We start from the raw sequence: 227,211 nt of genomic DNA, 5'->3' as shown, positions 1-227,211 counted from the left end.
TTTCCAATTCAGAAGCCCTTTGAATCGTGACTGTTCATAAATTTCAGTATGTGTTCGGTAAGCTCTTGTTTTTACTTTTGCATGATTGAGCGGGTTTCCGCTCTTTGCCGTAAGTTACACCAGACTTTGAGGGGGACAGAAAGAGGGATGGCATGATCCTTACTCTCACTTCAGTTTTCAACCTAGTAAAGAGTTGGGGCAGAGAAAGAGCTAAGCACTCAGTTATCCAACCCAATCTTCCCCACTGGACCAATGTTTTATGAGTTGAGCTGCTTTTAAATCCAACGCCAATGGTGATGGAAGTGAATCTTCCTCAGGTCTGGAACAAGAGCACAACCCAAGAAAAAGTCTTGCTTTTAAATTCCATCTCTGCACCACAGTAAATTCTTCTCATTTTTAAAAGCCTAGCTCAAATTTTACTTACCTCATGAAGATGAACTGCTACCAGAGCTCATCATGATCTCCAACTTTTCTAAACCCTTATAACACGTGACATACAAGTTAGCCCACATTTAGTTTTATATTGTTCTCTGTTTGTCTTATCTCTAGAATTAGTTTTTAAGTTCTTTGATCGAAGGGAAAATGTTTTACACTCATTTTAAATTTCCTACAGAAACTTGTAGATAAAACACTCAATAAATGTGCAACTGTTGGCTGATTAATTCCACCTAAGTTATGCAAAACCAACTTGAGTGTATTTATAAACCACAAATAAAATGAAGGAGAACTCAGCTAAAACCAACATGTGGTTCCCATTTGCCAGGTGTCCCAAGGAATATAGATTACTGCTTGTTGACATAACTGCAGTAATTCTGAAAACCAGCAGCAGACACCTCTGTATGCCATTGTAGTGTCTACAGGCTATTTTCTTAGACTTGTATAAACTTGACTCAAGTAAGCCTACCCATATTATATAAGCATGTTTATAGAATATGATACTCTATAAGTAATCACTCTATAGGTATATTTAAAGTATTGGAAGCTTGTTTCTCCCTTTCTTGGGCAGTCATTCTGTAAATATTGTTGTATATCATTCTCATGCATTTTTTCATATTTTTACCATATTAATATGTATCTATAAATAATATATACTGTGTTGTGCATGCATGTTTTAAGATTTAAATGTTATCACATTCTACTTATTATTCTGCAACCTCCCTTTTTTCTCTTCGTCATATGTACTTCTAATTTATCTCATGTTAACATGGTAACTCTAGATCATTTATTTTAACTATCTAGAATTTCATTTTAGTAAACCCATTTTCCTATTGATGCACATTTAAGTTACTTCCAGTTTTTCCCACATTCAAAAAATGCTGCAAGGAATGTTCTTGTTCATATTTACTTATGCACATGCACAAGAGTTTCTCTATGGTATATATCTACAAGTAGAAATGCTAGGTATGCATATCATTAACTTTGATAATGCCCAATAGCTCTCCAAAATGGTTGTAACAACTTCAACTCCCACCAGCAATACATGAAAGTATCCATTTCCCCCACATCTTCCCTTGATTAGTATTAACTTAGCCTGTCACAGTGCACAGACTTCAATAACCCAAACCCTACCCTGACCACTGTATGGTTTATGGGGATCAATATCTTCTGGCCCTCCAGGTAGGAAGCTCTGATATATATATCAATTGTTATATATCAATTCAATCAAGCATATTCATTTCATTTCTTTTGGTCAGTTTGATCTATTACTTAAAGGGGTGTTAAGATCCTCCCTCTTGATTGTGATTTGGTTAATCATTCTTAAATGGTTCTTGATTGTTCTATCTTCTGGTAAAGTATTTTCTTTTATCAAAAGTTTTACTTTTTATCCCAATGATGCTTTTCATCTTTTTTTTTTTTCTTTTTGTGAGGAAGATCAGCCCTGAGCTAACATCCATGCTAATCCTCCTCTTTTTGCTGAGGAAGATCGGCTCTGAGCTAACATCTATTGCCAATCCTCCTCCTTTTTTTTTCCCCAAAGCCCCAGTAGATAGTTGTATGTCATAGCTGCACATCCTTCTAGTTGCTCTATGTGGGACGTGGCCTCAGCATGGCCGGAGAAGTGGTGCATCGGTGTGCGCCCGGGATCCGAACTCAGGCCGCCAGTAGCAGAGCACGTGCACTTAACTGCTAAGCCACGGGGCCGGCCCGATGCTTTTCATCTTAAATTCCATTTGTTTGCTATTAATTCCATTAAATACTATTACTCTTTCTTTTCATTTATATTTGATTATTATATTTTTCCTTACTTTTATTTTCAAATTTCTGGATGGTTTTAAGTATGCCTCTTGAACTAGATATAGTTTTGTTTGTTTGTTTGCTTGTTAATCAAATGAGATGGTTTTGATCTCCTGGTAAACGAGTTCTATCCAATTAACTTATACAGTGATCCTAGTATATTTGGATTTATTTCCACCATCTAATTTGAGTCTTCTCTTTACCATCCTTTTTTCGTTTTTTCTTTTTACTCCTTTTCTCTCTGCGTTGGGACTGGTGGAATTTTCTATATTCTTTTTTCCTCCTTTGTTGGTTTCGAAGCTATGCATTATATTTCTATTTTTTAACGAGCATATTTATCTCTACATTTTTCCTACAAAGTCTTAAGTTATTCAATGTTGTTTTCTTTTTCCTGAACAAGAAACAAAGTTAAACATGCTTTAACTAAGCATTCCCATGTTGTTTTTGAACCCTCAAATTATTTTTACAAGTAATAGTCAACTATATTTACCAAATAATTGATCAATTTCTGTGCTCACTATTTTTTCTTGTATCTAATTTCTTCTCCCTGGGTTTATTGTTCTTCTTATGGAAGTGCATCTTTTATTAGATCTCTCACTGTAGGTCTATGGTCAGTAAGTTCTTTTATTTTTGTATATTTATTTTCCATATTTTGTATATCTAAAAATGTATGTTCATCAACCATTTATGCTGCCTTTCCTATACAGAGTAAGCAAATAGAAGCTGAGAAGTTTCTCATTATGGAAGTATTCCACCAACTAAATAAAGAAGGAATGATTACATTTGAAATCACCATTTTGCAACTCCTCGTGAATTAATGGATTAATGGCTGCCAACATCACACAGAGAGAGACAATCAGTTGTTACTTGTCTCCTACGTGCCACTTACAAAGGAGTCTGTCCCAAAATTGTACCTGAATCTGATCAAGTCCATAACTCCATTACCAATTTACAGAAAATACAAAAGAAAGAAGGACAGGGTAAATTACATGGGAATGCAATCAGCGAAGTCCAGATGCAGGAAACTCTACAAGTCAAATCAAACAATTCAGTTTCTTCCAGAACTAAGTTGTAAAGAAAAAGGTGGGGCAAGAGGAGAATAGAGGGGTACTTGGAGAATTGGAAGAGACTTAAAAGATGTATATTTTTTAAAAAGTAAATGAGGGGCTGGCCCAGTGATGTAGTGGTTAAGTTCTCGCGCTCTGCTTCAGCGGCCCCTGTTTTTGGGTTTGGACCCTGGGCGTGGCCCTAAACACCGCCCATCAAGCCATGTTGTGGAGGCGTCCCACATACAAAATAGAGGAAGACTGGCACAGATGTTATCTCAGTGACAATCTTCCTCAAGCAAAAAAGAGGAGGACTGGCAATAGATGTTAGCTCAGGGCCAATCTTCCTCACCTCATCCCCCCAAAAAAGTAAATTAAACCATAGGGTTTACAGATGCATCTTGGGTGATAGAACTATAAAGAAAGCAAGAAAATGATGACCATAAAAGTCAAGATGTGGTTACTTTTAGGTGAAAGGGAAACAACTGGGATTGGGACAGGGTAAATGAAGGACCTCTGTGGTGATGCAAGTGGACCCAATCAGGACAGAGCAGAGAACATGATCGACTGCCCAGCCCTCAGGAAGTTTGCATCCTATTGGGGGAAAAGCCAAGAAACACATAATACAATGACAGTGCGTGATAAGTGCAATAAAGAAATAGAAAGTCTGATGATCCCAAACCTCTAAATAAGAGACAACTGCTTCACTCTTAAAATATATAGAAAATGAAATTATTTGATAAAATCAATAAGTGAACAATTGTTTTCAATATATTATGGCCAATTAAGAGAAATAAATAAAGAGAAAAGAAAAGAAATGAAGAGAGAAAAAGAAATAGAGGCACAAAAAGCAAGGCCAAATACAAATACAGAGGGAGAGAGACACTCACCTCCAAAGGGCTGGAGTTTTATGGAGTAAAATCTTTACTACTGCTACAAATTCACGACTCTGTGTAGAGACAGAGGGATATTGGAGCTTCCCCTTCAGATAATGATAAGTTGAGGTCTGGAGACCGTCTCAGACTTGGTCATTCCATTCCTCACTTTGCCTTAAGGTTTGTTCCCTATTTAGACACAAATACCCTGGGCCAAAGTGACACTTGACAACATTTCTGAAAGCAGATTTTATAAGGAAAATGAAGAGGAGAGTAGAAGAGTATCGTCTGTCTCCAGAGGAGAAAGGGCATAGAAGGGGCTGTAGAGGTGCCTGGGCAAGCTCCCCAAGTTAGCCAGAACTGGTACTACATACGAGGCCCTTCTCCTTGCAGCCAGGCAGTGTAACAAAGGATGCCAGAGAAGTAGAAAAGCACTCTCCCTCTGTTCACCTTGGGAGGTTCATTTATAGCTCGCTTCGATGCAAAAAGGAAGTCAATCTCACCACTTACAGCAATAACAAAAATGGCAACAAAATGATTGTGGTTTTTAATTTCTTCCCCTTGTGGCAGCTTCAGTTTGTCCTATTATTGCTGGATTGATTAGAAATAATTGTCCAAGTCAATAAAACCACAAAAAGTTAAGCTCCATCTCGTCTAGAAACAGGAATCCTAAATGTAGTCACAATTTGCTTTAAATATATAAAGTTTATGTATATTATATACATAATTATATATTATATAATAATCATAATAATATTATAGGTCATATTTTGACTTACAAATATATAGAATACTAATATTGATTTGCAGACTATGAGAGGATAGGAGGTCATAGGAGCATAATCCACCAGTTAGCAGTAGAACCTCAGCTAAATACTGTCTCATGTTTTTCAGTAATATTGGCTTTTTTCTTTATAATGAAAACATATTTTATTCTGGTTATAAAAGTAACATAAACAAGTAATACATACTCATTATTTTAAGAAGTTAAACAGTAGGAAAAAGTAAATAGAAAAAACTAAAAAGAAATCTGTACTTTCTCCACCAAGAAATCTGTATGTCCAGGCTTTTCTCTTTGCCTCTACACATATGTGCACACAAACATGCACACTTTACAGAAGCAAGATCACTCTAAACATGTTGTTTTATAACCTTACTTTTTTTGTGTGTATGTGAGGAAGATTAGCCCTGAGCTAAACATCTGATGCCAATCCTCCTCTCTTTTTTCTGAGGAAGATTGGCCATGGTTCTGAAGAAGACTGGCCCTGGGCTAACATCCACGCCCATCTTCCTCTACTTTATATGGGATGCTGCCACAGCTTGGCTTGACAAGGGGTGCATCAGTGCGTGCCAGGATCTGAACCTGTGAACCCCGAGCTGCAGAAGCGGAGAACCCTGCTACACCACCAGGCCGGCCCCTATAACCTTACTTTTTTTTACCTAGTATATCATAGATATTCTTGATATGTTGTAGAATGAAAAAGGAAGTTACTGAGTAATATATATGTTCACAGTATAACCTATATTTTGTTTAAAACTTCTATATGTTTTTATCTAGATACAAATGTAAATCTAGAGACACAGATATATGATTTTATTTGTGCAGAAAATGATCTGGCAGGATACAAACCAAACTTTTAACAGCAGGGAGTGGGGATAGAAGAGGGGTAAGTAGAGGAAACTTTAAATTTTTACTTCATATATATCTGCATTATCTATTCTAAAAAATGCATGTACTACTTCAGAAATTAATAAAAATATACATAACTAACAGCTTTTCATATCAATTAAAATTATTTATGTCACCATTTTTTGTGTGTGTGTGTGAGGAAGATCAGCCCTGAACTAACATCCATGCCAATCCTCCTCTTTTTGCTGAGGAAGACTGGCCCTGGGCTAACATCTATTGCCAATCTTCCTCCTTTTTTTCCCCTTTTTCTCCCCAAAGCCCCAGTAGATAGTTGTATGTCATAGTTGCACATCCCTCCAGTTGCTGTATGTGGGACGCGGCCTCAGCATGGCCAGAGAAGCGGTGCGTCGGTGTGCGCCCAGGATCCGAACCCGGGCCGCCAGCAGCGGAGCGCGCGCACCTAACCGCTAAGCCATGGGGCCGGCCTGGATCCACGGTTTTAATTACTGTAGCTACATACCTGGTAAGGCAAGGTCTCCTCATACTTTTCTTTTTCAGAACATTACTAGTTATTTTTGCATCCTTACTCTTACTGGTGAAATTTAGAATCATTTTGTCAAATCCCAAATGTTGAGATTGTGTTAAACTTATGGATACATTTGGGGAGAACTAACATATTTATAATATTGAATATGTCCCAAGTCTTTTAAGTTCTCTAGTTGAGTTAGATAGTTTTCTTCAAATATGTCCATCACATATCTTGTGAAATTTATGCTTAGTGTTATTAATGCCAATAGGAATTTTTACTTTTGCTTAATAGTATGACTGGCATTTTACAGGCACTCAGCAAGTATTTGTTGAATGAATAAGTGCATAATAAACTTTTAAAAGCCATGAAAACTTTTCTTTAATTATAGACTAAAGGAAAAATATGCTGTAATACTTAAAAGATTTTGGTTTAATTATACTAACAAAAAAACGTAGTCAGCTTGGTTTGCTAGGGCTCATATCTCAAAGTGAACCAAGCATTCAGGACTCAAAGTCAGGGCTGGCCTTCTCCATGTGCAGTGGATCTTGGGAAACCACATAAACTCAGGGAAATACATCTCTGCTATTGCTTCACTAATGCTTAGAGTGCTACCACTAATTTCACTGCTTCAGATTAAGGGATTCCTTTCTCTGAACATGCAAATACCTCTGAGAAAGGTAGTAGAATATTATGTATTAAGCCATTACAGATTTTTACGTCTTAGTGTGGATTAACTATCAGTTTCTTCCCAATTTGTAGCTAATTAAAAAGAGTTTTTGATAAGAGGAGAGAATCAAGAGAGCAAAGAACAAGGAGTATTAGGATACTGGGTATATGGGGTATAAAGAGGTAAAAAAAGGTCAGAAGAAAGCTAAAATTTATAAATTTCTTTGGGCAGGAAGCACATCTTTTTTATCTTCGAACATAATGCTTAGCACTTCACAGCCACTGTATAGATGTGCATAAAACAGATGAGTCAACGGAAAAAACAGCTCTGCTCACCTCATAGCCTTGCCAATGGATTGTTCTGGCCAAAGCTGCAGTCTCAGGGCTATTTTGGGGTGACCACTAGTCTGCCCTTCTGGCTTCCTTTCCTCAGAATTACTCATGTGGGATGGGATGCCAGAGTCTCATTGTTAACAGATGTTAGTTCCCTGGTATGACAGACAATTGCTAACTGCTAACACATTTTGCATTAAGGTAAAACAATAAGATGTCTATTTATACAGTTTTAAATGTCTTCCTGTAGATTAAAAAAAGATTATCATCATCAGATGCTTGGTAAGGTCAGTGACTAGCTCTCCCTCCCACTCCTCAGGGGTCTGATCATTTCACAGTTGACCCCACTAGGGAAATACTGGGAGACTGGAAGATAAGGGATAAACAATAGATCTTTTCTCACTGTTTAGTTTTTCCCACTGTTAGTATTTATGAATTTATTATAAAATGTAGCAAAATGATGAGTCAACCATGAAGTCACCACTCCCCCAACTCCTGTCGGATCTGAGGAAAAGAGGAGAGAAAAGCTGATGGAGCTACAAAGGATTTGCTGCTAGCAGAAGAGGGTGTCTGGTAAAGAGACAACAAATGACATCACCTTATATCATATGATAGTCAAGTTGAGAAGTTTTTTTATTGATAATAGTTATCTCTTTAGTGATGAAAAAAATATAAATATTGGGTTAAGATACTAAAGTCTCTTTCAAATTCTCAACAAGGGATATCAAATGTTGCTATGGTTATTATCTACTTAGAGATCCGTAAATCTTGGACCTTATGTGTCTTGGTTCCTGGTGTATCTTCAGTGCCTAGCAGATAGTAGGCGCTCGGTAAATAACTGTTAAATGAATGAATATTAAATGCTGATGATTCATTAGCCTTCTGAAAATGAGTGTAAAACCTTTAACAAATTAAATATAAATAAGTAGGCCTAACACTAATGGGAAGGGACTTCAAGGGTGGAGGAGTATATTCTGGAATCTATTTTTTGTGTGTGTGTGTGAGGAAGATCAGCCCTGTGCTAACATCTGCCAATCCTCCTCTTTTTTTGCTGAGGAAGACTGGCCCTGGGCTAACATCCATGCCCATCTTCCTCCACTTTATATGGGACGCCACCACAGCATGGCTTGCCAAGTAGTGCGTCAGTGCGCCCCTGGGACCCTAACCGGCGAACCCTGGGCCGCCGCAACAGAGAGCGTCCACTTAACAGCTTGTGCCACCCGGCCGGCCCCTGGAATCTATTTTATACTGGACAAAAACAGCCCTGACTATTCCTTGGTCTCAAACTAAGTCATCCTGATTTAGTTTGAAAGGTCATAGCCTGGGGCTGTCTATACCAAGTAATAATTACTGGTAAATCCAAAGATAATTGCTTAACTCCCCACTTTCCTCTGTCAGTATAGATGAATCTAAAGCAAATAAAAAGAAATCACACTACATACTCTGATGCAGGTCTTCATTTTAAGCTGATTTTTTTTTTAATTTTATTTATTCATTTTTTTTCCCCCAAAGCCCCAGCAGATAGTTGTATGTCACAGCTGCACATCCCTCCAGCTGCTGCATGTGGGACACGGCCTCAGCATGGCCGGACAAGCGGCGCGTCGGTGCTCGCCGGGGATCCCAACCCGGGCCGCCAGCAGCGGAGCGCACGCACTCAACTGCTAAGCCACGGGGCGGGCCCCTTAAGCTGATTTCTTTTCTATATTCTCCTCTGAATTAATACAAACGGGAAAAAGTGATTCGAGGTAACTATAAAAAATAATTTATTTTAAGAAGATTACTCTGAAATTGAGCCATTGTTGTTTTCTGTTTTAATTTATCAGGATAACTGCCTATCCTCTGCTTAATTTTGCATTCATGTCTTTTGAGGCATATTTAAGATATCTGCATCTAGTCCAAATCATGGCATTATTTAACATTAAATGAAAGCTGTGAACTTATATCAAGCACTCCAAGTATCAAGGTCTTCCTACATGTTTAAAGACACAAGCTGTAAGTAACCACATTCCTGAAGAAACCAGAAATGAAAACTCTTCCTTTAATCCAGTTTATATGCCACTGTGTGGAATTATAAACATACCAAATACACATGTGATATACATTTGGTGTATTGTGTTAAACATAAATTCAGTTCTACTGTACAAACTTAGAAGTTACAATTATATCGATTGATGTTTCCAAGTTCAAACTGTTCGCATAAGAATGATGATTAAAATATCAACACTTGTGACTTAGCAAATTTTATAAAGCTGGTTAAGATGATATACACAATAGTTGGTGCTGTTTGGAGACAGCATACATAATGATTTTTTAGACTAATAAATTCTCACTTTTGGCAGAGTTTTTCTTATGGTGGCTGATAGATAAAGAGTTGTTAGAAACAAAGGTATGAAAAAAGATGAAGCCTGTCCCCTCCAAACCTTATTCCAAATCCCCCAATACTAGCTAGTTACAACTCTACATCAGCATCGATTTTAGTGAGACCAGCCTGGGTAAAGGGCAAAAGGCCATTCTCTTCTAACTGCATGGCAGAGCTCATAATAAAGCAAAAGTTATTTATGTATTCAAAGGAGAGGCACGTCCTTGAGTCAACCAGTGTGGGCATGGTATGATCGATGTCCAAGAGCTGGAGCATCCTGGGCCAAAACTCATCCAAAAAAGGCTGAAAGACAGAGAGAGAGGAAGCATTTGGAGACTGCCAAGTGATAAGGAGCTGCATAAATCAGCTTGCCACATGTCAGAGAACAGCTTGACTTGAACTGACACGCGTCGCTGGGTCAGTTCCTCGCTCTCATCTGTGCAGGCCTGGAGAGTCCATTTCCCTTGGCCTCCAATTAGTCCAAGGGTCCTAAACAAAATTAGGAAATGAGCAATTTTGTTTCATTCCTTTGTGCCTAGGGAAAGCCTACTCCTTTAATCCTCAAGCACCTGGTGCTTCTACCCCATTAAAATATGCGCTCAGATCCTTCATGCACACAAACTGCCTAACACAAAATAGGTGCTCAGGATAAATTCTCATTTTCCTCCCTCTTTCCCATAGTCAAATTACTGATGAAAATGTGCTCTTATTTCTTCTAGAATATTTTTATTTTCACAGATACCAAATCCTGGAATCAAAGGAATGAGACAAGAGGGAGAAATTTTAGGCTTCACCTCTTGTGACTATATTCGTCATTTATGTATGGGTGTTTCGGATTAGCTAAAACTTCATCAGCACTCCATAAGGCTAGGCCCTCTATGAAGTGCTTTAGACAGAGCATGACATTTATCCCAACAACCCTATGAGGTAGTATATTAATCCATTCGGGCTGCTATAACAAAAACACATTGGGTGACTTAAACAACAAACATTTATTTCTCACAGTTCTGGGGGCTGGGAAATCCAAGATCAAGGAGCTGCTAGATTTGGTGTCTGGTGAGAGCCGGCTTCCTGGTTCATAGAGTGCCATCTTCTCTCTGTGTCCTCACATAGTGAAAGGAGCAAGAGAGCTTTCTGGGGTGTCTTTTATAAGGGCACTAATCCCATTCATGAGGGCTCCCCCCTCATGACCTAATTACCTCCCAAAGTCCTCACCTCCAAATACCATCACATTGGGGGTTAGGTTTCAATATATGAATTTTGGGAGGACACAAACATTCAGTCTACAGCAGATAGATACTAACATTATCTTCATTTTGTAAGCTGAATAAGGAGGGGCTTTTAGAGCCTGAGAACTTTCCTAAGATCACACAGCTAGTAAGTAATGGAGCCAGGGCATCTGCTCCAGGGCCTGTGCCTTAATTAAGCATGTGCCATGTCCTGGGTGGGCGTTTAATGTGAGTAAAAGGACTACACCAGCTGATTGATCTCAATATGCTCATTCTTTCCAGGACCTTGAGGCTGGTTATGGATCCGCCATGTAAGGCTGGTGTGGTAGGCAGAATGGACATCCCCCAAGATGTCCATGCCCTAATATCCAGAACTTGTGAATATGTCCCCTTACATGGCAAAAGGGACTGTGCAGATGTGATTTAGGTTATGGACCTTAAAATAGGGAGATTATCCTGGATTATCTGGGTGGGCCCAATCTAATCACATGAGACCTTAAAAAGGGAAGTAGAAGGCAGATGGGTCAGAGAGACGAGATGAAAGAAAAAGGAAGAGAAATTTGAAATATGAAAGGGATTCGACCCACTGCTGCTGGCTTTGAAGATGAGGAAGGAAATGGGGACTGCAGTCCTACAACCACAAGGACCTGAATTCTGCCAACAACTCAAAATGAGCAAAAAAATGGATCTTCTCCTGAGCCTTCAGAAAGGAATGCAGCCCTGCCAATGATACCTTGATTTTGGCCTGGTGAGATTTGTGTCAGACTTCTGACATACAGAACTGTTGAGATAATAAATCTGTGTTGTTTCAAGCCACCAAGTTTGTGGTAATTTGTTGCAGCAGCAATAGGAAACTATTACAACTGGTCAGTTCCTTCATTCGGGTTAACAAAATTTCCCTGATGCCTAGTCACCAAGGGAAGTGCACAGAATTGTCTGACTCCTTCTGATCCTTCTCTTACATGGAAAGAAAGCAAAAATGCATGCCACCCTGCGGGCTATGAGACAAATTTGGATTTTTCTCTGTGCTTGGAACCACACCCCAGGGTCAGTGGACATAGTACCACCCCAGTATGAAATCCCAACACCATGGTCTCTCCAGGACTGGATTAACTGGTCTTGAACAGAGAAACAACCTATCCGTGACTTATTTTCTATTTGTTTCCTGTGTAGGGGACATTAAAGAAATGAAAGGGTAAAATAGAGGGCACATTTATACCTGGTAAAAATAGATTTATGTGCAATAGCAATGACATATGGTATTTAATTTCGTAATAAAAATACTTTGCTAAAAAAAAGGATATTCCCAGGTTAATTTATTCTCAATTGTGAGCAGTAAATTTCTAAAATTCAACTTCCTGTTTGATAAATGGAGACACATAATAAAATGCTTTGTCCATATTTTCAGTAGAAATTGTTTAAGAATAAGATAAATGAGGCAAACAAAATGTAATTCAATGAAACCTCATAAGTTTCACGTTGTATTTCTTTTAATACTCTTTCTTAAGTTATACTCAGCCTCTGCATTTTCCTCCTGTCATCTGGCAAGTCTGTCTCAGGTTTTGTTTACTTTATCTTTTCCTTTTTTTATTTAGATGACATGTCACCCTTAGCCTCCTCTGGCAGAGGGAGGGGGGTGTATGCCAACAGGGCTGTGTCTGCAGGGCTGAGGGTCTCCTGATTGAGAAGCCTGGCTGCCTCATTGGCGCCAGGCTCCAATAAAAGCCAGGGGCCCCTCCAAATGCAGGGATGTGGGGAGGGTAATGAAGAGATTACCTGGCAGATTATGTGCTCCATCTTCTTCCTCAAGTATATGACAGTGAGAACAAAAATATGTTAATGACTTCAAGTGGTTGAGAAATTATGTTAACCTGAAGAAACAGCTTGTGGAGAGCAAAAGTGGCCTGATCACAGGTCTTTGGCAGAATTTTCTTCTTTAGCCCAGGAAAGGTATAGTAATATCATTTGCATCATCCCAAGTTGGTCAGACTTCCTTCTTAGGAATTGCCACAGTCAACCTGTTTCCGCCCGCCTTCTCCATGGCCTCCCAGACAGATACCTGGTCTGTCTGGTTCCCAGGTCTTGTAGCATCTGGCACATAGGATATACTCCATAAATATGAGTGAGGCAATAGTCTGAGACCTAAGGCAGACTTCTTATCTTCTGCATCTCTTTCCACATCTATGAAAGAATCTAAGCTTTGTAGTCATGACTGGATGAGCTAAGGGTCCCACACTCCCCAACCTGACTGTAATTTCCTAAAGGCAAGAATTATGTAGTATTCCTCTATCTTAATTTTAGCATCTAGCTGTATTTTTTTCTTTCTTAAATTATTTAATAAACACTTATTTTGCATCAGGTACTCTTCAAAAACATTACAAATAGCAACCGATTCAATCATCATGACAACCCTGTGAACAGGTACTACTGTTGTACCTATTTTACAGATGACAAAACAGAGCTGATGTAACTTGCTCAAAGTCACACAGCTAAACGGTGGAGCTAGGATTTCACCATACAGCCTGGATCCAGAGACTGTTCTCCACACACTAAGCTTTACTATGCTGCCTCGTCTTACCCGTGTTAGGTGGAATGATGGAGGAAAGAAAAAATTTGGAATCAAAGTCAGGAGAAAATTGGTAACAGAGCAATATTTATACAACAAAAATGCAAATGAATAGTATGTTTCCAGATACTTTATGTATAGTTGATATAGCACAAATGTTGACACTGTATGAAACGTAGTGATAAAAATCTAGGCTGATTTGAATACCTAACTTAAAAGGATTTTGCTCCTGGCCTTAAAAATAAATAAATAAAACTACCAAATTGTGAATCATTTGAAGCACTAAAAAATATGACCCCAACTTCCAGATAGGTGAATAATTACTGTATTCACTTAGTAGAAAATGATACAAACTCACAACTAGTTAAAAAGTTCAGAATTCAGCTATTATACAGAATGTCAGACAGTAATAAGTTCTATAGAGAAAAATACAGCAAGACAGAGGCTAGAGAGCATTGGGGGATGTAATTTGGGGTCAAAGAGGGCCTCACACAAGTGCCATTTGAGCAAAGACCTGAAAAATGGGAGAAAACATTAAGTGGTTGTCTGGGGAAAGAGCTTTTTAGGTAGAGGAGGGTTTCTCCACCTCAGCACTATCGACATCTGGGGCTGGATAATTCTTTGCTGTGGGGGCTGTCCTGTGCATGGTAGAATGCTTAGCAGCATCCCTAGCCTCTACCCGCTAGATGCTAGGAGTGGGTAACACCTACTACCCCAGTTGTGACCATCTGCCTGACAACTGAAGATGTCTCCAGACATTGCCACATGTCCTGTGGGGCACCAAATCCCTCCTGGTTGAGAACCAATGAGACAGAAGAAAAGTGAAAGGCTAGGGGGCAGGGGGGAGCCCCGAGGGGGGCAAAAAGGTGCTCAGCTTGTTTGAGGCACAGCAAGGAGGCAGGCAGTAGGAGATGAAATTAAAAGGGAGAGGGATGCACCACGTCGCCTGTGACCTTGAGGCCACTCTTTAGGGAGCCAGGAAGCCACTGGAGGGTTAAGAGCAAAAAGACAACACAACCGGACCCACATTTTAAAAAGATCTAATTGGCTGCCACATTGAGAATCGACTGTAGGTGTGGAAAGACAGAAATGGACAGCTCAGTGGGGAGGCTATCACAACAATCCCATTAATTTTTTGTTTTAATCTGTTCGCTGATTTGGCTGCATAGTGGTGGGAGTGCTGAGAATGGAGCTAAGAAGCTCTGGGGAAGAAAAGAGGAAGAATTATCACAAAAGGAAAAAGCTAGAGTGGGCAAGATAATTTTTTGCGGAAATGGAAGGCAGTACCGTAGTTAAGTCAATTTGAAAGAGGGGAAGGGTTGTGTAGGACAAAGACAACGCGGGGGCCAGTTTGTGTGCGAGGTCAGTGAATGCTATGCTAGGGAACTGGAGCTCTAGCCTGTGAGTAAAGGGGAGCCTTTGAAGCTTAAGCAACAAGGACAACCGCAGCAGTGTGTAGACCACAGGAGTCAGAATAATTTCAGAAAGAGTTTCCTGAAATAACACGAGTGAGAAATAACATGAACCTAGGTTTAGGTGTTGGAAGAGCATGAGCACTACATTCTGAAGGAAGCAAAGTGAGGTCCTGCCCTAAGGCTTGGAATTATCTCCTTCAAGGTAATTTTGCTTTGCCGGCAAGTGCAGGCTTCTGTCTCCGCCGCGGGGGGTTGAAAACGTTTCCGCAATATCAGACATCAAGCAAACGTAAGTCCACCATGAAAAGGTTTAAGTCGTGCAGTACTGTCTTGGAAAAGGTGTCCCCCAGAGAAGGGTGTGCTAGGTTTCTTCAAGGGTCTTTTCAAAAAGACTATTATCTGTAGGCGAGAAAAACTATGCCGAGTTCTGGCAACGAAGGAGAAAGCAGGTCTGCAACCAAAGAGTTCTTTTCAGGATGGTCGTAGATGACAATTTCTAGATTTAAAACGCCTTAGCAGGGTTAGCACAGCAGTGTAGGTATATCAAACCAGTCCCACTACACTGCAGGTGGGAGCAACAAGGGCGCCTCCTCCTTTCCACACTGCCTTTTGCACGAGTCCGATCTACGAAAGGAGCTCACAAGCGTCATCGCCTCCTTTTTACCCGCAGTGGATTAAGGCCGTTCACAGACCGGGGGCACGTCGCCCCGCCGGGAGCCGCTGCAGTTCCGGCCACCCCGGAGCGCCCGGGAGACCGGCAGGCCGAGCCGCCGCCCGGGGCTTGGCGCCCGAGGCGGAGCGCGCGCGGGGGCGGCACGCGGCGGGGCGGGGCGAGGGGCCGCGGGGGGAGGGACGCTGGACGCTCCGCGGGCCCCGCCCCGCCCCGCCCGCCAGCGCTGCGGGCAGCCGGCAGTAAGAGCAGCCCCGGGCGGCGGCGCGACGGTCCCCGCCATGTCTGCAGCCATGAGGCAGAGGTTCGACGAGTTCCTGCACCAGAAGAACTGCATGACCGACCTCTTGGCCAAGATCGAAGCCAAGACCGGCGTGAACCGGCGCTACATCGCGCTCGGTGGGTGCGGGGCCGCGGCCCGCCGGGGGTCGCCGCCGCTTGCCCGGGCCGGGGAGCAGCTGCTGCACCAGCTGCTGGGGAAGCAACCGGGAGAGGGTTCGGGGCAGGCGGTGTCGGTGACAGACAGAGGCGAGCGGCATCCTCGAGGACCAAACTGGCCGCCCGGAAAGGCCAGGGGCCGGAGACCCTGCCGGGGAGGCCCGGGCTCGGGGGGCGCCGGCCTGTGCCCGCGGCCAGGTGGCGGAGCGCCCGGGGCGCGGGGAGCGGGGAAGAGCCGGCGCTGACGTGTCTGTCCCCGCGGCCTAGCGCCGTGTCCCCGTGGCTGTGCGCAGGGTTGGCGCGGAGCGGCGGGGCCCCCCGCGGGAGGCTGCGGGCACGGTGGCGGAGGTACGCGGTCCTAGCCAGATCCTCCGTGGAGCTCCGCACCGGGAAGAGGTGTCCCCTGGGGAGGGGTGGGGGCTGCGGGCCGGCGCGGGAGTCTGGGCCTCCAGACCCTCTGTGGAGCGGGGTGTCCCGGGCTGGGGCGCGGCACGGCGGGGGCCCTCTGCGGGAGCGAGGGCGGAAGGAAGGGCACAAAGGTGCGGGATCCCCAGACCCGAGGCCAAGCCCCGCGAAGGCGTAGGCCGAACCTTCGTGTGGTTTGTTTTTCTGGATCGCCTACTACAGACCGAGCCTTGCGGTGTGGGCGGGGGCTGCATGGCTCGAGCCCCTCGTGCCACCTGACCCACTTCTCACCTCGTGTCTCCAGGTGTCATCGGGCTGGTGGCTTTGTACCTGGTGTTCGGTTATGGAGCCTCTCTCCTGTGCAACCTGATAGGATTCGGCTACCCAGCCTACGTCTCGTAAGTGGCTCACCCTGCAACCGGCCTTTCCTGCTCTTGACTCCCCTTCCCCCATCCAGGACCGCCCTAGTTACTGTATAGCCCCATTTCCTGGGAGAGAGCAGTCAAAGCACCAGAGGGTAATAACTGACTGCTTAAGGTTACACAGCCTTTAGAGCATTAACTTGATGCCTGATCTCCTGATGACTAGCTGAAATGCATATGTCCTCAGATCATACTGGCGGGGTGTGTGTGTATCTTCTAATGGATGCGCATATGGAAAGTGTTACAGTCAAGTCGTCCGACCTTTACTGGGGGGGAGATCTAAACGGGTACAGAGAACTGGTTCCTTTTCCCCAATAATTATTTTAATGTGTACTTTACCTTACATTTATGTACATAGTAAAATCTCATCAATTAGGACTTCCTTAATTCTGAATTAATATTAATTCAGGCACTGAGGAGAATTTTGTCGTCTTGATTTTAAAAAGGTTTGCCGCTTATTACAGGCAATGGAAAACACTTATCCTAATGTCAAAACGAAAACAAACCTTACAAAATTCATCCCTGATCTAGCTCCTTGGTTATATAAATGACTCATTTATATAATTAAATTAAATTAAAAATGAATCGTATCAGATTAGGATCTGAATTTATTATTAGTTGAGGTGGTTTTTACTCTACAGTGTGTTTTGGAAATATTCTACAATTTCATTTTTCCATTCATTCAAGTAGGAATTATTTTTCCCCACAATTGAATTTTGTTTTATTCTACAGCTCTTCCCAAGAAAGCCAGTGGGTTTTACTTTCGTTGAATTGGTCTTTGCACGTTTCCTCAACCATAGGGATAAAAATAGAAGAAAAAATTTTCAGCTGGGATCCTGTGACACAGATAACACATTATTACATCTTGTGTCTATCATTGGCCAGGCTAGAATTTAATGTATGACTAGAAAGGAGGAAATGGGTTTTAGAAGTTAGTTCTGATTTGAACAATTAAATTGAAATTATGTAAGTAGTAGTTACTGTATTAGTGTGGTATGGTCACTTAGTGGCGCTCTAGAAGGTGCATATAGGACACTGCTTGCTCATGAATTTAGAGATCCTTAGTCTTCAGGCAGAGAAGAGCTTTACCCTCTCCGGCATTACCTGCTGAAGCACCATGCAGGTTTCGTATGTATACCAAAAGATGCTGAAGCAGACCAGGAAAACTGGTTTGGCTTTCAGATCAGTGAAAAAGGTATAAGAATAGCAGTTTTCCGTAAAACATAATCTACTGATAAATAGTATACATAGAAAGTTTGTAGGCAGCCCTGATTCAGGCTGGCTTGTACATCACTGTGTCTGTGATAATAGACAAAATCACTGAGTAGTTCACTTCTTTACTTTTACTTTTCTTCTGTTTATGTATGTATTCTACTTGCAGGAGTTCCTTCAAAAAGAAAAATTTTGAAGCATTTTTCAGTTTTGTGCTCTGGGTATTATTGATCACATTCAGAACAAATCTTGTGTGGTGGTTTGGTAACTGCCTTGCTGCTTGAATTATATTGAACTAGTGAGGAATATGGATTTTAAAATACTGAATAGCCTAAAAACCTTTTTTTCCCACATCGGTGCCATTGGTACAAAATCTTGAGAAACATAACCTTCTCTGTTGGTGTGATTAGATCATGGGTGTGGGCTTTAGAAAGGTAAAAGTCTATTTCTAGGTGGGATGTGTAGATTCATGGATGTGACTGAAGATGTGGATAGAACTCGAATATGCTTCTCCTTGACCTGAAGTGGATTAATTCTAGCAGGGGCCATTTTTTTAGTCATATTTTAAAGTAATTTCAAGCCAGCCAATTTCGGCTTTATCATTTTTTGTAGTCATTCTTTCATTCATTTTTTACATAGTCAGTTGAATGTTACTGGCTCTTTTTACTTACAAGAAGCTAAATGTTCCTGTCTATTGGTAGGAAATCTGTGAAATGGTAGACACAGTCATATTTCTGAGTAGTTCAGGTAAGTGGTTTTTACACATTTTAGAATTATTCTATTTACCAAATATATACCCCTTATTTTCTTTTCTATTTGAATATTCTGAAGGAAAGTGACGTTTGTAGTACACCTTAATAGGAGTTGGAAAAGTATTAAAACTCTAATAAAGGGAATTTAATGATTTAGGCAAAAATTCAGGAAATAATTAATGAGTATCTTTAGATTAGTATTTATTCATAGGATGCTTCCTTTTGGTAGACTCAACTCTTTTACCTTTAAAATAATGACCATAAGGGAGTTAAGTGGTTTCTGTGGGTGCTTGGACATGTCCGTAAAATCGTGTTCTCAGCCTTGGCTGCCCACTGGAATTATCTGAAGAGCCTTAAAAAGTACTGATGCCTGGGTTGCACCCCTAGAGATTCTGATGTAATTGGTCTGGGGTCTGGCCTGAGTTTTGGGATTTTTAAAGGCTCTTGATCTTTTACAGTTTTTAAAGGATTCTAACGTGCAGGCAATGTTGAGAAGCCCTGGTGTAGAGCAGCAGCAGTAACCTCTGCTTTGTACCCTTGAAGATGGGGTGAAAGAAAGGAAAAAATGGCTGCTGACTCTGGGAACAGTCCAGAAGCCTACCTGGCCTCTGCTTTGTGAAGGAGGTTCAAGGAGACATGGGATTGTGTGCACAATATAAAGCATACAGACCCCTGGTTAGTAAACATTCAGACAATCAGTGTTCCATTAGTCTAATCAAGTCTGTTCATTGCTTACCGAATGTGATTGTGTAATTGTCAGAAAGTCCTTGAAGATGGTGGTATTAGTAGTACCTAAATCAGTGTTACTTAAAGTGTGGTTTATGATCACCTTCACATTAATTGTTCTCCTTGCCTCTTGTAACTCTCCATGTGCTCCCCAGCCAGAGTTATTTTTAAAAATACAGGTTCATCTATTTAGCAAAAATCAAATGGCAGCCATGTGCCAGGCAGCACTTCAGATACATTAGGGCCTAAGGTAGACATGCTCTCCATCCTCTTAGAATGAACGGTCTACCAGGGTAAACTGCAGTAAGTAGTAGGGCAGTGACAGAGGGTGGTATCCAGAGACAATCAGCAGGGTAGAGAATAACGGGAAGGACCCTCTTTAGATATTTATCTGAGTTCCTATTTGAGTTAAGACCTGAGAAATGAGAATAGGCCAGCCAAGAGCAGAGCCAGGCAGAAGCAGCAGCATGTGCCAGGCCCTGGGGCAGCAGGTGCCAAGGCTGTTGGAGGAACTGGTGCATTGGAAGTGCTGTCAGAGGGCAGAGCGGTGAGGGAGTGGTGATGGTGCCATCACGTGTGGCTGGTGTGCATTTTATTCCAGGTGGTTGTAGGGAGTTTGCATGTTTTCTGATAGCCTTGGATGGGTTTTAAATAGGGGGTGACATGATGCGATTTACATTTTAAGGTCATTCTGGCTGCTGTGACCCCTGGAAGGACTTGACGATCCTGCCAAACTGTTGCCAACCCCTTCTTTCCTCACTTTTCAGCTTTTGCACCTGCTGTTTCCTCTCCTTGGGCTATCACAGAGAGGGGCCCGCAGATTGTGCGGAACGGTCAGCGATGGGCCCAGAGGCTGCAGGGTGTGGAAGTGACATTTGGAAAAGCTTGTGGCTTCCTAGCTTTTCTTCTGACTCACCACCTTGGGAAACCTGTGGGTGGGGCTTAGGGCCCCTGGCTGCAGGTCAGGTCCTGGCAGATTGGAGCACACAGACAGCTGAAGGCCGGGCCAGTGCTCAGGGAGGGCAACCAGTGCCTTATTTTTATTATTAAAAGTAATTACTCTTGTTTTCTTCTTTCTTAAAAATAGTTACTCATTCTCTGTGTGCGTAATTTCCCTTTGAGCTCTTTGAGAGCAGAGCCTTTAATCCTCTCCCTGTATGTTTCTAGACTTTTTGGCCACCCTGTCTAGGCAATTTGAAATCTGATTCCAGCCTTCTCATTATCAAAAGCTGTCGGCAGAATTACTTTACTTTCTTTACTTCTCTCTATTCCTGATAAGAGAAGTCAGACTACCGGATTATAATAGGAAGCTCCATTATTAAGGTAGACCTGCCCCCTTCCCTTTTTGCTGAGATATAATTCACATGCAACCCTTTTAAAGTGTACAGTTCAGTGGTTAGTATATTCATAAAGTTGTGCAACCATCACCACTAATTCCAAAACATTTTCATCACCCCAAAAGGAAACCCTGTACCCATTAGCAGTCACTCCCCATTTCTCCTATGCCCTGGTCCCCAGAAACCACCAGTCTGCTTTCTGTCTCTATGGATTTGCCTATTCTGGATGTTTCATGTAAATGGGATCACACAGTATGTGGCCCTTCCTTTCTCGTGCAGCCCTGCTCTTAAGGGCCTTGCACAAATGAGAGTCTTTCTGAGAGACCCCTCTGGAGCACGTGCTGCGCTGCACCTTCATACGCAAAATCGACTGCCTAAAACCTAAGGTAACCCCCTCCCAGTGGGCCTGTCCCTGCGTCTTTGTTCAAATGGAGTTATGAGGGAAAATCTGATGACTTTATTTTCTATTTTATTTTTGCTCTGCAGAGAAAGGAAAAAAGGATGGTTTGGTTTTGTCCTACTCAGCAACGTTTTTGTTTAAAATTTTATAAAAATGCCCATGAATTTTCCTCTTTTTATTTCCTATTTTTCTTAAGGATCAGGCTGCCACCTTCCTGGGACTATGAGAGTTGGACCTTAGAGATCAAACATGTAGTCTGATTCCTTTAGTTTTCAGATGATCCAAGGAGAGAGAGAGTGTGTTTCTCAACGTCACACAGAGGCCAGAGTTGGTCTGGACCCTCAGTTACTGCACAGAAATGTGAAAGCGCATTTAGATGTATCTTAGTAACAAAGTAGGAAAGATTAAAGATGTTTAGAGTCCAGCATTTTGGTGTCTATATTTAACCTAATGTTTGGTAACACTTTTGAAATCTCCTGCCCACTTCAGTGATGTGTCATTTTATCTTCTCTGTGTCCTCACCAACCCATTTTAAACTTTTACTACTGCTACAGAGAACGTTACTGCTGTTAGCTCTTTGCGTGGCTGCTGAACACCTGTGCAGCCCTTTAGTAGACACTCGTATATCCCTATATGAGTGCTTTACAAATATAGCTCCTTTAATCCTCATGACAACCCTACAGTGGAAGTACTATGATTGTTCCCGTTTTACAGGTGAGCAAACAGAGAAAGAGAAGTAACTTGATCAGGGTCGCACAACTAGTCGATGGTGAAACTGGTTTTTAAACCTGGGGAGTCTGGCTCCAAAGTCCACGTTTTTAACTTTTATATTACTTCCCATGTGGCTCTTTGAATGTCCCGCAGATACATGCCATACCTCTAGGCAGAGATGAAAATTGAACTGTTGATGTTAACTTTTTCTTTTATCAGTTTGACACTCAATACATTACCTTCCTGCACTGTATTGTTCCTCTCTCAAGGTACTGCCATCCCAAATCACATATCTGCACACGTGGTCATTTGCAGTGGTTTGTGAACATGAGTTAGAATGTATTAGGAACAATTTCTTTGTCTTATTACATGTTGTGTAGCATTAATTTCTGACGGCAGCAATTATAAATAGTTATTTGCAGAGACTTCCTCTGTTTTCCCAGTACAAGCCCATCTGAAGATGGCACACTGAATTGGGATTCCTGCGGGAATGCAGCCTTGCCTTTAGTTGGATGTTAGGAAGCAATGAATCTCAAGGGAGAGATGTTTGGGGATGACCCTTGTGAGGTCAGAAAGAGGATTGTGAGGGGGATAATTTGGAAAAAACACGATCAAAATAACTACAGAGTTATTATACAGTTATAAGAGTTATCATACAATTAACCACAAGTAAAAACTATAGCATCTTCTTAGCTAATGATGCACAGCAGATAAAGTGAGGGAACATAAATTAAAAAGGATTGAAAAGTACTTGTTTAGGAATTGCAATGGCAGACTCCTGAACAGAGGTGCATCACCCAGAGGAGAGTTTGAGAAAGTCGCACTGGTGTGACTGACAGCTGTGAACTACTTTCTGTTTCCGAAGCAGAGCCAGGTTCCCTAATGGTGCTGGAGGATGTGTGTTTGTGGTTCTCTTCTTAGCCTCATTAGTAAGGGGTGTGTTTGTTTTCTTATGTTTTTTTTGAGAACTTGTAATTATGTTATTTTTTTTCTTTTTTATTCGTGAGAACTTGGGAGCAGATACATTTTCTGTTAAGCTGCTTATGTTCCTATTACCCTAGCTTTTCTCTCTGCAACTGTATGTTCTTTGTAGAATTCTTAAGAGCAGAGCAGCGCGGGCCCATGCTTCACTTCTCTGGGTATGTGAAGCACAAGCAAATGTTCTGGCCAGCTGTGCACTTGGCTCAAAAATATAACTGACTTTCTGTAAATTTTGCCTTAGGTAGCACAGAAATCTTAAACATTTAAGCATTTTACCTTTGTCAGCTTTTTACTGGTTTTGTTTTCACTTGGTATTACTGCTAATATTGCTGAACTATTTTAAGATGGAGTTGTGGAGAAAAAGTAATAAAATATCCTTATAACAATTTGTGACTATTTTTGTAGAGAAATACAGCCAGCATTTTAGTTTTTTTCCCCCTTGTCTGTGAAAAGAAAGTTTTGAGTTACAAATAAGATGAATGATTTAAATTATTTATTCATAATCTAGTTTCTGGGCTCTAACGCAGTTGTGGAGGGAAATCCCATTCCTAATACTGTCGTCCCTGGTGTCTGTGGCTGTTTGGTTCCAGGACACCCCGCCCATACCAAAATCTGGGGGTGCTCAAGTTCCTTGTATTAAATGGTGTAGTATTTGCATATAACCTACGCACAACCTCCCATAGGCTTTAAATCATCTCTAGATTACTTATAATACCTAACACAATGTAAATGATATGTAAATAGTTGTTATACTGCATTGTTTAGGGAATGATAACAAGGAAAAATGTCTGTACATATTTAGTACAGATGCAACCGTCATAGGCCTTTTCATCCCCAGTTGGTTGAATCCATGCATGGGAACCTGCAGAAGCAGAGGGCTGACTATACTCTGTTCTGGAATGTTCCCTATAAACCTTAATGAACCTTTTTTTCTCTCTTTATGAAGGACCTAGAGGTTTGGTCTATTTGTCCTTCTTATGAGCTGCCTTCATCTCCCCCCTGTCCTGGAGTTCTTCTCTTTTTCAGGACTGACTGTGAATGAGGACCTAGTTTTCAACTTAATCTCCTCATATGGTATTTAAAACAGGTATAAATATGTATGGGACATTTTAAGGTGTTTAGTGGCTATCAATAACATTACCAATTAATTAATTTTGAGGAACAGTGAATTAATGTAGCAGAAGTTTAAAAACAGTTTCAAAAATTGCTAATGAAATTACTTTTTGTAGCAGTTGAAATGTAAGTAGGGGCTGTAGAAACCTCCTCTGACTTCATTCTATCACTTGCTCACTCTTGTGGTTCCTGGGAGTAGAGCTTATCACCGGTCCCTCTCAGTCACATGGCCTCGACTATATATATCCTGCTGCTTCTGATAGTTAGGCCGGGTGATCTGGTGAAGGGATCACTTACATGTCAGAGGTCATTGTAACTACACGGTTGTCTGTATCTTGGTGTGGCCCTCTTTTGTCTGGGACAGGTCAATTTAGGTTGTTCCTGTCTAGATTGTGAGGGTACTTAAGCTTAAATTAAACTTCATGATATCATACTTGACATAGATATATTTACAGAGCCATCAATTTTGTTGACAAAGGGTTGTCCCAGGAGGATTCGCATCTGCTGTTTTATTGCTTCAGGCATTCATCTTTTTAAACCATCTATCTATCAAATAGTTTCATGCATTCAGTTTTGAGTTATTAAATGTTAGCTAGGAGAGGTCTTAGAGATCAAGCTGCTGGGGTGATAGCTGCCTTTAACAGATTTGGAAACCAAGGCCACAGACTGAACTTACTTGACTCGGGTCACAAGTCTGTTGGGGCCAAGCCAGGTGTAGGTGACTCCCTTGGCCTGCACTATCAGCATTCCACATGGTTTATATTGGAGCTTGACCAAATCTTCCATTTTGCATTAGAAACCAAAATGGTGGACAGCTGGTTACTAAGATTAGAAATTAGACACCAAAATGTTTGAACACTGAACGACTGCTTTTATTTTCCTTATTATTCAGTCTCCATTAGAGATATTTTATAGACTCATCTTAAAATGTATTTGCTTGTGAATTTAGCTTATTGTTATTATGCATTTCATGAAGTCGGTCATTTTATACTATAGGAGAACACTATCTTAAAGAGAAAAGGAGCATGGTATGTTTTTACACTGTTCTTGTTATAGTCATCTTAGAAGATAGTTTCTATATATTTAAGAAGTATATTTGCCACCAGCTATCTTATATCTTTTTTGGGTGGGGGAGGAGGGTCGGGGATGATATAAACAGTAAATAAGCAAATTGGTTTTATTGTATGTTACGTTTTCTTTCATTAGCCTCTCTTGCTCTGTTGGTCCTCTTGCTTTGAAAGCACACCTACTCTGCGGTGGAAAACAAGTGTAACTTTCTGAGCACCCATAGTTTCTGACCTTCCTTTTTTCCATGAAGGAGAAAAATCTTTTCCTTATTGGCAAGGAAACAAACTAGTGTTTATGTCTTAAAATGTGTGATTTTTTTCCTTCTAATTTGACACACTGTATGTGTCAAATAATATTTGCAATGGCAGACACCTAAACAAAGGTAGTAGGATGTAGGAAAACCATTTTGCGCTATCAGGAGTTGCTACACCACACTCTGATAAATACAGCCCAAAGCAGTCCCATGCATAGTGGGCGCTTTGGATAGTCACGTTATGTGTCTGCTGTATCAAAAAAGATTCTTTTATTTATTTATTTTTTTGGTGAGGAAGATCAGCCCTGAACTAACATCCATGCCAATCCTCCTCTTTTTGCTGAGGAAGACTGGCTCTGAGCTAACATCTATTGCCAATCCTCCTCCTTTTTTTCTTCCCCAAAGCCCCAGTAGATAGTTGTATGTCATAGTTGTACATCCTTCTAGTTGCTGTATGTGGGACGTGGCCTCAGCATGGCCGGAGAAGCGGTGCGTCGGTGTGCGCCTGAGATCTGAACCCGGGCCACCAGTAGTGGAGCGCTGACACTTAACCGCTAAGCCACGGGGCCGGCCCTCAAAAAAGATTCTAAACATTATGGTCTGTATTATTCATGTTCAAGCTTCAAAGCATCTACCTTGAACTCTGGAATATTTGCTGTTAAACATAAGTTACTACCTTAGAAATAAAACAAAGCAAATGGACCTTTCTGTTCTTTACCAACAGCACATCTCAAAGCTTTTATCATTATAGGTTTTTTTTATTAACTGCTTTTTTTTGATGCACTGTCAGTCTGGTAATATAATCGACTCATTAAAATTAAAATCCTGTAGATGGGTACAACTGCTTTCCGTAGTAAAGCCAATGCTTTGAAGACATAATGTTTCTTAATTTTATGTCATTTGGCTAGTGTGAATTGTAGTGACTAAGTTACATATGAACCATGTACAGTATAGGTAATATGTACCTGAGTTTCTTTGGTTGAGTAATCGGAAGCATATGGACATGGACCTGATAGTTACTAGCTGTATTAACCTTTGGGCAAATAGCTTAACTTTTATAAAACTCGGTTTTCTCATATGTAAAAGGGGGGAATAATATACCTCAAACACTTAGCACAGAATCAAGCATTCAGTAAGTGCTTAATTAAGGGTGGTTAGTTTTATTAACATACAAAGAGGAAAACTGACTTAATCCTAGTCATGGTTCTCTAACTCTGTGTCATTGGACTTTTAAACTCCTAGGTAGTATTTTCTTTTTTTTTTTATATAATTTTATTTATTTATTTTTTCCCCCAAAGCCCCAGTAGATAGTTGTATGTCATAGCTGCACATCCTTCTAGTTGCTGTATGTGGGATGCAGCCTCAGCATGGCCGGAGAAGCAGTGCGTCGGTGTGCGCCCGGGATCTGAACCCGGGCTGCCAGCAGCGGAGCGCGCGCTCTTAACCGCTAAGCCACGGGGTCGGCCCATAAACTCCTAGGTAGTATTTTCTGTCATTTATTTTTCCACTTAACTCTTTCTTGTTCCTTGTCTTATCATTTCCCTGTGTTTATATCAGCAGCATCATTATTCCAAGAGCAATGAAGTACAGTAAAGTTTTGTTCTTCTAAGTTGTAAATATGTGATATGGCTAGTGGTTTTCTTCTGTTTTGGGACATGTATACATGTTCCCAAGCACTGGGTATAATTTTAACTAACAGTTTTTTAATATTAAATCCATTTTTTTAACTCTTTTTTTTTTTTGAGGAGGAGGATTGGCCCTGTGCTATCTGTTAATTGGCAAATATCTATTGCCAATCTTCCTCTTTTTTCTTTTCTCCCCAAAGCCTCAGTACATAGTTGTGTATCAGAGTTGTAGGGTTGTAGCTCTTCTATATGGGACGCTGCCTCAGCATGGCTTGATGAGCGGTGACTGGGTCGGTGCCCAGGATCCGAACCGGCGAACCCTGGGCCACCAAAGAGAGCACGTGAACTCAACCTGTGTTCAGACTGTGCCACCGGGCAGCCCCTAAATCTATTTTCACTTTGTTTTGTTCCCATGGAGATTTCCAGTTTCCCATAAGTCCGCCTCCATAACCCCCCTTCATGGGACCCCTCCCCAAGCACACATGTGCTGCTTAATTAGGAGCAGAACTTTTGTCGACTGTTGATTTTGGGTCCTTGAGAATCCTCGTTTTGGCCCAGGGCTTAAGGACAGAGTCAGGTGCATTGTCAGTGCTGGGTATGTACGTCCTGCATCTGTGTGCCGCTTCACTGGTGGTCTCTGGTGAATTACTTAGACAGTCGCTTCACCCCACCGCTAAGACTTCAATGGAGAAAGTAAAGCCAGTCAAGTTTTCGGTTTGTACTGATGGCAAATAATCTTATTTACTTTTTTCATTTCCTTTTTTATCTTAAGAAAAATTATAACAAAGTAAAGAAGATTAAGCCAGACAATCTTATTTCCTGTTAGAAGCTACCTTTAAAGTGTATCATTTGCAATATAGGATGTAGGAATGAATACTTGCAAAACTTATAAGTGAGCTTTTTGGATTTGTCATCTATCTTATACTTACTCTTCATTGTCTACATATGTGTGTATAATACATAAATATATACACATATATACTCCATTCTAATGGAGGGAATGACATTTGTCAATTTAATGATTTGAGTGAAGGTGTTGAAATATCCATTAACCAGGAATAACCTTTGAGTCTGAAAGAGTTATAGTTAATTTATAACTACATTTAAGTAAGAAAATGTAACATCATCCCAACGATACAACGTAACTGAAGTTGTCATTGATGAAAGAAGAAAATCTCAATAATTGAAACTATGACAGAAATATCTCAGACATAGACAATGTGGCTTCCCCCACCATATCTGCTTTTCCTATTTGCCAGTTTTAATTTCTTAATGATGTAACACTAGCGTATTTACAATAGTAAATATTAGATAGAAGTTGAGTAGCATAGTATTTGACATATTTTTTGTATTGTTAATTGCTTAAACTTCTGAATGCTGTTACATGCTACAAATAATAAATATGGACTTTGTCCTAAAAAGACAAGAATTCAAAACAGAAATATAAATGGGTTGTACAATTCATGTATAGAAAAGCATTTTTATCTATTTTGCTTACAAAGATCGTGAATCTGAATTAAGAGAATGTAAAAGTGGATGTTTTCCCAGATGGATGTGTTGTGTCTAAAATAATTTTAAAAATAGTGTGGAGGATTATCTCTTTCCTGTCCCCCCAAGGGAGCATTAACTGTAAACATTTTGAAAAATTTAATTGTTAGATGAAACCTCAGTGAGGGAAGCATAGCTGTTTCTGACCATGGTCTAAATATCTAACTTAAGCTTGGCTTGGAAAGCTTTCGGTGGTGCCACTCACCTTTTTAATCAAGATTCAGTCAGCTGCAGCCATTGACAGTGGCCTAAGCAATAAAGACCTTGAATTAGCTAACATAATAAGTCTGAGGCTGATATTCCAGGGCCAGTGTGTTAGCGATCCACTGTCTCTTCTGGCTTTCCCTGTGCTGGGTGCCCCAAGGTTAGCAAGATTGCTGCCTCCCTTAATGCTGGGCCTCACAAAATTATGAAACCCATCAACTGTCCCTACTTTACATGCTTTCTTTCTAATAAAATACTTAGGGGATTTTCAGCTTAGTCCTGTCCATGGGTCAGGGAATATCTTACGTTCTCTGAATGACAACTCCTAATTTGGGAGGGAGAGTACTAGCCCAGGACTATCTCTGCTCAGCGTTTGTTTTCTTCACATCTTTAATGCGATCCTTTGGCCATTCCTGATTCCTGTTCTTGCTTTTAGATAACAGCAGCAAAGGTGTGAACAAAGAGATGGGCCAGCAAGGGTGGAGGCACCCAGTACCAGTCACTGGGGCCCGCTGGTCTGGATGAGGACTGGCCAGTGGGTTATATGCATTACCAGTACCAGTCCAATACATAAAGAATTTTGGCCAGTCCACCTTTGCAGTCTGGGCCTGGGAAATGTTTTCAGCAGTGAGAGAATTTGTTCCCCCTGACCTGCAAATAGGTTTTTTGGGATTTCAACTAACTCTCCTCTTTGTAGCATTTGGGATTTGGAGAGTGAGGTATAATTAAAATCCATGAGTAATTCTCTAATCTCCTTTTAGCCTTATTAGCAATGCTATTAATCCTTTACCCAATCTACTTAGCCAGAAGGACTGGAGTGTTACTATTGATTGCTCTCTTTTCTTTTTAAACTTTATTTATTTTTCCCCCAGAGCCCCAGTAGATAGTTGTATGTCATAGTTGCACAGCCTTCTAGTTGCTGTATGTGGGACTTGGCCTCAGCACGGCCGGAGAAGCGGTGTGTCAGTGCGTGCCCGGGATCCAAACCCGGGCTGCCAGCAGCGGAGCGCGTGCACTTAACCGCTATGCCATGGGGCCAGCCCCTCTCTTTTCTTTTTAATCTCTTGCCTCTCTATGATAATAAATTATTACCGGGTAAGGTAATATTTATTGAGTGCTTACTCTGTTCCAGTTATTGTTTCTAAGTACTTTACATGTGTTAACTAATTTAATTTTCACAACAACACAATGAGGTTTATTATCCCTACCTGACAGATCAGGAAACTAAGGCCCAGAATAACATGTATCTAGTGAGTGGTAGAACCAGGATACAAAACTGCAAGTTCAGGATGGTGAGATAATGTAAAGCCGCATGAGCACTGGAAAGAAATGAAGGGAAAAGCCTGGCTACTCTATAGTTCAGTGTAATTCATAATTTTTTGGTAGTTTGTTTAAATAGAAAGTTAGAATGAGTCAGTTTCATGTGATGAGCTGTATGACTTTTCTCTCTCTGTTTTTGTGTGTTGCCTATTAATGTTCTAAAACATAACAGATTGTGCCTGATCATTGTTGGAGAAGTTTGTTTGTAAGAAAATCATGAGCTGTTTCCTCAAGAGAGAAATTAAATGAATGTGTCTGATGTTCACTTCAGTGTTTGTTTTTAACAAAGCCCTTAAGAGAGACCTAGTCTCATAGGAGGAAGTAGTTATAGGAAGTCTGGTGCCTGTTTTTTTTGTTTTTTTCCAAGTAGAAATTTTTTTCCTCCCTTTCGTTATAAAAAGTAGTACATACTCACTGGAAAGACCTTAAAGAAGTAAAAATCTGAAATCCCAATACCCGAAATTAACTTTATACAGTTGAAAGATATATTTCTGGACGCCATTCTTGGTCTGTGAGCACATACAAATATATCTTTTTTTTTTTTTTAACACAAAATTAGTAATCTCCTTTTTACACTCAACACTATATCTTGGACATCTTTCCCTGTTAATATCCTTTCTAAAGGCTTCAGAATATTTAATTGTATGGATACACCAAAATGTATTTCAGCAGTCCATTCCTGCTCGTAAAAAATGAGTGAAGACATGCTTCTATAAACTTTCAGTTTGAGTTGAAATTCATTTTAGTATCATTCTTTCCTCTTGGAACTTCATTATTTTGTCTGTAAAATGTAGAATTTGAACTAGTCCATCTGTAAAATATCTTCCAGCTCAACATCCTACGATTTCTGTCCTGCTTGGTGCATGTTTAGAACTGCTTGCTGCTCCTGTAGTCTTGCCAGCCATCGTCTGCACCCTGGCCGTGTCTCTGCTGCTCACTCAGTCCTCACTTCTCTTTTGCCACCTGCTTGAGGGAGGCCAAGCCCTGCCTCTGCAACATGGTAGGTGGCTCAGGAGAGAACAAAGAAGCCACAGCACCGAGCCCAGGTAGCCAAGCCTTGAGGGTGCGGCAGTAAGAGTCTGCAGAGAGCAATGTAAGACCATGGTGTCTGTCTTTTGTCGGTGTGTCCCTCCTGGAAGTAGTTCTGAGCCCAAGGTCTGTCTGTGGTGCAGCTAACATGTGCCACTTGAGGCTGAGGTGGCACTAGAGAGGGAAAGACAGTGGCCCAGGACTGTGGAGAGCGTGGGTGGAATTGTCACCAGCTGCTGTTGAGACAGTTTTGGAGTTGCTCTAGGGTTGAGCTTTTCTTCTGTCTTGGCCTCTCTTTCCTTGCTGGACAGGGGTAGCCTGCCCTCTGGCTACAGCTGGTTGGACCCAAATCAGTCATTTGGATTTTCTGTCCTAGAAGTGACATGCGGAGGTGGTGCTGAGACTGGGACTTTGAGCTGTTGATTCTGAATTAGGAATCAACATTAGGACCACCTGCATGACTTTCTAAAAGCACATGCCTGGGCTCTACATGCCAGAGAGTCTGAATCACTAGGTCTGAAGAAGGACCTGGGCATGTACAGTTTTAATAAGTTCCCTAGGTGGATGTGCATCATCATCTAAGTTTGAGAAGCAGAACCAGTGGACTAGGGCACGAATTCAGAACACCGTCCTGTTCACTTCTGATGGTTCCCCTGCAGCCCCACCGCCCACGTAAGCAGGATGGAGGATGGAACAGTCCTCCAGGGATTTGGATGTTGACACTCTGACCTTTCCTCCTGTCTGTCTGCTCTGTGACCAGTGTAACCTTTCTTGAGCCTTGATTTTGTCCAGTGTAGGACTAGATCTCTGTGGACCCTTCCAAAAGTAAGATTATGAACTCCTTTTGTATTTATGTTAATGCAATAAATATTTCTTAAATTCCCACATAGCATCAGACATTTTGTTGAGTGCTCTGCAGCCTGGTGGTGAGTTGTTCTCCTAATGAGGAAAACAGCATGGAGTCAGTCTTAGGTGTAAATCCAGTCTCTCCTGTTTGTAGCTGGGTGCCCTGCACATGTTATTTTTCTTCCCTGAGCCTCAGTTTCTTCCTCTAAAAAATGAGAACAATACCTATTCCATAGGTTAAATTAAATAATTGTTAGGTTCCTACCCCTCCCATTCTTTACCTTTGCCATTTTGGCTGGACTGCAAATGACCTGAGAGCATCGAGGGCATCTTATGATTTCTTGAATCCCCTTTGTAGCCTGATAGGTTGATAACATCCTCATTCTGATACACGAGTTGAAATATGATTCAGTATGTGTATGAGGCAGAAGAGTGTATTGTTGAATCCCCTGTGTCCACTCACCTGGCCAAGGGAGTATATAAGTAAATAGCATTGTGGAAACCCCAGTTTTAAGCTGTTTTCTTCTCTCACCTTTTTGAGTCTTAGGTTCCTCAGCTGTAAACTGAGTGGGTTAGACTATCTTTTATGTTCTTTCTTGTTCTGACTAGCTTATGATATTATGACATGTAGCCTTTCTCAGTTCATTTAATAAATGAACGTTGTGCTATTTTAAATTAAAACAGTAATTAAATGCTTCAATAATATGAGAAGTTCTATTTAAGAAGTCTCTCAAGGAGCCTCTGTGGTCTTTTCGTGTCTTCTTTCTTGTGCCCTCGTTTCTCTACAGAATGGTGATCAACATGTGTGTTCAATTTTGAGTTCTTTTCTTTCTACTTTTCAATGTGACTGTATAGTGTTCCAAGGGTATTAACACGGAAACTTTTGAATTCATATTGCTGATAACTTAGGGAACTGTTTTTTTATGTCGTGAAGCACTGAACTAGAACTACTAGGATAGTTTTTCTGTTTTTGAATCTGTGGATCTTGACAAACATCTTGAAAATAATGACGTAGAATGGAACTGAAAATATCAGAGTGGTTTCATGAAACGTTTATTTCAGTGTATATTTGTGTGGATATGTGTGCTGACTGGATCATGTGTGTTTGCTTAGTCATGGACTGCCTTGGCTCCCAAAACTAAGACCTTAAGTGAAGTATAACTATGTATCCCCTCTGCCCAGGATGGCTATATAAGAAACAAATTTTTATCATACTAATTACTTAAAAAATTCACTTGAATATAAATAGACAAATCATACTCTATACCAAATAAAGCACAGAGGAAAAAAACCTTAGTGTAAAGGGTGTCCTATTGGTAGTTCTTTGGTTAACATACTTGCCTACACTTTTTCTTTGGCCTTGTATTACATTCGCTAGCTTCTGTCTGAGGAAAGCTAACACCACAAGTTACAAGCCATTATTTTTTTTTATTTTTTTATTATTTATTATTATTTTTTTTTTTGAGGAAGATCAGCCCTGAGCTAACATCCATGCCAATCCTCCTCATTTTTGCTGAGGAAGACTGGCCCTGAGCTGATATCCATGCCGATCTTCCTCCACTTTATGTGGGACGCCGCCACAGCATGGCCTGACAAGCGGTGCGTTGTTGCATGCCCAGGATCCGAACCCGGGCCGCCAGCAGCGGAGCGCGCGCGCTTAACCGCTACACCACGGGGCCGGCCCCACAAGCCATTATTTTGTAATCAGCTCTCTTAAATTCATTTCATGTGATTCTTGTGTTTAAAGTGAGAAACTTTTGCCCAGTCTATGGGCAGTCTTGACGTTCAAAGCAGTATTCACTTCATCCCTCCTTCTTCTTCTCTTCCTTACGCCATCAGCAGTCACCTCCTTCAGCTATAACTTTTCCCCCCTTGGTTATTTTCTTAAAACCCTCAAGCATGCATACATGCACACACACACACCCCCAAAGCTGCTTCTAATTAACTCAGAGGCTTTTTTAGGGAATGACTCAGCATGATTCAGCAGCCTAGCTGTCGCTTCGGGGAACCCATTTTACCAAGTAGCCAATGTATTTTCAATAGTTAACCCATCTCATAGACTAAACAAGATTTAGATTTCTTCTAGTTGACTATTTTAGTCCAGCTCCATTATAAGTATCCAGACATACCTTAGGATACAATAAAAAAATTATGGGATTCAGGTTTAGAATGAAGGGATTCCCAGGACTGGAAGAAATTTCTGTGATTCAGAAGTAAAAGAAGATTATTTTCAATTTATTTCCATTCACTTGGAGAATGAATTTTGTTTCAGCAGTAGTTGGTACGGATAAAGTCATGTTATTAACTGATGAGGAGAGGAAAGACCCCAGCCCGAGGACCACATAATGACAGTCAGAACCAAATGGACACCGTGATGTTTGTTTTTACCGTTTGTTATGAAGTATGTTATGGACTTTGGATGGTGCCTAAACTATGTTCCAGAAGTTCCTTTATGGAAATTCCTACTCACCCATGATGTACTTCAGTTATTAAAAGTGCATAACAACTGAGTTAGCATGCAAGAATTCTCTTTTTTTATGATTTTATTGAGGGTCCTAATGGTTTATAACATTGTGAAATTTCAGGGGTACATTATTATCAGTATTCTGTATAGACTGCATCGTGCTCACCACCAATAGTCTAATTTTTATGAGAGAGTTCTTGATATGTCCCTGGTGGAGGACTCCACCTGGGAGTGGGCATTACTCTAGTTGCCAGTCATTGGTGGTAGCTCCTGGGGCCTGGGTGGAGATCCAGGGCCAGCTGGTGCTGGTTTCTCTGGTGACCAGAAGACGGGTAACAAGTAGTTATAATGGCTTGTCCTGATATCTCCACATTGTTTCCTGTCTTTATGTTGTACTTGTGCATCTAGTGACACGGTGCACACTGTGTTGGAGGGCAGGCTGTGAAAGTGTAATGTTTGAAAACGTTTATTGAGATCTTACTGCATGATACACTTGTATTGCCTTTCAGAATTAAAGCCATAGAGAGTCCCAACAAAGAAGATGATACCCAGTGGCTGACCTACTGGGTAGTGTATGGTGTGTTCAGCATTGCCGAATTCTTCTCTGACCTCTTCCTGTCATGGTTCCCCTTCTACTACATGCTGAAGGTACGTTGGCTTTTCCTGAACTGCTCTGTTTCCTTCCAGCCATGTTTTTGCTTTGCTCCCTACCACTAAAATAAACTCCATCTCAGGACCTATACACAAGGAATAGGAACAAATGCTCTAATGTTGGACATCTGTGGCTCTGCCTCAGATTATAAACAGGAAGACAGGATTCGATGTGTCTCACTTCTTTTGTGTGCTGTCTTGGAAACAGCCAAAGCATTTATGTGTTCAAGATGTGTTTGATAATAATAAAAGATGGAAATACTATGACCTAGCACAAACATTGCTATTAGTTTGCCAAGATCCTATCTTCATGTAGTGTTGTCAACATTTGCTGCAGAAGCATTGCAAATCTTTGCAGGCCATTGATTATTCATAGTGGTGAGCAGGAGTCATTATTTCTGAAAGAAAAAAATACTTATTTCTTATATAGGTTTGGAGGAAGAAGATGTGAAATGGGCTCTCAGAGGAAGTTATTTTAATACCTTTGGCAGGTGCATAGTCAGGGATCAGCCCTGCCACACCTTGTGTGTGGCAGATGACTAACCTTGGTTACCACGTGAGGAAAAGGAGTAGGAAGTTGAAACTCACTCCTATTGGGATCTGTATCAACTTTAACCTTGCACTAGAGAAGAATAAGAACGAAAAAGTTCACACTTTTTAATAGAGTGGTTCTTACTCTCTAAATGGGACAAGCTGTCTTCAGTTGATTCCTCAAGTGTTTTCCATGGAAGAGGCCCTGCTTCCTGTTAGTTGCATAGGATGTAAACAGTGCCTCAGGTTCACAGAGCCAGACTTCCCAAGCTGGAAGGGGTGGTTCAGCCCTTAGGAATCCTGGGGTCTCTTCTTTCCTTTCATACTCTTAAGTATTCGTTTTAATAAAAGTAACACATGAAATAGTTTAAAGATTCAAATAGTTCTGTAAGATTGTTGGAGAAAAACAGCAGTTCTGCCCTCCTGCTCCCTGTATTTCCTTCCTTAAAAAAGCAACCACTGTCCCTTCATTTGTGGCAGATTACTTTGTCATTTACCTCTGTGTGTGTTAATTTTTCTATTTTATGCATTAGCTCTTGATTCCCACTGGAAGATAAAGATTTGCCTCCATTTCTTCCCTCGTCCTTGCCACACACATGCAGCCTTCCCATGTCCCCACCTTCCTCAGGTGTCTGTATCATAACTTTGGTTAAACATTCACCACTAACATTATAACTTTGTAAATACTCTTTAGTTGGGCCATGTAGTACACATATCTACATGTAGTGTTCCTGCACAGTTTTTTATTTCCCCTGGAACTAATAATTGTTTTCTTATTTATATATTCAGACCTATTTCTTTCTAGTGTCATTATTTCAATTTGTCCTACTTTTTCTACATTTCTGTTTACTTTCCTTTTAAATTTTTAATCTAAAAAAATTTTATATACAGGAAATCAGATACAGGAAGCTCTTTCATTCTTTGGTCTCCCTCACCCAACCACCACCATGTTGATATTATCTCAATTTTTAATTCTGAGTAATTATGGATGCATTTTTCTTTTTCTCTGTTCTATTTATTTGTATTTTCCTTCTTCTTCCTGGAAGATTTTCTGAATCTGATCTTCCAGTTTTCAAGTTGTTCCATTCTGCTATTTATGCCATATGTTGTGTTCTTTATCTCAATTATTATATTTTTCATGCCTCGTATTTTTGCTTGGCTCTTTCCTATGTTTTCTTGTTATTTCATATTGCTAATATTTTCTCTTATTTCTTTTAGTACAATTAATCCAATTTAAAATTCGTGGTCAGTCAGTTCTAATAGTTCTGCCGCTGATAGAATCGATAGTTGACTGTGTTGTCTTTCTTTTGAAGTGGCTGTACTTTTCAAATACCTCGTTATTTTTGTCCCGTAAGCTCATTTTCCTCCAGGAGTACCATCTCCTCTGTCAGGCACTGGACTGGAGGAAGGCCACACCTCAATCCATGCCAGTCCTAGTAAGGCTGGTAGGGGTGGATGAGTCCTAGGGTGGGGAGCCCCAGGCAGCAGAGGAACCACAGTTCATCACTGTTTCCCCACAAAATAGCTCCTCAGGCCAAGATGTCACACTTTGCTCCCCTAAGCAGCATTAGAAGGAGATGCTCCTAAGTTGTGACTCACGGCTCTAGGTTGCAGCAGGAGGAGTAGGGGAGGAACTGCCCTGGCTGCTTAGTCCTAACTGTTTTCCTCAGTACCTCGCAAGGACAGGACTTCTATGCCAAAACCTCTGCCTTAGGAAAGAGTACAGGAGAATGTTTTTTACCTTGGAGGTATAGTAGCAAGACAACAAGTCACAAAGAGAAAGATTTGATAAATTGGGCTATAATTTTAAAAAATTCAAGTTCTATATGACAATGAGCAGCATAGACAAAGTTAAAATAATGACAGACTAGGAGGATATATTTACAACATTTATACCAGATTAGGAATTAATATCCAGAGTATATAAAAACATTTACAAGTAAGAAGAAAAAGAGAAAAATGGGCAAGGTTATAAATAGACATTTTGCAGAAGTGAAAAAATATGAGTAGCCAGTAAATATCTCACTCATAATCTTGGAAATATGAGTTAAAATAGTGAAATACCATACTTTGCTCATTAAATGGGCAGATATTTAAAGGATTGATAATATGTGGTATTGGGGAATGTGTTGGGAAATGGATGTGTGGTGGTAGTGGTAGTGTATAAACTGGATTAGTCTTTTTAAAGACCCTTTGACAGCTTCTGGTCAAATTGAAAAATAATACTCTAGTAATTCTGTTTGTAAGTGTGTATCCTAAGGAAATATTCACTATGCATAAGAGAGCTGCATAAGGATATTTAGTGCAGCATTTTTGGTTATAACTAAAAATTATAAAAAAATTAAGTGTCCATCAACAGGTAAATGGTTAATGAATTCATAGTACATCCGTACAGTTAAATGGAATGAAATGATCCATAGGTACAGATACAGAAATTTTTGCATAATTCATTAATTATAAAATATTGTAGAACATTACATACAGTATGACATCGTTTATGGTAAAAATAAATAAAAAACAAGAAGCTAAATAGTTTAAAAAATTTAAATGAAAACATGCTCATTATAGTGTCTTCTAATTTTGAATGACATTACCACAAATGCCTTCCTTGTAAGACAGCTGAAGAATTTTCCGTTAAAACAAATGGAAAAAAAATTTGTTGATGGGAAGATTTAAAATTTCAGAGATTGCTGGATTTTTGTGTTTTTGTTATTAAAAGACTTGTAGCATTTATAAAAGTATTTTTATAGTTTTTAATTTGGATATCACGTATTTTAAACTCCAAATAATTTTGAAGCCTTAATAAGAGCCATCTAACAGCAGTGACGTCGCAGTGCAGTCTCTAATGGAAAGAAACTTGGCTTTTGCCCTGGGCCCACCTGCTTGCTGTCCTGTCAGCAGAACCACTCACACCAATATCTGACCTCAAACTTCTGAAACCTGAGCAAGCCTGATTTCAGCCTGCCCCCGATCACCTCTGCTAATAGAGGCCACACGAGGTAGAGAGAGGATCCCAAATAAGAGATAATCACTAAATCACTTATATTTAGCTTTGAAATACCTTACAGAAATTGCTTGGCAGCAAATTTTCTTCCCTAATAGTACAATGAATGTGCGTCCATTAGCAGTCTCCAGCTGCGTGGCATCAGGGTGTCGATGGGAATGAGAAAGGGAATTTACTGTGTGTTCCAAATAGATAATATGCCTGAGATGATTAAAAATTAATTATGCTGTCAATCAAAATGCTTTCTTCCTGCATTAGTGGCATATGCTGAGTGGCTTCAGTGAACAGACTGAGATGAAGCCTCTGAATTGCAGAGTCTGTAGGAGAATAGCCTATGTGAAGGGCTTGTGTAGACCTTACCTATGCCTTTGCTGCAGTCACATGGTGATTATATGGGGGTATGAAAAAGAGACCTGCAAGTAAGGACGTGTTTAATATTTTATCTTTTGCAGAATTAATATTGTTGGCATTTTTTTTTCCATTTTTCTAAAGCAGCCTGTCAGATTGGAGGGATAAAGAGGAACCAGAGATCAGACATCAAAGAATAGTTGAGGAGATAACATACAGTGTATTGAGCTAGAAACACTGCATCGTCCATGGTCAGAGCTTTGCTCTGAGGCCTGTCTTTGAGCAGGAGGGTTAAAAATAAATGAAAAAGCCCTTTTTTCTCTGACTGTGGAAGTACTATATGTTCATTCCTTTATTCAGCAGATTATGTAGAACCTCTGTGTGCCAGGATGTGTTCTAGGCTGGGGGATACTTTGGTGAATAAAACCAAGTCCCTGCTGTCATACTGTTTACATTCGTGCGCGCGCGCGCGCGCGTGTGTGTGTGTGTGTGTGTGTGTGTGTGTATTGGGGCATGTTTTAGATAGGGAAGAAAATAGCATTTGTAATCCTACCACTATTAACATCTTAGGATAGTCTTAATTTTTTTTTAATGTGCAACCATATTGGTCTATGTAAGTAAACACACACAGAACTGTGTATATACTTTTTGTCTTAACCATAAATGTATGGTTGAGACAATGTCTTATATACAATTCAATATCTCATATTTTCAATTAACAATACTATGAGTATTTTCTTAATTTTATTTATTTTTTCCCCCAAAGCCCCAGTGGATAGTTGTCTGTCATAGCTGCACATCCTTCTAGTTGCTGTTTGTGGGACGTGGCCTCAGCATGGCCGGAGAAGCGGTGTGTGGGTGCGCACCCGGGATCCGAACCCGGGCCGCCAGCAGCGGAGCGTGCGCACTTAACCGCTAAGCCGTGGGGCCTGAGTGTTTTCTCATATTCAATATTCTTTGACATAGCTGTCTAATCCATTATAGATAATAATTTACTCATTCTTCAATTAAACATTTAGGACATTTATCTTGCTATTATAACTAATGTTGCAATGAATATCTTTGCACCTCATCTTTATCCTGATTTAAACCATTTTCTAGATTTATTTTTCAAAACAACGTTGAATAAACTCTGGCAGGTTTAATTCCTGATCCAGACTGTCACCTGTGCTGTTTTATACATTGACAAAAAGCATAATATTTGTCTTCTTAACTTTGTGTGGACAAAAGATAGAGAAGTCTTCTCCTTCACTTGTTCTTTTGTAGCTTTTATTGTGTGTGCTGAGGAGTCTGTTTTAACTTTAGCCCGTCACTAATCTTGTGGCAACATTGCGAAGTCTCCCTAAGACTTATGTTTCTGATCAAGTGATTGCAGCATATCAGGAGGTCAGTGTTGAAATATATTTTTTCTGACATTAGCTCTCAGTTCTGACCAGGCTAGTCCCACACTGTGCATATTAAGCATGTCCCTACCTTGGAAATACCATTGGAATCAACAGACAGAATTATCCGGCATGTTGTAATTTGTAATTTAGAGATTTAGTGTGTCAGTGCTAATAGTGCCAAGAGTTCAGTTAAAATAGCCCGGACTCTCTGTCTGAACTGCAGGTAAGAGTGGGCTTGTGTTTGCTCTTGGGAGTATCATCAGCTGCCACTTTGAGGGCAGCTTGATTAAAAGGATGGCCAGATCTGTGTAGCTCTGGGTATGCCTGTGCCGTAGAATAGTTACATAGATTTAGAAAAGAGAGTTGTAAAAGCTGGCGGCTGAACATCCCCTTGAGAGTTGAACAGTAATTAACTTTATTTTTAATACAAGAAAGTTATTTCGTTTGAGAACTGGAAAATGCTAAGGATGTAAGGTGGAGAGCAGTAATTATTTTACTGTCTCAAGACAATAGCTAGAGGGTACCAGAAAAACTAAATTAACAGTCTGGAGTATAGCCTACAACGTAATCATGTTGGAGAGGTACCAAAAATGTAGACACTTGGCTCTGGTCCTGTCTGGTAGTCTTGCCTTAATTCATCCAGAAAAGATAAATGAATCAGCTTTTCTGGATTGCTGAAGGGTTGATATCTACATAAGCATATAATATTTCAGAGATTTTCAACAATGGTAAGAACTATAGGACTTGGTAATAGTACCACTTACATCTTGTATACTTTCTTCAAGTATATTAATTTGTGACTTTCCTAAAATCCTGCAGAAGAGAGAAAATTAACTCTTAGAGAGGTTGTTTGATTTACCTAAAGTCATGAAATAGATACCAACTCTGCTGATTCTTAATCCAAGGAGTCATTTCTACTTCACCTTGCTGCCTGGGGTTATAATATGGGCATCTGTCTCTACATCAATAATCCATTCCTGAGAATCACATATTATACGGAGGAATACTAGCCTGGTGACCACTTCCTACAGTTTTAAATGGTAAAAGTTCAAGTGTATTAAATGTCAGTCTACAACTGCATACCGGTTTCCTAAACATTAATAAAACACGGCAAAATACCCCTAGATAAGTAACAAATACCGTATTAGGATGTTAGATGCTAAAAATATCACTTCTTGCTCTCCCAATAGTTAATAAAGCTGGTAAGAAACTATTGCTTTGTATGCAGTAGTGTATGGCACATCCCCTTGGACACTCTGCATACTCTTCACAATGTCCACAGGAATTCTGATGTTCTTTTGAGAATAGTAAGTTTCCTTTTCCTGCACATCATTTTGTTTAAATTGTTGTATTGAGTTTCGGGTACATATGTATTAGCATTACCTATATAAGCAACCAGTGGAAAACATTGTATGATGTTTGGATATTAAAAACCAAAGGAGTTCCACAGGGAAATGATAATGAGAGAGATGGTCTGCGGGGTGCTTCTGGCTCTAAGCAGAGGAAATGAAAGCTCAAGCCAGTGAAAAATGCAGTCACTTAGTTCTCCCTTTTGGGTTAATGCAAATGTGTTGTTCGGGAAACCAAGGTTCTCTCTGCCAACATCTCATAATTCACTAGGACAGCTGGCCAAGCCCAGCGGGTGCTAGAGCAGAGTCGTGGGAAAGCCAACAGGAAGGATGGAACTTCCCGCACTGACTGAGGTGCTGAAGGTATTTCAGGGAATTGGCTTCATTTAAGTGTTTGGACCTGTAGCAGAAGGTCTTACTTGCCATTGTGTATCTGCGAGGGCTCCCGGGAGTTGTTGCATGGCTGCATATGCATGTGCAGCGAGAGGACGGGGAGATGGCTGATCTGCATCCTTGCCCTTCCCCTTCCTACTGCCATGCCTTCCCTCCTAACTGAACATTCCAGTCTCCTGGTGCTGTGCTCGGTCAATGAGTTTTGGAGTCTGTCACATATCAGGGGTAGGAGAGGTGAAGTGAGGGCTGGCTAAAATCATAACCTGGAGATTATGGGAGTGAATTGCATTTGGTTGAGTGCTCTGATATGGAAAGAGGCTGTGTAGTCCCTCTAGTCCAGAAATTCTCAACTTTTGGGGAATATACGCAGGAAATTTTGTTTGTAGCTGTTAATAGTCACTGATGTTACTTATGAGTGTTTTATGGTGTTTTCTAGTATAGTTTGGCCTGAACATTTACACACTGAAATACATATGGTTTTGTTATAAATTAGTTTCACTTTATTTTTCCTTTATATTGCAGTTAGAGTACTGTCTTGATTTTTTCTGTAATTATTGTGTATCATTACTATGAATTTCATTTCGAGTAGTAAAAAGCGAGTTACAAAATAATTGTTTAAAAAGAGGATATGTTGGGGGCCGGCCTGGTGGCGTAGCAGTTAAGTTCGCCCGCTTCGCTTTGGCGGCCCGGAGTTCGCAGGTTCGGATCCCAGGCGCACACCGATGCACCGCTTGTCAAGCCATGGTTTGGCAGTGTCCCATGTAAAGTAGAGGAAGATGGGCACGGATGTTAGCCCAGGGCCAGTCTTCCTCAGCAAAAAGGAGGATGGACAACGGATGTTAGCTCAGGGCTAATCTTCCTCACACACACACACACACACAAAAAGAGTGTATGTTGGTTGTAAGATTTGATTTTACCCCACTTAAAGCTAATAAGTTAGCCTGTTACTGTTTTGTGGATGTTGGTAGAAGACACAGTATTCTTGGGACAGAGACAAAGCCCCTACTGTGCTGAGTGCTCCAAATGTTTCTTATAAATCTGTATGACGTAGATTTGTTTTAATTTCAATTAATACCTATTTTATAGAGTCAAAAACAGACTTAAGCAATTAAGTAACTTGTGCAAGTTTTGTGCCCAGCTAGTAAGTGGCAGAATCAGGATTGAAACCCGTTTCTCTGAGCCCATTGTCATATATATATATATGGTTCTATTAGAATCTCCGTTCATTGGGTGGAGAGATCTGTATATATCTTTAGATCAAAGTTTTAAATTTTGTGTTCTTTGTCCTGTATTCTTACTAGTTTGTTTGATATATCAATTTCTGATGGATGTGTTAAAATCTGCTATGATTGGGGCCGGCCCGGTGGTGCAAGCGGTTAAGTGCATGCGCTCTGCTGCAGCGGCCCGGAGTTCACTGGTTCGGATCCCAGGCGCGCACCGACACATCGCTTGGCAAGCCATGCTGTGGCGGCGTCCCATATAAAGTGGAGGAAGATGGGCATGGATGTTAGCTCAGGGCCAGTCTTCCTCAGCGAACAAAAAAAAGAGGAGGATTGGCAGATGTTAGCTCAGGGCTGATCTTCCTCACTAAAAAAAAAGAAAAATCTGCTATGATTGTGGATTTTGTCCATTTATCTATATAATTCTGACTTTTATTTACATATTGTATTTGGTAGCTATATGTAGCTATATATAATTATAAATTACATAATTATAAAAATAAAAATTATATCACTATAAAGATATAATCTAAGTATAGATACAAAGTTACATGTAATTTACATATTTCAAAGATATATAGGTTCAGGTGAATCTGGTGAATTGTTCTCCTTCCTTATCATTCTGTTTACTTATTTTGCCATAAGTAATGTTTCTGTACTATTAATATTATTGTGTAAACTATTTTGGGAGTTGGTGTTTGTCTGATACAAATAACGGGATGAAAATCCCTGTAAGTGTTCCTAGTTGGTTTTGTCTTAGGTGTGTTTCCTATAAGAAGCATTTAGCTGTAGTTAGTTTTATTAATCCAGTCTGATAACCCCTGTCTTTTGAAAGCTTGTCCCCCTGCTCTTGTGAGTCTGTAACAAATTCTAATTCATGAGTGTTACTTTTCCAGAGGTCTGTAGTTCAGATAATCTAGAGTAATCTGTTGAGAACCTGTGTTTTATTTTTTATTTTGAGCGTAATAGAAGTTCAAAACGTAATACAAATTTCTCAGAGCCAAAACATAGTACTGGTGGATTGAGCTTTGAGGCACAAATTTGTGCATTTTAAGCTCAAAAGAATATCTTTTTCTTGATTATTTGAAAACATTCTTTGCTTTGGAATAGTAAGCACTAAGGCTGTAGAGTTAAATTTGTGGCATAAGACGTTGAGAGATTTTTACTTTAAGGCAAATTTGTGAAAAATACAAATTTGGAATCTCAAGAAATGAATTCTGTTTTTTATAGTCACCTAGGCTGTGTGGAATACAATATAGTTAGAATCTTTAAACTAAAAGAACCCAGTATGTTGTTTGTTAAACTTTCCAGAGAAATGAGCATATCACTTTGAATATTCCCTTTTTTGCTCTTTATCTTATAGAAGAATAAATTGCTTGGACGACTTGAAATGCTGAGTTGTTATTTATCATTTGAATAAACAGTACAAGTATTTTGGAAATAGATATAGTGTGACAATTCTTGTTTTTTTAAGTTTTTAGGGCAGAATTCTTGTTGATTTTTTATCTCAATGGTAAAGTACAGCCATAAAGAAAGAGTCAGGAATAATATCTACACTCAAGGTGAAAGAGGAAGGACAGCTGACTGTAAAGATTCCTTGAAGGCTAAGATCTACCAAAACCTGAGATTCCACTAAGGGAAGAATTCAGGAATGGCCAGGGTATTTCTTCTGTAACAGGATGAATAAATGTGACAGACTTACCAAGGTGAGCCTACTAGGAGCAAGCCTTATAGATATCAGGCTTATCTGTACAGGGCTTTACACATGCAGGGAAGTACTATGTTTTTTTAAGTTGATTTTTAAGAGTTATCATTAATAAAAACCTCGTGTAGCTAGAAATTAATAAGTGGTCCAAGTTAGGAGGGAAGTCAAGCTGCTGGACTTGGTATGTTTTACCTTTCTTTTTCAGTCTTAGCTTTTCCTTACCAGCTTTTTCTTTATTTGTCACGTTTTTTCCTGTCGAAAAGCACACGTGTAGCCTGCAGAAAACACTGGAAATGCTATTGGCGAAAATAGCAGAGGCAGTGCCACCCTGAGAGGAGTGGTGGGCAGTGTGTGTTGTCCGGACGCCCACCGCCCTCCTGTTACCATGCTGGCTCTTGTTCTGTGCAGTGCGGCTTCCTGTTGTGGTGCATGGCCCCCAGCCCTTCCAACGGGGCCGAACTGCTCTACAGGCGCATCATCCGCCCTTTCTTCCTGAAGCACGAGTCCCAGGTGGACACCGTGGTGAATGACTTGAAGGACAAAGCCAAAGAGACTGCAGATACCATCGCTAAAGAAGGTAAGACTCGGGGCAGCTGGGTTCAGCATGTGAGAGATGGGAGACACTGGGCCCGCAGAACAAGCTTCCTCGCCTTCTTGTCCCATCAGCTTTCCTGAGCCAGATGCCAAGGCTACTCTGGGATTTCTTTACCAAGACTTTGCTTATTGCCCTTTACTTTTCCCAAGATTCTTCCGGCATGCCACATTTAATGCACCATTCAGTCAGCACATTAGGAAGAATGACTTCCCTGTGGTGGGCAGAGATTTTAGAGAATCATCGGTATTTATATACAAATACAGTCTCTTTAATTCAGTTCAGGTTGAACTGCTTAATATGCTGTTCAAATTGCTTTTGTTACGGGTCCAAAAGAAAGCCCTCTCTCTCAGCTCTCCTGATTTTCATTCATTCAACAAATATTTAATGAGGTGCTTAATATGTGCCAAGCATGTTCATAGCACTGGGGATGAACTAGTGAACCACACAGACCAGACTACTTGAACTCACGAAGCTCACAGTCTTTTTGAGAGAGACAATAAAATTAAGAAGTAAGTTATATGGTATAGTTAGCAGGTGATATAGAGAAAAATAAAGCAAACAGAAAGATAGCGAGTGCCAGGGGCTCTAAATGACTTAAAGTGATTTAGGAAATCCTCTCCAAGAAGGCTATACTGAATCAGACTTGAAAGTGGTAAAGGGAGGAACCATGGGGAAGAATGCTCCAGAGAGAAGGAACAGCATGTGCAAAAGCCTGGAGGTGGGAACAGTGTGGTTGGAAGGGAGTGATCTAGAGGGAGAGTAGAAGGAGATGAGGTCAGAGAGGTTGGGGACTCGGGGCTGGGAGAAGTCAGATCCTTTGATGCCTTGTAGGCTGTTGTAAAGGCTTTGGCTTTTACTGTGTATGAGATGGGGTACTATCGGAGAGTTCTGAGCAGAGGAGCAACATGATCCACCCTGTGTTTCAACAGGATCACTTTGGCCACTGTATTAAGAATAGTCTGAAGGGGGACAGGGAAGAAATCAGGAGACCAGTTAAAAGGTTATTGCAGTGATCTGGCTGGAGATGACTATGGTGGCTTGGTTCCTAGTGGTAGAAGTAGGAGGTAAGAAGTCATTGAATTCTTGATATATTTTGAAGGTAGAACCAATAGGATTTGCTTATGGGTCAGGCATGGAGTATGAGACAGGAGTCAAGGTTGAGGCCAAGCTTTTTAGCTTGAACAGATAGAAGAGTAGAATTGTCATTGAGCTGGGAAAGACTGGGTGTAACAGGTTGAGAGGGCAAAATAAGGAATTCAGTTCTGTACATAACTTTTAGGTGTCTATTAGGTACCTACATGGAGTAGTCAGACAGCCAGTTGGATATAGACATCAAGAGTTCAGCAGACAGGTCTGGTCTGGGGATATAAATTTGGGGGTCAGCAGCATATAGACAGTATAGTAAGCATGAGACTGGATGAGCTCACTAAGGGAGTGAATGTAGTTGGAAAGAGGAGGTCCAAGGCCTACACCCTGGGGCCCCCAATGCTTAGAGACTGGGGATATGAGAAGCAAGTAGCAAAGCGGACTGATAAGGAGTGGCCAGTTGAGGTAGCAAGAAAACCATGAGACTGTGGTATCGTTGGGGCCAAGTGAAGAAGATGTTTCAAAGAGGAGGGAGTGAGCCGTTGTGCCACGTGCTGCAGACAGGTCAAGTAAGATAAGGACTGAAACTGACCACTGGATTCAGCAATGAGCAAGGCACTCGTGATCCTGACAAAACACATTTTGTGGGGTGGTGGGAGCAAAATCCTGACCTGAATGGATTTGAGAGATGGGAGGAAAGGCATGACAGAACATAGATAAGTCTTTTGAGAAATTTCCTGCAAAGAGGAGCAGAATGGGGCTGTGACTGGAAGAAGGAACTAGGGTCCTGAGGATTTTTATCTTTTCTTAAGGTAGAGGAAACAAAATATGTTTGAAAATTAATGCTCTCCAGTAGAGAGCAAAAAAATGATGTGAGTGGGAGGGTGAATTGCTGGAGCTCTGCCCTTGATTAGACCAGAGGAGATAGGGCCTAGTGTGCAAATAGTGGGGTTGGTCACAGGAGCAGGAACAGTTTACAGTAACAGGAGGGAAATCAGGTTTATGGGTAGAGATGCTGGTAGATGAGTGTATGTGACTGTGGGAGCTTACAGAAGTGATTTTCTGATTGCTTCAAATTTCTCAGTAAAGTAGTTGGAAAGAAGGTCAACTGAGAGAGTATGGGGAAGGAGGTGATAGAGGAGAAGGTATGAAATGGTTATCTAGGACCAGGGTCAGCAGATGTTTTCTGTGAAGGGCCAGATAATAAATACTTTAGCTTTTGTGGGCCTTCAGGTCTCTGTTGCAACTACTCTACCCTGCCACTGCAGTGTGAAAGCAGCCACAGATAATACATAAACCAGTGAGTGTGGCTGTAATTTGCTGGCCTACGACAGTGGGAGAGTGACTGGACCAGGACGGTGTCATGTGATTGCCAGGGAGTATTCAAGGCTCACTGGAGGTTTGTGTTCATGAATTTAAAACGAGATCGGTGCGTTTGTTTGTGGTTTTCTCCAGCCACATTCGTTAATGTCTGACGATGGAATTTAAGCTGGGAAGTGAGGACATAAAGGGAGGTGAGGAACAGTGGAGAAGGTGGTAGGGGAAGAACTCTGAATCAGGATCCTAGAAGGAGTGAGCTGCAAAGATGGGAGGTAATAGTGGAGAGTGGGAAGCTTGACACTGAGAGTACAGAGGGACTGCAGTTACTGGTAGAGACAAGTCATGGGAGTGAGTGCTTGAGGTTGGTGGGAGTAGGTAGGATCCAGTATGAAGATGATTGGAGGGGAGGAAGTAAGAGGCCAAGATATTGGAAGAATATTGAAATCACCAGTAATTAAAAGAAGAGCAGTGTTAGAGAGTGTTATGGAAGTTGGGAGCTAAAATCTTCAAGAGGCAAGGTAGCATAGCCCATGGGTCAGAGATGACTGGAAAAGAAAGGCTAATGGGAGATCTAATTTGATGGCATGAGATTCCAAATGTGGCGACGAAGAGACCTCCAGACCCGGGAGTACTGGGGTCATGGAAGAAAAAAAACAGCTGCCACTTGAGAAAGCAGTGCCCTCAGGGAACAGCCAGATTTCTGTAGAAGCAAGAAGGTAAAGGAAACATTTGGAGAAATGGCTGAGGACAGAGGAGATTTTGCTAATGATGAGTCTTAAGTTCTAGAGGGCACAATAAGGGTTTTAGAACTTGGAGAAAAGTGGGCAATGGACATAGAATTGGGAATGTTTTTTTTTTAAGAGCTCTGTGGTAATTAGATGAGAGGTGACCTGATCACTGGGAAGTAAAATCCCCTCCAAGACAGGTCCCCAGCCGCACTGATGTCCCCGCTCTGATGTGTTCCCCGCCTTCTCCCTCACAGACCTCTCTTTCCTCTGGGCTCCGGTTTCTGGGCATACAGCTCCAGTCGACTTCAGTACATTTTTCTACAATTCTAAGTGTTTTCTAACTTGTAGCCTTCACGTCTTCCCACTTTGGGATCGCCAGTTTCTTTTTAAGAGATTTCTTTTCTGTTCCTCCCTGCCCTTAGCCTAACCAACAACCTCTGGTGATGTCATTTCCATCTAGTTCACACACATTTTGTAGCCTCTTGGTTCTCTTACATATCAATACTCCAAAATGCAGTTTTACTTTGATATGATACATTCCTACACAGGAATGTTAGAATGAAAATAAGTTGGGAGGAATTTACACGTTGACACATTAGACTTTTCTCAAAGCTTCTGGATTCTCCAGGAAGTAAATTTTTTACAAAGGGCTAGTTAAGAGAGAGATTGCAGTTTGTTCTTTGTTAACTTTGTTCAGCAGTATCAATTGAGTGAAGGGAGAGCAGCTGTCAGGCAGCTGGTGAATAAGGAGGGACGTCACTCAACTCTGGGCTCCATCAAAAACAGCTGCAGTTTGTGGAATCTCACAGGAGGCCCTGGAGATTTCCAGAACACCCCCAGCCCCTCCCATCTCACACACCATACTAGTTCTTACAGCACATTCCAAGCCACTTGGTAATTATGAAGGGGAAGGCTTAGTCTCCCACAGATGTAAGAATATTTTCTTGATGAACGTAGTATCTTGCCACCAACTTGAAGACTTACAGCAGACTCTTCCCCTCATAGGAGGAAATAGTGGCACAGTGAGACAATATGTATATAAATATACCATCATTTCTGGGTTCTGGGAATGAGGACTTTCTCTGATTTTTGTCACCATAGGATAGATGACCTAGTTGTCATCAGATTGAGACACAGTGAAGTTGTACATGGGAGCACCCAGGCACAAACAAGACTTTCTTGCTTGTGCGGAGAACACTGTACGCCTAAGGAATCTCTGCTGCTTGTGCTGCTTCAGAGAGGAGAGAGGGAAGATAGCTTAGGTGACACTGTCACTACAAGGGGACTAGGCTAGGTGACCTTAAAGACCTTTGCTCAAGTGCTCAGGATTTGTGCTCTGAAGAGGTCCCTTGTCCATTTCCTGGAAACTCTTAGCCCTGACCACAAACCTCAGTGTGTTCTCCTCCGCACATGAGTCATCCAAGCTGTTATCTAGTAGCTGCATTAGGCACAGCACCTGTATTGCAAATAGCTTTGATACAATTTTCTTTCCTCCCAACAGCCAAGAAAGCTGCCGTGAATTTACTGGGCGACGAAAAGAAAAGCACCTAAACCCCTGCCTGGATGGAACCTGTCTGCCCTCTCTGTACCTTCCCATTAGAGCCTGATGTTATACTAGGGACTGTGGCATAGTCATTTTAATAATGTTGTCTTGGAAACATTTTTGATATATTGAAAAAAGGAATGTGTTATAAATTTTTTTGCTTACATTTACTGTCTATATACAAAGGGAGCATTTTAATTTAAATTTAATGCAATGGGCAGTGTCCAGATCTTTGGAAAATATATTTTGCCTCTGGGTAGGAAAAGACATATGTTACCATCCTGCAGGAAATATAAAGTTAAAATTATATATCCCACAGGCTTTGTACTTCATTGGGCTCTCTGCATGCATTTTCTGTGTACTTATATTTTAGGATACTCTTTAAGGTTCTACTTCAGGTAATGTACAATTTTGTATTAAATGGTTTTAATGCATCTGTGCATACACATACGTAGGGAAATGTTACTGTCTGACTATAACATGTATAATGCTCATGGGGAGCACCTGCCAAAAGCTGCAAGTTCCATTGTGCTGGTGTGATCTGCTAAATAATGCTTCAGAAAGTTAATACAAATGAGTAATATTTCAAATGAACAGTTAAGGTAAATGAGGTTGAATGGAGGTTGGCCTGGTTGTTTCCCTGACATTGTAGCAGCTGAATACCAGAACAGCTTTGTGAAGCAGTCCCTTTAGTGATCAATGCAGAGACGCCACACACATTAGTCATCTACAGCTCCCAGTGCCCTGTAGAAGAGTAATATTGTCTTGTGGCCTTTTAAAAATCTGCTTATAAGCTTTAGATTTGTCTGTTTTTAAGATGCAATGATGGAAACCATCCCTGGTTTCACCGTCAGAGCTGAATAACATGTTGGTTTAGTCTTGTTTCTTTCCCAGTCTAAGGAGGCTCCAGAGACTTGCCCACCTCTGATTACATGTATGTTCTTGTTTTTATATCATTAGCAACTACATGCTAACCAGGCTCTAAGAGCAATTCTGGAAGAATGAAAGGAAGTATGATATAATCTATAATCTAGTAGGCAGTGGTTAAGTCAAACTGCCTTCACCGCCTTCTCTGGTCTTTAAGGTCAAACACATGAGGCCTCTCTAGTTTACAAGTCAGAATCATTTGTAGTCCGTTTAAATGCCTTCATCTTTATGCTTTGTTTTAATAAATTGCATTTAACTACATAGTTCAAGTACAGAACAAAAAAGTTAAAATTATTGTCGACAGCTTGATCAGGCAGATAGCTTATAGAGGCCTTGACAACTTGTCTAGACTAGAAAAACTGGGCTTTATACCAACCATACTGCTACGATCCTTCTGAATTAGACTAAACTGACTATACTAAAGAGTATAATGAAACAAGATTAAATATCCAGCCTGTGAAAAAAATTTTAAGGCGAATAAAGATAACAGCTAAGATCATATTGATGTCTCATGATGTAAAAAATATTGAAGATATCAAAAATAAGGGACAATATCACCCAAATATTATAATATGGATCAAGGCATTTATTTTTTTTCTGGGAAAAATAGTAGTGATCATAAGACATCTTATGTTAAAATTACCTTGGGAAAAAAAGCTTTTAGAAAGCAAACAATTGTTATTGGGAGAAAATCAAGCCATAGATAAAAAAAAAAAAATGTACCTCTAGGAGTACTTAAATCTCTTTCCCCATAAATATGGTACGCTTTTTTGGTGGCAGAAGAATGAAAACTAGCAACTTCTAGTACACAGAATATATAATCAGATTGTTAGTATCCAGAATATATAACTTTTAGTATACAGAATATGAGCCAAGATGGGGAGGCATAAAAGTTACTATTGCTCATAACTAACAGGCTACTATCATTTAAAACATTACTACAGTAAGAAAATATATTGAGTGCAATTTTTTTGTCCCTATAGCTTTCTCCTACAGTGCATTCTGCAAGACATTTGTTACTGTTTTTAGCAGTCGAAGTATACATATTAATGACAGGAGAAGTTATGAGTTGAACAATTCTGTCAGTTTAGATTTCCCAAATATATTGCCATGACTAGAGTATTTGAAGACAAGCATTTATTTGTACATGAATGGTACTTCAGGGGTTTGTAAAGTTACAGAATCCTTACAGCAGTTCTTCCCCTCCTGGAAAGCATTCAGATCAAGAGTCTTGGGCAGAGTCTTGTACCCACAGCCTGAAGAAAATGAGCATAGCCTTTAAGTTACCACCTATCCTGAAGGTGTGATATATTAAATGGAAATGGATGTAAATAAAACTCTGTTATCTCACTTAATTGTTATATTTCATTTTATTTTGTGGGGCTTTTTAAAAAAAATCTAGACTCATTTAAGCAAAATCTTAAGTAAATAAAGATAAATGAACCTTAAACATTGCTGTTTATTGACCCTATTCCTCACCTGGCCTGTAATTTTCCCCGGTGGTTACTACCTATCAGAGGAAAGACTTTCGGCAAAGAAAACTTGCCAACCAAAAGAAGTTTCTACCAATAAGCACTAGATTTAAAGGAAATCTGAACCACTGCTTTCTACCCACATATTGCATTACACACAAGTCTCATATGACATAAGATAATGTATCGCATATATTTTGATGTAGTAAACACTTCTTACATGTGCCTCAAATCATTCTGTCCTTAAAGAGAGCACAAAAAGAACTTGAGAATTTTATTAAAAATAGCTGCTTGTAGAGTGTGTGCTTTGATCAGCTCCATCTCCTACATCTGCCTTTACATGTCTGTATGTCTAGAATCATGGTGTTTAGAATAACAGATACAATTCAGATCTTTCGCCATCAAATATTACAATTCTATATAGTACAGCAGGAAAGTAAATTTATTTGAGAATGTTCTTAAAAGTTTTTCTGACTCCTTACTCAATATGGGCTTATAAAAATCTATAACACACACCTCATAGAGAATTATGAGCAATAAGGAGGTTCTTTGGTTACATCAGTGGTTCTCAAACTTCAGTGTGCATCAGAATTTCTTTGGAGGTGGGAGGGGTTGTTAAAACATAGATTGCTGGCCCCATCTCCAAAGTTTCTGATTCAGTAGTTCTGGGGTAGAGCTGAAAAGTTTGTATTTCCAACAAGTTCCCAGGTGATGCTGATGGTCCAGGAACCACACTGTGAGATAAAATCACTGGGCTAGGTAAATGCTATCTTTACTTAGTATACAGAGGTTTTCAGACCTGGCTGCACATTACAATCACCTGCGGAGCTTTCTAAAACTACTGGTACCTGTCTCCAGTACCAGAAGTTCTGACATTAGTCTACTGTGATACCCAGGTCCCAGTACGCTTTAAAAACTCTACTATGTAGCCAGGGTTGAGAACCACTAGTAGAGACTACGAGGCCAAGAAGCCCAAGGTCTGGGAGTTTGTGTTAGCTAGTAAGTTCCCCTGGTATATTAGTTTCTATTGCTGCTATAATTACCTCAAATCTAGTGGCTTAAAACAACATAAAGTTATCTTACAGTTCTGGAGGTCCAAAATGGGTTGGCAGGGCTGCATTCCTTCTGGATAGTGTAGGGGAGAAGCTGTTTCCTTGCTTTTTTCAGCTTTTTTTTTTTTTTTTTTTGTGAGATCAGCCCTGAGCTAACATCCGCCAATCCTCCTCTTTTTTTTTTTTTTGCTGAGGAAGACGGCCCTGGGCTAACATCCGTGCCCATCTTCCTCCACTTTATATGGGACGCCGCCACAGCATGGCTTACCAAGCAGTGCGTCGGTGCGCGCCCGGGATCCGAACCAGCGAACCCCGGGCCGCCGCAGCGGAGCGCGCGCACTTAACCGCTTGCGCCACCGGGCCGGCCCCGCTTTTTTCAGCTTTTAGATGCCTGCTTCCTTGGCTTGTGGCCCCCTAGTATTCCAATCTGCTTCCCTTTTATAAGGATGCTTGTGATGACATTGGGCCCACCTGGATAATCTAGGCTAATCTCTCCAGCTCTAGATCCTTAATCACATCTGCAAAACCCCCCTTTGCCATGTAAAGTAACATATTCACAGATTTGGGGGGGGAGGGAGGACATTATTCTCCCTACTATACCTAGTCTCTCTTTGTGTAAAGACGTTTCATTATAAAGTCTCCCCCAATATCAAAATAACTGCAAAGAGCAATCAATGTCGGGAGGGAACTAAAATGAGGGTTGGTGAAAAACTACCCTCTCCTCATCCAAGTAAAAGACTGGAGGTTTATCCTCTGGAGACAGTCAGAGGATCTTTGGGGTGGGGGACACAGGCAGAGTTGAGGGAGGGAAGCTGTATTAAAAACAGGATTGAGTAACTAAATGCTGAAAACCCACTACCCCCACCCCACCTTCTCCCACTACACTCCCAGACCTTTATCCTTCTGGAAGCTTGTTAGGCTCCTCTCTGGGGAAGCAGATCAGCCTAAGAGAAAAAACACCTCTATCTTTAAAATTTCCCCAAAAATGTCCCAGCCAGGTATCCCTTGAGTGAAACTCAGTCTGCAAGCCCTTCTTAGGTGCTCAGAACTTCCAATCAGCTGTTCTTTCACTCAAAAAAACCCCATCAATCAAAGGAAAGCCGCTTAACACGACAGGGATCAAAATAAAAACAGAAAAAAAGAACTTGGAAACTAAAGAATATAAATCATACTCTCTGAGAAATAAGAAATTATATCCATGAAATAAGAGTAGAATGCTAGAAAAAGGAAACATTCAGGTGACAAAAGAGCTCACAGTAATTGAAAATACAAGAAAAATGGAAAATTCAATAGAAGGGTTGGGAGATAAAGCTGGAGAATTCTAGGAAATAGAACATAAAGGCAAAGAAATGGAAATAAGAGGATAAAAAGATAACACTCGAGGACTAATCCAGCAGGCCCAATCTTCAAATAGAGTTCCAAAAAGATCAGAAAGGGGAGAAAAATCATCAATGAAATTTTCAAGAAAATTTCCCAGAACTGAAGAACACAAGTTTCCAGATAGAAAAGGCCTATTAGGTACCCAACACAATGGACAAAAAAAGACCCAAACAAAGCACACTATTGTGATATTTCAGAATACTGAGATATTGTGAGTTTCAACAAGAAAAATGTGGGTCACAAAAGATCTTGAACTAGAATGGCTTGGACTTGCCTTCAGCTGTAACAGAAGACCATGAAGCAATGCCCTTGAACTTCTGAAAGAAAGTGATTTACAATTCTAGGTCCAGCCAAACACTGTGAGGATAAGAAATGACACTTCCAGACACGCAAGGTCTAAGAACATTTACCTCCCTTGCATTTTTCTCAGGAAGATCCTGAAAATGGGCTACACAGAACAAGGAAGTAACCCAAAAAGGAGGATAGGTAGGATACACTAACACAGGATATCCACAACAGCCAAGCAGTGAAGTGAGTCACACTCCGGATAGTGAAGCGAGTCAAGCTGTGCATTCAGCCTAAAGGGTAACCAGTAGAGGCGAGAGCCAGGTAAAAGGCTCCAGAAGAGACTTCTTTAAGATGAAATTAATAAACTACCTAATGTGAACAAACTCTTTTGAAAGGACATTTTGACAACTGATAACTTGGGTTGAGTTAGTGATATTGAAGACAGCTAAGCAAATGAAAGAAAAAAATAATTAGACCCAAGGGAAACATAAGTCCAGAAAACAGCAATAACCATAGCATACGTCAGTGTTTCTCACACTTGAGTGTGCCTAAGAATCACCTCGGGAAGATTAAATGCATTCCAATTCTGAGCTGGGACCAGAGATTCTGCATTTATCACAGGCTCCCAAGACAGGCCAGTGCTGCTGGACCCCTGACCACACTTTTGAGTAGCAAAGGTACTACATGCTCAGCTATGAATGGATTGTATAGTAATAATGTAAACGGAGTAGTGATTAAAATTATGAAACATATTGGTAGCAGGGAAGATGGGAGGCATGCATGCGTGTGTTGGGGGTAAAGGAAGGAAAACTAAATGGTCCTCTTCTACAGACAGAAGTTAATGCCTAAAACTGAAACTATTAAAACTAGCTGGCTCTTTAAATTATGTACAAGTATAATATTAATAATAAAGGCCTTAAAAAGTGGACAAAGGATGTGAACATAATTCACTGAAATAAATACAAATGGCATTTCAACATATGAATAAATGCTCAATCTTGCTCTTTGGAAAGATTTCATTTTTCACTTGATTGGCAAAGAAAAGGGCAATTACGCACTGATTGCAACAATGAGAAGAAACAGGAATACAATGTTACGAAAATAGTTATGAAACCTTTTTTGACAATCCTTATTGCCCCATAACTAAAACAATTTTAGACTCCAGTCATCTTTCTATCACAAATCTTTTAAGTTGGCTGCCCCAATATCCATTCTCAACTACTTTCTTCTTGGCTGCCTCTACTATCAGGACTGAAAAAGCTACATATTCACTTTCCCAGCTTCCGTTGCAGCTGAAGATTGACATGTGCCACACTTCTCAACAATGAGACGTCAGTGAAAGTTGGCTGGGAGGGATTTTGAGAGATTTTTGGCTTTCCTTTAACGGGGGATAGAAGTGGCTGGCACAGCTGTCTTTTCTTTCTGTCTTGAACTCCGATGTGATGTCTGGCATTATCAGCCCTTTTATAAGCTTGAGACAACAATTAGAAGGATGTTAGAAACATGCCATGGATAGTGGAATGGAAAGATATAATAAGAGGGGATCACTGAGCAGCTGAACCAACACCTATAATAACCTTTGTATTTCATGTTATTTGAAAAAAATTACCTCCTAAGTCCCTCATTGTTTTGTTACATAGCCAAACACATTCCTAAGTGATACACTTTCCCCAAGAGGGCTGCTCTGAATCATGTTTTGCACATACTGCCCCAATATTTATTTGCAAGTCAAATATATAAACTGTTATACTATTATATTCACTATAAAACATTAACAACAGAAATTGTTAAAGAGAGAAAAAAATAAGTAGAAATTCTTAGTACTTTTTCCTGCACATCAATGGATCACATTCATACAGCCTGGGTGTGTAACCCCATTTAAAGCTCTGAAATTCTGGGTTTATTTTGTAATCAAATGAAACTGTTCGATCTCAAGCAATAAAAACTTACAGAAAATGGGATTTACTGGAAGGATATGAGGTAGCTCACAGAATTCATAGAAGAGCTAAGCCAGGCCTCAGGAAGAACAATACAGGACAGCTTAAATTTGTAGACCATTAGATATCTTAGCTCCCATCACCATCTGTACTCCTGTGTTTCTACTCTAGATTTAAATTTCTGAGAAATAATCCACTGGCCTCACTTGGGTCATATCCTGTGGTCAGGATGCAGTCCTCTAATTAATAGCCCTTCCAGATGCATATGGAATTAGAGAAGGCAGTTCCCCAACAGATGCTCAGTAGACAAAATATACGACTGAATAGAGATTCTCTTAAATTTTACACAAAATTACCACTTTCAGAAACAGTGCTTTGAAATAAAGTCAGAATCACCAATCCAATTTAGTTTCTTGAAAAACGCGTTATCTCAAGGTCTTCAAGCATAGGTAATTTTAGCACTCCAATTAAAATAAGGTTCTTAAGCCTAAAAAATAAGTAAATCCAAAGCTTAAACTCCAGGACATTCCATATGTCAAAAAACTAGTATTCAAACAATTCAATTACAATAACTGATTATAAGAATATGATATGGTTGTTCAAAGACCTCAGAGGATTTAACCACTTTCTTTTAGTTTCAGGCTGACACTAAGCTTCCAGTACCCATTTTATTCTATTTCCTCTACTGACATTAATCAGTTCATAAGCAAAAGCTACAAAAGTCAATTTCAAATTTTATTTCATTAACTTAAAAGGTGAACAAAATGTGTATTTTTAAATCTTACTAAACTCATTTATCTGAAGCATGGTTACACAGAGGACAACACACAGGGCTTTCAAGTAACTTATGGTAGATAGAGTCCATTGTCCATTTAAAAATATGCTTCTTTCTTCCACAACAACTCTGCATTGACAGGCAAAAGAATTTTCTTTTATACTGCATAAGAGTGAGATGCAAACTTCTGATGTAAATTCATTTCACTGTCAACTTTGATGCTGAAGCTGGGCAGCACAACTGTTCATAGTTCAGTTCAATGATGCAAACAAAAAACGTGTTTCTCTCCCACACAAATTAGTGGCCTCCAATCATGTCTCTTACAGTAGTACCACATATTCTCATACCAGGTCACTTCTTCTTCTTTCCTTTTCCTTTTTTACTTCCCTCTCCTTGCTGAAGACTTTGGTCACCACCTCCTGTTTTTTGTGTTCTTGTTTTTAGTTTAGGTATCATTTCTGCTGCATACAACATTACAGACTTACCTAGGAACCAGAAGTTAGGCTTAGTGTATAATTTAAGAAATAAGACATAGAAGGTCATTAACTTGAAAATCATAAAGTTCAAGGAATCATCACCATATCAAGAAAATGAGAAGGATTAAAAAAAATTAAACGACTATGAGGACAACGACTCACTCAAGTGGGGGCCTTTGCTGGAGAAAATGTATTGAGAACAATGCTGAAATATTTAAATGAACAAAAGCAAAATTTAAAACACTTTATTGGAAACAAAAAGTTTGGTCTTGGTCCTAATAATTGACTTGAAGAGCAAAGGAGAATATATCTAAATCTAACAAGTTGGAAACAGGGTCAGGATACCATTGTACCTTAAGCTACGGAAACACAGGGCCGCTTAGTCTTTTAACAAGAACCCAATGACATTAAGCTACAAAAGACGTTCCTCATATGCCCAGATGACTTACGCATACATGTACCCCTGCTCTGTGCACCAATCACCCCCTCCAGCTCCAGTATCTGCTTTCACTATACCAAGCCCCTCAGCTTTTCTCTCTTTTTACCTTCTTACTATTTTCTTACTGGAAACAGGAAGCAACATCTTTTCAACTGTACTTTTTACTTCTTTTATTTACTGGTCAAATCAAAAGTTGTTTTTTTTTGTCTTCTGACTTTTAAGAGAGAGTATAGGAGGATGTCAAAGAGAAGAAAAAACACTGGAATACAGTACCTGTCTCTCAAGTCAGAATCTTAAGTTTTTAGAAATATCTACCAATCCTGACAGGTTTTGGTATATAAAAACCCAACTATTTTAATTGAACTAAAAACAATTGTCAGTTGGGGGTTATTGTGTCAAGAAGAAAAATTAATAGTTACATTTTAGAAAATTAAATTTTTTTTTTTTTTTTTTTTGTGAGGAGATCAGCCCTGTGCTAACATCCGCCAATCCTCCTCTTTTTTTGCCGAGGAAGACGGCCCTGGGCTAACACCGTGCCCATCCTCCTCCACTTTATATGGGACGCCGCCACAGCATGGCTTGCCAAAGCAGTGCGTCGGTGCGCGCCTGGGGTCCGAACCAGCAAACCCCGGGCCGCCGCAGCGGAGCGCACGCACCCAACCTCTTGTGCCACTGGGCCGGCCTCAGAAAATTAAATTTTTTAGAAATAAAAATTCAGAAAAGAAAAACATGTAGGGGCCAGCCCAGTGGCACAAGCGGTTGGGTGCACGTGCTCTGCTGCAGCAGCCTGGGGTTCACCGGTTCGGATCCCGGGCGCGCACTGATGCACTGCTTGTTAAGCCATGCTGCGGTGGCGTCCCATATAAAGTAGAGCAAGATGGGCACGGATGTTAGCCCAGGGCCAGTCTTCCTCAGCAAAAAAAAAAAAAAAAAAAAAAAGAGGAGGATTGGCATTGGATGTTAGCTCAGGGCTGGTCCTCCTCACAAAAAAAAAAAAAGAATAACATGTAAATAAATACTCATCTTCCCAATACCCAGAATAAATATTTTGGAATACTCATGTCCAAGTTTGTTTAGTTATTGTTGTTTTTAAGAAACAAAACACCAGAGATAATACTACAGTCTTCTCTGACTATCACCCCCTGTCCCCACTCCCCACCCCCTCCTCCATTAGTTAACTACTATCTTAAGACTGGTAGACCAGTCCATTTCAAAAACATTTACATATATAATATCAATAAACAATATTATACATACATCAATAAATGGTAATATATTGCATTTTTTACCTAAGTGGTACCACATTATGCATATCTCTTGCTTTTTTCACTCAACATGGCTTTTTAGATTTATTAATGATAGAAATTATTAACAGACCTCAAGGGTCTCTAGGACCTGAAATGGCAATTAACACCTGACCATTTAATAATTTTACACTCTTAACCTAGGAACAATGACAGGCTTCCAGAGGTTTATAAAATGTTAACAAAACAATTTTTTTGGAGAAACGATGAGTAGGTTTCATCACATGCTCAAAGAAGTCCTTGACTTGAAGTGAAAACCACCATTCACCTCCCTCCATCAGCAGTAGTCCTGTCTCTAAATTAATCCGCTAAACGCAAATTATGATTTTTACCTTTCAAAAGGTCAGTTTTAGAACGCTTTTTGCAGTGCAGAAGAATAATCTATCTCCAAACTTTGTTCATTCATTAAAAAAAGCTTACGTGATGGGAACTGTACAAGACAGAGGCTGCCATCTTCTTGTTTGAGCTGGACCCGGACTCTGCCCCTGTACTGAGCATCACGATTCCATTCTCTAGAGTACATTTTATTTTTCTAACATTAAAAAAAAATAAATAAAAACAGGCTTTAAGAAAGTTATTACATCAATGAGTATGGGAAATAATAAAGAAAGAACCACTCCTTACCTCAAGAAATACGTTAAGTCCAACTGCTGAGCATACATCTTGAATCTCTGTAGCTGTAGGATTTTCAACAGCCTGAACAGTTAAAAACAAAAAACACTAAACAGCTTAGCTTTAAGTGGACACTGCTATATTGTTGTGTAAATCATTTCAAATACTATGATCGAGACATACCAAAACCCTAGCTTTCTTTTTTCACTAGGTACAGTTATTTCAATTGTAATTTTTAAAATTCGTGGGAATAATACTGATTCATACCTGTGTCTCCACTTCCCTTCCAAGAGAACATAAACTTCACCAGGGCAAGGACTGTGTTGTTCAGCAATATATCCCCAGCACCTGGCATGACGCTTGGGATACAGCAGGTGCTCAGTGAATACTCGTTAAGTAACCATTACAGACACAACCACTTGAGAGAACTGCGGGAGTATCTACTAAAACTCAACATATACATTCCTTATGGCAGTATGATTCTGCTTCTAGGTATATAACCAGGAAAAACGTAAAAGTATGCTCATTAAAAGACAAGTTCAAGAATGCTCACAGCAGCACTGTTTATTATTGCCCCAAACTATAAACAACCCAATTATCCATCAACAGAATGGACTGTGGTATATTCATATAATGCAATACCACAGAGCAGTGGTTTTCAGCAGGGCAATTCTGCCCCCTAACCAACATTTAGCAATGCTTGGAGACATTTTTTTTTTTTTTTTTTTTTTGGTGAGGAAGATTAGCCCTGAGCTAACATCAGTTGCCCACCTTCCTCTTTTTGCTGAGCAAGATTGGCCCTGGGCTAACACCCGTGCCCATCTTCTTCTACTTTATATGTGGGATGCGTACCACAGCATGGCTCGATAAGTGGTGCGTAGGTCCGTGCCTGGGATCCGAACCTGTGAATCCCAGGCCACCGCAGGAGCAGAGCCTGCGAACTTAACCACTACGTCACTGGGCTGGCCCCCTTGGAGCCATTTTTGGTTGTCACAACTAGGGTGGGGTAGGGCACTGGCATCTAGTGGGTAGAGGCCAAGGATGCTACTGAACAACCTAAAATGCACAGGACAGCCCCACAACAAAGAATTATCAGGCTCAAAATATCAATGGTGCGCCTGTTGAGAAACCCTGCTACAGAGCAATGAGAATTAACAAACTACACTCAAAAATGTGGATAAGTCTTATAAGCTTAAAGTTCAGTGAAAAAAGATGGGCACAAAAGTACACAGTGTATAATGCCATTTAAATAAAACTCAAAAACAAGCAAAAATAATCGCTGGTGTTGTAAGCCAGGACAGTAGCTATCTTGTGAGTATATGTGGAGGGGTCAGTGACTGGGAGGGGACATAAAGGAATCTTCATGGGTGCTGGTAATGTTTTCTTTTTTTAATTTGGGTGCTTGGTTACACCCATGTGTACTCACTTTGTGAAAATTAATCAAGATATACACTTAAGATTTAACATGTTTGTCTATGTATGCTATATATCAATAAAGTTAAAAGCAATTTAGTCGTTCTCCGCATTATCTGAGAGCTTGCTACCAGAGGCCTTTGTCACAGTGGCGTGAGGGCAGGCATCATCCTGAACCAGTGCTTTGGCATCTTCTCTTTTACCCTGAGGCAGCCAAGCCTTCCTTTACACATTTAGGCAGCAAAATGGGAGATACTGAATAACACAAAAACAATGCATTGCTTCAGGCCACACTACCTTAAATCTATCATTAGATTACAAAATGTAAATGACTCTTAAAAAATAGAATATGACATCGATTTTGAGGATAAAAAGCTACAAAGACCCTTCACTTGGCATTAGGCACTTTCCAAACTGAAGCCACCAGGCAACTAAGAACTTGGGTTTTCCTATTCAAACGGCACAAGGGAGAAATCATGTCTTTTAAAGCTATAACACCCTACTTTTTAAAAAAAAAGTACTAACTTTAAAGTAATTTTACCTCTCTCTCAAAAAAAAAGGAAGACAATGGTGATAAAACTATAAAACTCAACATGTCTGAAATTTTCTGCAAGTCTTGTTTAAACAATAAACTGCGTTCTGGACATTAGATTGTACAATGCCATAATTTTGGCTTCTTTTATTAAGGGGAAGGAAGATCGTCAGAACCTTCGTTTAAAAAAAAAAAAAACAAACACGTGCAAAACCTACAATCCCCCGTCCAACTTCTCTCAAACACAGGCTCATGGAGAACCACTTAAAAAAATTCCTTCAGCTATGAATTAGTGCCTTTCTGGTTTCACCAATATGAAGGAAAGCACCCCAATTCTTGGCTGCTGTTCTCCTCAGGCCCCAAACAAAGCAGTCAAGTCAAAGAGGCCTTTGCGGCCCTAACATTACCACCTCCCCCAACCCCTCAAGGCCCGAGCCGCCAGCCCGCTTACTTTACTGATGGGGATTCGCCTGCCCTCCGCGATCGTCTTCTTGTTATTTAAATAAGCAGGATAGATACAAATGAACCTGCCACAGAAAAGGCACAGCTGGTATCACTTGAGCGGAAGGTATTTCCAAAAATTCATTCATTCATCATCCACAGGATTGCCGGTACACCTACATTATTACTTGCTTAATATTTTTTCTTTAAATTGCCTCCCGTTTACTTAATTTACTTAAAAAGCAAACTTTAATTTACTACCTTAGATGGAAAAAACATCACTCGCTAGACAATGTTTAAAAAAAAAAAAAAGCAAGCAAGCAACGCCGTAGCTGTTCCGCCGGACACAGCTGCCTGTCAAGCTCCCGAGGGTGGGGCCCGCTCTCACGGAAGGACCGCGTCGGAGGCACCGACGACTGAGGGCCCACGCGAGCCGTTCTGAACGTAACAGGCGTTAGGGAACAGACTTCTCACTGCGATTCTGTTACTTAACGTCAGGTCCACGTGGCACCCAGGGTCCTCTGTGTCGCGTGCCGGTAAACCCCGAGCTTTTAAGGTCGGAATTGCAGGGACCCCGCGAAGGGCCCGGCGCTGCCCGCCTCCCGGAGGAACGAGCTCCGCGGCGGGCCTCGCCCAGGCTGGGGAAGGCGGCGCAGCACCCGCGGGCTCACAGGAAGCCCCTTCCTTTCTCAGGACCCACCTGTCCTGCTCGGCCGGGGAGCGCGCGGCGGCACTAGCCATCTTCCCCCGGGCCCACGCAGCGCCAGCCGCGGAGCTGCAGGGAGAAAACCCGCCGGCACCCGGCTCTGTGGTTTCCCGGACCACCCCGCCTTCCGGCGGAAGTCCTGCCCTCCATTGCGCCCACGCGTCAGCGGGTTCTTACCGTCCGTTCGTTCCGGCACTTGTCGCTCGGCGCCAGGATCTCTAGTTTCTGACGTGGCGTTCGAACCTCTCTTCTCGCGAGAGGACTCACGCAAGTTTCTAATTTCTTTCCTTCTCAAATCTCCCCAAAAACCAGGCGTTGCGCGCGCATGCGCTGTTGCTAAAATGGGGTTAAAATTTAACCCTCCTTCATGTTCAATTTCCTTTGGAGTTTGCATAGTGCTAGCTACCCCCACCTTAGACTAGGGCTGTGTGCTGCAGGTACTCTGTGTAGTTCTGAGCAGGTTGTTAGGGCAGGCAAGGAAATGCCCTTTATGTTTTTTTTTTTTTTTGAGGAAGATTAGCCCTGAGCTAACATCTGTTGCCAATCCTCCTCTTTTTTGCTGAGGAAGATTGGCCCTGAGCTAACATCTGTGCCCATCTTCTTCTACTTTATATGGGACACTGCCACAGCATGGTTTTGATAAGCGGTGCATATGTCTGTGCCTGGGATTCGAACCATCATTTCCTGGGTCCAGCAGCTTGCTTTCATCTTGGCAAAAATGGATTTTTTTTAAGTGATTTTTAAAATTGATGTCCTAATAGTTTGTAAGATTGTGAACTTTTAGTTGTACCTCATTGTTTGTCAGTCACCGTATAAATGCATCCTTTCACCCCTTGTGCCCACCCCCCAACTCTCTTCCCCCTGGTAACCACCAAACTGTTTTCTCTGTCCATGTGTTAATCTTCCACATATGAGTGAAATCATGCAGTGTTTGTCTTTCTCTGTGGCTTATTTCACTTAACATAATACCCTCCAGGTCCATCCGTGTTGTTGTGAATGGGACGATTTTGTCTTTTTTATGGCTGAGTAGTATTCCATTGTATAGATATACCACATCTTCTTTATCCAGTCATCAGTCGAGGGACACTTGGGTTGCTTCCACTTCTTGGCTATAGTGAATAATGCTGCAATGAACATAGGGGTGCATAAGCTTCTTTGGATTGTTGATTTCAGGTTGTTTGGATAGATACCCAGTAGTGGGATAGCTGGATCATAAAGTATTTCTACTTTTAATTTTTTGAGGAACCCCCTACTGTTTTCCGTAGAGGCTGCACAGTTTACATTCCCACCAGCAGTGAATGAGGGTTCTCTTTTCTCCACAACTGCTCCAACATTTGTTATTTTTTGTCTTGGTGATTATAGCCATGCTAACGGTGTAAGGTGATATCTTAGTGTAGTTTTTTTTTTTTTTATTGATATTTTAATGGTTTCTAACATTGTGAAATTTTGGGTTGTACATTTTTGTTTGTCCATCACCCCATATATGACTCCCTTCACCCCTTGTGCCCACCCCCCACCCCCACTTCCCAGGTAACCACAGTCCAGTTTTCTCTGTCCATGTGTTGGTTTATATTCCACATATGAGTGAGATCATACAGTGTTTGTCTTTCTCTTTCTGGCTTATTTCACTTAACATAATACGCTCCAGGCCCATCCATGTTGTTGCAAATGGGACGATTTTGTCTTTTTTTATGGCTGAGTAGTATTCCATTGTGTATATATACCACATTTTCTTAATCCAATCGTCAGTCGAGGGACACTTAGGTTGCTTCCACTTCTTGGCTATGGTGAATAATGCTGCAATGAACATAGGGGTGCATAAGCCTCTTTGGATTGTTGATTTCAGGTGCGTTGGATAGATTCCCAGTAGTGGGATGGCTGGATCATAGGGCATCTCTATTTTTAATTCTTTGAGGAATCTCCATACCGTTTTCCATAGAGGCTGCACCAATTTGCATTCCCACCAGCTGTGTATGAGGGTTCCTGTTTCTCCACATCCTCTCCAACATTTGTTGTTTTTTGTCTTGGTGATTATAGCCATTCTAACGGGCGTGAGGTGGTATCTTAGTGTTGTTTTGATTTGCATTTCCCTGATGATTAGTGATGTTGAGCATCTTTTCATGTGCCTATTGGCCATCTGTATATCTTCCTTGGAGAAGTGTCTGTTCATTTCCTCTGCCCATTTTTTGATCGGGTTGTTTGTTTTTTTTGTTGTTCAATTGTGTGAGTTCTTTATATATTATGGAGATCAACCCCTTGTCAGATGTATGTTTTGCAAATATTCTCTCCCAGCTGGTTGGTTGGTTGTTCATCTTGATTCTGGTTTCATTTGTCTTATAAAAGCTCTTTAGTCTGAGAAAGTCCCACTTGTTTATTTTTTCTTTAGTTTCCCTAGTCTGGGTAGGCATGTCATCCGAAAAGATTCCTTTAAACCCAATGTCAAATAGTGTGTTGCCTATATTTTCTTCTATGAGTTTTATAGTTTCAGGTCTCACCTTCAGGTCTTTGATCCATTTTGAGTTAATTTTTGTGAATGGCGATAGCACATGGTCCACTTTCATTCTTTTGCATGTGGCTGTCCAGTTTTCCCAACACCATTTATTGAAGAGACTTTCCTTTCTCCATTGCATGTCCTTAGCACCTTTGTCGAAAATTAGCTGTCCGTATATGTGTGGTTTTATTTCTGGGCTTTCAATTCTGTTCCATTGATCTGTGTGTCTGTTTTTGTACCAGTACCATGCTGTTTTGATTACTATTGCTTTGTAGTATGTTTTGAAGTCAGGAATTGTGATGCCTCCTGCTTTGTTCTTTTTCTTTAGGATTTCTTTAGCTATTCGGGGTCTTTTGTTGCCCCATATAAATTTTAGTATTCTTTTTTCTATTTCTGTGAAGAATGTCATTGGGATTCTGATTGAGATTGCATTGAATCTGTAGATTGCTTTAGGTAATATAGACATTTTAACTATGTTTATTCTTCCAATCCACGTGCGTGGGATATCTTTCCATTTCTTTATGTCATCGTAGATTTCCCTCAATAATGTCTTGTAGTTCTCATTGTATAGGTCCTTCACCTCCTTGGTAAGATTTATTCCTAGGTATTTTATTCTTTTTGATGCAATTGTAAATGGTATTATCTTTTTGAGCTCTCTTTCTGTTAGCTCATTATTAGCATATAGAAATGCAACTGATTTTTGTAGATTGATTTTGTACCCTGCAACTTTGCTGTAGTTGTTGATTGTTTCTAACAGTTTTCGAACAGATTCTTCAGGGTTTTCTATATATACAATCATGTCATCTGCAAATAGTGAGAGTTTCACTTCTTCGTTACCTATTTGGATTCCTTTTATTCCTTTTTCTTGCCTAATTGCTCTGGCCAAAACCTCCAGTACTATGTTGAACAGGAGTGGTGAGAGTGGGCAGCCCTGCCTCGTTCCTGTTCTCAGAGGAATGGCTTTCAGTCTTTCCCCGTTGAGTATGATGTTAGCTGTGGGTTTGTCATATATGGCCTTTATTATGTTGAGGTACTTTCCTTCTATTCCCATTTTATTGAGAGTTTTTATCATAAATGGATGTTGTATCTTGTCAAATGCCTTCTCTGCGTCTATTGAGACGATCATGTGGTTTTTATTCTTTGTTTTGTTGATGTGATGTATCACGTTGATTGATTTGCGGATGTTGAACCATCCCTGCGTCTCTGGTATAAATCCCACTTGATCATGGTGTATGATCTTTTTAATATATTGTTGTATTCGGTTTGCCAATATTTTGTTGAGGATTTTTGCATCAATGTTCATCAGCGATATTGGCCTGTAATTTTCTTTCTTTGTATTGTCTTTGTCTGGTTTTGGTATCAGGGTGATGTTGGCCTCATAGAATGATTCAGGAAGTGTTCCATCTTCCTCTATTTTTTGGAATAGTTTGAGGAGGATGGGTATTAAATCTTCTTTGAATGTTTGGTAAAATTCACTGGAGAAGCCATCTGGTCCTGGACTTTTATTTTTTGGGAGGTTTTTGATTACTATTTCAATCTCTTTACTTGTGATTGGTCTATTCAGATTCTCCATTTCTTCTTGGTTCAATTTTGGGAGGTTGTATAAGTCTAAGAATTTATCCATTTCTTCTAGATTGTCCAATTTGTTGGCATATAATTTCTCATAGTATTCTCTTATAATCCTCTGTATTTCCATGGTATCCGTTGTAATTTCTCCTCTTTCATTTCTAATTTTATTTACTTGAGCCTTTTCTCTTTTTTGTTAGTTAGCCTGGCTAAGGGTTTGTCTATTTTGTTTATCTTCTCGAAGAACCAACTCTTTGTTTCATTAATCCTTTCTACTGTTTTTTTGGTCTCAATATCATTTATTTCTGCTCTGATTTTTATTATTTCTCTCCTTCTGCTGGCTTTGGGCTTTGTTTGTTCTTCTTTTTCTAGTTCTGTTAGGTGTAATTTAAGGTTGCCTATTAGGGCTTTTTCTTGTTTGTTAAGGTGGGCTTGTATCGCTATGAGTTTCCCTCTCAGGACCGCTTTTGCTGCGTCCCATATGGTTTGATATGGCATGTTATCTTTTTCGTTTGTTTCCAGATAGTTTTTGATTTCTCCTTTAATTTCATCAATGATCCATTGGTTGTTCAGTAGCATGTTGTTTAATCTCCACATTTTTGTCACTTTCCCAGTTTTTTTTTCCTGGTTCATTTCCAGTTTCATAGCCTTATGGTCTGAAAAGATGCTTGTTATGATTTCAATCTTCTTAAATTTATTGAGGCTTGCTTTGTTTCCCAACATATGGTCTATCCTAGAGAATGTTCCATGCGCGCTTGAGAAGAATGTGTAGTCAGCTGTTTTTGGGTGGAGTGCTCTGTATATGTCTACTAGGTCCATCTCGTCCAGTTTTTCATTTAAGTCTAATATTTCTTTATTAACTTTTTGTCTGGATGATCTATCCATTGCTGTAAGTGGGGTGTTAAGATCCCCTACTATTATTGTGTTGTTGTTGATTTCTCCTTTTAGGTTTGTTAATAGTTGTTTTATGTACATTGGTGCTCCTATGTTGGGTGCATATATATTTATAAGTGATATGTCTTCTTGATGGAGTGTCCCTTTTATCATTATATATTTCCCTTCTTTGTCTTTCTTAACCTGTTTTATCTTGAAGTCTACTTTGTCTGATATGAGTATGGCAACACCTGCTTTCTTTTGTTTGCCATTAGCTTGGAGTATTGTCTTCCATCCTTTCACTCTGAGCCTGTGCTTGTCTTTAGTGCTAAGATGTGTTTCCTGAAGGCAGCATATTGTTGGGTCTTGCTTTTTAATCCATCCTGCCACTCTGTATCTTTTGATTGGAGAGTTCAATCCATTTACATTTAGGGTAATTATTGAAATATGAGGGTTGAATGTTGCTGTTTTGTCACTTATTTTCTGGTTCTTTTGCATTTCCTTTGTTTCTTGTCCCATTTGTTTTGGACTGCCAATTCAGTTTGGTTGTTCTGTCTTATGATTCTTCTAGTTTTCTCTTTGTTTATCATATGTGGTTTTAATTTGATTATTTGTTTAGTGGTTACCTTGAGGTTTGGGCGAAAAATCTTCTGTATGAGATAGTCCATTATCTGATAGCCTCCTATTTCCTTATACTAAGTCAATTCAGTCACTTTCCTCTTCCCCTTCTAAGTTGCTCTTGTTATACCTTGTTCTATCTTGTGTTGTGGCTGTGTGTTTACAGTGATGAGGTTAAATTTATTTTTGGTGAATTTCTTCCTTTGATCTTTGAGTTTAGTATTTAAGTGGTTGCTAACCTATTCCGGTAAAGATCTACTATTTCTCTGATTTTGTCTACCTACTTTTCTCCTTACTCCAAGCTTTGTGTTCCCTTTCTCTTCTTGTTTTCAGGCCTGAGGGCCTTCTTGAGTATTTCTTGTAGTGGCCGTCTCGTGGCCATGAACTCCCTTAGCTTTTGTTTATCTGGGAGAGTTACTATTTCTCCATCATATTTGAAGGATATTTTTGCTGGATAGAGTATTCTTGGCTGAAAGTTTTTGTCTTTTAGTATTTTGAATATATCATTCCAGTCTCTTCTAGCCTGAAAAGTTTCTGTTGAGAAATCCGCTGAGAGCCTGATGGGAGTTCCTTTGTACGTTATTTTTTGTTTTTGTCTAGCTGCCCTTAATATTGTTTCTTTGTCGTTGACCCTGGCTAGCCTTACCACTAGGTGTCGTGGTGAAGGCCTTTGTCTGTTAATATATATAGGAGTCCTGTTGGCTTCGCTTACTGGTATTTCCTGCTCCTTCCCCAGATTTGGGAAATTTTCAGCTATTATTTCCTTGAATAGGCTCTCTGTTCCTCTTTCCCTCTCCTCTCCCTCAGGGATACCTATAATTCTTATGTTACATTTTCTAATAGAGTCCGATATTTCTCGGAGTCTTTCTTCATTTCTTTTTAGTCTTAGTTCTCTCTCTTCTTCCATCTGGAGTATATCTGTATTCCTATCCTCTAAAGTACTAATTCTTTCCTCCATATTGTCAGCTCTGTTCTTTAAAGATTCCAGATTCTCCTTTATCTCCTCCATTGTGTTCTTCATCTCCATCAGCCCTGATAGGTTTTTCTTTATGATTTCAATCTCTTTTGTGAAGAAACTCCTAATCTCATTTAATTGTTTGTCTGTGTTGTCTCGTATTTCGTTGAGTGTTTTTATGATAGCTATTTTGAAATCTCTGTCATTTAGTTTATGGATTTCTGTGTCTTCGGAGTTGATTTCTGGGTGCTTGTCATTTTGTTTCTGGTCTGGTGATTTCATATATTTTTGCATTGTGGTTCCTGTGTTGGTTTTGATTTTCCTCATCCTGGAAGTCTCTGGTTGCAATTTCCACCTGCCGCCACTGTCTGGTGGTAAAGGGCTGTGTAGTCTAAGCCCCCTGCGCTCTGCCCCAGTTTTTCTGCTGCGATCCGCAGTTTTGTTTTGTTTTGTTTTGTTTCTTTTCCCCACTGCGATCCATGGGTCCAGTCCAGTTTATTCAGGTCTGCCTCGGACTGCTAGATCTGGTCGAGCTGCAGACTCCGGGTTGCGGGGAGGGGGGAGCTCTCTCTTTTGCCCTCTGGGTCCCTGACGTGGGAGGCTTCTCGTTTGCCCCTCTTTATCCGCTCTCTGGGTTGCTCAGATGTTGATGGTAGCCCTATGGCTCCTCTGAGCCCTCTGTGCGGGAGTTTCCCACTGGCTGAGAGAGCCCAAAGAGCTACAGTTTCCCGCCGAGGGCCGCCCCTCCCCCCTCTCTGGGAGCCGTGCGGACCGGATCGCTGATCTGATGGGGAGGGAGCGGAGTTCTCCTTACCTCTCCCCACTTCCTCCGGGGGCCCAGCACGTTCCGCTCTCAGATGTGCGGCAGTGTGGATCCCTCCGCTCCAGCTTTTCACTGTCTGGGATTCCGTTGTTGGTCTGTGGCTGTTACTTTTGTTGTATCTTGTGGGGGAAGAATTCACGGGAAAGCTCACTCCGCCATGATGCTGACGTCACTCCATCTTAGTGTAGTTTTGATTTGCATTTCCCTGATGATTAGTGATGTTGAACACCTTTCATGTGCCTTTTGGCCATCTGTATATCTTCCTTGGAAAAATGTCTATTCCTTCCTTGGAAAAATCCTCTGCCCATTTTTTGATTGGATTGTGTATTTTTTTGTTGTTCAGTTGTGTGAGTTCTTTATATATTATGGAGATTAACCCCTTGTCGGATATGTGCTTTGCAAATACTTTCTCCCAGCTGGTGGGTTGTCTTTTCATTTTGATTCTGGTTTCATTTCCCTTGTAGAAACTCTTTAGTCTGATGAAGTCCCACTTGTTTATTTTTTCTTTTGTTTCCCTTGTCCGTGTAGACATGGAATTCGAAAAGATCCCTCTGACCAATGTCAAAGAGTGTACTGCCTATATTTTCTTCCAGGAGTTTTATAGTTTCAGGTGTTACCTTCAAGTCTTTGATCCATTTTGAGTTAATTTTTGTGCACGGTCAAAGAAGATGGTCTACTTTCATTCTTTTGCATGTGGCTGTCCAGTTTCCCAGCATCATTTGTTAAAGAGACTTTCCTTTCTCCATTGTATGGTCTGGGCTCCTTTGTCAAAGATTAGCTGTCCCTAGATGTGTAGTTTTATTTTTGGGCTTTCAGTTCTGTTCCATTGATCTGTGTGTTTGTGTAATAGTACCATGGTGTTTTAATTATTATAGCTTTGTAGTATATTTTGAAGTCAGGAATTGTGATGCCTGCAGCTTTGTTCTTTGTTCTCAGGATTGCTTTGGCTACTCAGGGCCTTTTGTTGCCCCATATGAATTTTAGGATTCTTTGTTCTATTTCCATGAAGAATGTCATTGGGGTTCTGATTGGGATTGCATTGAATCTGTAGATTGCTTTAGGTAGTATGGACATTTTAACTATGTTTATTCTTCCGATCCATGTGCATGGGATGTCTTTCCATTTCTTTATGTCATCATCAATTTCTTTCATTTGCAGTTTTCACTGTATAGGTCTTTCACCTCCTTGGTTAAATATATTCCTAGATATTTTATTCTTTTTGTTGTGATTGTAAGTGGGATTGTCTTCTTGAGTTCTCTGTTAGTTTGTTATTAGAGTATAGAAATGCAACTGATTTTTGTAAGTTGATTTTGTACCCTGCAACTTTGCTGTAGTTGTTGATTATTTCTAATAGTTTTCTGACAGAGTCTTTAGGGTTTTCTATATATGAAATCATGTCGTCTGCAAACAGTGAGAGTTTCACTTCTTCGTTGCCTGTTTGGATTCCTTTTATTCCTTTTTCTTGCCTAATTGCTCTGGCCAAAACCTCCAGTACTATGTTGAATAAGAGTGGGGAGAGTGGGCACCCTTGTCTTGTTCCTGTTCTCAGAGGAATGGCTTTCAGTTTTTCCCTGTTGAGTATGATGTTGGCTGTGGGTTTGTTATATATGGCCTTTATTATGTTGAGGTACTTTCCTTCTACACCCATTTTGTTGAGAGTTTTTTAAATCATAAATGGATGTTGTATCTTGTCAAATGCCTCCTCTGCATCTATTGAGATGATCATGTGGTTTTTATTCCTCGCTTTGTTAATATGGTGTATCACATTGATTGATTTGCAGATGTTGAACCATCCCTGTGTCCCTGGTATAAATCCCACTTGATCATGGTGTATGATCGTTTCAATGTATTGCTGTATTCAGTTTGCCAGTATTTTGTTGAGGATTTTTTTTTTTTTTTTTTTTTTTTTTTGTGAGGAGATCAGCCCTGAGCTAACATCCGCCACTCCTCCTCTTTTTTTGCTGAGGAAGACGGCCCTGGGCTAACATCGGTGCCCATCTTCCTCCACTTTATATGGGACGCCGCCACAGCATGGCTTACCAAGCAGTGCGTGGGTACGCGCCCGGGATCCGAACCAGCGAACCCCGGGCCGCCGCAGCGGAGCGCGCGCACTTAACCGCTTGCGCCACCGGGCCGGCCCCTGTTGAGGATTTTTACATCTACATTCATCAGCGATATTGGCCTGTAATTTTCCTTCTTTGTATTGTCCTTGTCTGGCTTTGGTATCAGGGTGATGTTGGCCTCGTAGAATGTGTTAGGAAGTGTTCCATCTTCCTCTATTTTTTGAAATAGTTTGAGAAGGATAGGTGTTAAATCTTCTTTGAATGTGTGGTAAAATTCTCCAGAGAAGCCATCTGGTCCTGGACTTTTATATTTTGGGAAGTTTTTGATTACTCTTTTTCAATCTCCTTACTGGTGATTGTTCTATTCAAATTCTCTATTTCTTCTTGATTCAGTTTTGGAAGTTGTATGATTCTAAGAATTTACCTATTTCTTCTAGATTATCCAATTTGTTGGCGTATATTATTCTTATAATCTTTTGTATTTCTGAGGTGTCCAATGTAATTTCTCCTCTTTTGTTTTTTCTGATTTTATTTATTTGAGGCTTCTCTCTTTTTTTCTTGGTGAGTCTGGCTAAAGGTTTGTCAATTTTGTTTATCTTTTCAAAGAACCACCTCTTAGTTTCATTGATTTTTTTCTTTTTAGTGTCTATTTCACTTATTTCTTCTCTGATTTTTATTACTTCCTTCCTTCTGATTTTGGGCTTTGTTTTTTTTTTCTTTTTCTAGTTCCTTTAGGTGCACTGTTAGATTGTTTATTTGAGATTTTTCTTGTTTGTTGAGATAGGCCTGTATTGCCATAAACTTCCCTCTTAGAACCATTTTGCTGTATCCCATAAATTCTGGCATGTGGGAATAGAAAGTTTTTAAATGCTTATGCTTGTGGAAAAGCAGGTTGAATTAAAGGAGGATGAAGTTGGACATGGAAAACTGTGGAGATGATGAAAGGGCTCTAGAGATTGATGGCACTTGTTTTCAAGTCTAACTTTTATCAAACTGTCTTCCTTTTCCTCATACAGATGCGCCACTAAATTAAACCTATCAATCTTAGTTGAGGCTATTGGGTAGGAGTGGGGTTCACAAAGGTGGAAAGAGAAGATCGTCATGGGGAAGAGAAATTTTCCCAAGATAGTTGAGTGAGAATTGAAAGGAGGAGGAAGAAAGGCGTTAAAGAAGAGGCGTGATGTAAATGTGTGTGAGGGTGGGAGGGGAGTGCTGGAGATGTTAGATGACCTGTGAGCTTTGACAGAAAAAGTGGTAAGGGGAAGAACTGGTGGGTTAGATAATATCTGTGCTACAGATCACTTGGTGGCTTCTAATGCACCCAACAAGGACATTTTGAGAAGCTACAATGTGCCGTTTCCTCTGAGAGGTGCTAGGGATACAGATATAAATAATAAAATAGCTCTTGCTCGAGTTCCTCACAAGTCTAAGAGATGAGACTGACTTGCATATAGCTATAGCAGGGCCATCCCAGCCTGAGCCTTAGTTGAGTCCATCAGGGAATTCAGGCATGCCTGGGTATATTTGGTTAACTAATGGGCTGGTCTGCCTGTTTCTCTTGTCTATTACTGTGTGACAAAGCACTCTGAAACTTAGTGCTGTAAAACAACAATTGTTTATTTGCTCACAAAACTGCAGTTTGGTAGGGCTCAGCAGGAACGTGGCATCTGCTGGAATGAGACAATCCACAAGGACTTCTTCATTCCTATGTCTCTGCTTCACCTGGGATGGCTGGAACGGCTGAAGTCTGGCTGGGCACCTCCCTCTCCATGTGGTGTGGCTTCTGCATACAGCTAGGCTGGACTTTAACAAAGACTCTCTCCTTGACCAAACTTTAGACAGGACCCTCTCGACTAGGCCTCCACCTTGGCCCTTGTTCTTTCTTCTCCCAGCCTAGCTCAGTTTTAGCAAGAATCCTGCTAAGTGTGTTAGTCAAGGTTCTTCAGAGACAGAACCAATAGGCTATATATAGATATATGAGGCGATTATTATAGGAATTGGCTCATGCCATTATGGAGGCTGAGATATGCCATGATATGCTGTCTACAAGCTGGAGAACCTGGAAAGCTGATGGTATAATTCAGTCTGAGTCCAAAGGCCTGAGAACTGTGAGAGCCAATGGGATAAGTCCTGGAGTTAGAAGATCTGAAATCCAGGATCTCCAATCTCGGCGGGTAGGAGAAGATAGATGTCCTAGCTCAAGAAAAGAAAGAGAGAGAATTTGTCCTTTCTCCACCTTTTTGTTCTGTTCAGGCCCTCAACAGATTGGATGATGCCTACCCACACTGGTGAGGGAGATCTTCTTTACTCAGTCTACTGAGTCAAATGCTAATCTCTTCCACAAACACCCTCACAGACACACCCTGACTGAAATAATGTTTTAACAGCTATCTGGGCATCCCTTGGCCCAGTCAAGTTGACACATAAAATCAACCATCACAGTAAGTTTAGTGAGAGTCCCCCCACCCTTGATATCTGATCACCCTCAATGTCTGATCAAATTCCTCATCCTCCACCTCTGAAGTATAAGTCCTTGGCCTGCCTTCAAGAAGAATCTCCTTCCCTTGCCCCTCACACTGCTCTTTGGTTATAAATCTCCAGCTATCTTTGCTACATTTGGAGTTAAGCCCATCTCACTCCTCTATTGCAGTATCTGTATTGCAATGGTCTTGAATCAAGTCTTCCTCACCATTACCATTTTAAAGTGTCAGAATGACTTTTGGTTTAACAGCTTCCGCATAGCATGGTACTTTCAGGACCTCTCATATGGTGGCTGGCTTCCTGCAGATTGCAAAGTGGAAACTGCCAGGCTTTTTTAATGCCTGGTCTTGTAACCTCCTCCACATTCTATTGGTCAAAGCAGTCATAGGTCCAGCTCAGGTTCCAAGAAAGGGTAATAGACTCATATTGCAAAAAAGCATGTGGAATGGGAGATATTGTGCCATCTTCAGAAATATGATCTACCATAGTGTCAGAAATCAATTTCTACAGAAGACTGAGAACTTACCCTAGGATAACTAAAAGTTAGGTAGACCAACTTGACCTAATGACAGAGCTTTCACTGTCAGGGAGAAAATCCATAGCACAACATGGTGTTTATGAGTCAGGTTTATCTAAATTCCATATCCAGCCTCTATTGGATTCATATCTATATCTTGGGGTGGGAGGGTTGACTATTAGTAGAATCTGTTTTAATGAAACTGTTTCATTAAAAATCCTTTTAAGGCATTTGAACACAGGCAGTACTGTTGGCACTCTTATGGGAAAATGTTGATACCAAATTGGTGGCCAGGTGTTTTTCCCACTTCTAGAACACAATGCAAATTTTGGACACAAGAACTCCTGACAGTACAGTCCCTACTTTGGTACCACCAAGATTCTGGCTGGTGTCTGATGGAGAGGGCCATTTTGGTAGATATGGTTGATATGAACTTGGCGTCCATTGCAAACTCTTTATATTATGGCTTGGTTTCTGATCCTGCAAAGTGAGGGAAAGGAAGTGATGGAGGAGCAGCAATAAGAAAAGAGATCAAAAGAGAACATTTACTGAGCTGAAGACTCAAGACTGAAAAGATTCAGTATTAAAAGACAGGGTTGTGGAAAAAAGACACATGCCAGTTAAAATTGCCAGTAAAATTTCTTTATTTCAAGGATAAAAACAAAACCCTACAAACACCAAGGTAGGAAATAAAAGTTATCTATAATGGAATAAAACTCAGACTGATATTTGAACTTCTTAGCCACAGTAAACATTAGAAGTTGAGAGCTTTGAGGAAAAAGAATTGTGACCAAAGTTGTGACCCAAATTATCCTTTGTGTGAGGGCAAAAAAAGAAAAAAAAAAACAATTTTAAACAAGCAATCATTTAGAAAGTATATCCCCAACTTAGCTTTTCTGGAAGAAAATAACTATTGGAGGACATACTTCAGCCAAGCCAAATTATAACACAAAGAATTGAAGAAAGTGAAAGGCATGTAATATAGAGGAAACTGTGGTGAACATTTAAATCTAATTTATACTTAGATTTAAATAGTTATTGATAATGTAATGGTGAAGCTAATTGCAATTGTTAAGAAAATATTCTGAAAATTAAAAACAAGTGAATACATTAATACTGGAAGAAAGATTTTGCCAAGAACTTAGAGTTCCAACCGAAGTAGTGTACATCTCAGTTTGTAAGTCATTTTAGCCACTGCATCACTAGGGTCTTTACTGGCCATGCTACCCTACATAGGACCTTGACTTCTCGCCATTTTGCTGCCTCCTCTGTCCTTTTGTCCTCCTCCATCTCTGCTCCTCAGCCCCCCATTATTGGAGCTCCCCAAGAAGCCTAAATTCTTGCCCCTCTTAAGCAAATCTACGAAATTTTCTCTAACCTTCCTTCCACCTAAACTCCAGGCCTAGCTTTTTGGGTCCCAAACCCATCCAGGTCCTCAGCTAAAGAAAAGGACCTTCTGAGAAACTTCAAGATGCACCCTTTTTAGAATGAAGTTGTAGTTTTAAATAGTAACTTCTCCTTTTGTTTTGTATAGACCAAGGCATCTGTCAAATACTGGCAGTCTCACTGGTTCCATGGTTTTTGTCAGTTTTTATATTTGTAATTTTGTTTCATAAATTTGATACTATCATTTGACATTTAAGGAAAGCATCATAACTGATGTTCATCTTCTTTTCATTACACTTGATGCTTTTATCCAGAATTAGACTTTGTCTGATATAAATTTGCCATTTTACTTCTTTCTGTGCATTTGCCTGTGCAAGTGTGGTTGCACTTTTAGTTTTACCCATTCTGGATCATTTTAAGTGTGTCTTTTTCTAATGGTATATAGTTGGAGAATTTTTCACTTGACTTCAATCTGAGAGTGGTTATTTTACTATACGTTTAATCCATTTGTTATTTGGTTTTACTCTCATTTTATGCTTCTTTGTGTGGGTAATTCTACCTCTGCCATTTCTCCTGATCTTTGACATCTTGTTCAAGTATTCTTAGTTGTTATATTTGGCTAGTGATTTGGATGGGAAATTTTATTTCTTTTTAACATTGCGGTTACCACTAAACTAAAAAATTGAATTGTATTTTTCTAAGTCAAAAGTAAAATAGTATCTCTCGACACTGCCTACACAAGATTAGCAATTTAGCATGCTTTTACATCTTCTCTCCCTTCTAAATCTTGTTTCCCAGTTTGGGTTGGAATAATCTGGAATTTAAGATTATTAAAATTATTAAGCATTTCACCTTTTCAGTTTTAAGTTACTTGGACATTCACCTTGAGATTCATTTTCAGATTACCCACAATTATTTACATGTTTATTCAAGCTTAAAAGTTTTATTGCTCAAATTGTCTCCTTAATACCTTTCTATTTATTTTAATTGCTTGGGCAGCTGGAATACTGAGGTAGAAGTATCTCATGGTTTCTGGCTGCCCACTGTTTTGAAATGCCCCTCGTATAATTGGGGAATTCATGTTTTATGAATCCAACACAGGCAGGTGACGAAACCTCTGCCAATCGTGTCCACCCAAGCAAGACTTGAGAAGTGAGCAGTGTGAGGAAGCAAGTGCTGCATGTAACCTTATTTTACAGCGAGTATGTGTCAGAGAGCTCCGGTGTTTAGGGGCAGCAACTGGGTCTTGACTGAAGCAGCCTCACAGTTATGGTTTGGGTATTGTTTCCACTGTCTAGTTTCCAAGACTGAATTTCTGGCCCTCATACAGATCCTGTGAGCTACCTAACGTTCTTTAAATGAACACCTTGTCATTTAGAGAAGGTCTTGTTGATACCAACTATTAAGAACTCTGAATGATACAAGTACTTAAGATAAATTAAATGCTAGTTTGGCTGGTTTCAGAATTCCTGGGTAGTATTTCTATTCCCTTCCAAATGCTGCATATATTCTTCTACTGTTTTGTTGTTTTTCTTTTTGGCATTTAGTATTACAGAGAAGAAATCTGATGCCAAGCTAATTTTTTTTTGGTAGGCAACCTATTCCTCTCTCCCCACAGATGTTTTTGAAAAGTTGTCTCTATCTCTGAAATTCAAAACTCACTAAGATGCGTCCAAATGCAGTTGTTTGTTAGTTTCAAGTTACTTCAGAAACAAAGTGGGTTTAGAAGTTCACGAATGCCCCAAACACGTGGAAAAGTAGAACTAAGTCCCAGAGATGGCAGGGACTGAGGTAACCCCAGGAGCCTAGTGACTTGCATCCGTCTCTCACTCCTGTATCTGTTCCCTTCCCTTTCTCTACTGGCTGGCTTTCTCTTACTTGTAGCTTCATGATGCCAATCATAACTCCAGCCTTAACTCTACAAGATCTTTCAGTTCTAGCCCGCAATCACCAACCAGAAATTTCCTTTGTGATTCTTACTTCAAATTGATTGGCCCAGTCTTTTTTTTTTTTTTTAAGCCAGGCCATACAAGTCTTCGGTCACTGGCTAGCTGATGATGAGTCTCCCTTAGGTCAGGGAGAAAGACTGGGTACATGGTTCAGTGACCAACTGGTGAGGCTAAGGGTTTGGATTCCAAAAGATGGTGTAGGTGGGGCAGATAATGTTTGGCATTGTTCCCAATAGTTATTTTTCACTAATGTGGCTTTCTATTCAGTAGTCACCTTCATTAGTATACATTATGTTGAGTATTTTTAATTAAAAAAAGTAACAGTCACATAACTTCAAGAAAATAAATGAATAGTCTCAAGTGTAGAGAAAGAATTATCCTGAATATCAGAGGAAAGTAAGTGTATTTAGCACCAAAAACAATATTATACACATAGCAACATGTTGAAAGAAGTATCAATGGCCTAACAAAAACCAGAGTATAGTTTTATAGACCACAGAACAGTTAGGGGAACAGCAAGAACATAGCCTGTTGTTACAGGAATCAAAGTCCAGAGGTTTCAAACACTACAAAGTAGTATTTTAAAGTCAGCATGAGGGAAATATGCTTATTAGAAATTAAAAAAAATAATTTATATACTCTATTTTAGCCACTATGACTTTTGATAAATTATTTTTGTTTGGTAAATTTTAGTGATCTGACTACTCACATCTTTTTTCAGCTCTTGGTAATTTACTTTTTGCATTTCTGGCACTCTGTTCTTTTCCTATTTTAGACACAAAGAAACCCTGTGATAACATGAATTCAGATATAGTACAACTGGCTCCCATCCTCAACAACAGACTCATCCCTTCACTTAACCTTGTGGTAACATGATCCATATTTTAAATAGTCAAAATTTTTTGACTGTACTTACAGTGCTATTTGATGCGTATGGGCTTATCTTTTATTTCATTTTCCCCCTCATTAACTTTCCTTTTAGTGCCAGGTAACTTGTAAAGTTTATTCTCAAATACCAATCTGATTTGCCATAGTTAATGGGTTGTTAATCACTCCCACTGCATAGTAACAAATCAGGCAGCTTTTCCTTTCACCTGAAATCAATCTTCTCTCATTTTAAAGTTCCCTTTTCACAGTCTCTTCTGATCTTATTGCAAATTCAAATTAGATATTTGCTGAAATTACCACATTTACACTAACTGTTTCAAAGGGAACGTTAGCCCATCCCTCAAATACAGTCATTGTCTTTAGAATTACTTGTTCATTCATGTCTGGTAAATCTGTCCACTATTGGGAGTTGAGATGGGCTATATCAGATTCTATAGCTCAGTATTCAAATCTTTCACGCCCAAAGGAGAAGAAAGTTTGTTAGCATACATTATCAGATTAAAGGTCCAGTTGTTGAGAGGAAAAGAGGAATAGACAGAAATGAAGGCAATCAATCACTCAAGGAGCTTCCTTGTTATAACTCAGGGCAGTAGTTCTCCAAGTATGGTTCCCAGACCAGCAGCATCAGCATCACCCGAGAACTTGTCAGAATTGCGAATTCTTGGGCCCCACTCAGAGTCAGAAACTACGGGGGTGTGGCCCAGCTTAATACTGTCTTAATAAGCACTTCTGGTGATTCAAATGCAGTCTAGTCTGAAAATCACTGCCTTAGGAGTTCTGTTCACTGCGGTCCAAAGCTAGATAGAGCACTGCCCCCAAACATAACAGGCATCACAACTCTCAACTAATCCCAACACTGGGCTCAGTGTGCCATTTGTAACAAGCATACACTGGAGACATATCTGGCCAGCTGTCAGTTATGGCGGCACCCTGTGCAGTTCTAAAAGCAGAATTGAGATTTGCCCCTTCAGAACCATTGTCTCTAACCAGAGGGTCTCACGCAGCAACTTTTTCCCTGATGGGCAATGTAGACTGACCTTTTTCCTAGTAGGTGTTGCCTACAGGAATTCCTGAGTTTTCTTGCCCATGGAAGGCCCCCTTTTTTCATTTTCAGGATTGATGTTTTTTCCTTACTTGAAAAAGGCAATTTTATTCTAATTGACTTACATCCCATGTTTTTCCATAAAAGTACTTGAAGTGGTTTATAAAAACTGGCATGCAATAATTCAGAAAAACAGAAAATCAGGACTAAAGGAGTAAAGAAATATGACTTATATGCATGTATCCCTATTGAATAAGGCAGTCTTTGAGAAAAATATAAATAGAATAACTTAGTATTATTATTCACAAACTATTTCATTCAGATAAAATTTGACAAAAATTTAAATGTAGATATATTCCAAAGATCTGTAAATTGAGGTGTTTGCAAAGCAGTGCAGTGGCAAGAGTATGGGCTTTGGGGTAAAATGCCTTACTTCAAATCATAGTACTTTATTTACTGGCATTTTAGTTTGAAAATCAGCCTTATTACCTGTAAGTGATAAACACAGGTAAGGGGTAATTAACTACATGATGTGATTTCAAGGACACCAGACAGACGTGCTGACTCCTCCTCATCCCCTTTTCCCAGGGCCCCACCATACCTAAATATCTTTTCCCTTCCCCAAATGCAGAGTGCATACATTTTATCATTAAAAATAAATTTTCATTTATTCAACAAATATGTGAGCAGTTATCATCATCCTCACCCTCTGATCTTTTAGAACAAATTCTGGGAAGATAGATATATTAAATTACCTTTGTTAATAAGTATATCCGTTTATCTTCCTTCATGAAGGAGGATTCTCCCTGCCATGTGAGGAAGGGGGCATCCAAACAAATAACCCACAGTCTACCCATCAAAAACAAAGTTTTCCTTAACAGGCAGGGGCTTTTAAACAGTCTTTTGCATATCTTAGTGGTATTAAGTCTACCTTTGATGTTCCATGTGATCTGCATTTTCTGAGCATGGCAAAGTGCTGATTATACTTGGCTGCTGGAATTTTGCCATGACATATAGGGTGATAAATGGTTTTCATTCCAGACTCAGTAGCAACAGGGAGAAGATGAAGGGACAAGACAGTACATTCCAAGACAGGCTCGGAAGAGACTACTTTACCTAAGAATAATCAATTAATTTTTGAAGTATAGAATTCTCTTAAGAAAAAAGAAATATTCTATGTGGGCCTATTATGTTCAATGCCTGGTTCTGTGCTAGGCAGTTTACATTGCTATTAAATGATTTTGTTTTAAATCAACTCCAGTGGAGTAAGAAAAAAATGTATAAGTGGAAAAATATTAAACATTAGTAATTGCTAATCACATATAAGAAAAATAAATTTCAGGAATTTAACTGGTTAAGTGCCAATGCTTAGAATGGTTAAATGCCAACAGTCAGCTTCAATTGTTTTTATTACAGTAGGAGGAATTTTACTCTTAATGCATAGAATTTGAAAAAAAAATTTATATAAGCTTTTAAAAGAGGCCCTTTGGACAATTATTAATACAAATGTGAAATAAGACCCTTCAAACAAATACCAATTTCAGTTAACAGTTTACATACAGCAATAATTTATTCTGAAATGTTCATTTAGTTTCTGTTGAGACACGATTCACGTCTCATTAATAAAAGAGCAGCCATCTCACCTCAAATACCAGAATATACAAGTTACAGCATAGCAAAAATTCTACCTACTTTCAGATAAAATCTAGTTCAGGTAAAATAGCTTCATTCAATGTTTTACAGTTACACAGATTTTTTTGTTTTGAGCACAAAATAGTGTAAATTGTTACACTGTAGCTAGCTATATGCACATCATGTGACCACAGAACTGTTAATTGAACCATCAGTTTCATTCATGCAGTAAAGCAAAGCAGGCCGGGTAAACTTGTTCATCGGGAACCATATTACTGTGAATTTCACAGCCACATGATTAATTATGATGTTAGATGGACTCACAAGGACTAAAACAAAATGGTTTTTTGCATAAATACCAATTTCTCCCTGATGTAAGTTTAGTCAGTTTATAATCTAGAAATGATTGATAACAGCAATATATCATATCTTCTATCTGTAGTGTTCATTATTTTAAGACAAGCAATAATTAAAGGATGTTGGGATGGGATGCTACTTAAATACATGTAAAACATACTGTACAAATATACTTGGCTTTATCATTTTCTTCCTAATTATCAAGAGTGCCTCCCAAAATATGACCAGTGAAGACAAAGTATACTATCAAATATGGCTTCCAGAACAAAAACTCTCTAACAAGAATCAAACCTATTTACAAACACTTTCAGTTTCTTTTAAAGTTTCATTTGAAACAAAATTTCTACATAGCAGTTGTAATTCACACATCATTTTCTTAGTTTCATCATTCTAGCTCTTTTAAACAGATGTCACAAGGTAAGACCCAGAATGGCGCTTAGGACTTTGAGTTCCACTGGATTCTGTGTTGTCAGTTTTTGAATCTCGTTTCTTTGTGTTGTTGTTCACTGGTGTCGGGATCTGAGATGGGCGGGCCGAAGTGCTATCTGCGCTGCTTTTCCTAGGGCTTGGGTTGTAATTAAAAGGAGTCACTCTGGCAGCAACAGTCCCACTAGGTGAACTGTGTTTGCTTGAGCTGCTAGAACTGAATGGGGTACGCTCAGCTACAGAACTTTCACTAGTCTCTGATGCAGGGACAGGATTACTTTGTCCTGGTTTTCCCTCAGTTCCTTTTTGGTCTGGGGCATCCACCTGAATAAAGGAGTTCAGGCGGTTTTCCAAACCCATGATACGTACAGGAGCACTGCCATTACCTACATTTTGTTTTCCCTGATTATCTTTTGAATCTTTAGCGTTTGAATTTCCCTTTTCTGAAAGACTATCAATCACCGGGGGGGTATTTCCTGTGGGGGATCTTCCAGACCTAGGGTTGTTAATGGGACAGTCCTCAATTCTCACCCAAACATCCTCTGTTTTAGAAACAGCAGGTGCCATTTGATAAATGAGAGTCTTTGATTCAGCACCATTTGCAGCACCTGAGGAAGTGGTCTGAGAAGTACTATTTGAGGGAGAAATTTCACTTTCTTTTATTTTTCTCCATGTTCCTTTTGTGGATACTTGGTTTTCTTTAGTTTGTTTGGTTCCTGAAATAGAGTTCACATGTTTTTCATCCTCACTTTTTGCTTTTTCACTGGATTCAGATGAAGCAGAAAGAATTGAGGATGAACTTCCAGTTCTTCTCCAAGTGCTTACTCGAGGAAGGGATGATGAATGTTTGCTGTGCTCACGTTTCCAGGTTCCTGACCTATTGATTGGAAGTCTGGAAGGACTTTCAGAATGGGAGCGTGCTATATCGTGGCGTTTTGCTGGTCTTCCATCATTATACTCAACAGTGGGACTGAGATTAGGTGGAAGTTTCCGCCATCCACCAGCCTGGACAGACGAATGTGTGGATAGAGACATATCAGGAAGGGAAGGACTTAAAATTGGAGTCTGTGCCTGGGACCTCGTGGGAGAATCTGGTCTAGAAGATGGAGAAAGAGATTCAAATGAAGCAGATTCCTCCAATTTTCTCCTTAGGGTTGGGCTTGGAGCTTCTTTGATGAAAGTTGACTGGCGTACTAATACGGGTCTCTCTGACCTATCAGATTCACTTCCGCTTGATTTAGTTGAAGACATTCTAGAAAGTTCTACCTTTTTATTGGATCCATTGCTATTATTCATCTGATTTAGTCCTTTGGAGGCAGACTCACTTCTTGGGATACTGCTGCCATTCTTGGATAAACCTGTTTGTTTTGTAAGGTTCTGTTGGCTCATCTGTCTGCCTGGAGATGTGTATGACATTTTCCCAGATCCTGAGGACTTAGTTGAAGCAGTACTAGGGGATGATGTCCTTGGCAGTTGAGATAATTTGTTTGGAGGACTTATTCCATTTCTACCAGGAGAAATTGAGTTTCGCCCTGGAGACTGCATGGGTCTACTTAATGGTTGCTGGGCAGGTCTTGAAGGAGTGGAATCTCTAGATCCTGATCTAGAAGGCCCTTTATTTGACCCAGCTGGTTGGGATGTCTGCTTGGTAACAGGGCTTAATTCTGACTTCACTGATGGCTTGGCTCCTCTAGGAGAAGTGGTGGCTGTCTGACCTTCACTAGGGCTTTTGGAGGCTGGAGTCTTAAGGGGTGGGCCTTTTTTAGAAACTGGACTTGTACTTGAAGAACTATTTCGAACTCCTGGAATGTGAATCATTGTCCTACCTCGAGAGATTGAAGGCATGTTTGTTGGAAGGGGCTGTTTCATTTGGCTGGAAATTTCCGAATTAGATCGAACTTTTCCAGTAATCAAACTTTTATAAACTTTTTTTCCTCCTTTGATTCCTTTATTTTCAGATTCTATCTTTTTAGTTTCCAATGTACTTTTCTCCCCGGGTTTTAGAATTCGTGGGCCTTTATTACTTGTAAAGGGTTTTTCCTCTTGATCAGGTGTAAGATGGAATGGTGATCCCAGAGAGATTCCCGATTTCAGTGAAAGGATGGAATCTGAATCAGATGAAGCTTGTCTAGATAAACACGCAGCAGCAGCAGCTTGATGTAAACTACTTACTATGGAATTTGCACCTTCCTGAATAGCTTTCCAATCAAAATTTTCTGAATCAGGGGATAAACCATGTTCTGAATCTGGTCTCTGTACATCTTTAAAATCAAGTGTCAAATCTTCTGCTAATATGCCACCCATATTTCTGGGACTATGCTTTTCATTATCACCTTTGAGTCTTGAAGGCTTTTTCTTTTTTGGCATTGCAGAACTTATACATTCCTGTAACAGGTCATCTTCAGAATCAATACTAAGAGAACTGAGAGAACTGTTTCTTGAGAAACAAACAGGGGTATCTTCAACGTGAAATGATTTAGGAGCATAACCTGATGCCTGAGGTTTACTTGGTTCTCCCTGTGAGTCAGGAGGCTCTGTCTCTTTGCTAGGTTCATTTTCTTTGTTGTTGTTATTTTCTTGATCAATGTCACTAAGAGAGCTCAGAGAGGAATTTTGAGAAAAGCAAACTGGAGTATTTTCAATAGCAAAATTCTGTAACTTTTCATCAGTTGCTGCCCCTCTGTCAGGTATGTCTTTGGATGACTGGGGAAAAGTGGATTGCTTCTGCAGCATGGGTTTAGATTGACCTCGATTTATTGGATGTTTTGGAACAGCTTGTGTCTTATCAGCTGACTGTTGGTTCGAGGTTAGTTCTGTGTGGCTGGTAACTTTAGCTTCTGATTCCTTATTTTCTTTCCCTTTTCTTAATTCAGCCTTTTCCCTGGAAAGGTCAACATCATCATCATCAAAATCTAGAGAACTCAAAGAATCATTTCGTGAAAAACAGTATGGAGTTCCTTCAATAGGTGTGTAATGATGAGGTGAATCAAAAGTAAAACTTCCTCTGACTCGATCTTCATTATTTGGTAGCTTATCATTGAAGTCCTTGGAATTATTTTTCAAGTTCTGTTTCCTTGAATCTTTGTTGTCTGAGAAAGTCCTTTCAGCATTTAAATTATTTTTTGAGTCTGCATTTTTTCTTACACGTGTCCTATATTCGGTGTTTTGTGGTATAGGTTTTACTGGTGAAGTAGGTTTCGTTTTTTTACCATCTAATTGATTTTTGTTAGTTCCAGATGAAGACACAGATGCTTGCTGGACCTGATCCATTATCTTTTTCACACGGAAAGGCTTGTGACTTTTTCCTTTGGGCATAGCAGAATTAATGCATTCTGCAAGAATATCACCTTCTTCTGTTTTATTGTCATCCAGTTCAGGTATAGTTATAGACGAGGGTTTTCCTCTTTGAGCCTCATCTGTGCTTCTGCCTTCTGTAGGAATGGTATCTCGTTTTTCAAATTCACCTGACTGAGCCCCGGCTCTAACCCCTTCTCCAGCAGCTAACTCATTCGGAGGGGATTCTATTGTTAGATCACTTAGAGAGGTAGCTGTGGAAAAGTTTATAGGTGTCCCTTCTACACAATACACCCGTGGCATATCATCTCCTGGTGTAAAACTAACATGCTTTGGCGTCTGTATCCTGTTTTGTGATGGCAGAAGTTTGTACACAGGCAATTGACTTGGTTTCCTTGCTACAGGTGGAGGTAATTTTGAAGCAGTCTGGGCTGGCTTTTTGGCTTTGCGTGAAGATTTTGTTGGCATGGCAGAAATAATACATTCTTCTAGTATTTCAATATCATCATCATCTGAATCATCTAATAAATCTTTTTCAGAATCGGTAGGTTTTTCTGCCTCTTTTTCCTGGTTCTCATTTGACTCTTCAGGCTGCTCAGATTCTGTTTCATTCCCGTTGTCATTTTCCTGAACTGCAGGCATTATTCTTAATTCCACATCTTTCTGTATAAATGGCTCATCAAGGCTGAGAGCACTCAGGCTAGATGAACAAGAAAATCCATCTGGAGTACTTTCTGTGGCAAAATGTAATAAAGTATCAGCATCTGGAAGAACCTGGACCCTTTGAACTGCAGCATTTACAGCAGCTTGCTTAGGTCCACTTTCTCTTTTTTCAGCATTGGGTACTTTATTTTTAGGCACCTCTCGCTTAGTCTGAACTGTCTGAGGAGGAGGAGGAGGAGGGGTTTTACTTCTGCTTGGTGGCATGGTTTGTCCAGGGCTATCTGGAAGGTCACTGGGGCTTATAATGCCACTTACCATTCCACTGCAGGGTTCACTCTGAACGGAGCTGGCAATTGAACGACTCTCAAAACTATCAAGTGAACTGACAGAAGTACATCTGCTAAACATGAGTGGAGTCTCCTGAACGTAGTGCTCTGGTGGACTTTTAGGTGTCTGAGCACCACTTTTTGATGGAGATTTGGCCCCTGAAGAAAATTCAACAGCTTTGTGCCTGGTTGATTCTGAAGATAAACCAGAAGCCTGGAGTCTGCTGGATTTGGTTCTAACGTGCTGTGACACTGTTGGAACTTCACTCACAGAATCTTCAGTTGATCTAGTTCCATTGTTTTCTTTTATTTCCGCTATTTGTAGAGTATTGGCAGAATCTGTTTCCTGTGTTGTCTGATCACATCCTATTTCATCTTCAGCTGATGACAAAGATGATAATGAACTACACCTTGAAAAACATATTGGGGTATCTTCTACACAGTAAGTCTGTATTGTTTCTTGGTTGATAGAGGGAACTTTGCAAGAGGTGGCTTTTTGAGTCTGACCACTTCTGCTTTGTGCTGAACTTGGATGGAGCTGATTCTGCCTCTTGGCATTAGATGAAGGTGTGGATGTATTCTCACTGCTTGAAGAGATGTGTTCAGTTTTAGTGCTTTGTCCAGATGAACTCTTTGAGAATGAAAATGATGGTTTCTGTGAGGAAGGAATGTCTGTGGTATATTTTAAACTATAATCAATAGGCTGATCCACATGATGTTTTTCTTCATTATATTTTATGCTGTAATTTGTTGGTCTCTCTTCTTCCTCATGCTGCTCCTCCTCAGAGTAGCGTTCACTATAGTTGGTTGGCTTATCATCTTCATAGTCATCTTCCTGACACAAAGACTGGTTTACATTTTGATTAATTCCATGATTAGAACCTACTCGATTTGTTTCTGAACCATTGGCTCCTCTTGACCTATATGGGGAAACGCATTCTTGCTGTCCAAAATGTGGCTGGAACTTGAGGTGTTTATCATCAGTGCTCTCAGTATATACGGGATAAGTTGTGCTTTGACTCCTTGATTGTCTTTGCTCACTTTGTTTTATTTCATCTTCTATTATATGTTTGGGTCTTGCCCATCTTTCATTTTGTGATGGACTCTGCCTTCCAGAGTTCAATTGCTCATCTGAATATTTAAGACTATAATTTATTGGTGTATCTACTTCTCCATCATTATCATCCATATGATTTGCACTATGTATTTTATGTGCTAGGTCAGCTGGATATTGACCATAGCTGCAAAATTTACTTTCATCATCTTCAGAATAGGATTCAATTGAAGGTTTCATTTGACCTCTTTTACCATAACCATCACTACTACTGACACTATTTAAACTATCATTTGAAGATCTCTTATATTCCAACTTGGCATAAGGCATAGGACAGGTCCTATTTGAATTTTCTGACTTAGTGAAGTTGTAAGTGTTTGCATGCGTGTGGGCAGTAGAGCTTCTTCTCAGTGCATTCCTCTCATCTGTCCCACAATGTAATTCGGTGGTAGAACCAGAACTTCTGTCTTCCTGGGAGGTATGAATGGCTGATACTTCTTCGATGACTTTGGCAATCTGGGCTGCAGTGGTGGAAATCTGCAAACCTCGCTTTGAAGAGGTTCCTGAATTTTCTGTTGCTGAGTGGTAGTTGCCTAGGCTAATTCCTCGTTCTCTCTCCAAACTTCTATCTTTTTCAGAACGAGAACTATCTAAGCTTCCCCTTGATGAAGAGGAGCTGGGCAACACTGTAGTATTTAAATATGGTGAAAGGACAGTCATGTTTCCAGTATTAAAATTGTCTGGCCTATTGTCATCATGTCGATTGGTGTCAAAAACATAGTCACCATAGAGACTTTGCTTGTGCCTTTGCTTACTACGATGAGATGCCTTGGGACTCAAATTGTCAATATTGTCAAAAGTTTCTGATAAATGCTGAGCATCTAATTCTGCTTCTAGGGCTTTTTGTTTCCTGACATGAAGAGATGGCAAGCTTGAACCAGGAGACATAATATTGGCATCCTTATACTTGGCAGGTCTATTTGCCATGAGATTCCTTAAGGCTGCGGCGCTTCCCATAGCAATCATTTTGTGCTTGGAATGAATGAGGTTCTTGAGCATGCTGACTGCCCCCATGTCCCATAATGCTTCCTGGTCTTTAGGATTTCTTGCTGAGAGATTCCACAAGGTTCCACATGCATTACTGACTATTGTCAAACTGTGAGATTTCAAGTGTTGTAATAAAGTTTGCAGGCAGTTGTTGTCTCTTAGGATTTGCCTGAAATAAAAATAAGAGATCACAAAATTAAGGTCAAAATCTGTTTGTAGTGACAACAAATAAAAGGATATAAAACATACTTAAATCTTAGATAACTATTAAAACTTATTAACAGGCGTAATAAAATTGTACCAAGTTATACTACAAATTCCAGGCATCCCACATCTACTTTTGTTCTACCTTAGTTCACTTAATGTTTATTGTTTTAAAGTATTCATTTATCAGACCAAAAGAAGTAAAAGTGTTAATTTAAATCAATTCTGTGTTTCCTATTCCGACCCAATAGCTTTTAAAATTTTTTCTTGAGCAGATACATTTACTTTATTTACATGGTGACAGAGTTTGCCAATTTAAGGGCTATAAATGTATCATGAAATCTTATGCTGAACAGGGACTTTGTGGTAATTTAATCTATGGATGGGTGCCACAGTGTTGACTACTGAGACATCTTGGAAGAGGCAGGTAAAAGAATCAATGGATAGGTCTTCCTGTAGTCAGGGAGCACTCTGTAAGCTCTTAGATCAGCAAACTGACTTTTTAGAGTAATCTCTATGTCTCTGGCTTGATTTTGTGATACTGCCATCCCCCTTACAAGTGTTCTCTGGCACATTGTGTATGTAGTTGTTATTTCCAGAAATAAAGTGAATGAAGGGTTTTCAAAACATTTAAAGGTAACTATAAAAACAAGGGTTGAGAGTCAGTAAAATGAACTTTGGGACTTGAAAGAGCTAGAGTTTGTTTAATGCATAGTGACAGCATGACATCATATTCAACTTTAGTGGGCTTTAAAATTGATCGGCAAGGGTGTGAATAAGCTTTAACATGGTGGTCTTCTTTCAGCAGTCCAGTAGACATCTGAGTGCTTACTGAGTTTAAGAAAGTCTTCTTTGCACAGCAGAATGGGCTATAAGGCTTGTAGTTTGCACATCAAAAACTTAAAGATGTTTACATTCTTTACAAGTTCTTTTACTAAAAGTACCTCATGGTCTTTTTGAAAATGAGAGAGGAACAATACTGGATAAATTTTAAAAAAAATGAATATGCTGTGAAAGATATCCATATTTTTTGTTGACATAATACAGAGCCCAAGTTCTGAAAATGTGTGCTCTCTTAGGTTTCACAGCTCTAGCAGACTGGATGAATGGCTGTTGGCTATTAATGTTAAGACACCATTAGAAAAATGTGAACCACTGTACATTCTGGATTATACTCACAGGTTTTTGTTTTTGTTTCTTATAAACTTCATATTCCTCTATGCCATACTAACATATAGGAAGGGATTTTGTTCTCTGTAATGTTTGTGACTTTTAATTTTTTTCTCTACGTATGCGTTATGCCTCTCATCTATCATTTGCTTATTTCTAGACATCTTTATGATACTATGAACTTTTATTAGAATAAATATACTAAGGAGTAAATTAGGAATTAATAGTTATCTTTTCACCATAATAAATACAGTTTGGTTTAGAACTCTCACAATTATGAAAAACACTGCTTACAAGTGGGTCTTTTAGAGGGTATGAATTCTATACCAGTTCACTTAAAAGTAATATAAAACTCTGTATTTACCTGTGGTCCTCATTTGTAGCTATCAAGCTGGACACATTTCGTAATATCCCTCCTCCACTTTCAATAATGGCTAAAGTATTTGTCTGGCTCCGGTAAGTGAGAGTGCCTACCAAAAATGCAAGTGCACCATCTACAGCACATATATCAGCTTTATTCTCAGTGCAGTGTGCTGACAAATTCCATAAGGCACTCAATACGCTTTTGAGGGTTGATTCCTATTAAGAAACAGAGTATGTGTTATCTAATCAGAGTTGGAATTTGCCTCTTATAACTTCTATGTTTACTTCTAAGTTATTTTTTTTATCTCCCCTGCTGCTTACCCTTCACTGGTAAAGTATTACGAATTCCCCATTTAGAAAAACTTTCATAAAATACCAAATGGAACTTAAGTCAGTGATATCCCCATAAAACAAGCAGAACACAGTATTAAACTAATGACCTTTATGAACTTTATTCTAAGTGTTTAGATTGTACACACATATCTTACAAGAGCTTATATTAGAAAATAAAACAGAACTAATGTGTATTCTGAAAAAAGACAATACTTCCAGGATAACAGAAACTAGACAAAACTCTTTATATACTGATATGGAAAGATCTAAGATGTATTACTACATGCAAAGAGCAAGTTGCAGAGCAGTATGTACAGTATTGTTTGTATAAAAAAACACACACATATACTTATGTGGGGTTCATTCAAAAGTTAACAATATAACATTAAGAAGAAAGCATACTGGGAAAACTCCAATTTCTTAAAACTCCCAAAGAAACAAAGTAATTACAAGAACCAGAACTCCCTGCTATACAATATTAGAGTAAATTGTCAAACTGTAATTGCCCTAGAAGCACTCCTGAGTACACAATTAAGGATATTTGGTCAAAACTTGCCATGATCCTGATGTCAGTCTTTCTTCTTACTACAAATCAATCAAGGAACAAACATTCATTGGAAATCTACTCTATGCTTATCACAATTACGGGCACTCCAGAGGATACAAACATAGCAAACTGATACCTGCTTTGAAGGTGCTGACAATTTACTTTGGGGAAAAAAGATGCAAAACCATATATGAAACAAAGTACTCTAAAGGAAAGATTATTGCCACTTGAATTTAACCAAATAAATAAAATATTTCATGGAGGAGAGCAGCTCTGTAGAAGGTAAGACTTGTACATTCAGAGAGAAGACAGCTGCTCCTAGCAGGGGACGTAGAATGAGGAAAGGTATGGAAGTGGGAATCAGCAAGAGAGGACTCAAGAGCAGAAAGACACAGAGGAGATCCAAGTCCGTGCTGGGGAACAGTGGGAAGTAAGGTCAGAGTGGTCAAAGAAGGTCTTGAATGTCACAGCAAACATTTCGGGCCTAATCCAATAAATAGCTAGCCACTGTACTGTATTTTCTTTATCAGAAAATTAAATGAATGAAAAAAATCTAAGAATAGGTTTAGTTACTATTTATCAGGAGGTAGGGAAGAAGTGCTTTTACCAATCAAGATGTGAGAAGGATAGAGTTCAATTTTAATTACACTGTTATTGAGGTAAAGGTGCGGCATTCAGAGTATCCTGAGTATTGAAAAAACAGCAAGAGTTTAGAGGAGTGAGCTAAACTGCAACTGGCCCACAGGTGAGAGCTGAAGGTAGGAAAACAGAAGTTGCTCTCTACGAGACCACATGCATAGGGCCCAGGGTTTTGTTTCAAAGAAGCTTTATAGTTAGAATTAGAGGAGATGAGAAGAAATGATTAGAGGTTGCGGGCCGGCCCCGTGGCTTAGCAGTTAAGTGCGCGCTCCGCTACTGGCGGCCCGGGTTCGGATCCCGGGCGCGCACCGACGCACTGCTTCTCTGGCCATGCTGGGGCTGCATCCCACATGCAGCAACTAGAAGGATGTGCAACTATGACATACAACTATCTGTTGAGGCTTTGGGGGGAAAAAATAATAATTAGAGGTTGGAAGTATATAGGTGGTAAAAACAAATGGAGGAGTTTCAATAAAGTGTGTGAACAAAAAGTATCAAATATAGGGGCCAGCCTGGTGGCATAGTGGTTCAAGTTTGCACGCTCTGCTTCGGCGGCCCAGGGTTCACAGGTTTGGATCCTGGGTGCAGACCTATGCACTGCTTATCAAGCCCTGCTGTGGCAGCGTCCCACATATAAAGCAGAGGAAGATGGGCACAGATGTTAGCCCAGGGCCAATCTTCCTCAGCAAAAACAGGAGGATTGGCAACAGATGTTAGCTCAGGGCTAATCTTCCAAAAAAAAAAAAGTATCAAATATAGGTGTAGGTAGAAAAGAAAAACCCAAGTTAATCTCTAAATCTAGATTTTGTTAGAAGCAAAATTAGGAGAGACTAAAGAAGGAATGGTCAGCTAAGAAACGGAGCAAGTGACTTGTTCAAGATTTTGACTGTTACAGGAAAAAGAGAAACACTGCAGGAGTTAGAAGAAGCAACAGAGCACCCCTCCCCCCTTCAGCTTCTCATAGATAGCTGAAACAAAAAAGCCTTCTTTTCTACATCCATCCAGTAGAGAAGATATAGAAGATAAGGCTAAGAGACTAACGGCTTTGAGTGAACAGCAACCCGTGGGCACAGAGTGCAGGTGAAAGAAAGGTTCTATTGTGTAGAAGAGTAAGAGCCAGCTGCATGAAGTTAAAATGATGCAATACATGGGGAATATGGAAGGTAGTTCTGATTCTATTGGTCATTAGCAGTAAATGAAGTTGAGAAGGAAGAGATGATGAATTAAAACGAGAAAGAACGTGCATAATGACTGTTGCATTGAATGTAGAAAAAGAGGAAACAAATAATTTCTAATACTGCTGACCAGAAGCAGGCCCAAACCAGAATTGGATATTATAAATTTCTGATGGGCAAGTTTTTCCAAGACTGGACTTACATTAAAAATTTATATATAAGTTTAGGGAGAAATGATCTTTAAAATACTACTCTTCCTTTACAAGAACAGAGATTTTCCATTTATTACAGTCTTATTTTATGTTTCTCAGTAGGATGTGTATTTTAATCTCGGTTAGTAGCAATTAGTTTGTATGTAGATCTTTGAGGTCTTTGAGAGATAAGAAAGTCATGAACTATTATTCAGCAGCAGTACAAGTCCCCATAATACACACAAGTACATTAAATCTTTCTGAAAATACACAAGGTTGATTAGATTAGGAGTCTTAAATTGTGCGTGGTACTAATTTTTTTGTATAACTTTATTGAAGTATATTCAGAAAACAATCAAGTGCACATATTTCCAGTGTGCATTTTGATCATTTTTGATGTATGTACATACTCATGAAACCATCACTCCAAGATAACAAACATTTATTTTATCTCCTGAAATTTCCTAGTAATCCACTCCCAAACCTAGGCAACTACTGATCTGTTTTCTGTCACTATAGATTATTGCATGTATCAATAGTTCATACTTTTGATAGCCAAATAGTATTCCATTGTGAATATTACAATTTGTTTACCCATTCACCTGTCGATGGACATTAGAGTTACTCTAGTTTTTGGCTATCACAAATAATACTACTGTGAACATCTGTGTGTAAGTCTTTGTGTGAACATAAATTTTTATTCCTCTTGAGTAAATACTTAGGAGTGGAATGGCTGGGTTATAAGGTAGGTGTATGTTTAACTTTAAAACACTGCCAAACATTCTCCAAAGTGGTTATACCATTTTACATTCCCACCAGCAGTGCATGATAATTCTAGCTGCTCAACATCCTTGACAACACTTGGTCAATCTTTAAAATTTTAGCCAATATAATATGTGTAATGGTACCTCATCACAGTTTTAATTTGTATTTCTCTGATGACTATGATGCTGAGTGTCTTTTCAAGTGCTTATTGGCCATTCATATATCTTCTTTTCTGCAGTGTCAGTAAAAGCATTCTGTCAATTCAATAGTGTTTTAAAGGTATGTTTATACAGACCCTAAGTATATTTGAATATTATCTTTACAACCAGTTATTTAGTTGAATACTTTTCTTTTCTCTTTTTTTTTTTTTTTTTAGGAAGATCAGCCCTGAGCTAACATCCATGCTAATACTCCTCTTTTTGCTGAGGAAGACCAGCTCTTAGGTAACATCTATTGCCAATCCTCCTCCTTTTTTTTCCCCCCCAAAGCCCCAGTAGATAGTTGTATGTCACAGTTGTACATCCTTCTAGTTGCTGTATGCGGGACGCCGCCTCAGCATGGCTGGACAAGCGGTGCGTCAGTGCGCGCCCGGGATCCGAACCCGGGCCGCCAGTAGCGGAGCACGCGCACTTAACCGCTAAGCCATGGGGCTGGCCCTGAATACTTGTCCTATTTCTAATAATTTTCAGTTTTTTCCAGATATAAAATAATATAATTCAGCAAAAATGCTTAAATAGACAAACAATAAAAAAATAAAACTTTTTGCCTTCTCTTAAAAAGGAAATTTTGAAGAAAAAAATGTGGGCTGTGGGTCTAGGGGGACTGGTTGGGTGAAAGAAAGCCCAGATTAGTTAGCTAAGAAGACTTGCTTAGTCCCTCCTAAATTTCAAGTTTAAATTTTTTTTTTTTTAATTAGCTTAGTTTCTGAAGTAGACAGCCCACCTGGAGATGTTTCCTTTTGTAAACAAATTATTATTTGGGGGATTCCTCACCCTTGAGTCTGATCACCTCTTGATAAGCTGACCATCAAAATCTGAGGACTTTGGGGGACTGAGATTTGGAGAGCACAGAGGTAACACTTAGACCAGTGATTCTCAACTAGGGGTGATTCTGTCCCTCCTCCCTTCCAGGGGACATCTGGTAATATCTGGAGATATTTTTGATTGTTACAACTAAGGGGAGGGTGTATTGACATCTAGTGGGCAAAGGCCAGGGATGCTGCTAAACAAAGCACAGGTCAGTCCCCCAAAACAAAGAATTATCTGCTCCAAGATGTCAATAGTGCGAGTCTGAGAAATGCTGACTTACACTAGGCCCCCTCAGACAATCTTTTCCATCTTAATACTTTTAGGAGTTTAGTCTAAGAATAAGGACTGGGGAGATACACAGGTCAAAATTAGGGAATCTCAGGGGTGGGAAAGGGAAGCAAAAAACATCCAAAGATAAAATCCATATTACAATACTAGATGTTTTCAAAGGTACCTTTTTAACTTCCAAAGCACATTCCATCAGTGCTTTCACACTTCCAACTTCACGCAATGTCTTTTTACTATTTACATCTGCTCGCCAAGACAAATTCCTCAAGACACTTGCAATAACCTGAAATGAATCAATTTTAGAATAATTTGGATATAAAATGATTTATACTAGTTGCTTTTTTGTTTTTATTGCTAGAGTTAAGAGTAGAAATCTATTAATAAAGAAATTCCTCCTAAATGCTAATATAGTGCCAAAAGGAATTTCTACAATATCATTATTTTCCTTTGTTCTGGTTTTAACGTAATCATAATTTAAATACGAGATATTAAATACTGAGCCACAGATTAAATTAATCTAAATCAGAACACTACCCTGCTAATATCCAAGAAAAACATCTGAAACTCTAAGTAGTACCTGCTGCAAGTCCTCACTTTCAGATTTTAGTTGGGCCACAAGCGCTCTCATGCAGCCTTTCATAGAGCACAGTGTAGCCTGTAAAATTAGATATGGAACGGGGGTCAGTATCAAGGCAACCTGAAGCTGTGCTTTATTTTTGACCACTAAATTTCAAATCCAGTTTTAATTGTTTCATTTTAATCATAACTAATATTTTACCCATAAAAGATTTAGAATCAGATTACATAAATGAAAGACAAATACCCTCCTAACCCTTTGCTATCTGTTCTTCTCTTGGCAAACTGGACAAATAAAGTGAATAAATGATAAGAAATGATAAGCAAAGGGGTTTAAAGTAAGGTCTCTTATTTGGATGGAACCAATATGTGTGTAACACTTGCACTGGCCATCAGAATTTTCAGATTTTTGCTCTCATTCCTAGGAACAGTGTTGTAAATGTGATTACATAAATCTACTACTGTGTTCCATCTTTTGCCTTTGTTTAGGCATACGACAACCAAATGAGTAGGGATATGCAGTTGGATGTGAAGTATAGGTTTTTATTAGTCAGTGTTTAATGAGGAGAGTAACAAAAAGAAAATCAGTGAAGTAGTTTATATGAAAGTAAACTAACTCATACCTGAGGTATCTTAAGAAATGGATCTTATAAACATACCTTGTTGGCTACATCTCCAAAAGTCAAGTTTGTCAAAGCCATTCCAGCATATCGTCTTAATGTAATACTGTAGTGGTCATTAGTAAGCCCATACATTTCACAGTCCACTTGCAATAATTCTGCAATGGCTTGTAGTCCCCCTAATTTAAAAAGGGCAAGAGGAAAAAGATAATAATCTAAAATAAAACAAATTGGTACCACGTTTATAACTTAAATATTAGGGAAAAAATCTCAAAGAATGAGAATATATGACTTAAATTTGTCTTCAGAATTACAAGCTACAAAAACTGTTATAAAGGACTTTTGTGTAATATATTTATAAAGTACAATCGACAACTATTCCATTTTCTGCCAGTTTCTCCACCCTCCAGCCCCTTGTCTTACTGAGTAAAATGAGCATTATACTCTCTTTATTGCACATACACTGTATCTTGTCAATGATGAAGAAGGCTATTTTCTAACACCAGGTCTTCCTGAATGTAAGCAGAAAAAGGTAACATTTTTATTATTAGGACTTGACAAACACTCTTCATTGTTGCATACTCTGGCCTAATTACTTTAATATTTTTTTATCTGCTGAATAATTATCCTTAAGAATACTGAAACTTCTAAATGAAACTGTACATGAAGCAAAGTTTATTTTTTTTATGAAAAAGAATTACCTGTTCAACTTTTACAAGTTCTATAAAACTATTTATTTATGTTTTTTAAAAAATTTCCTACTTTTCTTTGATACTTGCAAGTGTCAAATACCAACTATACTAGGATTTAGTATTTTCTTTCTCTTTGATTCCCACCACTGGGTATGCTCAAGAATGCCCACAGTGGTCAACAATAGGAAGGCAAGGAGGAAAATGAAGGGAAAGGAAGGGGAAAGACATAAAGGAACGGGTAGTAAAAAAAAAAAAAAAAAAAAAAACAAAAACGCAAAGCAAAATGGTGAGGAAGTGAACAAAAAGAAAAATAAAAGTGCATATGGGGCTATTCAAAATATTATTCATTATCAATATTAATCATCATGGGACTGGGGATATTGTTTTGTCACAGAGAAGTGGCTTAGACAGAAAAAAAGAGGATGAATGTAAACAGGCAATTCTTAGATACTGTTAAGTCTAAAGAGTCAAGTCATTGATCTGAAAGAGAACCTGTACATTTAATATTTTTGCAAATGATCTAGAAGGGTCAGTATGTAGAGGAATCTGCAAGTTTGCAAAACAGACCAAGTTCTATCTTGGGTCAAGAATTCTAGGCTAGGGGATTTTAACTATAGAAGATTTGTGCAAATCTTTATGACTAGCAGAAATGACAGATGAGTTTGAATGTAGATAAGTGAAAATTAATTTGGTTAAGGAAAATCCAAACCATATTTAGGAAGATTTTCCTCCATCCACCCACGATGATGGAAAAATATATAGCTGTGAACAAAATACTGTCACTGTCTTTAGGGAGCTTATAGATTAGAGCAAAGACAGACACTGAACAACTAATTTAAGTGTGATGGGTTGTGTAGAAGCCCAGAGCAAGATAACAGGTGAACTTAACCTAGAGTGGAGGGTGGGGAGTCAAGAAAAAGGCCGAGGAAATAATGTTTGAGACTTAAAGGATGAATAAAACCTAAAAAGAGTGGGGCAGGAACAATGAAGCATTTTAGGCAGATGAAACAGCATGTGCAAAGGCCCTGGGCCTGAAATGTATACAGCAACAAGGAGACAGTTACAGATGGGGCTACAAAAATGAGCAGAGGCCAGATCGTGCAAGACTCTGTGTGCCACAATAAGGATTTTAGGCAGAGGAAGGAATAATTAGGTGTGTTCTAAATAGATTCCGAGGGTTGCAGGGTGTAGAATGGATTATGATTGGAAATGGGGAGACAAGTAAGACAAAGTACTGCAGGAGAGACTACGGTGGCTTGGACTGGGGATGAAAAGAAGAGCACTCATTTGAGATATATTAAAGAACTCAGTTACTAGATGTAGAGGATAAGGATAGAGTCATGGATGTCTTCCAAGATTCTGGCTTGAGTAATGCCATTTTCTGAGAAAAGGAACTCGGGAATAGACAGAGATCTGGGGATGGAGGAGATAACAAATGCAGTTTGTGACAGTGGAGTTAGAGATGTCTGAAAAATCACTGAAGTGAAGACGACGTAAATTTGAAAAACACTGTAACTGAAGCCATGGAGTGGAGGATACTGCCTAGGGAGAGACGAAGAGAGCCTAGGGCAGAGCCTAGAAGAATTCTACCATTTAATACTTGGGTAAAGTAGAAGGAGCCAATAAAAGAACTGAAAGTTTTGACCCAGGAGATTGACCTATGGGTCACTGTTGACCTGAAGACAGAGGCCCTGTGTACTGATGAGATCACCAAAATGTTGAGCATTATAAGCAGACTATCAATACCAAAACAAAACGTACTATGCTTTGAGCCTACATAAAATCCTGCCTGGTATAGCAATATCTGTGATAAAGGTCCCAAGAGAGCAATAAGTGAGCAAAGAGTTGAGTACTCTTGTGTGGAAAAACTAAAAATCTTAGGATTTGATTCTGAAAACAAAGATTAAAGAAGGATATGGTCGATATAAACAAAACCATGAAGAACATGGCTAATGAAAAAAGAACATTCAATAAAATTTAGGATATCAGATAAAAGAGAAAGCCCTTTATAATTTCAGGCAAATAAAGAGATTTCAGTGAATTTTAAGACAAAGAATAGAATTCATACATTAAAACTATAAATGGATTCACAAAAATATAATGCAAATTCATCATTGATAGAACAAAAAATGGGTTGTCCTAAGAAAAATTAGTATGTTTCAAGGCAATACAAAGATGATAAGCATGTCCTTCCACATTTTTCTTGGTGTCTATGTTAGAAAACAGTGGTCCAGATGGACTAAATATTATCCAATATGATATCACATAACCTTACAGACAATAGAGGACCAATGGCTTCAGGTGACATTCAACAAAATCTTTAATTTTTTTTTTTTTTTGTGAGGAGATCAGCCCTGTGCTAACATCTGCCAATCCTCCTCTTTTTTTGCTGAGGGAGACTGGCCCTGGGCTAACATCCATGCCAATCTTCCTCCACTTTATATGGGACGCTGCCACAGCATGGCTTACCAAGCAGCGCGTCGGTGTGTGCCCGGGATCCGAACCGGGGAACCCCGGGCTGCCACAGCAGAGCGCGTGTGCTTAACTGCTTGCGCCACCGGGCCGGCCCCAACAAAATCTTTAATTAGACTTATCAAAAAAAGGTAATAGAAAGATGACACAATTTTTAAAGTATATTATTTTTTATTTGGTTTAGATAGTCACCATTAGCATGAAATGCTACATTCTAAAATAAATATTAGGGGCCCAACATCAATATTCTATAAATTGGTGTTTCACAAAATTCCCTGATCATAAGAATCACCTGGGTCACTTATTAAATATGATTCCTAGGTCTCCCATCTGGAGATTCTGTTTCACTAAGCTTGCTTGCTACAGGGCCAGAGAATCTACATGGTTTGACAAGTGCCTCTAGTGATCATTATGATCTAGTTTGGGAAACACGAATGCAAATAAACTATGAGTTCCTTGAAAGTCAGGACCATGTCTTAATCAGTTTTATATCTAGTGCCTAGCACAGTTTCTGGGACAGAGCTGGGAATTAATACATGTATAGATCACTGATATTATAGTCTAAAACTTGCAATACTAATAGGTGCAAACTTAAATGACCCTGATAGTTGTAGAATCTTCTTGTACGTCCAAATGACAGTCCCAGCTGACTGGGCTTAGGAATTTCCCTTTACCTAGTTGGGACTTTTTCCTCCTTATCCCTCAATGTCAGATACCTTGTGCTGTCTTACTCTATTTCTCCACAATCCACAAACCTCGACCCTTCTTTTGCTCCAGTGCAAATTCGGAGGCTAGGAGTGAGAAAAAGGTAATCCCTTGTGGCTATGTCCCCAGCAGTCACACCCCCAGATGCCCCATCCTGCTCCTCACCTGAAAGCCCCTGCCCTAGCTCCTGTGATGAAATGCCCCGGGGAGCCTTCCTACCTGAAGAAGGAAGAGGAACAAATACTGAGTCTAGGTTTTACTTTGAAATTCAGATGATTAATGTGTCAGTCCTAGTCTACAGTCCATTGAAACACAGGGACATTTATAGAAAAACTTTTGTGGTAGCTTAAAAATTGGATTAATTTTCCTGTTTATTCATTATTTTACCTTCTTCCCATTACTACAAGCATTAAAAAAACATCCAAACTTAACATTTTCACAAATGCTGAGATTGTATTGAGAAGAGGAGAACTCATAAGATTACACTCAGTTCCACAGGAGGCTGGGGATGGATGGGGGAAGGAAAGAGAATCAAGTGGGCCAATTGCGAGGGCCTGAGGGAAGAAAAGCCTGGCTGGAGGGCAGGCTTGAAACCACAAGTGCATAGCCTCCCAAAGTGATGACTCTGAGGAGATAATACTCATTTTTGGCTGTTCAGGTTCTCTACTGACTTTGTCACTTTTAAGATAAATGATGAATGACAATGACGAGGGAGGTAGGAAAACAAAGTGGGGGCTAGAATGTAACGTAACATAAGTAGCACAAAAAGCAAGGGCACAGCTACACTAAAATGGGAACTCAGTATGCGGTTCTTGCTTGTGGCGCGACTAGAGAGATCCAGTTCACATGAGATGGCTCAGCATGATGCAATTTATAAATACCACATGTGCAAAATGAACCTAGAAATCAAAGAAAAACCGTGAAAAATGGGGTGTGCAAATGCAGGTTACACAGGTTTAGAGTGTGTGATAACATATACCTAAGAGAGTAATCCTTCCAAAATTAATGGAATGTTTCTACCTTAAATTAGAGCATAACGCTTTTCTATATTAACCAGTTTCAAAGATACCATGCTGCTTATCATGAAAATCCAGTAAAGTATTGATAACCACAAAGATAAATGAGAATCTTAGTAATTCCTTCTGGTGTCCATCAGAAGTGATTGAGTTCCAGAACAATGAAGTAGCTCCACATTTCTAAATAATACAAATTACCCTCTCCATCAACTGTCACACAGGGTCTACCTTGGCAACAGAGGCAAAGAGTGGCCTCTTTAGTAATTTTCCCAATCTTTGACTAAGATTTTGAAAATCCAAGTTAGTTTATAACAGGGTAGCAGTTTTTGTCATTTAGAACCTTTTCTCCTCTGAAAACCAGAGAATAATCATTTGCTACAAGGAGGAAGCAGCTGGTAATAAAAGTTAGTGGTCTTATATTCCAATTCAACAATGATGAAAATCTTCAGTATTCTTCTATGGCATTCAGAAACGTCTTTGTCTTACCAAGTTCATTCATTGCATGTCTATGCTCTTCATCAAATGAAAGTTTCATTAGAACACATACAGCAGGACAGATCTGATGTTCAACAGGAGCTGGCACTGAAAAATAAAATTGACATAACCATAATGCTTTGTTTTCTCAAAAGCAATGATGTTTATTATACTTAAAAAATGTACAGGGATCACTAATATATCCCTAAGGCATAGTAGTTCAGTGGATCAACAAATGTCTGCTGAATAAATGAATAAATATTACGAACATGGAAGAGAAAATATGAGTAAAGGGCTTTTCTTGGTTCCAAAAAAATGTTTACCACTCATCTGTCCTTGAACCAAGTTTGTTAGAATAAGTCCCTTGCAGGTTTATGCTATAACTCAAATAATAATTTAAAATTATATGAACTATATTAAAGAATAAAAACATTTTGGTATAAAGCTGTTGAATTCTGTTTATAATTTTTATGTAAACTATTGTCATGAGTGTGGGTTAAAAGCACATGGCTGTGTACAATGTAGTAGAAAAACCCAGTACAAACCTAGTAGAGAAAGTTTACCTCTAGACAGATAGTAGATACTAAACAAAAATTTAAAGAAAAGGTGTCCAAGAAAAAGTACCTCTACATTTAATACTATGTACAAGGTTTCTAAACTCGTTATTTGAAATAAAATTTAAAAAGCAAGTCTATTTTTCAGAAGTAATAATATTATTCTATTTAACTTTTTAGAGAACAGGTACCAAGAGCGCAACATGCAAGTCATTATATAATTGTAGATAGCCAAAAAAAACAATCCAGAAAGACAATGTTCTCCCAGTAAAGTATCTCATTAGTTCTCCTCATCTCTAAGACAAACAGATATAAAGGACTATTTCTGCTGTTTTCTTATTCTTGATAATTTTTAGTTTTAAATAAATTCAGCCCTATACTTAAGCTAAAAAAATCTGCTAAAGCTTTATAGATTGTGTTCTCTCCATCACTCCTCGCCTGCTCCTCAAATCAACAGGTTGATACAAAAGTCCTTTGTCGTGTCTGTGTTATGTGTCTTTGTCTGTGTGTGTGTGTGGGTGTGTGTGTGTGTGTTCTCAGGTGAAAGGAAGGTCTTACCTTATATACTTACTGCTTTTGGTTCTTGCTACAGGAATGAAGCAAGTTATATCCCCAAGGGTCCCAACTCCCATGTTCCCTGCTCCTGAAGGAGAGGGGCTGGTGGCCAAGGGTCTCTCCCTGAGCAAAGAGGTGGGTGGCTGATCTCCCCCAGCAATTGGGGCCCATCGCCTGGAGCAGGACGGTGTAGCAGGCTGAGAGTCAGAAGATCTGGCTTCTGTTCCTGGCTCCACCACTTACTAGCTGTGAGGCCACAGGCAAGTGTTTTAGCCTCTCTGAGCCTCAGTTTCTTTGTCTGTAAAATGGAGATGATAATACCTTCCCTTCCTACTTCACAAGGTTGTTGTGAGGATCAAACAACAACAGATATAACACAACTCTGTATCCTCTGAGAAGGTGACAGGCAAATGTCAAAGATTAGGGCTTGGTCCTTAATAGCTGAGGGAAATTTTATATTAAGTCACTTGCCTGAACTTAATCTATAAAACAAAAGAGATGGGTAACATAACTGCTCAAGTTCTTTCTAGGTCTACTATGCTATGACTCTATAAGTCTCTCTTGATTTCCTGTTCTTTTTTGGTTGCATAGTACTGTATATAACATGTTCCTTTGCTAATTGTTTCTAGGGAAATATAGACTTAAGCTTTAAACTATGTTAGCAGTATAGATGGCTAATATGAATTTCCCTTTGCTACTCATAAAGACAACGTACTAACTAAAAAAGTTTTATTTTTAAAAATGTTTACATTTGCTTTGTAACATGCACTATGATGTACACTACAGGGAACATACTTGGATTTTTGTCCTGGTCCATGCCTTGTTCGTGGGCTTCCTGCCACTCCCAACAGGTTTCACAGTAAGCTCGTATCTGTTCCAAAAGATGAAGGACTCGGATTTCACGCCTGCCTCTCTTGTCATCAGGCTGTGAGTGAATGATGTTGTGGAGTGCTGCACTGGCCCTGGCCCGAGCCTCTTTACTGCCCCGGGAATTTCCCAACAACACAGAGTCTTTGTCATTGCCATGTAAAAGCTGGATGAGGAGAGGAAGACATCCAGACTGTCGCATGGATATACAGCTGTCTTGGGAGCTAGACATAGCTAGCAAAGTTCGCGACATATCATCCTTATCATGAGTACCAAGCATTGACAACAATGAATACACCATTTCCACCTGTGGGCCAAATGAGTTTAGAAACAAAATTATGACTTTAATATCCAAAAGCCAACACCAATGAAGTGATGAATGGGATATTTATTGTAACTTATTTAAAAAAACAAAAACAAAAAACCCTTTCCAGGATGAAATAATGAGCCTTATTTCAAAATTCATATAATCATCACCAATTTGTTTATATGAGTAAATAGTAGTAGTAATAGTATACAGTGTTGAAAGAAAAAGTAGGTTCTTACATACTTAAATTGCTGTTTGTCTGGATCAGCTGGGGACAATCCATTGATTATAACGAATGAAAAGCAACTAATTTCTTTCTCTCCCTCTCTCTCATACATACACACAGAGTGAGGAATGTAGTTTATCTAAATTCTTTACACAATTTAAAATTTTATTTTACTTCTTTTAATCTACAACTATAATTAATAAACAGAAAACACTTTTCAACAATTATTATTTACTAAGTACTAGTTCTTGGCAATCACTCTCATCAGATTATAATGATAATATTATTAAAATTATATGATTTCTCGCTTATACATGTAAAAATATTTTGTCATTAAAAAAAGAATGCCGGGGCCGGCCCGGTGGCGCAAGCGGTTAAGAGCGCGCGCTCCGCTGCGGCGGCCCGGGGTTCGCTGGTTCGGATCCCAGGCACGCACCGACGCACTGCTTGGCAAGCCATGCTGTGGCGGCGTCCCATATAAAGTGGAGGAAGATGGGCACAGATGTTAGCCCAGGGCCGTCTTCCTCAGCAAAAAAAAGAGGAGGATTGGCGGATGTTAGCACAGGGCTGATCTCCTCACAAAAAAAAAAAAAAAAAAAAAAAAGAATGCCATGATCACATAGGGAGTACCAAAGCCAGGATTCTTATTCAATTTTTGTGTGTGTGTGTGTGAGGAAGATTAGCCCTGAGCTAACATCTGTTGCCAGTCCTCCTCTGTTTGCTGAGGAAGATTGACCCTAGGCTAACATCCATGTCTATCTTCCTCTACTTTACATGTGGGATGCCTGCCAGTGCATGGCTTGGTAAGCTGTGTGTAGGTCCACGCCTGGGATCCAAACCCGCGAACTCTGGGGCCACCAAAGAAGTGGAGCGCATGTACGTAACAACTATGCCACTGGGCCGGCCCCTCAATTTTTTTTTAAAGCAACTGTTAAGCATTAATTACTCTCTGAAAATGAATTTTAAGGATTTACTTAGAAGCAGATTAGAAACAGCAAACAGTACCCTGTTATCCTGGACTGTGACCAGCCTCATTTCAAAGCTCCAGACTATTACATAAAAGTAGAGGCTATTATATAAAAAATGTATCATCTCTATAAATCAGTGGTTCTTAACTGGGGGCAATATTGGCCCCTCTAGACACTTATGTCAATGTCTTGGAGACAGTTTTGGTTGTCACAACTGTGGGAGGAAGTGCCATGGGCATCTAGTGGGTAAAGACCAGGGATGCTGCTAAACATTGTACAATCCAACAAAGAATTAATCAGCCAATAGTGCTGAGGTTGAGAAATTCTACTCTAAATGTGTAAACACACACTATTCTTATATATGAAAGTTTTAGGAAGGCAGTATAGAACTGTGGATAAATGGGCTTTCAAATTCTGGTTCCACCACTTAGGAGCGAGCTATATGACACTACCAAGTTATTTGATTTCTATAAGCCCATTTCCTCAGTTGCAAAATGGAGGAATTTACCTAGAAGGGTTTTCTCTGTGAAGATTAAATGAAATAATACATGTGTAGGGCAGTAGCCAGCATTCAAGAACATACTAAAGTCTTAATATTAGCATGCATAAATCACTTCAAAAGAAAACAGTGTTCTAGCTGTCAGTTTTCACAACAATATTGTTGAATACTAGAGATTTTCTTTATAGTAAAAACTATGTGTTGATGTTGGACAGATCTGGGGTCGAATTCCAATTTAATTACACAACAGCTTCCTGAACCTTTTTGTTTCAGTTTTCTCATTGAAAAGAGGCATAAGACTACTTTACAGGATTTTTGAGAAGATCAGAGACAATGTACATACAACTCCTAGCACAGTTACTGGCATAACTGTGGTCCCAAGTAGTAGCTATTGTGAGTTATTAAAAAGATTAAGCCTCATATTAACAATATCATTGATTACTCTAAAATTCATTTCTTAAATCAACATTCCTTATTTCAGTAATGCTTTTCCTAGAAGCTATTATATTATTAAAGAAAGAGTATGTATAGTATGCTGTGAAAACAATTAATGGAATTATTTAGATTTAACTGAAAATGCAGGTTAGTAATATTAGAATTTCACCTTTGTCAATATAATATTAAAGCCTCTGGCTTCAAACAATAATAAAATAATTATTTTCTTTTCAAACATACTATTCCCAACTCCTAAAATATTTGTTAACATCTGGGAGAGCTGTATAAAGCTCACTTATCAGCACTGGATAATGTTCAATTTCAATAATTTTTCCATCCACTTAAATAAATATTTATTAAACAGTCATTATGTGCAAGGTCTGTGCTAGATGCTGCAAAAGATACATAAAAAACAGTCCCTGTTTTCCAAGAGTTTCCTGCAAACTGTAGTGTTGAATTCAAAGGAGGAAGACAGATGGCATGGGGAGGTGAGAGGATCTTGGGAATCAGAAAATGTTTTGTAAAGCAGTAAAGGCTGAGAAGAGTTCTGAAGGCTGGCTAGGTTTCTGACAGCCATTTTGCCGTAGGGTAGCAGGTGGAGGTGTGTGCCACTGCAGGCAAGGCATGGAGGGAGAAAGTCACAGGAAGTGCTCGGGAAGCAGCAAGTAAGCCAGTATTGGCTGGAGCTTAGGATATTTGCAGAGAAGTGGATGATAAAGCTGAAAAAGAATAAAAACTATCTAACTTGGGACTTTTTATAATCCTCATATTCCTTTTGTCTATGCTTCTTTGTGTAAAAAGATGTCATTTCTTTATGAGACTGTGATGATGGAATCAGAATTCTCCGCTAGCTGAATTTAAAAGATGAATGAAGAATGTTCTGGCAGAGTATTCATGGTGTTAGTGAGCAGGTTTATAATCTTCTGTTACCTTGGTTCCCAGATGACTTGTCAGCCTTCGAGGAGCAGAGTGTGTACTACTAGAACTCAAAACACTCGCTGTTTCATGATCCATTCGTGCAGCTGAACCCTAGAAATTAAGCAAATTATAGATAATATAATTTAGACTATAGATACATATAGCTAACTTCATGTTAAGGTACTCCTGTCTTTATGGTAAACAGCTAAATATACCATTAAAAAGTGTGAACATAACTGCTCAAAATGAGTATTTTTACCTATAAACTTACTAAGTAGATTTTAGAGAAAAACTGAAGAAAAGGAGATTTGTTGCAAAAGACGGTTAAACTACAGTGTGTAAGTAACAAAAAACTGAAGAAATTCTAAGAATAATATTTTTTTCACAGATCAAAAGACATGCAACCACATTCAGTTAAATATAAATTGACTGACAGAAAGCTCTATTGATTGATGAAATGCTCCAAATTACCACAAAACTAACTGTGAATTCGGTACAGTCCAAGTTCTCCAGGGGCTCACAGTATAGAGAGGACTGCTTGAAACTTCTATTGGAGAAAAACATGAAAAAATAAATAACTGCAGTGTGATATGATAAGCGCCATAGCAGAAGAATGTATAAAATACTGAGGGAAAACAGGAAGAAACAACTACCTGCTTACGAACTATTGAAGGCTGCATAAAATAAGTAACACTGAAGGTAGGCCTTGGATTTTGGGGTAGGAGACTGATGGAAGAGCCTGTGTAAAGGTATAAATATGGAAAGCATGGAGCTCCGGTATAATGTGGATAGAACACAAAGTGTATGGTGGAGGATAAAGGTTGGGTTAAATTATTAAGTGTCTCGTGTCATTTTAAAGATGTTGCTTTCAAGCTGTGGATGTTGCAGAGCTACTAGACTTTAGGCAGGAGAACGGCACAACCAGAAATATGTCTTAAAAAGAGTCTAGAGGACAGGATGGAGAGATCACAGGTGGGAAATCAGGAAGAGTATATTTTTAATAGTTGAGCAGTTTGGAGGGCACAAAGTAAGGCAGTGAGAATAGGGAAACGGGGATGCCCTATATACAGGGGATAAAATCAATTGGCTTGCTAACTAATTGAATGTGAGTACAGAGATGCTGGGAGTCAAGGACAACTTGGAGGTGCCGAGCATGGATAAATGGGTAGATACTGGTGCCATTAACAGATACAGGAAACCAGGAAGAGATGATGGCTTTCCGTGTGGGAACTGAGCTCACCTTTGAATATACTGACATCCACTAAGAATGCTCAATGAGCATCTGAAAACAAAGGATGCAACTCTAGACAGGAGTAGGGGCTGCAGATAAATATCTGGGACCTATCAAAATATAGGCCATAGCTAAAGCCACTCATTAATGATTAAGAATGACTATAAGAATTTCATTCAATTAGAAAGCAATATTGGCAGGTACTCTGTTGTAGTTCTCAACTTTTCAACAGGAAAAGCTAGAATATAAGCTCTTTGAGGGCAGAAACTTTATTCTGTTCACTTCTGTATTCTTAGTACCAAGGGTAGTCTTAGGCTCACAGTAGGCATACACAACATATTTGTTAAATTATGAATGAATGAGGAGCTAGTAGTAAAATTCATAAGAATATCAGGACTGGGGACACCATTGCTGGTTCTCATTGTCTTTCAGATATACATGCTCTGGCTAATTGGAGAAAGAGGTGTGGCAAAAAGAAAACCACGATGGGAATAATAGGTTTTGAGGATTTTGAGTTGGTATCTCCTACTCTGGAGGGTACAAAGGGTTGGAATGAGTCAATATCTCGGAATATACCCCATTTCCCTAAATTTTGGAACCAACAGACCTTGTAACTTCCTTTTATGCATAGAGTTCACTTTTGGTGACATGTTAAAAACTTCCCATTAGCCAGCAACCTTAACTATTCATCTGCTAAGTTCCACTGGTAGACAACACAGAAGATTGTTAACCAGCATTCCTAACTGATTAGTCAGGATTCTAATAGGTTATAATTAAATGCTCATACATAGATGTCCGAATTTGTTATAAAAAGCCCTTAAATAGGCAATACTCTGAAGCTCATTTTTAAAAGGGCTGCTTAGAACTTCCATAGAGGTCACATTAAAGGCCAAGGTTAGGTTTTTCTGACTAGTCCACAAAAACATATTTTATACCATCATTCGCGATAATGTTTTTAAGAAAAAATTACATTTGTAAATGTAATTGTAAAAATTTTTTTTTCAATTGTAAAACTCATTCAACCATACACTTAAAATGGGTACATTTTATTATATGTTAATCTTTCCTTAATAAAGTTGATATTAAGAAGTCCTAACATGAAAGGTCTTTTTTATGTCCCCCATATAAAAGCATGAAGACTCACTTCTTCACACCCACAAAGGGAAATCTAGGGTTGGATTAAGAACACTAGTCAAGTCTCAGAATGGCTACCCTTTCCAGGCTCAACTCCCTTTGTGGGTCTGGATGCTTTATGCTGATTAGCCCCCTAGAGATACTTCTCAATTTGGAGTAGCTAGTTAGCACTCCTCCCGGAAGGGAGAAGGGGCAGCAGAGGAAGACTCATCTTGCATCTCTTTCCACTGCCACCAGCTACCAGGTGCTTTTACAACGGTCTTTCAATTCACATGCAACCAAACAACAAATATTTATTGAGCTTCTGCTACTTTCTAGATACAGTGCTAGTCACCAGGGACATAACTGAAGAAGACATTCCCATCCTCACTGTACACAGAGTCTAGACAGGGAGCTCAACATGTAATTACCTAGTAGCAAGTGCTTTAACAGAGGCTGTATGAACACACAGAAAATACTCAGTCTTGGGAGAACAGGGGGGCTTCCTAGAAAAACTGATATCTGATTTTGGACTTAACTATGAAGAGGAGTTCAGCCAATAGAAAAAGGGGGGATTAGCCACAAGGCAGGCCAGACAAGGCAGAAGCATAGGAATACGGATGTGTGTGTGTGTGTGTGTGTGTGTGTGAGAGAGAGAGGGAGGGAGGGAGGGAGAGGGAGAGAAGGAAAGAGAGAGACAGCAAACTACAAACAAATTTGGAGATAAAGAGCTTACTCTGGTTGCAATAAAGAGGACAGATTTGAGGCAACAAGACTCAGTAAAGAGAACAGTCAGGGGGCTTTCTTCAGTAAATTCAGGCAAGTGGCCTTTCTCGCTCTACACTAGAAGGGGAACGACTCCTTATCCTGAAGCAAACATACTATCTTTGAGGATATCTAAATATGGTAGGTGGGCTCTAAGACAACTCCTAGTGATCCTTGTCTCCTGGTATTCATGCCTTTATGAAATCCCTTCAAGTATGGGCTAGATTTAATGACTGGCTTCTATAAAATAGAATGCTGCAGCAGTGACAAGTCACTTCCAAGATAAGTTTACCAAGACTGTGGCTTCCATCTTGGGCATCTTTTCTTGTTCTCTGAGGGAAGAAAGCTACTATGTTGCAAACTGCCAGAGAGGCCCAGGTGGCAAGGAAATGATATCTCTGGCCAACAGCCAGTGAGGACATGAAGCCTTCCAATAGCCATATGAGTGAGCTTAGAAGCAGATCTTCCCCTAGTCCAGCCTTGAGATGACTGTAGCCCCAGCCAACACCTTGATTGTAGCCGTGTGAGAGACTCTGAAATAGAGGCACTCAGCTTCTATTTCAACAATAAATGTTTGTTGTTTTAAGTTGCTAAAGTTTGTTGTTGTAAGCTGCTAAATTTGTTAAGCAGCAATAGAAAACACACTGTTTGAAACAAGAGAAACCAGAGGTTAAATTAGGAAACAAGGGGAAAACTACTTCCACAACAAAACATGTTCCTGACATTCATTTCAATGTAGATACCAAATCTTCTTTAAGCTTCAGTCTTAGTATCTCCCTTATAACAGCTCCTTGATTTTGGGACACTCCCTCCTTTCCCAATCTAGCTAGAAATCCCAGATGCATTTATTATAAGGAGACATTGAGAGAACTTTCCCATACCTACACTCCTTGTAAGCCTAGAACTTGGGCCTTGAGGCTCTTTCCTGGGTCCTTTAATGATGGCTAGACCTGAGTAGACATCTTTCAGAAGGACTTGCAAGAAATGGTAACTTCCTAAGAAGTGTTTCCCAACCAACTCACGACTAAATTCTGAAAAAAACTGAGTGTGATTAACTCTCTCACAGCCTCAAGACCTTTTAAATCAGTCACGTTGTACATCCTTTGAATCAGCCTTGCTCACTGTCCAAAGATATAAGTATTCTCTACATCATTCTCGACTCTCAGCTCTAAAATGTGTGAGACTCTATTTCACACTGTTCTCTTTCTTATCCAACCTTCCTTATGGAATCCAGGTTCCACGCTTCATAAGTACTTCTACATCCTCAACATTTCACTGAATGCTCCTTCTACTCCTGGCCTTAACTGAAACCCAGCTCTCACAGGACACCACTTCCCCCTGCAGCCCCCTTTCCCACATCTCACAAACTTCAGAGTCAGCAGGTAGCACAAGTCAATGTTTTCTTCACTCTTCAATACTACTTTGAAACCATTATCCTCCATCTTCCCATAACAGCCCCAAATCTCTGTGTTATAATTACCTTTCTCCTTACCCAGTGCTATGACCTACTAAACTCAAAATCACTATCCTCAATCATTAAATATTTGGCACAAAGGTCATTGACTTCCTTCCACTTCAATCACTGCCATCATTTTGCCTAACTTCAACATCCATGCACATGACCCATTCAAAACCCTGGCCCCTCAGTTCTCTGATATTGTCTTCAATGACATTTTTCTCCTCTACTCAATTTCAGCCATTGACACCCATAGCAATATCCTGGGCCATTTCCCATTACCCCAAAATGCACCATCTCTGAATAATGCATTTAGTTATCCTGTTGTAACTCTGATAGCCTATTATTCTAGCAATCTCCTTTAACCTTCCCCGAGAAAGCTTCTTTGAAATGACTAGAATATTCAGTGCATGGATCTCTCTACATACTCCAATTTGGATTTCTTGTGGTCTATCACTTCCATAATTCTCTTGCTAGTGTTCAATTGCTTTGAACGGTTATTCCATCCCACCTATCTGGAAACACTGCAATTGTAGATGAATCCAACTGTCTATTTTCTCTACACCGTATGTCTATATCTCTACTCTGATATGAACTGCTGAGCAGTATTTGATAAACTGGAGCATATGAGAAAACCACACAACTCTCCAGGATGCTGCCCATATAAGGTTTATCGTCACCAATACACCTGGGACCTTAGTACTGCACCCGCAATCCTTGCGTTTCCCTAGTCAGCTCTCCTTTCTTGCCTCACAGTGACTATTTTAGGCATGCCTCATTTTGTACAAAACTGTGGCTCTTCTCCTTCATTTACCACAAATGATTTTACCTTCTAATTTACAGAGAAATAGAAACCATCAGAAAAAACTCCCTCAACTTCTTGCTACCCAACCGACAAAATTACCTGCCTCCATCTCCATCTCCTCCTGCTGTTGCATCAGAGGCTCCCTTTCTCCCATCCGAGGCCCATCCCTTCATGTGTGCTCTGCATCCTCTCCCTCCCCATTTCTCTTTGTTCTTTTGGATCTTCAACTTTTTTCTCTCCTGGCTTTTTCCCATTATCATTCAAACATTCTCATCTTGTCTATTTTAAAAAACAGACACAATCTCCAAATTTTCTCTTGAATCAGTTAATGGCCGTTTCTCTCTTGGGCAGTTCACACTCAGACTTTTTGAGTTAGCTAAAATTGCTCTCTTCTACTTTTTAACACCTTCCATTTAAACCTCAACTCACTTCAATATGATATGGTAGGGAAGAAAGCCAATGAAACTGCTTTTGCCAAGATCAGCACTGAACTTCTCTTTTTTTTGTGAAACACAATGGAGATTTTTCAGTCCTTATGGTCAATGGTGGATACTGTTAACTGTTTTCTCTTTTTAGGAATAATATTATTCCCTTGCTTTGGGATTTTAGCCCAGGTCTTCATCTTCTAACTCTATAATCATAGAGGATGTAAAAATCTTCCACACATTTAATTATCACATTCTTCATCATTCGTCTCAATTCCAAACCCAAATATCTAATAGCCTAGCTGACATTTCTATTTCAACTTCTCAGACTTAATTAATATCTTTAAACTTAACATGTCAAAACTAGATTCCTTTCCCCCACAAACTTGCTCCTCATCTAATGTTATCACTGAATTGCATCACCATCCTTCTAGCTGCCTAAGACAGAAACCTGGGAATCATTCTTGACTTCTCCTTCCCCCTCAAATCTCACACCCAACACTAAAACCTATGGATTCTTTTTTTTTTTTTTATAATTTTATTTATTTATTTTTCCCCCCAAAGCCCCAGTAGATAGTTGTATGTCATAGCTGCACATCCTTCTAGTTGCTGTATGTGGGACGCGGCCTCAGTGTGGCTGGAGAAGCGGTGCGTCGGTGCGTGCCCGGGATCCGAACCCGGGCCGCCAGCAGCGGAGCGCGCGCGCACTTAACCGCTAAGCCACGGGGCCGGCCCAAACCTATGGATTCTATTTCCTAAATATTCTCAGATACTTAGATACCTGTTGACTAAATCACTCTCTCAAATCTATCAGTTCTTCCCTAACCCCCAGGCCACCATCATCTTTCACCTAGATTACTGTACCTAATTTACCCAATCATTTTTGAGGAGTCAGAATAAATTAATCTGTAACTTTCTCTAGGACCAACTTTACCCTAAAACTAGGTTAAGTGCTTCAAATATGTGTTCCTGTAGCACTGTGTACTTGCTCTCTCATAGTACTTACTACACTTTGTGGAAATTTTTCCTCTGTCTTACTTGTAGATTATAAGTTTCTTGAGGACAAGGTAGCATCTACCTAGCCACCACCATATCCTAGAGTTGAGAACAGACTTGGCATAATGCAGATGCTTAGTAAACAGATGATGAACATTGATAAATGAGTTTTATATTATCTTTCAAGGGAAAAGGGTCAAGAAAAAGGTTAACAGTAGAGTGAAAAATGGGCTGGGGAGTAGAGAGGTGGGGATAAGATGAATGGCTGGAGGGGACCCCTCCAACTAAGTACAATTCCTTTTCACTGCGTACAGAATCAAGCATCTCTATTTTCTGCTTTCCCCTTATTCATCCTTAAATATCCATTGCCATTATAGGCACTCAAATGTTTGAGGAGGGGGCCTAGAAGGACTATGCCTGACAGTTACACTTAGCAGAGTTGGGATAGTGAATTTCAATTACACCTGCTGGGTCAGAACCCCTTTTCTATCATCCTGTTGGCTCACTTTAGAAAGGATTCTACTACAAAAGTAGTAGCAGTCTCCAACTCACTGTGAGAAACCCGGCATAAGAGGGAAAGAAGCAAGCATTTCCCATTTTTTGTTTTTTCCATACAAACTGTATCTGGGAGTAATCAAATAGTAGATAAAGAGAAGTTTCTCTTTATAGAAATATTCCAGCTAATTTTGTAACCCCTAATGAATTAATGGAGCTAGGCACTAAGTATCAATGGTTGTTAATATCACAAAAAGAGAGACAACCAGATATTATGTGCATCCTCCTGATGGAAGACCACAATGCCACCTATGAAAAAGTCTTGCCAAAAAAAAAAGAGAGAGAGAGAGAATTGAACCCAAATCTGACCACATCTCTAGATCCAACTAGCAATTTATAGGAAATACAGAAGATAGAGGAACATGTCACATAACACCATGGAGATGTTATCAGGAAAATGTAGACTATAAAAAACTCTATAAAGCAAACAACTTGGTTCTTCAACAGATAAATAGCAAGAAAACAAAAGAGACAAAGAGGGAGCCTATAGATTAAAAGAGACTTCAGAGACATATTAACCAATCTTAATGCATGAAACTTATCTGGACCCTGAGTCAAATAAATTGTGAAAAATTATGACATTTATGAAATAACTAAAAATTTGAATACTGACTGGATATCTGATGCTATTAAGGAATTACTTTTAGTTTCTTTGAAAGTGTAATAATGGCACTACAGTTATGTATTTAAAAAAATGTTCTTATCTTTTGGAAATACAGTGAAATATTTATGGAAGAAATGATGATGATGCCTAGGATCTTCTTCAAAAAGAAAATGGGAGGGCAAAGTGTATGGGGTACATGTGGATTACTATATTATCCTGTCTGCCTCTGTATATGTCTGAAATTTTCCATAATAAAAAGTTTTAAAACACTTATTAGCAGCAGCAAAGGTTCTCTTATCATTTCATCTTTTCCCACTTTTAGTTGAACTTCATCACTACTTACTGGCTATCACTAGAGATCTGGTTCTAAACTTTAAATAGAAAAGCTGAGAACCAATTCATAAAACGAATCACACACATAGTTATGGACTAAGCAAGCAGGGATCTGACCTGTACAGTTTCCTTTTAGCTGTCTCTTTCCATTTAACTTCCAGGGGAGATTAACCACAGATCAAGAAACTCTATTTCTAGAAGGGATGTCAGTCCTTCCTTCCAATCAACACATACTTATTTTTATCTACTATTTATCAGAGACTGTGGGGCATGAAAATGAACAAAACTAGACAGAATCCTTGCCCTTCTGGAGCTTGCAGTCTAGTGGGGGAAACAGATATTAATCAAATAATCCCACAAATAAACATAAAACTGCAAATGTGGTAGTCTTCAAAGGAGAGGAACACAATAGGACGGCCTTTAACAGTGGGATGTGAACTATTCAAGCCTCCTGAGAAGCCATGCTTAAGTTCAGACATGAACTGATCTTAACCGAGTGAAGTGGGATGAAAAGAGCACTATATGGAACAGGCACAGATTGTGTGCAGGCTGCAGAAGGAGGAAGCCCAGTAAACAGGAGGTACTGAAAAGCCAGTGTGGCTGAAGTGGTCAGAGCAAAGTGTGACATAAAGCTGACAAGTTAGGTAGGAGCCAGCTTACATAGGTCATAATAAAGGGTTATCTTATTCTAAGAACCAAGGGAAGCCAATAAAGTGTTTTACAAAGAAGGTGATTTACTCTTTGTAAAGATCATTCTGGCAGAGTGGATGTAGGCAGGAAACCAGGTGAAAGAGGGGGTGCAGTGAACTTCCCTGTGGTGGTAAAGATAAGTGCCCCAAGGTAGGAGCTTTGGTGGATCACGCTATTGTGATCCTAAGCAAGTCCAAGAGATTGATTTTCACTTTCAATTAGTGTCAATTGGAAGATGTGCCATTTAAACAGAGGGAAGGAGAAGTAAAACACATACAAGTGAACTGAAGCAGAGGAGAGTTCCAGGCAAAGGGAACATCATGTGGAAGGCCTAGACATATTCAAGAACCAGAAGAAGCTAAAGTTGAGGGAGTGGTGAGAAATGGGGGCAAATAGTTAGAGATACTGCTGGAAGAGCAGGCAACATAAAGAACCTAGAATCTATTCTATGGGCAGTGGGTAGCCACTTAAAGGTTTACACAAATAAGTAATATGATTAGATTTGTGTTTTGGAAGGATCACTCTAAGTAAAGTATGAAGAATACACTAGAAAAGGCAAGGCTAAAGGCTAAAACAAAAGTTAGATCTCTATATAAACAGAAACGTAATTTATCATTTTTAACATTTGCATGGATATACCACATGGGTTCCATGATGCCAGGATCCATTGTCCTCTTCAATTCTCTATCTCCACAGTCCAATACAGTAAATAGCACATAATATTTATTCATGTAAAAATAATTATTAACAGTTACTAATAACAACAACAATAGCTGTTACCTTTAATGACTATCTACTATAAGCCAGGGACTATGTTAAGTGCATATTGCATTTAATTCTCACAACTATATCATCTTATTTTACTAAAGAGGAAACATTAAAGCTCAGATTCTGTTACTTGTCCAAGGTTAGTCTCTTAACTAGTTAGTGGGGGAGTGGGATTTAATCCCAGGTCTGCTGACTCTCGACACACTTAACCATTTATCCAGTTGACTGCCGGATAATTTAACCAGTTACTTATTGATTAATGTACATTCAAATTATTTCTAATTTTTACTATAATAAATAATATAATGATGTATCTCTTCAAATATGTCTGAGCACTCATCAAATCTTAGATGTTATAATGATGAGCCACAGAGCAAGGACATTATAAATTCAGATACAATATTACAAAATTGCTCTTCAGAAAAGTTGTTCCATTTCACACAACTAAAAGCAGTATATGAGAATGCCTGTTAACTTACTATTACCAATACTGAGTGTTACTGATCTTTGCCAACCCAATGGGCTCCAAAAAAATCTCATTTTGGTTGTAGTTTATATTTTATACATCCTTACTAATAAAATCGATCATCTTTGTATATGTTTACAAGTCATTTTTATTTCTCTTTTCAATTCCTGTTCATGTCTTTTGCTCATGTTTTAACAGTCTTTAAATAGCTGATTTGTAAATACTCTTAATGTATTTTGAATTTTAACTTTTTCCTTGTCATAAATATTCACAAATAATGTGACCTTGCTTTTTGTTTGCCCTGTAACCTTGCTATGATTTTACAGCATACTGAAATTTTACATTTTTATATGAAAGCTATTGATCCTTTCTTTTATGGTTTCCTACCCATCTAGAGATTATAAAAATTCTACCCACATTTTCTTCTAATCTTTTCATATTTTTAATAGTTTTCATTTTTGACATTAAATCTAATCTACTTAGAATTAATTCTGATGTAAGAAGTGTGATAAGTATTCAACTATTATTTTTTAAATGGACAGCCAGCTTACTGGATAAGTAAGGTTTTAAAGTACGTAATAATTGGCATATGACCCAAAGCACTAAGAGTAGGTTTAATTTTAAGCAAACAATTTTTTTTCTGTCAAAAGACGAAACTTTGTTCATTCTACATATATGTAGGAACACACAAACTTCCCAAATAATTCCCTAAACAACAAAGAAATAATTTAAATGTACTATTTAAATATAATTTCTTTTGCCCTAATTTACCATCTATAACTTAAAGAGTTTTCCTCAGTGTAATACTAACTAGTAATACCAAAACGAAATATCTCTTTGTTTTAACTCTGTATGATAAATTTAAATACTCAAGAACGCGACATTTTAAGCTTTAAATTTTAATGAACTAATAGAAGCATGCTCTTTTTTTTTATAAATAATACCATCAGAAGTAACCTACAGACACTAAAATATTTTATATCAACAGTAGGAAAATTACCTTAAAACCAAATTAGTGAAATTCTATTTTAAAAAATTATTCATTCATAACATAAAAACATTCATTGAAAAAATGTGGAGAATACAGAACATCTCAAAGAAAAATTCTGTCATATTAGGATGCATTCCAATAAACTCTAACAGAAAATTGATGGCAGCATAATAAGATAATAATTCTACATTTAAAAAAAAAGTTGACTTCCATAATTTTGCTAAAAATGATGTGATAATAGTTAAACATAACTAGGCTGTGTCTCTTTGCTTTTTATGAGCATTAGAATCATCTTTTTCAATGATAAGATTTGGATTTCTAGATTTATGTAATCTTGAAGTACAACAGAAAACTATAACGAAATTCTTATGATAATTTTTAAAAATATAAAAATGTCTTTGCAAAGAATGCCTTAGAGAAAGAGAGCAAACCTATTCAACACAAGCAATAATAACTAGGTCAAATGACATATATAATAAAAATGCAGCTTAGCATTTATTTTTCAAAAAAACTCTACTCACACTAATCATTTTAAACTAAAATGGAAACACACAAGTGACAGCTATAAAATATACTCAGAAATTTTGAAAGCATTATTGTTAGATGTAATAAATAAAAATGATAGCATTATGGTACCAAATTCTTCTGAAGATGTCCATTCAGGACCAAGAAAATAGATAAAATTTACAGATCATTCTGAGGACCATCTCATTCCATATTCGTTTTAAATATTTAATTAAAAACCAAGAACAATAAAATAATTTATTTACCTGCCCACTGCCAGAAGTTGCCATGTTGATTTCTGCCACTCCTTGACCCTCATTCTGCCGCTCAGCTTCATGTGAGGCGGCTTCATGCTTGCTCTGAGATGACCTCTGTTAATATGGAGTTAACATCATTACATACAAAAATGGTGTATGCTTTCTTAGCCCACAGCTTTTTTTCTTTCTTGTTTTAAAGGTTTGAATGCATCAATTATACAGGTTTACAAAGGCACAGAACTGTACTTCATACTTCATAACCTCCAGCATGGCTGGCAGTGGACTATTTCGGTAAGAGGAAAGTGAAGTATCCCTTGAGCATTAAAGCTGCACAAGACAAAGGATTTTCTGAGACTCACAGAAACACCATCCTCCACCAGCTGTGCTCACATCACTATCAGGAATATAACCCAACTAGAACAAATAACTGTCTTTTCTGCAAGGTCACATAGTTCCGTCATTTAATGGAGCTCGCAATATAACAGTTAAACTACTATCTAAGCTTACAAATACCTTCTGTGTAAGTATATTTATACATAGAATATATATACATCTTCTTGCTAATAAGTCATATGAAACCAATAGATAAGCTCTTAGATTCTGACATGAATAAAACCAAAAACCTTTTCTAATGTAACCACCATCTGTTATATGAAATGAAAACGACAGATTGTATCCAGTAAAAGCAGTCATTTCAAGAAAGATTATATCCAGTACAAAGCAGTCACTTTGTAAAAATACCACTGTAGAATCAAAGAAATAAAATAATTTTTCCATCATCTTTTACAGAAACAATTACAAACATACTTGCTCTAGAATAATGATATTCTAAAATAAAAATTATACTTTTAAAAATCTGACACATTAGTGGATAATTATCTTACAAAATGGCTTCCACTGGAACCTTTTTAAATATCAAGCTTTCCTAGATCATTTAAAATGTGACTTAAAAATTAATTTACATGCAGCAATTCCATCAATAGTATAAGTTATATGAAGGCAAAAGTGAGGTAGCCTCAATAATTCAGAAATGCAAGAAAAAATAGTGCTATCTGAAAATTACACTATAAAATTCAACAAAATCAACAAAAGTAGAGACATACAAAGTCAATTTAGAGAAAAAATGAATTAAAGATCATTAAAACCACAAAGATTTGACACTAACATTACTGAAGATGTCAACATAAAAGTAATTACTGAGCATCTGCCATGTTAGTTCCTTGTACTAGGTGCTGGGGAATACAGTGCTAGCAAAATCAGACATTGTTCTGTGTGCTCTTGGAGCTTACCATCCAGTCAAGGATACTATCAAATAATGAGAAATAACAAAGTTAAAACTTTGATAAGTGCTCTGAAAGAAGGGTACAAGTAAAAATATATAACAGAGGGATGTTATATGGTCTGGGAGTTTGGGGAAGAGCTCTCTTAGAAGTGCTGTTTGAACTGAGATCTGAAGAATAAATAGGAGTTCTGGGAAAAGGGTAGAGGATGAAGGTTTTAGGTAAAGAGAAGATCATATGTAAAGGACCTGGGGTGGGAGGGAGCAGGACTTGTTCTAGTGTATCAAAGAATCATAGTATGGGGAAGAAGTCAAGATGGCGGCGTAAGCAGACTCTGAACTCACCTCCTCCCGTGGACATAGCCAACTTACAACTACTCGTGGAAAAATTACCCCTGAGAGAGAACTGAAAACTGGATAAGAGGAACTCCTGCAACAAAGGACAATCCTAGTTGAGGTGGAAGAGGCAGAAACTCCCTTCTGGAGAGAAAAAACGCCGCCTTCACAAGCCGCCAGCTTCACAGCCTCCCAGAAGCAGCCCAAAGGTGCGCAGCCCTCCCTGGAGGAGCGGGGCCCTGAGCTGGGGAGCGCCCCCGCTGCAGGCATTTTTGTGGACCCAGCACAATCGAGACAAGTGGCATATCTGACTTTGCCTGCTACTAAAGCATTGGGGAGTACCCCCAGAAAAGCTGGTTCACAAAGAAATTAAAACCGGCTCTCAAAGGGCCCACACGCAAACTCACCCATTTCAGAAAGCAACCTAAAAATCACCAGAAAGAAAGGTGCACAGTGCTTTGGTGAAAAGAGACTCACCTGATAGGCTCTGAGTGCATCTCAGTGAGAGGTGAGACCTCTCCAGGGACTGGTATATTGGCAGCGGCCATTGTTGTGGCCTGGTGTGAGCGTGCTGACAGACACCACTGGAGTTCTCCCTGGGGCCTGCTAGCCCAGGGTCTGCCCCACCCACTAGAGCACCGATTTCATCCAGCAGAGCCAGGGCAGGCAGCCCACCCTAGGGACTGGCCCCACCCAACAACAAGCCCTCAGGCAACTTGTGGGCCTGCACAGACTGGTGACTGGATTCTCTGCAGCCCGGCGACTGAGCTCACTTCAGTGGGGCAGGGCGTGCACAAAGAGCGGGTGGAGAGTGTGGGGCGGTGGTGGAGTGTGTGGGGCTCCCGCCGTGGAGAGACTGGATCCCCTTCAGGAGGTCAAGGCGCGCACATGGGGCAGGACTGTGTTGACTGTTTCTGTGTGGACTTATGGGTGGCGGGGCTTGTCAGCTGCAGAAGACTTGTGCTTCTCAAAGACCCACATAGGGGGTTTGCCCTGAAACAACTGGGTGCTCCCGTGCCTGAGGCCAGCCCCATGCAGCTGCAATCCTCAGAGAACTGACAAGAGACCTAAAGGCTGGAGGCTTATAGCAATTGTAAGCCCCTGAGCCTAACAACCTGCCATGCTGGGGGCCTACTCACTTAAAAGAAATATTGCAACACAAACGTGGTATTAGAACTTGCAGCCAACTGTGCTGGGGCTTCCCACACCTGATAAAGAGACTGAAGGGCCCACAACAACTACAAGCAGCTGAGCATTACAACAGCTGGCCAGGAGCATAACTCAGCCTCCCTGGGTGCCTACAGGGAGAGCAAACATGCCACAACATAAAGACACACATAGCCCACATAAGGGTCACTCCTGGAACACTGAGAACTGAGGGAAGCACACTGCAGGCCTCCTAAGGCATCACTTATATAAGGTCACCTATCCAAGAGCAGGAGACATAGCTGACCTACCTAACACACAGATACAAGCACAGGGAAAGAGGCAAAATGAGAAGGCAAAGGAATACATTTCAAGTAAGGGAAAAGGACAAAACCCCAGAAAAGCAACTAAGTGAAACAGAAATGAGCAACCTACCCGACAGAGAGTTCAAACAAAGAGTGTTAAGGATGCTCACTGATCTGGGGAGTAGAATAGACGAACTCAGTGAGAATGTCAACAAAGAACTGGAAGATATAAATAAGAACCAATCAGAAATGAATAATACAATACTGGAAATGAAAAATTCACTAGAGGGACTCAAAAGCAGAGTAGAGGATACAGAAGAACGGATCTGCGAGCTGGAAGCAAGACTAGAAGAAATTACCCAAGCTGAACAGGTAAAAGAGAAAAGAATTAAAAAGAGTGAGGACAGTCTAAGGGACCTCTGGGACAACATCAAGTGCACTAACATCCGTGTTATAGGTGTCCCGGAAGGAGAAGAGCAAGACAAAGGGGCAGAGAATCTATTTCAAGAAATAATAGATGAAAACTTCCCTAACCTAAGGAAGTAAACAGACATCCAGGTACAGGAAGCACAGAGAGCACCAAACAAGATAAACCCAAAGAGGCCCACACCAAGACACATCATAATCAAAATGTCCAGAATTAAAGATAAAGAGAGAATCCTAAAAGCCACAAGAGAAAGACAAGTTACATACAAAGGAAACCCCATAAGGCTATCAGCTGACTTCTCAGCAGAAACCTTACAGGCTAGAAGAGAGTGGCACGATATATTTAAAGTGCTGAAAGGAAAAAACTTACAGCCAAGAATACTGTACCCGGCAAGGTTATCATCCAAAATGGAAGGAGAGATAAAAAGTTTCCCAGACAAGCAAAAATTAAAGGAGTTTGTCGCTAAGAAACCAGTGCTACAAGAAATGTTAAAGGGACTGATTTAAGGGGAAAAAGAGAAGACCACAAATAGGAAAAATTACCTATGTCCATGATAAGATGGTAATGGATACAAATGCACAAAAAAGAGGTTAGATATGATATCAAAAACATAAAATGAGGGAGGAGGGGAGTTAAAGAGTAGAGCTTTCAGACAGAGGTCAAACTAAAGAGACCATCAACTCTGTATAGAGGACTACTAAAACACTAAGGAAAAACAAAGTTAAAAAATGGCAGTAAGTACATACTTATCAATAGCTACTTTAAACGTCAATGGACTAAATGCTCCAATTAAAAGGCAGAGGGTGGGTGACTGGATAAAAAAACAAGACCCATATATATGCTGCATACAAGAGACACACTTCAGACCTAAAGACACTCACAAACTGAAAGTGAAGGGATGGAAAAAGATACTCCACACAAATGGCAATGAAAAGAAAGCTGGGGTAGCAATACTCGTATCAGACAAAATAGACTTTAAAACAAAAACTAAAAAGAGACAAAGAAGGGCATGACATAATGATCAAGGGAACAATCCAACAAGAGGATATAACACTTGTAAATATCTACGCACCCAACGTAGGAGCACCTAAATATATAAAGCAATTATTAACAGGCATAAAAAGAGAAACAGACAGTAACACAATAATAGTAGGGGATTTAACACTCCACTTACACCAATGGATAGATCATCCAAACAGAAGATCAATAAGGAAACATTGGCCTTAAATGACACACTTGAACAGATGGACCTAGTAGATATGTACAGAGCATTCCATCCAAAAACCAAAGACAATACGCATTCTTTTCAAATGCACATGGAACGTTCTCCAGGATTGATCACATATTAGGCCACGAAACAAGTCTACATAAATTTAAGAAGATTGAAATAATACCAAGCATCGTTTCTGACCACAATGGTATGAAACTAGAAATCAACTATAGGAAGAAAATCAGAAAAGCCACAAATACGTGGAGATTAAACAAAACGCTACCGAACAACGATTGGGTCAACGAAGAAATCAAAGGAGAAATCAAAAAATACCTGGAGACAAATGAAAATGAAAATACGACATGCCAGAATTTACGGGATACAGCAAAAGCGGTTCTAAGAGGGACGTTTATAGCGATACAGGCCTATCTCAACACACAAGAAAAATCTCAAATAAACAATGTAACAATGCACCTAAAGGAACTGGAAAAAGAAGAACAAACAAAACCCAAAATCAGCAGAAGAAGGGAAATAATAAAAATCAGAGCAGAAATAAATGAAATAGAGACTAAAAAAACAATAGAAAAAATTAATAAAACCAAGAGCTGGTTCCTTGAAAAGATAAACATAATTGACAAACCTTTAGCTAGACTGACCAAGAAAAAAGAGAGAAGGCTCAAGATAAGTAAAATCAGAAATGAAAGAGGAGAAATTACAACAGACACCTCAGAAATACAAAAGATTATAAAAGAATACTATGAAAAGCATATAGCCAACAAATTTGGCAATCTGGAAGAAATGCATAAATTCTTAGAATCATACAACCTTCCAAAACTGGATCAAGAAGAAATAGAGAATTAGAATAGACCAATCACCAGTAAGGAGATCGAAACAGTAATCAAAAAACCTCCCCAAAAATAAAAGTCCAGGACCAGATGGCTTCCCTGGTGAATTCTACCAAACATTCAAAGAAGACTTAATACCTATTCTTCTCAAACTCTTCCAAAAAATTGAGGAGGGGGGGAAGCTCCCTAACTCATTCTACAAAGCCGACATTACCCTGATACTAAACCAGACAAGGACAACACAAAAAAAAGAAAATTACAGGCCAATATCACTGATGAACATCGACACAAAAATCTTCAACAAAATACTAGCAAATCGCATACAACAATACATTAAAAAGATTATACACCATGATCAAGTGGGATTTATTCCAGGTATGCAGGGATGCTTCAACATTCGCAAATCAATCAACGTGATACACCACATTAATAAAATGAAGAATAAAAATCACATGATCATCTCAATAGATGCAGAGAAAGCATCTGACAAGATACAGCATCCATTTATGATAAAAACTCTGAATAAAATGGGTATAGAAGGAAGGTAACTAAACATAATAAAGGCCATATATGACAAACCCACAGCTAATATCATCCTCAATGGTGAAAAACTGAAAGCTATCCCTCTAAGAACAGGAACCAGACAAGGATGCCCACTCTCACCACTCCTATTTAACATAGTACTGGAAGTCCCAGCCAGAGCAGTCAGGCAAGCAAAAGAAATAAAAGGGATCCAAACTGGAAAGGAAGAAGTGCAACTCTCACTATTTGCAGATGACATGATTTTATATATAGAAAACCCTAAAGAATCCACCAAAAAACTTTTAGAAGTAATACACGAATATGGTAAAGTTGCAGGATACAAAATCAACATACAAAAATCAGTTGCATTTCTATACACTAACAACGAAGTAGCAGAAAGAGAAATTAAGAATACAATCCCATGTACAATTGCAACAAAAAGAATAAAATACCTAGGAATAAACTTAACCAAAGAGGTGAAAGATCTGTACACCGAAAACTATAAAACATTGCTGAAAGAAATTGAAGAAGACACAAAGAAATGGAAAGATATTCCGTGCTCTTGGATTGGAAGAATTAACATAGTTAAGATGTCCATACTTCCAAAAGCAATCTATAGATTCAAGGCAAGCCCTAAGTTCCAACAACATTTTTCACAGAAATAGAACAAAGAATCCTAAAATTTATATGGAACAACAAAAGACTCCGAATAGCTAAAGGAATCCTGAGAAAAAAGAACAAAGCTGGAGGTATCCCACTCCCTGATTTCAAAATATACTACAAAGCTATAGTAACCAAAATAGCATGATACTGGCACAAAAACAGACATACAGATCAATGGAATAGAATCGAAAGCCCAGAAATAAACCCACACATCTATGGACAGCTAATCTTCGATAAAGGAGCCAAAAACATACAATGGAGAAAAGAAAGTCTCTTCAACAAATGGTGTTGGGAAAACTGGACAGCCACATGCAAAAAAATGAAAGTAAACCCTTACCTTACACCATACACAAAAATTAACTCAAAATGGATTAAAGACTTGAATGTAAGACCTGAAACTATGAAACTTCTAGAAGAAAACATAGGCAGTACACTCTTTGACATCGGTCTTAGCAACATATTTTCAAGCACATGTCTGACCGGGCAAAGGAAACAATAGAAAAAATAAACAAATGGGACTACATCAAACTAAAAAGCTTCTGCACAGCAAAGGAAACCATCAACAAAACGAAAAGACAACCTAACAATTGGGAGAAGATATTTGCAAACCATACATCTGATAAGGGGTTAATCTCCAAAATATATAAAGAACGCATGCATCTCACCAACAAAAAAACTAACAACCCAATTAAAATATGGTCAAAAGACCTGAACAGACATTTCTCCAAAGAAGATACACAGATGGCCAACAGGCACATGAAAAGATGTTCAACATCATTAACTATCAGGGAAATGCAAATCAAAACTACAATGAGATATCACCTCACGCCCGTCAGAATGGCTATAATTAACAAGACAGGAAACAACATGTGTTGGAGAGGATGTGGAGAGAAGGGAACTCTCATACACTGCTGGTGGGAGTGCAAACTGGTGCAGCCACTATGGAAAACAGTATGGAGATTCCTCAAAAAATTAAGGATAGAACTACCATATGATCCAGCTGTTCCACTGCTGGGTATTTATCCAAAGAACTTGAAAACACCACTGCATAAAGATACATGCACCCCTGTGTTCATTGCAGCGTTATTCAAAATAGCCAAGACTTGGAAGCAACCTAAGTGCCCATCAAGGGACGAATGGATAAAGAAGATGTGGTATATATACACAATGGAATACTACTCCGCCATAAGAAACGATGAAATCCAGCCATTTGTGACAACATGGATGGACATTGAGGGTATTATGCAAAGTGAAATAAGTCAGAAGGATAAGGTCAAATACCGTATGATCTCACTCATTAAGTAGTAGATAATAACAACAACAAACAAACACATAGAGACAGAGATTGGATCGGCGGTTACCAGAGGAGAAGGGAGCAGGGAGGAGAGTGAAAGGGATAATTTGGCACGTGTGTGGTGATGGGTTGTAATTAGTATTTGGGTGGTGAACATGATGTAATCTATGCAGAAATAGAAGTATAATGATGTACACCTGAAATTTATACAATGTTATAAACCAATGTTACTGCAATAAACAAAAAATTAAAAAAAAAAAGAATCATAGTATGGAGAGAACAAAAAGATGGTAAAAAAAAAAATCTTACTGATTTTGTTAAATTTTAGAATAATTCTCAGATGGCATTCTTGCCCCCACATAACTAATACTTAGCATATTAATGGGAAAAGCTGCATGTAAATTGATTTTCTAAAGTCAAATTTTAAATGGTCTTAGCAGGTAGGAAATATAGAGGAAAACAATCTGGAGGCTAATGTATTAATTTAAGTATAAGATGATGGTACTTTGCACTAAAGAAGCAGTAAGGGAGATAAAACAAGTGCAGACAGGTAAATCTGAAAGACTTGCTGATAGATTGGTATGGTGAATGGAGAAAGATCTGGTGTCAAGAATTACTCCCATGTTCCTTAGCTCACGCAATTGAGTAATGGTGGTATCATTCACAGAGACAGTAATACTAAAGGAGGATAAGGGTTTTTTTGGAGGAGAAGGGGTAGTAAGGAGGGCTTAGGAGGAGATCATTATGTTTTGGATATGTTGGATTTCAAGTGCCTTTCAGTCTAAGTGGAGATGCAGAGTAGGCACGTAGATTTAGGAGTCTGGAGCTCAGGGCCACAAAAAGGAATTTGAGAGCCAATAGTAAAGAGATGGTAAGTGAAGCCCTAAGCACAAATGAGATGGTCTTAGGGAGAGACAATACAGAGAAAAGAGAAATGAGCCTTAAGGAATGCCTAAAATTAACGTCCAGATAAAGGAACATGAGCCTGTAAAGTACAAAGAGGTGGGAAGAAACCAAAAAAGTATTGTTATACATGCCAAGAGAAGAATATTTCAAGCAACAGAAAGTGTCAATAATGTGGAATATTTCCAGATGAAGACTGAAAATGTCAATTTAATTAATAACATGGAAGTCACTGAGGATCCATTTCCGTGAAACTATGGGTGTCCAGATTAGATTGGCATGTGTTAAGAGTGAATGATGGGGAGGAAACGTAGACTTGGAGTTTAGAAACACTCTGGAGTGGGGACTGGGAAAAGACAATGAGGGAGGGAAGGGGACAGATGAAGAAAACTTGCAGAGAGAGGCAGGATTGAGGAAGTTCGTTTTATATTTTTAAAGATAAGACCTGAGCATATTTAAATGCTAATGGAGAAGTGCCACAGAAGAGGAAGAAGATAAACATGTGAGAAAAAAGAGACAAGAGTAAAAAGTTCCTGAGAAGGCAGGAGCTGAAAATCCAAAGCACAGGAAGAAAGGCAGAATGCTTCCTGGTAGGGAAGAGAGGTAGTTCCTATGATAGCTACCGTTTTCTCTGTGAAGCAAAATAAAATTCAAGGTAAAGAGCATTAAATGGAATAAAGAGGGCTATTTCATACAAATAAAAGATTCAATCAACTAGAAAAAGATGTGAATATTGATGTAGAAATACAAAAACTTGTTAAATGCCGCCAAATAGTAATAGAATATAAGAAAGATGGGGAGAAAAATACTAACTAAAACTAAAGAAGCTGAAAAAACAACAGCAGCAAACTTCAAAGCAAAAAATACCAAAAGATAAACTATAAAATGTAGTGTTGCTCAATAAAAACAAAAAGCTGTCTCTTTAAAAATTATTTTTATTTTTTTTTAATTTAATTTTATTTTTTTTACTTATTTTGTTTCCCCGCAAAGCCCCAGTAGATAGTTGTATGTCATAGCTGCACATCCTTCTAGTTGCTGTATGTGGGATGCAGCTTCAACATGGCCGGAGAAGTGGTGCGTCGGTGCGCGCCCGGGATCCGAACCTGGGCCGCGAGCAGCGGTGTGCGAGCACTTAACCGCTAAGCCACGGGCTGGCCCTAAAAATTATTTTTAAAAAAGAATGTATTAATAGGCCAGCCTGGTGGCACAGTGGTTAACTTCGCGTGCTCCGCTTTGGTGCCCTGGGGTTGCAGGTTCAGATCCCAGGTGCGGACCTACACACTACTCATCAAGCCACACTGTGGTGGTCTCCCCCATACAAAATAAAGGAAGACTGGCACGGATGTTAGCTCAGTGACAATCTTTCTCAAGCAAAAGAGGAAGATTGGCAATAGATGTTAGCCCAGGGCCCATCTTCCTCACCAAAAAAAAAAAGAGTGGTATTAAGTTTGATCAAGGAAAAAAAGACACAGTTAAATCACACTGGAAGCCAAATGGGTCATAACAACCAGAATACTGCATCAAACAATGCCAATGAAATTGAAAAAGGCACACAGAGATACTGTTTTTTTCCCCCCCAGTTCTTAAGAGTCAAGATTGCAAAACAGACACTTATTCTTTATATTACAAATATTTGGTTTACATTGGCTAGGACAGCCAGGTTAAACTTCTTTTAGGAATTTGACTATCACATTGTACTTAAACTGCTTACTTAGCAAATACATGTTTCTACATATTTCAAATTCAGATATATTGAAGCCAAAGTTCCAAAGATATTAAAAGTCAGGCATGATGAAAACATTCTGAAAAAGAATACATGAGCTAATGAACCTTTGGACTCTACTCTTTCAAAAGTTAGACTTTTAACATTAGAAACAGTTGTCTTCCCTGTAAAGAAGTGTCTGAACTAAGCTTTTGGTTTAAAACAGAACTGTTCATTATTTGAGCAAATACTCCCAGAAAGAATACATGGGTGGAAAATACGTGCTGGCAAAGACAGAACATGCCCAATTTGTTTTGTATACAAGATTTTTCTTTCCTCATTATAACAGCTGTTCACAGTTACTATAAAAAAATTACAAAACAAAAGGCCAAACTAGAAAAACAAGGAGGTATTAACAATGGTTATCTGTCTTTTCAAATTATTTCTCATGCACATGTTCATGTGTGTGTATGTGTATCTTTTTAAAAAGGGGATCAAAGTGTGCATATTCTTTTGTATATCATAAACATTTTTAAATATAAATAAATGCTTTTAGTTTTTATGTGAGTCTGAATCTGGCTGTGCATTAGAAACTTCCCATTGATGCTTCTGAAGTTTGTCCCCAAATACTAAACCAATTTCTCCTACCAACAATTCTGTTCTTTATTGTTCAATGTGGATTTTTATTCAGCTTTTTTTCTTTTAATCTTTGCAGTCCTTCTTTATCGCATTTTCCTTTAATTTCATCTCGATGTCATTTCATTCCACTGTTTCCTTATGACTCGTTGCTCCTGTTGCAGGGAGACAGGTCTTTCTGTAGTTGACTTAAGAAGCAAATATTTTCCTGAACATTTATTTTCCCCAAGTCTCCCAGATGCTACTCCCTTTTCCTTATTCAACAATAGTTTACTTAAGTCCCACGTCGGTTTTCTTTTCTTTTTTCTTTTTTGCCAACGAAGAATCACCCTGAGCTAGCATCTGTGCCAATCTTCCTCTATTTTGTGGGCTGCTGCAACAGCATGGACGCTGATGAGTGGTGTAGGTCTATGCCCAGGAACTGAACCCAGGCCACTGAAGCGGAGCCCGCCCAACTTAACCACTAGGCCACGGGGCCAGTCCCTAGGTTTTCTTTTTATTCACCTATAAACAAGGTGAGACGTGCCCAAATATAGTGGTTGTCAACAGGTAGGTGAGGGGATGGTCTTTTAACTTACACTCCATCCTTCTGGATAGTGATCAAAACCAAACTTCAGATATTTAGCTGCAGGGCTGACAGATATGCACAAGCCTCAGTAACATTCAGTTTCTAGCAGGTATGAATACACTGTATTTGTGTTCCACTGAGACAGTATCTTCCTCTTACTCCCACTGCTTGGTCTTTTATACTCAATGACAGTATATTAAACATGACTTTTCCTAGCATGTACTGCTTCCACTGTTTTTGCTCTATCAAGTTCTTTACTAATCATCATTCTGAAGGTATAATTATTAAGCCAATCTGGACTGTAGAGCAAGATAAGTATACACATCTTCTAAATTATGGCTTTGGCTCTTTTAAATGTTTTATTTTTATCAGTTATACATTTACATAGTTTAAATAAATCATTAGTTCTAAAGGCTTGTGACAATAAACAGCAGTCTCTCACACTTGCCTGCCCTGTCCCATTTCCTGTTCTCTTAAGGCAAACATTTTCATCTTTTTCAGTGGATTTTTTTTTGGGGGGGGGCTACTTATCTCATCTCTAAATAACCTGCTTGTGTTGCTAGTTCTGCATTTTCCAGTTTAATGCACCATTTACTGATTTCCTATTATGTAAGAAGGAGACTGGGTTCTCTTTTACTTCTATCCCACCCTCAACACGACACTCATTCTGTTCCTCTATCCTTCCAATATCACTTTATAGTTAGATAAATTTTTCACTATTTACATTATTTTGACTACTAAATTCTAATCATGGCTGGCAGGTGGTATACCACGACTGTTGCCCTTTACAACTTCTTGCTGCCCATGTGTTAAAGGTTATCATTTTTGTTTTGTATATTTCATGTTCTGTGTTATTATGACATCCTCAGTTTCTCTCCTACTGTGTAAATTTCCTATCTTTTCAATAAATTCAGAAACATTAAGTATTTTACTGATTTCATATTCTCAGACACATGTCTCCTGAAATCTTTTCAACTGTTCCAATACGGACTGTTTACCTTCTCTATCATTTGTCTCAGAATCTCCCTTCATCTTCATTCTGGGGAGTCTTTCGTCTCTTTCTCTTTTATTATATTCCCTATGTCTTAGATCCCAAATCTTCATTTTGCTTAAGTATATCCTCTAATAGCTTCCAGAAAATGGTACATGAGAAATACCTCTTTTTGAGACTTCGCCTATCTGAAAATGTATTCTACTCCCAAATTTAACAGGCAGTTTGACTAGAGGTAAGTTTATAGGCTGGTATGGTATAATAAAAAATATATCTGGTTTTTGTCCCTTCTTTCCTGACACAGAAGTTCAAAGCCTCTTGAAATTTCCTGAGTTTGTTATGGAAATGAAGGGACTCAAGGAGGTCCCCTAGATAGTTTCAGGATGGATACTAGTTACTAGAATGAACAACCACATGACTAGAGGGTTGGAACTTTGGGCCAGCCAGACCTCCAGGGAGGGGGCTGGAAGTTGAGTTCAATCACATAGCCACTTATTTAATCAAGCATGCCTACATAATGAAACCCCAATAAAAACTTTGGACACTGAAGCTCAGTGGAGCTTCCTGGTTGGTAAACACAGTGATGTGCTGAGAGAGTGATGTGCCCAGATCCCATGAGGAGAAAGCTCTGCATCCTCTAGTCTTCACTTTCCCCAGATCCTGCCCTATATGTCTGTTCATTTGGCCATTTCTGATCTGTATCCTTTATAATAAAACTGTAATTGTAAGTGTAGTACTTTCAGTGAGTTCTTTGTCATCCTAGTGAATTATCAAACATAAGGGGGTTGTGGGAAGCCCCAAATTTGTAGCCAGCTGGGCAGAAGTATGGGTAGCTTGGCATCTGAAGTGGGGGCAGTCTTGTGAAAGACTTGGCGCTTAACCTGTAGGGTCTATGCTAACTCTAGGTAGTTAGGGTCAGAATTGAATTGTACTGGCACTTACTCACTTGGGGTGGAATTTATAACAAGCTGGGCAGAGAGCAGGTGGCTTGGGGACACCTGTAACTTGCAGCTGGCATCTTGAATGAGGGTACTCTTGTGAATGACTTTACCCTTAAATGTGGAGTCCACACTAACTCTGCGTAGTTTGTGTCAGGATTCAATTGAACTGTAGGACACCCAGTGGTGCCAGAGAATTGGTGTTGGAACACAGCTGGAAACAATTTTCTTTGAGAAATTTTAAGAAATTGCTCCTCTACTTCTGAGCTTCCAGTGTTGGTGTTTATATATCTGAAGACATTTGTCTTCCTGTTTCTTTGTGTGAAATTTGTTTTCCTCTGCTACTCTAGAAAGTGTTAGTATTTTCTCTTTATCCCCAGTCCAAAGGCCCTTTGTTTTACCCTTTCCAGAATAGATCTCTCCTCTGCTGGGACTGGAAAGGAGCAGTCACTCAACTATGCAGAGTTGAGGACAGGTTCTGGGGGCTCCACCTGCTTCTTTACCAATTTTCAATAATCCTTTTGCTTTTGGCTCCCCTTTTTTTTATCCTCACATCCAGAGGTACCTAGTGAAACCAATTCCGGAGCCTTTTAGGACTCCACAGTATAAAACGGGTTGCTTCATGACTTCCTACTGTTGCCTTAGGGGTCAACTCTCCACCATATGCTAGACTAGCCCCTTTGTTCACCTGCTTTCCAGCTCCCCCAATTTTATTGACGTTACCTCCCCTGGTCTTTGTGCCTTTTTCATTTTATGCCTTTTCTGTCATTTTAACAGAGTTTGTGGAGTAAGCATAGATAAATGTGTATGATTAATTTTTACTACGAATTACATATAACGAAATAGCTTATTTTTGTTGTCGTTAGTGCCATCGAATTGATTCTGACTCCTAGCAACCCTGTGTACAGCAGAACAGAACCCTGCCTGGTCTCTTTGTGCCATCCTCTCATCTTCCAGTGCTGTATCAGTCAATGTTCTACAGCTGTTCATAGTGTTTTCATGGCCACTTTTTTCAGAAGTGGGTAGTCAGGTCCTTCTTCCTAGTCTGTCTTAGTCTGGAAGCTCCGCTGAAACCTGTCCACCATGGGTGACCCTACTGGTCTTTGAAATGCCGGTGTGGCCTAGCTTTCAGCATCACAGCAACACACAGCCACCACAGTATGACAACCGACAGACGAGTGGTGTGGTTTCCTGACTGGGAAATGAACCTGGGCTGTGGTGGTGAGAGTCCAAATCTTAACCACCAAGCCTGGCTTATAGCATATTTACTAGTTGATAATAGCCAAATTCAGTTAGTTATCTCATTATATGTAAATTGATAACTGAAGTAAGATATCTGTATTTATGGCTCTATAAAGTTTAATTGCCTAAAAGTTATGAAATCAAAGTAGTCAAGGTTTTTGATAATTTAATTTCATGAAAAAAACTTATAAAGTGTCTCAATTCTCTAGAAGAACATCTATATTTCAATGATGCCACATTAATTATACATCTTTTCTTTTCTTAGAATAACTACCTATATTTATACCTGCAAACAATAAAGACAATTTACTAACCTCTGCTTCTGTTGCTTGGGACTGTAAAAGCTGTCTTATACGAAGAATGTCCTTCTCTATTTGTTGAATTCTGGTTATTCTTCGCTGAAATAAAATCAGTGACCAAATTAGATCTATTTTTATTAAAAACATTCCTGTAAGTAATCATACTATGGCTATCATTTAACAGCTCAGGGTACGCCAAACCACTGTTATATAAGAAGTTATAGGTATGCATATATATATATTCACACACTGATGGCATATTGGGGTCACTTCAATTTTTTAACACATCTAAACTTATACAATAGATCTCTAGATCTATTTAGGAAAATTGTACAAATATAAGTCATATATCAAATTGTATGATGCACGTAGTGTAAAAATTGGTATTTAAAAGTTACTCTCAAAAAATATTTCAATAAAGAGAAAACTGCACCTCAATTTAATCTTTTATATTAATCCAGATGTCAATATAATGTAATGAATTTATATAAAGCATGGTATACCTGTAAAGGGAAAGAGCATCTGATTTGTTCTAATAAACATCAAGGTTTAAACAGCAGGATTAACCTTCCCCAAACTTATTCCTATTACAAGATTTAGCTTTCCCAAATACCTACTGAAGCTGAACGTTATTTTTATTCCCAACACTAGGATCACAGTGATAGTGGAGCTTTTGCTTTCCCACTATCCCGAGACCATTAAGTGAACACAAAGCAGTAACTACAGATCAAACAACACGGGAAAAGTGTTTCCAGAAAAAGCTAGATTTTGCTTTAATTTTTATGAATACTAGTGGAAGTGTGAAAAACAAATCACATACAGAGAAACCTTGCAATTTGAAATTATTTTTAATTAGCTTTATGACAGATCAAATACATAGGTTTTAAAAACAAGTACTGCCAATCTTGTATCATTTTCTGCAATAATTCTATAGTTGACATCCTAATATTGAGGTATCAAAAACTGTATAGGAGTAACTGTTTTGACAGGGGGGAAAAGGGTTAGAGGCTAGATGGAGTCATTTCCAAACTTTTTTTTTTAATTATTTTATTGAGGCCACATTGGTTTATAACATTGTGTAAATTTAAGGTGTACCTCATTATATTTCGGCTTCTGTATAGACTGCATCATGTTCACCACCAAAGTCTAGTTTCCATCTGTCACAGCCAAATTTTTTTGATTATGTGCCCCATCAATACAAGATTTCTGGGCATGTATACCCCAATAGATAAATATTAAAAGTACTGTAACAAATAGCTTTAAGTATATATAGTTATAAAACTTACATACAAAATTTACCCTTTGATCATATTTGGTTTTCTTAAATACAATGTCCTCATGATTTTCTTATTACCATAGTAAATATTTTTATTGCTGCTATTATCCAATGTTATAATAAACAGAAATGCTCAAAGAAATTGTGTTCGCCAAAAAAAAAAAAAAAAATCCTTCCTTCTTTCACCCTCCTCTTCCTTCCCTCCCTCCTTTGTAACACTACAAGTATGCTGATTCTCTATCATGATTCTGAAAATAGTGAACTTAAGGTAAATAATATTTTCTAATTAACAAATCTTACCATGCCCGATTTACATGATGAAAACATGCTGAAGAAGAAACACCTGTACTTTGGCAGCTTTCTAAAAACACTGCAAAGATGAGTGATCACTTCTACAACCAGATGGTAAATACTTCCTGGCTTTAGAGAAACAACCAAACCACACACAATTACTGGCTTTGTAATATCTGATTGTTTCCCCCTTCCTCTACATAACTAGCTCTCCATCACCAATAAAACCCTAAATAAAATTTTAATATTTAGAGGACAAAAATAGGAAATTATACCAAAAATTCTTCTCCACAACACTACATTTCTATATTGCCAATATGTCACTAAATCCTGAAGTCAAGTCTATGTCTTGATGTCCGCTGAGGTGGATGATTTCTGACATGACAACCCTTGTGCTTCTGTTTCTCAACATGAAAATGGAGGAAGCCAGTAGTATTTCTTTTCTTTTTCTATATGACAATCTTGACTATTTATGAAATTATGTTTAATAACAAATGCTTAATTGTTCAGGAGTATGAAGTTGTTTATCACTTTTGAAAAATTAAAAAATTATAATAGGAATACAGTTCAATACAGATTCAGGATAACTGTTAGGAAGAGAAGGTAAATTCCTTAACTTGATAAAGGGTGTCTATCAAAAACCTTGAGTAAACAACATACTTAATGGTAAAATTTTAGGATTCCCTTTAAAGGTAAGACAAGACAAAGAAGACTAGTATTACTGCTTCTTATTCAAAGATGTATTAGAGTTCTTACACAAAGAGGAAAAAAGGTCTGGAAAAGATAAACAAAATTGTCATTCTTTGCAAACAATATGACAGTTTATATATGGAAAATCTAAGAAAATCTTAAACTACTGAGACAATCTAAAAAAGGGTTCAGGAAGATTACTGGATACTTATTACTTAAATGTAATTTAGTAATATAATTAAAGAAAATCTCATTCATAACAGCAACAAAAACTATAAGATATCTAGGAATAAATCTAAAAAAAAAAGATGCGGGGCCGGCCCCGTGGCACAAGCAGTTAAGTGCGCACGCTCCGCTGCGGTGGCCCAGGGTTTGAAGGTTCGGATCCCGGGTGCGCGCTGATGCACTGCTGGTCAAGCCATACTGTGGTGGCGTCCCATATAAAGTAGAGGAAGATGGGCATGGATGTTAGCTCAGGGCCAATGTTCCTCAGCAAAAAAAAAAAAAAACAAAAAACAAAAAAAAAGAGGATTGGCATCAGATGTTAGCTCAGGGCTTATCTCCCTCACACACATACACACACACACAAAGAGATGTGTAAGAGCTTTACGGAGAATATTACAAAACTTTATTGAAGGATATAAAATAAGACCTAAATGAATAGAGAGATATAAAATTAATAACAATACCTAATATTTACTGAGTGTTTACTATGTGCCAGATTCTAAGTGCTTTTACATGTATTAACTCATTTAATCCTCACATTTTACAGTTTATCATTATCTGTGTCTTACCAATGAGAAAACTGAGGCAGAGAGTTTACCCAAGATCACAGTGCTGCAGGTCTGGGATTAGAACCCAGGACATGTGGCTCCAGAGTCCATCCCTTCAATCAAGAAGGTTCAGTACTATAAAGAGAAATTCTCCTCAAATTAATTTATAAATTCAATATAATTCTAATCAAAAGCTCATAAGGCTTTTCTTTGAATTAGACAAGCTGATCCTAAATTTCAAATGGAAGGCTAACAAGACAGAATATAACCACATTTTTACAAACAAAAATAAGGAGAAGGACTCACCCTACCAGGTGCCAAAATTTATAAAACTAGAGCAAATAAAGCAAATATGGTATCAGTGCAGGCACAGAGAAACTAAAACAGACTAATGGAATAGAGTCCACAAATATCCAGCACATATAAACTTCACACATGCTGGAGATGGCATTACTAATCAATGGGGGAATAGTGGAGTACCCAATAAATGATAATGGGATATGTGGTTAACAATATAAATATGCATGTGTATATATCATATAATATATTAATATTAATATATAGTTTATTTTCATATCATTTATATATTATATAATTATATATTCAATTACTATTAAATATAATTAAATTACATATCAATAATATTAAATATATATACATACATATAAAAATCATATATATGTGTGTATATATGTAAAATTAGACCCCTACCTCCAAAACATACATAATAGCAAATTCGAGAGGAATTAAAGACCCAGTTGTAAAACTAAAACATTAAAACTATTAGAAATAATAGGAGGGTATCTTTATGACTTCAGGATAGGAAAAGCTGTTATAAACAGGTCACAGAAAGTACAAATATAGCAATATAATTAATTTAGTTTTATAACAAAAACTAATTTTTGTTATCATGAAGCTAAAATAGGTAATGGATTTGGCAGGGAGGGGTTATGATGTATATCATCCATAACAGATTGGTATCAAGAGGATATTAAAACATCTCTCAAATATTAAAGAATAAGACACTTAACATATTAGAGAATGGGCAAAGATATGAACAAATAACAAAGAAAATCCAAGTCTAATAAACATATGAAAGGATATTCAACTTCAGTAGTATTCAAGGAAGTATAAACTAAATGACAAGGCGATGTTTCATTGCCCACTGATTGTTAATTATAAAGTCTGACTCAAAGTGCTAGAGAAGACATGTAGAAGAAACAGCAATTCTCACGTACTGCTAGTAGAAATGTAAATGGATGAAGTCATTTTGAGTGCAATTTGGCAAACACTAGTATAAAACACTCATACCTTATAGCCAGCAATTATGCTTTTAGGTATACACCCTCAAGGAGAGGTTGGCAAATTAGGACCTGCTAGCCATCTGTTTTTGTGAATTTTTATTGAAACACAGCCATGCCCATCTGCTTACATATCGTCATCTATAGTTGCTTTCTTGCTACAAAGGCAGAGCTGAGTAGTTGTGACAGAGACCACATGGTCCACAAAGTCTAAAATATTTACTATCTGGCCCTTTAAGAAAAAGATTGCTGACTCTTGACCTAGAGAAACTCTTGCACATGTTTACAAGATACGAATAACTATGTTTACCAGAGTTGTTTTAACAGTGAAAAATTATAAACAAAAAGTCTATCAACCAGGAAACAAACTATATTAAACTATATCATCCATATAATTATAAAAAATTATGGCAATATAGAAGTGGGTAAATAACCTTCACCCTACCAATCCCCACTCCCCAGAGGTAAGCTCTATAACAACTTGTACATTTTTCCAACCTTTGCTTACATGACTAGAGGAGAGTAGGGACCATCAAACTAGCCCAAATATGTGTTGAACAAAGGAGTAAATAAATGAATAAATAATCAAACTGTGAAAGGAGGTAGCTGGAGACTAACAATCTCACACAGGCATAAGCAAGAATGGATTTTGTTTTGAGCTTCCCTAAATTGTTTACCTGTCATTTGTATGTGTTTTACTGGTATTTGCATTTTCTTTTCAATAAATTGACTGACTACATCATCTGCGTGTTAAAAAAAAATAGTTGTCTTTTTCTTATTAATTCGTATGAATTCTTATATTTTAGGGATATTAACCTTTTTCCCTTTATGTGTTACCAATATTTTCCCTTAGTTTATCTTCGGCAGGGTGAATTTTTAAAAAATTTTATGAAATAAATCATTTTTTCCCCTTTATTGCTTTTGCGTTTCCATTCTTAGTTAAAGGCCTCTATTGTCCTATATTTTCTTCTATTAATTTTAGATTTATTTTTCACATTTAGATATTTAATCTATTTGTAATTTCCTTTGTACAAGATATAAAGTAGGGATCTAATTTAATTTCTCTCCTTCCAAATAGGTTGCTAGTTGTATTACTGAGTTATTTACCATTTCCTCTCAAATTTATAATGTAACTTTTATCATATAAAGATTCCATATATTCTTGCATCTTCTTCTAGTCTCTATTCTGTTCCATTTGCCCATGTCTATTCCTGTGCTATCATACTATGATTGTTGCAACATCTTTACAGTAAATTTTAACAAATGGTAAATCCCCACTCATTATGATTTTTTTCCTATATTTTTGGAAGTTCTTACATTATAAACTTTAGAAATCATTTTTCCACGTTCCAAAAAATTTATTAAGATTATGATTGGAATTGTACTATATTTATATATTAATTTTTAAAAGATAGACATTTTTAGGATATTAAAGTCTTCTCATTCAGGTTTCTCTATTTTTAAGGTTGTTTTTTGTATCCTTTAGCACACAATAAAAAACTTTTTACTTTTCTTCATATGGGTCTTTCCTAGGTATTTTAAAATTTCCCGTTATAGTGAACCAGTCCTCCTACCCCATTTCCATTTTTTTTTTTGTGTGTGTGTGTGTGTGAGGAAGATCAGCCCTGAACTAACATCCATGCCAATCCTCCTCTTTTTGCTGAGGAAGACCGGTCCTCCTCCTTTTTTTCCCCCCTTTTTCTCCCCAAAGCTCCAGTAGATAGTTGTATGTCATAGTTGTACATCCTTCTAGTTGCTGTATGTGGGCCGGGGCCTCAGCATGGCTGGAGAAGCAGTGCGTCGGCGTGCGCCCGGGATCCGAACCCGGGCTGCCAGTAGCAGAGCGTGTGCACTTAACCGTTAAGCCACAGGGCCGGCCCCCCCATTTCCATTTTTAACTGGCAGTTATTGCTACTAGAGAAAAGCTACTAATTTTTGTAATACATCTTAACTCCAGCCACATTACTCAATCTCTATTAGTTTAAATATTTTTTTGGTTCATTCTCTAGGGCTTTTCTAGGCAAACAACCATATCATTTACAAATGACAATTATCTGGTCTCTTCCTTTCTAGCTGGAATATAGTACAGTAATTATACCACTTATTTTTCTAATTGCATTAGTGGAGCCTCCAAACAAAGTCAAATAATAGTGGTGACAGCAGGCACCCTAACCATATTAATGATTGCAATGTTAATAATCTCATTATTTCTCTATTTTCTCAAATTAATATAAAATTTGCCTCTGGTTTCTGAAAAATATTTATTTTTTAATTTAATTTAATTTTTATTTTGAAAAAATACTTGTTTTTTAAAAAACTTTCACTCTATTTTTTATTTGGAATTCTTATCTATCCTTTCTCCTCGCAAATGAGATCCCACAGTTTTTCTTGTGGCCTCAAGTCCTCAGGGATCCACTTCCAAGTCCAATAGTTGGCCATTCTTGCTTTATATGTTAAATCACTCAAGCAGAGAGTTATGAGGGAAAGGAGTGCTCTGGCCAATGTATTTCCATTATTCCCATTACCTTATTATTTTTAACAGCTGCATACTAGTCATTTAATAATTTATTAAATAATTCCCCCAAAAGGTGGGACACTGAAGTTGTCTCTTTTTGTTAATGTCTTACAAATAGTGCTGCAATGAATATTATAAAGTCTATACCTATATTCTTGCTGCCTTAAGTAAGTACTTCTGTAGGACATATTCCTAAAAGTCCTATAGAATTACCAGGTCAGAAGGCATAGGCATTTTAATTTTGACAGGTAGTGCCACCCTGTCCTCCACAAATGTATCAATTTGTTCTTACAACAGGGTAGACAATGCTTCTTACTCTCACATTCTCACCAATACTGCATGTCATGAAATTGTAAAGTTTTTGCCAGTCTGATAGGCCAAAAAACAAACAAAACCACCACCACCAACAAAAAACCAAACTATGTTTCATTTCCCTGATGACTAGTGATGTTTAAGCACCACACCTGTTTATTAACCAATTATTTTGTGATGAGACTATTCTTATCTTTCGATATTTTACTATTTGGCTGTCTTGTTTTCAACGGATTTGTAGGTGCTCTTTGCATATTAGGGACATTAACTCCTTACATACACCACAAACATTTCCATTATTTGCCTTTTCACTGCGTCTACAATATTTAACTCCAACCTTCACATGGGTATTTCCATAATAAATGCTTGTTGTATTTCTAAAAATATGGAATAAACTTCCTTAAGAATATTAACCGTCAAAATGAAGAACACTGTATTCTAGAATAAAATAACAATGACTGTATCAGCACATATCTGAACAAAATGGTCAAGAAAGAACTCAAGTTAATCTCTCTTCTAGGATATAGATTAAACTGTCTGGAATACTTCTACTTATATTTGCGTCACACAAGAATTTTCACATCTACCATCTCCTTTTGTTCCTTAAGGTTCTCTAAAAACAAACACTAACAGATACAGCAAAACTAACTTCTGTATACAGTATTCCATATATTCACATTCTAAAAAGGCAAATTCATTTAAACCAAAGCAATATTTCTCATGGCTTTTCTGTGAACAAACAAACCTGCCTGATATTTTAAAGTAATTCCAGGAAAATCTCAAACGTTACCAATACTAAATATAAAATAGAATGTATTTTTGGAAATTCCTTATATATTCTTGATTTTAATTCTTTGTTAGTTATATGGTGTTAAATATCTTCTACCAATTTGTAACCTATTATTTCACTTTCTTTAAGCTACTCGATGAAGATAAATTTTTAATTTTAATATAGTAAAATTTATCAATCTTTTCTTTTATAATTAGTATTTTTGTCATTTAAGAAATCCTCTCTTACCCCAATATTAGAAAGATACGTATATTTTCTACTGAAAGATTTAAAGTTTTACTTTTGGCATTTAAGAAAGACTTTAATCTGAATGAGACAGGAGTAAGAGGAGATTAAGAAAAAAGAATACATTATATATACATATTATAATATAACTAATATATGCATATATTGAATCTCTAGCCTCATTGTGAAACTAACAGGTTATGGACTATGAAATGCATCATGGTACTGGTGTTTAAGTATCATCCTAGTATACCACAATACTCCAGCATAAATAGAATATATATTATGTTTAGGAAGCTATCACATAAAAGACAAAGACACACTTTGGGGAAAATAAAATGTCTTGTATTAGTGATTTTAAAACTATGAAATAAACTTTTTAGAATATAAAAATGTATTTACACCAGACATACAAATGTAGGTCCTCCTTTGTATTTGCTATTTACTTAAAGAAAACCTTTCAAATAATGTTTTCCTCCCAATTTGTTCCAATAGTTTTTTGTTTTAACTCCCCACGCTTGCTTTGAAACAGACAAGCCTCTTCAGGGCTTAAAAACATTAGTCAGTCACATACTCATATGAATATAAAAGGACTAACTTCAATGATATATGAAAATGCTTAACACTAGCAAAGCTAGTTAATATTCTTTCTGGACATTAGTTGAGTGTAGAAATACGAGAATTCTCCATCCAACTCATTTCACCTCTCCAATGCTATCTTTAAATGTTTCCTTCCTACTTTCCTTGAATGAGGGCTTCCTTTTTTTTTTAGTGTATAATTTCAAGAGCAGTGAAATATTCTGAATGTCATCAAACACACTTAGATTACAAGAAGTAAAAATCTGAAAGGAGCATTGAAGCTATCAGCTACCAGACGACCGGCATCTAACTCTTTTTCCTTCTGACAATTCCAAGGCAGAACAGAACAGTACCAGGGAAATCAAATACGGTGGGGGCAGAATTACGTGGACACTGGCCACGCTGTCCAGCAGCCACGGTAAATCTTCTTATTTTGCAGTACTGCCAAAGTGAAGACAGATAGATATCTTTAATAATAAAATTTAATCAGTGTTAACAGAGCTATAATTCATTACATTCTTAATAGCTCTTCCCTAGCTACTGCTGTTTTTAGTTTAATAATAAATCAGTTACCTGTGCTCGTTTTTCCATATCCTGGCAAGTACCTAGCTGTTCTTCCATTGCAACTCTGATTTGCCTTGCTTCATATTCTAATTGCCTTCTGGTCATATCTGTTTGTAAAGAAAACTAAAACCACAAATAAAATAAAATATTAATATCTTATATTTGCGTGTTTATCAGTAAAAGCAAAAAAGCATATAAATACCACCATAGAAAATAATATGTAAGTTATGGTGCATGAGAAAATTACTTTTTACTCCAAGGAGTCCGAAAACTTGATTATAGGTGCTAGGCTCAGTCTGAGTCCCTGATGTGAAATGCAGAGTTGAAACATTTTTATTGCTCCATAGCCACAAACGTCCTTAATTAAATGGTACTATTTCATTTAAAATATACAATTGGTCCAATTAGGGTCAGCCTATCTTCAGTTCTCTTATGATTCTTCGAGACCAAAGAAGTCTTACTTTTAATTATTAAAAACTAGCATATTAATGTGGACAACACAGAAAAATCAAGAAACAGGTCCATCATCCTTAAGTTTATAACTCAATTTAAGGCATTACCATACACATGCAGACTAAACAGAGAGAATGTCTCCATTTGTAAAATGAAGAAAATGGGGTAAGAAAAAGCTTTTATGTAACACAGATACTCATAAATCACGAGGACAAAGTCAACACAAACTTTTTGGTAAAAATCCGAAAGAGAAGCAAAGTTGAAACAAATGAAAAGAAGTACTTCTTCACAGAGCAAATGTTAAGTCATTCAAAAATTTATTAACTCTTTAATTAAAATTCCAGGCGCTGAGATAACTGCTAGGCATACAAAAGGATGAAAAGGACAAGGTAATGAAACTTATAAACACATGCCCCAAGAGGTAATAAAGGCTAAAAATAGATTAGACAAAATGATAGGTGAGAGAGTTACAACAGGTCATGAAGGGAATGAAGAAGTGCTATAGATTTTTCACGCTCTAAATGACCAACAGAAAGCTGGGTGTGGCACGAGCCTGACTCAGAACAGCATTCTGTAGGTCCAAGGATTCCAAATTGTGTTGTCAGTTAATTTAGAGGACCTCTCTCACCCTTTTCCCTTGCAATTTATAGATGACATTTGTATGCAGAATGTATTCCTATAGGCATACCCAAATTATGGGTTGCAATATAGATGAAAGAGTCTGCATGTTATTTCTATATCTCAATGAACCAGTTGTAACTCCACTCATTTGTCCTCCACTTCTCAAATCACCCTGCAAAAAAAAGTTGAACATGACACAGTATGTTCCAATATTGTGGTTTAGATCTGATATTTTAAGCAATGTCTAATATCTTGATAAGTATTTCCATATGAAAGTGTTCTTAACTTGGCATCCCAATATAAAAGCAAAATTTGTGAAATTAAAAAATATTTATGAAATGTGAGCAATTTAAATTTGCTAATGTTGTCAAATGTTCCATTAATAACGTCTTATATATTCTATTAAATAAATGTGATTATTTAATAAATTAATAGGGGGATAATTACTTTGACAACTGATCTTGGTTTCAGATATTAACCAAGTGCTCTTGAGTTGTCACATATATCTGAAGACTTTCCTGAACCTGACTGCATGCAGACAGTTGGTCTCTAAATTTTGTATATTCTAATTACCAAAGTGAATGGTAAGCAAAACCATGCTTTGGTATTTTTTTTTTTTTTTTTTTTTTGGTGAGGAAGATCAGCCCTGTGCTAACATCTGCCAATCCTCCTCTTTTTTTGCTGAGGAAGACTGGCCCTGGGCTAACATCTGTGCCGTCTTCCTCCACTTTATATGGGACGCCGCCACAGCATGGCCTGACAAGTGTTGCGTTGGTGCGTACCTGGGATCTGAACCAGCGAACCCCAGGCCGCCGCAGCCGAGTGCGCGCACCCAACTGCTTGCGCCACCAGGCGGGCCCGCTTTGGTATTTTTATGAGAATAAAAATCCTGCCAAATGCTCTTGAGTTCCTAATCCGTGTCTGCTAACAACTCTCCAATAACTTGTTCTTTCACTACTTGTGGAATTATTATTTAATTCCCAGGAAGATGTTAAGGACACTGTCAGGAAGAAGGATCTTTCCTCTCCCTCTCAAAACCCTGGATGAGTGTTCTAGGGAGTGAGCATTTACGCTTCTAGTTCTAGCTTCTGTCAGACAATCCCACTCAGGAAATCTACCTAATGTTTCGAAAAAGGTTTTACTTCTTTCTACTTTTGCTTTTTGTTTACTATGTTCTTTCAAAAGTGCTTTTACAAAATGAAAAATCTAACCTAAGAGAGGAAGATATATTTTAAGTTGCCTATTTTTATGTTCTCCTTTAAAAAATTACAAAAAATATTTATGGACTCTTACAGCCCTGTTTGAAATTATGAACGTAATGCAGAAATGTTCTTCCATGTGCCATCCCATGAATAGGATAGTTGACATGGAGAGGTTGGGTGGGGAGGGAGAGGCTGACAGGATTAAATTCTTTTTTACATAGTTATATGTGCAAAACAAACACATTTTAGTACTTGCAAAAAGTTGTAAGATTCATGCCAAGAGCTATTGTCATTTATAATAACTAGAATAGGACTCAAATTATCTTCAAAGATATTTTTATTGCAAAAACTATCTGGCAAGATTCCTGTAATATGGCTCAAAAAACAGACAGATGGGGATAAATACTTCCACAGAGTATGTCTGGCAATTCAATACACAGAATAAAAAATCAGTTGCCTAGCTGAATCCTGAGTCCTTTACGATTCAAACTTAATAGATTTTCTTAACTAGGGGCTTAAAATAAATATTTGCTTGAGCATAATGAAATTTTATCATCTTTATAAAGAAAAATTCATTAACTATTATATAATCAAGTTTAAAGTTAGATAAAACATACTTCAGTTTACAAATAACTATAAATTCAGTTAACCTGAATTTTTAATGGATAATCTAGGTTCTTTTAAAAGATCAAGTTATTAAAGTCTAAAATTATTGCCAAGTTACTTACATTTTCAGTTAAAGGAAGACTATCTATTCTTTTAGTGAGATTCTGAAGTTGAGCATAATACCAGTCTTTTTCCTTTTCTTCTTTGTCAAGATCAGCAAGAAGTAATGACCTGTTTTTTAAAAAAGGTAAGTTTACACAATGCTAATATAGAGTGTGTAACAGCAATTCTTATTAGCTGTTATTGTCAAGTTCTCTAAGTTAAAGTAGTAATAATCAATAAATGAAAAACACTGACTTTCGATTTTTGAAGATAGGACTTAGAATATTATAATCATTAAAATTTGAATATTAAAAGATTTTTAGTTTTTCATCTAAGTAAAATGGTAATCATCCTTACTAGAATATTTACATTTCCTCAAAGGCATTCTTCACATTTATTTACAGTCTAAGAATATGATGATGGTTTACAGTAAAAAGTACAGATATAACGAAACCCAAAATTAAGATGAGAATAAAAAGTATAACAAAAGAGTAAATAAAACCAGTAATCATGCAGAAAACAAATCTAGAGTATAGGAAGCTACTGTATTGGACACAAGACGTAGTTTTCAGCTTCTCAGCAGCCAAAATAATAAGAAATGTGTTATCACTGTGTAATAAGAGGGAGTCATTCTGAGGGAGAAAAACTTATTTCTTAGTTTGGAATTTGAAGATGAATTTGTTAGGTAATTTCTGAACAACTCAATAGATGGTGTCCTCAATAACAATCTCTAGCAAGACACCCTATATCTGATCATTATAAACATAAATGCGAAATAAAATAGTGGTTCTAGGATAAAACTCGGTACAAACAGCATATGATCTATCTCCTTTCACGTGGCTCTTTCCCAAAGCGACCACTATTACCATTTTCTTATGTATATTTCCATAAATATTCCATAAAAATGCAAGGATATATGTGCATACTTAAACATAAATAGTAGCATATTATTATATGTTGTCCTATAAATTTTTTTTTCACTAAAAACTCTATCTTGGAGATGAATCTATGTCAGAACATAAATGTCATGTATCTTTTGCCAGCTGCACAGTATTCCATAGTATTAATGAATCCACGAGAGTATATACAAATAATCAGTTCCGTGTTAGAGGGCATTTAGGGCCTTTCTAATCTTTTGCTATTATAAACAATGTTGCACTGAAATCCTTATACATAACCTCATTTCACACATGTGCAAGCATGTAGATAAGATAAATTCCTAGGGTGTATAAATTTTAACATTGCCCTTATCAGATGTTATACCAATTTATGCACCTATTACCTTCACCAATGTAAATGTTTTCTCAAACTTTTTTATTTTTGCAAATCTAGGGTATTTTTTCCTTCCAAAAAAATAGTATATCAGTAAGGTTTTAATTTGATTTCTTTTAGAATAAGTGAAGTTAAGCATTTTTTTCAAGTTTAAAAACCATTTGTATTTCCTTTTCTGTGATTTTTTTTACTCATTTCTAGGACCTCTTCTACATTAAGAATGATAGAATTTTGTAAGTCATATGAGTTGCGGATATATTTTATCAGTTTATCACTTGTCTTTTAACTTCGTTTACAATGTTTTTGCCATGTAAAAAATTTTGATATTCTTGCAGTCAGATTTGTGGATATTTTCTATTACGGCTTCTGGAGTTTGGTTACACACAGAGAGATGTTCCCCACTCTGACAGTGTTACTTTAAAATGCTGTTGATTTTATTTTCTTGGGAAAATATTTACGCACATATGTGGAAGGTTCTATTCTTTCTAAAATTCCCTTCCCTTTACTGAAAAGCAATCTTAAAAATAAGAAATAAGCCTTCACTTTTGATATGGCAACCTCAGTAGTGAGGGAATCCATGGTAAGAAAGGAAGACTCTGCTTATGATACCCTGCTTACGCACATATGTATTAGGCATTTAATAAATATTTGTTAAATGAATTAATGGCTAACATGACAACAGCTAACATTTATTGAATGCTCTATACACCAGACATAGTGCTAAGTACTTTTAAAAAATCTAATTTAATCCTCACACCATCCCTTGACGTAGTTATTCTTTTGCTCATTCAACAGACTGGAAAACTAAGGTTCAAAAAGGTTATAGAGCTATGGACCTGGGTTTGAACTCTACTTGACTACTTTCTAATACTTATCTTGCATAATACAGAAAATAAGAAAAAAAGAGAGAGTTAATCTATGACCTGAGAGAGGTCTAGAAAGAAAGAACAGAAAAAACAGAGGGTGGAAAACCATCAAAGAAATAACAGAATTTTCACAAGCTGAAGAAAATAAATTTCCAGGTGCCGGCCCGTGGCTTAGCGGTTAAGTGCGCATGCTCCGCTACTGGTGGCCCAGGTTCGGATCCCAGGCGTACACCGACACACCGCTTCTCCGGCCATGCTGAGGCCACGTCCCACATACAGCAACTAGAAGGATGTGCAACTATGACATGCAACTATCTACTGGGGCTTTGGGGAAAAAAAAGGAGGAGGATTGGCAATAGATGTTAGCTCAGAGCCGGTCTTCCTCAGCAAAAAGAGGAGGATTAGCATGGAGGTTAGCTCAGGGCTGATATTCCTCACAAAAAAAAAAAAAAAAAAGAAAATAAATTTCCAGATGAAAAGGGTATCTAGCACGATGAATGAAAAAAACATATATACCAAGGCATTCTAAAAGCTTCAAACGAGGAAAAATGGTTGCATACAAAGGAATGAAAATCAGACTGGTATCAAATTTCTCATCAGCTACATAGATAATGAGAGGAAAATGAGTTTGACTCTAGACCTATTCAAACTATCAATCAAATGTGAAAGCAAAACAAGGATATTGTCACATAAGCAAGGACTCAATTTTCCTCTCTCCAATATAGCGAAAACCAAGAGGACACAAGATATATCAGAACTACATACACACACAACTTCTCTCTCTCTGTTACTAAAATCAGGACTTTATCTACATGAAGCAAAATAAGTTCCTGGGAAAGTAGGTATGCTCGCTTGTCCTCTGCCTCTTAATAGAGCTCAAAGGGGACAAAGAGATGGAAGATCGTGGACACTAGTTAGCTTCTTACTTTTCAGAAGAGTATTTCCTACACTGTCAGAGAGAAATAGTCCAGGTTCAAGGTATGAAACAGAGACTCATGTAAACTTAAGAGATGAAAGAAAGTTTAACACTACTTCCCATCCAGATGATTATCCCTACTTTTTATAGACGGACACACCTAAAATCAGAGAAAAAAGTAGTAAAAGGTCTTTCGCCTCTCAGTGAGATATGCCAGGCATTTTCCATACATTAATATTCAATTTTCACAACTCCACAAGGTAGAACCATATCCCTACTTTACAGAAGAAAATGATACAAAAATTTAACGACTTAACCAAGGTCCCAGAGCTAATATGTAACATTTATATCTGTTCATATTCATAACTTGTATTACAAAATTTCTTGAATGTCTAATAGAACTTTTGGGAATATAAAGATTATAAGGTATCATTCACGCATTAAAGCATTTATAATCTTTTAGGAGACAAACACTTGACAAAGTTTTTGATAATGATATATATTCTGATATTTGTAGGAGATGATTTTAACTTCAGGAAGAAAAGAATAAATACACTAGCTGTGAGAAACCAGAACTCATTCTGTATGTCAAGCAATATTTTTTCTATACTGAAACTGATAAATTAAGAAATGTTTCCTTGTGGCCACTTGTAATAGGCCTTCCATAATGGAAACAATCACCTAATACTGGATTTAGCAGTTAAAGATTTTAATCAAACATAAAGATTATGATTATGTATATTACCCCATGTACAGAGCATTCGAAGTATTTAAGTGACAAAGTAGAAGTCTTATAATCCCAAGAAATTGCCTCTTTTACATTTTTAGATTTAATATAAGGACAATGAGTAACATACTACCTTGAGTTAATAAATGTAAAATGCTTCCGAAGTGTTAGCCGTCACTTAGGATACATGCTTCATAATTCATAACTTGTATTACAAAATGACAAAATAACAGCAAAAATTGGAACACACAAGTCAATGCTTACTATTTAATGAAGAAAAGTTACCTCTCTTTCTCAAGCTCTTCTAAATAACCAGTATTTTCTCTGCTTCCATTTACAAACCCTCTTCTTGGAAATGAACCCATAGGAACAGGACTGCACTCTCCTGAACGACTAGAGACAGATCCTTCCCGGCTTCCGAAAGAACGCAGGGACATTTTTGACCGCAGTTTCACTCCAGGAAAATTACTGCTATCTAAGTTAAGTTCTAAACAAAATAGAGACAAGCTTTTATATAATAATTGCTAATGCAATTATATTGTTTTAAAAGTGAAATCTTAGGTTCATATTTTAGCCCTCAAATTTTAACCCATTTATAATATAATTGAAAATATTTTATACATATTACATAAAGCCCCTAGGCATGCTAAATTACGGCAGCTATTGAGCAGCAATTTATGCAGGGAACACAGGAAATCTTATCTCAAACGCTGGTGCTCAGAGAAACTCACTGACTCCTGGTTCTAGGTAAACGTAAAGGAGATACATTCTAGGTAAATGTCTAGGAGAGAGAATAAGAAGAATACTCCTGGGAAAACATCAGAAAATGGTCAAGCCTCAGCGAGGCTGGCTCTCTGAGGGCTTGCAAAAGGACAGTATACCGTGTACTGGAGCATCGACTCCATAAAAGGGTACATACACTTCTGGGTTCAGAAGCCCACAACTCTAAATTTCTAACAGAGGAAGCCCAAATATACATGACTGAATAAACAATTATTTAGAAACAAAACGGCTAGACTCCCTCCAAAGGCAGCTTGAGTCAGGGGGAAAAGGAGTATGTTAAAGGAAAATTAGACAAAATGTCCTTCCTTAGAGTCCCACTAGATAATAACATATTTAGGGACCAAAGGTAATTCTCTGCCTAGCTTCTACTATAAAATTAAGTACTTTCCTTGTTTTGACACTGGAATTTTTAAGCAACAAAATGAGAAGATATTCTTTCAAAAGTCTGCTATAAAGGGCTTAAAATCAGCTTATATATGTGAGAAGATAAAGCATTTCTATCCTGGATGAAACAGAGGACACTACTTCAAATGAGGCAATGGGCTGTCTGTGGCACACAGCTTACTAAAAGTCTATCTGGTGACCGACAGAACAGCAATGAGCTCTAAAGAGAGCTAAAAATTATCAAGGAAGGGATCCAAAATAGTTTATTCAAACCAGTTAAATGTTTAACTGAAGAAATAACAAGCAAATAAACTTCTTAATAATTACATCCTAATGGGTAAGGCTGCTATACCAACACCCAAATCAAGAGAAGCTATACTTGGATATACACACATAAAGTTGATAATTGTAGACTAAAAAATTATTTTAAAATAATTGTTAAAAATCTACCTTTGAGGCGCTCTAATAAGTCAATCTGTCCAGAAGAAGCCATAGCTTCATCTTCAATACTTCCTTGTAGTTGTTTAAGTACTTCCTGTAAAAAAGAATACAATATATGAATGTCACAAAATTCTAAAAAACTTCTTGAAGACATGATTCTAAGTTTCTTGGCACTTAGGTATGCTAGAGAAAAAAGTCATTTCAGATCAATCTGAAAACACATCATAAGCTGTAAAGCACTCTACATATATTACCTATTATTAATTATAAATAATAAATTATACCCTAACAATAGTAATAGTGATATTTTGTGATAATGATCATTATGGGGAATCTCAGTGTAAGAAACTATATGGAACAGTTGAGATACATTATCTCTAACTTTTAAAACAAGACAATAAAGTGAATTAGTCTCATTTTTCAGATAGATCAACTGAGACTCCAAAGACTTGCCCTAGCCACAAAAGCTAGTTATGTGTTTAGAATCCATGTCTCTTAAGCTTGTACCAACATGACCATGAAAAACATCAAATGAATACATTACAATACGTTGTTTTAACACCCTAACAAACATTCAACCCTTTCTACACCATGTTTAAGTCTATTCTACTAGAATATTGATTTACATGCAGCAGATATTCAAATGACTGTATGCTCACTGCCTCCTGACTTCTGATGCCATTATTCCTTTCCCATCTAAATCCTTCTCTTGATTTGGTTTGACAAGATCCTTAAGTGTGTCTCTCTCAATGTAGACTGAAAATATTACAGGTTTCTGTCGCCTCAGCCCTTAGCCTCCTACCCTACACAGCTCCAAAACTGGACATTTATCTTGAAAGGAAAACCGGCCATGTTTGATACAGCCCCCTCCCTCTATAGGAGGTCTGTGTCTCTCAAGCATTGCAAGATTATGGAATATTTTACTTTGTCTTCCAGCTCAGCCTTATTCTCAGGTGGCACCTGACTCCTTAGCCCTAAAATTTCTGTCCTTTGGAGGCTGTGAGCTTAAGTAGGTAACCTCTTGCACCACAAAGTTCAAAATCTGGCAAATGTCTTGAGGAGGAGAACTGTTGTGTGAAAGTAATGTGTCTTTCCTCTAGCAGGACTCTGCCTCCTAACATTCTGCTTTCCTAATCCATCCTCAGCATCCTTCACCATGGGACTCAGCCAGTGTTCCATGGGGAAAACCAGCCATGCATTTGGAGCTTATCTAAATGTCAATACTTCACATCTGCCCACGTTTGTCAAGACATTCAGTACTTTCTTTCTTCCAGTGGAGTCCTTCTGCCTGTGTCAATGATGAATATCAGCCTGAACCCAGAATCCACAAATACCCCTAGGGAAGAAAATCACCAAAGATCTCAGCTCATCTAGAAAGAGCTCTTTCCTCTTTGGAATTTTAGTTAATTACAGTCCTTGATGCTTCCGCAGTTCTCTAATGTCTTTAAAAGTATGATTTTTGTGTTTTATCTAGTGTTTTCTAGTTGCTGAGTAGGACTGATTGCCTGAGACTGCATATAACCTAAAAGAAGTCGTCCTCAATTTCAGAGTTTTTAAAAGAAAATGCAACACAACTGCGAAGCAATTCCAAATAAAATATTTCAAAAAATACTTTGAGAAATGGCAGCTTTTAAAATTAATATGTAATTGTGAGGAGATAATATTCATTTGTATGTATAAATTCTGGAAGCTTAGTTTTTAAAAAATTAGCTAATTACATTACATAATCCCACATTACTTTAAAAATATTTTAAGATTTTAGAAACATGAGAGAATTATTTTTCAAAGAGAAATGTACTGTGGTAATATCAGTGAATAGAAAATATTTATCAGTGAGCAACTGTGAGATTTCAAGGGGGTTGCTACCTTCCCCACTTCTGTTTTTCTCAATATATCATAGTTACAGATTCTTTTCATTATCAGATACAAGTACACTTGATAATTAAATCTTTGAAATAAATTATAAAATATGTCAATCTGAATTTTTAGTTCTCATTTTTCCTTACACTCTGAAAATAAAAGATACTTTACATGTATATGGTTTTACAGTTTATAGAGCAATTTATAAATATTTCATTTTGTCAAAATACAGCAAAGATACAAATGGTTCATTAATAATTTGCCTAGATAATTTTTTCTATACCATGCCATCTCTGTTTAAATGCTTCACATATCTACATGACCATATTTATCTGTTGCTATGCTCAGCATTTTAAAGTCAATCAAAGTTGTGTCTTCGCCCTGGAGTAAAAAAATATAGTACATAATTTTTTTTAAGCTTAGTATAATTTTTGCATTAATCTGATTCTAGGTCACCCACATCTCATGAGATCTCTATTTTATTTTATTATGTTCTTGTTACAGAAAATGTCAAACGTACATAAGTATAGAGAACTTTATAAGAAACTCTCATGGGGCCGGCCCCATGGCTTAGCGGTTAAGTGCACGCGCTCCACTACTGGCGGCCCGGGTTCGAATCCCGGGCGCACCGACGCACCGTTTCTCCGGCAATGCTGAGGCGGTGTCAAACATACAGCAACTAGAAGGATGTGCAGCTATGACATACAACTATCTGCTGGGGCTTTGGGGGAAAAATAAATAAATAAAATTATAAATAAAAAAAAAAGAAACTCTCATGTACCCTCACAACCCGTTTTGATAATTATCAACACATGGTCTTGTTTCATCTATACCCATACCAACTTCCTCCATTTCCCCCCTCCACCCAGATTTGTTCTGAAAACAAATCTCAGACATCGCTTCATTTCTTCTGTAAATATTTCAATATGTATATTTAAACATGGATTCTTTCTTAACACAACCACAATGCCATAATTATACTTAAAAAACAAACATTTCCTTAATATTCTCAAATATACAGTAAGTGTTCACATTTCCCTAACTGTTGTACAACACACATTTCCCTGTCACAGACACAAAAATATTTTTATAGTTTGTTTTACCAATGCCATGTAATCAAAAGGAAAGCAGTATTCTCTTTTGCCACTAGATGGTACTATTGCATAAATTTCAAGTATCCTAAAATTATCTAGTTGGAGGAGACACACCTTGCCTTTCTTTGGGGTAAATAGGTTAATGATCAGGCAACATGATTCAATATTATATAATGTATTCCAAAGTCTAATAAATGATTTTTTGGAAAAATAACCATTGTTTTGGATTAATTTTAATCCAACACAGGAAGCACCAATGTTTTCAAGTCTTTTCACAAATCAATCTTCTAAGACAAAATAAACAGGTCATATGCTCTTTAATAGCTTAAAGCCTCTTAAGGAAGAGATACATGAATAATTTCATTATAAAGTTGTAATTGCTATGATACCATATGCCCAATCATAAAGAAACAGGTGGATGGATTTGCAAGGATGTCTATAGAAGCACATGCTGACTAATAATAAATTCATGGCTGAGTTCCGATATATTTTAAGTGCCAATATTCATGATGTATATTCTATGACATGGGTAGGTGGTCAACCTGATATTCCGTTGCAGAAATTTAAGACTCTGACTTTATTGTTTCTCTGAGATACATTCAGCATGGAGATGGATCTAAGTGTAGGTTACAACGCCGCCCCAAAATGAAATCTGAATTTGCTCAAGTAGCTTAACAAAAACTTAAAAAGCCATCACAGAGCTCTGCACTACAAAACAGACATCCAGATAGGCCGGCCAGGAGGAGTTCTCTGCAAAACATACCTTCAAAGTAGATGAAAGAGTAGTTCTGGGAATTTTTAATTTTGTATCTTTAAAACTTTTAAAAACACATGCCATGTACAACAATTTTAGATATATTGTGTTGATCAGTGTTAAAATACCAAACCATTCTTTTTTAACCTATTAGGTAACTGATTCAGCTATTTTTAAGGTTACCCACAGTTTGTGGTAAGAAAAAATTTGTTTATAGTCTATCTTACTTCCAAAAGGATTTGAGGTAAATATCTTGGATTTCTGTCATGCTGGGGACAGTTTTTACAACAGAAATAGGCAATTAGAGTAGAAAAGATTTACAGACAGACAGAATAGCACATATGAGTAAAAAGTTGAATTGTTATGATATGAATATAAAGAGTAAAAGAGGAGCAAAAACAGTTCAGTGACATACGGAAGCTTGAAGAATAAGGGAGACCTCAAAATGCATAGTAAAAGAACTTGCAGAGAACAGGAAATGAGTAAGAAATAGGAGTAGTGAACAGACAGGAAGAACAGGGTCAGGAACCCAGATGTTAAAATAGCCTGGGGCAGAAAGAACATAAAGCAAGAAGAATTTTTTAAAAGGGAAGGAGGTTAACAGTTTTGTTGATGATCTCCAATCCTATAAAGTTATTAAATTCAGTGAGAAGAGAATCTGCCTAAGTAACTGGAAATTAAAACAGTTTTAACCTGAATTATTTTGAAATTAGAACATATTTTCCCCACTGCAGACTGAATATTTTATAACTTTTCTTGGAGGTTATCACAGCTTTTCAGTGCTATTTGACAAACTAACTTTAGGGCTTGAAGGTGCCATGAAAATCATCCAGGCTAGTGCAATGCCTGCATTTTCCAAATAAGGCAACTTAAACTTAAGTCCAGAAGGGCACCCAAAGGTGATGTAGCTCAGCTTGTGGCAAAACCAGGAATAGGCCCAGGTACTGACTTACACTTCAGGACTATTCCCATAGAGCACCCTGATTTTCTTTATCATCTATCAACGCAGCACTTAAGTGGTGACAAGATCTGAGAGAGTTGGGAAGGAAGGCTATATTTAATAATTGAGATATATTCTAAAGATCAGAGGCTAGTTTCTATGAATTACACAGAATACCTAGCCTCAGTGTAGTTATGCTGAAGTTGGTCTCTTATTTTTAAGCTTAAAAATAACTAAGAACTAACTAGTCATTGGGGTTTTACACTTATTTTCTTTATATGATTCACTGGATGAATTCACTACATTTTATTTAAAAGTATAAATGTTAACTTTTACAAGAACATGTTTACATATTAATATTCAACTTAAAATACACTTTTACGTAAGTGAAGTATCTAACCCCAGTTTACAAGAGGGAATACTGAATAAAAATGGATAAACTGTAATTAAAAATCACAGTGTTGATACCTTCATATTAGATGCCTCAGTTTCCAGTTTTGTAAGATGATTGGAATTATCTTCTAGCTCTTGTCGAAGATTTGAGTTCTCCATCTTCAGTGCCTCAACTTGCTTTAACAACTGATCATATGAAGCTGCAGCCATCCTTGGCTACCCTTGGACCTATAAGGTTAAAAAGGATTTTGAAATTCACTGCTAAAAAATATAGTGGCTGCCTATTTACAAAGAAAGGGATAAAGAAACAAAACTCTTGAGACGTTTATTAAGAAGAATTGTGTTAATACGCTAGTTTCAGCCTCAAAACAATATTGTTCAAGTAGCAGCATCTTTCTAAGAGGATGAAACACTGGGGTCTCAGTTGAAGACAAACAGGACTAAAATAGAAGAGAACTTCAGTAGTGTTTGAAAACACTTGCCTTTTCACTATAGATGAGATTTCAATCAGGTTAGAATTTTTTCAAGGTTTTAAAGATATTTTACTTGGTCTTATAGGCAAAACTGATGAAATGTAATTATTGATAAGAAATTTATTTATATTGGTAATATTAATTTCTGGATTTTGTCCAATAATCACAGAATTTTAGAGCCAGAATGGATCAATAAGATTAGGTATTGTATTCCACACTTTTCATTTGATAAAAGGCTAGTCTTACACACCATCCATGGGGAAGTAGTTCTGAAGTTCCAAGAAGGCCTCATTAAAAGGCAGCCATTTAACAAAACAGACACAAAAGCAAGCATTAGATTGAGACTTCAAATCTTTTTGCTAGGAACATGACAAATAAGAATTACTAATATAAAGTTCTACTACACTTATTCAAAAAGATGAATATCATAGGCCATGCTTTAGCGTATGAGGTCTTGGGACCCACTGTGCTCAGACTGAGGCCAAAAGACACTTAAAGAAAACCGATCATTTTAGGAGTAGAGATTGTCAGAAGTGAAGCAAAGTCTGGCAGTTAATTATACGACAGTGAAAGAAGAGGGGAAAAAAGAAAGATATAGAAGATAGCCAGGTAATAAGAGGTCCTTGGCATGAAGAATTATAGAATGCTAGGAGTTAGATTAAGACTAAGACCCAGATTCTCTTTTTAGTTTAAACCCAAACTCACTTTGGAATAAATAAAATTCTGCCTATCTTAATTCTTTAAGAGCTAAAAAGTATTACAAAGTTTGTACTTAAGCAATATTTAAAGATCTTGACATAAATAAATGATTCTGCAATAAAATCCACTATCCAATATAAGGCAGACAGGTTATAACAATGGCTAGTCATGACAATGTTGGAGTTCAGCAACTGCAAGGCCCCTAACAAGGGAAACCAAGGGACTCAGGTCTAGTCAGTTCTCCAATGGCTCTAGAGTCAATGACAAACCTGGTGCAACCCATTGTCATCTGAGGAGGAAAGGGGGTCCTGGGAGGTGGGGATCACTCACAGAAGTCGTTATGGTTGGAAAGAATGAGCACTAGACTTGTATTTGGAGACCTGGATCTTAATTTCAGGCTTGGTCATGGTTTAACCTTTGCCCCTTCATTTTAATTCATTTTACCACTTGTAAAATGGACATTTACCACCTACTCTTATATAATTTACAGGGATACTGTTAGAATTAAGCAACAAAAGGCAGGCTGAAAAATAAAAGTGCTATGAAAATGTTACATTATGAAAACACACATGTAACGTAACTTCCTTATTAAGAACTTAATGTTGATCTACTGTTATAAGCCCCTGTCCCTCCACCAAGGGACAAGAGGTGAAGTAATTCACCCTTCTGAAAAGGACAGAGGAGACATCTAAAAAATGAAGGAGAAATTCATAGGTGTGATCGTTTTTCCGTTTTACACCATACTAATAACAATAAATAGGTCTGGAAATACATGGCACATAAAAAAACCATGTGACAGAGGTGGAGATCTGTCAGAATTTAATAATGTAAGCTCTAAAATTCTTTATTTCAAATAAAATTTTAAGAGGTAATTTTACACTAAAATAATAAAACAAAAAAAGAGGAAGGGTAATAACAGGAAGAGATAAACACACATAGAAAATAGGTATGCTAAGACATAAAGGGTATAACATTGCACAGTCACAAAAGAGCCAGATAGGCAAGAGAAGCAGAGACTAAAGGTGCTTTCTATGGGAGGGAAAAAAATTCAACCCTTCAGATGGAGAATTAAAACATTCTATCATCTTTTTTTCCCCTTCAGAATCACAATCATTAAAGTCATTTCTGCTCTAGAAAGCAGAGTATTTCATATAATTTTATGGGAAAAATAAGATGCTTCATGGAGTAATACTCTATCTTATATCCTTTTAGGATGTTGCAGCTATCCCTCCCCAACTTAAAATTGCTTTATGCAAAATTTGAGAAATCTTTACTTTGGAATGCCTTTCATACAATCAAAAGAATTTCATACCAAATCTCTCTTAACTGCAAGTCACTCAACAGCATTAAAAAAAAACAATCAAAACTTATCTCATGAAATGAGGAAAACCTCTGAGAGGTTTATGGAGAGTTTGCAAACATCCCCATTTGTGTTTCTGTAGTAAAGATGACCACTAAAGAGATCCCCACCCCATAAGAGCAGGGTAGAGGAGAAGAAAGCAAAAGGACTGTAATCTAAACTCTTACTCAAATACTCACTGGAAAACAAATTTACAAGTATCCTAAGAAATTAATGAAAGGAGGCAGAAAAATTTCAGGCAAGCAAGGGATACTCAACTAGAATTAAATGTGGAGGATTCACTATTACTTATTTAAGAAGTTTGGGATCACTTTTTTTTTTTTAATTAGTGGAGCTTCTTTTACCGTTTTGTTTTAATGAATTAAAAAACAAAATCTTTTTGCCAGCACTTTTAGATGGTAATGAAATAAGAGGAAAAATACCAATAAAAAGAGAAGAAACCAAAAGAATCATAAAAGACTACTTTGCTCAATTCTATGCAAATAAATTTGAAAACTTAAAGGAAATAATTTACTATAAAATGCAATTTATCAAAACTGACCCCAAAAAGAGATGAAAAAATCTATAACTTACAATAAAAATCACTATTAGACAATTAATATCATTCAATATCTTAATAGATCTACACAGAAAAAAAAATATGATCATGCCAAAGATGATGAAAAGATGTTTTACAAATTCAAGTCATTCTTGCTGAAAATACTGAATATAAAGGACACTTTTTTTGTTGTTGTTGTTGAGGAAGACCGGCTCTGAGCTAACATCTATTGCCAATCCTCCTCCTTTTTTTTTTTCCCCCCAAAGCCCCAGTAGATAGTTGTACATCATAGTTGCACATCCTTCTAGTTGCTGTATGTGGGACACGGCCTCAGCATGGCTGAAGAAGCAGTGTGTCGGTGGGCACCTGGGATGCAAAGCCGGGCCGCCAGTAGCAGAGCGCGCGCACTTAACCGCTAAGCCATGGGGCTGGCCCTAAAGGACACTTTAACATTATATATACATCAGCCCAAAGCCAGCACTGAACTTAATGTGTAAACACTAGATATATTCCCGAAGTCAGGGAAAGCCCATTTTTACCACTCTATTATTCATAATACCAGTCAACACAATTAAATTAAAGAATGAAATTAGACAGGAATACTCTTGGCAGATAATATAATTATATACCTGGAATAGCCAAAAGAATCAACTAAATTTTACTATAATGAGGTAATTTTGTAATGTAGTGTAGCACAAAATATACAGAAATCTTTCCTTTATATATGCAAAGAGAAACCAGTTAGAAGATGAAATGGAAGGAAAAATCCCATTTGTAATTTAAAAAAATAATACAATACTTAGGCACAAACTGAAAAAGTATCCAAAACATATACGAGGAAAACTATAAAACACAAAGGTAGATTTCAACAAATGGAAAGACATACCTTGTTCATGTATATGAAGATTCAGTATTATGAAGATGTCATTTCTTCCTAATTTATGAAATTTACATATTCCCAATAAAAATACTATGTAAAATTTGTTTTTGTTTTCTGCAGTTAGACATTTTAATAAAACAAACAAGCAAAAATAGGAAAATATGAAACAAGCAGGAGGAAGAGATCTACCACATATTAAAATACTGTAGAAAGCCTTTATAAGTAAAATGATATGTAGTTAACTGTTGTACCAATTAGTTAATTTCTTAGTTCTGATCACTGTACTAGGGATATGCAAGATGTTAACATTATGGGAAGCTGTGTCAAGGGTAAAGGAGAACTCTCCGTACAACTTTTCCAACTCTTCTGTTAAGTCTGAAGTTTTTTAAAAATAAAAAGTTTTTACCACATGTCTACGGACAGCTAATCTTCAACAAAGGAGCCAAGAACATACAGTGGAGAAAGGAAAGTCTCTTCAATAAATGGTATTGGGAAAACGGGATAGCCACATGCAAAAGAATGAAAGTAGACCATTATCTTTCACCATGCACAAAAATTAACTCAAGTCAAATCAAAGACTTGAAGGTAAGACCTGAAACCATAAAACTCCTAGAAGAAGATATAGGCAGTACATTCTTTCATATCCATCTTAGAAGGATCACTTCAAACACCATGTCTACTCCGACAAGGGAAACAAAAGCAAAAATAAACAAGTGGGACTTCATCAGACTAAAGAGCTTCTGCAAGGCAAAGGAAACCAGGATCAAAACGAAAAGACAGGCTGGCTCCGTGGCTTAGCGGTTAAGTGCGCGCGCTCTGATGCTGGCGGCCCGGGGTTCGGATCCCGGGCACGCCCCAAGGCACCACTTCTCCGTCCAACCCGAGGCCGAGTCCCACGTACAGCAACTAGAAGGATGTGAACCTATGACATACGGCTATCTACTGGGGCTTTGGGGGGAAAAAAAATGAATAAATAAAATCTTTAAAAAAAAAAAAAAAAAACGAAAAGACAATCCAGCAACTGGGAGAAAATATTTGCAAATCATATATCCGACAAGGGGTTAATCTCCATAATATATAAAGAACTCACACAACTCAACAACGAAAAACCAAGCAACTGGATCAAAAAATGGGCAGAGGATATGAACAGACATTTTTCCAAAGAAGATACATACATGGCCACTAGGCACATGAAAAGATGTTCAACATCACTAAACATCAGGGAAATGCAAATCAAAACTACACTAAGATATCTTATACCCGTTAGAATTGCTATCATTACCAAGACAAAGAAATAATAAATGTTGGAGAGGTTGTGGAGAAAAGGGAACCCTCATTCACTGCTGGTGGGAATGCAAACTGGTGTGCAGCCACTATGGAAAACAGTATGGAGATTTCTCAAAAAATTAAAAATAGAAATACTATATGACCCAGCTATCTCACTACTAGGTATTTATCTGAAGAACTTAAAATCAATAATTCAAAGAGACTTATGCACTCCTATGTTCACTGCAGCATTGTCCACTATAGCCAAGAAGTGGAAGCAACCCAATTGCCCATCAACTGATGATTAGATACAGAAGATGTAGTATATATACATACAATGGAATACTACTCAGCCATAAAAAAGACAAAATCATCCCATTTGCAACAACATGGATGGACCTTGAGGGTATTATATTAAACGAAATAAGCACAGACAGAGAAAGACAAACACTGCATGATTTCACTCATATGTGAAAGATAAACTAACACACAGACAGAGAGAACAGTTTAGTGGTTACCAGGGGAAGGGGATTGGGGGGTGTGCACAAGGGACGAAGGGGCACATTTATATGGTAACTGACAAATAATAATATACAACTGAAATTTCACAACGTTATAAACTATTATGACCTCAATAAAATAAAACAAAACAAAAAAACTATTAGCAATCCAAATTCATCAATATGAAAGCATAGAATAAGACAACCAAGCTGGGTTTATCCCAGGAAGGCAAGGTTAGTTTAATATTAGAAATGAAAATAAATAAATAAAAAGTTTTTAAAAAGCTATGTGTTGACATATGAATAGATCATGGGAACATAATTTAAAAAAAAAACCCAGAAGTCAAGATATGTAAATTTAGTAATGACAAAGGTAGCATCTCAAATACACGTGAAAAGATGGACTTGAAATAAGTGGCACTGGGAAATAGGACAGTCATGAGGAAAAAGATAAAATTTCATCTATTTCTGATACTACACACTAGGATAAATTGCAAAAGGAAGGGAGGTTTAAGTGTTTATACCCTCTTCCAAGGAGGGTGTTATGGAGCAATGTACATTTTAATTTTAATTAATTGTTAATGGCTGCAAGGCACATGGAGGACCAACTGGAATTCTCTGAAATGATGATGTCTGTTACTAGAATAGAAGTAACAGATTGGGTTCTTAGGTTACTGCAAACAAATGGGAAAGTTTTTATCTGGTATAAAAGCATAACTACTTTTATTATTTATTTATTTATTTATTTGTTTGTTTGTTTGTTTGTTTGTTTGTTTATTTATTTATTTATCTATCTATCTATCTATCTATCTATCTATCTATCTGTGAGGAAGATTAGCCCTGAGCTAACATCTGTCACTAATCCTCCTCTTTTTGCTGAGGAAGACTAGCCCTGGGTTAACATCCACGCCCATCTTCCTCCACTTTATATGGGATGCCACCATAGCATGGCTTGACAAGCGGTGCCTTAGTGCGCGCCCAGGATCTGAACCCCGGGCCGCCACAGCGGCGCACGCACACTTAACCGCTACACCACCAGGCCGGCCCTGATAACTACTTTTTAAACAGGAATTCCATGCAGTGGAATACGACCTTGGCATTAACAAGAATGGGCTTGATGTAAAAAGAAAAAAAAAAAAAAAAAAAGGCAAAAACAAAACAAGGAGAGTGCAAATCACTACATCTCATATGGTCCATCCTATTCCAGCAAAAGTAAAAGGATTGTATGAGGATAAAAATGTCTTTGAAAGGATATACAAAAATACAGTCACTGCTTCTGAAACAAAGGTCTGAAGTCTGCTGAGAAGCAGCCTTCCTTTTCATTGTATACCCTTTTGTAGAGTTTGAAGATCAAAGCAAAAAGTTGGTTCTTTGAAAAGACTAAATATGATTAGAGAAAGAGAAGAGCCCAAACACATAAAATGAACAAAATTCTAAGAAGGGGGGGGAAACTGATTCAAGAAGAAATAGAAAACCTCAATAGTTCTCTAACTATTGAAAAACTGGAACAGAAGGTAAATATTTTCCCTCCACTCCTCCCAACACCAAAAAACAGCACATCCAAATGGTTTTACAGACACCTTCTACCAAACTTTCAAGGAACAAATCATTCCAACCTTATACAAACTTTTCCAAGGATAGAAATAAAGGAAATATTCTCCAGTGCATTCTATGAGGGCAATAAAATCATGATATAAAAGTCAAAGGTAGTGTGAAAAAGAATAACTACAGGCTAATATCATTCATGAATATTGATACAAAAATCCTAAACAAAGTATCAGGAAACAGAATACAATAGTGTACAGTAAAGAAACTACAGCAGAATCAAGCTAAGTTTATTCCAGGAATGCAAGGAGGAAAGTTTAACATTAGATTATTTTATATGTGTCATTTACTACATCAAAATATTAAAGAAGAAAAACCATATGATCATCCCAATAGACAAAGAAAAAACACTTGATAAAAGTCATTATCTGTTCAAGATAAAAAGTCTTAATAAACTGGAAATAGAAGGGAAGCTGCCAAAAACCTACAATAAAAAACATTCTTAATGGTGAAATTTTAGAGGCATTCTTTTTAAAATCAAGAACAAGATAAGGATGTCTACTATTACTACTTTTATTAAATACAATCCTAGAAGTCCTAATTAGCACAGTAAATTTTTAAAAAGGAAAGAATAATGATTGGAAAAGAAACACAACAGAAAAGTCTTAAATACAAAATTTTAACAAGTTTATAGGATAAAAAAATCAATATACAAAAAAAAAAAAAAGTTTTTAATTCCAAGCAGAATGCACCTCACTTGTTTTTAATTCTTTTCTCTTTATTCAACATCAATGCAAGGCCTTATCCTCCATTGTACTTCTCCTCCTCTTCTCTACCAAGGCCCATAGGTAGTGATGTTCAGTCTCCTATCTGCTATACTCTTTCCCCACCCTGTCCTTTCCCTACATTCTGTAAATGGCTACATACATTGGCTGGACTCCATCCAAGCCCATCCTAAGTGAGGGCAAGCTCCCAAGACGGCCACCAAAATTACCTGAAGTGGAGGTTGGCAAACATTTTCTGCAAGGGTCAGATAATAAGGCTTTGTGGGCCACATGATTTCTGTCACAACTACCTGACTTTGTTGCTGTAGCACAAAAGCAGCCACAGATAACACATAAATATATGGGCATGACAGTGTTCCAATGAAACTTAATTTACAAAATCAGTGACAGTTTGCTAACCCCTGGCCCAGAGCATGAATTTCCAATTCTGGTTTTCAAACACCCTAAGGTAGCCCACCTAATTTCAGAGGCTATTGAGAAACTCTCAAAATTAGCATTTTACTTTTAAATAATAGGATGTAACCTGCTATGTTGGACGTGAACTAGGAAGCCTTAAGATCCTTGACTGTTTTTCGGCATTTTTAATTTCCACAATTTCTTCATCTTCCAGAAATTTGTTGCAATCTAAGTTTGGCTCCCTCTCACTCTTTGGCATTGTAAACACATATATTTTTTAATTTTTTTACTATCACTTCAGTGGGGTCTTAGGAGAAAGAGGTGATAAATCTAAGTGATTAATGCACTAGCTTACATCAGAAATTCTATTTTTACATTAAGATTTTTAATTCATATAAAATTTTTATTTTTGTATATGCTATGAGCATAGTGGCTTAACTTTACTGTCTTCCATATGGATAACCAATTACATCAGCACTATTTATTAAATAAACCGTTTCTTTCCCACTTAACGGAAATGTGTCTCATCATATAGTAAATTCTCATGTATACTTAGAAGTGTAACTGCATTACATTTATATTAATTTGAGACATTACATTTCTATGACACTAAATCTTACCTCTCTGTGGCATGAATAATTCAGGTCCTTCAATCACATTTTCCAGTTTTTTCAAGAAAAGGTCTTATGCCTTTTGCATCAAATTTACTTTTTTTGTTGTTTGATTTACCGTGAATGAAACACCACCATTCCATACTAGATATTACTAGTACAGATAAAAGATACTGATTTTATTTAATATATATCCCTTACGCAGCCACCTTATCAAATTATCCTATGAGTTCTAAAAGTTTTTCTGGGTATGCAATCATATGATCTATAAGTAAAGATGTAAGTAAGGATAATTTTGTCTCTCCTTTCCCAATATTTAGACTTCATTTCTTTTTCTTGTCTTATTGTTAGCTTGAAACTTCAAAATTACATTGAACAACAGTGATCTTACTCCTGATTTTAATCGGAATGGTTTAGTATTTCACAATTTTAGTCTTACTCTTAGATTTCAGTAAATATTTTTAATATGTTTAGGTATTTTCCTTTTATTTTAAATTTTTTATTAGGAGTGGCTTCTAAATGCTTTCACAGCACCTTCTGTGAAAAGGTACTATGCATTATAGTTTTTTCTTTTAATTTGTTGATGCTGTTAATTTATTTGGTTTTCTCATTTTGACCCATCCTCCATTCCTGCAATAAACCCTACTTGTTCATGTTTTATTATTGTATTAGTTTGTTCAGTTTTCCACGTGGAATTTTTATAAGAGAAACCAGTAAAGAGTTTTAAATTCTTACAGTATTTTATTTTATTTATTATTATTATTTTTTTTGGTGAGGGAGATCAGCTCTGAGCTAACATCTGTGCTAATCCTCCTCTCTTTGCTGAGGAAGACCGGCTCTGAGCTAACATCTATTGCCAATCCTCCTCCTTTTTTTCTTCCCCAAAGCCCCCGTAGATAGTTGTATGTCATAGCTGCACATCTTTCTAGTTGCTGTATGTGGGACGTGGCCTCAGCATGGCCGGAGAAGCAGTGTGTTAGTGCGCGCCCGGGGTTCTGAACCCGGGCCGCCAGCAGTGGAGCGTGCGCACTTAACCGCTAAACCACAGGGCCGGCCCATCTCTTTATTTCTTGATAATTCATAACTTCAATTCTGATTTCCTTTTTGATCTAGGGGATACTTTGAAGATCCTTCTCAATAGTTAAGTGTATAAAATGACTTTTGAGTCATCTTTTTATTGCCATTGACATTGTCTTTAGATTGATTGGAAATTGTCACCTACAAAATTACTACTATTTAGAATCTTTTAAGGTTTGCCTTGTAGTCAAGAACATGACTAACTTTCATAAATATCCCATTGAAATTTAAAAAAAGGAAAAAGTATACAAAGTTCTCAAAGTTCTATACCTGTTTGACTATAGCATATTATTTAAACCCTCTATAGATGTGCTTTCTTGTGTATTTGAAATGTGAAATTTAGAAAGCCTACTATTTATTGCATACTTATAGTATGCCATGTACTATAAAAGTACCTTACATATATAATCTCAGTTAATTTTGACAACTGTGAGGTAGGTATCACTTCTACTTTAACGAAGACGAGACTTCAAAATGGCAAATAACTTTCCTAAGAATACAGATCAAGCAGCTAAGCCAGGATTCAAATTTGTTTCTAATGCTCGTGCTCTTAAATACCACGTAATAATACCTCTGTGTGACTTTTGTGACCTTTTCTATCTGATGACAGTCTAACCTCCAAACTTATTTTCTATTAGGTCCCAATATAATCCTCCTCCTTAAGAAAGTCCCTCCTCACTATGCTGTACAAACTGGTTGTACTTTTGCTCATAATTCGTCTCCTTTTTGAATGTCCCATCCGTTTTTCCTTTGCTTTGCTATAACATATCCCCATCCTTTAAGGCCCAGTTCTGTGGCCTTACATAAAACCTTCCTGTCTTCTCCAGCCAGTAATGAGTCTTCCTGCTGATTGTACAGTACATACTACACAACTTGTCTTAGTTGTTCTCTAATTATTCCATTTTACTTTGGTGAGTTTTGTTTTCTCACCTTTAAGACAAGGTTTATATCTAATACTTAGCTCTTGTAATGTCCAAAATACTTACTCAGTGACAGCCACAAAAAGGCAAATACATGCAAGAATAAACAGAAACAGTGCTTTATCAGCCATGGAAGGCAAAGCACAGAAAAAGAGGGCACAAATTCAGAGAATATCCAAAATGACTTTCGCATTAAAACAGCACGACTATGGATTTCTCTCTATGGCTATACAATTCAAATCAACATACATTTATGAATGTTGAACTTATTATTCACAAGACACCGTGCAATATTATAAGGAGGTTTTGTTGGGTTGAATTGTGTTCCCCAAAAAGATATGGTGAGTCACAAGTAGCTAACCCCTGGTACCTGTGAATGTGACCTTATTTGGAAACAGGGTCTTTGCAGACGTTATCAAGTTAAGATGAGGTCTTAATTGATTAGGATGGATCCTAAATCCAATGACTGGTATCCTTAAAAGAATGCCATGTGAAAAAATAGACAGAGACACAGGGAATACACCATGCAACAACAGAGGCAGAGATTGGAGTGAGGCAGCTGCAAGCCAAGGAATGCCCAAGATCGCCAACAAGCACCAGAAGCTAGGGAGAGAGACATGGACCAGATTCTCCTTCAGAGCCTCCAGAAAGAACCAATCTTGCTGACACCTTGATTTTGGACTTCTAGCCTCCAGAACAGTGAGGGAATAGATTTCTATGGTTTTAAGGCACTAGTCTGTGGTACTCTGTGCAGGCCTGCAAGACTAGTACGGGAGGAAAAGATAAATTGACATGTTCCTTGTTCTCAAGTGCCTTATTATCTAGCAAAGGGATAATATTCCAGCAGAGAGAATAAATAGGATCAGTATACAAATATATCAATGACGTTTGTGTCCCACTTTACATTCTCTTGGCTCACTTAATTCTAGACACTGCTGCATCAATCAGCTCACTGCAGATGTACACTGACAGCATAGCAGCTGCACCAGGTATCTTTTGTTTTCTGTCCTAGGGCATCTGTGACACCTAAGTGTGGGTGCCCAATACTCATGCTTGTACAACCTATAAAAGAGTGAACACTTGATGGCGCAATCCTTGACTAAAAGAGAATGGGAGCTAGTATATAGAATTCTTTCCCTTGGGTGGACAATTCTACATGGTTCCTCAACAAGTCCTGGCAGATCAAGCCCCAGTTGTCCAAAGTGGTGGCCAACTTGAGAACACATGCTTATACTGGCTGTCCCTCTTCACTATTTATCTCTTTCTAGGCCTCTACTCCTGTTGCTGGATCACTTCTCAAAGAAAGTATTTTTCACACAAGGCCTTGGCTCAAGAGTCTGACTTACAGGGAACACAGGCTAAGATACAAATTACCTACAATTCAAAGGCTAATTTAGGTTCAAAAGCATTGACAGAGTGCTATGGGAGTCACACCTTGCTGAGAAGATTGAGACAAGTGCTCAGAATGTAAAAGCCATTCAAGAAGAGACTTGAGAGACGGCACCAACGTAACAGACATAAATGTGAGGATGGTGTTTCAGAATAGGGAGCAGCATAATCAAAGCTCAGAGGCTGGAAAATGATGTATATTTAGGAGAACAAATGGCAGTCTAATTTAACTGAAATACAGTGTGGAGGAATCCGGGAAAAGAGGAAGGTAAGAGCATAAATATGGACTGGAACCACATTGTAGCTAGGTGACTTCACAGTGTAAGGAAGATGAGATTTGGATAGATTACCCACAGAAATGGTGTGATAACAAACCTAAAAGGTATAAGGCTATGTTGCTTTAACGTTTCTCAGTTTCTATTATAGACTGTCGGAAGGAGCTAACATACTGACATAAACTAAATGATAATAAAACCAAGAATTTAAAAATAGCTAGTGGAAAATAAATTTCAATATTTTTCAATGAATATCTGCTTACCATGTTGTGACCATTATAGTATCTATACTATATTTTAAACAAATCTGGTAAACGAATATCTAAATTTACTCAAAAAAAGTAACATTCATTCACAAAAGTATAACTAACTTAAAAAAACAACACTTCAGCTTAAAAAAAAATAAAGAACTGTATGTGTATGCCTGTAGTAGAGAGAATAAAGACCCAACAAAGATGTCTGCTTCCTAATCCCTGGAACCAGTGAATGTGTTACTTTTCATGGCTAAAGGGACTGTGCAGATGTGATTAAATTAAAGAGCTTGATATGGGGAGATTTTCCTGGATTATATGGATGGACGTGCTGTAATCACAAAGGTTCTTATAAGAAGTAGGCAGAAGGGTCAGAGGCAGAGGATTTGTAACAACAGAAGCAGAGGGTCCGAACCAGAGAGAGATTTAGTACGCTGCTGGCACTGAAGATGGAGGAAGGGGCCATGAGCCAAGGAATGCAGGTAGCCTCTAGAAACTGGAAAAAGCAAGGAGAGGGATTCTGCCCTAAAGCCTCTGGAGGAAGTGCAGCACATCTGTGATCTTGATTTTGGTCTAGTGAAAACCATTTCAGACTTCTGACCTCCAGGACAGTAAGATAATAAATTTGCGTTGTTGTAAACCACTAAGTTCGTGGTAATTTGTTACAAGAGCAATAGGAAAAAATGCCCTCTGATCCCTCTCCTACGAATAAATTCCAGTGAAATCTTCTCAGTGGTCTGTATAGTGACCTTAAAATATATCCACAATTTCTTTGACCCTACTTCTTCAAAAGGTAGAGCTTAATTTATCTCCTCTTCTGTGGGCTGGACTTACTGACTCACTTCTAATGAGGAGAATATGGTAGAAGTGATGGTGTGTGCTTCTGAGACTATGTCATAAATGGCTTCCTTCCTGCTCTTTCTCTCTGGGATCACTGGAGGAAGCCAGCTGCCATGTCATGAGACACTCAAGAAGCCACATGGAGAGACCAATGGCAAGGGACTAAGGCCTCCTGACCACAGCCAGGAGAAACAGACTATGTGAGTGAGCCATCTTGGAAGTGGATCCTCCAGTCTAGTCAAGCCCTCAGATGACCGTAGCCCTGGCTATCTTGACTGCAACTTCATGAGAGATCCTGAGCTAGAGCACTAACTAAGACTTTCCAGAATTTCTGTCTCGTAGAAACTCTAAAATAATAAATATTCATTGTTTAAGCCACTAAGATTTGGAGTATTTTGTTATATAATGATATGTAACTAATATAGTCTATAAGGAGTCATGTACAAGGATGTACACCATAGCAGTGTTTGTGGTAAAAGAGATTTGGAAAAAACCTAGGGCCTTCGCTAGAGAAATAGTGACAGATACTATAGGACACTATGCAGCAGAGTTAGCACCACAAACCAGATGAATATAAAGTAAAATAGATAAATCTTAAAAACAGTATTGAGTTAAAAATGTTCAAAAACTTTGTAAATTAAAAACATAAATTTGGGTACGTACCCCAAAGAAGTGAAAGCAGCGATTCAAACAGATATTTGTACACCTATGTTCACAGCAGCATTATTCACAAAAGCAAAAGGCAGAAGCAACCCAAGTGCCCATCAACAGATAAATGGATAAACAAAATGTGATATACATACAAAGGAATATTATTCAGCCTTAAAAAGGAAGGAAATTCTGACACATGCTACAACATGGATGAAGCTTGAAGACATTATGCTAAGTGAAATAACCCAGCCACAAAAGGACAAATATTGTATGATTCCTCTTATATGAGGTCCAAGGGAAGTCAAATTCATAGAGAGAAAGCAGAATAGTGGTTGCCAGGGATTAGAGGAAGGGGAAAACAGGAGTTAGTGTTTAACAGGTACAGAGTTTCAGTTAGGGAACACAAAAAAAGTTCTGGACACGGATGGTGGTACATTCACAACAATATGAATGTATTTAATGCTACAGAACTAAATATATACTCAAAAAATGATTAAGATGGTAAGTTTTATGTAAGTTTTACCACAATAAAAAAAACCATCAACTGTAAAAAAAACAGGCACACAAAATGATCCCAAATATTTCACAAGAATTAATGCATACTGAAGAACACATTTGTGTGTCCATTTATTTATATATAACTATATATAAGGGGAGTGGGAGTGGGGCATGGGAATAAAGGGAAGAAGGCTTGCCTTATATGGACTGATGATGTCATGACTTGATTTACAAAAATAATTTTTGAGAACATATCTATTACATAACAGGTGAGATGCCACCTATACCAAAACAAGAGCTGGTGTACCTTTCCTTCTAATAGTTGCCCAATAGAAATCAAGGACCACACACTACTGACTATTAGAACTAGAAGACCCAGAAATCACTTCATCTAACCTTCTTATTTTACATTCCAACTACTCATTTACATTACATTTACATACATACATAATACTTCAAAAGTAATTTACCTTTCATAACTCTGTGATTCCAAGCAGATTTTACAAGGCACAATGCTTCAAAGAGCAAACCACCACACTCCTCTAAATTAGAAGATATTTTAGATGATATAAACCTTTCAAGATCCTAGAGTAGCCAAAACAATCAGTGTTTAACCAGCAATAATATTTCACATAGTATTATAAGTTTCTTACAGGTTAGTTTCCATGTCTCATTTAACTCTCTAGCACCTTTCATAGGTCTAGCATTTAGTAGGTACTCAAATATGTAGTGAAAGTATTTCCCCAATTTCATTCATCTGTTCTACATCATAATGCCCTATCCCATCTATCCCATCTTGTGTGCTATTTAAAGTTTCACTCAGATTGTAATACAAGAAAAAAAAAAAGGAGAGAGGGAAGGAAAAAATTAAAGAGAACACATTGAACATAAAAAGATTGGTTAAATTATAGGAAATTAGTAGCAGTAAAAAACAGAGAAAAATAGAAAAATATAAATCCAGAGCAATTAATGCATGAAAAACATCAATAAATAACTTTAATTCAGTTCATAGGCATGCTTACGAATATTTAACTTTTTTTTTTTTTTTTTGGTGAGGAAGATTGGCCCTGAGCTAACATCTGTGTCAATCTTCCTCTATTTTGTATATAGGATGCCACCACAGCATGGCTTGTAGATCCACACCTGGGATCTGACCCTGTGAACCCTGGGACACAAAGCGGAGTGCACAAACTTAAGCACTGCGCCACCAGGCCGGCCCCTGAATATTTAACTTTTGAACTCCTTAATAGCTTAATTCTGGCCATGTCAATTAACAATGAATAATTTCAAAGACCACTAAAGCCAAAAGTTCAGTCTTATATTAGGTATTTCATACTATAAGGAAAGAAATCAACTTTCCTTAATTTAGTTCTTTATTTTGTATTTAATTCTGAAAAATATCTCAATCTAATGCTGTTTTACTTAGAAGTGTTCATATATTAATAAGATGATCTTAGAAAAAGTATGTTATGAATGTCATTATGAAAATTGCTGCCTCTCCATTTGCTTAGCTACCAGGTATTTTACAAAGCATTCTTACATCGTAGTTAAAACCCATAACCAAGTTAGATTTCTTTTTCATTTGCTGAATGATTTGTCAATGATTTATATGGCTTTTCAAATAATTTCTGTTATATACTATTTTGTATGTTACGTAATGAGACATTTTAAAGTAGTAGTTTTATAGAGTTAGAATAAAACAGAGTTAGAAGACTTAAGTTCTTTACATCCTTATACAATACATGACCTTGGATAAAGTCACAACATACCTAATTAGGAGTACTCTAACATTTAAAATGAAAATAATGCTACACTGATCTGTTTAAATGGTAAAATAAGATAATTTGTATAAAAATAAGAATCATAACCTCTCAAATCATAAACTCTCAAAAACTGAATGGTATTAGCTATTAAATTTCATTTGGAATTTTAATGTGACATCTTTACTTCTAGCTACAGTTTCCATCAGATTTTAAAAAGAGATCTTAAGGACTATTAACCCTGATATCCATGATCAAATAATTCTTGAAGCAGAAATAATTTTTTAAATAAACATTAAATTGCTTTAATTTATCAATGAAAACTTTATACAGGCTTATTTATTCAAGTCCAATTCCTTATTATCTTGAAAAAAATTACTAAAACAAAATTACAGGTTCTCTCAAGACTTTCTATTACAAGCACTATTTAAGAAACACTGTCACTGATCCTGGAGGGCTTTACAAAGCCACTGTCATCCTATTGAGGGAATCGGGAGGTGTGGCAGGCTGGCTACCATTAATATGTATAAAGATAAAGCATTTAAAATGGTACTCAATCAGAGAACATATATTTTTAGACATTTAAGGAAAGGAAGAAAATAAGTACAATGAAAACACATTATATCAAGAGTATATCTTACAAGTACTCACTAAACAGAAATACATCTAAAAAAAAGCCATCATGCTTTAAATTATGTTTGCCTATAGACTTTATTCAATGATATCTAAAAGTGACCAAAGAGTAATATAAAATTACTTAATATAGATCTTAAATATTAAGCCTACGAAAAATTTATCACTGTAATTTTTCACAAAGCAATTTACATTATAAACTGATTTACTCTTGAATAACCTAATTAATGGCATAAAGCTACACTAACAAAGGAGAAGATCCACTGCTTCATACATAATTTATTAAGACTTCCTATAGGATTTATGTTAAAGCAAAGAATTTGAACATCTCTTTTGTGATAAAGAATCAAAGTGTCTGATACATTCCACTTTCAAAACATTCATAGCCTGATATTTTTCCCACTTTAAAAAACTAAATAATTTTTCTCCTATTCAGGTTGCAATTATAAACTATGGCTTCTTGTAAACGGACTTCTCCCACCAGCATTGCTGCAAGAGTTCTTATTCCTCTGCAGTTGTCTTTTCAGCCTAACAGAGGGAGAAAAGCACTGCTGCAGTCATCTGCAAAAAGCCACTACCGCTGCGTCTGGTAACTAACAAAGACACTGCTATCTTTTTGCCACCTTATTCACAGGGAGTTCACTTAGATGTTTTGCAAAAGCAAGCACTTCTGGAGACCAAAATTTCACCCATCAACCAAAACCACCACTCCAGCTCTGCAGTACCTGCCTCCGCCTCCTCCTCCTCTCTCAAGTAGCCCTTTCCACCAGGTTCAGATCAGCCCTCAGCAGCGGCTCTGCGTCCCCTCTCTTGGCTACCACTGCATGCGTCCTTGTAGCCAGGGAGGAAAAGAAGCCTTTCAATGGGCTAGAGCTTTTGCTCCTCGCCATGAATATGCTCCATTCTTTGTTGTCCTCTACCCGTTTCCTTAGATACTGTTATTCCACTCTACTCTGTCAACAGGCATTATAAAAACAAAACCTCCTTCTAGCTTCAAAACCAGCTCTTTCTCACCAGACTCCCCCTAAAACTCCTACCCCTCCCCCCTTCTTCCTCTTCTGTCAAAAACCCTGGATCAGAAGCACAGGAAATCCATCTCCCGTGCTGCAGTAAGGGGGGAGGGGGGAGACGCCCCTGCCTCCTTGCTTGGCATTTAGCAGTAGACCCTGTGCCAAGGAAAGGTCACTAGTTTCTGACAATGCGAGGGAAAATCGCCTCCTCCTTCCCCCCCGCAGCAAGCCGGGCTATAGTGGCTCCAGCACCTACCCCATTTCCGAGCCCAGCAGCACCTCCATTCCGTCTCCAGTGACACCCGGGCTGTCTGCGCCAATACAGCCACATGTCGGTCACGTGTGCCCGCGCCCAGCCAATCGGCGGGTCCCCGACGGGAATGGGGAGCGCCCTGGTCCGCATCCAGCGGATTACACAGCCCCTTCACGTCCGCTTCCCGACCCGCACTCCACAGCAGGGCACAGGGCCCCGCCCCACCCCACAGCCGGGGAGTCCTAACCCCACCTAGCGCTCGTGGGTACGCCCTCACCACCCCTATCCCATGCAACCCACGGAAGCTGGTGGAGGCTGGTATGCATAATAGGGTGAGGTGGAGGAGGTCCACAGGGCAGAAAGATTAGCATGAGATGCTGGAGGTGGGTGGGTAATAAATTACATTTCATTTGCTAAAATCTGAAGGTTTGCAGCAAAGAGAAAAAGAATTCTATTAATTGTATTATAATGAATAATTTTACATTACAAATCACTGACTTGTTAGGTAAATCACTCAAACTATGTTTGAATTAAAAATACAGTTACCGGAAAAGCTATGATGGCAGCACAGTAGAGTGGTTGAGATCAGAATCATGGAGTCACAGGGTCTGAGCTGTCTGCTCCTGCCACTTACTAGCTGTGTGACTTTATTCATTTAAAGGCTCAGCGCTTCAATTCCCTCTATAAAATGGGAGTAGAAGTTATAGAATAGAGGAGTTAATATACATAAAGCTATATTTAGAGCAGTCCCTGACACAATAAGTGCTGTTAGCTACTATTAATCTAAGACTTAATTTAATATTTTAATGCAAATTCTATATTTCATTTAAATCTAACCAACTAAAGCTAAAATTACTAATTTTTATAAGTTAGAAAAACAAAATCCAAATTGCCAAGAATTTAAAGTGGATTTAAATTGTGGTTTAAATGGGGGGGAACTAGTTCCCCTGATCTATTTCAAACTTAACTTCAGGTTTTTAAATGAAATATATTTACTATAATTGTTTCTTAATTTTTCAAATTAATAGCATGAGAAGAAACAAGCTATTAAACACCACGTTTTGCAGCAATCCATGTTATTAAAAATTGTATAAATTGGAAAAGTAATAGACATACAGCAAGATGTTCATAGATGCACACACAACAGATGTTCCTAGGGTTTATTCTCGGAAGGGGGGATTATGGAGTGATTTCTGCTTTTCCTCTGTGCTTTTGGATACTTTTCTTTTTCTCTATGTTACAATGCCAGACATACAGCAAATACCCCCTAAATATTAGTTGAATGAACAAATGAACATATACTAACCACATATTACTAGTAATTAGAAAAATTATATATTAAAAGTTGAAATATATTTAGAAACAATTTCCCTTCATATTTGAAATAAAGGAAACGTGAATCAATTTGGTTCTATCTTAAATATCCCTTTTGTCAAGATGACTTAGTTTTACAGAAGGCTTCCAAGACCCTCTTACTGAAAGTACATGATTCATCAAACAGGACTTATATAGTCATTGACTATGTGTGATAAATTCAGCATAGATAATTTCTCATAAGGCTTAAAACTTCTGGAAAGAAAAAGTACACTTCAAAACAAAGAATATATTTTAGAAGTTCCTAAAAATAACTTCTTAGTACCCTAAGAAACAACTCCATTACTTTTGACTCAGACTACGATTCAAGCTATTATTTAGTAAACCAGTTTGTAGCCAAAATATTTGTCTAAATTTTTATTACATGTATTGTAGAAGTTAGTGATTCAAATGACAAGAATTTAAAGAAAGCTATGACCATTACATGCTCATTATTCACTATGATTCAAATCTAAAAGCAAGCCAATCTAAAAACTTTACATTTTACAATGTTGCTAACTGAATTATTAAGATTTTCAAACCAGCTTCCTCGAGGATTCCAAAAAGTTTGATCTGTATTTTACTTTAAAAATATATTTAGCTATTTTAAAAACTATAATTAAAAACATATACAATCAAAATGTGTTGGGCCAAATTTGAACACAATGCAGATCACTGAAGCATTAATTTGTGCTACTAGGTTTGTACATATCTCACAATAAAGCTCCTGCCACCCCTGTTTAATTAAAAATGTTATCATTTATACTACATATATTCATATGCATTAAAATATTTTCTGATAAAAATTAAATACAGAAATAAATTGTATGTTAAGGCTATTATAAGACTGCAGTGACAAACATGCCCCTGATTTCAAATATCTGTTGTTCATTATGATCAGCTTGATTGTTTTTAGTAAATGTTCATAAGTAAATGTTATAAATATGAACATATAGTTCACCTTAAACAAAAAAACTCTGAACCTTCTGTAGCTTAAAAAAAATTTAATGACTAAATAGGATTAATAGCAGTCTTAATGTCTTAAATCTTGCATTCCATTTTAACATAGACATGTTTGGCCTAATTTAAGACTTGTGATTTTAAAAACTGACAAGAAGAATATGGGCAACAATATTAACTAGTATAAAATGAGTTAAAATTAGTGCTCCTTTCAGTTATCTTAATTGACTCTTGAGCTTTGTCAATACTTAAAGAGAAAGATTCTCTTACTGGAGACCTCAGATACAGTAGAACAGAATAGATTTATGCCTACCAAGAGAAGAACAAAAGGTTTTTTTCTTTAAAAATAATAATTATGGATTGAAAAAGCACATGCTAGTGTAAATCTAAGCTCTTCAGGTGCTAAGGCATCAAATAAAGCTCAGACTCACTCAGAAACTTTCCAGTCTTTAGATTTATACTGGGTCATGGTATAAGGAAAAAGCATAAGAAGAAAATAAAATGGGTCAGATTTCCAAGGCCAAACTGGTCGTGAAGATCAATTCTCCCATCTTTTCTATATTTTTGATGGGACATGGGAAGGAGCTGAAATGTTGCAATGGCAATGGGATTTTTAGTGATGTATAAACTATGTGGGAGATATATTCATAGTCTTGTACAAGCCAGACTTATTGTGGTGTTCTGTGTTACCTCAAGGGGCCAAAGTGTCTCAAAGAAATGTTCCTAGCACCAATAACAGAATCTTAATTAGTTTTTCTTCCTCCAATCTTTCTTCTCCCTAATCAACAAATATCAAAATAGTTTTTTACACCCCTGCTCAAGAATATTTCATGGCTTTCCCTGCTGACAGTGGAATTGAGATATTTTGGAGTTTAATCATGGAGTGTCCTGAATGGCATGTTAATCAGTCTTCCTACACTAAAAGGCTTCTTACATGTATTAAGTTTCCTATGGCTGCCATAACAAATTACCACAAATTTCGTGGCTTAAAACAAAATTTATTCTCTTACAGTCTTATAGTTCAGAAGTCCAAAATAGGTCTCATTGAGCTAAAATCAAAGTGTTCTGCAGGGCTGCACTCCTTTCTGGAGGCTCTAAGGGAGAACCTGTTTACTTCCCCTTTCCAGCTTCTGGAGACCAACCACATTCTTTGGTTCAAGGCCTCCTTCCTCCATCTTCAAAGCTAGCAATGGTGGACTGAGTCCTTCTCAATTTGCAGCACTCTGACCTTGCTTCTCTTATCATTATCTCTTTCTTTGACTCTAGTTCTTCTGCTTCCCTCTTCCACTTCTAAGGACTCACTTTAAAGACCCTTACATTGGCCCACCTCAACAATCCAGGATAATCTCCCTATTTTCAGGTTACCTGATTAGCAACCGTAATTCCTCCTGCAACCTTAATTCCCCTTTGTTACATAATCTAACATATTCTCAGGTTCTGGGGATTAGGACGTGGACATCTTTGGGGAGCCACTATTCTACCTACCACACTACAGCTTTATTCCAGAACCTGCATCCTAATAATAGTCTAATCAAACTAAACAATAAGCCATTTTTAAAACTCACCTTAAACATAGAGTTTTTTTGCCTTTACTCTAATGTGATATGGTAGAGAGCTCCAGCATATGGAGAATGAAGACTTAGGTTCAAAGTTTTGTCTCTTTCATTTTGTAGCTCTATGACTCTGGATAAGTCACTTAACTATTCTAAGACTTGGCTACTCTTTCATCTGTAAAATGAGAATATCTGTTTGGCTTACTTTATAGAGCTATCCTAAGGATCAAATGTGTTAACTATGAACAAACTTTTTAAACTATGAAATACTTTTAAAAAGTAAAGGACTATAAATTGCTCTATTGGTCCAAATCAAGGTTCAGCTTAAACATACATTTCCATGAAGTAATCTATCATCCCACCTAGAATCTATTCACCCTCTTCTTCCCTTCATTGTTCCTACCTCTCTTATGGCACAAACACATTTTGCACCTCTAGGTGTATATCTCCTTTCCCATTCCTGACTATAAGCAACTTGAGGGAAGAGCCAAAGCTGATTTTATCTTGTATGTCTCATGGTGTGTACCACAACATTTTGTACATAGTAAGAGTTCATGGAATATTAGTTTAGGAATGACTTAAAATTAATCTCCAAAGGGCATCCAATGTAGATGTCCTCATGGAATAACAGCAGAGCAAATGCTGAATAATATTATTGCAAAATATACTTTCTACAGGGGCCAGCCCGGTGGCGCAAGTGGTTAAGTGTGCGCGCTCCACTGAGGCGGCCCGGGGTTCACCGGTTCAGATCCCGGGCACGCACCAAAGCACCGCTTGTCAAGCCATGCTGTGGCGGCGTCCCATATAAAGTGGAGGAAGATGGGCATGGATGTTAGCCCATGGCCAGTCTTCCTCAGCAAAAAAAAAAAGAGGAGGATGGGCAGATGTTAGCTCAGGGCTGATCTCCTCACAAAAATAAATAAATAAATAAATAAAATATACTTTCTACAGTGGAAATGGAACACTTTAAATAAAAACTCTGGGGCCCTTTAGGTGAAAAAACTGCAATGCAGTCTTGGGACTAAGTTTCTGAGGTTAGGTGGCTGCACAGTAGAATCACTTTAGGAGCTTGAGGAGTTTTTAAAACACCATTAAGTTAGAATCTCTAAGGATGAGGCCCAGGTATTGGTATGTGCTGCCAGGACTGAGAAACACCAAGTACTACTATAACTTCTGCTGTCAAAGCTCTCACTGCAATATGGTAGGGAGACCATTTTGAAATGCCTTTTAATAAGAGTGCTGAACAGCCTAAGGCCCTGCTTACAGGAGAAAACACTTACTTTTTCCTGTCAAAAAGCTTCCTAGTTATGTATCAGCAATTAACATGAGAAAAAATTAGTAGGACTAATAAATATACAGAAAATGTTTTAGTACCTTAAGGAATAAAAGAAATAGAAATAAAAACAAGAATATCATTTTCGTCTATTAAATAGGCAATGATATTTCAAAATAATACTGTTGATTAGTGAGGATGCATGAAAATAGGCAGTAGGTTTCAAAAGTCCTTAAAATGCTCACACTGAAGTAAGTTCGGCTAAAAGAAATTATCCTATGTACAATCAGATATATGCATAAAGATTTATATTCAGTAATATTCAGTATTGTTTACACTAGTGAAATGTCAGAAACAACTTCAATGACTGATAACAATAGCTTGGTTAATTACATTTTTGGTACACTTAAAGATGATTAAAGTTATGTCGGAGATACAAGTGCATAAAAAAGGATAAAATATTTAGGAATAAATTTAACCAAGGAGGTGAAAGATCTGTATACTGAAAACTATAAGACTCTGATGAAAGAAATTGAAGACGACACATATAAATGGAAAGATATTCCATGCTCATGGTTTGGAAGAATTATTATTATTAAAATGTCCATATCACCCAAAGCAATCTACAGATTCAATGCAATTCCTATCAAAATTCCAATGGCATTTTTCATGGAAATAGAACAAACAATCCTAAAATTTGTGTAGAACCACAAAAGACCCTGGATAGCCAAAGCAATCTTGAGAAAGAACAAAGCTGGAGGCATCATATTTCTTGATTTCAAACTATATTACAAAGCTATAGTAATAAAAACAGTATGGTATTGGCATAAAAACAGACATATAGATCAACGGAACAGAATAGAGTGCCCAGAAATAAACCCACACATATATGGTCAATTAATTTATGGCAAAGTAGCCAAGAATAATGGAGAAAGGACAGTCTCTTCAATAAATTGTGCTGGGAAAACAAAACAATGAAATTGGATTCCTATCTTATATCATGCACAAAAATCAACTTAAAATGGATTAAAGCCCTAAATTTAAGACCTAAAACCACAAAACTCCTAGAAGAAAATATTGGAGGTAAGTTCTTTGACAATGGTCTTGGCAATGATTTTTTGGATTTGACACCAAAAAAAGGGCAACAAAAGCAAAAGTAAACAACTGGGACTATATCAAACTAAAAAGCTTCTGCACAGCAAAAGAAGCCATCAACAAAATGAAAAAACAACCTATGGAATGGGACAAAAAATTGTAAATCATATATCTGATAAGGGGTTAATATCCAAAATATATAAAGAACTCACACAACACAACAGTAAAAACACAATCTGATTAAAAAATGGGCAAAGGAACTGAACAGACAGTTTTCCAAAGAAGACATCCAAACGGGCAACAGGTACACGAAAAGATGCTCAACGTCACTAATCATCAGGGAAATGCAAATCAAAAGCACAACGACATCACCTCACACCTGTTAGGATGGTTGTCATCAAAAAGACAAGAGATAACAAGTGTTGGGGAGGATGTGGTGAAAAGCGAACCCTTGGGGACTGCTGGTGGGGATGTAAATTGGTGCAGCCATATGAAAAACAGTATGAAGGTACCTCAAGAAATTAAAAATAGAACTACGATATGATCCAGCAACCCCACTTTCGGTTATATATCCAAAGGAAAGGAAAACAGGATATGGAAGAGATATCTGCACTTCCATGTTCCCTGCAGCATTATTCATAGTAGCCAAGATATAGAAACAACCTAAATGTCCATCAACAGATGAATGGATACAGACAATGCAATATATACATACAATGGAATATTATTCAGCCATGAGAAAGAAGGAAATCTTACCATTTGGACAACATGGGCGGACTTTGAGGGCATTATGCTAAGTGAGATAAGCCAGACAGAGAAAAGACAAACACTGTATGGTATCACTTATATATGGAACTTAAATAAGAAGTCAAACTCATAGAAATAAAAATAAAATCAAACTATATCATAGAAGATAATTATATGATTATAATAATATAATTCATGTAATATTAAGCAAAATGCAGAATACTATATGTTTAACATGATACCAATTAGCTTTCTTTTTTTTAATGAATTATATATGTGCACAGAGAAGACTAGAAAGAGATAACCAAAATATCAAGTGCCCTCCCTGGGTGTAGGATTACAGAAGTTCTAATTTTTCTGAATTTTATAAAATTTCCACAACCTAAAACATAATATTTCTGTAATTTTTTTTCAAAATTCAAGTACTTCTAAATTGGACACAGTTTGAAATCAAAACATTTGAAGGAGAGAGAAATTAACATTTATTTTTCATCTAATCTGTGGCCAAAGGTAGATTCAGATTTTGGTTGGGCCAGAAGCATATCTAAATTGTGGGGGTGTCTTCCTTAAGGAAAATATAAATTAATTAAAAATTGGTAGGGTGGCTGCAAAAGGGCCTAGGAAGGGCCCATGCAGTTAAGTGCATTAAACTTCATTAGTTTCATGATAAATCTGCTTCTAAACCAGTAGGAGACATTGTTAGGCAAATATATATAATCTCCTCTAACCCTAATAAAATTTGTGTAGAGATAAAAAAAAGATCACTATTCACACACATAGAGAATTGCAGCTCAAAGAAATTTAAAAACTCATCCAAGTACACACAACAGTGAAGTGACAGTCTGACTCCTAAACCAGTGTTGATCAAACTGCTTCATCCTCCAGGTCTCAAAGGCACATCCCTAAACTAAGTTAGATCTAAGTATGTTATCTCCCAGGGCAGCTTGTACTTCTGCAGAGCTTCACGCCTCATAAAATGTTACTTGTTCAATTATTATCATCCTGATGATTACTGCAGCCCCCGGCTCTACAGCAGTAGGTGCTCAATAAATATTAATTGAACGAATGCATTTTTTATATTCAGAGTAAGTGAAAACAAGAAAACTCAAACGGCTTCGAAAATTATTTGGAATCCACAATAAATCCTCTTTACCCATAAATTTTTATCAGTAACAACAGATTTCTCTGGAAGATATCTAGAACAAAATTTCTTTAAATGCAGGAGACATTTTTATGTAATTTAGTTAAATAACTAAAGAGAAACAGAGTTTGGGGTTGTTTTATGGGGATGTGGCAAATACAAGGCAATGTCTGGTAGTGGGCACATCAGTAACAGCAAAAGAGATCAGAAAAACTGTCAATGACTCCATAATGGCTACTCCGTCTGAGTTAATTCTGCTTCACTGCCCTTGTATGATGTTAAATACATTAAATATGTATTAGGTTAAATACGCCCTGGTGTTCCTCTAGTGAATATGCTACATTACATGGTAAAAAGGTCTTGGCAGATGTAATTAAGGTTATTAATTAGCAGACTTTAAAATAAAGAGATTACCTTGGGTGGGCCCAGTGTAATCACACGAGCCCTTAAAAGCTTCAAACCATTCACTGCCTTCCCAATGAAATGAGAATAAATTTCAAATTCCCTATTTTGGTTTACAAAACCACGTAATCTAGCTCCTGTTCCCACTCCCCCTCTCCTTTCCTGTCTCCCCTTCTCTTCACTCTCCTTTGCCTTTGCGCTGCCTTTCCTTCAGCCTCAAGAACTCTCTTCCCAAATCTTCAAATGACTGTTCCATCTCATCATTCAGGTCTAGGCATAAATGTCACATCTTCAAAGAGTTCTTCCATGATCACCTTATCAACGTTGGGACTGTCCTTAAACTTTCTATCACATCATGCTGTTTTGTCCTCAAATCATTTAAGAATTAAAAGGTTCTATCTATGTAACTATTTATGTAATTCTGTCTCCTTCATCACTGTTTCCCAAACTGGAACATAAACTCCATGAGGACAGGAACCTAGGTTCTTATGTACTGCTGTTTCCTTCACACCTAGAACAGTGCTTGGTAAGCATTCAATACATATTGTTGAATGTATGAATGTAGATGACATAAAGATGAATTAAACATCAAGCTACAATCTAGTAGGGGACCTAAAACATTTACAACAAAAGTTTTAATACAAAGCAACATGTGTGTCAAAGGATGAGATATTAGATCATTTATAGCTAGGTAATCAAGAAAGATTTCAGAGAGAAAGCAGCAACAGAACTAGCCTTGAAAGATGTTTAGGAATTTTTCAGGGCAGAGATTTTGATCATGTCTGTTAGATTAAAAAATTTAGACTTTACCTTATAGGCAATGAAAAACACAGATGTTTCAAATAAGGAAGGATACATTATTAGAGCAAGAACAACAAAAACTAAGAGGACTAGTTTCTAGTTCCTACTCAAGAGGAGCAATAATCAGAAATCATATGCATACTAATACTAATTTATAGTTAAATTTAATGGCCAAAGACTTTTTCAGTTGGAAAATATGATTGCAGGAAAAAACACTAAATTTATACTCTATAAGGAATGTAATTTTGTTTTATTTGGTGTTATTTTGACAACATAGTTATTTATTAATTTTATGTTGTTAATTAAACAAAAAAACAAAATCATCTTTGGCAATCATTTTACCCAATTAATAAAATATTCACATGTTTGCGTATAAGTAAAGGAAAATTTTTTCTAAGTTCTTAACATGCCCTAATTTGGTAAAGTTCCAGTTTCAGGGCATCCAATGTTTTATTTTTTATTTATTTATTTTTTTAAAGATTTTATTTATTTATTTTTTTCCCACCCAAAGCCCCAGTAGATAGTTGTATGTCATAGCTGCACATCCTTCTAGTTGCCGTATGTGGGACACGGCCTCAGCAGGGCCGGAGAAGTGGTGCGTCGGTGCGCGCCCGGGATCCGAACCTGGGCCGCCAGCAGCGGAGTGCGCGCACTTAACCACTAAGCCACGGGGCAGGCCCCTACGGTGCCTCCTATGTTTTAAACTATCCTTCCTCAGGGAAAAAAAAATTCTTATTAATTTTTTAAAACTAAATGTTTAAAACAAGATTTTATGCTTGCCTTTTTAAAATATGTCTTAATGATTTTAACTTTGATCTTTACTGAAAACCTAAAACAGCTATAAGATTGCTCCCCAAGGTACAATTTACAATATAAACTCATAAACCCTATTCATAAGGATAACATTTTAACACTAAAGAGCTCCATGACTTAAGCTCACCAAACAGTACCATATGTTTATGGTATACACTGTGAATTCAAGAAAGAGGAGCACATAGAATGAGTTTTCTTAAAAAGTCTTTCTCCCAGGAAAATATGATTAAAAACTGATAAAAATCATAGTGATATGATTATCACTTTAACATTTAAAATATCATAAAACCTGGATTACTTGATGATTCATTTATCAATTTATAACACAAATTAGCCTATGAAATACATCAGATTGATAAGAAAAAAACCAATTTTAATTGACGTTAAAAATAAAATTTGGTACACAGGAAAGAATAAATATATGGCCTAATAAGGTGTCTACCTTATTTATTAGAATCTTAAACCAAATCCTTGGGTCAAGACTTTTATTCTCATACCAATATCCCCAAATTCTTAACTTGGATGAGAAAATAATCACTTTTTCAACATCCTGTATACCAACTGCAGATGCTATTGCCTAATTCTTTAACATTTTCTTCCTTTTTGTATGTCTTCCCTCCCTCTTCCTTTACGCCGAATTTTAAACATCTAAGGCAAAGTATAGATTATAAAATTATTTCACTTCTGGATATGTGAAGATAAATGTTTGTTATTATAGGCTAAATAATCCAAAATTATTATGTAAAATTAAAAAAAAAAATCTACCTAGCATTACTGGACTGTGTCCATCAAATCAGAAACCTCTGGGTCACTTGGACTACCCCCAGTAGGACAGGACCTAATATAGAGCTTCATTTTAAGGATTAGGAGCTGCCTAATAAAAGAGTTCGAAATGAATACTTACTATTATATTCTAAGAGTTGAAAGAGAGAAAGGAAGACGAAGGCAAACTAGCAAATGTAATTCCCTCTTTCAATATAGATTAATCTTTTTAAAACTAAAACTTCATGTTTACTTTGTAAATCTTTTTAAATGTTCTTTGCCAAGTCCTCCAAGATTGGGTAGAATTATTTGAAGTATCACGGAGCTTTTTTTTTTTTTGAGGAAGATTGGCCCTGCGCTAACATCCGTTGCCAATCTTCCTCTTTTTTTCTTTTTCTCCTCAAAGCCCCAGTACATTGCTGGTTTTCACAACTGTAGAGTTGTTGCTCTTCTACGTGGGACGCCGCCTCAGCATGGCTTGATGAGCGGTGAGTAGGTCCGCACCCAGGATGGGAACCAGCAAACACCGGGCTGCTGAAGCAGAACACATGAACTTAACCGCTATGCCACCGGGCCGGCCTCCTCACAGACCTTTTATAGAAGCAAAAAGTAAGATTTCTTAAGAATGGGACTAAATTTCATTTCACATTCAAATACCTTCCTCAACAGACACCAGCAATCAATAAGCACCCTGATATCAAACCAGTCTGCACCTACACAATACGATAAAGGCATTTTCTTAATCTTTTCCCAAAGAAGGTCTGCTATTTAATTCAAACAAATAGTTAGATCTGCTCAATATAACACTTGGGACTTCCATGGAAAAGAGATCTTTTTGATACTTGTTCTTTTATAACAGAGAATAAAGAAAGTTCTTTAAAAAAAAGAAAAAAAGTCTCCTATGCAGTGATAAGACAACCTATGCTCAATAAAACACTTGGGACTTTAATGGAAAAGAGATCTTTTTGATACTTGTTCTTTTATAATAGAGAATAAAGAAAGTTCTTTAAAAAAAAGAAAAAAAGTCTCCTATGCAGCAAAAAGACAACTGGACAAACGGGCTGGATTTATCAACCATTGTTTTACACAGTCTATATAAAATCTTATTTGCCTGGAAGCTAGGAGGGTTGATCCCCCATCCCCTGCCCCAGCACTTCTTTTGAAATAGTTTTTTGTCTAACACTACTTTGGTTAAGAACACTATGCTTCTTGAATGTTTTAAAAAATACTCAAGAAACTTAACAGTGGCTTCCTCTAGGAAACCACTTTACTGTTTAAATTTTTAACAGTGATCTGTACTACTTTTACATTAATAACAACAACAACAACAAGCACCCAGCACTAAGCTATACTTAAAAAATAATTCATAATGGCCAGCTTCTGGAAAGACCCTTCAAGATTAGTATTTTCTACCTTTCAGAGTGTTCAGTCAGTAATAAAATAAAATGAACTCCAAGCTCATTAGCACTACATGTAAGGTCCTTTACGATCTGAGCCCTTGATACTTCACCCTTACCCAGGGCCATCCAACTGCTCTCTACCTATACTCTGACTCCAACCATGTGGACTCTTGTGCACTCACCACCAACTCACTGTACTCACTATTTTGTCTCCTGGAAGGTTCTCACACCCACTTTTTCACCTAGCTAACGCTGACCCATTTTTTAGGACTCAGTTTAGAAGACAACTCCCAAAAGCTTTCTCTAACTCCTCTTGCCAGAGTCAGATCCCCACTCCCCCAATATGCTTCCAGAGGTCCCTGAGATTACCAGCTATCTCATTTACCACACACTTGGGATTACTTATTTGGTGATCTTTCTCACTAAGCTTCTTGAGGACAATACAATGTCATCGTTGTATTCTCAAAAGCTAGTATTCTGCCTGGTCCAAAGTAGTTACTCAAATATTTGTGGAATATGAATGAACTCCTCTCATACGTCAAGATCCAATTCTGTGAAGATGTCTCTAACTATCCCAAGTAGTCAGAAGCTTTTCCCTCTATGCTCCCATAGTACTTAAATCAATTAACAACTCAACTTAGACCTATTTTCCCCCATAAGACTGTGACCTGAACAAGGAGCTCTGTCTTCATCTTCCCAAATACACAAGCACTGTCTCAGATATCTATTTATTTATCTAAATATTTCTTGAGCATGAAGTGAATATTCCTTAAAAAGTACACATGAAAAAAGAACAAGCATAGGATAGCCTGCTCATTTCTTATTTATTTCTCCATCTTTACTAATAATAAGAGATGATAAAGCTCTAAAAACATTTTGTGCTTGCTTTAGGATTAGGGATAGGAAGCCATTAAAAGACTAAACTATTCCCCAGATAGCTCCTTATCCCCTGACTTCCTGAAACTACTTTCTTTTTCATCCAAATTCTATTCTCATTTCTAACAATTACTCCTGTGACCCCACAAAACTAGAGCCCTGCCAGTAGCTTATAAGTAGGGAAGTCAGTAATAATAGAGGCAGTAATGGTATGGTAAGGAGGGGAAACTTACTTCAGGGCAACCAGGAGAGATGAAATGTTTCTAACAACCTGAATTGAAAAGCTGAATGCATTTTCCTCTAGAAATAGTGTTATTCAATAGTATACATGGTAGTTATGGGAGTTAATACTGCATATGGATTAAATGGTCCGTGGGCAGGGCTGGGGACATAATCATTATAATCAACACTATTCCTATGAGACCATACCAGATGTTTAGATTTTGTACTAGATATTCCTCTCTTCATATTTCTCCCTCTGACAAAAGAAAATCTGAATTTCACAACAGGTTTGGCATAGTGTTTAACATACTTAATATAACAGCACAGAAATTTATGTAACTCCCATAAACAGTATACTTTAGTACTACTGTTCTAAAAATACAAGAGACTAATGTACCAATAAATTAATCAATTAACTCCCCTATAACTTCAAGCTCTTTAATGAATATCCTCTTCACCTATTTATCTTAGTTGAAATCTGATGACACCACTTTCTTTGCAATTTTCTCAATGGGAGACTTTTTCCCTCTCATATACCATGTACTTTAGGCCAGGAGATAGGAATGGCAGGATGTTGAAGGGGCCCAGGGAAGGGAAGGATGTACTCCTTGCATCCAATTACCACTTCCAAACCATTTTCCCTACTTCTTTAAATACCTAAGCTCTTTTGACACACTATTCAGCCATGCACCTACTATTGCCCCCAGCACTCTTCTCCATTCTTACCCCACATCCTTCTCAGTGACTTCAAAGTCTGTGGATTACTCACTTTCTTAACTTCTTTACCTCCAAATACCCACTCTCATGACCAGGTTCAGGGCCTTGTCATCATCAATAACTGTACCAACTCCAAAACCTTACTCAAAAATCTCAATTACGAAAGTTCCAGTTTCTGAAGCATATCTCTTACCCCTCTAGTTCACTCTACTATCTCCAAATGCAACATTCTTTTACCTCATTGAGTTTATCAATCTAATGTTCTCATCATTTTTCACTATCCATTACTTTCATCTTTACTTTCCTCCTTAGACTCAACAATAACCAAATAACCACTCCCTTTCAGTCACTCAAACCCCTCATTTCTCTCTCCCCCTATTATATCTACCTGGTAAAACCCCAGCTCTGGTTGAAACTATTCTGTTTTTGCACGCTTGCATCAGAGTAGCTTATTATGCAGAAAAGGGGGGGAAATCAGATACTACGGCTGGCTGGTTTCACTTTAAATTGACAACTATAAACATGAAAGGATATTCAACACTGACCGGCAGGACTACTGAGTTTCCTAGAAATTCTACTTTCCCACTTTCTGAGTTAATTTCTTCATACCTTTTTTCTCTCCTCAAACCTGTAACACACCTATTTTCCTCCCTATGCCACTCTCAGTTGAAGATCTACTTCATTCCATTAGAGAGAAATTCCCTCAAATTTCCCTACCAAGCCTGCACTGCTTCACTCTCATTAAAATGTGCACCCCCGCTCCTACCAAAGACCAATACCCTCACTTGGGCAATGGATTCCAACTACTCTTGTCTTTTCATGAAGTCACCTTCGATTAGCCTGTCTCTCCTGTGTAATCAATTCCTTCTTTTCTACTGGATCATTCTCATGAACACACAAACATGCTCTAATATCACTCATCTTTACAAATCCCTTTCTTGACCTTACCCCCAATACACACTAGATATGACCCCATTACTCTGTTCTACTCACAGCAAAACTTCTTGATCTAGTAGCCTTCATTTCCTGGCTCTATTTTCTCACCTCTAATTCACTCTTTAACCTACCTTAATCCTAAACAATTTCCTGAAGCTCAACTGTCAAGGTTACCAATGACCACCATGTGGCCAAATTCCATCCTCTCATCTTAGTACAACCTCTTAGTAACATTAGAGAAAGCTGATTACTCTCTTCTACCTGAAATAGACGTCTTCTCTTGGCCTCCAGGACATATTCTCCAGGTTTTCCTCCTCCCTCTAATTTCCTTTAATGGCTCTGCCTCTTCACTAGTCTTCTAAAAGATGGAGTGCCTCAAGGCTTGCTCTAGGACTGCTTTCTCTCTTCACTATTTCCTCCTCATTCCAAGGCTTTAACCATCATCTATATGATGCTAAATCTCAAATTTATATCTCCATCCTAACCCTCTCCTCTGAATATCTATCTCATATTTCAGTTGGATGTCTGAGACATCAAAACTAAACAAACACTTGATCCACAAATCTCCCTGCCACCGCCTCACCAGAAGTAAGTCTTCAAATTCTTACTCCTCTAAAGATTACCCTCAAACATAACACATGGACAAATTTGTTCTCAGTTTTATCTTATAGTGGCAGCCTTATTCTTTCTTCCACACTATTCCAGCAGCATAAATATGCCAGCACCTTAAATTTCTGCAGATTACAATCAGAATTCATTATTTTGTGAATGCAAGATGTCCTATATCCACTCAGATTTCCAGATGACACCTGGATCCAATGGCTAGATTAAAGTAGTAACATCTATAGACAAGGTAGCCAAGATTTAGCACCGTGTTAAAGCTAAAGGATGTATCCTACAATTTCTAAGAGGAAGCTAGCGTTAGTGTCTTTAGATATTCCCAGTTTATGTGAGTTTTTGTCTCATCAGACATCAAACATAATAAAAAATAAATCACTGCAAAAAGCTTGGCAATCAAACAAGCATTTTCTTGAGCAATGCATAAATAATAGAAAGGTATGTAGCACTCTGAAAGCCTTAGGCTTTTTTGCATAAATTCACCTTGAGATTACCACAAACACCAAATATAAGAATGCTGATCCAATCCTTATTTAAATGGGGAGGGGAGGGCCTATGGTTGGGAGGCCTTGCAACTACCTTCCAAAATTATCCCCAATGATCTTTTTTTTTCTTTGAGGAAGATCAGCCCTGAGCTAACATCCATGCTAATCCTCCTCTTTTTGCTGAGGAAGACCGGCTCTGAGCTAACATCTATTGCCAGTCCTCCTCCTTTTTTTCCCTCAAAGCCCCAGTAGATAGTTGTATGTCACAGTTGCACATCCTGCTAGTTGCTGTATGTGGGACACGGCGTCAGCATGGCCGGAGAAGTGGTGTGTCGGTGCACGCCCGGGATCCGAACGCGGGCCGCCAGTAGCGGAGCGCGCGCACTTAACCTCTAAGCCACGGGACCGGCCCCATCCCCAATGATCTTTAAATTCTGGTATTCAAGCCTTTGTGTAGTGCTCTCTCATGCTACACAGAGCTGACCTGTGTGACCAATAAGATATTACAGAAGTGTGTGACTTTCGAGGCTAGGTCATAAAAGACATTGTAGCTTCCACCTTGGTCTCTTGGATTGCTCACTCTGGAGCCAGCCACCGTGTTGTGAAGATACTCAAGTAACCCTAGGGAAAGGCCAACATGGGGCCCAAACCAGCATCAGCTTGTCAGCCAAATGAGTGAGTGAGTGATCTTGGAAGCAGATCCTCTAGCCCCAGTCAGGTCAACAAATGTTGCTCATGTAGACAGAGAATAAGCAAAATATACAGATTCTCTCACTTTACTGTAATCTACAATGGAAATTTCTCATAACCACCTTCTTGTGTGGCTAGCAAATGAGCTACGAGCCAGATTTTTCCAAATTACCTTTAATCATGGGACCACTTTTGTTAAACTCCTAACCAATAGGATTTCCACACAGAAGTACTGGATAATCAGATTTAAATAGAAGGCTGTTTATCCTCTTCCTGTATCTGCTTTATAATTTTTGAAGTAAAAAACTATTCTAGAGCTTGAATAAGAGTTATCATTATGATTTAAAATTCTTATGTTATGCTGCAGAATGCTAATTTTTTTTTCAGAATGTTAATTTTTTGATGAAAACACAAATTAGACTCTACCATAATAGTATATATATTTGCCCTCCTAAAGAACATCCACAGCTATGTTTGTGAAATTTGGGGTTTCTGTGGACTATAGTTTGAAAGGCTAAACAAGAAACTGGTAACAGTAATTGCCTCTGTGGAGGGGATGTGGGTGGTTGAGGGGCAGGGGTAGGAGATTTATTTTCATTTCATACATACTCTTTTGTACTTTTTGAAATGTGTACTACATGCATGTAATATCTGCTCAAAGATATAATATTTTAAAACTTCTTCTCCTGACAAAGCTGCATTTTTCATGTTTAAAACGAGAGAGAACTAACACAATTGTAGCACTTCTTCAAAACCATACCAAGTATGACATTATCTCAGTATCTTATTGGTGCCTACATTTAAGTTTGAGGCCAAGAAGCCAGTTATGTGTTACAACTCGGGAAGCAACCAAGATGATATGACAAGAAACAACCTGGCTCTGATAACATAAAAGTGGAATATGATTTTTAAAATTTCGTATGTAGATCAACTTTAGAAAAGTTACCTGGGATAGCTGCTCACTATATCATTTCAGAAAAATATTTCAAAAAAAGCATAGTTAAAACATAGTATGTCCTAATTTTGTAGACCTAAAAGCTAAATCACAAGAAGGTTAAGTGATTTGTCCTGATCTAGTTAAAGGCAGAGCCAAAGACTTGAATCCAGGTTTCATTTTCCACTGAACCAAAGTCAACTATTTCTGATTTAGAAATCTAAATAAATTTAACTTTAATAGAGACATGTCTTCCTAAACCAGTGGTTGGTCCTTAATTACAATAAAAAATGGACAAATATAATGAGGATATGCATGACAGGTATGAAGAAAATCATATAAAATACCCTACTTAAATTAAATGATGAGTATAGGTAATGTAAGTAATAAAACCAGAAGCCTCCACTATTAGGTTTACAGAAAGCCTTCAGCAACTTCATTAAGAAGCAATTAAAAGCCAAATAAAAGATTTTAACTTGCAACTCAGTAATGCTAAGGTAGATTAGGAATAGAATAAAAAGAGATATCACACACGATAATCTACTTTTTCAGGCATATAAAGCAGTATACCAAACACTGGTTACAGAGATGAAAAGAACTCTTTTTCCCATTCAGCTATTCTTTTCGATTCCTTCATTTAATATTTTGGCAAGAAAATTGTCATGGTTCAAGGCCAGTCCTCAAGGTCCTAATAATAAAATTTAATTAGCAGGCTGTTATCTGAAATAAGAGACAAACCTTTTGTCAAAGACCTAATTCTACACTGAATCAAGAATCTTATTAGTCCAATATAAATTAACACGAAATCATAGTATGCAGCAAATCATCATAAAATATCATTAAGTTGTGGAAAAAAAATCCTACCAATAGGTACTTCCAAAAGATATGCTGTAAATTCTTCTATGAAAGTGAAGTGATAATTGGATTTTAAAGTTGGCATAATACATTATATTGGTACGATGTAACTGATTTTTCTCCCATATGACTTTCGGTTTTCAAGTAAGCAATAAAATTCTGTGAAAATTCATAACTTAGTTTCAATTGAGACCCAACTCAATAATTCATTAGAATATATGTGATATGAGTGTTCAACCAAATGAGCACAATAATTAAAATACATTTGTAGATTTTGTCCAGGGTGACATTTTTTTCAACCTGTAAGTTTATTTTCTTAACTGATGGCTAATATCATCTTTCAGTGATGCTAATACGTAAACTGACGTTTGTTAAACAAGGCAGAGGAAAAACTTTTGTGTTAGAACTAAGAAGCCATGGGGGAGAGGCCAGCACGGTGGTGCAGTGGTTAAGTGCACGCGTGCTCCACTTCAGTAGCCCAAGGGTTCTCAGGTTCGGATCCCGGGCGCGCACCCACGCACCACTTGTCAAGCCATGCTGTGGCGGCATCCCATATACAAGCAGAGGAAGATGGGCACGGATGTTAGCCCAGGGCCAATCTTCCTCGGCAAAAAGAGGCAGATTGGCACTGGATGTTAGCTCAGGGTGGATCTTCCTCACAAAAAAAAAAAAAAAGAAGAAGCCATAGGAGAAATGCTATTGAAATATTAGAAAAGATGTCAGAGTCTCTGAAATGAAACTATGGCGAAGACAAAGAAAATAGAAGAAATGAAAGAATGACTAGAATGAGAAGCTCACAATGCCACAGGCCTAATTAAGCAGAGGTACTAAAATCAAGCTCTAATGAACATGAAGAATATGATAGGGAAAATGTGTGTTATAATTGTGTGGCAAGCATTGCAAGGTTTTGGAAACAAGAGCTTATAATAAGCATATTAACTATGTATATATGTATATGTATAATAAGCACATTAACTAAATATGCTAAATGTTATCACAGTAGAATAGTATCCTTCATCCATTGTCTGAAGTACTTACTCAAACATAAGAGCTGTTTTACAGGAGATATTATTGAAGTAAAAATCTTCAGAAAACATATATGAAAGTCCAACTCAGGAACAGCACAAACATTAGCAAATGCTGAGGCTGAATGTCAAGGCTGATTCACATCTAAATTTAGTCAGAGAAAGTAAACTTTAAGAAATTAAACACTAGACTCACAAATTGAATTTAGGAAGTATAAAATTAATTACATTTGTAATAAATATATAGATAATAAAGATGTATTAATATTTTCTCTGATCTTAATAGTTACTGATAAATCATCATCTCACCTATGCCTGGTACAGCTAGTGGTACCATATGGCTGAAAAGAACCTCAGAAACTATGAAGAGGGCGAGATATGGATTTTAGTTCAGTATCACTTTAGGCAAGTCAAGTTATCCATCTTCCTTGGGCCTCTGTTTTCACATGTTTAAAATGGGAGATGGACAGGAAGGGAGGGCACGTGAGAGACTTAATGATATCTAGGATCTCTTCCAGTTCTAAAATTCTCTGTCACCTCATTTCATCTTTCAGTTTTCCAAAGCAAACCTAAAACAAAGAGCTCTTTAAATCTAACATAGCAGAAAGGGAAGGAACTATAATTAACAAGAATCTTCAACTTAGTATTTTCTTTTAGCAGAGAGAAAAAAAAAGAATCAAGTAAACAAATACAAGAATTCTAGGTTTCCTTAAAAAAAACTTCTTTTATATTTTGTTGACACATCAATATAATCACAAAGTGATGGATGGCATTTTATGCTAACAGCTGTGATTAACATCAAGTCAAATGTCTTTAAAATAAAAATATATTGGTATATTATACTAAATTTTCAACATCCCCCCACCCACAGAAGAATGTCAATTTATGTAAAGACTACTATAGTTTGGTTTGCCTAGTAGGATTTCTAACCTGTTTGACCTATTTAATAGATTTAATCTCAGAAATCAAATGCAAATTATGCATATAATATTTTAAATAGATGTGGGTAAAATGATTCAAAAATCACATTCTGTCCCTGAGATATACCAAAAAATATTAAAAATAAAATAATTAAAAATCACAACACCCACATGGCATATAGAGAGGTGTCACATTAATTACTGGAAATGAACCTCACTTCAAACAAAAATACTAAAAGACAAATTTGTTTGCAATCTCTCCTCAGCTCAGTGCATTCTCCCTTCCTTTTATACATTTCCACTTCAAAAATGTTCACATTATATTCTCTTTGTGCACATGAAAGACAATTCCTACCCCAATGCATTATCCACATACTACAAGTATTTCTGACTTCTCCAGTCAATTAAAATATACTCTGCCCTCCTCCCTTGGGGCTTTGCAAAGTAATAACAACTGATATGATAACACATGCTGAAGTATTAAAAGGCAACCATAGCTTAATGTTTACCTTTCCCAGGTACCTCATTTGTACAATAAAAAGGTCCTTAACACATAGGAATGACTTAACATAGAAATGTTAAGTCTTCCTTGAATAAGTTGGTCAAAGAAATATTTGGACTTCTGCTTGTAGAAAAAGCAGACCGGGCAATTCAGACCAACTATCCTTTGAAGTCAATTTTAAAAGCTACATAATATAGGAAAATAATCTTCTCAAAAGCATCAAATAACTACGAACACAGTGAGGAATGATTAACCAGCTCAAATCCACCAGAAGTCAAAACCCAGAGAGGTGAGCTGAGCTTTTGCCTTTTGTGGGTTTGCCAACAAAGAAGCAGCATTTAAGGGAATGAGTTTTGTGATTTGTTGCCAGCTTTGCAGGACTAGGAGACACAAGTCAGAGTTAGGACACCAAGGGTAAGGACTGCAGTAAAAACACCCTTGGCTTTGGGCTGGGACTCCAAAGGGATGTACCCTAAGAAGAGTAAGAAGGAACCAGAAGGTGGCCCAGAAAAGTTGAAGATTTGAAATCGGATTAAGACGGTCTGATACTCCCAGGCACTAAGTAATTGCAAGTGAAAATCTTCTCTAGAGAAAAATTAACTTCATTTATACATCAAATTATTTCTACAACAGACAAGAGAATCAGACCCCCAGAAACTTGACCATATTGGAATTATCAGACACAGACTGCAAAGTAACTATGCTTATACATTCAAGGATAAAAGTCAGCTCAATTATTTTTGCTTGGCACTGAAAACTATAAAAAGTGACAAGGTAGATCTGAAAAAGAATGAAAAATTCTAGTACTGAAAAATAAAATAACCTAAATTAAGAACTTACTGGATAAGTTAACAACAGATTAATACATGGGTGAAAAAACTTTGAACTTTGAAGACAGCTCAGACCAAACTATCCAGAATGATACCTAGAGAGACAAAAAGAAGGAAGAGAATAGAAAAGAAAGGAAGAGAGAGAATAAGAAGGTCTAACATACTAAACTGGAGTCCCAAAAGGACAGGAGAAAGAATACAGAGCAAAGGAAATACTTGAAAAAATAATGGCTAAAGAAATTGCCAGGACTGATAAAAGACACTAATTCACACATTCATGAAGCTCAAAGAATCCAATGCCTAATCACAGCACAGTAAAACAACAGAAAATCAAAGACCAAGATAAAAATCTTAAAAGCAGCCAAAGGAAAATGATAGATTATTTTAGAAGGAAAAAGAGACACAAAATGCTGAAGTCTCAACAGCAATGGAATATGTTGAAATAAAGTAACCACAAATCTAGAATGTGCTGAAATAAAGTAACTGCCAACCTAGAATTCTGTACCTAGCAAAAATATCCTTCAAGAGTGAGGTAGTCATCTTCAGGCAAACAGACTAAAAGAAATTCTAAAGGGCATGTTTCTTCAATATCCAGGAAGTGATCCTAAGTGTAAGAACATGGTAAATTTATGCACTAACCTAAACTGAGTATTGATAACATAAAACAATAACAACAATAATGAAGAGAAAGAGAAAAATAAGAATGAATTAAAATGCACAACAAGAATACTATATAAGTAGGCCTGTGAGTAAACAGAATTAAAGTGCATCATCTGGGAAGAGGATAAAAAGGTATGGATTAACATTAGACATTATAAGACGCATATTGTAATTTCTAGAGTAACTAGTAAAAAAAGAGAAAAAGAGCTCATAACTTCCAAATAAGAAAGGGAAAAATCTGAATGATAAAATAGCCAACTCACCTAAATGATAAGAAAAGAGAGAAAAGGGAACAATTAACAAATAGGGCAAACATAAAGTACATAATAAGGTGAGAGATTTAAATTCCACATGTCACGCAGAGACATATCTAAAACATAAGAATACAGAAAAGTTGGAGGTAAAAGAACGGAAAAAGATATATCTTACAAACAATAACAAAAGAAAGCTGATGTTGTTATAACAATCCCAGATAAACTAGACCTTAGTGCAAAAAGCACTATCAGAATAAAAGGGGAACACTTTATACTGGTAAGTCACTAAGAAGATGTAACTATTATACATTTCTATGTATCTACTAGTGTAGCCTCAAATATATAAAGCAAAAGTTGAGAAAACTACAAGGGAAAATAATCAAATCCATAATAAAATCCACAACCATGTTGGGATATTTTAACACACCCCTCTCTGTAACTGATACAAGCAAACAAAAGATCACTAATGATACTAGAGATTTGAAATACAAGATTAACAAACATGACCTAATGAAAATACATAGAACACTGCACTCAATAACTACAGAGAAAAAAAAGACAATCTACTGGGCCATAATGCAGAGCTCAAATTTTAAAAGTCTGCAATCATAGACCTTTGACACACAGAGTGTGTTCTCTGATTACACTGTAATATTAAAAATCAAAAATACATTAAAAATAACTAGAAAATCTCCATGTGTTCAGAAATTGAGAAATATAATACTTCCAACTAATCCAAAAGTCAGAGTAGAAACCAATGAAAATTAGAAAACATTTTAAAGTGAATTATAAAAATACCACATATCAAAATTTGAGTAATGTAGCTAGCTAAAATAGTGCTTAGAGGGAAATGCTCAGCCTTAAATGCATATATTTAAAAAGAAGAAATGCTGAAAAGCAGTGAACTACAAGAAGTTAGCAAAAGAACAAAAAAGTAAACCCCCAAAAAAGTAGAAGGAAGGAAATAAAGAGCAGAAATCAATGCAATAGAAAACATACAATAAAAAGGATCATCAACATTCCAAATTTGGTTCTTCTGAAAGCCTACTAAATCTCCGGTGAGGCTGATAAAGGAGAAAGAGAAGGTACATACCCATATCAGACATGAGAAGGGAATTTTTTCCTATAACCATTAAAAGGATAACAGAATATTTATTATAAACAACTTTATGCCAGTAAATTTAAAAGTTTAGATGAAAAAGACAGGCTGTTAGGGAAAAATTACCAAAATAATCATGAGACAGAAAATCTGATTAGGTTTAAAATGAGAAGTCAAATTAGTAATTAAAAACAAAGAAAACTCCCAGCCTAGATGGCTTTTCCACCAGATTCCAGCACACATTTAAGGAAGAAATAATTCCAATCATACACAAACTCTTCCAGGAATAGAAAATGAGGGTCAGCGCATTTTATAAGGCTAGCATAATGCTGATTTCAAATTCTGACAAGGACAATATCGGCCATCTCACTCATGAACACTAATGCAAAATCATAAACAAAATATTAACAAACTGAACACAGCAATATATAAAAAGGATAATACAGTAAAACCAAATGAGGTTTATCCCAGGAATTAGGTTAGGTTTAACATTTAAAACGAAATATAATTCATCACATTAACACACTAAAGGAGAAAAACGATAATAAAAAGTTACCCCCAAAAAAACATTAAATTCAAACAAACAACAAAAACAAAATTTTTAGTAAACTAGACATAGAAGGGAACTTCTTTAATACAATAAAGGTTTTAACAAAAACACCTTCAGCAAACATACTTGGAGCAAAATGTCAAAAGCTTTCTCTTTGAGGTCAGAAACAAGACAGGGAGAGCAGCTCTGGGACGACAGCAGTGTTCTATTTCTTGACCTGGGTAATGACTTCACGTGTGTTTACAATAACACAACAAGTTCTTCATTTTATGTTTTACGTGCAATTTGAAATATAGTTAAAGATAAAAAAGAAGAAATACTTGGAGATGAACAAAAGGCTGACCTAGACTATCACTTAAACTCAGAAACTCTGTAGGTCCTAATTTTTTCCCATTATGATTAATTTCAAAGCAATTAACATTTATTGGGCCTATAAGATATTGTACAATCTGGCAACATGCATTATGAACATTAAAAATGTTTGTATCCTATAATCCAGTAACTCCACTGTCAATGAACCTATCCTAAAGAAAAAGGCTAAAATAAAGAGGAAAAGGGCCGGCCCCGTGGCTTAGCGGTTAAGTGCGTGCGCTCCGCTGCTGGCGGCCCAGGTTCGGATCCCGGGCGTGCGCGGACGCACCGCTTCTCTGGCCGTGCTGAGGCCGCGTCCCACATACAGCAACTAGAACGATGTGCAACTACGACATACAACTATCTACTGGGGTTTTGGGGGGAAAATAAATAAATAAATAAATAAATAAATAAAATCTTAAAAAAAAAAAAAAGAGGAAAAAATCCATAATGTGCTAAGATGTTCACTGCACACATGATAATGGAAAATGGAAAACAACTAAATAACCAACTACAGGTAATAGTTAAAAATAATTCCTTCAATGAGATTATTATACAGTCAATAAAAATAAGATTTACAAAATATTCTAAGAAATATATATAACCTAATGTTAAAAAAAATTAGAGATATAGATACACACACACATTTATACTGTGACTAAAGGGGGAAAAAAGTCCTAGGCACAGAAACGAAAGAAGAGGGACGGGTGGGGGGAGACAAAAACTATACTGGTTTTCTTTATATGATGAGTTTATGGATGTTATCTATACTTTTTACTGCATTTCCTAAATTTTCTTTACGGACTATTTAAAACTTTAATAATGGGGTATATTAAAAGAACAGAATAACCACAAACCTAAAGTATCCTAAATATAAAAAAATAATAACTTCAAAATGTAACTTTAAAATTTCAATTAATTTTTATCTCAGTATGATTTTATTCAGGTAAATTATTTTCTAACATTTAAATTGTGTAAGTCTATGACACGCTAATTATTTTAAACAGAAATAATTTCTAATTATATTTAGTATTTTAAATGATATAACTTTTTTTTTAATGCCTTAATTTTATTTATTTATTTATTCCCCCCCAAAGCCCCAGTAGTTGTATGTCATAGCTGCACATCCTTCTAGTTGCTGTATGTGGGACGCGGCCTCAGCATGGCCGGAGAAGCAGTGCGTCGGTGTGCGCCCAGGATCCGAACCCGGGCCGCCAGCAGCAGAGCACACGCACTTAACCGCTAAGCCACAGGGCCGGCCCTTAAATGATATAACTTTAAAAAAATAATTAGATCTCCAAAGACATGTCATCTCTAGTTTTGCTCCCTGATAGCTAAAGGAGAAAATGATCTATCAACAGGCCCCCAATAGTCATTCCTATAAAAACGAAGTAACTGTTAGTCTCTGCAGTAAAAGCGTGTTAGGGCTCCTCACTTTCTTGAGCAGCCATTTTTCAACCCAGTGTTGCCAATACTCTGGTATTTTCTGACCAGTTGTGAGGTATGTCTCCAGTAATTTGATATCAATAATAAAGAATAAATGTTTTTAATGCTTATTATTAGAAATAATAAATTGAAGCAAACATAAGGTTATCCGTATGTCACGTAACATAGTTTGCATTCTAGTATACTTTAATGAGCAGGAGAGAATACGGTAGAGATAAATCTTACATGTTGGGAATTCCATATTTGCTTATTCAATATTTACTAAGCATCTATTGGAGGACAGAAACTAGAGGCACTGTGCTAACAACAGAAATAGAGTTGAAAATCATAATCATAGGACTAAATATAACTGTCGTTTTAGCATTTAAAGGCTTGAATAGACTAACCCAATCCTACTTTTCACTACTTACCAGCACAAACTATCTTCTCTAGTGGTCTGTCTTTTTTTTCTTTTGGTGAGGAAGATTATCTTCCTTTTTGCTGAAGAAGATTGGCCCTGGGCTAACATCCGTGCTCAACTTCCTCTACTTTATATGTGGGACGCCTGCCACAGCATGGCTTGATAAGCGGTGTGTAGGTCCGTGCCCAGGATCCAGGCCTACAAACCCTGGGCCGCCAAAGTGGAGCATGTGAATGCTCCGCTATGCCACCGGGCTGGCCCCTCTCTGACTTTCTTTTAAAACACACCCAGCTTTGCCTGCTGCCATACCTCTGCTCAAGCTGTTCCCTAGCTTGAGTGCTTCTTGTTCATTCATCAGCACCTGCAGAATGCTTACTACATGTCAGGAACTGTGCATGGCATGGGAGAAGGAAAAAGCCTTTTCTATCCTTTGAAGTCCAGGTCAAGTCCCGTCTCTTTCCCATAGAATTACTAACTCATCTTTCTATACTCTGAATGCTATAACTATTATTGTCCAAAACAGTGGCTTCCAACCTTTGATATAAGAAACCACTTTTTTTTTTTTTAAAGATTTTATTTATTTATTTTTTTCCCCCCAAAGCCCCAGCAGATAATTGTATGTCATAGCTGCACATCCTTCTAGTTGCTGTTATGTGGGACACCGCCTCAGCATGGCTGGAGAAGTGGTGCGTCGGTGCGCGCCCGGGATCCAAACCCGGGCCGCCAGCAGCAGAGCGCGCGCGCACTTAACCGCTAAGCCATGGGGCCGGCCCATAAGAAACCACTTTTAATATCAAAATGTTTCATAAATCCCTTTCTCACTTCCCACGTGATCTCATCTGGTCCCATAGTCCTAAATAGCAGCTGTATACTGATAATTTCCAAATGTATACCTCTAGCTTAAATTCCTAATATATATGCCTATTCAATGTCTCCACTTGAATATCTGATAGGTACCTCAAACGTAGCCACACCCAAAACAAAACTGATCTAACTCTCCAAAACTACTTCCCACCAACCCCCTACTCTTGCCCCATAGGCCCAATCTCAGTAAAATGTACCACCTTTCACCTAGTTGCTCATGTCAGAAAACTTGGAGTCATCCTTTACTTCTCTTTCCCTCACACTCCACATCTAATCCATCAGTAAATTCTAAATACTTTCTAAATTAATCACTTTCTAAATTTATCACAAATCTGACCATTTCTTTGCTCCTCCACCACTATCACCTTGTCCAAGCACCACATTTCCAACCTAGATTATTATAAGATTTTCCTAACTGGTTTCCTGCCTCATACAATCAATTTTCTACACAAAGCCAGAGTATTCCTCTCAAAAAACAAGTCAAATCTGGATATTTCCATGCTTAAAACCTTTCAATGATTTCCATCTCACTCAGAATAAAAGAAAGTCTTTAAATGATCTTCAATGCCCTACTTGATCTAGCCTCTGCCCACCTGTCCTACCACGTCTCATACCACTCTCCCCTTCACTCGCTCTACTTCAGTCCACTGGCCTCCCTGTTGTTCTTCCAAGATGACAAACACACTTCATCTTAGACGGTGCTGCTCCTTCTATCTGAACACTTTCCACCAGATGGTTCTATGGCTTACTCCATCACTTCATTCAGGTCTCTCAGTTTAAAGGGCTTCTCAAAAAGCCCTTCCCTTACCAACCTATCTCAAGTAGCATCCCATTACTCTTTATCTCCGGAACCTATTTTATTTTACTTCAAAGCCTATTAACTACTTGATATGTGTGTACATGTGTACACATGTATAATGTTTATTGACTGTGCCCTTCACTAACGAGAGCACAGGCTCTATTTTGTTCACCACTGTTGCCATTTTATGTGCGCACAGCAGGCCCTCAAAAATATCTGCTGAATGAATGAATGATGGTAAGTGCTTTTAGTTTTGTCGAGAAAATAATGACAAAAACACAACAAGAATTCAGTAAGGCTTCAAATGAATTTATACTCTATTAATCACAAGAGTATCATATACATGTTTTGGTGGTAGAAGGAGTACAATGTACAAGAATTCAGGGTTCAATAACAACCGCTGAAGGAATAGGGCCTTCTTATATTTCTGTGTCTCTTCCCACATCCTTGCTTCCTGCATCATTCATTAATTTTTTCCATCAACGGTACCGTGTACCACTAAGCCAGAGAGTATCCTACACGTTAAGAATACAAAGATAATTAAGACAAGGTAATGCATGAGACATAGAAAAGTAATATCCACAGAGTATGACATATAATAGAGTTATATAGATTATAAAAGTTGTAGCACGACAGAGGAAGTAATCAACTTTTAGGGGTAGGTGTTTAGGGAAGGTTTCAGCAGTGATGATACTCAACAAATACTTGCAAAATCAAACACAAAAGGTAGTCTTCATTTTACTTTATATGTAAAATGAGGGTATTGAGTCTGAAAGTGCTACAGTAATTTACTACCATGAGATAAGCTAGCCTGAGAATGAAATCAAAACAAGGGGAATGACAGAGCAGAATGAATCACAGAGAAACTGAGCCAAGTCCTTGATGATTTCATGTGAGCCGCTGGATAAAGGCTTAGCTGAAGTTTTAACTACAAAATCTAATCATTCCCTTTATTGTTTAAGCAATATGAATTTGGTTTTCTGTCACTTGCAATATAAGAATACAGATGAATGTTGGTGAATTCTTTCAACAAGCAAAGCATTTGCCTATTTTGTGTGTAGGGGCACTATTGGCATTTTTGAAGGGATGACTCCTGCTTTGCGGGCAGACGTCACAGGACACTTAGTGTATCTGGCCTCTACTAATTGTCAGCTGGAACTCACAATCACTGTGACAACCAAAAATATCCCCATATATTTCCAAATGCCTCTCACCCCCAAGGGGAACCACGAATCCATTTCCTAATAGTTGCCATATGTACCCATTTCTCACAGCGGCTCCACCAGGTATACTTAAATGTACTTTAACATCAACCTTAGAAGAACTGGCATATACCACTCAAATATCCCAATTTTACATAATAATCCAATTTTAATCAGTCACCTATGACTATTTAACGTTTGACCAAAATCCTATGTATAGCTTATATCAACTCTCGGGGTAAGCAGTGCTTAAAGTTTGCTACTACTATCTGAAAATTCTTATTTATTTAAACTTACTTCTCCATATAATACTACGGACGTATGTCACTGACATTGTTGATTATCTTCCCTTCAGCCATTTGGCTAACTTCTTCCTAGACTGATATGTCAGATATTAGTTTTCTCTGCCCCGCTACAAGTAGGACATGAGCATGCTGGGATGGACATGTGAAATAGGGCTGCTGTCAAAGGTTTACTTGCCTAATCAAGAGATGAGAGGGCAAACTTCCTCCTGTCTTTGGTGGCTGTGTGAGAATGTGATGCTTGGAGCAGAAAGAGCAATATGCAACCATGAGAGGACAAGCCTGAGCACAAAAGTCAACATACTAAGAATAAAGAGGGAAAGCACCTGGATCCTTGATAACATCACTGTGCAACTAAACTGACTAACCATGGAACCCTCCAATTCTGGACTTCTTTTTATGTGAGACACAGTTTAAATCCCTTTTAGTTGAGTATTATGTAACCTGGGGCCAAACTAATATAAGATATATTCTAGATCTGACAACTGATTGGAAGTAGGAGAAGAACCAAGATGACCACAAGGTTTCAAGACCAGGAGGCTGAGAGAAAGGTGGTTAGAAAAGAGAAATCAGGAAGAAGAGGAATACATATACGCACATGCAAATGTAAACACACTAGGTGAGGGTAGGTGGGTGGAAACCCAATTGATTCAGTTGGTATGAGTTAAGCTGACAGTAGGACATCTAATCTAGCGATATATAGCAGGCAGTGGAAGCAGGAAGTAGAGTTACAGAACTGAGAAACATCCACACAAAAATGATGATTTCTATCATTAAAAAAAGGACATGATAACCAAGAGAACACAGTGAAAAACAGAGACCCTTGAGGGCACTGGTAACCTCCCCAGGAGCCATTCTACCTCCCTCTCCTTTTAGATGGGATTCATCCAATGCCTAGGCCGATAGAATACTCTCTCTCTTCACAAAGATATTGTGCAGACTTGGCAGCATGATCTCCTTTTATTCAGAGTAGAGCTTAGGCCTTTTGGGAAAGGCTAGACGAGAAGCCTTCTCTCTCCCTTTGGAAATAAATTAAAAAGCCTATAGCATGAACATTGCTGACAGCCACCTTTTTACTAGGAGGGAAGCCAGTCTGAGCATGAAGCCCAAAAAGGAGAACAAAGTTGAGAGAATAGCAGAAAAATGGAACCTCAGCCCTGATGACATAAGCCCATAAAAAAACTACTCTTTAAGCCAATTCTATCTTTCCACTTGGCAATTACATGAGCCAATATATTCCTTTTGTTTTTAAATCCAGTTTGCATCCTAACTGATATAGGGAACAGCTATGTTTAGGCGGAAGAACAAAATCAAGATAATGCAAGAAACGTGAAGAAACTTTCAGAGAAGTAGGAGAATTAGGAAGTACAAGGTAGAAGAACCAAGAAATCAGATCATTTCATTACTATAGAGTATATTTCACAAATGGGCTACGGAAATGAAGGATAACTGAGGAAAGGCCATCAGATTTGGTGATTAGGAGGCCATAGGTGACTTTTACAAACTCGCAATTTCAGTGCTGAAATGGTAAAGGAAGTCAAAGTACAAAGGAAAAAATAATTTATATTTATAAGAACTCCATAATGTACCAAACACTTGGACAGATACTTAACGTGTGTTAAATTTCTTCAATTTTGACTCTGTGAGATAAGTGCAACATTCTACTTTATAGATAAAGAATAGAATCTGAGTAGTAACTTGCCCACAGCCACACAGCCACTAAGTGGTTTTGATAGACTTCAAATCCAGATCTGGCTCAAAAGTCAATGTTCTTCCTACAATATCAGACTCCGGGGATGACAGAATGAGTCTTTAAAGAATAAAAATACAGTGGCACAGCAGGCTCGAGATTCAGACTGGCTTCCTTGAGTTGCGCAGCACACAGCACTGTATTTGGCAGCCCTGTGCAAGATATAAGCATGTATGTAGCCTAGAGAGGGAAAGGCTGAAGAAGGAGTGATAATGCACAGTTCTAGAGAAGGAAAGATGGGGAGGGATGATCATGAACACATCTGGAGGGGGTTGCTCTTGAAAAAAAAGGAAGGGGGTCGGCCCGGTTGGAACAAGCGGTTAAGTGCGCACGCTCCGCTGTGGTGGCCTGGGGTTCGCCGGTTCGGATCCCGGGCGTCCACCGACACACCACTTGTCAGGCCATGCTGTGGCGGCATCCCATATAAAGCAGAGGAAGATGGGCACGGATGTTAGCCCAGGGCCAGTCTTCCTCAGCAAAAAGAGGAGGACTGGCAGATGTTAGCTCAGGGCGGATCTTCCTTAGAAAAAAAAAAGGAAGGACGTCTCTTCCTTTGAGACATGAGTAAATAAGGAAATGATACTGAGATGGAAAAGAGAGAAGTAGGAGTATACCTCAGATGGTTGAGATTTTTCTCAGTAAAGAAAGAGATCAAGTTATTTGCTATAGCAACCTTTAGGAAATGAGACAAAAAAGATCATAATCAACACCAAAGACCCAGCAGAAACCAGAGCACCAAGTGCTATGAATATTAACCAATATCCTTATATAACTGTATCTTGCATCCTTTAGGATTTCAGGGGTCAAACGGACAAAGTTAGTGATGAGGCTTATTCAGGACTGGGGACTAGAAAGGTAAACCTAGAGAAAGTAAAGCACTCTAGCACACGTATGAGAGCTTGGTGAAAAGTGATGACCATGGGATCCTGGTTACACAGGGAGGCAAATGAAATCAGCAGTAGACTAATGGGTTGGATGAACAGAGAGACAAAAACAGGTTCATAAAGAGAGAGTGAGAGAGAGATCAAATAGATTCTGTAAGAGTAGAAGAGTGAGAGATTTTAAGGAGAATTTGTGGTCAGAGATGACTTCTGACACAATGCTTCAAATTATTTTGCCAGGGGCAGTGAGCCATTGATTGGGGATCAGCAGTCCTATTATCCCTTCAGCCAAAAGCACAGAATTGAGACAACTAGCTCTATAAACATGCAGTTCTTGGTTGTTAGAAAAGTGAAGGCTAGCAACAAACAAATGAATGAACTAGCTCATAGGGAATCAAACATAAAAATATCTTCCCTTCTTTTAAACTGAACAATTCTATCTCTAAATTTAAGAGATTCATTAAGAGGCCATAAAGTCTACAGCAAAGGAGAAAACATATTATGTATCATGAGGGAGAATGAAAAGTAAACACATCTGCAAGGCCAGTTATAAGCCATATGCTAAAGTTATTTATTTATTTATTTATTTGTTTATTTGTTTATTTATTTATTTATTTATTTATTTATTTATTTGAGGAAGATCAGCCCTGAGCTAACAAACATCTATTGCCAATCCTCCTCTTTTTTTTTTTTCCCCAAAGCCCCAGTAGATAGCTGTACGTCATAGTTGCACATCCTTCTAGTTGCTGTATGTGGGACACGGCCTCAGCATGGCTGAGAAGCGGTGCATCTGCGGGCGCCCAGGTGTCCCAGATCCGAAGCCCGGGCCGCCAGTAGCGGAGTGCGCGCACTTAACCACTAAGCCACAGGGCCGGCCCCTAAAGATTTTTAATATAGATTTCCAATAGGGCAAGGATAGTTTGTGCTTTAATAACTTTGGAGAGCACCCAGCATAGTTTAAACAAAATGATATTGCTCAACTTAATAAAAAAAGATCCACCCATTTGCAATCTCAAAGAACAAACTACCATTTATATTTATAATCCCACTTCTACAATTTTGGGGCTCTTCACACATTATCCAACTATAGGAAAAGATGGGAGAATCAGCCATGGCAACATCTTCCACTACCACTTCCAGCCTGCAGTTTGCATTTATAAACTTGGGTGAGGTACCACGCTATTTAGGACAGTTTCTTACACCATTAATTCTGACTCCCCTCGCCCCAGCGAGAAAGGAGGGAGAACTGAGACTGGCACAGCCTAAATTTTACAGAAAATATCAAGCACTATACGGATTAAGTACTAGCAACAATCGAGAATCCAAGAAATTTGAAAAGTTTTGAGTTTAAAAGGCTTTTTCTCCATTTTAGTCCTTTCTACATAAAACAAAGGGCTTGTACAATACGGGATTCTAAAGCCTCAAAGGGCAATTTAAGCTAACATCGAATAAAAGAATAAACCACTTATCCTTTCTTGTGCCATTACATAGTATCTTACATTCATAAGGCCTTCTTTTTTAAAACGAACACACTTCTCAATTTTTCACTAGATCTAGAAAACTTACGCCCCCGCCTCAAAAGTTCAGAAACTAAAGATTTACTATAGTCAGAAAGAGATTAATTTAGATGAACAATCATTTGCCATCACTTGCACACACAGGAGTTCGATGGGTCAAGGAGTCAGACTCTCCCAAACCATCCCAGTCTCCTGGGGACTTGATTCCCTTATCAAGGTGAATAAAATTCACTGGCCTCCGGATAACAAGCCTTTTCTTTGTAACTCTATGTACCAGGCTATCGGGTAATCTTGCCAGTTAAAAACTTCTAAAGGAAACAAGAGGGTCGAAACGAGGAAGATAAGGTGGCGACTAAAATAGGAGGGGCGGACGACCCACCCACCTAACGCCCAGAGACCGCTTGTAGTAGGGAAGCTGCATCAGGAGCCAGGCAAGGTGCGGAGGGCGGCAGGCCCCACGACCCCCACCCACTGTGTGAGAATGGAGGACTTGCCAAGCCAGGGGCCAACTGGAGGCCTGCAAGGGGGCGCGGGGCGGGGAGGGGGTGGGACTGGAGACAAGAGAGCCGCAGTCGGTCCCGAGCAGCGGAGAGGAGGAGACGTCGATGCCTGCAGCCTCACTCACCTGCCAGACGCTCGCCCCGTGGCCAGAAGCACGGACGTAGCCTGGGCGCTTCCTCTCCTGCCGGACACAGCCCCTGCGGCCGCTGGAGCTGCAGGACCCGAGAGGAGAGGGTGGGACAGAAGCGGGCAAAGCGGCGACCGGCCCCGAGCCCAGGGAGGCGTACATAGGGGGCGCCGAGGGCCCGGGAAGGCAACTGTTTGCTTCACCTTCCTCACCAGTACCCAACAAGGCTTCCCGGGAACAGCATCGCGCCAGCCTCGGCCCGCTGCTCCCGGGCCTTCGCCTGTAGCTCCCCCACAGCAGCAGCCGGGTTTCCGGCGGCCACACTCCGCCCCCTCGCTACTTGGCCTCCGCCATCTTGTTGGAAGCGGGAAGAGTACAGTGCGCATGCGTGCGCAGAGATTGCCGGCGTCCCCCTACCCTGCGAACAGGGAACCGTAATGCGCAGCCGTGTTGGTCGCTGCGCGCGGACTGTGGGGGTCCTGCTTCAGGGTCAGGTCCTGAGCACGGTTGCTGCTCGGGCCGCCGGATCTCGGAGTCGCCAGGCCTACTCGCCTTTCCTGAACTGTGCTTCAGCCAAATGAAGAGACCTTTCTATGCACCTAACAGTCAGTTATTCTGCGCACATCTATGTAATGCCTCCTCTGTGCCAGGCCCTGGGCTAGGCGCTGATGATAAAAAGATTAATAAAACTCGACTCCAGCCCTAAAGGAACACATAATCTAGTGAAGAAGATGGAGATGAACGAGTAATTCCCTGAATTCTTGTTTTGTAGTTGCGCACCACCTGCCCCCCCACTCCCCCGCCCCTACAATTTTAATTTGAAAACAACTCTTCTGGGAAGACCTCCCTGTTTGTCTCACAGAATCTGATCAGTTCTTTACCTTGCATTACCCCTCTAGCTTAATTTCATTCAACATTAATTCAACAAATAATATTATTTGAGTTTCTATTATATACTAGGTGCTGTTCTAGACTCAGAGCAGTAAGGAAATATAAACTCAAGGAAGTTACATTAGTGGGAAAGAACAGACGATAAAAGACTAAAATAAATCAACAAAATCATGTTTGATAGTGATAAGGGATAGGAAGAGAGCAAACCAAGGAAAGATGGTGGAGAGTGAGGGGTGGTACTTCGCGAGCTCTCTCCAGAGGTGACATTTGTTCTGTGTTCTGACAGACCACAGGGCCAAGAGCCATGAGAACACGTGGGACAGAGCCTTCCAGACAGAGGAACAGCAAAAGCAGAGGCCTGAGGGGAGAATAAGACCAGCGTGTAAGAGAGACAGGAAGACTAGGTGGCATGGACGGTAGGAGGAGATGAGGTCACGGGAGACAGAGGCCAAATCAGGTAGGGCATTGAGGCCATGATAAGAGTTGGATTTTATTCCAAGTGCCCCCTCTAACTTGTTGACTGCCCCAACTACTCTTCAAAGGCTTCTAGCTCCTGACTGCCTCACTGCTTTGCACATGCTGATTCCACTGTCTTGAAGACCATTACTCTTGTTCTTTACATGTCCAGCTTGCTATCTTTCAGGTTTCAGTTTAAATGTCACCTCAGAAAGGCCATCCTTCCTAAACTAACTTTCCCTCCTGCCCTCCCATTAGTCTCCATCACTGCACCTGATCATGTTTTCCAAGGCACTCAACATATTTTTAAATTATACATTAATTTTTTCCATTATCTCCTTGCTAAACTGTGAATTCCATGAAGGAGAGACGATGTTTTGTTTACCCATGAATACCCCATCCCTAGCACCATGCCTAGCATGGGTGGTCACTCAATAAATGTTTGTTAAATTAATGAATGTGGAAGTTTGGTAGGGCCTAAGTAGTCAGTGGTACACTGCATTGTTTTTCACATATTGGTTTTTAAAATTAAATGCAAGTCATTTCCTATTTATATGTCTCCTCAGCTAGATTATAAATAGGAACTTTGGAAAGAGAAAGAGAAAGAGAATGAGACGGAGAAGAGTAGGTAATGGTGGGGCGGTAGGCAGAGATTGTATTGTATATGTTTGCAGGACTGGGAGAAGAGAGGCTTCAATTTACTGGAGCACCTGTTATATGTGCTATGCACTTTGCTAGATACTTAGCCTTCACCACAGCCCTGCTAGGTAGTTATCCTCATTTTATACATAGAGATTCAGAGAGATTAAGTCACTTGCCCAAGGTCACACATTAAGAGATAGTGCTGACCCTAAAGCCCATGCCCTTCCCATTTGAAGAAATTGGATTTGGAGATGGGCTTATTTGGTGATTTGATTTTGTGTCATTAGCAAGCTTTCATTAGAGAGCTCAGCTACTGCAAGAATCCCAATCATATTGCTATTCTTGTACAAGATCTTAACAAAGGGCCTGATTGGAAATTGTTATTCTTTTATTTTGGGCTAGACCAGAGCTCGTTTTACCATTTCCTTCTCATGTTTTTCAAAAATTTTGTATTTTTTTATTAATAATTTCCATATGTTTTATCAAAGGAAAAGAGGAGACACCAAAAAAATGGGTGCATATCCTAAATGCTAGCTGAATCCCCTTGGTTACGCTTGTTACTGTGTGACTAGCTCTCTCATCTAGGTCCCAAGTAATACTTTAGACATCAAAGGCAGTTCTCTGGCAAGGAATGACAAGCGTACCACAACAATCACTTATCCCATTTACTCATCAGAATTACACACCATTTTCCTCTAAACGGGATAGCTGCTTACAGGTAGCTGGGGGAGAACTACTAGAAAGGATAGGGCTGCTATCTTATATCTGGGGCCATTCAGTCCTCCTGTGAGGGAACACTATAACTCATGATAACATCCGCTTGTCAACCAAAACCAGTTAGTCCATATGCAAACCAAGTAGTAAGTGGGAATACATAGCTGAGAAGACTTCCCCACCTTCTACCCCACTGTAGTGTAACTCTTCCTTGGAATAAATTTTGGAAACAAGACAGTGTCTTTGGTTTCTATGGTATTCTCTCCTCTTATGGTTACCATCTGTTATAGGTTGAATATGTCCCCCTCAAAAAGATATGTGGAAGTCCTAAGCTCCAGTACTAAAGAATATGAACTTATTTGGGAATAGGGTCATTGCAGATGTAATTAGTTAAGTTAAAATGATGCCATACTGAAGTAGGGTGGACCCCTAATCCAATAACTCGTGTCCTTATAAGCAGACAGCCATATGAAGAAAGAGACACCCAGGGAGAAAGCCATGTGAGGATAAAGGCAGAGATTGGAGTTACGCAGCTACAAGCTAAGGAACACCAAAGATTGCTGACAAACCATCAGAATTTAGGAAGAGGCAAGCAAAGATTTCCCTACAGGTTTCAGAGTGAGCATGGCCTTGCCAACACCTTGATTTGGACTTACAACCTCCAAAACTGTAAGACAATAAGTTTCTGTTGTTGTAAGCCACCTGGTTTGTGGCACTTTGTTACAGCAGCCCTAGAAACTAATGCACCACCTTATGTATACGGCAGGGCCTGAAGTAGAGGAAAGAGATGGGGATGGGCAGTAAGCAGGTCTGGGCTATTGTCCCAATTTGGCAGCAAACCAGCTGCAAGAACTTAGGCCAGTCACTTGACCCCACTGAGCAAGTTTTGTCCTCTGTATAAACAAGGATAATGATAGCTGCTCTGCCTACCTCAGAGATCTGCAGTGATAACTAACAGATATTCCTCCAGAGATGCTGTGACCAAGATGGCCTGACAGCTACTGAGAAACAATTATGCAAAAGACAGGGTTCCTGCCATGGGGAATTTTACAATCTGGCTAAGAAGAAAGGCACTTTCCTATGGTAAGATGACTAGCACAGGCCAAATGCCAAGTGTGTGATTTGGATCTGACTCACTATTGATGTTGAAAGGGGGAAGGATCATTGTGGACTGGGCTGGACAGGAGAGACTTCATGAAGGACCTTAGCAGAAAAAGGATTTATTCAAAGGATATTGGATACCTGCAGGATCGTCAGGAGCAACACTCAACATTATGCCCAGAACTGGTCCCAGGAAGCCACCCCTGCAGCCACTGCTGGATACAGATACCAAAACTGGGACCACCAATACCACTTGACCTAGACACTGGATGATGCCACTGCTGCCCCTGGAAACCAGACACAATTACTATCACTGCCAGTACTCTCAAAAGAATGAGGGGTGCCTGTGACTTCACCACCCTAGCTTTCAGTCCCAAGCCTGGGAGCAAATGATTGACACAACCTGGTCATATGTTAACACTCTAGCTCAATGCTGTCCAATAGAAATATAACGCAAGCCGCATATATAATCCTAAATTTTCTAGTAGTCACATTAAGAAAATTAAAAAAAAGTGAAATTAATTTTAATAATGTATTTTATTTAACCCAGTATATACAAAATACTATCATTTCAACATGTGGTACTAGCTGCATTTCAAATGCTCAATAGCTACCTGTGGCCAGTGGCTGTCATATTTGACAGCATAGCTCTAACTGATAGGGAGGCTGAGAAAATGAGTACATGGACTTTTTATTTCCATAGTGAGAGGTGGGTTCTGCTTCACGAGGAAGGCGGTTTCCCAAACACAGGAAGAAGGTTCGGATGCAGTCTTGCAGATGGAAGATAAAGTTGAAGGAAAACCAAGGCTGAACTGTAGAGAAAGGGAAATAGTAGACTAAGGATTTTATTATTAATTTTATCATGTAGTGACTGGGAGCCACTGAAGGTTTCTGAACTGGGGAAGTACCTTGAAACGTTTAAGAAAAGTACCATGCAGATGCAGACATAACTTTAAGAACCCTAGAATTGGAATTAGAAGTCCTGGATTTTAGTTATGTTTGCCCTAGTCAAGTTGCCTGTCTGGATCTCTCTTCTCATTTTCAGAAATGGGGATGATGAGATCTATCTCTCAGGCTTGTTGTGAGGATTAAATGAAATAGTGTATGGGAAAATGTGTAGCACCTAGCAAGTACTCAATAAATATTACTTACATCTGAATGAATCTGAGTATCTGGTTAGAGATCTAGATAAACAGCAAGGAGGTTGAACTATTTCCCAAAGGCCAAGAGGAACATTCTAGAGTAAAAAACCAGAAATTCATTTCAATTCTTCCTCAGCTTAGACAAGTTAAAATATGTACTTGTTTCCTAAGTAGCCCATTTCTTCCTTGAAGACTTTAATGGTCATTCCTGGATGGAGGTGATCTCTCCTTTCATGGTCCAGAGTTCTACTTTGGGTAGTATGACATTCTTTGTTGGACTTATCTTCTTCACTAGGTACACCCATGAGGGCAGAGACCATGTCTCATTCATCTTTGTATCTACCTCCCACAATGTCCTGAAATGGAAGCATCCTAACAAAGAAGATCAGAAATATTTGATAATTTTAGATGCTGAAGGACGAGTACCATGAATATTCATTATATTATTCTTGCTACTTTTCGACATGCTTGGAAATTTTCATAGTAAATTTTTTTTTTAAAAAGGCATCTAAAAAACTTCTGCTTCATGATGGTGGATTAAATATAACTATCTCCCTTCTCTCTGTATCCCATTAAAATGTGGGCAGCAGGGCTTAATTTTCAATGAAACTGATGAAGGTTAAGCTTCAAGGTCCCTCACTTGAATGGGCCCTTTCCAATGTACTAGAAGGTGCCATAGCAATATGTTCACATGTTCATAAGTTTTTGTAAAATCTACAAAAAGAGTGTACTTCAACCACAACAGGCAAAGGCACTGTCTCTTTCTACTTGGACATCCCCACTGTCATGGTTCTCCTTGTGTTAGGTAGTAAGAGTGGCTGTAGTCGTTTTTGGGATCCATCTAATGGGAAGTTGAGTTTGGGATACCATTTGTTTGAATTGAGTGGAGGGATATTTATGTGATTCACAGTCACTTCTGGTGTAGTATCTTATTGCTACCCATCTTGGTGGAGGAGTCGCTTCCAGTAATACTCCTACAGTATTGCCTGACTGTAACACACAGGCACAGGGCCAGAGGTTGTATTGCAATATGAGTGTCTCCTAATGCAGTTGGACCAGAAGTATGTACAGAGACAGAAGCTAGTCCGTAGAAAATTCTTCCAAATTTTATAGCTCATATATAAATGAAACTTAATAGAGGTTTTCCCAAATATGACTACAATATTAAAAAATTACAAGCTATTACTAATAAGTCAAGCTGAAGAAAAAAATTACCAATAATAAAGTTTTTTTTGATCACTGATGCTTGAAGACTTAATTATCTCTCTATTCAGTCTATGCAAATACGATAAAACAAAATCATTGTCATGTGAAGAGCCAATTAAAGAGCATCCAGATAAAAAAATATATGGGGAAAGTTTTATAGAAGTATATCAGGCAGTAAAATAAACATATTATATTGTTTTTGGGTTTTGTGATATTTGTGGATTTTACATCAGCATTCTAAAATTTGTAATTTGTTATGATTTATCTTCTCATTGTAAATAAATATTCACTTTCTTACCTAAATTTGTATTCAAATTTTATATCTTTTTCTCTTAAACAGGGACTCCAAAATTGATGTCTCATAAAACATGGATCTCTGAAATTATAATTGAGGATTTTGACATCCCCTTCCCAGCAAGTGATAGAACTAACAGTCAGAAAATGAGTAAAGATATAGAAGACCTGAAGAACACAATCAACCAACAGGATCTCATTGACATTCACAGAACAGCATAATGCACATTTTTTTTCAAGCACCCATAATAGACCACATGTTGGGCCAGAAAACAAATGTCAACAAATTTAAATGAATTGAAATCATACAGAGTATGTTCTCTGACCATTATGGAATTGAATTATAAATCAACAAGAGAACGATAACAGGAAAATCTCTAAATTAAACAACACATTTTTAAATAATACCTGGTCAAAGAGGAAGTCTCAAAGGAAATTTTAAGAAATACACAGAACTGAATGAAAATAAAAATACACCATATCCAAATTTGTGAGTTGCAGCTAAAGTAGTGATGAAAGGGAAATTTTACATGGGAAGAGAGGGAAAGATTACTTTAGAAAAGTCTCAAACCGACAGTCTAAGTTCCTATCTCAAGAAACTAGAAAAAAGCAAAGCAAAATAAACCCGAAGCAAGCAGAAAGAAAGAAATAATAAAGAGCAGAAATCAATGAAATTGTAAAAGAAACAATTTTTTAAAAAACCAATGAAACAAAAAGCTAGTTAATAGACTTTAGCAAGAGTGACAAAAAAAGAGAAGACACAAATCACCAACATCAGTAATGACACAGTGTATCTACAGTTCCTGCAGCCTTTCAAAGAATAATAAGGGAATACCATAGACACCTTTACACTTATAAATTCAACAACTTAGAAGAAATGGACCAATTCTTCAAAAACTACAAACTACCAAAGCTCAAACAAGGTGAAGTAGAATAGTCCTATAATCATTGAAGAAATTGAACTTGTCATTAAATTCTTTGGAAAATGAAATCTCTATGGTGTCACAGGAAAATTCTGTCAAATATTTTGAGAATAATTAGCACTAATTTTATTTTTTATTTTATTTTATTTTTTTTGTGAGGAAGATCGGCCCTGAGCTAACATCTGCCAATCCTCCTCTTTTTTGCTGAGGAAGACTGGCCGTGGGCTAACATCTATGCCCATCTTCCTCCACTTTATATGGGATGCCACCACAGCATGGCTTGCCAAGCAGTGTGTCAGTGTGCGCCTGGGATCTGAACCGGCGGGCCGCCGCAGCGGAGCGCACACACTTAACCGCTTGCGCCAGCGGGCTGGCCCCAATTAGCACTAATTTTATACAATCTCTTCCAGAGAATAGAAGAGGAAGGAATACTTCTCTATTCACTTTATAAGGCTGGTATTACTCTGATAGCAAAACTAGACAAAGAACATACAATAAAGAAAACTACAGACCAATATCTCTCATAAACTTAGATGCAAATATCAACAAAATATTAGCAAATCAAACCCAACAATGTATTAAAAAAATACACATGACCAAGCAGGATTTATTCCAGGTATGCATGGCTGGTTCAACAATCAAATAAAAATCCATACTGTAATCTACATATCAATAGGCTAAAGAAGAAAAATCATACGATTATATTAATTGATGCAGAAAAAGCATTTGACAAAATCCAAATCCAAGACCCATTCATGATAAAATCTGGATCTGCTTCCTGGCAAATAAGTGTACATAAAAGGGAATACATCCATGAATACTGAGAATGGGAGAACGTTCCACCAGTTGATGAGAGATTTTGACAAATGTCTGGAAGACAGGACGTGATAGAAGAACTAAGGTGGATGAAACGTTCCAGTCCAGAACACAAACAGACGAAGACTGCAGTAGAGGACCACAGCAGAGGTGGTTGCTAGTTCTTCTTGGAGAAGTCTAGCAAAGATACAGGTTAGCAAGTCATAGGTACAGAAACAGGAATGGGATATGGAGCATTGTCAACACTAGTGCTTCCCAACCATTTTCATGTCATGGAACATGTGGAAAATAATAATATGTGTAAGGGATCATTATAGGGACATGATTTTCAGATCCCAAAATTTCATATGACCTGTCTCTAAAATTGACTTGCCTGAAAAGCCATCCTGAATCATACAGATTCTCCTTTCTCATCCATTTCACAATAGCTCTCTCACCGCTTTACCAAAGAGAAGCATTCCTCTCACCCATCCCCCTCTTATTACGATTCATTGCCCTGGGTGCTTAGCAAAGGAATAATTTAATATTAATCATGCCATGTTGTTAGCTGCTTTATGGAGAGGCCCATATGGCATGGAACAGAGGAGGCCTTTGGCCAAAAGCCAGTGAGGTAATGAGGTTCTTAGTCCAACAGTTTACAAGGGATGGAATCCTGCCAACAATCATGTGAATGAGCCTGGAAGCAGATCCTCCTCCGGTCAAGCCTTCAAATGATACCACAGCCTCAGCTAACAGCTTCATGGGAGACCTTGAGCCGCAGGCAGCCAGCTAACCATGCTTAACTCCCTGACATATAGAAACTGTGAAATAAGAAGCTGTTATTATCAAATAATAATAGGAAGAAATAAGCTATTTCTTGTTTTAAGCTGTTAAGTCTTAGAGTAATTTGTTATACAGCAATAGATTAATACAGGAAGGCAGATATGAGAAGGTATGAATTCTATTTCTAACACTACTGGAATTGCTCAAAGAGCAGGCTTGAAAATCTTTCATTCATGATAGGAGAAACCGCCCTTCTTCTAAGCTCCACCTATTCCTTAAAGCTTTCCAACTAAAGTGACTGAATGTAATAAAGCAAGCAGCCAGAGATGCTGTGCTTTTCCATCTATTGATAGAAAAAAAGAAAACACTCCATCTGGGTAGAAATTGATAATTAGCCATATCCAGTTCCTGGACATCTGGCTTTTAAATGAAACTGAACATAGTAATGTCTGTTTCCCTGGGCATTCTTTTACCGAAATGCTATTTATTCTTCTAATCTTTAAAAGGACAGCATCAGGGCAGTTTTAAATATCAAGTTACCAAAGATTTGTTTCATTTTTTTTATATTACTAAAGTGTTATATATTTATTGTAGAAAATTTGGAAACCACAGAAAAATCATAAGAAGAAGAAAAAAATCTCACCATCCAAGGTAATTGTTAACATTGTGGTGACTGCCTCTCCAGATTTGACTTTAAAAATACAAGGAATTTCAGAATAACAATTTTTCTTCCTCAACAATAGATCCTCATTTAAAAAAAACAACAGAATAGTTTAATGAATGAAATTTAACGAAGAAAACCAAGCCATTTATTCTGCTGAAATCCACATCCATTTCCTCATCCAGTTTATGGTGTGGCTGATAACATGGATAATTTAGCCCTGACAAGCAGTCTGAATAGCTCAGAGAAAAGTCCCATAAGGCTAAGGCAGCCCTGGCAGCATGTGGAGAGTAGTGCGCTCAGGGAAACAACATATGTTTGCACCCACTCTCTCTTCATGCTGCCACTGCTGTCCCAGAACTTGTGGGGGAGGAGGGGTTCACGGACTTGTACCGGGATCCTTCACCGGCTGCAGCCAGCTCAAAGAAGTGCTAGAGAGCCAGCTGTTAAATTTTAGGAATTTTGTGAGCTGGTTATTAAACACAGTCATTATTTAAAATCAAATGATAGAAACTTATAATTAAATAAATCATATCCAAAACAAAGGTAATAAATACTCAAAAGTTATCACTTTTTAGTCATTTAACTACTCTTTGCTGTTACCTATGATCCTGCTGTTGTTTCTATCTGTTGTGTCTGTATGGTGGAAATATTGTATAATGGCGTGCTGGGGCACATCTCTTCATAACTCTGTGTTCAGCGATTTCACATTGGAGTTTGAAATTGGCCAAGGTGAGTATCTAAACCACAGAAATCAACAAATACTCCAGATCTGGGCTTGATTTCTTGTTTTGTTGATTGTCTAGTGATGGAGAAAATGTTAATACTGTAGATTAAACTAAAAAATGTGTCATGTTTGGGTCCGGCCCGGTGGCGCAAGCGGTTAAGTGCGCGCGCTCCGCTGCGGCGGCCCAGGGATCGCTGGTTCGGATCCCGGGCGCGCACCGACGCACTGCTTGGTAAGCCATGCTGTGACGGCGTCCCATATAAAGTGGAGGAAGATAGGCACGGATGTTAGCCCAGGGCCGTCTTCCTCAGCAAAAAAGGAGGAGGATTGGCGGATGTTAGCTCAGGGCTGATCTCCTCACAAAAAAAAAAAAAAAAGTGTCATGTTTATAGCTGTTATATTGTGAATAACACAAAGATCAAGGAAATAGTCCTCCAGTATTCAAAAACTATTGTAAAATATTTCCAAGTCACTCATGTTATTGATGAATGAGTAAAGTTCCAACACATATCTCTGTTGTTTCACTTTCATCTTAATCATTAATGTCAGTGAAAATACCAGCCAAGATTCTTGTCAAAACTACACTTGTTTGTTATTTACAATGATAGGTTGGCTACAGATACTAAAGTTCAGCAAAAATCAGTGAAACATTCAGTGAGAATCAGTTGGTTATATGAAATTCACATAAAATAATATTGTATATTTTATTATTATTTATAAACTATGTGCTCTGTACTCTTTATATCAATAAAATTTGAAATAAGCTCGTGCATGCGTGTGTGTGTGTATGTGTGTGTGTTTCAGAGAGCTGGTCGTTAGTCATTTACCAGAACACTACTGATAAATCAAATTGCTTCCTTTTGCCCCACTGGCCATAGCCTCAAGCAGATCTCTTTCAGCTAGACACAGACTGACTAATAAATAGGGAAAAGAAGTGACAGAAAAATAAGAGCTGGGAGAAAAAGCTGCAAAGGGAGGAAGAATAGAAGAGAAAGAGAAAGGAAAGAAAAGGAAGAGCGAGTTCCCGTCTTGCCTTGTACAGTATCCTGCCTCCTCTTGTCTTTCACCATCAGTTAGCAGCCGTCTAGGAGAAAGGAGACAAACCACTGCACACCCCTTCAGGACTCCTGGAGTCACAAATATGCTGTGGATCAGCTGGCAATCCCACTTATGGAGCTAAGGAGCCAGCAGTCTCCATCAACAATGACCATGCAGACTCTTCATCAAAGAGTTTTACTAGGTTTTTGTTTTTAACATTGTAAAAATTGAGGTATAATTTACATACGGTAAAATTCGTCATTTTAGAGTACAGTTCTATGAGTTTTGACAAATGCACATAGTCACGTAACTACCACCGCAATCACGATGTAGAACATTTCCATCATGCTCCAAAATTCACTCAAACCTGTTTGTGATCAACCCCTCTCCCCTCCTCCAGCTGCTGGCAACCACTGATTACTTTCCTATCCCTCTTATTATTTTTTTTCCCCATAATGTCACATAAAATGACTTATATACAATATGTAGCCTTTTGAGTCTAGTTTCTGTCACTTAGCATATTGTATTGGAGATTTTCCACATTGTTGCATGTATCAGAAATCCATTTCTTTTTACTCACTCTACAGATCACAGGGTACAGTACTACAGTTTGTTACCCATTCACCGGTTGAAAAACACTTGGGTTGTTTTCAGTTTGGAATGATAATGAATAATTCCACTTGGTTGGTTGGTTTATGTATTTATTGAAAGACTTTATTTGTTTAGAGCGGATTTAGGTTCACAAAAAAATTGAGAGGAAGGTACAGAGATTTCCCATATACTTCCTGTGCCCCCTTTACATGAATAGCCCTCCCCATTATCAACATCACTCATCAGAGTGGTACATACATTACCAACTATGAACATCAAATCACCCAAAGTCCGTAGTTGACCTTAGTGTTCACTCTTGGTGTTGTATATTCTATGGGTTTGGACAAATGTATAATGACGTATATCCATCATTATAATGTCATGCAGAGTATTTTCACTGCCCTAAAAATCCTCTATGCTCTGCCTATTCATTTCCCCCACCCTGCAACCACTGATGTTTTCACTGTACCCATAGTTTTTGCCTTTTCCAGAATGTTGTATAGTTGGAATCATACCATATGTAGCCTTTTTAGACTGGCTTCTTTCACTTAGTAATGTGCATTTAGGTATCCTCCATGTCTTTTCATGGCTTGATAGCTCATTTCTTTTTAGTGCTGAATAATATTCCATTGTCTGGATGTACCACAGTGTATTTATCCATTCATCTACTGAAGTACATCTTAGTTGTTTTCAAGTTTTGGCAATTATGAATAAAGCTGCCATAAACATCTGTGTACAGGTTTTTGTGTGAACATAAGTTTTCAGCTCCTTGGAGTAAATACTAAAGAGTGTAATTGTTGGATTGTATGGTAAGAGTATGTTTAGTTTTGTAGGAAACTGCCAAATTGTCTTCTGAAGTGGCTGTACCATTTTGCATTCCCACCAGCAATGAATGAGAGTTCCTGTTAGTCCACATCCTTGCCAGCATTTGGTGTTGTCAGTGTTCCAGATTTTGGCCTTTCTAACAGGTGTGTAGTGGCACTTGTTTTTTATTATTGAGTTTAGAGAGCTCTTTATATATTCTGAATACACATCTTTTAATGGATATGCATTTTACAAATATCTTCTCCCAGTCTGTAGCTTGTATTTTTATTTTAACAGTGTCTTTTGAAGAGGAGAAGTTTTAAATTTTAATGAGGTCTCAATTATCAATTTTTTTTTAATGGGTCATGTTTTTGGTGTTGTATCTAAGAAATCTTGCCTAATCCAAAGTCACAGAATTTTTCTCCTATGCTTTCTTCTAGAGGTTTTAATATTGTGGGTTATAAATTTATGCCTATGATCTATTTTTGCATTAATTTTTGTATATGGTACAAGATAAGGGTCGAGGTTCATTTTTTTTTTTTTTTTGGCATATTGATGTCCAGTTGTTCCAACACCATTCATTGAAGAGACTGCTCTTTCTTCATCGAATTATCTTTGCACCTCTGTTGAAAATCAACTGACCACATGTAAATATATATATGGGTTGTGTTAGAATTTTTAAATAAGACCTTCTATGTCAGAGGCTATGAACTATTCTTTCCTGGAGAGGAAGAGGGTAGCTCAGGGGGCCACAGACACCATCCTCACCAGTTCCCAGGGTTTAGTAAATTCCTGAAGCAGGAAGCTTGCAGGAAGACACAGGCCTATGCTCAATCTACCTTGAACTGAAGGAGAGTTTTTTGGCTGATTACTAGCTACCCTGCTCATTGTATACCTCATATGCCTGAATACAAGGCAATCTTGAATATAAGGAGATCCTTCACTTTTTTTTTTCAATAACATAATTTTTTAAATTTTAAATTATTTTAGGTCAACTGAATACAACATACACTTCTAGGGATACAGACAAAACAGTCAAATGTCTCTTTTTTTAAACTTTGTTATAATTAGCAATTATTTATAAAAATCCTATATTATATAAAATGATATATACACTTAGGAATGTTGCTTTTTTTCTCTCACATATCATGACATAGTTTTACTTAAGTTCTTCACATGTGTCTTTGTCAGAATCTTTGCCAATGCTAGAACCACTTCTGTCATCTAACTGAGTTTTTTTCTGAGCACATCAGCACCTCTGTTATTTGAAATACAGTACTTTTTGAATCTCTGTATGAAGCTGTCTTCAGCAATTTTATCACAAGCCACAAGTACCTATTTGCATCACATTAGTTGACATTTTTATTCATTCTGAACCCATGCATTTGTGATTTCTACCTCATAATTATTTACAGTGGTTTTTTTTTTTTTAAAGAAAATATATCTAGGAATTTTATTGTGCCTCTTCCAGTCTCCTTATCAAGAAGGACGGGGTAGACAAGGGAGAAAAGTAAGACACTAAAACCCTAAGACTCAAAGTCCAGGGGATTGTGCAAAAGGGGAATCGAGGAATGGGGACCGATAAATGGGGTTGCGTCACCTCCCAGGAACGCCTTCATAGGGCAGGAGAGTGAGCCCTGGGAGGAGAGGGAAGCATTACTGGCTGCAGGGCAACAAGGACAGTCAGGGGTCCTGGACACCAGGGTCCCTGGGGTCTTTCCTCCTTGCCTGATGAGGCAGAGCTGGATTCAGAGTTAAGGGTCTCACCAGTAGAACTGGTCAAGGGACCTATATTTGGAGCGCTCATTTTTAAGTTCTGGACTTTATTCCTGCCCTCTGACTTGGAGACCTTCAGATATCCTTGTGAAATGCAAAGCAGTGGGTGTGTACCTCTCTGTGTATGTCTCCATGGAAGGCAACTTAGTACCTCTCCTCATGTTCCTGAAGGGGGCCAGAAAATCTCTTTTGTGGCCCAAATTCACTGTGCCTTCTGAAGTCCTTCTCATTTCCCTTTGGAAAATCTCTTTTTGCACTAAAGCTGAGCTGATGTGGGTCCCCTCAATCTCTTCTGTCTGGATTCTTGTCCTGTTCCATCTTCCTTGTGTCTTATAGGAAGCGTGTGTGTGTGTGTGTGTGTGTGTGTGTGTGTGTGTGTGTGTGTGTTCCCC

General features: G+C 38.1%; 3 protein-coding genes across 9 annotated transcripts; 1 reads left to right on the top strand and 2 right to left on the bottom strand.

The window, feature by feature from the left end:
• The first annotated feature begins 15,786 nt into the window (after window positions 1-15,786).
• REEP5 (receptor accessory protein 5) lies at window positions 15,787-52,642 on the top strand. The gene is made up of 5 exons (XM_058538598.1): window positions 15,787-15,952; window positions 16,701-16,794; window positions 34,917-35,055; window positions 45,402-45,570; window positions 50,224-52,642. Exons 1-5 carry the CDS (start codon window positions 15,835-15,837, stop codon window positions 50,271-50,273), a joined length of 570 nt encoding a protein of 189 aa, XP_058394581.1. The 5' UTR covers window positions 15,787-15,834; the 3' UTR covers window positions 50,274-52,642.
• Window positions 52,643-54,929: 2,287 nt separating this feature from the next.
• Window positions 54,930-64,134, bottom strand: SRP19 (signal recognition particle 19). Of its 2 annotated transcripts, none has more exons than XM_058538575.1 (5): window positions 64,014-64,134; window positions 63,324-63,399; window positions 60,940-61,011; window positions 60,736-60,847; window positions 54,930-56,855 (listed from the first exon to the last, which is right to left on the bottom strand). In XM_058538575.1, exons 1-5 carry the CDS (start codon window positions 64,052-64,054, stop codon window positions 56,653-56,655), a joined length of 504 nt encoding a protein of 167 aa, XP_058394558.1. In that variant the 5' UTR covers window positions 64,055-64,134; the 3' UTR covers window positions 54,930-56,652. The 2 variants fall into 2 exon arrangements, with proteins under 2 accessions (XP_058394558.1, XP_058394567.1); XM_058538584.1 differs by lacking the exon at window positions 54,930-56,855 and adding an exon at window positions 58,044-58,581 and having other exon boundaries at window positions 64,014-64,129.
• Window positions 64,135-83,215: 19,081 nt separating this feature from the next.
• On the bottom strand, window positions 83,216-212,335 carry APC (APC regulator of WNT signaling pathway). Of its 6 annotated transcripts, none has more exons than XM_058538515.1 (17): window positions 212,273-212,335; window positions 159,128-159,280; window positions 154,021-154,105; window positions 152,689-152,890; window positions 148,643-148,751; window positions 145,648-145,761; window positions 136,338-136,421; window positions 121,026-121,130; window positions 109,070-109,168; window positions 105,633-106,011; window positions 103,741-103,836; window positions 102,404-102,457; window positions 98,409-98,548; window positions 97,751-97,828; window positions 97,340-97,456; window positions 92,209-92,423; window positions 83,216-90,639 (listed from the first exon to the last, which is right to left on the bottom strand). In XM_058538515.1, the coding sequence occupies exons 2-17, from the start codon at window positions 159,260-159,262 to the stop codon at window positions 84,060-84,062; spliced, it is 8,592 nt and encodes a 2,863-aa protein (XP_058394498.1). In that variant the 5' UTR covers window positions 159,263-159,280; window positions 212,273-212,335; the 3' UTR covers window positions 83,216-84,059. The 6 variants fall into 6 exon arrangements, with proteins under 6 accessions (XP_058394498.1, XP_058394537.1, XP_058394508.1 ...); XM_058538554.1 differs by having other exon boundaries at window positions 105,633-105,708; XM_058538525.1 differs by lacking the exon at window positions 212,273-212,335 and adding an exon at window positions 177,666-177,775.
• Between the last annotated feature and the right edge of the window lie 14,876 nt (window positions 212,336-227,211).

The sequence above is a fragment of the Diceros bicornis genome, chromosome 1 (assembly GCF_020826845.1).
Source record: "Diceros bicornis minor isolate mBicDic1 chromosome 1, mDicBic1.mat.cur, whole genome shotgun sequence".
NCBI classification, from domain to species: Eukaryota; Metazoa; Chordata; class Mammalia; order Perissodactyla; family Rhinocerotidae; genus Diceros; species Diceros bicornis.
The sequence above is the reverse complement of the archived record's forward strand: the minus strand, read 5'-3'. Positions and strand labels throughout refer to the sequence as shown.

Bases quoted from the DNA above. Each gene is read 5' to 3' on its own strand.
- SRP19 (XM_058538575.1), bottom strand. From the start codon at position 64,054: ATGGCTAGTGCCGCCGCGCGCTCCCCGGCCGAGCAGGACAG. The intron at 63,400-64,013 runs GTGGGTCCTGAG...TTTCTGTGGCAG, and splicing joins TCCCCGGCCGAGCAGGACAG to GTTCATTTGTATCTATCCTG. The intron at 60,848-60,939 runs GTAAGGAGTGGT...TTTTAATGTTAG, and splicing joins GACTTAACGTATTTCTTGAG to AAAAATAAAATGTACTCTAG.
- REEP5 (XM_058538598.1), top strand. From the start codon at position 15,835: ATGTCTGCAGCCATGAGGCAGAGGTTCGACGAGTTCCTGCACCAGAAG. The intron at 35,056-45,401 runs GTACGTTGGCTT...TGTTCTGTGCAG, and splicing joins CCTTCTACTACATGCTGAAG to TGCGGCTTCCTGTTGTGGTG. The intron at 45,571-50,223 runs GTAAGACTCGGG...TCCTCCCAACAG, and splicing joins AGATACCATCGCTAAAGAAG to CCAAGAAAGCTGCCGTGAAT.
- APC (XM_058538515.1), bottom strand. From the start codon at position 159,262: ATGGCTGCAGCTTCATATGATCAGTTGTTAAAGCAAGTTGAGGCACTG. The intron at 154,106-159,127 runs GTATCAACACTG...TCTTTTTTACAG, and splicing joins CTGAGGCATCTAATATGAAG to GAAGTACTTAAACAACTACA. The intron at 102,458-103,740 runs GTAAGACAAAGA...TTCCTTCTTCAG, and splicing joins ACATGCAATGAATGAACTTG to GTAGGAAGGCTCCCCGGGGC.